This window comes from Sorex fumeus, unplaced genomic scaffold (genome assembly GCF_029834395.1).
Source record: "Sorex fumeus unplaced genomic scaffold, SorFum_2.1 ptg000009l, whole genome shotgun sequence".
NCBI classification, from domain to species: domain Eukaryota; kingdom Metazoa; phylum Chordata; class Mammalia; order Eulipotyphla; family Soricidae; genus Sorex; species Sorex fumeus.
The window spans coordinates 25939769-26228126 of record NW_026606066.1 but is presented as its reverse complement, the minus strand read 5'-3'; the positions used below and the strand labels follow the sequence as shown (position 1 = coordinate 26228126).

Sequence of the window (288358 nt, the reverse complement as noted above, 5' to 3'; positions counted from 1 at the left end):
CTAGAGGGCTAAAAATAAGCCAAGTATCTTTCGATCTGAATGACATCCACTCATGATTCTGTGCAGAATACGATAGTAATAAATGCCTCTGGGGCTATCATGAGTTTGTTTTTGCGGAGGAAGAAGGGACCACCCAAGGAGTACTCAGGAGGTCTGGAGGCCCCATCAGTAATTCTCAAAAGTTCAATGCAAGGGTTTAAGGATGCAGTGCTGCTGGGGCCCTACAGTGTTGGGATACCTGGGTCACCTTGGTCAGTCTTGGGTGCCACCAATATTGTAGCTGACAGTGCTCGGGAACCAACCATGTGGTACCAGGAATCAAACCCAGACTGAGTAAATGCTAAGCACGCATGTGCCCTAACTGGTGTACTGTCTCACAGCCCTGCTATTTGAGTCTTAGATGAGTATGATGGATTGAGAATCAGTGACCCCTCCAAAAAAGAATTCATACACTAGATCTGATGTAATAGCACTTGGAGGCAGAGCTTTTAGGAAGTGATTAGATTACAAGAATGGAGCCCTAATATATGAGACTAAAATAGTGCCCTGATCAAACTGACCCCAGGACACCCCCTAAGACCTTCTATCAGGTAAGAACATGGGGAGAAGACATTTTTCTTTTTCTTTTCTTTTCTTTTTTTTTTTTGCTTTTGGAGTCACACCTGGCAATGCACAGGGGTTACTCCTGGCTCATGCACTCAGGAATTATCCCTGACCGTGCTTAGGGGACCATATGGGATGCTCGGAATAGAACCCGGGTCAGCCACATGCAAGGCAAATGTCCTACCCACTGTACTATCGCTCCAGCCCCAAGAAGACAGTTGTCTAGGAACCAGGAAGCAGTCTCATCAGACACCAACTTCCAGCAGGATGAAAAATAAATCTTTTTTTCCTTAGACCTCTCTACATGGGCAGCATTCTGTTCTAGCAGCCCAAATGGACTAATGCGATCAGGTCATGTGAAGACTTTACCTCTTACAAAGCAAGTATAGAATATACAGAAATTGTTATTTTCAACATCACTACCATTTACTTGCTTGTGAAGGACCAGCCTCAGTTGAGTTCCTGGCTTTTAATAGATTACTGTCCACTCCTCTGTCTTCCAGGTGATGAGGCTGAAGAATGTGTCTGAAATAACCACACTCCGAGGCAAAGCACAGGCTGTGGGCATCAGAGGAAGCAGGCTCTGGCTTCACCACTTCCTCTGTACTCTACAAACCAGCTGCCCTTGGTTCCTTTGTCCCTCCTCAATTCTCCCCACTGACACAATTCATGAAAATTTCATGACCAATTAAAAGTTGACACAGAACTTGGGGCAATATTACAGTACTTGTCTTGCACAGGGCTGACTCGGGTTCAATCCCCTGCACCACATATGGTCCCCAGAGCCCTACCAGGAGTGGTCCCTAAGCAAGAAGTCAGGAATAAGCCCTGAGCACCACCAAGTATTGGCCCAAAAACAAAAATAAGCAAACGAACAAAAAGTGACACTGAGCCACAGAAATAGTTGAATGGAGCAAAGTTCAGGTCTTGGATGCTTGAGACCCTGAGTCTGATCCCCATAATTAACTGACCCGTAGGTACTTATGAGTGTAGCCCTAGTGTCTCCCAGCATCACCCTGGTATGTCCCAGGGAACTACGAGCACTGCAGGTCAAATTTTCAGGCTCATATCACCAGCATTCCCTGATCATCTTAGGAACAGGTTCTGTGAAATAAATAGTTGTTCAAGGACCAGAGAGAGAGAGAGTTCAGCAGTGAAGGCATTTGCCTTGCATATGGTTTCACACTGACACCATAAATAGTACCATAGGCACCACCAGTGGCTTCTCATGAATAGTTCCTGAGCAACCTAGGGTGTGGCTCAAACTGTCCCCACCCTCAACAAAAAAAAAAAATTTGTGGAGAGGTTGCAATTTGAGGGAACTAGGACAGATTAACCACATTGGGCAATAGAAAGGTCTTTCATAGACTGGAGATCAATTTTTCATTCACGCTTACACTTCAGTGGGGGTATCATTCTGAGTGGGAACAGCCCCCTTCCACGGGCAATGGCCTTTTTGCACAGCCTGTGTGGGGCTTGAGGATAAGTGGGGCAGAGGCTCAGAAGGGGGTGGAAGGGGAGAGAGGTGTGAGGGCCCTGACTAGGCAGTGTCCCAGGCCACATGGCTAATTCCCCTGCGAGTCTCCGAAGGACCCCAAACCGCATAGCCCCACACACCATTCAGGGCCACCTAGGGGGCTAGAGCCATCTGTGGCTGCAAAAAGTGGCTGAAACCCTCGTAATTAGCCACAAACTAGTAACACAGAAAGCCAGGGAAGAAACCACATCAGTGGAAGTTGCCTTCGGAGAGGAAATCAGACCACCCAGAAAGGCGCTTAATTCCAGGGACTTCCACAAATCTTAATGCACTATCAGTAATGAGTAGTGAGAAGTAAGCCTCAGATCAGATCTCCTGTTCTGGAACAACAGTAAGCACCCTAAAGAAAGGGACCCCTAATGCTTCACAGCACACTCCAAGGGCTGAAGCTGTTTTATTTGCTGTGGGGCAGAGATCGACTCTCTGAAGGATTCCCAGGCTCCTCTGGGTGCTTCACAGACAATGAGAAGAGTAAAGCTCAAGGGAAGCCCAGGGAGAGACACCTAAAAAATCACAGCAAGCAACAGGGGGACTGAGGGGTAAGGTACTACATTTTAGTTGTGATTCTAACTACTAATTCCACCATTGGCAGATATCTGTGATAGCTGGAAATATCAGTTAAGGTTCCAGAGAGGAAATAAAACTCAAGCTGGTACTCAAACATGGTCTTAGCTGCACTGGATGGTGAAAATCAGCACCAGAGTGCACCAGCGCAATAGTACAGCAGGTAAGGCACTTGCCTTGCATGCGGCCACCCCAGGTTCAATCCCCAGCATCCCATTTGGTCCCCTGAGCACTGCCAGAAGAATTTCCTGAGTGCAGATCCAGGAGTAACCCCTGAGCATTGCTGGGTGTGTCCCCGAAGTTAAAATAAACAAACTAAAACCCTGTAAAACAATAGTATGCATCTAGTAGGTGCTTAAAGGAGATTTGTTTACCTTGTTCAACATTGCTGAGTGTTGCTTAATGTGGGCATATACCAATGGACATGAATAAGATGCATTCCCAAGGAAGCCAGACTGTAAAATCTGCTTCCTGTCTGCCTTCAGCTATACCTGATCAACATCTTCAAATGGAAACCATTGCCTTTTGCCATGTACACCCCCAAGTAAAGGAGAAGCTGGGATTGGGGAAAAGAATAGAACAGTCCTTTTAGTACAGAAAACCTGGTTGCTGAAACCCTGTCACTCATAGTTACTATGAGTAACTATGGGCCTGGAGAGATAGTACAGTATTAAAGGGCCTGTCTTGTGTGAGACTGATCCCAGTTCAATCCCCAGCACTGCATATGGTCTTCCGAGCACCATCAAGAGTGACACCAGGTACATCTACGCAGTGGAATACCACGCAGCTGTTAGAAAAAAAATGAAGTCATGAAATTTGCTTATAAGTGAATGAACATGGAGAGTATCATGCTAAGTGAATTGAGTCAGAGAGAGATGGACAGACATAGAATGACTGCACTCATTTGTGGAATGTAAAATAAGACAGTATGAGGCTAATAACATCCAAGGACAGCAGAGACAAGGACCAGGAGACTTGGTTCATGCTTCAAGTGCTGAAGAAGAAGAAGTTGGGATAGAGAATGGACCGCTAAGTCAATGATTGTTGGAGGGATCGCTTGGGATGGGAGGTATATGCGAAAGTGTGCTCAAAGGACCAAATATGATGCCCTCTCAGTATCTCTACTGTAAACCATAATGCTCCAAAGGGGGGAGACAGAGAGAGAGAGAGAGAGAGAGAGAGAGAAAGAAAGAAAGAAAGAAGGAAACTGCCTGATAGAGGCAGGGGGTGGGGCAGAGTAGGGGTAGCAGAATGGGGACAGTGGTGGTAGAAAATGCTCACTGGTGAAGAGATGGGTGTTCAATCATTGTATGACAGAAACTCAATCATGAATAGCTTTGTTAACTATATCTCATAGTGATTCAATAAAAAATTATAAAATAAAATTTAGATTACTTTTTTTGGGTTTTTTTTTGTTTTTTTTTTTTTTGCTTTTTGGGTCACACGCGCAATGCACAGGGGTTATTCCTGGCTCAGCACTCAGGAATTACTCCTGGCGGTGCTCAGGGGACCATATGGGATGCTGGGAATCAAACTCAGGTCAGCCGCGTACAAGGCAAACGCCCTACCTGCTGTGCTATTGCTCCAGCCCCATACGTTTTCCAACCATGTCTCTGGACCCCAATCATTTAGAATTTTAGAATTTCAGAAGTGCACAGTCACTTTTGTGGCCATGCAACCTCTCATAATATTATTATTATTAATAATAATAATAATTAATAGAAAATAATTAATAAGTTTTAATCATTAAATATTAATAGAAAATAAATTATCTAGCATCTGCCCCTGGCAGGCAGCCTTGAATGGTGGTAGGAAAATTTGAAATAATAGTGGTGGGAAGGTGGTGGGATTGGTGTCGAAATATTGAATGTAATCAATTAATGTGAACAACCTTTTGAAAATAAATTTTTTTAAAAAAGAGAGGGGGAAAGCACCTTTCCCTGTCATAGGATTTTGCTCATTTTGTTTGCAGACAAAGGTCTCAACCCTTATGCACCATTGGTAGGAATGCTAATGGGGTAACTATTTTGGAAAATGGTATGGAGTGTCTTCAAGAGACTAAAGGTAGAGCTACTTTATGATCCAGCAAGCCCACTTCTGGATTTGCATCCAAAGAATATGAAAATATTCACACAAAAAGTTAGATCCACCCCAATGTTCACTGCACACTACTTACAATAGCTAAATTATGGGGCAACTCAGGTAGTCATCCGTAGATGCTTGGACAAAGAAGACTCAGTACATTTATACAAAAGAATTTTATTCAGCTGTTTTTTTTTTAAGTAAAAGATATAGCAAAGTAGAGAAGCTTAAGCAGACAAAGAAAAAAATAAGTTAGAAGGAAAAAATACAAGTCCTGGGGGCTAGTTCTTGAGCACAGGAGCTGAGACACTCGTCATATATGCAGCAGCTCTGGCTACAACCCTGGTTTGACCCTGGCACATGGTTCTTTGAGCATCTCCAAAGGACCGCTCCTAAGCACAGCACCAGGAAAAGTTTCTGAGCACTGCTAGGTATGATCCAAAATTTTAAAAAGAGAAAGATGGGACCAGAGCTATACTACAGCATGGAGGGCGCTTGCCTTGCATGTGGCCAAGACAGGTTAAATTCCAGGTCCCCCCATATGGTCCCCTGAGGACCACCAAGAGTAGTTTCTGAGCACAGAACCAAGAGCAACCCCGAAGCACCACCAGTATGCCAAAAAAAAAAGAGAGAAGAGAGAGAAAGAAGGAAAGAAAGAAAAAAGAAAGAGGAAGGAAGAGAGAGAGAAAGAGAGAGAGAGGAAGGAAGGAAAGAAGAGAAAGAAAAAGAAAAAGGAAGGAAGGAAGGAAGGAAGGAAAGAAGGAAGAAGAAAAGAAAGGGAATAAAGAAAGAGACAAGTGTAAGATAATTTCACTTGCTAATGCAATAGAATACTATGAAATTAGTGAACAAATAAAAAGGCAGGAACCAGAGCAATAATACAGTGGGTAGGGCATCAGCCTTGTATATGCTGACCAAGGTCTGATCTTCGGCATCCCATATGTTCCTTCAAGCACTGCCAGTAGTAATCCCTGAGCACACCAGCTATGGCCCCAAAACCAAAAAAAAATTAAATTAAAATTTTAAAAAGTCAAACCAAAGGACATTGATTATGAAGGCTGCCCTGGAGAAAGGAGTCAGGGGACAGAGAAAAGGTGGAGGAGAGGAGACAAAAAAGAAAAAAGGGAAATTTTCCAATTTACTTTTAACATAAATGTGCCATCAATTTCCATCTTCAAAAGCACAAGTTTGAGGAACTCAGCATGTTTTCAGACATCTGGTGCTCCACTTCCTGGTAGGAGCAGAGCCGTGCAGGACAGGAGGCGTCGCCATGTGACAAAAGGACAAGGATGCCCAGAGACAGAGTCAGCATGTCAGACACCAGAGTTGCATGAGACTCAGGGCCACCTAACAAAAACACAAACCCTTGGGAATTCACCTTCTTCTCCAAACTCAGGATTTCTCCACGTGTGCTTCTTAAAATAGCCAAGTGTCTAAAGTGGAGTGCTCCAGGGAGAAGAAAAAATGTCTCAATCAAATAAGTTAGGGAAACGTAGGGTCAAAGGCTGAGGAGTCACACTTGCCTTTGTAACCTGTCGACCCCTGTTCAATCCTTTGTACCTCATAAGGTTCCCTGAGCGGCACCCAGAGTTATCCCTGAGCACAGAGGCAGGAGTGAGCCCAGGGCACAGCTGGATGTACATCCCCCACTCACACAAAGATAAAAAACAAAAGACTGGGAGATAGCCAAAAGAATTGGAGGGGGACCCCAATTTCATCCCCAGCACCCATGTCCTCTGAAGCACTGTAGGTGCAGGTGCACGGAGCAGCAGGGAATCATCCCCAGCCCCAAGCCAGGTGCGGTCCAAAAAAGAAAAACTGCTAAGCAAAGAATTCCTAGCATCTATATTGTGCTTTCTTGCTTCCAGAGTTGGAGAGGAGAGAATGCATGGCTAATGTATACAGCCTTTCACCAAACTCCGTGGCTGTAGAACTGTTTACCGCTGACACTCCCTGGAACTGCAGCAGGGAGAGAGCAGCTTGGGAAGGGCTGCGCCCAGCCACGCTCCTTCTCTGCTGAGGACGGTGGCTTTGGGATGACGCCCCTGTCCTCTGCAGAGCGGGGCTCCCTTCCTCGGCCTTCAGGGAATTTTGCAGCGAAGCCCTGGGAGCCTTGGCCAGGCTGTAGCTACACCTCCAGGTGCTGAGTCTCTCCTTCCGAGGAGCCCTAAGTGAAGAGCAGCAGGGACCTGGTTGCTGGCCCCAAGAAATCTGGCTCATTCCAACCTAGACCGAGGGTGAACCCTAGAAGTGGCTGTCCCTGCAGTGTTTTCTAAGTGCTCCCTGGGGCCATTGTCCGACAGCGGGGGGAGGGGTGTGGGAAGGGGGGTGGGGGGGAAGCGCTTTGCAGACAGAAGAGGAGAAAAGCGGTGATTCCTTTGCTGCCTTAGCAAATCTTTGGTCGCAGCCTCCTAAAATGCCTTTCATCCTCCTGCTAAGCCAGTTCTTAATCTATAAAGGCATTAACTGCTTTCTTCGTCCGGGCACCAAGGCAAGAGAGACCTCTGTTTCTGGTTCAGCGACATGACGTGTGAGACTTGTTGCCAACCTCTGTGACCCAAGAGGGCTCAACTCAGAAAGGTCTAAACCGGATAAACAGCTTTTCGGCGGCCGCGGATGGGTTTTCGGAGTTAGAGCTCCCCCTGCTGGAATCCAAGGGACCGCGTCCCGCAAGAATTTCCTGTTACTCGCGTTAAAAAGCCTGAGATTCTCAGTTTTCCATCAGCCACTTTATCCTCCAACTGCGGCTTTTCGCCAAGACCGGAGCAGACACGCTTGTTAGCCCCTTGCAATTCTTACTTCCCCTTGACTATTTCGCTTTTAATTGAAAGATACTCCGGTTTTCCCAGGCCAGCGAGTAAAGGGACTTCGCCAAACTAGGCACTGAGTTTGGAGGATTTCGCAAATTCATACACGGAGATCTTTCTGGGACAAGATTCTGGCGGGGCGGGGCGGGGATGGGAGGGAGGGAATTATGTTTCTCAAATATCTGATCCTTTGCATCTGTAGAAGAAGGAAAAACGGAACTGCGGGGGGGGGGCGGGGCGGGTTATGTATGGGGAGGGGAAAGACGTGCTTTTTAAAAATAAGTAAATATGTTTCCGTTATTTAGTATGTAGGGGAAAGGGGAAACATATTTCAAGAAAATTCCCCATTGGAGGAGAAAGCACACTCCAGGAACATCAAGCTGGGAGTAGACCCACCCACCACACACACACACACACACACACACACACACAACATGCACACACCTCAACATCACCACCAGCACAGTCAGGTATGTTCCATAAAAGAAAAAAAGAAGAGTTCCCCTTTGGAGTGGGGTCTCTATCCAGATTGGGAATCTATGCTCACTGCCCAACCCTAATTGCCAAAACCTTTCTTTAGACTTCAGAACCTACAGTTTCCACCAGATGGAAGAGCCAAGAGCAAGCCTTATTTCTTTTCTAAGTCACATCTAAAAACCACATCTTCGGGATCCCTGGGGGCTCATTATCCTGGGAGCTAATTTCATGTCCCTCCACTTGGAGAATTCTTCCAACATCAAGCTTTAATAGACGCCTTCCTGGGTAAAATGGAGAACTCTGTGGATCTTTATTTCCCAAAGAGGAAGATGGGGAATGGGAGTCTGGAAAGAGACAGTCTAAAAGGGAGGGCATGGGGATAGGGCATGTTTTTTCTTGCGGGATGGTTCATGGTTTTTCCAATCAGATGTTTTATGACCCACTGACACTGACACAGAATTTGGAGTCCTTCTGATCTTAGAGTCAGGGGCATGTTTTCCAGGCTTCCTCCTGGGGCACATTTGAAAATAATAAACGAAAAGACACCAAATACAAAACCTAAATAAAGGCATTCCTCCTGCAACCCAATGAATAATTATTCAGATTTATAAAAATGAATAATAAGGGAGCAAATCTTCATTTTACAGAAGGTTGCACCATGGGATTCCTTTACATTCCAAGTTCCCCTGATGCATAAAACATATGATTAGATTTACAAAAACTTGATTTACACAGTTTTTTTTAGGAAAACATCTTTGCAGAAAGATTAGGTGTGATTAGATGCAAGAGCTCTTCTCTCCAGAGGGAAAACAAATGAGCTGAGCTAAGAGGAGATGGTAGAGTTAATAACCAGAAACTCTTCTTGCCATTTGAGAGAGTTGATTTCAGTTTTGTGGTTTTCTTGGGCAACTCCAAATGACTGCTTACAGGGGTGGCAACAATTCCCCAAATGAACTCCGGCACGGGGTGGTGTTCAAGCTTTCCGAAACTCGGAGTTCTAGAGAAGCCTGAATATGGCAGCTGGGAAGTGGTGAGGTCTCACTGTAAGGCACAGGGAATCTGAACACTGCTGCCAGCCAAGAACAGGATCCTTCCTCTGTCCTCTGTTCCCTCCACCGCTGAGCGGCAAAGCACTTTCAGGAGAGACAGGATTCGGGGAAAGGACCTGGGAGGCTCTGAGGGTTTGGCAGAGGGAGACTAAAAGAAGAAATCTGTTATTATAAATTAATCAGATTGTTTCGAGAAGGTCTAAGCAGCTCTTGGAGACCAACCAATACAGCTGGTTTTGCTGGTTGAAATCTCCATGATTTTCACAGACATATCTTCTTGTCACATTCCCCACTAGCACCTAAAAGATAAACACACTATGACCGGGCCCAGGACACAGAGGGCAATCTCTCATCTAAGTCCTGCAAGATCAGAATCCATTTGATTTTTAAACTTAGAAGATAATTAGCCATTCTAATCTTTTTTTTTTTTAAGACCAGTTCATGTACTTTCTTTTCTAATAAATACTACTCTGATCCATCTGAAAGGTCTAGAAGTTTCTGTCACAATGTTGCCTGATCCTTGATCTGCTTTAAGCCTTCTGATCTGACATGGGGCTCTGGGAGTCCACCTTCAGGTCCCTTGCTCCGCGCTCCCCACCTTTTTATCCTCTCCGTGGCCGCACTTTTGAAGGTTCGGGAAGGGAGAGCACTTTTTCTCTCAGGGATTCAAAGCCACAATAATATTAGAAACCCATGCGGACGTCCACTTCCCTTAGCTTCTGTCTCTGCTCACGCTGCGCTATTTGTTTATGATTTTGCACCCGTTCTGGTGATGAAGCACATTTACAGCTCATGAATATTTGATACTGAATTAAACCATTTGTCATTCTATTACATAAAGAACACAATTTAGTTCAGAGCTAACCATTTGAAAGAGAACTCATTATTATGATACCATGATTTTATTTTATTTTATTGGAGTGTTTTGATTGTTAAATAGACAATACATGTCTTTCTTTCTCTTTTTTTATTTTATTTATTTAATTTTTTTTTTTTGTCTAAGAGATGAAACCCTGCCTTTTACTTTGCAAACTGCATTACTCGTGTTCATTTAAATACAGGAAAGTATCTTTCTAAAATATTGAATTGTTTAATTTGGGACAAATGGAATAATAATGTTTTGCCATGAGACAGCACTCCAAAAATTAGAGAAAACATGTGCCCCCTGTAAAAAAAGAAATCCTCGTTAGTACAGAACAACAGTTCAGCTGAGAAACGGTTCAGAGTTTTAGTAGCAGCCTCGTCAGAATGTTTGTCAATGAAGAATCTGTAATTTTGTTCTGTGCACGTTGTTTTAATGACATGGATTCATTTAGGTGTGCATGGAAGCATTCTAAACGCTGGGTCATTACCAACAGGACAGCTCCAGCAGAATCATTGGCGTGCACGTCGGATCAGGCACCTACTGTGAGCTATGATGAAAATAACCAGGGTTTTGCTAGAAAAGCCAGCCTTGGCAATGGGTTCTTGCCCTCCCCAGCTTATTTAGAGGTAGCTGCTCAACAGACCTGCTGAGCTGACCTCAGTCAAGGGAAGGAAGGTCACTGAAGGGCCTGGCCCCCACCTGCCTTATCCCCTCAGAGAGAGGCCTGCTGGTGACGTGGTGAAATCTGCCCCATGACCCTACGCCCTTCATTGATGAGAGGATGTCTAGGCAGCTGGGAAATACACAGAGGCAATGAGGGAAAGGTGAACACACACGCCAAGAAGGGAAATTGTTCGCGAAAGTGGCAAAGCTTCTGTCTGGTCATCGATTTCACTTAACATCACTATTTTCTTGTTTGATTTTTCTTTTCCCATTAATTTGACCAAAGCAAAGCAGGAAACAGCTTTTTTTAAAAAAAAAAAAGCCAATAAAACAAATCAAACTACATAAACCGCTGTTTTGAATTTAAATTATTTTTCTTTATTTTCAATAATTTGTAAGATGTAGTCATGTAAGAAATTGTCTTTGCCGTAGAGGCTAGATCTCAATATACTGTATCCATTGCAACTGTTCCCAGATAGTTTCACTCCTTCATTTTGCTTCCTTTATGAATAATTTTTTAATTCTTTCTGAGAGTCACATTGTTTTACAAAGACCCAGGACGATACTCCTTATGCCTGGTATTTATTGATTCATATTCTAATTCTAATAGTGAATATGACCCCTTATTCACTAAAAATTTTATTCACTCGAAATAAAATTTAGTTGAAACCATATTCTTACCTAACAAGAGCAAATTAATTCAACATTCTAATTTACTGTATAAAATACCCCAAATATTTAGAATATCTTTGTTTTCTCTTGCAAATGACTATCTTCTGAAATTGCCAAATGCATGTGGTCTATGTCTGATATTACTCACAGAATAGCAAACGATTCCCAGTAATGTCCCAGAATACAGAGAAAAGGAAATGCTAAAATTCAATCACAGTTGAATAATAGATCATTGTGCATTCTCTCCAAAAGGCAAGTACCTTGCCTGCAATACTATTTCTACAGTCTCTTGCTTTTTTTTTTTTATTAAAGCGATTGAACTTGTTTCCTTGCATTCATCTCTATTCTTGATGTCTCTCCTCTCTCGCTCCTCTCTCTCCTCTCTCCCACCCCTTCTCTATCTCTTCCCCCACCCTCCACACATACAAACACACAATCTTTTTATTTCCTTTCAGTATCTCTGATTCCTCTTGCCTGCCTTTCTTCCTCTTTCGAGCCCTTCCCAGTATTTTCTCTGGCTTTCTATTCAGCAAATTGTTTCTATGCACCTCCTGGAAATTCCCAGGTTTGCCTCCACACTTGCCTTGTCATGGAACCAGTAGCTTCTTACAGTAGAGAGGATGAGCTAGATTTCACTTTACACTGTGACAGTGCTTGGTCATGCAGAAGACAAGAAATTCACTCTTAACATAGGCTCTCTGAGAGCTTGTTTGGAGGTTCTGGCTAGGTGAATGACCTGCACCAGACATCCCCTCTGAGCTTCAAAGCCACACAAATGGAGTATTGTCTACTTCTCAGAAAGACCCCCCATTGCTGTGAGGGAAAACCCCCACATTCTGTTTGCTCCTCCTTAGAAAACACAAAGGGGTTGGAGAGATTGCACAACAGCTCATATAGGTCAGGGTTTTATATATAGATATAGATATAGATATAGATATAGATATAGATATAGATATAGATGTATGTATATATCATATCATGTCATATAGGCCAGGGTTTGATCTTCATCACCACAGATAGTCCCCCAAGTTCCTGTCAGGAGTGATCCCTGAGCACAGAGCCAGGAGTAACCTCTGAGCTGAGTACCTCTGGGTGTGGCGCGAGAGACAGAGAGAGACAGAGAGACAGAGAGACAGAGAGAGAGAGAGAGAGAGAGAGAGAGAGAGAGAAAGAGAACACCTTTAAATGAAATGTAAGGCACATAGGGATAAAAGGTCAGCTATGCCAAGATTCAAAGTGCTTTAAGTCTCCGGAGAAAGTATGACATTCAATGATAAACCAATGAAAAAAGTAGAGAAAGGGGATGGCTGGGGAGATGGTTCAAAGGTCTGCAGCACATGCTTTGTATGCAGGTTTAGTCTGTGGTAACACATGGTTCCCTGAGCAGTAGTGGAAGTGACCCATAGACACAGAGCCAGCAGTAGCCTCAGAAAGATCCCTTCCTAGTGGTATTTGACACACTGGAAGTGCTGTACTGTGTCAAGAGGCATGTATCTCTACCTCTCAGAGTGTCCATGGCTGGCTGTAAGCAAGGCTCTGGAGGCCTCCTTCCTTCCCTACCCACTGCAGGTAGCTGGTTCCCATAGCAGAGGTGTGCACCTGCCCTGGTTCCCTGGGGTGCTCATCACAGATTCCGAAAGCCCAAGGAGTTCGTGGGTGTGGGAAGGGACAGCAGAGATACTGGTAGTGAATTGGCTGTACAGAGAGGCCCAGGCGCCATCTGAATCCTGTTTCTGTGCTCACGGCTGAGTGGAACTCTCTGAGACACTCGTGCCACTATCCAGCAGAGGTCAGTCCCTACAGAACTGGAAGATGCCAAAAACAGGTCACCCCCTCCACCTGCCTCACCAGCAATCCATTCATCTCTACCCAGGACCAGGCACTAAGAAGAAGCACTTGTCTCTCTCCTAAGCAATAAAGGGTTATCACTTTCTATCACCGGGATGGTGTGTTTTGTGAACAAATGTTGTGACCCAGAAGACTGGGTTCCACTTCTTTGGAGGGACAAGTTGACAGAGTCCAGAGAAAGAGTTTTATTGGCAATGGGCCAGCAGGTTGAAGAGGAGGGACTCATATCCTCAGAGCAACTACTTTCCCTGCTTGGCCATGAGAAGGGACTTTTAGAGGGCAAGAGAACAGGCAAGTACATTTTTAGGAGAGAGCACTAGTTGCAGGTTGATGAATAAATTTACCAAGGGACTGGTCCCCTGAGACACACTTCACCTGTAACTGCAAATAAAGATTTTAGATTAAGGTTTCCACCCTCATCCCTAAAGGACAAGATAAGAGAGACACTCTCGACATTCTCAACTATTCCTAACAAAACAAGCTTTCTGGTTTCTAATATTGAAGTCAACCCCTAAATTTCCTTGGGCTCTCTTCAATTTTAGTAATAGGTTTGCAGAAGACTATAGTTAGCCCAACTGTGACACCCATCAGCACTGCAGGGTAAGTGGGAGTCACTGGAAGTCACCTACTGGCTCCCTTCTTCCACCACCTCCAACCACTGGTTCCAAATCTAAGTCTCACCATGGGAAATGCAGATTCTCTCTAAGCACCTAAAAAAAACCCCTACCAGACTATCTGATGCTATTTTGATTACCCAGCCTAGGTGAGAGGAATCCAGAGGGACAGAAGGCAGAGTACCCTGACAATTCTCCAGAGAGACACCCAACCCCAAAGCTGTATTCCTATAGCAGGTCTTTGAAGTCCAGAATCTTCTCTGTGCCAGTGAGAGGCCCACCACCAACTGTCTATGATCTGCTCTGTCATGAGCAGGAGATATCACGTGGCACGGGGCGGCGGGCGGGGGGGGGGGGGCGGGGGGGAGAGGACGGGGTGTAGGGGGTTGGAAGCTGGGAATGCCTCCAGTGGGAGGAGCACCTTCAGGGATGTTTACTGTGATTTTGATGTCAGCTCTCTTGATGAGCTGTTTCAGAAAGCAGGGCCATGCCCCCTAGTGTTCCAGCACAACCACGGCACAGAAACCTGTCCAGGGCTGGGAGTCAGGTTCTGGTCTGGAAAGGCCACAGTTTCTCTCTGAATCGTAGTCAACATCCTCTGTGACTCCAATACTGTACCTGGGGTGATACCAGACCCCAATCCTGCTCTGACTCTCATGAAGGAAGCAGGTTTGTCTCTTTATTTATTTATTTATTTATTTTTGCTCCACGGTTGACCCCAACTTCCTGGGCAAACTATCAGTGGATACAGAAAAGCAGTTAGAGGAAGGTAGGAGTGGAAAGAGAGCATGCTCTCTGGGGGATTTCTCTGAATGCTGTCCCCAGCACTAACTAGGGAACTTACACTGTCAAAGACGGCTGCAGATGCTGTCGGGGGTTTAGACCAACTCACCTTCTTAAAATAAACAAGCTTCCTGCTCCCTGGAGCTGAGGTTTGCTGTGCACTTCACGATCAGCTTAGCTACCTTGTGCATTTCTCTGGCAACCTCCCTCCCACCCCCACCCCACCATTTATCACGTCATCTTATCACAGTCTCTTTGGGAGACGCAAATAGCACACTAATGTTTCCTTTTGTTAGGGTGAGTTGTCAATCTCTTCAGAAAGGGAACAACTACAGACAGCTTTCTTTTGATAATCTTCCTGACACTTGCCTGAGCGGAGCTGATCCATCACAGGGAATCAGGCTCCGGGAGAGGCACCAGCCAACAGTCAATCAGTATGGATGTCACTTTATGTCCATCAAGAAAATATGTAATGTGAACTAGCGTGTATTGTGCTCTAGTAAATAGCCTTCCATTTCCCCAAGTCTTGTCTGTTTTCCCTGGACTGACAGTACAAATACAACACACCGATTTCTGCCCTTTTTAACAGAGAAGTCCGGGACTGTCCTCCTTGGGAAGGTCTCAGCTCCACTTATTTTAAGGGATGAAGAAGGCAGAACCCAGACATGACAACTCTAAAGCACAGCAGTCTGTTGGACTCCAGAGTGCCTTGTTATAATTAGAAATGCTGAGTCTGGGGCCAGAGATAGCACAAGGGTAAAGGCACTTGCTTTGGCCACAGCCAACCTGAGTTCAATCACCAAGCAACCAGCAGGAGTGCCTGGAGAAGATGGGGCACAGAACCTGAGCACAGATCCAGAAGTAAACCCTGAGCACCACTGAGTGTGACTCAAAAACAAGATTGCCACGGGGCTGGAGCCATAGCACAGTGGGTAGGGCGGATTCGATTCCCAGCATCCCCTATGGTCCTGAGCACTGTCAGGAGTAATTCCTGAGTGCATGAGCCAGGAGTATCCCCTGTGCATTGCTGGGTGTGACCCATAAAGCCCCCCCTACACACACAAAAAAATAATAAGATTGTCAGCTCCCCACCAAAGCACACACACACACACACACACACACACACACACACACACACACACGCTCAGTTTGGTATGAAATGGCTCTATCAGTTCTTCCCGGATGCAGGAATGTTTTTTTTCTTTTTGGCTTTTGGGACACACTCTGTGTGCTCAGGGATTACTTCTGGCTCTGTGCTCAGGGGGTTACTCCTGAGGTGGTCAGAGGGACCATGCATATGAGAAACCAGGATGAAACCAGGGTATGACACATGCAAGGCAAGTGCTTTGCCCACTGGACTATTTCTATGACCCCAACAACCATTTTCTTTGTGAAAGAAAAAACCAGAAACATGGAGCGAGACAAAGAAAGCAGTCCTTACCCCTGATGAGCTAGTAGGCATTTGCCTTGCTAGCGCCCAACACTATCTCCTACCTCTTAACATCCTTTTTTCCATCTAAGGGTCTGCCTGGGAGGGAAGGGAGGAACTGAGCGAGGTCTGGTGGAAAGAGGGAAGAAGGAGCTTTATAATTATCACTATAAACTAATAGCAGGCCAGTTACTGGCTGTGTCTAGCTCCAATCTTTTGTTTTGTTTTGCTTTGTTTGCCACACCTGGCAGTGGTCAGGAATTGTTTCTGGCTCTGTGCTCAGGGTTGACCTTTGGTGGTGCTGAGGGGACCACATGCAGTGCCAAGGATCAAATTGGGGTCAGCTGCATTACAAGATTATTGTATGACACACTGTATACTCGGGCCCAGCCCTAAGCTTTGATTCTGGACGTAGACACGGATAAAAACCAACAACTGCTCCTCCCCAACCTCCACCCCCCACCACCACTTTGTGATTGCCCCAAGTTTAAGGAAGATCTGTGGCAAGAGCTAAACTGGACCTTTGAGACATTTAGATTTCCTAATATAAAAAAGTTGTAGAAAAACCTAGATGTCAACTGGCAGAAAATGGTTAATCAATGACAGAAATTCAGGTTATAGAAAATAACCAGGGACAGGAAAAAAAAAAAAACCTCATTGCCTGGAGAATACAAATGAATGGAATGTCACCGGGCCAGACCTGACAATAGGCCAGGGGACAGCTACCATAACCTTCCGCCTGCCTCTGAACTGACATCGGGGTTACAGCGACCATGAGAGAGAAGAACTGCAGCATCTAAACTAATGAGAAGATGAAATAAATTCTTGCTCACCTCCCTGGTTTCAAAGATATAAGAAGAGAACAACCTGTCCTTGAGGGATTTTCTGCTCCTGGAAACCCCCTCCTATGCGATGGGTCTTTCTTGCTTGCTTGCTTTCATTTCCAGTACAAACTGTCTGGGTTTGACCGTTTTTCATTTCTTGTTTCCAGTCTTTCACTGCTGGAGACAAGCACCTGAGTGCAGTAATATTTACACCATAAAATTTTCCAGGGACACTCAATAATGAGGTAGAAGTTTTGTGCCTGATCACAGTAATAGAAGGCCAATAGAAGGTGGAGTAAAAGAGCTGAGGATCTGATGGATAATGCAATCCCATCTTCCATTTGCAAACACCCAGACTTATTAACACAAACACCCAGAACACAAATATTCAAACACCCCAACTATTAACAGTGATTAACAATCAGGTAATAAAAACATGAGACCAAATTTAATTTTTTTATTTTTCACTCCTCAGATGTTTGAATTTTTGTAAAAAAATAAAAAATATTTATCTGGTTGGTTATTTCTTTGAAACCAGTAACAATCACTTTCTTACCTTTATGCACACATCCTGACCAGAAGGATTTTAGGGGAAGCTGTGTGTGTGTGTGTGTGTGTGTGTGTGTGTATGTTTGGGTGGGGGGGGAGAGAGAGAGGGACAGAGAGAGAGAGAAACAGAGAGAGAGAGAGTGCATGTGCGCATATGCCACTGACCATGCCACACACAAAAAAATACATAGGATTTTTTTAAAAAAATCTGTTTGAAAACTGCCAGGCAGACTTTGCTCTCCATGGCTGAGAAAATTAAGATTTCGGTATGCTCTGCCAATGCAAGAGAATTGAATTGAATTTGCTTAAATGAAGAGAAACTGGTTCTTCAAGGCCTCCCACAAAGATCTAGGGATTCCATGACAAAGAAATAATAATCCCTGTGGCTTCTAGACTAAAAAGAATTCTGTAGAGTTGATGTAAACAAACATCCTAACAAAAACCTTTTTGCTCTGAACACAAATCTCTGAGAATTATTTTTGCTAGCTTTGAAACTGAAAATAAAGCTGTCTTTAAAAAATAAATTAAATAACTGACCAGGAAAATGAACCCTTGATTTGAAAACTCGGCAAAGGTGCCAACCCACAGCACTGGAGTTTAGTGTGAGAGAATCTAACCCCTAATAAAAAGCATAGATATTTCACAAAAAGCCTGGGGCTTGGAGCTGAGAAACAAGGGCTGAGATATTCATGGATCAGAGCTGAAAGAAAGGCAGTGTTGAGTTCATGAGGGGTTTTCCAGTCAAGTGAAAGGGGACATTACAACAACTTGACTGCATCCCCAAGGACTCAGCCAGAGACCTCCCCCGCCCCCCCCCACAAATTGAAAAATAAAATCATTTGTGAAGAAATAAAATGAAAGCTGATGAAAATTTTAAATGACTTTTAAAAAATCTCATGACATAGTCTGAGAAGCATGCATACTTTCCATCTCCTTCTTCAAACTGGTTGGATGGGGCCTACTGGAATAATAATAACAACACTCAAAGTGCACACAGATGCACAATGACACACACAGACACACACAGACAGACATACAGACACACACACACATACAATGTATTTTAGCATGTGTTGAATGAGCCTATGCTGGAAAGGGAACAGATGTGGAACAAAAGAGATGGACAATATTAAAATGGAGAAACAGTTAAGAATGCTCGTAATTGAGAACAGTAAAATAGGAACACAAAATCCTTGCAAGAAGTTTATTCATAGCATTGTACTAATGGCAGTATTGAAAGAGTAGCTGGATGTCCGTCAATAGGAAGAGAGCCCCCAGATTACATTTCACCCTCCAACGGAAGACAGCCCGTTACAAATGATGGTGTACTTTTATATTCATTGACATAGAAAGGTTCTATGTAAAGAAATCGTTATCAAAATTATCTATCTGGAGGCCTGAGAGATGGCTCAAAGGGTTGGAGCACATGGTTTGCTTGCAGAGTTGCAAGGCTCAATCCCCAGCACCACATGGTCCCCTGAGCATGATGGGGAGTGATCTCTTAACCCTATGCAAGGAGTAGCTCTGGAGCAGAGCCAAGTGGCCCCAAAACAAAGACCAAAGAACTAAGCATTACGTATCCATATAAAATCTACAGATGAAATGTTATTGACATAGAAAGTGACAGGTATCTTTTTATGTAAAAAGGATATCTATAACTTGTATAATGGTATAATGGATTTATTTCATATATATAAGTACATACTTCGTAAATATGTTATAATTAACAATTCATATATCAAATATCTATTATATCTAATCACCTAGTAATATTTTATTAGTGCTTTTTCATTATAAAATTTATATTTTATGATAATAAAGTGAGATTCTATTGCAATGCTATAGAAATGTGATCTATTTTTGTAAAAATGAATTCTGTATATAAAACAAAGTGTTGAATGCCTAATATAGAGAGAACAAAGTATAAAGATGTGATGAATATAGATGAATATATAGACTGGGCAAGGGACTTCTAAGTATAGGATTATTGAGGAGGAATAGGACAGAATTTGCCATGGCACAAGAAATGCTTTAAGGGCTGGAGTGATAGTACAGCGGGTCGGGCATTTGCCTTGCATGCAGACAACCCGCGTTTGATTCCCAGCCTCCCATATGGTCCCCTGAGCACGACCAGGAGTAATTCCTGAGTGCAAAGCCAGGAGTAGCCTCTGTGCACCAGTGGGTTTGACCCAAAAAGCCAAATTAAAAAAAGAAAGAAAGAAAAGAAATACTTTAATCTAGGTAATAGTGATGTAGATGGAGACTATATTTAAGGATTTTTAAAGCATTGGGATGTGCATTTATTTGTGCTCTTGCTTGGTTGCTTGTTTGGGATCAGAACAATGATCAGGACTACTCTCAGCTTGGCGCTCTGGGTCTGTTCCTGGTGGAACTCAGGGACCCATGTGGTACTGGGAACAGAACCACGGCTCCAACACATAATATGTATACTCCAATTCAGTAAGTTTTCTGGTCCAATTTATACCCTTCAATAAATACATTTTTAAACCTCCTTTTTTATTTTTTTAAGGCACAGGATCAAGTAGTTAGTGATACCATGTTTGGAAAACATGACTGATTTTTTACCTTTCTTAGTCTCCTAATACTTCGATATCTCCTTATAATTTCCTCTTTCCCTGATTATGTATAATACATAAACAAAATATGCATATACACAAAGATATATATATATATATATGGTCCCCTGAGCATGACGGGGAGTGATCTATTAGCCCTGTGCATATATATATGTATATACATATACATATATATATATCAAGTGATAAAGAGCAAGACTGTTGCCATTCTTGAACTAAGGCATTCCTGTCTGCAAACTCAGCTCTGGATGTGTGGGACAGTTGGACTATCCATTGCTGACTTGTTTTCCTTACCTGGTCAAAATTGCCCCCAATCACAACCAAATCAACAGTGTTCATTTTGTGTCGAAAAGGCGTAAGCAACATGGAGACCTAATCCTCCTGCCTCATTAGGAAAATATCCCACCCGAAGAGGTCAGTCCCCGGAGCAGCGTCCAGCCCGGGAGGGAAGTAAAAGACAGGAGAGATGAAGGCTGTCCAGCTCGGCTGCCTGCCGCGCCCGCCTCCGAGTTGAAGGGCTCCGTTGAGGTGTGGGGCTGTGTACGTGCCAGGTTGTGTTTATTTCATGTTCTGAATGATTCCTTTTTAACCCACCAAGTATTTATAGCCCATAGAAACCCAGAGATGAAAGTTCTGCCAATGTGCAAAAGCCACAAAATGACACAATCTTGTTAGAGTGGCCGAAGCCAGGAGGGTTCTCAGGCCCACACGTGCGTCTGTCTGTCTGAAGCCTGGTTCATTACCACGGAGCTTTTTGGGGGCCGGTCCTTGGCGGAGAATGGGTGACCCTAGGAAACCGTTGCGACCACTGTGTTGTGAGCTGAAGGAGAGCCATTGAACACAACAAAAAGAAGGCTTCAAGGACGCGTCGTCACACAATCAGAACCATGCCACGGGCTCTGATGGTTAGGAGGTGACAGCAGGAAAGATACAATTAGGGGACCGGAGTGGTTCAATTGAGGGGGGAAAAGAAACCCCCACAGAAGTATGCTGTTTGCGGGACAAAGAGGCTGAGTTCTAAAGTCCCTCCACTCAGCAGCTTCCACAAAGAGCAGGCCAGGCGCCGAGAGCCGGAGCTGCAGATGGCTCTTTCAGCACCACTCGGGCCTGGCACTCTCAAAAGAGTTCTGGGGTGCTGGGCATGCAGGCAAGGGAGCGGGGAGCTGCGTGACAATGTGTGTGTGCCCTCCAGCATCAGCGACGGGCCGGCTGGACAAAGCCACTCCCTGGCAGGACTGGTGAGCCTCCAGCCAGCTTCTGCTCACAGCCAGCTTCTGCTCACTTCCTGCTTCTTCCCCAGACTTCCCCACCTCACCCCGCCACTCCCCAGTTTCTGCATTTTGAATTAAGAATCTCCACATCATTGCATTTTTTTGTCTAGCCATTTTGGTGAAGGCGCTCAGTCGACCCCTGGATGAACACTTCCTCCAGGCAAAGCTCCTCAGAAGATGAGACCACCACAATCTCCTGCATCAGCGAAGATACTGTCTTACCCGGTGGGAAAGTTGATGACAGATCTGCACGAGCCCCCCCCCCCCCCCACACACACACACACACCTCATCCCCAGCCATGACTAATAGCAAGAATAAACCGGAGGAGATCCAGAGGAAGGAGACAAGTGGGATAAAATATGCATTTGACTGAATCATTTTCCAGGAACCAGTCTCTGGTTATTAATCTGTTCACAAGTTATCCAGGTGAGGTGAGCCTCCACCACCCTAAACGGGTGGCTGGGGTGGAAGAGAGAAGAAATTCTTCCTCGCCATTCTCCAAGACTGCTCCTGGGTTTTGGGAAATGGAGAGGATGGTGAAGGTGGACAGAAAACTAACTCTTAGTACTCTACTGACATCTTTGGCTTCTGGGGTCTAGGTATTTAGTTTGTCTTGTGGTTCTGGTAGGGAAATTTCCTTCTTCAGGTAAAAGTGCAATTTATAAGATGAATAGCTATGCATTTTGTAGCACAGATAAGTCCTGTAAATCCTACCCTTTTTAGGAGCCAGAGAGATGGTAGGGGAGGTAAGGCTTGTACATGGTGGACCCCAGTTTGAATCCCCAGCACTGTATAAGGCCCCTGAGCAACACTAGGAGTGATCCTTGAGCCCCAAGCCAGGACTAAGCCCTGAGCACAGTGGGACACAGGCCCCCAAACAAAAACAAAACAAGCAATACGTCAGTTTTAGGAAACAGCTTTTCTGTATTAGGAAGCACAAGAGCAGCTGGTATTGCGAAAAACACAGATTTCAAGTTCCCCGCTTGGTAGACACTCAAGAATACTGTCTCAGTATACTGTCTCTGGGAACGGCAGTGCAGATTGTATATTGAATAAATCTAGGGGACGCCCCTCAAGCCTGATGCATGTGCAAGCTGGTCTTCCACTTTCCATGAAGGCGTAGCTTGATGCTAACAAAGCAACTTAGTTTTGGGATAGTGCAAGCCTGAGCTGATGAGGTAAATGCTTGCCCTTCTGTTCTCTTCCACATCCAGATGCAAGAAAAATTCGGAGGCAGGCATCAGGGAATGACTTGGTGACTAAAGCCTCCTGCCTCCTGCATCTAATGCACACTGACTGCCTGGTGGACCCACACATACCTCTACTCCCTAGGGCCCTACCCTCTGGACACCGTGACAGGGGGTGACCTCGGGTAGCACAACCAGCAGTGTGCCAGCATCACCCTAGGGTGTGAGCCCTGGCACCGCACAGCCTCTAAAACAGACTTGTGAGTACCCTGGCACGTCCTCTGCTGAGCTCCACGCCAGAACGTTCACCCGCACAAGGGTGCCTGCCGGGTGAGCACCGCCCCGAGCGTGAGTGCAACCCCCTCACCCGGGACTCCCAGTTACCGCAGCAACAGTAGCAATAACAGGGAAGGCGGCGCCAGGCGTTCCCCAGCCTCGCCCTATTATGTCTAGCCTGCACCCCTGAAGTCCGCCTACCCGGAGTTCCCCCATAACCTGCCGCGGTGCAGTGACTTTCCAGTCGTCGTCGTGACTCTCACCACCCCTGAACCATACCACGTGCTGGCGCTGGTGCTGATGCTGGTGCTGTTCAAGTCCGGTGGGTACATTCTTCACATGGTGCCAGTGGGGCTCCCGCTTCTCTTATAGGCCCATCCGACCCCACGGAACCGCGTCAGTTCCTTCCTCGGACGTCTGCTTCCCCATCCCAGTGCATCTTCAGTGTTTGAGTCGTCTGCGTTGCTGTCACGTCCTCCCTTCCCATCCATACGTGAGGTCTGCCCCAGTCCAGCCACTAGCCCCCTGCCCGCGGACACAGGGCCGCGTCTGCATTGCCTTGCTCCTTGTCTGCGCAGCTGCCCTGCTAGCCTGGGCATTGTGTTTTGCACTCCTGGGAGTGCAGAGGTGGGGTGGGGGCTCTGTGTCTGGCATGTGTGGGGCACACTGGTAGGGTTTATTAACACGTCACGTATGACAGAACGAGTGGGAAAAAATCACCCAGGAGAGCAAGAGAGGTAGTGCAGCCGCTTCTTGCAAATGGCCAGCCAAGGTGTGACCCTCAGTACCCCATACGGTCCCAGAGCGCCACCAGGAGTGATCCCTGAGGCAAGAGTAAGCACTGAGCACCCATGGGTGTCACCACCCCTTACACCCACCAACACCCCCACCAAAAAAATTAAAAATATGAAATAAAAGAATGTCCCAGGTGTGCTGAAAGCAAGTAGATACTGAAATAACTCTCCTTTTCAAATTGCTTCAGGCTTGAGCCTCTATGGTTCAAATTATGAAGAAAAGAAAACCAGGCACTCCTTCCTTCAAAAATAATTTTATCTAAGCACTGTAAGGGTGCACATACTTCTGAAATGTCTTCTGTTCTGGTCTCAGCGCTGACACCCCTCAACCACCTCTCCTGAAACTGCCTTGCCTGACACATGGACCCACTTTCCCTGAATTCTCCTGGTAACACGTGAGGCTGCTCACCGCTTTTAACGTGACTCAGTCCTACCACTAAGTACAATATTACTCATTAGTTTCGTGTACAATGATCATGTTATAGTGATATAATACACTGTGACAATCTTGATACTTTAGTCTGACAAGCCAACAAACCTGACAATCTCGTTTTAAGGCCTCTGCAATTTAAAGGGAAAAAATGTACAGTCTAATGTCACTGCACCCTCCCGAGGAGAGGAGTGGCTGAACCCGCCTGCAGTGTGACATTCTGAGATGCTGTCAGAATTCTTCAAGTTAAACAAGAATCCTCTAAGTGAGAAGACAATAGCAGGCACTGACTGAATAGATAGTTGTCACTCGCGGCGACAGAACGAATGCTTATTCAGACACTACTTTTGAGGGGGACAGGAGAAAAAGGCTTGGAAAGGGGGTATCTGCTGGTTACCAGATTCCAGCTGCTGTGGGGTGGGGTGGGGGGAGGAATCCCACCCCCCACACACACCAGGTAGGATCGTCCTGTGAAGGCCTGGAGCAAAGGCTACCCCAACGAACAGACGCAGTGGCCCTGCTCATGCCTAAGAGGTCAGGCCAGTTGCCCCTATCTCTAGGAACCCAGAAACCTGCCCTGCCAAATGAAATTAAACCCCAACTGGTTCCATGTGCTCATTAAACTCTGTTCATGTATTTTTGTTTACGCCTGTCCTCAAAGGGGGCTGGAGAGACAGTACTAGGCTTAAGATGCTTTCTCTGCCCATGGCCAACACCGGTTCCATATTCAGCATCATATGGTCCCCAGAGCACTGCTGGAAGTGATCCCTGGACACAAAGCCAGGAGTAAGCCCTGAGTACAGCGGGGTTTAGCCCAAGATTACCCCTACTAAATAAATAAACTGCTTGTTCTCAGATCAATGTATCTCGTGTTTAAAAAAAAACTATAGGCTTCAATCAAAAGTAATTACTCGTATCCAAAAAAAAAGGCTGGCTTTACGCTGTAAACAGCAAAGCATCAGTCTGGCTGGTGAGTGAGACGCAGGGCAGCGCCCCCGGCTGGCGGGGAGCGCCCGCAGCAGCGCCCGCAGCCGGCGGTCAGAGTGCAGGCCACAGCGCTGCGGGGCCGCGTACGTCTGGAATCTGTTTGCAGCCTTAATAAGCAGCCGCGTCGTCCTTCCCAGGCAGCAGATTAGCGCGCGTCGGCGCCTCGGCAACCCCAGCACGCGGGCAACCTCAATTCGTCCAGCGGCGGCGGCTCACCTTTGGAGAAAAGAAGGCTCTAATCTTGATCCTGTTCAAGAGGCTACACACACGCACACACATACACACACTGCGAGAAAGATGTCTACATACGCGTACACACACACATCACAAGAAGTCTCCTGCACAAACAAGCACACACACACACACACACACACACACTGCAAGAAGTCGCCTGCACACACACATGTACACATGCACATACACATACAACACAGGCACATGCACGCACACATACACACACTGCAAGAAGCCTCCTGCACACAGGCACACATACTGCAAGAAGTCTGCACGCACATGCACACACACACATATTACACACGCACATGTGCTTACACACAGTCATGCACAACACATACACACATACAACGTGTGCACGTGTGCATGTGTACACACACAATACACATGCATGCACACACGCATGCACACAAGGATGCTGTTTCACTGCCTTATTTTTTTTTCCCCCCCCAGGTTGACTTTTGTGGTGTGGATCCCCTGGTCCTTTCTTATGTGGGTGAGAGCAGCGCGGGGCACCCTCCCTCCATCCTCATCTGGGGAGCAGGTTCTTCCAAGCCGCAGTCCTTCACAGGTAGGAAGCACAGCACAACTCATTAGTAATTTACTGCTACAGTAATTTTTATAATTACTGCCAGGAGGCCTCATTAAATTTGATCTAATGAATAAATATTGTATTTTTCAACGTGATTACCAGAACAGCTTAAGCTGAGTGCCATAAACAATTATTTTCCTCACTACTCAGGATGTCGGCGACTATTGATTTTTATTTCATAAAGAATTTACGGTAGTAATACCCATATAAATGACTTCGGAAGTCGGCAGCATCCACACTGTCAACTCACCAGCAACAAACAGCCCCCAGAAACAGCCCGAGGGGAAGGCTGGGAGTCCGAACAAGGAAAGCAGGGAGGTCTGCGGGGGTGCAGGGAATAAAGAGAAGATTGCGCAGGGGTGCTGCTCTTCTGTCTGATGGTGGAATCTCAGGTCAAACTTGAGATTCCCCATGGGCCAGCTGAGACCGGCTCCCTGGATGAACGATTGCTGACGACAGGCCTCTGCATTTTATCCAATCAAGTTGATCCATTCTGCTTACAAATTTCCAAAACAAAACAGCAAAGGCAAGCTGGAGGACATGCTCTCCCCAAATTCTAGGCTCCCACGCAACACTTTCTGCATCTCTGCTTTTCTTGTTTCTTGTTAATTTTAACCAGTGAGATGGATAGTTTCCTACATTTCCAGTTTGACTGGATTATGGGTTTTTTGTATTTTTTTGTTTTGTTTTGTGTGTGCGGGGGGCGGGGAATGAGGGAGGGCTTGAGCCATGGGGAGGAAACTTGGGCGACCATGAAATGCAAAGAACAAAACCGAGGCTCCCACTAACACCATCATCAGAGTCCCAACTCTGGAACCACCAGAGAAAAAATTCCTGTTGTGTATCCCCTCAGAGTGTGGTCTTGCATTAACACAGTCCTGGCAAGCATCAATAGCTGCCTTCCCAGATGCAAAGCAGACTCTGGAGGCAGGCAGAGCTAAGATCAAGCCCAGGATCTATCCGTTGCCTGCTACGGCTCCTTGATACTGAGCTTATCTATCACTGAGTATCAAAAGACCTCGATACAGAGCATCAAACAAACCTGTGTCACTCTTGTGGGTTCTGTGGGTCAGGAATCTGGATAGGGCAGTTAAACTTTATCTCTATTCTACAATATCTGGGGCCTCGGCTAGAAAACCAGGATAATGAAGGTGACTCAATGACTGGAACCAAGAATCACCTAAGGGTTTGGTTTTTCTGTGTCTGGTCAGTATTACCTACTGTGTGCTCAGACTGAGCGAGCCTTATTGGTGGCACACCTCCCGGGGCTTCCAGACTCCCTCACAATAGATGATTGGGTTCTAAAGGCAGGAACCCACAAGAAAAGGACAGTAACTCTTCTTCCTTCTTTTTTTTTTCTTTTTGGGTTACACCTGGCAATGCACAGGGGTTAGTACTGGCTTTGCACTCAAAAATTACTCCTGGCAGTGCTCAGGGGACCACATGGGATGCAGAGAATCAAACCCGGGTCAGCCACGTGCAAGGCAAACGCCCTACTTGCTGTGCTATTGCTCCAGCTCCCCCTGTTCTAGCTTCCTAAACCTACTTTTGTAAATTTTCAGAAGCAGTATTTTCAGTGTTCTGTTCACCAAGTAAGTCACAAAGACTTACGCAGGGTCAGGGAGAGAGGAAAGAATGAATGTGATGGTATTGCAAAGCAGATGGGGGTTATTGGGGGAGCAAAAATTCCACAGGTAGAGTGTTTGCCTTGTACGTGGCAGACTCAGGCTTAATCCCTGTCTTGATCCTCCATGCACCACTAGGAGTAATCAATCCCATAGGGTCCAATCCCATGCACCAGTTGAGTGATCCCTGAGTGCAGAGCCAGGAGTAAGCCCTAAGCATTGTCGAATTTGGCCCAAATGCAAAAAAGATAAAGCAGATGGGCTAGACATATGTTTGTGGGTCATTTTTATAAAAGTTTATTAAAGAGCCATGACTTACAGTTAATGATAGTTGTGATACAATTATTCAACACCAATCTCTCCACCAGTGTCAACTTCCCTCCACCAGTGTTCCCAGATTCCCTCCCCATTCCAACTTCTGTTCCACCTCTCCCTGTCAATTTGACAGCACACTACAGAGTTTCAGTGGTTGCCTCTTAGATCTCATGTTTTCAGTTCTGTTGAATCTGCGTTTTGGTTTTACGGCTATACCCCTTACTTGTATCACCGCTATAACTGAAGCCCTGATGCCTGTTAGCCCATTATTTCTTATTCTCTTCTTTTCCCCTTGATTTATTTCCTTCTCTGTCTTTCTCCTCTTTGAACTCTGAGGTCAAGGATCTAACCAGCCCCCTTTAATTACATTACATTTCCTCATCCAGTGTTCTATATTCCATAGGTAAGTGAGATCATCCTGTGTTTGTCTTTCTTCTTCTGGTTTACTTCACTCAACATATCTTGTAGTTCCAACCAGGTTGTTGCAAATTGTATGATTTCAACTGCATAGTATTCCATTGTGTGTATAAACCATATCTTCATAATCCATAATCTAGGTTTATTCCATATCTTGGCTATTGCCCTGAGTGCAGCAATAAACAATGGTGTCCATATCTCCTTCTGAGAGTGTGTTTTTATGTCTTGGGGATAGAGGCCCCAAAGTAGAATTGCTGGGTCAATTCTAAGTGTACTGAGAACCCTCCATATTGTTTCCACGAGGGTTGTAGCAGACATTTCGTGGGTCATTCTTTTCTGAAGTGCAGTCTGCTACAGTTGGACCCATTTTTCTTTTTCTTCCAGTAGAACAATTGTAAATTCACTCATTTTTGGGCAGAGAGCCAGGAGTAAGCCCCCAAACATTGTAGGGTGTGGCCTCAAATTCTTTTAATTATTTGGAGAGCATGGTCTTAGCAATAATAGCATTGGTGCTCATCATTCTTTTGATGCCTCATCCACTCGTGCTTGGGCCTCTCTGCATGTTGCTGGGGAGTTGTTCCCAGAAATGCTCAGGGAGCATGTGGTGCCGAGTGAGGGTGCATGCATCAGCCCTCTGAACTATCTCCTCTGTCTTGGAACAATGGATTCTTAACTATTGAGTGGCAAGAGTACGGGTGATTAAGGAGCCGAGAGAGTCAAGTGGGTAAGGTACTTTCCCCAGCAACCACCAAGCAACTGCTTCAGGTTTGATCCCCAGCACCCCATACAGTCCCCTGAGCACCACCAAGAATGATCCTCAGGCACCACTGGGTGTGGTCCCCACGCCTCCTCAAAAAAAAAAAGAGTATGAGTGATTTAAAGATACTTATATTTATGTAACATGTAGTCAGGAAGGAGCTAAAGTTGTAGAGCACAGGTCTGGCAGGTGTGAGAGCCCGGGTTTGCTCCTCAAGACGAAATAATGCCTGAAGCTCTGCCTGGAGTACCCCAGCCCCCAGCACTGTGCAACATTTGATTCTCACAACACTAAACAAAAATAACTTGTTATGTATGTAACTTGTATTATATATGTACAAGTAACCAAAATCTATGTGTATAATCATCAAAATATAGTGAACAAAAAATAAAATCAATAAGAATAAAATTTAAATCCAAAGCCTGGCAAGCTACCCATGATGTATTCAATATGCCAAACACAGTAATAAGAAGTCTCACAATGGAGACACTACTGGGCCCGCTTGAACAAATCGATGAACAACGGGAGGACAGTGCTACGATGTTATGGTGCTGGGGGTTTTATCTACAAGCATGGGCATGTATGCCTGACATGCCCAGGGATCCAGGTTAAGTGTCCAATAGCCTCAGTCTCCCCAGAAATACCAGGTAGAATCCTGGCAGTCCCTAGCACCAAGTTTGGGGAAAAAAACTACATAAAACTAGAAGCTTTATTTCCCCTCTCTCCTTTTTTCCCTCCCCAACATTTCAATCAACATCTTCAAATGAATTATTTATAGTTAATTTAAGATTGGGAACGTCTTGCTAATAAGGCCATTGAAATTGTTTATATCGAGGTGGGTGAGAGGAAGGAGGCTAGTGAGGGTTATGCTTCAGCACAGAAAAATGGAGAGACAGAAAGTGAAAGCCCAAGAACTGGCACATGTTTTCAAGGATACGCTGATAGGAAAACCATTCCCTTGAAAGTAATAGCAAGTCATATGACAAAATGAGCTGTAAGTTTGGTTATACATATTAAATCATTTGAAAATAAAATTAAGAGAATAATCCCACTCTGGATTCAGCCTGCTTTTGAATTCCTCTCAAAATAATAATGAAATAAAACCAAATTAAAGCTAGTATTGGCACACAGAGCTTACTCTGGCCTTATGGAGACTCAGCCCAGACAATATATATAGAGATAACAGAGTATTGATCCTGTGATAATAAAAGCTTGAAAAAAATGGAAGCACTCTTGTCTTCAGCTCATTTTAAGCAATTGATATATATGGGTCATTGTGATATTTCTACCTAAAGATACCTTCATTAAATGTTCTTTTGATATTTAAAAAAATTGGAAGAGGAGTGATAACACTACAGATAGGGCACTTGTCTTGCTAACCTTGGTTCCATCCCTAGCAACAACCTATACGATCCCTGAGCTCTGCCAGGAGTGATCCCTGAGCATGGAGTCTGCAGTAAGCTGTGTGCATTGCGGGTTGTGGACCCTCAAACAGAACCAAAATATTCCAGAGCTGGAGATTGCTCAGTAGTCAAGTGCTCTGCAGGTGCACTTGACTCTGCAGAGTCCAATTCCTGGCATCCCATGCACTCCCAGCATCACCAGGTGTTGCTCTGGAGGCTCCCAAGCACCACCAGGCCAACTACCACAGTGCAGAGCCCAAGAATTGAAACTTCTAACCCAGTATGTCAAGTTTCACTCAGAGTAGCCCCAGGACTCCCGGACCATAAACTTAGACGCAGAGATGAGTGTAATAGAACTATCAGTGCAGAAATAGAACTGTACTTTGATGGGCCAGAGTACAGCAGATAGGGAGCTTGTCTTATATTGGCCAACCCAAGGTTTGATCCCCAGCATCTCTCATGGTCCCCTGTGCTCGCCAGGAGTGATTCCTGAGTGCAGAGCCAGAAGTAAACCCTGAGCATCACCAGGTGTGACCCAAAGACAAACAAAAATAAAAAGTTTATTCTGGTGGTCAGCTGATTTGCAGATAGGATGTCACAGGTAATTTCATGGCAGGACAGTCTCTTTAGCAAATGGTGCTGAGACAAGTAAACATCCAGACACAAACAAGTGAAGCTGGACATCTCCCCTGCACCACAGGCAAATGGATTTGATTTTATAGTTAAGGCTATAAAACTGGAGGCTGGGAAGACAACAGTGCAAGTAGTTAAGCTATATTCCTAGCATGAATACGGTCCTCCTGTTATTCATCGATTTGCTCGAGCGGGCCCAGCAACGTCTCCTTCGTGAGACTTCTTGTTACTGTGTTTGGCATATCGAATACGTCACAGGTAGCTTGCCAGGTCCTGAATTTGACCCCCAGACCCCCAAGGACCTAGGATGCTACTGGCTGTGACCCAGGTGACCTTGAGCACCATGAGGAACAATCATTGGGCAGTCATGGAGAAGAGTGGCCCTGAAGGTGTTCCTGGTACCCCATATGTTCCCAGAGCTAGGAGTAAGCCCTGAGCATAGCAAGGTGTGACCCCCAACCACAAAATGTTTCAATAAATATAAATAAATAAATAAATAACATATGGGGTCAGAGAAATAGGACAGAGGATGGGACAGTCGTCTTGTAGATGGCTGCAGGAGAGTGATCTTGGCTCAAATTCCCAGCACTGTATCTCATCCCCTGAGCACTACCAAGACTCATTCCCGAGCACAGAACCCCGAACAACCCCTGAGAATTTCCAGGTCCAAATCCCTACTCCCACATAAAATAAAACAGGGTAAGAGAGATAGTACAGGGTTGAGGGGCTTGTCTTGCACACAGTCAACCCTGGTTAAATTCTTGGCGCCATATATGGTCCCCTGAGCACTGCTGAGTGTGACTCTCAAAATCCATGCCCCCCTAAAAAAATAAGTTAAAATAAAATAAATACAACTATAAAATTCTAAGAAAATCAGGGATAAAACTTTGTGATGTTGAATTTAGCAATGGATATTTAGACCAAAAATACCCCAAAAATATGATACCAAAAATATAAGCAGCAAAAGAAAAACTGAATGAATAAATATGAATGAAAATGTAACATTTGTGCTTTAAAGAACACAAGAACAAAGAGTAATGCAGTTAAAATAATTAACCATAAAACCCAGCCATTTAGACACTTAAAGAACTGAAGTCAGGCATTCAAACAAAAACTTATAAACCAATGTTCATAGCAGCAATGTTCATAGCAAAGGTTAATCCCCAAAACCCAAAAGGTGAAAATGACCAAAACAGCTATCAACCGTTGGATAGATCAATTGTAGCATACAAAGACAATGGATAAAATTTGGCCAGTAAAGTACTGATGTTTAGTATAAGGATGAAAGTTAAGTGAAAGCAATCCAATGAAGATACAGTGTATTCCCAAATTCCCAAATAGGTGTATCCAGAGAGAAAGCAAATATATGCACTGTTCTGGAGTGAGGAGAAGAAAAAGTGACTAGGGTGATGACAATGACCTGGGTTCCAGTGTCAATAGTGGCACAACACTGTCAAGGTCCCATGAAAAGTATCTTTTACTTTAGAATAGAAAAGTGGGGTTGGAAGGAGTGAAGGGCTGGCCTTGAATGTACCCCACTCCAACCCAGTTCCCAGTATCGCTAGGTATGACCCTGACTGCCGCCAAGCACCTCTAGGGTAGTCCTGGTGATCAATCTGCCAGGCCAGAGCATCCCTGGGCCCTCACACCAAACTGTCAGCACAGTTCATGAGAAGAGCCAGTGGTGAGAGGGAGCACCACGTCATCTGAGCACTACTTGGGAGGCCCCAGAATAATTTTTTTTTAAATAAGAAAGCCTGTTTTGTGAATTTTGCTTCAATTTTCTTTTGAAAAGTAAGAAGAAAATAGGGACCAGAGGGATAACACAAGTGTTAGAATGCATGCATATAGCCAGCCCTTGTCTGATCCCTGGCACAAGTATCTGTCCCCTCTCCCGGCAGTGCCCAATACAGACCTGGATGCCCCCATGCCCAAGCAGCTCAGTGTGAAATTCTCCCCAGCCAGAAGAAATGTCCTATGACTCAGTTGGCAGACCCAGTTGTCCAAGAATCACTGGGAGGGGCCCCCTGGCCTCGTGAGCACCAATTGGAAGACCCCCAAGTAAAGAAAGAAATGAGAAAAATAAGTAGCAAAAAAGTTAAACAGTAGGCAGAATCCCTGCAACTGCACACCAATTTCTAAAATCCGGTTTTCTGGAAAAGCAGAATCTGGATACCAGAAAGCCTGTCCCTTGACAGGCAAAGCTCTTTCCGTTCCTCAGAACTACCTCTCACCTTCTATAATCAAATTATTAGCATTCTTGGGGGGTTAGGCTAATCATCACACAGATACAATTTATTTAATATCCTTTTCTCTCTCCCCCAACACTGAAAAATAAGATAATAGACTAACTTCATAATTCTACTTAGTCATTTCATTCAGTAGCATCTGTTTAACATGATTTGCAAGAATCTGGCTGGCAATGAATGTGGTCGGATACATCTGCATAAAGGAATTTTATTTACATATTTTTTCTTCTTAAACACTAGGATACTTAAAAAAGGCCATGTCTTGGAAATTCAGACAAACTCCAGTAGGATTATTTTTTAAAAGCCATACTGGATAGTGTTCAAGAAATACCATTTACAGCTGAGGACCAGACTATTAAAGAATATAATATAATATCAAATAATAAGAAAAAAACCTAAAATACGGCTTTCTTTTAATATGACTTGCCTACTAAGCATGCACAAAAAAATCTGACTTCTTTAGCATGAATTCCCAGAACAAACCGTTCCTGAGTGTTTGAGTAGGAGAAAGTCATTCTCTGCATCTTCTTTCTAGTTTAATTATGATTCTAAATGATAGCATACTTCAAAATTTCTTTATAAAATGTTTGTGTCTCATACACATGGATACACAAAAGACAGAAGTTCAAGTAGTATGCCCTTGTTTATCTGAAAAAAAGCAACTATATATATGCCGGTATACATATGCATATATAATAAAATAATTTTTAAAGTACTATTTAAATTCTAAAGCAAAGTCAAACAAATGAAACTTGCAAACTATCAAATTAGTGGCTTAATCACCCAGAGAAACAGTTGGAAATGATTTTGAAAGCACAGCAATGACTTTACCAAAGGATATGCACCTAAACAAAAAATTTTAACTGGACTCAAAACTCAGTAGTTTCATAATTATATTGGATTATTCTGAAGCTACATAAAAATACTAACATGTAATTCATTAAATATAAGCTTTTATGTCAATTGTCTATTACCATTAAGATTTGTATACGATGATCATACACTTTGCATGAAGGAGGCCTGGGTTCAACCCCTGTCACCACAGTCCCCTGATCACCACTGGAAGCCACCCAGGAGCAAAGCCCTAGAGCCATAAGGCAAACTTCCCCCAAACATGGTCAGGTGTTTGAGCATCTTTTTAGTGGTCCTTGTGGGTTAGACTCCAATTGGTAATATTCACACACTAGCTGTAGTGCTGTGGGATTTCAGATGGTACTCAGCACATGGGGCCTGTATCAGGCATCAAACTTGTGGCCTGAGGCTCACAAGACAGCCTCTGAGCCATCTCTTAGCCCCTTTAGATACTCTCAATGACAAAGACATGTGTGTTACTATAAGAGTGAGAACACCAATTTGCTAGTGACTTTTAGCTAAGTGGTTTCCTTTGTTCCTAACCCTTATCCTCCAAGTCTTCAACATCTAGATGAAGGCACCAAGCGGGAACACCCAAATGCACAGCAACCAAGATTCCTGTTTTCACATTCCCAAAGATAGCCCCACCCTCCCACAGCCACTCCCAGCTAGGACCCCTCATCTCATAAAAACACCTTCTGGGCTGGAGCCATAGCACAGCGGCTGGAGTGTTTGCCTAGCACGTGGCCAACCCAGGTTTGATTCCCAGCATCCCATTTGGTCCCCTGAGCCCCGCCAGGAGTAATTACTGAGCGCAAAGCCAGGAATAACCCCTGTGCACTGCAAAAACACCTCCTTTGGGGCTGAGGATAGTAGAGCAGGTAGAAGACTTGCCTTGCAGTCCACCTGGTTTTGGTCCCTGGCATCCCATATGGATCCCCAATCACCGCTAGGGGTAATTCTAGAGTGCAAAGCCAGGAGAAACTGTTGAGTATCACCAGTGGTGGTCAAAAACCAAAAACCAAAGTAAAACGAACAAGAACCCCAAACTCTTCACCTTCTTTGAAGTTCTTGTCCTCCTATCTTCCTTCACAAACACTATAGGTATCCAAGGATTATCCCAGGACTCTGGGACCTGCAGTTAAAGGGCTCAGGAGTTCACCACCTTGTGTGAAATGCTCCAGGTCCTGGCTTCCTACAAGCCTTGTGTGCAGGGCTGGGGGGTGGAAGAGGTGGGGAGAGAGCAGGAGCTCACCTTCTCCTTTCAGTACCTGATCTCTCCATGTTATTTACATACTGAGGGGGGGACTCTCCCTCAGTATGTAAATAACACCATTTCCTATATCCTCCTCTTCTATATTAAACCACGGAGAGGCAAACCAAGGCCATTTCTGTACTGGAGTTCTGAGCCACAAGGCTGAGCTGCAGAGGCCCGCAGTGGGGTGAGGGAGGAAGCATGGGTCAGAGCTAGCTGACTGATCACTGTTTTAAGGTGGCCCTTCAGTGCTGGATAAGGCACAAGAACAGGCCAGCTACTTTTTTCCCACTCCTCAGAGGACTCAGAACGCTTTCAGATTTTTACCATCTTTCTTCCAATTGGATAGTAAATCCTGTAAGTAAACCATTTGGTTCCCCGGGGCCCTCCAGGAGTGATCCCTGAGCATAGAGCCAGACGTAAGTCCTGAGCACCCAAAAACCAACCAAACCAACTAACCAACCAGTAATACCCATTTGGGGGATGGGAGGGGATCAATACCAGTGGGTTCGATTGAATTTTTTCTTTTCACAAATACATGAATAAAGATGAATCTGAGAGGAAAATTGCAGATGAGCAAGAGCAGAAGAAAGTCAGTTAGATTGTAAAAACCTCGGGCTGTCTGCCATTCTGGCAACATGCTTTATTTATTTACAACTTTCCAAATAGGCAGAATAATAATTCATGTTGTAGAAATAGACAGTAGCTAGAGCCGGTGCAAAGGCTGTAGGTCGATCAAGTTCCCATCTACAGAGGGCTCCGAGCCTTTCAGCCAGGTCCCTTTTGTCTTTAGACTCAGTCCAACAAGTCCTTAAATGTCAAATGAAGGAATAAGGCAGCCAGATGCTGTAAAATCGCTTGGTTCTCGGATTGGTTAAGTGGAAGCAGAAAAGAAAACCACTTTGTGAAAAACACATAAGCACATTTCAACTATCTCATCACAACTCTTAGGTCTTACCACCAAGTCAGATTTTGTTCCAAAGAAGTAGCTCTCGACCATCAGAAACTAAAGCCCAAAGAAGGACATTAGAAAAGGCATAAATGGTGTTTTTTTTTTTTTTTTTTTTGCTTAAACTTGATGGGAGAGAGGGGAAACACCCAACGCAGGAGGACTGAATAACCAAGGGAAAAAGGAGCCAGAGGTGCAGCTGCAGTGATACGGCACACACTGAGGAGGCTATGAGTTCAACCCCTGGCACTGCAGCCACCCAGAGCCGGGCAGAGCCCCTCCTTACAACAACAACAGGAAAAAAAGGGGGGGGAGGGAATAAGGCACACAGACTATAGCAAAATGTTTTATTATTACAATCAAAACCTTTGTGTACAAGCAGTACAGTTCAAAAGCGCTATTTACACAGTGACTCAAGGCCTGACTTTGCACCCAGTGCCCAGCGGGCATGGCAACCAGCTGCAGGAGCAAAGTGGGCACCCCCGCACTGATCTGCACCCTGTCTCCCACCCAGCAGTATCACCACCATGACCATTATGGGTGCAATGACATGACACATGAAATTAGCTCCGCAATGAAACTGGAAGAGAGTCAAGTCAACCAACTGCTGAGGTCACTTGACTCCAAAAAAAGGGCACATCTCATTGTTAGAAAAGTGCTTAAGTCCCTGAGCCCTGCACTGAGCTAATTATTCTTCGAGAAAGCAAAAACTGGGCCAGGGAGAAACTATGAGGTGATGGTGTGCTACGGCGCATGCCTTCCATGTAGCCCATCCCATGGATCCCCAACACTGCATGTACCTCCGAAGAATTCAGCAGGGGTAGCACCCCGTAACCCCAGGTGTGATCCTGCACTAAAAAAAATTTTCAAGGGGGTGGAAAAATCATAACCTCATGTTCGTTATCAATGCTCTGTGCAAAACAGCCAAAAAATTTATTGAAGACACCCTTACAATGTAACTGGCATATATATACCTGGTAAACTATTAATTATACTAGAATACCAGGAATTCAAACCAAATTGTAGGCAAAGTCTCTTCATTCTCATTTCCCAGCACCTTCTCTACAATAGCTTTAAGTTAGGCCTGGCTTATGGATTGTGGGGCCACTGACTGCCAGATGTAGCACTTAGCATCATCATGGAAGAAATGAGTGGCAGCCAAGTCTCAACAGGGACCATTCACGTCATCACATCAGCACAGTACATGAAGAGTCCACGAGGGAGCCATCTGAAGTACTATACTCCATTTTCCAGCAATTAACCTAATTTTTCCAAATGGCTTTAAGACCTTGACTCTGTTAAAACTAAACCATACTCAAGTGTTTTTATGCAAACAGAAGTAAGGCTGGTCTCTGGAACCTAGTCGAAGTACTTAATGCGAGAACTGTGTTTCTAAGTGCTAGGCTTTACAGTGGATTCCAGGGCCATTTCAACACCAAAGAAATCAAATGTGCTTTCATAAAATGGCCATTTAGAAAGGACTCAGAAATGACATGGTAGGAAAACAGGGGGGCCTGGGGCAAAGGCTAAAGGAAAGCAAAAGAGAATCTGCAGGAGGCCTAAGCATAGCTAGCAAATACCCCCATGATGCTCAGAAACACAAGAGTCCCCATGATCTAAGCATCCTCTAAAACAGGCTGATGCGTCGAAATTCCAAACTCTGGTTTCAATCACAAGAAAAACGGAAAACTTGAACAAGATGGTAAAAGGCAAGAAGTGATGGATCTCCCAAGCTTTATGCTTGCATTTCAAATTCCTGTTTCAGACTGAAAGAGAAAGGGGAGCATGTCAGAACAGTCATCAAAAGAACAGAACTCTTTCCAAAACCTAATTTACTTTCTCAGAAATGTTTGGGAACCAGAGAGCTAGTGTAGCAAGTGAGATGCTCGCCTTGCACACAGCTGAGTCAGATCTGATCCCTGGCACTCTGCACGATCCCCTGAGCCCCACCAGGAATGACCCTGAGCAGAGCCAGGAGTTAGGCCTGAGCATCACAGAGAAAGCTGCAGAACTTCCAAATGTGGCTCCCAAATCAAAATAGGTAAAATAAAAATACTTATATTTTTATATAGGGCCAAGCACACACACCTTAATCCTACAACTTTATAATATTGCAATGGCGGAACAGTTTTGTTTGGGCAGTATCTGATGGGGCTCAGATGACTGTCCAGTGCCAGGAAGAGAAGTAGGGACTCCTGCACGCACATCGGTGCTCAGGTAAGGGATCTCTCCGGCCTCTTGACTTTTTACAACCTGTGCCCCCCCGCCCCCCAATCATCACCACCCAGATGAAGACACAAAAGGTTTCAGACATCCCCAGGGCCCCAACTCCCCTTCCAGTCAATATACAGACAGGCTTTCTTCTCAAAGAGAATTACTTATCTATGGGCATGAGGGGGGTGGCGGCGGCACATCATTACCTTTTCAAGTATGCATGTACATTCCCAAAGCCATGATACTTGGCTAGATACACAAGGACCCCTGTCGCACAGCGCCCATCTCGCTGCCGACAAAAACTGCAGTTGCAGATTCCACGACATGGCGGGCAATGCCAGTTCTGCAGGAGGAAAGGCAAGAGAAAAATCAAGTCTTATCACTCTTTACTTAATACTCTGGAAGAGGTGCCATTGGTTTCACTTAAATCATTTTATGGAACTGGCAGCTGGGGCCACACACAGAGATGCCTGAGGGTACTAGTGTTATCTTTCCAGGGCTGGGGCATTAACCCTGGGGCTCCAGCACCCAACCTGCCCACTAGCCCCTTTACGATAGTGCCCCCCTCACCCCGCTCCTGTATGCCATCTTTGTATCTAATATTATGCAACAAAAGGAGCATGGTTCCTATCATGAGTTGTGCTTTATGTTCCCTGTGATAGCAAGTCATACGGCAGTTACCAGGGAGAGCTGGAGAATAAGCTTCCTGGGAATAGCCAGGGTTCCATCACCATCCAGTACACTATGAGCTGATCTGCCACCCCCTGAAGTGAACACCCCACAACAAGTCACAGCACAGTCACGTCCACCTCCTCTCTCCTGCACTCTCATCTCGACAGCACAGTGCCCCATCAAGGTCCTCACCGGATCCAGCAGAGCATCCTTCACCTCCTCCCCATAGCGGTTTCGAAGGCAGGGGCCACAGAACTGGCCTCGAACTCCCCAGCATTCGGGGTTTCGGCAGTTTGTTTTGGTATCAATTGTTTTCTGGCGGCACTGATGACAGGTAGATCCCTACAAATAAGAAGCAGAGAAGAAAACAAAAACCTTTCTTATGTATTTGCCTTTTGTAACAATGTGGACAAAACTAGAGGGGGTCCTGCTATGTGAAGTAGGTAGGTCCAGAAACAGACACTCACTGGAGGACGGATGCCACTGCTATGTGGGATAGTGAAGCAAAGGAAAGGAACAGAAACAGCCAAATGCAAACAGACCCTTGAACTGAAACTCGACTAAGGTCACCAGTGGGGAGAGGGAACATGGGACCTAATGGGCTCACAGCAGAGGGACTTGGTAATTCGGTGTTGTGGGTAGCACTGTAGCACTGTCCTCCCCGTTGTCCATGGATTTGCTCGAGCGGGCACCAGTAACTTCTCCATTGTGAGACTTGTTATTGTTTTTGGCATATCGAATACGCCACAGGGAACTTGCCAGGCTCTACTAGGCAGGAAGAATACTCTCGGTAGCTTGCTGAGCTCTCCGAGAGGGATGGAGGAATGGAACCTGGGTCGGCTGCATGAAAGGCAAACGCCCTATCTGCTGTGCTATCGTTCCAGCCCAGGTGTCGTGGGTACTCTGAAAAAATGTATTTAAGGATAATCTGAAATTATACCCTTAAACATAAAATCTGGTAAGCCAATGACCTCAATTTTTGTTTTGGGGCCACGACTGGCAATACTCAGGGGCCACATGGGATGCTGGGGATAGAAACCAGCCACCTGCAAGGCAAGAGCCCTACCTGTTGCACTACTGCTCCAACCCCCCAAAGGCACACTTAAGAATGTAAGGCTGGGGAGATGACTCGGTGCTAGCATACAAACTGCAGCTTAGACTTGCCAGCACTGCATGAAGCAACCCCCAGACTGGCATAGCCCCAAAACCAAAATTTAAAAACAAAAATCAAATAGGAAAAGGTCCTTTGTGGATAGTCTGATCTAGCTGACATCTTTATACATGTGTATGTGCCAAGGCGGGGCTGGAGCAATAGCACAATGGGTAGGGCGTTTGCCTTGCACACGGTGGGCCCAGGTTCGATACCTCCGCCCCCTTGAAGAGCCCAGCAAGCTACCAAGAGTATCCCACCCCGCACGGCAAAGCCTGGCAAACTACCCGTGACGTATTCGATATGCCAAACATAGTAACAACCAAGTCTCACAATGGAGACATTACTGGGCCTGCTTGAGCAAATCGACGAACAACGGGAGGACAGGGCTCATGTGCCAAGGCAAGAGAATTCATTCCATTGGCAAACAACAAATGACATTGCATACAGCTAATATTATCAAAACTTTTTTCAAAAGGGAAAATTTTTGTTTTGTTTTTAGGCACACCTGGCAGTGCTCAGGGTTTACGCCTGGCCCTGTGCACAGGGCTCATTCCAGGCAGAGCTTATGGGACCACATGCGTGCTACAGATAGAAACAGAGGTCAGCAATACAAGGCAAGCACCTTCACCCCTATGAGAAGAGATCTTATCATGCCAAAATATATACCCAGATTTTCTTTCGTTTTTGGTGGAGATGGAGGCTACCCCCACACGCATGGTCCTCTGGGGTACTCCTGGCAATTTCTGGGGAACCAAGCAGCACTGAGTATTTAACTTGAGGATCCTCCATGCAGAGCATGTGCACAGCCTAATAAGCTGTTTCTCTGGTTCCCCAAATTCTCTTGCACTGTTAGTATCTACCTCGTCCCTGTGCGGCTCCATGCATGGAACACATTCACACAGCAATTCTGTGGAGAAGAAATCACTTGCTGAACAGAAAACACGGATGATCGAAGCCTTACAGAGGCTCCTATCATACGTCAAACACATGTGCGTGTGCCTGATATGCTAAGACCTTTAAAACATGAGCCAAGCTCCAGAGATGCTGCAGCTGCTTTCTCCTGGGTATTTACATCTACAGGCCCAGTTCCGAGGCTCTTACCGACGAACTGCTATAGATCTTCTCTCGAGAGTTGCTGCAGATATTCTCCAACTCTTCCTCTGTGATCTCCTCCACGGGGCGGATGATATGTGGAAGGGTCATGGAACCAGGACGGCGACTCCTGGGCATGTCATCATCCTGCCAACCGAGAAACCCAGAGCAGCGCTGTTACTAGCCCTTTCCCTCCTTGCACTTCGGGGTCCAGATTCCTAATTTCTTTGCAGAGAATTTAAACTGGAAATCTTTGTTGGAGCTTATAGGGGCCATGGGGGAATAGAGGGGCTGGGGGGGAGGGGTAAATCCTAAGTCACCATGAGAGTAATGGGACATCATGGAAAGAATCCCTCACAGGGAAAAAAAGTCAAAGAAAAACTTGACTTTCTGCTGCTAACTCATTATCTACCCAGTACAATTGTGAGCAGTCTGAGGGCAATGAATAGGGATGATAAGGTGTGAAGGCAGTACTGAGATGTGCGTATCAGGGTCATGTGTGTGATATTGGGTCTAAAACAGAAGCAAAAAACACAACACCCAGTAAGAGAGAGAGAACAAAAGGGAATGCCCTGCCGCAGAGGCAGGGTGGGGTGGGGTGGGGAGGGATGGGGGGTGGGAGGGATACTGGGATCCGTGGTGGTGGGAAATGGGCACTGGTGGAGGGATGGGTATTTGATCATTGTATAATCGAAACCCAAGCACAAAAATTCGTAAGTCTACAACTGTACCTCATGATGTCTCACTAATAAAAATAAAATATATATATTGCATTAAATTTTTTTAAAAAGTAAAATAAAAAAAATAAAACAGGAGCAAAGACAAATGTGTGTGGGCCAGAGTGATAACACAGAGGAGAGGATGCTCGTCTTGCATGCAGCCAACCTGGGTTTGATCCCCAGCACCCTGTATGGTACCCAGAGCACTTTCAGGAGTGATTCCCGAGTGCAGAGCCAGGACTAACCCTTGAGCACCACTGGATGTGGCCCAAGACCGAAACAAAAACAAAAAGAAACGAACTCACATTCATGAAAGCATCCATAGTCTTCCTCCTCCTCACCAACATGTACTTGTCTTCCTCCTCCTCCTCCTCTTCCTCCTCTTCCGTGGGGAGCGTCCCAAGGGAGCCCAGGATCCGGGAGCGGGCCCTGGTGAGGGGCCGAGCTCTCCGCTCAGAGTGTCTTCTGGAAATCCCACCTGAGAATGTGCGCCTTCGAGGTGTCTTTGCTTGCTAACCAAAACACATAAAAGGAAACCCACTTATTCCAGAGTGACAAGAAGGGGGCCCCGCTTCTACTTTCTTTGGTCCTTTCCTGAATGACCAGAAAGCCCCCCAAGTCAGGTATCTGTCCACATTGTGCTTTTGTAGTGCCAAGTGCAGCTGCTTTAAATCTGAGAGATGATCTATTTACTCTTCTACTCAATAAAGATGCAAGAATAGACCTCATGGCGCATATGCTGCCCAAGCCCTTGTGCTGCTTGTGCCCATGTGGCCAAGCACATGTGGCGCCCGCATCTTCCCTCTTGAGATGTGTACTTTTCTATCTAATGCCGGGATGTGTGTAGGGGCTCTCTCTGCCCTTGGAGAAGCCTGGGTTCTCTCTTAAGCATTTCACTTTCTCTCTCTCCTTCCCCTTCCTAAAGATCTCCAAATAGAACCTCATGTTCCAAGAAAACTTGTTCAACATCTTGAGTCTTGGGCCACAGAGATGACTCCAAAGACTGGACTTCTTAGTCTTTGCATGTTGAAGGCAGGGTGTCCAACCAAATTTTACTCCTAGTACCTCTAGGAGCAACCACCAAGCTGGAAGCAGGCCTCCAGCACCACTGGTTTTGGCACAACCCTCCTCCATGAAAATGATCAACAACACTGCACATCTCTTGATCCCTATTCCTAGCTGCATCAGGATAAAGGTACAATACATGTTTTTCTTTCTTCCAGTCCTTGTTTACAGGCTTTATATGGCCCCGGGGAAAGAAGTCCCACTCTCCCACCCCCGTTTTGCACCACAATTTGTAGTGCTAGGGAACCATACAGTGCCCAACCTACTGAAATATGCACATCCTTTGCCTCTGAGAGCCCAGTGCTACTCCCCGGTAGAACCAATGGTCCCCTGAGCAAAGCCTGAAACAGCTTTTGAGCATAGAGTCAAGGAGTCCCTACATACCACTGGGTGATGACCCACCCTCCGCCCCCACAGCCCAATCTAAAATAGTAAGCAAGCCTAGTATTATATACCCACCAAACAGGAGGAATGTGCTAAGCTGGAGATGAAAAAGATGTGCTAAGCTGGAGATTAAAAAGAAAAAAAAAAACATGGAGCTTGATCTATAGTATGGCAGGTAGGGTACTAGCCCTTTGTATGCAGCTGACCAGGGCATTTCATCATGTCCCCTGGATATGGCCCAGACTGATCCCTCATCACAGAGCCAGGAGTATGCCCGTGCCCTGAGCATTACCAGGTTTGACCTCAAAACAAATAACAATACGAACCCATAAAAGAGTTAAAATGGGCTGAGCAAACACTTTGTATGCAGGAAGCCTGGCTAAAACCCAATGACACATGGTCCCCACTAAAAATCTCTGGGAGAAAGTCCTCAAGTATGAAGTACAGCCCCCAAACTAAAATAAATAAACATGTTTCAACCTGTCAACCCTGCTGTGAGGAGCTTTGTCTGGTTGGGTATGAAGAAATAATAATGAAAGGGGGTCTTAAAGCCATTGAGATGGGACATAGGGAGGGTATGCCAGTCCCAGGGCAAAGGCAGAGATGCATCAACAGCACACCAAAGAAGAAAACTGGGCTTTAAAATACCCTGATGGGGCCAGAAATGTAGCACAGAGGTTAAGACACTTGCTTTGCATGCAGGTGAGTGACCCCAGTTCAAACCGCAGCACTGCATATGGTCCTAGGAGCCTCTTCAAGAGTAAGCCTTGAGCACCCCCAGGTGTGAAACCAAAATCAAACAAAGTACCCTAGATGTAGGGGCCAGAGAGATCTACCCTTGCACTATCCTCGAACATAGCTGTCTCAGGTCAATCTCTGGCATTACATATGGTCCCCTGATGCCCATCAGGAGTGATGCCTAAAGACACCCAAGAGTATGTCCTGAAACCCTGAAATGATATCCTAGGATATGTACCACACACATGCCCCCAAACAAAGTCTTTTCCTAACAGAAAAAGATTTGCACTTACCGAGCGGGGTACAGGCAGGGTGTGCCTTCTTGGGAAGGAACCAGGGAAACTCTCTAATTCTGCCATTAATTTTGCCAGCTAAAGAGACAAAAGTAAACAAATCAGTGGTTTAGAATAACTGCAAATGAGCCACTTCTGAAACAGCCGAGATCAGTACCAGGAGAATGACTCCATGGCTTAGAGGCCAGCCGGGCATTCTAGGGGAAAGGGCAGCTCAGATAGAGAAGGGAGCACCAAATAAAGGGTATTTGGAGGATCCTCCCAGGAGGGGAGATGCATGTTGAAAGTAGACTATAGCCTGAATATGACTGCCACTCAATGCCTCTTTTGCAGACCACAACACCCAAAAGGAGAGAGAGAACAAAAGGGAATGCCCTGCCACAGAGGCAGGGTGGGATGGGGGGATGGGGGTGGGAGGGATACTGGGATCCATGGTGGTGGAAAATGGGCACTGGTGGAGGGATGGGTATTTGATCATTGTAAAATCGAAACCCAAGCACAAAAATTTGTAAGTCTACAACTGTACCTCATGGTGTTTCACTAATAAAAATTAAAAAAAAAAAGAAAAGAAAATTATGGTAGCACTATCACAAAGAGCTTCTGATTTTCCCAATACATCTACCTAGGTTTTTATAGTTTTTTTTTTTTCTCCAAGGTTTAGTTTGACAGTATGGAGAGTTCCTGGTAAACTTAGAATTGAATTGCCTGAATTGCCTTATGACCCAGCAATTTTACTTTTGGGCATCTACCTGGAGGACATAAAAACTCTCTCTCAAAAGGACATATATATTTTCACTAATAAAAATTTAAAAAAAGACATATATACACTATATTCACTGCTGTGCTCAGTACAAGGGCTAAGATATAGAATCAACCCAGGTGTCCAATGACAGATGAATGGATTATGAAGATATGGCATATATACACAATACAGCTGCAAGGAACGATAAAATCATGCAATTTGCCATAACCTGGCTGGAATTGGATGACACCACATTGAGAGTAGTAAGCCAGAAGAAAGACAAACAGAATGTTCTCACTTATCTGTGGAATATAGAATAGTCGATGAAGAAATATATTGTAGTAATGGGGGTGGTAGATCATTCTTGAGCCCAGTATTTAGAGAGAAGAAAAGAGAAGGAAAGAAATCAAGGGGGAGAGAAGAGAACAGGAAGTAATAAGGTAACAGGCGTCAAGGCTTCAGTATCCAAACCACAGACTCAACAACACTGAAAACATGAGATCTAAACTGCAACCACTGAAACTTTGTAATGTCCCATCCAATAGACAGGCAGGGGATGGGGCAGGGGCTGGGGTTTGGGATGGCTTTGGGGACTAGTGGTAGAGGGAAGTTGACAAGGCTCGTAGATTAGTGTTGAAATATATGCCTAAAACTCAACTACTAATATCTTTGTAAATCAGTTTCTTTTCTTTTTAAATCTTTTTTTAAAATTTTATTTTCATAAAGTTGTTCATAAGAATTGATTATACTCACTATTTCAATACCAATCCCACCACCATTACACCATTACACCCTTATTTCAAAGTTTCCCACAGTACCAGCCTGGCCCACAGGCAGATGGCTAGATAATTTATTCTGTATTATTTGTTATGAATAGCATAAGAGATCTGTAAGGGTCTATCTCAGTGATTCAACAAAAAGGGGGGAAAAAAAGTAGAATATTCATGCCACCTTAAAGATTTAAATAAATGGGGTCCAGAGCCATCCCTGCAGCAAGCTGCTCGGTTTCAAGATTCATGAGTCTCTGGATGACAGCCACTAAGGCACTTAAATAGCAGCAAGAGGCCGTTCGTGGACGTGACAGCCAGGACCCGGACTGTCAGAGAGATGGGAAGGGACCGCCCAGTCCCAACCCCATGAGGTCTTGCATTCTCAGCCACTGGTCCCACATACCTGGACTATTCAGCGAATTTAGTCTCTTAAAATGAGTTTCTTAATTACTTATTCTTAATTTTTTTAATCACTAAAAAAATTAAGTTTGGTTTGAAAAGAAATGCAAATTAAAAGTGCACATGAGGTCGGCTCGCCACCTTGCTGAAAAACATTCATTCTTAGAACACAAATTGCTTAGCAAAACGAAGCGCCATGTTCCAAGCCCGATACCTACCATTGCTTTGTTTTGCTTTATATTTAAAGCCCTTTTCTCCAGGAAGTTCATGCCACTTTCATCTTCTGAATCCGAAGTGGGGTCTACCACAGAGGGTTCAGGGGATGCTGCTTTCTGGGGGGCAGCTCTCCTGGTGTTTCTCGTTGGAAACTTCATGGCCACACGCAGTGGTCCAGTGCGTCTACACTGACTGCGAGTCCTGCAGCCGGCTTGGTCAGACTGGGATCTCTAGTTAGAGCAAGAGATGCATTAGGACATGGATGGTCAGGCAGAAGCAGCACACTGTAACACCCCTCTACCAGACACTTGCATCAAATACAATTTAACTGAACACTGCCAGCTCTGGATAACATCGGGAGTTCCAGATCAATTCAGCAACCTGAGCACAGTCTAACTCAGCCCATCTGGGGAATATGGTTCTAAATTGCCTCCTTTGTAGTTCCTAGGCTCATGGACTACACCATCATTTAATATATGAAACTACTGAGTTTCTTAATATATAAAAATCCTCACTTTCTTTTAAATTTCTTGGCATGGAGGGGGAGGAGGGAAAGAGAGGATCTTGAAGTACTTTAAGTAAATCTGGATACGAAGACAGATGTTCTCCCATAAACATGGTCTCAGTGCTTATGGCAGTGTTAAACTATTATCAAAGATGTCTAAATGAAGGGCAAGAGAGAAAGTGTAAGGGGTGACAGTGAAGTGCTTGCCTTCTGTTCAGCTGGGTTCAATTTCCAGTACCATACACAATCCCCCCTGAGAATACCAAAGAAGAAAAGTAAGACTTCATCTATTTTTTAAACTTTGATATGATATACGGAACATGAAATTTGCCATTTTTACCCACTTTTAGGTCTATAGTTGAGTGGCACCAAAAGAAGCCACAGTCGTATGACCATCACAATCATCTCCAGAACTTTTCCATCACCCCAAACAGAAACCAGACCCGGGACACCACAAGTCCTCATTCCCTTCCACACCCAGCTCTGGCAACCACAAATTTTACCTCTGTCTCACTCAATCTGAGAACTCCAGCTGCTTTCCGGGCCATGTTTCATTTAAAGGGGGCGGAGCGGGGGGGGGGGGGGGGGGGGGGAATCGGAGGTGGGATGTGGGGGGAGGGACTGAAAAGATAGTATAGCAGCTGAAGCACTTGCCTTGTACGCGGCTGACCCAGATTCAATTCCCAGCATCCCACACGGTGCACCATCAGGAGTAATTCCTGACTGCAGAGCCAGGAGTAAGCTCTGCGCAGTGCTGGGTGTAGCCCAAAACCAAAAGAGTGAAATTTTTAAAATTTTATTTACAGGGGTCTCTCCACTGGTAGCTGAAGATCAGGGACCGCTGGCCATAATCCTCCCACTTTCCACCGTGGTCCACTGCCTGCTCATCTGCTTGGCTAGTAGTAAAGTGCCACACACCCCAGGGCAGGGAGAAGAGGAGGTGTTAGGGACCTCCAGCAAGCAGGGCAGAGCTGTACTCTTCTGCTTTACCTCCTTAGTGCTAAGTCTTCAAATTGTTTTGTTCTAAGGTCACCAAATGGTGCCTGGGTTAGAACTATGGTGGGCTGCATCATACAAGGCCTTACCCCCTGCACTATCTCTTTGGTGCCTACATTTCATCATTTGGGGGGGTGGTTGGTTATACCTGGTAGTGGTCAAGGGTCTGTGATCAGGGGTGACCATCCCTGACAGTGCTGGGGGGGTCTTCAACTGGGTCAGTCAAACACAAGGCAAATGACTAAACTCCTATACTTTCTCTCTGGCCCCATTAAACTTAGAATTTTTTGGTGTGATTTCAAGCTGGTGGTATATGGGAGCCTTGGGTTGAATTCTGACAAAACAAAGAACTAGGAATAGCTTCTGCTCCTACCCTCATTTTTAATTTTTCAGAGTCTAAGAATAACATAGGTTTCCACTCTTTTAAAATATATTAACATTAGTTGGGGAGCACATCACCAATCACCTATGAACTACATACAAATCAGAATCACAGGTAGAATCTGCTACCATTTCACAGGTAGCAGAGTAAAATTCAAATCTCTGAAAGTCTAACATGATGTGGAGAAACTACAGCCTATGTCCACTGCCAGCAGAATGCACAATATCAGTTTTGGGAAAAGTCTGTCATTTCTTCGGAAGGTTAAACAGACTCAGGAAGTCCAGTCTGACATCTAGAGTGCACCTCCCCACAAAATCTGTACATAAATGCTCATAGCATCATTCACAACTGGCGTAAGGTGAAAGGGGCTACAGAGGTCGGGCTAACAGGGGTTAAGGTATTTGCCTCCAAGCTCCCTTCTCAAAGGTGCTAACAAGCGTAACATCTACCAAATCATGGAAGGATAAATAAAATGCCAGCACTTCATATGGTCCTCAAATCTGCCAGGAGTGATCCTTAAACATGGAGCCAGAACACCACCAGGTGTACCCCAGCAACACCCCCCAAAGTAGCCTATACATACAATGGAATATTATTTGGTAATAAGACGATATTAAGTAATGGCACATACTACAAAATGGAATAAATTTAGAAATATGCCAAGCGTTTAACAGAAGACCATCCATTATATAGCATTATATAGGTCCATTTACATAGAACATTTCCTAATAGGCTTATCTATCATGACAGAAAGTAGACCAGTGGTTGCCAGGAGCTGAGAATATTGGGAAAGACTGTGAAATGACTTGAAGAACAGAGAGCTTCTTTGAGGGTTAATGGAAATATTCTAAAATTGATTGTGATTATGTGAGGGGGGTTAAAAAATGAGATGAAGTCCCAGAAATATAAGAGCCCATTTTTTTTTAAACATTCAAAAATGCCTTAAATTCCCATTGACTTTTAGTATTCTAGTGTACTAGTAATCAGTGTGCACAAATTGAGACTAGAAAGTGACAAAAAACTTTGAAGGTGAAGACTTTTAATTGATTGGCATTGTAATTTTAATGTAATCAATTAATTTAAATGTTACTGACTGGCCACAATGAACAGCATCTACAAAGACTTAAAACTTTGTCCAGAAATAATCTGAACTCTAGACAACGTGTCCATCACCATCCAGCTTAGCATCCAGCTTAGCAGGCCAACAGTATCTCCCATCTGCACTGATTTTGAGCAACAGGACTCAGCAGAGAAGCACTGCAGGACAGCAAAGCAGGCGTTAAGATTCCTTGGCCAGGCACTCACATGCATCAGGGGCCCTAAGTGTGCAAAGCCTGCGTCAAACCAGAAAGAATCAAAATGCATTCACCTGACTATAACACATTGCTGCTTCTGTCTAGCAAGTCTTGCGAAGAAACAGGCTCAGCAGCAGTAGTTGGGGGACAACAACAGAGCTCCAGAATCAGGGAAGGCAACAAGCAACATAAACATGCCAGCCAAGAAAGAAGGAAAAGTGGCAGCAGCAAAGGGCCTCCTTACTAGTCATCAGACACACTCCAGTCCCTATGCTTGGGTTCTCATAGGCTTCCCAATATGGGCCCACTATGGCTATCAAAATGGATCAAAATCCAGGATTGGGTTCTTGAACCTGAATGAAAACGGAGCTCACTGAGCACAAGATAGCACCTCAGAGAAGCCTATATTTCTGTGGCAATGGAAATCTGGAGGTTGGCCAATTTTCTCTTAACAGTTTCCAAATTTTCAGAGCCAACAAAATGTTCAAGACTTGCAAGTAGGAGAACTACATTAGGAAAAACCACTTTCAGATATGAAAAAATTATTCTCTCTTTTTTAAGATCATGAAATATTTGCTGGCATGACCAAACTTTAAATTCTAAAGAAAAAAAAAATTTAAGCTAGTAATGCCATGGCTTTAATTGTACCTTATGTCTTGATATTGGTGCAAGTTTCTCAAACTCACCATTCCATCTTGCATCTCACTTTCTGAGAAACCGAAAAATGATTCATCGTCAGAGTCCTCATGAAAAATACTGGCCAGTTCGTTAGTGACATCTGGCCTTGGTTTCTGCAAAAATCCACAATGGTCTAATACATCTTGCACCTCACTTTCTGAAAAGCCGCAGAAAGATTCATTATCAGAGTCCTCATAAAAAACATTTGCCAGTTCTTCACTGATATCTGACCTGAATTTAGGTTTCTGTAAAATAAATAAATAAATGCCGTTGTGCATTTTTTTTCTTTCTGTTTCAAGAACCAATTTTCCATAAACCGTGCAGAGAGCAAATCACATTTACAAGTGCACTACAAGAGAATAGCTTTTGTTACAAAGAAAAATGGTTCAGAGGTTTACAAATGATTTCTGAGTTGTTATGGCAAATCATCAGGCATGTTAGGTTAGGCGACATTTCAAAAGGATAGAATAAGTAGCTAATCTACCTCCAACAATTACTACCTAGAACCAAGCAAAAAGTGAAATGAAATTACAGTGCATAGTGTATTTTCATAACGGCTGTATAGAAATGTAGGCAAAAAGCAAGCAGTTTTAATCACGCACAAAGCATTTGGGGCATTTTGAGTACTGCAGACTCAATTCTGTTTATTCTCAGGCAGCACTTACCGTGTTTGCAAAATTATCAGAAGCAAAGCTGTCACAACTGTCATCAGAGGATGACGAGGTTTCCATGGAAATCAACTTCACATACCTAAATTTCTTAAAGTTCTTCTTTACTCTGAGATCCTTTTGCTGCAAATGGAAATGGCAATGCTATTAAGTGGGGTGCTCACTATAGTATTTAACTAAAGACATCACTTCTGAGTTTAGTAGACTCAAACAGCTGGTAGGTAGGTTCATTTCTTAAACCACATGTAAAAAAAAAAAAGATTTGCAATTGCTAGCAAAATTTTTTTTAAAACCAGGTTTAACATTCCTAAAAAGATCCCATGCAGGAAATTATTAATGACATTTATGAATTTGTTCAAACATATGTAGTGCTACACCCTTTCTACATAGCCAAAGAACCTCCAAGCTGTTACAATTATACTAAATGCCTAATGTCAAACTCCTAAAATAGGCCCCTCTTTTTATTTTTTTTTAAATTAAACTGTACTTCTGAAAGGGAATTTCAAAAGTACTAAATGGTAAGTGATTTTTCTTTCTAAGCCAAAATCAAGCTAAGAAGGTCTTTTAATGTAAGCTATGGGCTGGCTCTGTACTGTGATGCTAATTTCTCAAGCTACAAAAACTGGGCAGGACCTTTACTTCCAAATGGCAGACTTCCAAGAAGGCCTCTTTCCAATCAGGAGGGGTTTCAGTGGTTTCAGCACAAGTCCTTGCAAATTAGAGCCCTTAGCCCAGTGAGTCAATGGCACAAGGCATGGCGTTGGAAGGTCAAATAGTTCTCCAACCCCAGGGTCAAAGTCTGATTCTATTTCAGCATGGTCTTCCTTTACTTTTCTCTGCTCAAGTTCTTTGGGAACTTTATTCTTAACACTCAACTGTCTGACACTGCCCAACGGGAAATGCCACTGGAACTTATTCTGTCTAAAAATAAGGGTCTTGGGGCTGGAGAGATAGTACAGGGGGTAGGGTGCTCACCTTGCACTCGACTGTCCCAGGTTTTATCCCCGGCACACTATATATTCCCCAAGAATGCAGCCAATCGTTAAGCCCTGAGAACCGGGTGTGTTCCCAAAAACAATAAACAAAAGGACAATTCTAAATAGGGTCTTTACTATTTGAAGGTAGAGGTGTTTTATTTTCATAAACATGGCCATGGACTATACAGAACTGACTCAACATAGGAAACTTTAAAAAGAGCCTAATTCAGGCCTTTGATTTTTTTTTTGGTGCAAAAAAATAAAAGGGAGGGGCCAGAGCCCCTACAGTAGGTAGAGTGTTTGCTGTGCACATGGGCAACTCAGGTTCCATCCCAGGCATCCCATATGGTCCCCAGAGCACCAACAGGAGTAATTTCTGAGTGCAGAGCCAGGAGTAACCCCTGAGCATCACCGGATGCGGTCCAAAAGCCAGTAAACAAATAAATAAATGAGTAAACAAATATATATATATATATATACATATATATATATATATATATATATATACCCTGTCCCTGCAGAAAGCTTTGGAAGGGCAACTCTTCAATAGGTCCCACAGAAATGGTACCTTGATATGGGGGGCATATGGGTCTATCCTTTCCTATGTATGTACCTCGTCCTACAAATCATTCTTTAGTTCAATCTCTTGCAAATAAAATTATTTTCTGATGACTGTCAGTAGCCACATAATTCTTAGTAAGGTTTTAGGGGGAGAAAAGATAGCACAGCAGCTAAGGTCTTCACCTTGCAAGGGGCCAACCCACATTCAATCTCCAGCATCCCCATTGGTCACCCAAAGATCCCTGGTCTCTGAGCTCTTGGCACTGCTGGGTGTGGCCCAAAATCAAACCTCCATCCCTCTAAAGTTTTATCTTTTGCCCTACTGGAAAGGCAGTAAAATGTAACAGGCAGAGCCTTAAGATAGATCAAAGGGTTGAGTGCAGGCTTTGATGCCTGTTAGGCACCAGGAGCCCCACAGCAGAAGAGCCATCAGGGGCACCAGCAGGGGCACCAGCAGGTGTGGTCTAGACCCAACAAAAAGAAATTTAACAGGTGGTGCTACAAGCAATTAAAAATGGTCTCCGGGCTGGAGCAACAGCACAACAGGTAGGGCATTTGCCTTGCACGCGGCCAACCTGGGTTCGATTCCCAGCATCCCACACAGTCCCCTGAGCACCACCAGGGGTAATTCCTGAGTGCAAAGCCAGGAGTAACCGTCTGTGCATGGCCAGGTGTGACCCAAAAAGAAAAAAAAAATAATAATAAAAAAAATGGTCTCAAAAACACCAAGGATGGTTTTCCAAAGAATGAAATTCAAGGCTCCTGAAAGGAGAACAATCTACATTGCCCAGGGCAGGCCACTGTAAGTTGTCAGGAACAGAACTCTGGGCTTCAAAGATGCAGTTTGTCTATTTTTCAGGGGAAGGAAAAAACAAATAAGCAAAGCAGTCATGGTTGAGATAAACTTTTTGACAGGCAAGTAATAGCATTTACATTGTTTCTGAATGCCCCGCATGAAATACGCTTTTTCACATTAGATTTAACTTCTTGCACAGGTTACCTCATTAATCTCACAAATAAGCCCAGAAAGAGGCGTGATGTCCTATTTGATGGGGATCAATATAAATCCAGGCACATTCGATGCCAAGCCCAGTTTGAGGGCTTTATCCTCAACCGAACACCCAACGCCAAATATCACCCAGAGATCTGGCTCTGAAGCCACGCCCCCCAGTACGCCTTTCCCTATTCCCCCACCCACCCTGCCCATCCTCCTCACACAAGTGTCCCCCACCCTAGTTATTTATTTCAAGCCTGTCACTCGCTTTCCTTTCTACCCAGCCCCCACTCTTCTCATCCCTCTAGGGGCTGGCCCCTACCTTCCGGTTTCCGTTAAGAGTAAAAAAGTTGCATTCAGAGCTACGTCCTGCATCTCCAAGACTGGGGTGTTCGGGAAGAGGATAGGAAATCAGCAAACGGCGCGACAACAGTGTGGACCACAGTGTCCTTTTAGTTACACTTGATAATCGCCGGGATCGAATGACGTCCATCCAAGGTGTAATACCCAAACTCTACGGGGACCGCGTCAAAGTAGTTAAACTTCAAAACTATTAACCCGCTGCAGGTGGCTGCAGACTTGAGTGCAAAAGCCGATCCGGAGTGCACCCTAAGGCTGCCCGCACTGCACACGGGTGGGCCACCCACCTGGGTTGGACTTGTAGGACGGGGCAGGGTGGCATTGGGATTCATATCGCAAGGACTAGGCTCCGTCCCGCAGGCACAATAGGGGAACAGTCAGCCCCCAGCTGGCCGCAGTCTGGTCCCCAGCGCACGTGCCATCTCGGGCGCACGTGGCCTCGGGAATCCCCGGAGCTGCCAAACATTCTGCAAAAGACTGGAATCTCCAAATCGTCCTAGCGCCCTGGCAGGGTCCGGGGTCCTTGGTTCTGACAAGCACCAGTTGCACAAAATCTGAAACTTATCTCCAGGGGCGCCGCCCAGAACCGCAACCAGTTGAAAGGCTGCAACAGGCTCTGCAAAGTTGCAAGGAGCCGGCCCGCACCCGGCACGCACCGCCCCCACCCCGCACCCGCGCAGTCCTCACCGGCACGCGACGGGTATCCATGCTAGCAGGACTCGGTCGGACTCGGAGCAGGTAGAGGGGGAAAGCAGCGCGCGCCACGGACCCACGGCGCAGGAGTACTCGATTCCGCGCGGCTGGCGGGAAGACTGCGCACCCCTTGGCCCAGAGGGGCGGAGCTCGGGCCAGCGCTCCCGCGTTGGAGCGCAGGTCCTGCAAGCTGTGGTGAAGTCCCGCGAGGCCCCAAGATTCGCTCAAGCCAAAGTGAAAAGTGAGAACGGCCTGATATTCTTAACTTCTCCTTCCGCCTCAGAGTTTGCTAAAATCAGCTTTGAAAAAGTGGCGGTTTTTGAGTATTTAGACTCTGTCTCTTTATTGTGCTGCGCGGTCCTGAGCGAGTGGCGCGAAAATGGTTCGCTTCGCCCCGGGGTGAGTAAACTGATTTGCATGAATTCTCCGCCCGGGAAAGGAACCATTGCAGACCAAAGACCTGGGGAGGAGGGGGGAGGTGGATGATCTGAGTGACCAGAGACTTAAAATCACGCTTGTTTCCCCGCACTTGGCACTTGGCACTGTGATATTTACTATATTAAAAGATTCTTTTTAAAATCAAGACTGTACTCCACCTTTTATTAGCTGAATCACTGTTCGGGGATCCAAAACCTCTTATCTGGTTAACCACACAGTTATCTGAAGCATTAAAATACATTAAGTTCTGATCTTTCCAGAAAGTGCGTAAAAGAATTGATGTAGGCAGGTAGACAGGGAAGACACCCCTCCTAAGGCAATGGCAAAAGCCAGCCCTGCATAAAGCAGGAAAAACAGGAACTGGGGCCTGATAAGACCCTCACCTATCCAGCTACAGATGCAGAGAAGCTCCAGCAGAAACAAAAGGCCAGGAAAGGAATTTCAGAGAAGACCATCACTTTTTCCCAACCCCCCCTGGTAAACTCCTTAGCAACGGACTTTGACCTAGGTAGAAGCCCCACTTGCGGGCAGGTTGGAGACACCCTATAAAGGCCACCTTGAACAAAGGAGGGGTGCTTATGTTGCCGTAGCCCACCTGCTGCTTGTGCCCACGTGGCCGAGCACGCGGTGCAGGAGCACAAGTGTTCCCCCACATTTCCCCTCTTGAGCTGTGTACTTTTCATGCCTTCGGATCTAATGCTAGGATGTGTATAGGGGTTCTCTCCGCCCTTGGAGAACCCTGTATTCTCTCTTGAGTGAGTTTCTCTCTCTCCCACTGTATAAATAAAATCTATTTATTTCACTGCTTGTCGACTCCTGAAATTCCTTTCTGGGAGGTGAGACAAGAACCCAGTAACCCTGGGTCCGGGTGGCAGGGGCGGTTGGGGAGAAAGTGACCATCTTTCTCCTCCCTGCTTCACATAAGTCACCCGTTGGGCCCACCGATATGAGAATCATACATAAGACGTATGATTTTTTTTTTTAACTTAAAAGTTGCGATCTTACAACACCCAAAAGGAGAAAGAGAAGGGATTGCCCTGCCACAGAGGCAGGGTGGGATGGGGGAGATGGGGGTGGGAGGGATGGTGGTGGAAAATGGGCACTGGTGGAGGGATGGGTATTTGATCATTGTATAATCGAAACCCAAGCACAAAAAATTGTAATTCTACAACTGTACCTCATGGTGTTTCACTAATAATAAAAAATAAAGAAAAAAAAGTTGCGGTCTTAGCTAAATCTTATCAGTAGGATAATAAAATCTAGAGATAAATAGTGAGAATGAAAGATAAACACTTAACCCTGGCTTCCAGATCGATTCACTCGTCAGAATTGAGAATGATCCTAGTCAGAATGAAAATGATGATTTCTTTCCCATTGCCCTTAAATCAAACCTGACAATGTCATTAAATAAAATGTGAGGCTTTCAGGCAAAAAAAAAAAGAAGAAGAAGAAGAAGAAGAAGAAGAAGAAGAAAAGTTGCTTTTAGGATAAAAGGCACAATACATTGGGTGGCTTTAAAAGACCCTAATTAAAACAAGAGTTCTAGAAATAAAAATGTTCACATTTTCTCCCTAAACTTTCCTTGGAGAAGTCCTTTGCAGCAGGAGCTGGCAGGAATACACACTGATTCCTCTCTGAACAGAAAAACTTGTGAACTCATAGTAAAGCAAGACAACGTTGGACCCGGAGAATCTGAAGTCCTGGAACCCTACTTAAACGCTCTTTGTTATGGTCACTGCGATAGCTCAGGACAAAATAGCTCAGGACCTTCGCAGTCTTCTGCAGGCAGGAGGAGGGGGGAGCGGGGAGGCTGTTCTATCTGGCTTTTGTTATTACTAAGAATAAGACAGATATTACCACTTGTGATGAAATAGCCAGCTAATAAAATTGCCCCCAGAGTTGTGTCCTCGTGAAGACAATGTTACGCCTCCTTTTAAGAAAAAAGTTTCAAAATTGTGATTGGAAAACATGCAAAGTAGAGGAAGGATTAAGTCATTGCCCGTGAAAGATTCTGCTGTGAAAGTTCTTGGGAACCAGGGAACAACTTTGCTTACTTTCTTTTTTTTTTTTTTTAAAGGCTAAGCCCTGAGACCTAACCTTTTTTTTTTTTTTTAATCATCAATAAAATGCTATTTTAAAACTGGGAGATAAGTTTCACTTAAGGGGAAAATTTTTTTTTTTCTGTGCTAGCTTGAATTCACAGTAAGGATTCTGCCATTGAGCTACAATCCCCAGTCCCAGGCAAAAGATTAAATGCCTGATAAAGTAAATTGTAGAAAGATGAAAAAATTCCTACAATTATATTGTAAAATTTAAAATTTTAGTGGCAATTTCTGAAAGTTTAGTAAAACCCAGTAAAATAATTTACATACACACACACACACAAACACAATAAAACAGTGTTTACACAATGCCCCAATGTAGGGTAGAACTCACTGGTGGGTAATACAATCAATCTTGTGAACTGAAACTTAAATACATATATATTTTTTCTATCTTTTCTTTCGAAATACAGCTTTAACGTGAGTAATGTGACCTTCATTTCCTGAAACAGTTTGTCATTTTTGTGTGGATGCTGTTGAAAATATATATTTTCGTTACTATCGTTAAGTTTTCCAGGTATTTTTCCTTTGGAGAACAGTTGCAAAGGATGTTATAAAAGGCTGGGAGCCTCAGATTCGAACCCGGACTCCTCAGAGTCCCCCAGCCCCACCTGGTGTCTCCCTTGCCCTTCCCCACCCCCAAGCCCACCCCCAAGCCCATCCCCCATTCAGTCAAAGATTGCCAAAAGGCTCTTCTGTAAAAGGCCAGGAACTTACATGCTAGTGGAGGAGCAGAAATAAAGAAAACAACTTGAGGAGTGATAACTTATGGCAAGAAAAATAACAGCAGAATGAAGGACCAACAAATCAAAGAGGAACTAATTTAGATAAGAGAAACTGGAGAGGCTTCCAGGGCAAGAGGTGTGATCTGATAAACAGATCCAGGAACCAGAATAAAGTGAGGAACCTGGGAAGCAGATCACAGAGCTGGCCCCAGGTTGTAGTCTAGGCTCAGCTCGGAGTGGAAGTGTTTTAAGGTAGTGAAACAGCAACAGCGCCCGGGTACTGCCCCCCTCCCGGAGAACCGATGGGAGATTGGCAGATCACGTGGGAACTACTGGTCAATGGGAAAAGCACTTCCCTAAAGCTAGCCCTCAACTGACCCGGTCTGTGTCTACTGTAAACTTAAGGGGACAGCCAAAGAGAGATTTAGGAGTTACCAGAGGAGAAATTGAAGGCTTTGATTGGGGTCGTTGGGGGATGGGGAGAACGGGGAATATTTAAGATTATTTTGGGGTGCAGCTAATCGAGTCCCAGGGATGAATGATGCACTCGTATTAAAATACGTGCAAATCGAAATTGTAACTAAGTAAAATGGATACAAGAACAATTTGTTAATGTACAATAGTATATTAATAAAATGAAACTTGAACAACAGTCCAAATGAGTGGTATAGCTCACTTGAATCAATGTGGAATCATTTTAATAATGTTAAATGAAGAAGCAAATTAAGTGCTTCTATAAATAATACTCCTTAGATACACCAACCATACATCAGCTTTGAAAAACAAAAATTGTGAACAAGCACAATAGGCTGGAAATGAAATCATTGGGTAACATGAACAAAAGAGGGGAGGGTGAGGCCTTTAAAACCCTGCCACCAATGCTTTCCATCTTGCACAATGCCAACAGGCCTTCGATCCCTGGCATTCCACATGGTTCCCGAGCACCACCAGGTGTAATTCCTGAGTCAGAGCCAAGAGTAACCCCTGAACATCACAGGGTGTGACCCAAAAAGTCTAAAACAAAAAAAAAAAAAAGAAATGGTATAGGGCTGGAGAGATGTATAGGGATTAAGCACTTGCCTTGAATGAGGCTGACCCTGATTCAATGCCCAACTATGTGGTTGGAGCACAGCCAGGAGTGATCTCAAAGCACAATCAGGTGTGGCCCAAAATCCTTTCCCCAAAAGTGGGTATATTAGGCTAGGAAGATAAGCTCAAAGGGCAGTGAGTGCATGTTTTTCTTGTGGGAAGCCCAGGGTTTGATTCCTGGCACCGATTGATTTGCCCAGCACCAGGCTGGAAGTACTATTTCAACACCACCTGTGTGGCCCTAAAACAAAAGGATGGGATAAAGGGTTGGAAGTGTGGCTCAGTGGGAAACTACTCACCTCACTTGTTTGAATGCCTGGCTTCATCCCTGGAACTGCCTAAAATTAATAAATTAATAATAATAATGATAATAATGAAGATTTTGGGGACCAGGAAGTTCATCTACAGGAGGCTCCTAGTTGGATCTCCTCATGTCATTAGAATGAAATACTTAGCCCCCAGTACCAGGGGGGTGTAGCAAAGTTTGGAAAATCCACAGATGAAGCTCACTGCTGTTCTGTTTATGAGTTGCTTGAAGCAGCAACATGATAGAATGGGCCAAATTCAGGGCTGTTGATGTACTTTGAGGATAACAGATTCGTTAACCTCTGGTCCTTATGTCTTCCCCACACAGAGCTAAGTAAACTATGTGAGCTCAAGAATTTCTTTGAAATTATAAACAGTGCTTTTCTTTTGCCAATTAAGTAAATCTCTTAGAAAACAACCTCTGTAACTGGAAGTGTTAGAAATTAACCAGAGGGGCTAGAGCAATAGTATTTCCCTTGCGTCTGTCTGACCTGAGTTCCCTAGCATCTCATATAGTCCCCCAAGTAACCAGGAGAATTCCTGGTGCAGAGCTAGAATTCCCAAGCATCACTGGATGTGCCCCCTACCCCCAACCTCAAATTTAATGATATACCTTATTTTCTAAAGAATGATTACATATTCTTTTTCTAATTTTTTTTTTTACTACAGTTATTCCATGCATGTAACTTGCTATGGAAACTGAGACCAAATCTGGGAGGGCAGGACAATCAGAGAAATAAATCTGTTGCTTTTCTGAGTTCTTATTGGGTTCTGAGTAATTTTGTTGTGTTGCCAGAGATTCAATAAGGTGGGGAGGAAAGGAAGTAGACTCAGAAAAAGTGTTTCTACCTTTTTGCTCACTCCCCTCAGCCACCAGCTCTGGGGAAAGTGACTGAGCTGGTCAGTCCCAACCTCGACACAGGGGTTCTGGGTCCATCATCTTTTCCTCATGGAAAAGAATGTCAGGAGGAGACGAAATGGTGGAGTTAGATGATTTTTATTGAAACTTACTTAAAATGTGAGGGGAAAGATAGAGACAAGTGTGCATTCAAGAGAGAACATAGGCTTCTTCACAGTGGAAATAAGCAAGCAAAGAAACATAGGGACAATCAAACAAAATGGATGTTCAAGGAAGAACAAGGACTTGAAGAGCAAGGCTCAGATGTCTTTGGGGGAGGAACTTTTATACAATTCTTCCTAGTGATTTTTCTGGAGTTTTGCATGTAGGAAAGTTAATCTGCATAACGTTACAAGAAAGCTTTGCATTGTTGATGGTCTTCTCATAATCTCATCTCTTCTACTTTGATGGTTTCTTCATAATCTCAGGTTCTTCTGCAACTTCTCTTTTTTGAGGGATCCATCCTTCTCAGCATGGGTCCTTATATTTTTTTAATTGAGTAATGCCTCAATTTCTCCTCTTCAAAGAGCTCAGGATTTGTATTTGTTCAAGGGATGTGGTCTTCATGCCTTTGGCCTACTTCAGGTCTAGGAAATCTCTTAAATTTTTTAATTTTCCAAAAGTACATTACCATTCCCCCTCTTCCCTCAACCCCACACCCCCATCTCACCTATCTCCCTGCCAACATTTTTTTTGGGGGGGGGCTACACCTAGATGTACTGGTGACTTATTCCTGTCTCTCTGCTCAGGGATGTCTCCTGATGGTGCTCAGGGGAACACCATATGTGGTGCTGGGGATGAAGCAGAGGTCCACTTCATTTGAGTGGGGTGTCTTAACCCCTGTACTACCTCTCTCAGATCCATTAATAAACTTCTCTATTAAATTTATTTTTTCTAAGCTTGAATTCGCTTCACAATAATAATTATTGAAGTGGCATATGGGAATTCAGTGTGCAGAAAATGAAGGTCCAGATGACAGACAATTACATCTCAGAAGCACACACTTAACAAAGATAGTCCCTGGTCTGAAAAAATCATAGAGATACAGGCATTTAGGGAATACTTAGAACCAGCCAGAATGATTGTAGGTATAATTCTTTTTTTTTTTCTTTTTGGGTCACACTCAGCAATGCTCAGGGGTTACTCCTGGCTCTGCACTCAGGAATCACTCCTGGTGGTGCTCAGGGGACCATATGGGATGCTGGGAATCGAACCCGGCTCAGTCGCGTGCAAGGCAAATGCCCTATCCACTGTGCTATTGCTCCAGTCCCTGTAGGTAGAATTCTTAATCTGGAGAACCTTCTCAATCAAATATCAACCCACCTCTCCCCCCGCGTTAAAAAGCTTCCAATTCCTTCAGCAGACTGGTTCAGCCCTTTTGGAAAACAGTATGGACGATTCTCAAAAAATTAGAAATTGAGCTCCCATTTGACCCAGCAACACTACTCCTTGGGAATATATCCCAGAGAAGCAAAAAAGTATAGTCGAAATGACATCTGCACTTCTATGTTATTGCACTGTTCACAATAGGCAAAATTTGGAAAAAACCCTAGTTCCCGAGAACAGATGACTGGTTAAAGAAACTTTGGTACATCTACACGATGGAATACTATGCAGCTGTTAGAGAAGATGAAGTCATGAAATTTACAGACAAGTGGTTCTACATGGAAAGTATCATGCTAAGTGAAATGAGCCAGAAAGAGAGGGACAGACATAGAAAGACTGCACTCATCTGGGGAATATAAAGTAACAGAATGGGAGTCGAACACCCAAGAATAGTTAAGTACCAGAAGGTCTGCTCCAGGGCTTGGAAGCCGGCAGCACGTGCTGGGGGAAAAGGCAGCTCAGATAGAGTAGGGAACACCAAGTAAAGGATGTTTGGAGGACTTGTTCAGGATGCAAGATGCGTGCTGAAAGTTGACTATAGACTGAACACGATCGCCACTCAATACCTCTATTGCAAACTACAAGACCCTGAAGGAAAGAGTGAGCAAGAGGGAATGCCCTGACACAGAGATGGGGTGGGGGGGGGCAATGGGGGAGGGCTACTAGGATCATTGCTGGTAGAGAATGGGCACTGGTGGAGGGATGGGTACTCGATCATTGTATAACTGAAACCCAAGCATGAAAGTTTGTAAGTCTACAACTGTACCTTATGGTGTTTCACTAATTAAAAATAAATCAATAAATAATTAATAAATAATTAATTTTTAAAAATGCTTCCAATTCCTCAGGCCTTTGTGGAACTTCAAAGATTGTTGTGCCTGGTCCTGCCATTTTCATTCTCTTTTCACAAAGAATTCTATTTCCTATGACTCATTTTGGAACTTGATCCTCAAATTCTGAGCACTCCAGCCCAGGAAAGGGGAGCTGAAGTCAAACTTGATCTCAGAATGATAGGCCTATGACAAAGGAGGTTGCTGGTGAAATGTATCACTTTTAGATGCAATTTCAAAACAAAGCTAATGACCCAGTAGATAGGAGCCCTGACACTGCTCTAAGTCGCAGGCACACATAGTCTTCTCTCAAGCCTTGAAACATGAACCCCAGCGGTTTCTAAAACCAGGGACTTTCAGCAGACCAGAGGCACCTGGAGACAAAGAGCCACAAGAGTTTTCACTGTCAGAAAACACAGGTTGCAGTCACTCAGGCCACAAATCTCTATTTTTAAATTACCCCCTAATTATAGAATTACCCTTTTGGTGCCTACTCTTAGGAGTACAAAGGCAAGAAACGTCAACGGCCTCCTGCTCTCCCTGTGCAGCCAGGAGTCACTCTGTGGTCTGTGGGCGGGCCCCGTTCCTTCCACTCTGGTTCACTTTCATCCACAAATGTCACATCCCCAGACCACCGCTATGTTTGTTTTGGATCATGATAGCATGGTTTTAAGTAGGTGTGTGAGCTGACATCTGATAGCCGGTGAGACAAACAGAACCTGAAGACAGGAATGCAAATCTGACCCTTTTTAGCCAAAATGTGATGCAGGTGTTGAAACATCATTAAAGGCTGGAAGAGAGAAAGTCAAGTTTAGATGCTGAGTCAGCCCAAGTCGAACCAGCAGCCGCTTGACTCTGCCTCTGCCCTAGCTGCTCCCCTTCCATGTCATACATTTTTTAAAAAAATGCGCATGGCAAGGTTTTTTGTTTCTCTCTGCATTTATTGTTTATTTTTTAATGGGCGGGGTGGGGGGAAACTACACATGGAGAAGGGCCATGCAGTGCTAGTATTGAACTCAGAGCTTGAGTATGCAAAGTCTGGACTCCAGTTCTTTGTATTATTTCCCCCCTTTGTTTATTTTTAATTTTCTCACCTACCCCTACTGGTAATAACTAGCGAAAAAAAAAGGTACAAAAAATATCTCTGTTCATTGTATAAACAACTTATTCTAAACTGTATAGTTTGGAATTTTCCAGTTTCTTGCTTATTATAAAATTTTTATTTATTTTATTTTTTATAATAATAAAAAAATTTTACGATAGAAAAAGGAGAGAGAACAGAAAGACTATTTATCCAATAAAGTAAAGAAAGGAAAAATTGAGACCGGAGTTAAGAGCTGGGAGTGAGCCTTGACTACCAATAGCTGTGGCCCAAAAAACAAAACCCAAACCCAATGTTACCTAAACTATGGTTACGGTTACGGTCCTCCCATTGTTCATCGATTTGCTCGAGCGGGCCCAGTAACGTCTCCATCATGAGACTTGTTGTTACTGTGTTTGGCATATCGAATACGTCACGGGTAGCTTACCAGGCTCTGCCGTGCGGGCGAGATACTCTCGGTAGCTTGCCGAGTTCTCCGAGAGGGGCGGAGGAATCGAACTCGGGTTGGCCATGTTGGCTGCTTGTAAGGCAAACGCCCTACTGCTGTGCTATCGCTCTAGCCCACCTAAACTATAATAATAATAATAATAACAACAACAACAATAATGATAATAATTAAAGATATTCTAAAGAAGACCGGGGCTTGAGTCTGGAGTACACTGGCTCTTCATCTTTCTTGGGTCCCTCTAAGACAGGGGTACACAACATCCAGCCTGTGTGCTATGTAAGGCCCATAAAATCATGGGTACATGACAGAATTGGCATGGATGTTTCTCTTTGGTTGCCCAGTTATCTGTATTGTATGGGCCACAGTTAAGGTGATAAATATCCAAACAGACTTTGGCAGGATAAAATGCTCCCCATCTCTGCTCTAAGAAAGCAAGATACCATTGGACCAGAGCAATAATACAGCAGGTAGGGTGATTGCCTTGCATGTGACCTATAAGGTATCAATCCCCAGCATCCTATATGGTCCCCTAAGTACTTCTAAGAGTAATTCCTGAGTACAGAGCCAGGATTAACACCTGAGCATCGATAGATGTGACCCACAAACTAATAGAAAAAGAAAACAAGATGCCATATTGTGAGCAAACCAAGGTTCACTGTTGCTACAGGGAACTAAGACTTTTGATCTAACAGCCTCCAAGTAGTTGAAACCTGCAAACATCAACAGAAATGAACTTGTACACTGATACTTTAGTCTAGTTAAATCTTGCAGTGATGACAGCCTAGCAAGAGCTTGACCACAATCTCATGAGAGGTCTTGGGCAGAAGCATTCAGCTATGTTGTTCTTCTATGCCCAACCCATAGAAATAACATCTTAATATTGGTTGTTTGAAATTGCTACACTTTGAGTATAATTTATTAAGCAGCGAAAGTATCAGTCTACTATCCGAATACGAAGAGGAAGAGAACAAATGACAAATGTACAAAGTTAACACTGAAAAAAGACATAGGCCAAATATAGAAAAAGTGGCATGGGGAAGGGAGTTAGGGAGAGAGGGTGACAGTGTGAGGGTGGAGAAAAGAAAGAAATTAAAAATATGGGGAGAAACCATTAGAGGGGCAGCATATTTCTCACCAGAGAAAGTGATGAACAATTTTCTTCTGTGTTGAAAGAACAGTCAATGCATTATCTTATGTCTGACACCCCACGATGGGCGCCAGCTGTCTGAGTTACCATCCCACGGTGACCAGGATTCCCTGGTGCATTCAGGGCCAATGACCCTGACTGATGGATGAAACCCACAGACTGGTAACCAGTGACACTTTATTCAAATCAATCAGGATTATTATAGAGAAATCGTTTGCTCTAGGAGCGATAGCACAGCGGTAGGGCACTGGCCTTGCACGCAGCCAACATGGCCGACCCGAGTTCGATTCCTCCGCCCCTCTCAGAGAGCCCGGCAAGCTACCGAGGGTATCTCCCCCGCACGGCAGAGCCTGGAAAGCTCCCCGTGACGTATTCGATATGCCAGACACAGTAACAACAAAGTCTCCAATGGAGACGTTACTGGGCCCACTCGAGCAAATCGATGATCAACGGGAGGGCCTTTACTTCACTTTATAGAGAAATCGTGAAGCGTTGGGAGACAGTAATTACACATAGGTGCGGTTGAACATTAACATAAATAAAGAATAGGTGTAAAGCCCCTTCCTTGGGGGAAATTCTTCTTGGAGGTCTACCCAAGGACGGAATTCCATCTAGGGGCTCCAGCACTCTAGATTGCTTCTAGGAGATTCACCCAAGGGTGGAATACCATCTAAGAACATATTGCCCCCCATCTTTACTAGTAATGCATTTAAACAATCATATTAAATTTACTTCTTACTAATATTTCTCGTCATTTTGTATGAACACAGTAAGAGATACAGACTTTTATCTATATCCTAGATTAAACTTAAGATGGTCTCTCTGTACTTATGGCAAAGGTAAAGGGTGACTTTTCCTGGAGACATCCTGATATTTTTTCCTAGACAACAGTCCTTGGGCCAGGTTGATCATCTTTATTAAATCGTTAGTTGATGTAGTTAGCAAACAAAGATTATAAATCAGTTTTTACAATTATACTTGAGGACACAAATAAAAATACCTTATAAAAATAACCAGATATCAGCAAAAGAGTCAAAAACATAGAAAAGGAACTAAATTGTACAATTCTGGAGTTGAAAAATAAGATAACCAAAATAAGGTATCTAAAAAACTTGCTTCACAAAAGATTGAAGATGATACAATAAGAGAACATAAAGAGAAATCATTAGAATAATTCAGTTAATAAAATCATCATTTAGATCATTAGAAGGATCCAAGCAGAGATAAAATATGGACAGGGGTGAGTGGAGAGGGGGCAGTCAGAACAGGGCCTAAGTGATTTCTGGGCCAATGTGAAAAATTCTAACACATGATTCTAACACATGAAAGAAAACTGAGAGAATGGGATTATATAAACATGGAAATAGTAGCTGAGATGTCCCCAAATTTATAAGTTCAAGAAGCTCAGTGAACCACAAGCAGGATAGATTTCTTTTAAATAAACTACATTTATGATATTATACTAAACTTTATAAAACTCAAAGATGAACAGAAAAATGTTAAAAGCAATAGGAAAAAAAAGACAAGTTACGCAGAATAGAACACAAATGACCAATGACTTCTGACTGCTCTTCAAAACGATTTATTTGTTAAGCATTCCAAAGTGTAAGTTTGAGCATATTTCAGTTTTAGCATAGTATCAGTCCAAAAAGCTAATAGACTGCATGTCCATGACACCCTGCACAGAATTCCTGAGAATTTTTTCTTTAGTCCCGTCCTTCAAAATATATCAAAGAACCAGTTACTCTAGAGTGCTATAACTAAAACCTTGTTATATTAAGAAAATAAAATTGTGTCTGCATTATATAAATAAGTGTTACCACTAGGTTGCCATTATCAACTTCTGCAAAGTCAAGGTAGAAAAGGCCCAGCAGCAGAGACTTTAGAAAAAGAATCGCTGATTAAATTGGATTATCATTCTGACAGCCGTTTTTTTTCTAATCTCTAGTCAATGCTGTCTCCCTGGGGGTTTATTTTCTTTATATTCTTTAGATATCAAAAGTGTTACTTTTCAGGTGATATTGACCTGATCCAGGACTAGAGTCAGATGACTTAAAAGAAAATTTTATACCTCTCTTCAGGATCAAGATCAATGTAGGGGGAAAAAAAAAAAGAAAAGGTAACAATGGCTATTTCTGAAATTGAAGAAGTTTCATCAGAGACATTCAAACAAATGAACTTATAGAGGTATTTTAAAGTACCTTCACAATGGTTGGAAAAGAGAAAGCAAAAATCAAATAAAAATATAAATCAGAAGTGGAATTGAACATGTAATACTGATTCTTAAAAAATTTAACAGCCTAGAAGGATAAAAACATCTCAGGGGACCAAAGATAGAACCTCTTAGAATTCTCAACAACCTTTTACATTAAAGTTATAAGACCTGATTCTAACAATGGCACTGGACTGAAGGTCTGCTACCTTTGAATTCTCTAATCTCTCTTTCCTGTCCTCACTTCTCTCCTCTTGTGCCACCCATTTATCTCTGTCTCATGGACAGAGGAAAGTTGTTACTGAACAGTGTTCTCCTACCTTCAGCTATCCCACCACTAAGGTCTCATGTTTTACCATTATAGCATAATCCTGTATTGTTAGCACTTGGATAGTCAATCTAACACAGACTCATTTTCTTTCTTTTTAGGGTGGCCATACCTGGTGATGCCTAGGGGTTACTCCTGGCTCTTCATTCAGGAATCACTCATGGGAGTTCTCAGGGGACTATATCGGATACTAGAGATGGAACCCAAGTAGGCTGCATGCAAGGCAAGCATCATACCTGCTGTACTATCTCTCCAGCCCCATACTGACTCATTTTCTAAATCTTGTACAAATTTAAAATTATACCTACAGCTGGAAAAAGCAGTATTCAGTCAAACAATAAAGGGATAAATATACAACAAAACAAACACAAACACTGTCCTCCCATTGTTCATCGATTTGCTTTAACGGGACCAGTAATGTCTCCATTTTGAGACTTGTTGTTACTGTGTTTGGCATATCGAATACGTCACGGGTAGCTTGCCAGGCTTTGCTGTGTGGGCGGGATACTCTCTCGGTAGCTTGCCGGGCTCTCCGAGGGGATGGAGGAACCGAACCTGGCTCGACTGGGCTAGCTGCACGCAAGGCAAACACCCTACAGCTGTGCTATTGCTCCAGCCCAACAACATGACTATTAAATTATATTGGGTATATTATCTTCCAATATGGGAGATGCCTTCCCTAGAAGTAGTAGTAGTAGAAGTAGTAGTAGTAGTAGTAGTAGTAGTAGTAGTAGTAATAGTAATGGTAGTAGTAGTAGTTCATGAGGCCTTATGTTTGGGGCCCACTTTTGGCTCAGTGCAAGGGTATCACTTCCAGTAGTGCTCAGGGGACTGTGCAGTGCCAGGGACTGAACCCAGGTCTCCCACACGTAGAGCATATACTTAGTTCTTTGATCTATCTCTCCACCCAGAGACCTATGGTCTCTTGAACAAAACAAAAAATATCTGATTTGTCAAATAGTATTATTGATATCAGTCTGAGGCTCTCCTCTGTAGTTAGAAGATGTTTAAACGACTAAAGAGAATCAAGAGTTCTTTGTTGATAATAGAAGTCTATCTAGTACTAGAATAACTCTCTTATATATAACAATTATAAACGGTGCATAAAATGTAATCAAACAACTCTTTGAAGACAATGGAAGGGAGCCAAAACCAGGCAGAAACTGGAGGGGTTTCAAGTCTTAAAACCAGATAACTACATGGATGGATGAGACCCGCTTTCATCTTTTTGTTTGTTTCTGTTCTGGTCAAGCCCAGTAGTGCCATAGCGTGCCAGGGCTCCAACGCAGGCATCCAGCCTTTGGACCATCTCCTTGGACTGAGATCCACTTTTATACACATATTCCCATGTAGCACATGTTAGTTATAATTTAAGCAGAAATCTGTTTTCTTACTGACTTGAAGTGCCGGAGGCTAGTATTTTGGAGTATGAGTTGCTGTAAATTTAAGGAGAAAATTTTGAAAGGAAAGAGAAGGGCCTCTAAATCCCCTCAAATAATTCCTTACCCCTTCTACATATGCATGCAGAAATAATTCTTAAGAGTCCAGGGGAAAGCAATAATTGGCAGTCTACACTAATGGAGTTAATGTATCCGTTGCTTTCTACTTGTGGAGAGAGAAAACTTCAAGTCTGGCTACTGCTCAAACAAAAAGTTCTCATAAATAGAGATTTGGGGGAAATCTTCAGGATATCATAAAACAAAGTCTTCACCAGCATAAAACAATCAGCCAGTAACTGAATCATCTACAGAGCATCTTCAACACTCCTGAGAAATAATACTAGAACCAGAGTCTCAAAATATCATCTATAATGTTCAATACAACTATGAAATTGCTAGACTGAAAACAAAAAAATTTAACCCATAGTCAAGAAAAAGTAGTTTGAATAAAACATACCCTGAGATGATTCAGAAGTCAGAATAATCAGACAAGAACTTTAGAACAGCCATTTATATTGTTTCAAAAACTTGAGGGATGGTCCTAATGAGGATTTTTGCAATAGCATTGTTAGATCCATCACGACCTATCAAGTTGTCAAGTGATTCCATAGGTGGAAAGAGATTTTTAAAAATACTACTAATAATTTGAGACATTACTTTGTCTAAAGTTTTTCCTACACTTAAGCATACCAAATTCTTTTTAAAATAATTGTTATTTATTGAATCATCGTGAGAGCAGTTACAAAGTTTTCGGTTTAAGTCTCGGTCATACAATGATGAAACACTCATCCTTTCACCAGTGCACATTTTCCACCACCAAAACCCCCAGAATATCCCCCTTCCCAAACCCTCCCCCTACCTGTGTGGCAGACGATTTCCACATTACTCTCTCTCTACTTTGATTACATTCAATATTTTGACACCGGACCCACCATTATTACTTGGGATTTTAACCCAACACTCACATCTGCTGAAAAGGCAACATTAGACCATTTGTTTTCTATTACTGATGATGAATTGCATATAATGCAGATTTTGGAATTCTGAAGTTTTAATAATTAAATCTGGAGGGATTTCTGCTAAAAGTTGCTAGGTTCCGAGATTTGTTTCTAAGTCTCTGGGATCATGGCCGGTAATTAGCAGCTTGATCAGGAGCCAGAGAGGCCCTAATCCTAACAAATTCATCAGACACCTCCTTTCTGGAGGGAGGTGGGACATTGTCTCCTCTGTAACTATTTTCCTGCTAAGACAGAATGATAGACTTAAATTCAGAATAGAAGTTTTCTTATTTGTATGGATACCCCCATTATCTGTTTCATCCCCGGCCCAGGAATGGGGGTGCATGTACTTGAGTGTCTTGGGTAGTTCAAATTCCTGGTGAAGTTGGAGACAGCACGACACCCCAATTTCTCTTGCCAACCTTCTTTTGAGGAATGAAACAGAGGGGCAGATATCTTAGTGAGAGCGCCCATCCTTAGGAAGGGACAGATGGATTTGAGGGTGAAGCACTATATCCTGCACTAATAATGAATCCTAAGTATTTGACTTGGGTTTTACAAATACCAGCCTTTTCTGGAGATACTTAGGATTCTTGATCCCCAAGGAACTGAAGAGTAACAATAGTATCAACAGAAGAGTCTCCTAATGCTGGTATGCAAGAAGATGAAACCTGCTGGCAAGTCTTAGTTTGTTGGTTTGCTTTTTATTTTTGTTTGAGGACCACACCTGAAGGTTCTCAGAGTCTCCTCCTGGATCTGCACTTGGGGATTGCTCTAGTAGTGCTGAAGGTGAAATTCCTACATGAAAAGCATATATTCAGTCAAGTGAGTCATCTCTCATGCCCAATTCTTCTTTTAGTGATAAAGAAGCAATGCTTATTACAGGGAGGAAAGGCAACCTCTGGAGTTGGCTTTCTAGGGCTCTTTACATGAGAAGAGAGAAAATGATGGGCCAAGAAATGAAGTTGAGAGAGATTAAGAGGAGAGGCTGACTCATCTTCCTGTCTCTAGTCATCATCAGTAACAACCCACCTTGTCATCTGCTAATTTCCTCCCAGTCAGCAAGTATTTGAACACGTACATACTCCTATTTTCATTTCTTAATGGGTCTCCATCAGCTACAGAAGCAAAATTCAAGTATTCCAGCCCAGCCTAGTAACTTGGTTTTATTTCATTATCCTACTCAATAACTGTCCTTGACAATTAGTTTTGGGAATTAACAAAATAAAGACCTCATCTGAAAAGGAGTTACTCCATTTCCTTCCCCTTTGCCAGTTACCCAAAAGGATTTGTGAAGGCTAGACCCCCATTTAGGAGATGAGATACTCCATCAGGAAGAAAAAAAGGAAGAAAGGAAGGGAGGGAGGGAGGGAGGGAGGGAAGGAAGGAAGGAAGGAAGGAAGGAAGGAAGGAAGGAAGGAAGGTCATTAAACACTCAGAGTCTTTCCCCTTGACAATGCCCTAGCAACATATGCTTATGGGCACAGATAGCCCCAAACTTGAGGCAGCTTGAGGAGCCTAGCAGTTGGTCTGGTATTAACTCAGGGATAGGGTGCTCACAGGTATGAGGTACTGACACATAAAAAAAAAGGAAGAAGTGGGGGTAGAAGAGGAGGCAGGGCGAGGGAGACAGACAGACAAGGAAAAGGACCAAAAAAAATCCTATGAAAGTCAGCCTTGCAGAGGAAGGGTCACACTCCACTCTGGAAATGACCCTGCCCACATCCCTCAAATCTGAGTGTACAGTTTTTTTCTCTTAACTTCATGGTGTATTATTTTGGGGTGACCTTCATTCTAAATCTGGTGTATAATTTCTTCCTTTTACTTTATGGCACTCTCTCCTCTTCTATCTCCTAAATAAAAGTATTTTGTTGCATTGTTCTTTGAAATTATTTTTCATGGGGGAGAGGAGGTTAAGTCATAGCTGGCAGTGTTCAGGGGCAACTCTTAGGAGTCGGGTTCGGCCACATGCGTGGCAAGTGTTTTTTATTTTGTTTTGTTTGGGGGCCACAGTCAGCGGTGCTCAGTGTTTACTGCTGGCTTTGTATTAGGAATCACTCCTGGAGGGACTCTAATACCACATGGGATGCCAGAGATCTAACTGTGGTCAGTCACTTGATGGCTTTCCTGTCTCAACAGCTCCAGGCCAATGCTTTAACCCCATTGCTATCTCTCTCAACCCTTCTGAAATTCTTTACAGTGAGAACATCTGCCTTCCTGCTGCCCACTCCTATTCCCTCAAGCTTTTCTCCTCTTGTCTCTATAAACTCTCCAGGTAAGCAGAGAAGACTACAGTGTTCACAAATCTTTTTGTTTCTTGCTCTTGCCCTAGTACTCCCCTGTTCATCCCTTTGGGAGAGTTTTCTAAATTTGCACGTGTTTCTCTTCAAAAATTGATAATCCAGCGCCAAAATGAAAGGAAATAATCCCCATAATGGCAATGCACTGGTTTAGACCTGCTCGCTTCACGAGCTTGACTATCTTAGAGTTTGCAAAGACCCCTCCGGTCTTCACAATACTTTCCACATACCAGAATCCACCAGATCCAAGTAAAACCACAGCAGCAGGGGTTCTTTTATTTATTGGGTGCTTTTGTTTGTTTGTTTGTTTTGTTTGGTGGGCTTGGAGGACCATGTGGGGTGCTAGGAATTGAACCCAAGTTGGCTAATTGCAAGACAATCAATATCTCCATTCCCATGTTATTAAGTAGACATAATGGAACTTCTCAGTAATCCCCAACCTCTCACCACCACCGGTATGATTTTCAGCAGTTTGGAAGCTTATTAATAAGTGAAAATTAGACAAAAATGTTTTGGGCAAGAAAGATAACTCAAGGCTCAGAGTGCATCCTTGGCCAGATTTGATCTCCAGCACTACATGGTCCCCTGAGCACTTCTGGGAGGGACTCATCCCTCCAAAGATTCTTCACAATGTACAATCCATCACAAAAACACTTCTGCAAATTTCCATCCTCTCAGGAAAGCACAGTGATTTATTTTTTTGTGTTTTGTCTGATATAAAATCTTAGGAGGTATAGTTCTGGCTCAAGTTTTCTCTCAGTTGCCAAAGCAACATGTCTCATCTGGCTCAGAGGAATGATAAAATTAGCTCAAAGGTCTTCTCCTTATGGAAGTCGAAATTCACAGGAGTTAGTATCTTTGAAGCATATCTTCAGTGGCTTTGGGAGTTGGGCTTAACATGCTATGGTTTGGGACTGAAGAGAATGTGCAAATATGAAGGTGCTTGCCTAGCATGCAGCTCTAGTTGCCACCTTGGTTCTAATCCTGGGGCTGCAATCTTCCCCTGAACACCACCAGGACTAATCCCTGAGCAGAGAGCCAGAAGTAATCCCTGAACACAGCTGGATGTGGTCCAGTTTCCCAACCCCCAAATAAAACAAATTAATTGAAAAGACACACTATATTTAAGGATTAGATGCATTTCTTCATGTCTGGGGACACCAACTGGGTGAAGCCCAAATAAATGACCTGGAATCAGGGATTATTTAAGGCTTCAAACACACCCAAAGAGACTTGAAATTGGCTAGTGGCAGAGCAACTGAGTCACTACAGTACTGTGGTAAACTGGAAGCCCCTAAATCAATTATGCCCTGCCATTAAGCCTACTGTCAAGTCTGTCCTACAGGAAATTACTTTGGAGACTACAGATGCATGATGCTTTCTCCTTACCCTGAACATGACTCTCTCTAGGGTGAGGAAAACTAAACTGAGGCCTGGAGCTTGTGCTTTGGAGGGTATGACCAACTCTCCCTCCCAATATTGCGATCTTTTGGCCCTGGCTAGCTCTGCTGCAGCGAAAGCAGAATTTAAGAACACTTCTTCCATGCTGGTGTGATAGTACAGTGGGCAGGCCATTTACCTTGCATGTGTCCAATCTGGGTTCCATCCCTGGCATCCCATATGGTCTCCTAAGCCCGCCAGGAATCATTCCTGAGCACAGAGACAAGAATAACCCCTGAAAGGTTATCAAGAATATCCCTTTACCTACTTTTAACACTAAGATCTTGCCCAGCATGATCATTCCCTGCTATTCTCAATATTGCAAATCACAATGCCCAGAAGGAAAGAGCAAGAGCAAGAGTGAGTGAGTGAGCAAGTGAGAGCGAGAATGAAAGCGAGAGAGAGGGTAGGGGGAAAGCACCTGCCATAGAGGCAGGAAGGGGGTGGAGGGGTAGAGGGGTTGGGATTGATGGGAGGACACTAGTTCTGGGAAATGTACACTGATGGAGGGATGGGAGTTGTTGGAATACTGTATGACTGAAATCTAATCATGAGCAGCTTTGTAAGGGTATATCTCTTACAATGATTTAAAAAAAAAGTGAAAAAAAAAAGATAACCCTGGGTATTGCTGTGTGTGGCACAAAAACAACAGGAACATTTTTGATCAGGTTCCCAAGTTCCTGGCTTACTAATATCAGATAGTGGAGACTGTACTGTCAAACCCATTTCAACTTCTATTCTCTTTGGTTTACTTTCTTCTTTCTCCTCATGAATATGTGAATGAATATTTCATTGCCAATAAAGCCCCTCTCCCCTAGACAATTATTCTTGGGCTTTTTCTAGGATGACAGTTGTAAAGGAAAGAAATTCTACACCTACCCTACATAAGATGCAACTTTCAGTAAGGGAGTGCTGCCCTGTCAAATTAAAGGGAGAAGGAGGCATACTTGGAGGAGAGAGGTGTGGATGGTCCAAGGCTGATAGAATATAGGCAGAGTTTCTCCAAAACTGCTCTTTTAGGGCTTTTCCAAGCTGTACCTGTTGGGGTCAGTTGCATAGTGGTGGATCCTGGGCAGAGTCTTGATGGCCTCCATCTGGCTCTTACTTTATGACATTCATGTGAAGTTCATTAGCCAATGGCCCTGCGACCTACTGTCTGCTTAGGAAGGTTGCTGTGTCACCAGGCAAGTGTCGCCAGTGAAGAAGCTATTTCTGGGAATAGACCTCTTAGTCTCAGACCCCTTCCTAAATTTCTTTTATGTTTGTATATTTCTGGAACCAGAGAGACAGTACAGTGAAGAAGGCACTTACCTTGCATATGGCTAGTCCAAGTTTGATTCCTGCCACTGCATTTGTTCCCCCGCAAGCCCCACTAGGAGCGATCCCTGAACGCAAAGGCAGGAGTAAGCCCTGAGCACTGCTGGGTGTGGCCCAACTTCTCAGGGATCCTTTCCAAATACCAAAACACAAACAAAAAGAACCCCCACCCCCAACCCCCAAAGAGGCATATCTCAGTACATTCTACTATCCTCAGAAAAAAAAAAAGAAAAAACTATTCCTAGGATGACCTTTTATTTATTTATCTACTTATTTGGCTTGGGCACCCAACTGTGCCCAGGGCTTACTCTTTGCCCTGCATTCAGGGATCACTCCAAGTGGAGCTTGGTGCAGTGCCAAGAATCAATCCAGGATTGGCCATTTAGAAGGTAAATGCTATAATTACTGCGGGATCTCCCTGGCTTTTGTAGAATGCTTAAAAAAAGAAAATCAGAGACATTGGGCCAGAGAGATAGCTCAATAGGCTGGAGTATATGGTTTGCATGTGGGGAGTTTGATTAGATCCCTGGCACCACATAGCTCCCTAAGCACTGCAGATGACACTAAACACAGACCTAAGAGTACGTCCTAATTACAACCAGGTGTGGCCCACATGGAAGCAAACAAGAAAAACAAAAACAAAGAAACAAAAACTAAAACTAAAAACAAACAACACCCCACACTCCCCCCAACACACATACACACACACACACACACACACAAACACACACAAAATTAGACATCTTTGAGATCTTTATTTGGTTTTCATCTTTGTAGTTAAGTCCAAAATTCTTCAGAAAAAAATCTTAACTTTGATAGAGATAATTTTTTCTGTAGTGGTTCCAATGCCAGTTAAACTAAGATAAGCTTCCCCTCAATTCTGCACATCTGAATTTGGATACATTTAGGTCAAACACTACAGGCATGGAAAGTGTTGGGAGGGATTTTTCTTCCCTTGTCTGCACATGGTAATGCTTTGGTTATCAAAAGTTATAATCAGCAAACTCCAGGTATAGTGATTTTGGGGGGAAAATGATTGCTTTATTTTTCATGTTCTCATTAACTTTCAAATGAGAATCAATGTTTAGTCACTCTTTCAATCTTCATGTGACATCAACACTAAAAAAAAAAAACTGAAGGAATATCTGGCTTTTAGGTATGCCTAGACTTTATTTAGCAAAATAACTTATTAACAAACTTAGAGAAACCATCTCACTTAATGGAATGATTGACATAGTGGTGGGGTGAAAAAGTTATCGTCTGAGAAGTTTTATTTGAAAGCAGGTATGAATTTGAAGAGGAAAAATTTCCTCTTATTAGAAATAAAAGTTAGTGTGCACTACCAATTTCCCACTTGAGGAAAACCTTCCTTTTAGAACTCCAGGAACATGCATAGTCTGACTTAGCAACTATAGATTGAAAAAAATATTGAAGGAAAACCCAATATGTCACTGTAAAACACCCTTTGACATATGATTTTTTCATTATTTTAAATTAAATTTTACGTAACATGATTACAATAGTATTATCAGTTTATGATATTAATGAACAGTAACTACTGTTCCTCCCCACCCCCAAGTCCCTCTCTCCTGTCCTTATATCACCTCTTCACTCTCCTTTTTGTTACACTCCTTCACCCATCAAAGTTATTTTGAGCTGGAGGCTAGTAAAAAGCAGTACATGCAAAAACAGCTTCTACTTTACCGCCCAAAGGTAACAGATATGTTCTCCTTTGACTAAACTGGAATCAGCCCAGAAATCACATCCAGGGACTCTTGATTCTTGCTAAACTAGCCCTTATTGCGTGTCACCACAGAATCATTGCATCCTGCTTTCTAGAGAAACTGGTTCAATTAAAAAGCAAATCTTCAAAAAATGGTCATATCCTGCTTTTTGTTTTGGTGTGTGTGGGGAGAGAGGGAGCTTGGGGAGGAGTTTCAGGCTATATCTAGCAGTACTCAGGAGCTCTTCCTGGCTCTGTGCTCAAGAGTAACCCCTGACAGTGCTTAGGGACAGCATATGATACCAGGGATTTGAACCAAGATTGCAGCCACCACAGCCCTCTGTACCAACTCTCCAGCCCTAGATTTGATGTGTTTTTGGGCATAAAATCTGCCATGATTATGGAGTGAAAACCAGCATCTTCTGGGATAGGAAGGTCTTTTTCCCTACGGCCTTACCTCTAACCCAAATCCTTGTGCCTTATCCTTCTCTGCCTGAAAGATGTGAAAGTTTCATTTGCTCATCCTTTTCGTGGGTTTTTAATCTTTTGAGAAGATCCTAATGTTTAAGTTTTTTGACAATTTGAATTTCTGTTATGCTGTTTTTCAAATAATACCATGATCCTAACAGGATGAAGCACACTCGGTCGTGGTCAGGTGTGCAAACTCCTGGTTCGTACTCAGGGATCATTCCTGGCAGTGACTGCGGCTACTTTCTTTGCTTATGCCTTAGAATCTGTGTAAAAATGATAGACTGAGGGACTGGAAAGAGAGTACAGCAGGTAGGGCACTTGCCTTGCACACATTCGACCCCCATTTGATCCTATGGTCTCCTGAGTCCTTCCAGGAGTGATCCCTGAGCATAGAACCAGCTGTGATTTACCCTAAAGCAAAACAAACCCCCCAATGCATTGAGAAGAGACATGGAAGGCCTCTTCTTTCTTTCAAACATGCAAGTGTCCATGAGCAAACTGTCATTTTTTTGAGAACTAAGTACCACTATCATATCCAGAACAAGCAAGCTTTATGGAGAACAAAAGGCTCTCAAGATAATAACTAGATAAGGATCCTTAATTCTTGATTCCAGTCAAAGCCACAATAGCATGACTGGGTCTGAAAGTGACCCCCTTCAGCAGCCACTTGTTTTGAAAAGCTGCGGAGCTAAAGAAATGGCTTCAATAGGACAAAGGTGGTAAACAAACCCAAACTGGAGATAATTCAAGATCTGAAGCATCAGATTAAACATTGAATAAGATAATGTTTATAAAGCACTTAGCATAGAGTAAGCTACCATTAAAGTGTAGTTAATAGTGATTGCTACAAGTGAACATGGAATAGAGGGAGGGATAGGGGGAAAGGAAAGTCATGGAAAATAATATGGGGATGCCTCAAAAAGTAAAAAATAGATCTACCATATGATCCAGTCATTTCACTTCTGGGTATCTATCCTGAGACCACTGAAGAGAAAAGTATAGTCCTATGTTAATTACATTAGTCACAACAACCAAAATGTCATTCAGAGGATGAAATGATAAAGATATATTTATATAAATGTACATATTGTATATACATATATGTTTAGCACTGAGAAAGAAAGGCATTTTGCCATCTGCAAACAGGAAGGGAATGGATTTTAAGAATTTTGTGTATGGGCTGGAGAGAAAGCTCAGGAATCAGGTGTCATGCCTCAAATGAACTAGGACCCAGTTTGATGCCCAGAATCTGACAGCTCCCAGTTCCACCAGGGTGTTCCTGGTCATCCTCAACAACACCACATTGTTTTCCTGAGCATTGAACCACCCAGTCCCTCTGGCATAATAGCACCAGGATCAACCTAGGTAGGCCCTGGCTTCCCTGAGTACTGCTTGGAACCTTTCTACACTCTCCCTGAAAGAGGATTTTAGGTAAAGTGAGATATGTCAGAGAAAGAGGACTGGAAATACAGTACAGGAGGTAAGATATTTGCCATGTATGACGCTGACCCAGTTTGATCCCCGGCACCACATAAGGCCCCCTAAGCACTGTCAGGTCCCCTAAGCATAGAGTCAGGAATAGACCCTGAGCACTGTTCTCCCCCACCCCCCACCCCCGACACACACAACCCCAACCCCTACAGAATAAAAGTGAGGGAAAGACAAATATGGTATGATATTACTTGTATGTGGAATCTGGAAAAGCTAATCTGTTAAAAACAGAAAGAGGTAGCTACTGTGGTGGGAAGGTAGGAGAGAGGTATAAACCCAATAAGTCTCAAGCATGGAACAATGAGGATAGACAGCAGTGATGTTTTCTTCTCACTAAGCTTGCCAAGACACTTGATCTTAACTGTTCTGACCATTGTGCTATAATAAATATGATGTGCTAGAGAGAATACTGAGCACTACAGTGGCGTTCACATGATATCATATCATTGTATTGTACCTCTGAAACAAAGGTGCTAGCTAAAATCCTGAGGAAACCAACATAGGCCCAAGGAAAGAAAGAGGAAATTGCTTTAATGCTTTGTTTTCAGAAGTATTTAGTCACACCTCTTAATCCACAGACTCTCCCCATCTCTGTGGGGACCTAAGAAAGTTAAATCATACCAAAATAAAATAAACATTAATGTACAGCTTCTGGGCCTCATGAACACCAATTTTACATGTGATTAAACATTTCACAAAGGATGGACTTCCAAGAAAATGGTGAAGGAGGGAGTCAGGGCTGGGTGACCTTGAGCCCTGCCTTTGTGGGCACGGGAACGTGGGATGACTTTCGTCCCTTCATCATGAAACCAGGACATAGGCCTTCCAGAGACAGTCTTCAAGGTGTCTTCCTGTTCTAACTCTCAGTGGAAGGGTGTTCAGATTCCAATCTTAGATGTGGAGGAATATGAGGCAAGCAGATAAGACAGAGCACAAAGGAGACAATAAAAATAATGTAATTTAGGGGAGCAGGGATTTTTAATGGAGTCAGTGGTAACCAGCCAAGATGGTCCATTAGTGGTTCACCTCTGTGTGTGATCCTAGCACTCAGTGAATAGGGCTGTTCTGTGTACCTAGAAGGGCACTGCAGAAATGACTGTGTGTGACTTTGGGGCTTCCCGGTAAAAGACAGTGTGGCTTTTGCTTTGCTCTCTGGGAGGTCTCTGTGGGAAGTGGAGTCACCATATTATGAAGTTGCTTGAACCTGTGTAAAGATTCTTTTAGGCCTAAGAGGCCTCCAACACGCATCACCCTGGGAGAGACTGTCTCATGAAGTCTGAAGCAACCCCTGCAGTCCCAGTCAGGCTGTCAGATGGACGTAGCTCTGGTCTGACTTGATGGACATTTTCTCAAAAATTAAGACAGTACCAGACAACTAAGTCAATCTAGGATTTCCGGACCATAGAAACTTGTGGAAGGTAAGGGATGTTTACTCTTCTTTCAAGTCACCAAGTTTTGGGGGGATTTGTTTCATACAACACACAGCTGTTATAATAATGCCTACAAGGAAAGAAAAATGTTGATCTTGAGTGCTGTTCTCACATACACTGCTTATTTCCTCTTCATCCCTTCATTTATTGACTCATCAGATAACATATACCGAGAACCAATTCTGTGTCAGGCTCTCTGCCACATGGTAGCAATTCAGGAAGAATTAGGGGGAAAAAAAGTTTCCTATTTTCAAGAAGTCCATAATCTGGGGAGGGAGCCGGGGGGCAGGGTGGATAGTGGCAAACCATAAATACTTAGACCAGATGCAGCTTTAATATTCCTGCTTGAATACCGCATTTCCCGTCCCTGCCGGTGTTTTGAGAGCATATGCTCTGGCTGGGACTTCAGTGGCTGGAGAGAATGCTCATCAGTCACTGCCGCAGGATTGTTTTTGGTTTTAATAGGAGTGATCAATACCATCAGCTTCCCCTTTAAATGCTAATGAATGCTTTAACACAGCAGATGCAGACATACAGTACACTGCAGATTAAAATTAGGCACAAAATTAAATTGCTTACACATAGCAAAGGAGCCAGTTTGGACATCTTGATAATCAGCCCCAACCAGCTGACAAATCTTGAATTGTCCCTGCACCAACACCAAGCCTTCCCCCTCGTTGCAGCCTGAACAGGCATCATCTGACTTCAGGAAAGTGCAAAACTGCCAGGTCAGACTTGGAGTACAATTTTCATACTGTTAGAAACGGCCACTGCAGGACAGCAGAGGGCAGTCAGATTAGGAATAACAGATAACTCATAAGAAGAACAAAACTTGAGGTGTCTGGAAAAGAATGATCTAGAGTGAGATTTATAAATATTCAAAAGGACTTTGTCGGTGTAAATTTCCCGTACATAATACCTCTCTTACTTATTTTTGTGACAAGTGCTAGGGAGAGCCTGTGCCTGTGTGTATATAGTGCTCTCCTTAGCACAGCCATTCAAAATGGAATGTGGGCACAGTGCACCCGGAGGCGAGGGGCAGCTGCTTGGGGGAAAACAGACAGGTTTCTCCCCCTTGGGGTCCTAGGCACATCATCCAGAATCTACCCTCAGAGATTAGCCTCCAAATTTAATCAGGGTCTCAGTCCTGCTCAGGAAGCAAGTCACAGTGGCAAAACTCACGGAGATTGATGAATGAAATCAGAATAGAAAGTGCATTGGCTGCTCCTGTTAAGGTCACTTCATGAGCAAGAGCATTAGAGCAAGAGTTTGAGGGTTTGTTTGATTAATAAGTGATTGGTGAGTACTGACTAGAGGGGAGGGAGGGAGAGAGAGAGAGAGAGAGAGACAGAGACAGAGACAAAGAGACAGAGACTGAGAGACAGAGAGTTAGAGAGAGACAAAGAGACAGAGAGAGAGAGACAGAGACAGAGACAGAGACAGAGAGAGCGCAGTGATGAAGACAGGCCAAGTCCCTGCCCATCCTAGTTAGTGGCCTCCATGAGTCACTGGGTGGCTGATGCCTCTGCCTGAAGTCCTGGTTGGGAGTGCTGCTGTCCCTGTCACCTGGAGAGCCTCTCATTGTCCTTCTGAGGCCGACCACCTTTGAGTGTTCTTTCCTGCCTCCCCTACAATGTTGTCCTTCCTCCTCCTCTTCTCCAATGCATGGTCTTTGGGCTGTTTGTTGTCTCCTGTCTATGTCACGTGCACTCCATTGCCGGCCCGGGGGGGGGGGGGGGTGCTGTTGGGCCTGTGGTGATTTTGTCCTTAGGTTACTGCTGTTACCAAAGAATGGACCCAATCAAGGACGAGGCTGCTCTGTTCTCAGAGCCTCCTCCAGGGGTAGAACTGCTGGAGTGGGGTAGTAGAAGGAGAGGGTGAGAGCAGACCCTGAGGAGAGAGGGTGGGGTACAGGGCTGGACTATACAGGGGAGGCCTGTGGGGTAAGGAGCTTGTTGGCTGTACCATGAGGTCTGAAACTGGCAGGGAAGACATGCCTCGGACACAGTGGACTGAGCAGAGGGTTGAGGAGAATTAAGCACATATCTATTTATAAATTATAAAATTATAAATTATAGAGTTATATATATAAAAAACATTACATATATATAAGCATAGATAAAGGTAAGGTAAAGGTAAAGGCCCTCCTGTTGATCATCGATTTGCTCAAGCGGGCCCAGTAACGTCTCCATTGGAGACTTTGTTGTTACTGTGTTTGGCATATCGAATACGTCATGGGGAGCTTGCCAGGCTCTGCCGTGCAGGCGAGATACTCTCGGTAGCTTGCTGGGCTCTCCAAGAGGGGCAGAGGAATCGAACTCGGGTCGGCTATGTTGGCTGCGTGCAAGGCAAACGCCCTACCGCTGTGCTATCGCTCTAGCCCTGTGCTATCGCTCCAGCCCATAAGCATAGATCTAAAAAATTTTTTTTACTGGTTTGGTGGCCACACCTGGCAGTACTCAGGAGCTGTTCCTGGCTCCGTGCCCAGCAGCCTCCTGGTGGTACTTGGAGAACCACATGTGGTGCGGGGGGATTCAAACCAGTGTTCACCACATGCAGAGCAAGCGCTTTTTCTGTGGTACTATCTCTTAGGCTCCTAGGCCTTGACTTTGTAACTCTCTATTTCGTCTCACAGGAGTTGTCTGACCTGCTGGTGAATGGGAGGAAAGGACAAGAGGTCAGTGTTATCTGCCGCAAAGTGTCTGGATTTGGTTGTGCCTGGGCCATTCTGACCATGATTCTGGCACTTGCCTACCTCTAAGCCAGCTCCAGGGAGGGTAGCCCTTAGGTTATTAGTCTCTCCTTTCCTCGGGGCCTCCTGGATGAGCTCTAGCCTCGCCAATCCAGCAGCTGTAAAGGATTTTAGAATTCTCCAAAGTGCAGTGTCGACCATTAAAACTTTTGAATAACGCTGCATCCCACACAAGTTGGCACAACCAAATCTAGGCGCTTTGTCATAAATCATTTTTGAAAATCCAGAGTTTCACAAACAGAGTGGTATGTGAACAAACTGGTGGAGTGAAATGAGAAATTGTAGAGAAGGTTATCTGCAAGGTTTACACAATATTTGGAATTTGTAAGTTGGAAGTTTCAGTTGCCATGATGTCCTCCTCTGTGTACAGATTGCAACCTTGCTTATTAAAAAATCACTTAATCACTTAATCACTTAACTTCCCGTTAGTCATCGATTTGCTCGAGCGGGTGCCAGTAACGTCTCCATTTGTCCCTGTCGCGTGCTAGTGTAGCCCAATGGCATCTGTTCACTCCGGGAACATGAAGGGCCTCAAACCGATCGTTCATGATCTTGACGAAGAAGTCTGACCATCTGGTAGGTGGGCGGCCACGCGGTCTTTTGACATCTCGTGGAATCCAGTCGGTAACAGCTCTAGTCCAGCGGTCGTCTTTAAATCTCATTACATGACCAGCCCATCTGATTTTCGACACCTTTGCAAATGAGACAGCATCCCTGATTCTTGATCGTTGACGGATGTCAGAACTCCAGATTCTTTCTCTCATTTGAGTGAAACGTGATATTCCAAGCATAGCTCTTTCTATTCTTCTTTGGGAGACCTGAATAGCGTTCTCATCTTGTTTGCGTAGGGCCCAGGTCTCTGAGGCATATGTTAATGCAGGAAGAACAGTGGAATCAAAGAGATGTGCCCGGAGCCGGAGGTTCTTCATCCTCTTAGCTATTTCTTCCACGTTCTTGAAGGCGTTCCAAGCCGCTCTCTTCCTCCTGCGCAGCTCGGGTGCCAGGTCATTTGTCATGTTGACCTCTCGACCTAGGTACACATAGCTGTTGCATTCAGAGATGGTCGTTCCATTGAGAGCGAATGGGGCGTCAGGAACGAGGCCGTTTCTCATAAACATTGTCTTCGTAAGATTCAGCTGTAGTCCTACCTTTCCACACTCATGGTCAAAGTCGGCCAGCATTTGTGCCGCTTGGCTGATGTTTGGTGTTATTAAAACAATGTCATCAGCAAAGCAGAGGTGGTGTAGTTGCCGACCATCTATCTTCACTCCCATTCCTTCCCATTCCAGTGGTCGCATGATGTTCTCGAGGGTGGCACTGAAGAGTTTCGGTGAAATGGTATCACCCTGCTGCACCCTCTCTTGACATCAACGATCACTTCTTTGTAGAATGGTGAGATCCTGGTAGTGAATCCGCAATACAGCTCACCGAGGATTCTGATGTATTGGACTTGAATGCCCTGATTGGCTAGGGCTTCAATGACCGCTTCCGTCTCAACAGAATCAAAGGCCTTCTTTAAATCAATGAACGTTAAACAGAGCGGCATCTTGAACTCCCGAGAAACCTCAATGAGCTTGGTTATCGTGTGGATATGGTAGATGGTGCTGAATCCTTTGCGGAACCCGGCTTGCTCGCATGGTTGTCCTTCATCTAGTGTTTTGCCAATCCTATTTAGGATGACTCGAGTGAACAACTTGTAGATGACAGACAATAGGCAGATCAGGCGATAGTTGCCAATGTCATGGATGTCTCCCTTCTTGAACAGTAGTACGGTCCTGCTGGTTTTCCATTGGGACGGAACGTTGCATTCAGACAGGTAGCAAGTGAAGAGCCGAGCCAGTGTATTGATGAGTACTGACGGCAGGTTCTTCAGGTGTTCAGGTCTGACCTTGTCTGGGCCGGGTGCTGTTTGTTTCTTTACCGATGAAATGGCGTGTCAGATTTCGGAAGGGAGAACATTGGGAACGACATATTCATCCTGTGGAATTTGGTATGTCGGCAAGTGGACATGGCTATCGAAGAGATTTGAGTAGAAGTCATGGATAATCTTCTCCATTGCCATTCTGGAGGATGTGATGGATCCATCAGGACATCGGAGGGCAGTCATCTTGGTCTTGTAGTTGGCGAAGGACAGGCGGGCGTTATGAATACTTTTCCCGGCTTCTGCCGCATCTACCAGTACTTCTGCTCTTCTCTCTTTGAGGTCTTCCTTGATCGCATCTCTGCACTGCTTTGCGAGCTCGGATGTTAGCTTGCGGTTGCCTGAGGCATGCGCCAAACCAAGCTGGCGAATTAGCTCAAGAGTTTTCAAAGATAGGCGATTTTTTGTGGCTATCTCTCTCTTGGTATTCCTCGTACATTCATGGAGGTGCTGAACCAGTCGATCGTATTTCTCGTCAATGTTGTCAACAATGGCATCTTCCCATGTTGCCGCAATAGTACCAAAGAGTTCCCAGTTGGTGGTCATTCTGGGAGTTCTCTTTTTGAACTTTGCAGCCCTTTCTCCCCGCTCTGTGAAGTAGAATTTTGCACGAAGGAGACGGTGGTGGTCCGATCCCATTCAAAATTTTGGGACAACAGTGACATCAGTCAGGCAAAACTGTCGATTGAATATGATGTGGTCTATTTCGTTGTGGAATCGTCCACCGGGAGACTCCCATGTCCATCGTTTAGATTCTGCCTTCTGGAACTGTGAGTTACCATGAATGGTCTTGGTCGACATGATGAACTCAGTCTCTCACCCTGTTCGTTCCATTCTAGGCCATGGGTCCCAATGTGAAGTTCTTCAGCTGATCTTCTCGGTCCTATCTTGGCATTAAAATCACCCACAATGATCTTGTAGAAGGTGTGGTCTTCTTTATAGAACTTCTCCAGCTCCATGTAGAACTTCTCGATTTCTCTTTCATCATAATGAGATGTTGGTGCGTAGACAACGAAGATACAAACTGCAGGCAGTGAGCCACATCTATTCAAATGTAAACGGCCGATTCGGCTTGTTAGGCATTCGAATGAATCAATGCTCTTGGCCAAGTTTGTGTTGACAAGGACACCGACGCCTCCAGCACCTCTTTTATCGCATGTTCCGAGGAACAATTCTTCTCCAGTGTCGAAAACGGCATGGTGAGATTCGTGCCTTCTTGTCTCGGTCAGACCAATGATGTCGTACTTGATCATTCACGCTTGTACCATCAGGTCCTCGATGGATGCATCTGATGCTAGCGTACGTGCATTGAAAGTACAGACGATCATTTTTGTCTTCCTTCGTTGTGGCAGCCTAGGTCGGCCTTGAGATTTTGTCGGCCTCTCCTTTCTCATCCTTCTCAGTGCTGCCATGTCGGTGAAGCCTTCAGGGTCAGGTGAATGAGACCAGTTGTAGTTACTGGTTTTGGCATATCGAATACACAACGGATAGCTTGTGAGGCTCTTCCATGCGGGCGGAATACTTTTAATACTCTGGCAAGCTACCGAGAGTATTAAAAAAAAGTTTAAAAAAACTATTATTCAAAAAATTATATATATAGGGGGTATAGTGCCGCCAGCAGGTCATTGTGTACCTGTGAGGCGAGTGCATCAGCAGCCTGATGGCACCGTCAGACTTTCAGATACCCCAAAATTGCTGCTGTGCCTTTGGCCAGACCCCAAAAACTTGGGGCAAAGTTTACCAAGAAAGTAAGTGGCCAAAAGTTAGGTATGTGGGACACACACCCACAAAACACCCCCAGCTCAGCTATATAATTGGAAGCATGGCCTCTCTGGTTCCTAATCAAACTGCTTAACGGCCATGATTCCAGAGACTCAGAAATGAATCTCAGAATCAAAGGCTTTTGGCAGAAATGTGTCCTGTTCCTGCAGTAGGTTACTGGTGCTGGGCCACTCCAGGTGGGAATAGGTTTCGTGCCTTGACCTGTTCCCTCTGGCAGCCCAGTGACCGCCATCCTCCAGAGGCCACTGGACAGTCAGGTTTGGGCCTGCAGTGACGACATGCGGGGTCTCACCAGATGGGGGTGGAACCAGCCCTTCCCTCCCCATCCCAATGAGACCCCGAGTCGCCGCCTACAAACGGCCTCTCTGGCTCATGATCAAGCTGATTAACAGCCATGATCCCAGAGACTCAGAAACAAATCTCGAAACCCAGCGGCTTTTGGCAGAAATGCATCTGGACCGCACACAAGGTGGCCGCCACCTCAGAGCTTATTGGAAAGCCAGGTATGAGCTGGCGGTGACGGGGCAACTGTAGTCTCATGGGAATGGGGACGGTACCCGCTCATCCTTCACGCCCTACCAAGGTCACGAGTTGCTCCCCACGAGCGGCTCTCCGGCACAGCCATAACACCAGACGCACAGAAACCAATCTCGTAATTATCTGGCTCTTTGCAGAAATCCAAAATCGCAGCCGTGTGACATTATGATGACTCTCATAACCAGCTATAGAAAACAAAGTATTTCACAATGCCTTTTCAGCAATTCTGATTGTTGGGGGGGGAAATTCTAAACAATAATGGTGCATCTTTTGTCGAAATAGTAAATGCAAACAATGTAGAGAAGAGTTAAGTAGAAATCATCTGCTTCACAGGCATTGGGAGGGGTGGGAGGGGGGGTATATTTGGGTTCTTGGTGGTGAAAAATGAGTACTGGTGAAGGGAAAGGTGTTTGATCATTGTATGACCAAGACAAACCTGAAAGCTTAGTAACTATTCCCACAGTGATTCAATAAATAAATATAAGAAGAAAAATAAATAAAATTATTTAAAAAGATGTATAACAAAAAATTTATATAAATTGTACATATATATTATATGCATAATAATATATATGTTTTGGGCCATACCTGGTGGTGCTTAGGGCTTATACATGGCTCTGTGCTCAGGGGACCATATGCAGTTCACAGCATTGAATCCAGGTTGGCCGTGTGCAAGACAACTGTCCTAACTACTATACTATCCCACCAGACCCAAAGCTTCATTTTTTTAATGCTGCTTTCTGACTTGTGCAGTGATTTTTCAGTTCCTCACCAAGGAAATCCTGCTTCATCCTGTCACGCACTGAGCACAGATGGAACCACAGAGGCCCTGTGACATGTGATTTTGATTTGATTCCTCTTAAGAAGTTTAGGTCTCAATGCAAGAACTCCTCCAAGTGGATTTGCCACATACAAAATACCAACCTTTGTGGTAAAGGTCAACAGTTCCACTAGAAGGATTTGGAACAGCTTAGTTTTATTAGAGGCTGTGCTGTAGGAGAGCCTGGGATGGTGTAAAAATTGCTGAACCATAATAAATATCCTTAGAGACCAACCTTGCCAATTTGAACCACCAGATGTTCTAATCTTACTGTTTTGAAATGAGAACATTTAAATCTCATATTTATGGGTGAAATATTTTTATTAGAACTATATGGCTTTAAAAAAATTTTTTGGGGGGGAGGGCCTCACCTGATGGTGCTCAAGGGTTCACTCTTGGTAGTGCTTGGGGAATTATGTGGGTCCTGGAATGAAATCCAGTGCTCCAGCATGCGAAGCATGCACTTCAGTCCTTTGATCTATCTCCCTAGTACCAGATATATATGTAACCATTAAGAAAAAAAATTTTTTTGGCCATATCCAGTGATGTTCAGGGGTTACTCCTGCCTCTGCACCCAGGAATCATTCCTGGTGATTGGGGGACCACATAGGGTGCTAGGGATCAAATCCAGGTTGGCCATGTGTGTTAAGGCAAAAATGCTTTACCCTGCTGTACTATCTCTCAGGCCCCAAGAAATGTGTCCCCCCACCAAACCCCCAGGAAGAATTTCAATTTCAAGGAGAGAATATAACTTTGTCAATTTAATTTCCTGAATGATGTCTATCTAATATGATAAAACTGCTTTCCCAGGGGATATTCCTGGCTCTGTGGTCAGGAAGGACTCCTGACGGTTCTTGGGGGACTGTATGTACTGCTGGGGATTAGAGTCAGGGGTGGTAGGATTCAAAGCAAGCACTTAACCTGTGGACTATTTTGCTGACCCTGGTTTCTCATTTTTTTAATTAATTTTTTTTTATTATACTGACTTTTCATGGGCTTAATTCCAACTTAAATTTTACAGTGAAGATTGCATCTTTTAAAATTCATATCATTTTTAAAATTTATGCCAAATTCTATTAATTATTGCTTGTGCCACTGGGAATTTCCTTTTGTAATAATTTTTTAAATTATTTTGTTTTGTTTTGTTTTGGGGTCAAACTTCGTGGTACTCAGGGGATAGTGGTGCTGGAGATTGAACTTGGGGCTTCTGCATGCAGAGGGTGTTCTCCATCCCTTCAAGTCATATACTTGCACTCTCTCCTCCTTTTTTTTTTTTTTGGACATTGTTTGTTAATCTAAATTTCCCAGATCAGCTCTTTCATTCTGAATTTTACTGTGAACAGTTTTAAAGACTGGATTCAACTTTAATAAATTTATGAATTGGTTGAAAAAATTCTAGTTTATATTTATTTCTAAAGTAGCATTGATAAATAACTTCCAATTTTAGCATCTTTTTTTTCTTAAAATATTTTTTAAAAAATATAATAACACCAATCTTTTAGAAGGTAAATAGTTGCTCATACTGGCAACTGATTTAATTTGAAGCTGTAATACCCTTAATCTTTGTCCTGCTCTTGATTTACACTTTTCTTTCTAGATGATATGCAGCTTTCTCTGCATAACTCCTATCAGAAAAATAGAAAAAGAAGAAATAACACCCCCCCCCCCTTTTTAAAAAAAATAGTTCTCTGCAGCCAGGAACAGATGCCAGATGTTCCGACTGGGAGCATTGGTGCTGACAAGTTCTTTCCCATGAGATAATATACAGAGGTCAGTGTTGTGGACTCTTGAAATAATCTATTTGGATTAGCTCCTACATGAAATAGTAGATTTCTCAGTAGACTGAGATCAGCCAGTCATTTTATTACCAGTTTCGAATCTCTAATCCAGAAACCTATTTGATTTATCACCTCCTTTTCAGGAAGAAAAAAAAAACCTGAATCTGGAAATCTACCTTGTTTAAGTGCACATAGAGAAAGTATCTTTGTTTACCAGGGTTACTATCACCTTTCTGGAGTCTTCCAGTGTCCTTGTTCTGGAGGTAGGGTAGTATCACCACTCTGAAAAAAAGGACATTAGCCCATGGCTCAGGAAAAGCAAGAAGGGGGAACAGGAAGAAAGGAGCAATCACTTGCATGACACCTTTTAAATGAGTCTCTAAAAAAGTATCCTGGGGTGCATTTTGTTTAATAACTAAAGTCATACTTTGTGTTGCTTTCAAAGTCACTCAGTTAAAACCTGTGTACAGTTTCTTCTTCAAAAACCCTGATCAAAGGAAAAACAATGTAGTGCATCTTTAGAAGCAGTAGGCTATTAGTGGATTAGGGTAGGAAACATTCTCTGCCCTAATCCACTTTTCTTCAAATTTAAGCATCAACAAAGGACAAGGGGTGTGGGAAGGAATTGAGAACAGATTGTGGTGGACACACAAGCTTGGTGAGGATGGCTCTCCATGGAACTTAAAACCAGATAAACTGGTTCTTCTCCATGCTGGGTAAGCTCCCTGCAGTATGGCCCTGCCACCTCCTATTGCTTTTGCTTGCAAATGCACAGGGAAAATAATACTTATAAAATCAAAAGGGACATTTAGGCTTTAGCTTCCCTTGAAAATAAAAGCCAGATCTTATAACTTTGACTTTACTGGAAGCCAAATACAGCTTTCCCTACCAGGTCCCCAAGCTGGGCAGCTAGCTGCTCTGGGTATACACGCACACACTTGATGACTGGTTTCTAATAAAAGAGAACTCAACCCCACAGAACCACCAGTGTGTCATTTGGGTTTAGACAGATATTGAGAAGCCTGTGCAGGGCAAAAGGACAATTGATGTGCAGGGTTCACCAACGTTAAACAGATTTCAGACTAGATTGAAAGCAACGTGTATTTGATAGCTTATAGGTTTGTTTCGAACTGACCTGTGAAACAAAGCATTTTACAAGTCGGACCTCATAATTCCTATCCTAAACTGCAGGTGTCTTCCTCCCACCACACTGGTTACCTCTTTACCCCCAGCTGCTTGGAGCTTTCTGGGTGCAAGGATGGTATTTACTGTCTTGCTCTAACAAGGATGTTGGTAATTTTAAAATTCTCTGGCTTTTAGCTTGTGACGTTATTATCCTGCTCTGTGCGTATTTTCTTTCTCTTAAAAAAAAATTTTTTTTTTTTCTGGTGGGAGGTGACTTTGGGTCACACCTGACTGGCTCTGTGCTCAGATGTGACCTCTAGTAGTGCTGGGGGAATGTATGTGGTACTGGGAATGGAACTTGGGCCTGCTGCAGGCAAGGCAAATGCTTTACCTTGTACTTTCTTTCCGGCCCTAAGTGTCTGTTCCTTTTTGGTTTTCGATTCCTAACATCTCAAAAGGTCTTCATGGACTGTTGTTTTTCTCATTGATTCTCCCTCAGTAAAATGTAGACAGTAATATTCAAAAGCAATTCTGGGAACAGAGGAAAAGAAGATCCACAAATCTCCTAGGCAATTTAGAAAATTTTAATGTTTTTATGAATATCAATGAGTGACCTAGGCATCACAATCAACAATGTTCAATGACCTTTTTTATTACCTGAAAACGATAAGGCAAATCAGTCCAGCTTTTGACCACAAAAAAAACCCAAATACCAAACTGAAATAAATACCAGCCAGCTGTATTGAAGTGAGGAAAAGGCAAGAGAGATGCTTGCCTTGGGAGTAAAATTCAAGGGAACATCAAAAAAAACTAAACCAAAAAAAAAAAAAATCCACAGAAAAACAAAAAAGTAAAACCAAACCCCAAACAACCACATTTCACAGATTAGGATAAATTGTATATTTTGGGGGGTGCTCTAGGTCATTCTTTGTAGTGCTTGGGGATTAAACCTGGGATATCTACACAATCACTTTGAGCCTTCTCCGTAGCCTGCAAGAGATGTTTTAATGTAATGTCCTGTAAAATAAATTTAATGCAGACATTTATGACATGAGGCCTGCAGATGTTAGTGCCCAAGCTTTCTGCCTTGCAAGCATGACTAGGAGTTTAATCCCCTGTGTGCATGGGTCCCAGTGACTTTGCTATCTGGAGCCACTGGGCCCTGCAGATTGCTGGGGCCCCATAGCCAGTGCATCTGAGTACCACAACTAATACATATGCCCCAGGTTAGCATCACAAATTGAGCATATGTACCATTTTTGATCATGCCAACAACAGTAAAGTAAAAGAAGGAGAGAATTCACGCTGAGCAAAACAATGAAACTTAAATAAAGACAGGATCAGCAGCAGTACTTTATCGGGCCCCATACTGGACCCTGCAAGGGAAAAGGAAAAAATCAGAGATAGGCTTCCTGTCTTTATCTGGAGGTCTGATATTTTTGTTAGCCATGATCCATTCTGCATTAATTTCTACTCACTCAAATGCTGCCTTGGGATAGTGATTTGCTTGAGCTTTTCCGTGCTTCCTTAAATTGCGCATCTAAGACTAGTTAGTGAAACTGTTCAGTTTCACCCAGGTCCAGACCCTGGTAGCCAGAACAGTTGGGGCTAGTGGCAAGGATTGAAGGTTCTTGTCCCCAAATAGGTTAACTTAGACTGTCTGAGAGGTAGTACAGAGGGTCTGGTGCATGCCTTGCACTCGGCCAACTGAAGTTTGATCTTCGGCATCCCATATTGTCCCCCTGTACCCTGCAAAGAATAATTCCTGAGTGCAGAGCCAGGAGCAACCCTTGAGCCCTTGAGCATCGCTGGGTATGTTCCCAGAATAATCCCTGCCCCTCCCCCCCCACAACAATTAATCAAAAAATGTTAATTTATGGGAAACCTTTTCTTTTTTTCCTTTTGGGTCACACCCAGTGATGCTCAGGGCTTACTCCAGGCTCTGCACTCAGGAATTTCACTCAGGTCCAGGCCCTGCTAGCCAGAATAGCAGTGGCAAAGTGGCTAGTGGCAAAGGATGAAAGGACCATATGGGATGCTGGAGATTGAACCTGAGGCAGCCCTTTGCAAGGCAAACATCCTACCCTCTGTCCTAGCACTCTGGCCCCATCTTATGGGAAACATTGAAGAATGATACTTTAAGTGGGGCAACCAGTGTCCAAGATTTTGGTCCCTTGATTTGGGGCTGGGCTGGAGCGATAGCACAGCGGGTAGGGCATTTGCCTTGCATGCAGCCAACATGGCCGACCCGAGTTCGATTCCTCCGCCCCTCTCGGAGAGACCGACAAGCTACCGAGAGTATCTCGCCCGCATGGCAAAGCCTGGCAAGCTACCCGTGTGTATTCGATATGCTTAACAAGTGTCACAATGGAGCGGTTACTGGGCCCGCTGGAGCAAAGCGATGAGTTGAGTAACGGGAGGACAGTGACAGTGATTTGGGGGTGTAGTCCCAATGACCCGCTCTTTGTAATTGTCTAAAACCCAAAGAATGCAAGATCCCTTGTCTATCTTTCCCCACCAAAGACATTCTAGGATCCAACTCCTCCAAGACGTTAACAAAACAATGAAAGAAGCCCTTAGGCATATGCCCACTCAAAAGATCACAATCAAAAGTTTCTCCTTCCTCGGAAGTTGCCCCTGACCCTTTCCTTGCTGGCCTTGGCCGGGGCGGGCCTATGCGGTTTCTTGCGATGTACCACCTTGGTCCAGCCGCCCTCGCTGACCTTGTTCTCGCCCTCACTGGTCCGTGCGTCCGTCTCCGCGTGCAGGGGCATCCCGGGGATGGTCCGCGGGCCACGGCGCTCATTATTGGCGCTTTTCTTGAGCGGAGCCGGAGAAGGCCCGTAGAAGTTGCCAGAATACCTCTCCCGCGACGGCGTGGAATGCTGGCTCTTCCCCGAGTACCTTCCCCTCGGAGAAGAATTGAGCGAGACGCTCCCGCGGTCGCCTTTGCTCCGGCTCCGACCCGCGTAGCGGCTCCCCTCCGACGAGGTGTCGGCAGCGGCGGCGTGGAGGCTGGAGAAGCCGCTGTCCCTGGAGTTGAGGTGCAGGGAGGAGAAGTTCTTGGTCAGGCCCAGGCCGTACTGCGTTGGCGAGGAGCTTCGGGAAGCGTTGATGGGCGTGATCTTCAGGGGCACCGGGGTGCGCCTCACGGCTGCTGCATACGAGTCCTGGTCGTTCAGGTAGGGGAAGAACGGACAGCCCAGGATGGGGTTGCTCTGCGAGCGCTGCAGAGGCGAGGTGGAGGCGATCTGTCGTAGGCGCAGCGTGTCCAGCCACTGGCAGTCTGCGCCTGGGAGAGAAAGGGAGCTGAGCACCTTCAAAAGTCTGATTCATAGGCCTGTCTTGGCATTCGGTCTCCCAAGCACCATCAGGTGTGATCCCAGTGAGCAGAGTCATGAGTAAGCCCTGATCATGGTTGGGTGTGGTCCACAAACCAAAAAACAAATTAAATTGGCCAATTTTAGAGGCAATGTATTTCTTTATTTTGCGGTTTTTTTTGGGGGGGGGTCACACCTGGCGATGCTCAGGGGTTACTCCTGGCTCTGCACTCAGGAATCACTTTTGGTGATGCTCAGGGGACCATATGGGATATTGGGAATCGAGCCTGGGTTGGTGGCGTGCAAGGCAAATGCCCTATCTGCTGAATTATCGCTCCAGCCCCAATGTATTTATTTTTAAAATTTTTATTGATTCCTGCTCGGTAATTTTTTTATGTCCATAAGCTTATAGTTTTAATTAGTATTTTAATGGGGCTAGAGTGATAGCACAGCGGTAGGGCGTTTGCCTTGCACGCAGCCAACATGGCAAACCCGAGTTCGATTCCTCCGCCCCTCTCGGAGAGCCCGGCAAGCTACCGAGAGTATTCGATATGCCAGACACAGTAACAACAAAGTCTCCAGTGGAGACGTTACTGGGCCCGCTCGAGCAAATCGATGATCAACAGGAGGGCCTTTACTTTACTTTACTTTATTTGAAATAGTGTCAACTTCATATGCTGTTGTAAACAGTAATGAGGTTATGTCTGTTTGGGATGCCCAACCATCCATAAACATTCTAGACCAGGTAAAGGGACACTTCTGTTACACTTCGAGTACAGTCTTTTTTTGAGGGGGGCGGGTAGAGGGGATACCTACTCCTGCTCTGGGCTTACTCCTGGCTCTTAACTCAAGGAATCACTCCTGGTGGTCCTGGGGAAAACCTATGAGATTCCCAAGTGATCCCAATAAGGCAAGAGCCTTACGGGCTGTATGATCTCCCTGATCCCTACAAAGACATTTTAAAAATGAAGCATTTATACTTACCAACGTTACTCGTGCTCTCTGCCATGGTTCCACAGGCTTTACTTGGAACATTATTTCATTTAATTTTCCAAATATCATCTCAGATAAATACTACTCTCTAACTGCATAGAGGAGGAGACTGGAGCTCAGGAGGCTAGTAACTAATTAGAGCTAATAATTCCAGGCCTTTCTGTATCCAGGTCTCATCTTTTCAGCTATGTTATCATTTCTAGATAACAGAAACTGTATGTTTGGATGGCAAGGCTGCTTGTTTGGATAGCAAGGGCATGTTTAGTAAACAAATATTTATTGCTAATAAGCACTTTTAAATCTGTGAAAATTGTAAAATAAATTGGGTTTTAATCATTAAGATAACTAGAGATGGTTTGAAAGGAAGGCTGTATCTCCAGAGAGATTCCTAATAGTGAGAAATACAAAATGTTTTCTGCATGAAAAGAAAATAAGGCTTTGGGACTGGAGCAATAGCACAGCGGGTAGGGCGTTTGCCTTGTATGTGGCCAACCCGGGTTCAATTCCCAGCATCCCATATGGTCCCCTGAGCACCTCCAGGGGTAACTCCTGAGCAAAGAGACAGGAGTAACCCCTGTGCATTGCCGGGTGTGACCCAAAAAGCAAAAAAAATAAAAGCAAAAAAAAAAAAAGAAAATAAGGCTTCATGGAAAACAAGGAGTTAGGGTAAAAGAAATGGTGTGTGTGTGTGTGTATGTGTGTGTGTGTGTATGTGCGCGTGCGTGTGCATGCATGTGTGTGTTTGTGTGTACGTGTACGGTGGGGGAGGGGCAGGGCATAGCTTAGAGTACTGCAACACACGCTTTCTGCTCTGAGTTCACAAGGCCTTGAGTTTGATCTCCAGTTCTGATTGCCTTCTATCAACCACCTCACCTCAGGCCTGCACAGCAGTGGTTGAGTATTGGGGGTGTCCCCTGATTCCCCCAATCACTGTTTGTGGGGGTCTTCAAAGGGAAAAAATCAATCAACTTGTAAAAATATAACAAAGGAAGGGGCATGGGTGGAACTTGGTGGTAGACCAATTTCCTTGTGTGTGTGCTAGCTGCAGTAGCACATAAGCCAGTTTCCCTGCATGTGTAATGCCCTTGATTCAATTGCTGTAATTGCAAAAGTACAGTGCGTAGAGTCAGCCTTGCATGCTGCTGACCTGGGTTCAATCCTGAGCACCCTATATGATCCCCTAAGTCCTGTCAGGAGTGATCCTTGAGCTCACAGCCGGGAGTAAATCCTGAGCACCACTGGGTATGACCCCAAACAAACAAAATATAATTAAAAAATTGTTTTAAATTAGAAAGGAAAATAAAAACATTAGGGTGGGAGATAGTACCGTGCTTAGGGACCATACCTAGCACATGCCTGACCCACCCGGATTTAATCCTATCACATGTTCCCTTAACATCCCCAAATGCCCCCAAGCACTGTCAGCGTAGCCCTAGTAATTCATGGCATCACACACACACACACACACACACACACACACACACACACACGGGAAATAAAAGAAAATAACTCACGGGAAGTTACATGTCGGTGAGTAAACAGGTTCCTCACACCTAGGATATTTCCTGTCTTTCCTGGGGCCTGAGTTGTATGTCCATCTAGAGTGTTCTGCTAGCCAGGTAGAGACTCCAGTGAGGTACAGTATATGCTACTGCCCTTGACCAGTTGAATGGAGACAGGGGAGCCTCAGCCAAGGAATGACTCCCTGGGCCCTGCAAACCTCTCTGTGCAGGTTGTTCTCCCAGATTTCATAGGACCCCAATTCTACTGCCTGTACTTTGCACCACTGCAGTTTTCAGCCCTGATTTGGTGGGGGGGGGGGGGTATAACCCTCTCAGAGAGGGCTGTTGGTGTCAGGGAAGTGGAAGGAGTGTTCAGTAGTGGCCAGAATTACAGGAGGGGAGGGCAGCAGCTGGGGGCTGGGAGAGGGGCTAGACAAGTCTTTCTCATGGCTGAACAGGACAGCAGGGAAGGGAACACGAGTGTTGTGTGAGGATTGTGATGCAAGACTGTAAGACGGGCAGGCTGAGGGCAAAGGTAACTTGCTGAGGCTGGTGGGCAGAAGCCTGAGGGACTTGCTTGTCCTGAGTGGCACCTGCAGCTACTCGCCCTGCACGTGGTGTTTGGGTAGATAGTTCGTTTTAGGAGAGAGAAAAGCTGTGATTAAAACATCAGCAGGTCCTGAAGACACAGCTCAGTGGGCTGAGCTCATCCAGCACTGCAGGTGTAACCCCTGAGCACTGCCAGGTGTGCTTCCAAAATCAAAACCCCAGATCCATTAGCCTGTCCCTGAATCATCTGGAGGGCTTTGCAGAACAGAGGATACCAGTCTCTACCCTCAGCCTGAGTTGGCAGAGTTGGGGAGGGCTTGAGATTTTTATATTTCTAACTAATTCCCCATGTCATCTTGAAGCTGCTGGTTCCAAGGTCTTGGGACTTTATCCGTGTGTGTGTGTGTAAATATTTCATTTTTATGTGTTTCTTTTTGTATGTGGGGGTGCACCCAGTGGTGCTCAGGGGAAACTCCAGACTCTGTGTTCCGGTGTGGTGCTCCAGGAACCACGCATAGTGGGAAAGGGAATCAGGTCTCCTCTCTGCAAAGCATGCACTCCAGCCTGCTGAGCTCACTTCATAGTTTTTACTTCACTGCTGTTGGTCTTTTTGTTAGTTGGAAACTGAAAAACATATCCTAGTGTATACAGGTGTCATCCCCTATATTGGGTTTTTCCATACATAAAAGTTAAGAGAACATAAAGAGGAAGGAAAGGGAGGAAAATTAGCTAAGACTTGAGCAAAAGAATGTCAAGGTCCCTTCCCTTCTTCTCCCAAAAACTTTCTAGCTAGTAATTAGAGGATCCGGGAGGTGGATCAGTGGTAGAGTGCATGATGTGCATGCTAGAGTTACCATGTTTGATCCCTGGCATGTGGGGGCAGAAGCAACATCAGAGGGTAAAGGTCTCTGTGGAGCCATTCTAAAAGGTCTATGTGGAGAGGAAACGATACTGGCCATTTCTGTTTAAATGTTTAGAGGAAGAGAATGTCATTTGCAAATTCTCCAAAGATTTGGATTTAATACAAGTTAGAGGACACCTGCTTGTCTTCATGCTGCCCTCTTTTTTTTTTGTTATATTTTGTAAGTTTTTGGACCACATAGTGGTGCTCAGAGCCTAATCTTGGCTTTATGCTCAGGGATCACTCCAAATGGTGCCCGAGAATAATATATGGTGTCCAGGATCGAACTAGTGTTGACTGCATACAAGGTAAATACCATAATCCTCGTTTGATCACTTCATCCCCTACTGCCTTCTCCGAGGCCTCTCTCCACCCACATAGAGTTAACTGTGGGTGTCCTCTCCTCCCACCACTACTATTGATAGTAGTTCTACAAAGGAAAATTCTTTAAAAAGTATAGCACCAGTGGTTTATCTTCAGAAATCTGGAATTGGGGCTAATGAATGTTTATTTGGTGGCTTTAAAGTGGGTAGAATTTAAGGGCTAGAAAGATAGTTAAAAAATGGTGAATGTACTTGCCTTGCATATAGCCAATGTGGGTTGAATCCCTAGCATCCCATGTGGTCATCTGAACTTGCCAGGAGTGATTCTTGAGCACAGAGCCAGGAGTAAGCCTTGAGCACAGCTGGGTGAGCACAGCTGGGTGTGGCCCCAAACCCCCAAATTAAATAAAATAAAGTGGTAGGATTTTAAATATGTGAAACTTGGAAGTGGCTTATAGTTATTTGTGACATGTGGATTGGGAAATATAAAGAATAAAAAAACTACAGAAGTGGTGAAAGAAGATCAGTACAGATTTCACAAGAGTGTCAGAGTGAACAATGCTACCCGGATTGTGAAAGTGCCACAGAGGGAAAATGTGTCCTGAAAATATTTATTATTTCAAAGGGGAAAAATGAATCAGTATCATAAGAAGTCTTTAAAGTCATGACGTAAGATGAGATTATTGACTTAGAACTAAAGATCTTAGAAATAGAATGTCTTTGGAAAGGGAAGTCAGTGAAAAAGAGCATCTGCTATATGGTTTAATCAGGGTAAGAAATAGGATGCACTTGTTTATACCACGAAGATAAAAATATTAACTTGAAAAGATTTCTACACACCTGTGTCCATTGCAGTGCTAAGTACAACTGCCAGGGTAGAGAAACCACAGAAATGTTCAATGATGGGAGTGGATAAAAGATAGTAAGTGAATCACATGGGGATTTGCTGCCTATTCTCTTGTTAGCTTGCAGCATCCCCTTACAGCTGAACTCCAGACTATGTTAGAGTTTCTGCACCTCAAAGGTGAACATCAGAAACTCTTGTCAGAAAAGACCAAAAAGAAGCAGGTTAACAACCACTCAGCTGGTCTTTCGCTGTTATTTCTAAGACTGTTTCTTTACATCATCTATTAATCATTGTCACCCTTATGCATCATGGGCATTTGTTCTTTTCTCTTTCTCTTGCCTTCCTTCCTTCTCTAATTCCCCTCCCTTAATCTACCTTCCTTTCTCTCCCTTGTAACTCCTGTTCTTTGACAATATACTGTCACTCAGGGTCCAAGGAGCAGTGCCTGTGATAGTGGTGACTTCACAGGAAAGTTTTCTGGACACAGATGTACCTTCATATCTTTAGCTTCTCTTGGAAACTTCCTCTCTCTCTCTCTCTCTCTCTCTCTCTCCACACACACACACACACACACATACACACACGCATGTCTTGAAGGGTAGGTGGGCCACACCTGGGAATGCTCAGGGGGTTTACTCTTGGCTCTGTTACTCAGGGATCACTTCTAACACTGCCTTGAGGATTGAACCAGGGTTGGCTGCGTGAAAGACAAGTGCCTTTACCCTTTAACTCCTTTACTATCTCTCTGGCTCCTAGATATGCATTTTTATTTCCCAATACAATATCACCTTTATTAATTTTCATCTTTTATAGTATTTTTCAAAGGACTGAAGTTTAGCATAATATGCTCAGATTTGTAAATCTCTGTACAAGCTGCTAATAGAAAGTATTAATCTAAAATCATAAGGATGAAGCATATTAGAAATCAAATGACATCTCTTCATGCACTGGCACTTATCTCTGGGATGAGAATGTGATGGAATTATAGTTCGATGTGTCCTCTAACTTACTTGAGTCAGACCTGCTCCGAGGGTTGCCCTCTGTATTGGAGAGCACTGTCTGAATGGCCAGCTGGACTGTTTTCACTTCATCTTGAGCTTTTGTTTGACTCCACTGAATCGGATGGACATGTTTAGTGCTTTTGGGAGTTCTAACATCACTCTGTAAAAGAACAAAACAAAAAGAGCAGACAAAAGAGAAGGAGGGAAGAAGAAAGAAAGAATAAGAGGAAGAAGATGGGGAAGAAAAAGAGGAGGAAGAAGAGGAGGTGGATGAGGAAGAAGAGGAGGAGGGAAGGAAGGAGGAGGAGGAGAAGTAGAAAGAGGAGGATGAGAAAGAAGAAGAAGATGATGATTAAGAAGAAGAAGAAGAAGAAGAAGAAGAAGAAGAAGAAGAAGAAGAAGAAGATGGAAGAGGAGGAAGAGGAGGATGAGAAGAGGAAGAAGAGGAGGAGGAAGAAGAGGAAGAGGAGGAAGAAGAAGAAGAAGAAGAAGAAGAAGAAGAAGAAGAAGAAGAAAAAGAAGGAGGAGGAGGAGGAAGAGAAGAGGAGAGGAGGAGGAAGAGGAGGAGGAGGAGGAGGAAAAGGAGAAAGAAACCCATGAGCACATATACAGCACATACACATTTATCAAAGCAGAAGATAAAAAAGTCAGGCATCACGTGAAGGATCTTATTAATGCTTTTATGTGCTTCAGCTTCATGCCTCAGAACACCATCATAATGCATCAGGTAAAATACTTTATAGTGTGCCTAAATGATTACCATTTGATACAAAAGAACCTCTTAATCACTTTTGTTCTTTGTGGGTTATAGCACTTTCCCCACTAGAGGAATGTGGTCTTTAAATAGTGGCTGAAAAGGCTGGAACATATGCTACGCATGCAGAATCCCCAGTTTCCATCCTTGACATAGCATAGTCCCCTAGCATTGCTGAGAATGCAACCACCACCCCAACAGAGTGGCTGACTTCTTTCAGAAATCACCTATCTACTAAATCTAAACCTATGTCTTCATTTAACAGATAAAAAGTTATTTTCTCTGTTTACAGTTCTTGAACAGGGCTGTTTTGCCGGATAAATGTAAACCTGACCACCATTCTGCCCAAGACCACTGAGGCTCATCAAGCTCACTGGGCAAGCTTCGTGGGTTAATTAGCTCATGGAGGTGTTGGGTTACAGATGCAGAAGTGACATGGGTTAGAGGGTTAAGAATAAAGATGAGTCAGGCGGAGAACACCAGATCAAGACACACCATTGTATGCCCTGAACCTCACTAGGTGTCACAAATTAGAGTCAAGAGCCTCTCATGATCCAATAAGGCAAATGACATTTGTTTTATTTTAATAAAATTATTATTATTAATAATACTGCTGCTAATTCGGTTTGCAGGCCACACCTGGTGGTGCTCATGACTTACTTCTGCCTCTAGACTGCACTCAAGGATCACTCCTGGCAGTGCTCAGGGACTCTATGTGGTAATGTGTTGCCATGTGTAAAAAAAGCGCTTTATCCCCTTAACTATCTTTCTATTCCTGCTTTCTGTTTGCTTGTTTGATTTTGTTGTTTGTTTTGGGGTCTTCCAAGCAGTGCTTAAGAGGCCCAGTGACCCCACCATTGATCATCAACCAACTGGGGTGGTTTAAATGCAAGGGTCTGAGGGTTTGAGGCTGCTCAGACCCTGCAATGCTGAGGATTTCTGGGGCCATACTAGCAGTGTCAGGGGTCACCAGGGTCACCTCAACACTGTTTGGGATCATATGGTGCCGGGAACTTATCCCAGGTATCCTTAAGCACTCCCCTGCTGCACCTTATTAAATGGTTTTGAATGAATGAAGTGAAGACCCAATAATGCTAGATGTGCCTGACATTTTCCAGTGTGCCAAAATTTTGCTATGGTGACCCTCCATCATATGCCCACAGGGTTTTGCCACCTTATACAATATAGGCCTCAGCAACCATGAAGATTATGCTGATTTTTTTTTCCCTTTCACATCCAGTGATGCTCAGTGGTTACTCCTGACTCTGCACAAGAATCACTCCTGGTAATGCTCAGGGGACCATAGAGGATGCTGGGAACAGAATCTGGGTCAACCACATGCAGGGCAACACACTCTATACTAATGCTCCAGCCCTGAAGATTGTGCTGATTTTAAAAGTACATCTAGGGACTAGAGAGATAGTTCAGTTGGGTAGGGTACTTGCTCTGCATGTGGATGTTCAATCTCTGGCATCCCAGACAGACTCCTGAGCCCTGCTGCCAAAAGCCAAAACTCCAAAAGCAAACAAAAAAATCAAAACCAAAAAAACCAAACCAAATTAAATCTTTTTGTTTGTTGTGTTGAGAACTTAACCCAGAATTTGACACTTATGAGATATAAGCTCTACTGCTGAGCCCCATTCTCACCTGAGAGTAAATCCAAACTCATGGCAGCTCCTTGAATCTATGTGGGCTCTGCCCCATCCTCCAGACTGGCACTGCCCCCTGTACCGCAGGAACTCATCCTTGCTTTTTCTCTGCTTTCCTCAGAGAAGACCCTTCCCTTCCCTCCCAATTGGAACTCTTTTCAGCTTTCTCTCTGACTTAATGGTATGGTTGTTACCTCTTTCTTATCTGTTTCCCAGAACTGGAACATAAGATCGATCCAACAGAGTGTAGATCTGTCTATCGAAATCATAGAACAGCCCCTGTCAGTCTGTATTTGTTAAATGTATTTAGCATATTTAGCAAATAAATTTTAACTACTTATTCTTGTGTTTATTTTTCTATTTCATGACACGAAAAAATTGCACAATGCTTAAAAAAAATAGGACCTGCTTCAAGGTGGTAACAGACGAAGAATTCTGAATCTTTATCAAGAATCAATGATTCATCTTCACTTCTAAAATACTAAGCACCAAGGAGGTGATGCTCTGTGTGTGTCACTGTTTGGTATGCCCGATACTAACACATTATGTTGCGTGCAGAAGGGGTTCCATCATTAACCGATGAATGAATGAATGTGGACCGCGGCTTGTAGCTAGGTGAATTTATCCTGCTCTCTTTCCTCCCAGTACTTTGTTAGAGTAATTATATTGATCCTCCCAGAGTCAAGGTGGTTAAGTAATTTCTCTTCCCATAAATCAGGGACACTCTGAGGATACCAATAAATAAATCTCTCTCAGGACACAGGGAAGACACTTTCCCTCAGGGCTTACCTCATATGTGACAGTGCATTCTACAACTTGATTTTCTGACAGTCCTATGATCCACTTCTCCATCACAAAGGGGGGCTGAAATACACAAATTAGGATGGTGAAGAGCCATAATATCTTCTATTCAGATACCACTTATGATTCTGGAGGCCGGTAATGTCACAAATAACTGGTGAACTGTGGCTTCACGTTGGATTTTCCTGAAAGTCCTATGGGTCCACCTATGGTGATGTACAACCTGCCAACATCTGAATTTTGCAAACCATCCTTTGTTTCAACAGTTCATTTGGTTTTCCACAATCTTTTCTTTTCTTGTGTAGCTTTCAATGTTCAGTTCTTTATTCATATTAACATTTTGAAATAATAAAGAAAGCTTTCCCATGATTAAGAAGAGAAAGGTTTTGCAGTGTACGAAGATCTAGGATCACATCTCTTGAGAGTGCAGAAAGTAGCTGGTATGTGGCTTGGACAACCACTCTGTTTTCCCGGATGTATACAGCAAAGTTGTGAATGTGAACCAAACAGGAATTATGTTTCTTTACTAAAACAGAGGGCCATGGTAAAAGTTGGGAGCTTAGAACCTACTTTAATTTTGATGAAAATAGCCTTCAATAATCTCTACTCTTGGCAGCCTTCATTCTAGGTTTCAGATTGCAAATGGTTGACTGAATGTGAGCCGGTTATCAAGCAAATGTGAGGCAGATTTAACTGGACTGGTTATATGGGGGGAGGTGGTTCATTATGTTTTTTTTTTTTCATGAGAATTGTGAAGACCATGGATGGACTCTGGGGCAGAGTGCCTGCATGCATATATGAGGCTCTAATTTTGACTGCTGGCACAAATGGAAAAATTAAGAGTTATTGCGGTTTAAAAGTTTATAGATTTTTAATGACTTGCCCTGAGCCTATTTTTTCTGGAAGGTTTTTCCTGCTGAAACTCTTACAAAAAGATGGTAATGCATAGAGGGCATTGTAGCAGAGTCACCTAGAGGTGGGTTTACAAGTCCAGCCTGTCATTTTGCTCCGAACAACCTCTTTGTTAGCAAGCACAGGCTTGGATCTGGCTTTTAAATGACACTGACACAATAAATACAACAAACAGCTGTTGCAGCCAATGACAGCCCAGCTAGGGAAGTAAGAGAAAGTGCCTGCTCTTTTTTCTCTTGACATCATAACATAATCTGCCACAAAAATAAGGGAAAGTTAAAACTGAACCATAACCTTTATAACTCAAGAATACCACTGACATAACTTCCAGTTACCCTGGGATCACCAATAATGAATATACTTGTCCATGAAAAGGACTCTGGTGAAACCCTCTTCTGTCTGGGAAGACACCATATTTGCAAGCTAATGCTGTGGCTTCCAAGACTCCTCTCCATTTTCCACTTATGTTTGTATCCTGGTTCTTTGCCACCAATCTGCTTTCTTCACTGAAACAAACCACACAAGTGATGGAGCAGAGAGGCGTCTCCTCCACTGGATCTTTTCAGGCTAACTGAGCAACCCAATCAACACCAGTTAGATTTATCAGAGAAAAGTGACAGATATATGATACTTGACATGGATATGGAATGTGATTCCAATATGGGAAATGAGGGTGAATACCCTGAGCTCTAAAGTGGACTGGGGTCTGGCTCTTCAAGGAGAGAGGAGGGGGCCTTACCTCAGGAAAAGGCCTGAGGCTCTTTAGTCCATCTCTGTTCTCCCATATAGCTGGGTTTCTCTGAGAGAAAGCTTATTTCTGGAAAAATATTCTAATTCTAGATAGTACCTCCACTTGTCATTCTAGCTATTAAGGGAATGGTCAAAGTTTCCAGAGAGACTGATGACTTCTATAGACTGTTCAAAATAATCCCCTTGCCTAAGTGAGGTCTTGGGAAGACCAGTTCTGTACATTTTAGATCCAGGCTTCAATACTCTAGGTGGTCAAGATTTAGGTGAAAATCTCAATCCTGACCTTATTGATATCATGGGTGTGTGTGTGTGTGTGTGTGTGTGTGTGTGTGTGTGTGTGTGTGTGTGAACTCCCAAGAGGTGGTTTGGGGTTTCGAGGCCCTGCAGGTTCAGTGGTCCAGCTTGGCAATAATCTTGTTAGTTTTGGGGGGGCTACTGGGGTTAAACAAAACAGTTCTCAGGGCAGTTCTCAGTTCTCAGTGTCAGGCATCAAGGTCGGGACTCCCACATGCAAAGCTCATTCTCCAGTCCTTTGAGCTCTTTTCCTTAGCCCAAACATTATGGTGATTTACCTGAAGTTGACTTATAATCGAGGTATAGTGTGTATTTTATTTTATTTAAAATTTTATTTTTTATAAAGTTGTTCACAATAATTTCTAGTGTGTATTTTAGGCATGTTTTAGAGCAAATTGAATTTTTGTTTTCATTTTCAGCAGAAGGAAAACATTTCTCTGCCTTTCTTTACTGTTTAAATGAGCTTGCTTTGAGCATTAACCCTAAAAGCAAAAACATGGTCTCCAGCCACTACAGGAATTCCTTGGTGTGAATGCAAGGAAGCCATTAAAATGACAACCTAAGCCTCAGCAATAAACACCCGCAAATATCTCAGGAAACTAAAAACAACTCAGAAAATGTTCCTTATGTGTTTTTCAGAGTTCAAAATGACCCAAAGTTTGAAGTAAATATTTTCATTAGCATTTTCTTTCCTTTAATAAAAGGCAGAAGAAGCACAAAGAGAGGTAGGAGAAAAACTTAAAAAGTAAACCACACTTTATTGTCGTACTTTATAGTTCACAACAGCGTAAGTGGAGTTTTAACAAAAAACTATTATGATCTCAATCTGCTAAATAAAATGTGCCTTTTAACAGCCAGCTTGAGGCTGAGCTGATGTGAGCATAGACAAGCACAAAAGCACACTGCTGGGGTATTTTAATGTCTTTGTTTGATATCTGCGAATTCAAAAAAGCTTTTAAAGCTGTAAATAGAACCCTACCTTTGTCATCTTTAAAATCTCCATGTCAGGTAGGTTAGTGTTGAAAGTTACATCTTTGATGTAGGTTATCGCAATTTCATCTCCATCCATCTCCATATACATTTTCCACTTACAATCCTGAAATCAAAAGCAAAATTAGAGAATTTGAAAAAAAAAGAGAGAAGCCATTCTTTAAAAAAAAATATTCTCATTGCTTTAAAACTCATGAAGCATTCTCAGTGAAGTATAAGGGAAAACTTTTCCCCTCCGTCTTTCACAAAAAGGAAGTGAAATTAGCTCTTTTTATAGATCTAAATATTTCCTCGTTAGTAGAGTCTTTAGTAAAACTTTATCAGTTTAAGTGTTCTGATGAAGAAACTGCAAACTCAAAATATTAAAGGAGCCAGGCAGGTTATAAAATGAAAAGAGTCAGGCAGCTTCACTATATTATATTATATTATATTATATTATCATCTTTTAAAGACTCATTTGATATTCAAATGGGTATACAAATTAAGCATTGCAGGACTTTTTATTTTCATTGACATTAAGAAAATTTTGAACCATAAGGTCTTCCTCTTCTTTATTTTCTACTTTTTCAGTATTGATAATAAAATGCTCTCAAAAATATCTCACTTTTGTCCTAACAGGAAGGAAAACAACATCGTAAATGTGAGGATGTATGGCTATTAAAAACTTGACTATGTTTGGGAACTTTGGTGGGGGGAAGGGTGGGACAAAAAAACAATTAATTTCTCCAAAGGAACAGCCTTTACTCAGCGTCTGTTGATTTTTACATGGATTCTTAAAAAAAATATGTCATGAAAAGCTGAATATCTGGATTCTTATGTGATACTTCCCAAAGTTTAAAAAAATTTACAATAGCAGATGTTTATTTATCTGTTTATTGGGGGTAGGGGGTTGGTGCCATACCCAGCAGTGTTCAGGAATGACCCACTAGGCACTGTTTGGGGGATCATATGCAGTGTCAGGAATAAACCAAGTTTGGCAAGGCAAGTGCTTTAACTCTCTCTGGCCCTGAAATATGTCAAATTTTAAATAATAGCATGTAAAATGTTAATTGCAGTAAATCCACCATGTTATGAAAAAGTGCAGGGACTGAATAGTCACCATGAGTTAAAAACATCACCCAGATGATAACGCTGATTACATCAAATGCTGGTCATGGTTTGGAGCTACTGGGTTGCTAATAGCAGTACTCACTTTGAGAAAAGTTTTGGTAACTTATTATAAAACTTTACTGCAAACTGTAAGTCCCAAGTTCTATCCCTGAAAAGACCTGAGAGAAATAAAGAATGACATACAGGGATGTTCTTTGAAGCTTATTCTTAGACATTTTATCATAATGACAAAAAAGACTGATAACATGCTAAGTATTCATTGGCAAAAAGAATGAATGAACTGTGATATGTTTTTCGAGTAGAATATTATTCACCAATACAAATCCCCAATGCATGGGATATGGATGAATTGCACAATTATTATAGTGAGTAAAAAAGTTCTTAAGTAGAAAGGATCACTAAGGGTTCCATTTAGAATATTCTAGTGAGTGAAAAAAGGTCTTATACAGAAAGAGCACACTAAGGAATCCATTAAAACATTCTTGAATGGACAAAACTAATTTACGGTGGCCCTAAAAAATTCAGAAGAGTGATTGCTCCTGACTATAGGGATTGATTGGGAAGGGGCAGAAAGGACATTTCTAAGAGTACTAATGTTCATTGGTAGGAGTTGGATTTGCTTAGGTGCATGCATTTGTCAAACATCAGCAAATATATACTTAAGATGTGTATTTCTTACTGAATTTTAGCATAAGGAGATTTTTAGGTAAATGTGTAGTAATGTCTGCAAATCATTCTTAAATACAAAAATTCAGTACTAGTAGATAGGAGTGAAAAGGATAGAAAGGTATGATGCAGGTAAGTTATAATAATGCAAGAGAACAAAATGTTAATGTTTGACCCTAGGAGATGGCTATGCAACATTAATTTTTGGATGTCTTTTTCAGTTTTGCTGTATGAAAAATTTTAGAATAAAAATGTTGGGGAGATATATGCAATTAAAAGGAGAAATAAAGCCATGCCTTTGTACCAAATTTCACTCTGAGCAAATGTCCACCCTCTCTCTCATTTTATTCAAGAATAAAGGTTGCTGAGAGATTAAGGAAAATGTGTTGAGCTCCTTACATGCTGAAACTAGAAAATGCTCTCATCCGCAGGGCCCTGGAATGTTTCCTGAGCAAGCTCAGACAAAATTACTGTGAAAAAACAGGAACAAAAGAGCCTGTTGAAAACCTGTTGGCTTCAACAGGAAGCTTGAGGAGCCTGATGTTTTAGGAAAGCTTCTAGATGAATTACAGAACCAAACAGGGCCCATGCCGGAGGGTAGTGACCAGAGGATGTGCCCAGCCACATTCATAAGGAGAGCCAATTAGTGAAGGAAAGGTCTATTCAATAACATAAAAACCTACCTCTTGGCTAACAGAAGTCAAATGACTCTCTCACAACTGACCAATCTCTCCCTATTTCTTTGTTTTGGAGCCACTGCTACCGTGGCAACCTGGGTCTAGAGCTATTTGGCAGATAATGTCTGTTAAGAGTCTGGATTGCTCTTTGAAATACTAAGAGGCTTCTCAAGCCAGCGCTGGAATCAAAAGCCTTCGAAAGGATAAATTTACTTAGTCCTGTTTCCTTGACCTATTGAGTTTTAGAATTAAGGTAGTCAGGGGCATGATAGAAAGGCTGTGTGAATGGATTTCCTCTGTTCACCTTCCTGTCAGGTACCCTGTGCTTCTCCAGGACTTCACACTCTACATTGGCCCTCCTGTACCATGCTCAGAGCTGCCTGGCTTCATGGGGGAGAAGGCTGGCAGGAAGGCCCACTTGAAACATGCTCTGGAAGTGCTTGCTAAGCTGTAGACTTGTGGCTGGTACATAACAGTACGCTAGAATCCGTAACCCTGCAAGAAAAGTTTACTTGTAGGTGAGTGAGAAAAGTGAGGCCCAGGGTAGATTCTGAAATTTTCCTAGGTTTTCTTGGCCAGAAGTGGCAGAAGTCAGATCTGGAGAGCACAAGATTGCCAGGTTTCAGAGTTGGAGGAGATGCCCCAACAGGAAGGGCAGGGAGGTGGGGTGTAGCATGAGCCCACTGGATGGCTTTGGAGACCCTTCACAAGACAGGCACTACTATAGGAGGATGTTTGGGTAAAACAAGCAGATAGCCCATCTCTGTCACCTTGTCACCGCCAGTGGGTCATAAGTTGCCTTATGCTTCCCAGAACCCAACATGGAGAAACAAGGGGCCTATGATAGGGTTATAGATTTTTTTTTTATGTCTTCAATGATTTTTGAGGGGCTCCCAAGCAGTGCTCAGGGACCCAGGATCCACTCCCAGTCATATTTGGCCAACCAGGCTGCTGGTTCAACGTGAGGCCCTAAGACTTGCAGGAGCTGGACATTTTGGGGGTCACCAGAATGATTATAATAGGGCTAACGGGCCTTAATGCTGGATGGGTAAAGGGAGGTCATGAAGTGCCAGGGACCACACCAGTTCATGTGAATACAAAATACATGTCTCTAATCCCTGTGTTAACCTCTTAGGCCTAAACAAAAGGTAGGCCATACCTAGTAACACTGGGGCCTACTTCTGGTGCTGTTCAGGAACTGAAGCCAGTTTTTCTACATGCAAAGCATGTGCTACAGTCCTTTGAGCTATCTCCTAGGTCCTTAAATGATCTTTTTCCCTCTTATCTGTTAGAAAGTCTTTTACCTAAACCATAAAAGAAGATAGCCATTGTACCAATTAAGGTGTAATGAAAGAAATCGTAGGACAAGAGGGTCATTATCCATTTCATTAAAAAAGTGGGCACTCCTTGTCATAATATTATGCAAGAAAGAGAATGGGCAGTATTCGCCCAAATTAGTAACTCAGTTTCCCAATGCCCTGATTTTAACTCCGAGGTGTTACCAGGGTATCTACAATGCCACTGCTACACAGTTAAAGCAATTTCAGGGCTGGAGTAGGGTATTTGCCTTGCATGTGAAAAACCCCAATTCAATCCCTGGCAGCCCACATGGCCGGCCCCTTGAGTCCCATCAGGAGTGATCCCTGAGCACAGCTGGGCGTGGCTCCCCCCAAAAAACAATAACAACAAAATAATTTACAGGGTTAGGTGATATACTTCAAGTGGCATGTGAGGGGCCCTGAGTTTGTGCCTTGGCGCCACACGGTACCCAGAGAACTGCAGGATATAGCTCAGGTGGCTCTTGAGCAACACTAGGTTGATGCCAAACCAAGGAGCCTGCACACTGTGCCAGCATAGCCAGGAGGGGTCCCGAGGATCACTGAGCATGGTTATAAAAAAGTTGCAATCCCTGGTGGCTAGGGCTAATTCAGTGGCACTTGTTGCAAGCATGAGGCTGTGAATTCCACTCCCTGGTCCACCCCACATGCACATGTACACCCTGTCATCTGGGATCCCTGGCTGGACAATTCAGTATGCCATCTCCAGTGAGCACAACCTGGTGTGTGAAGGCGCTGCTACTGAAGGGAACATGCAACCAAGTATGTGGCTTCTGGTCATCCTAACCACTAAAAGGAAAGGGGAAAAATATAAAAGGGGGAAAAAAAGTGACTCTCAACATGAAGTAGTGCTTTCAACCCTGCTTAATTTTAGAGTAGCAAAGGGATTACGGCTTGTCACCGCCAGTGGGTCATAAGTTCTCAATGTGCATCCATTACAACAAAAGTAAGATGTGCACTTGACTCTCTAGAAACCCACCTGGTCAATGCTGTGGACCAGGTCCACTGGGAAATGAGAAAATGAAACCACCAATAACATCACAAGAGACTTTTCTACACACATATGAGCCCCATGGGGAATTTCACGTGTATAATTGTCATCTCTGCCATATCTTGGTAGTGAGAGGCACCGGGTGGTAGGAATGCAGACTCGGATGTAAAAGCCATTAACTTTTTTTTTTTTTTACCAAGGCAAACTATTGATTTTTGTCTTGACGGGAGTGACAGAAACACAATTATTGATTTTTGAATCGGAAACATTCAAGAGTCCCTTTGGATGGCAGGGAACAACTTTCAATTTTGACAGGCACAAATCAAATGCAGTTAACACTGAATTCTTAGAGATCCCCTTCAAAAGAATCCTTTTTTCCAAAACCATTTCAGCCTTGGCACAGGGAGATGGCCCTGTTAGCCATTCATTTGGGTTAAGGTAGTAACATTTCCTATTAAAATGGCAAAAATAGAGAAAATGTTTGAATTACACTTTAAGACTTTACTGAAGAAGGAGTAGCTTGAGGCAAAAGGCTGCAAGTTCTGAGTTAAGTTTATTTAAAGGGTTCCCAGGCTTGAGTTACTACCAATTATATAATCTTTCTAATGATCAATGTTCTTCGGGGAGGTTGTTGGGTCCTACTGGATGTGTTCAGGGTTTACACCCAGCTTAGTGCTTAGGAATCCCTCCTAGCTGGGCTTGGAGGGCCACATGTGGTGTTGGGGATAGAAATGGGATCAACTGCATGCAAGACAAATGCCTTAATCCCTGTACTACCTTTCAGGCCCTGACTAGGGTTCTTTATTCACACATTGGTGGCTGTGTTGTGTGAGGATAATTATAATAGTTATCCATCTTGGTTACCAGCACAGCTCCAAGTGGCTTCTTGGAGTCTGGCCAGTGCATCATCCTGACAGAGCAAGGAGCTGCATCAAGTCATTCTCCTTAGGCAGCAGCTGAGGGGATATTCAGAGGGCACTGAGTAACTCTGGTACCAGGAAACAAATTGAATAAAGAAAGCATGAACCAGAGAGAAAACACATCACATAAGGCACTTGCTTTGCACACTGCTGACCTGGGTCTGATCCCCACCACCACGTATGGTTCCTTGAGCCCTGCCAGGAATGATTCCTGAGCACAGAGCCAGCGTAAGCCCTGAGCGCAGTCAGGTGTGGCGCCCAACAGCAAAATAAATAAATAAATAAAGATTAATATCTCAATCATTAAAACAAAAAAAAAAGGAAGAAAGAAGACGTAGTCAAGTGTCAACAACACAGCGATTAGTTTCCTGTTTTCATGAAATAAATACCAGAAGGAATAAACTGTATCTTCTGTGTTAGGTGGATTGCACAACAGCTATTCAGCTCTTTCCTGCTGCAATGATCCTTCTCATGGTTCCACTTACAGTGGGCAGAATGTCCAGAGGATTCAGTTCCAGATATTAGAGATGACTGGAGCTACAGTGACTGTGAAATGTGATAAACTCTACCTCCGGAGCTTTATCTTGGCCAAGGAAACAAGCAACAAGCATAGAGAAAGGAGATTGTGACCAAGATAGAGATAGCAGCTGGGAGCACTCTGAAAGAAACCCAGGGGGTCCACTGCCACTGTAAGTCACTGTTTCCCCATTGTCTTTGCGGAATCCTCGACCTTCTCTCATTATGGGTAAGAGATTAAAGGTAAGAAATACTGTTCTAAACAGTTCTGTCTTCCTAAGTCAACAGTCTGAATTATCTTACTGAATTCCTTTCTGCAGTGCTCTATGGCAAAGACTTACATACTCAATTTCAAGTCCCACATTACCAAGTTTCCTTCTATTGTTGATTTTTTGTTTTAGTTTTGTTTGGGGCCATGAATTCTCGGGGCTACTTAGGAGTTACTCACAGTGGTGCTTAAGCACTGTCTGAAGGACCACACAGTGCCAGGGATTGAATGATTGAATTCAGGCCTTCTCCAAGCAAAACAAGTGTGCCAGACCATTGAGCTCACTCTCTGGCCCACCACCCTCCATTTCTGGCCCACCACCTGCCAGTCCATTGTCTGTATGATACTTTCAATTGATTGATCTAGCTGGAATTTAGATTGATCTAGCTGGAATTTATACATTCTTATAGTCCTGGGGTAAGCTCTGTGGTTAGGTAGACCCTGTATTTGGTACCCCAAATGAATAGCTCCTGTCTAACTGCAAATCATGGGTACAGATCCTTCCTATCTCAGACCTAGATAATCAAACTAGAGGACTTTCCCACTGTTCAAATTTGTGTCTTGATGCTCGTTTCTAGGGATCGCTAATTACCAACCAATAGAGAAAAGGTGCCAGCCCCAAAGTGGAGCTGGGTGCTGAGAAGTTCTTTGTTAAGGATTTGAGTAGCAGAATGTAGTCATCTAAATCTTTTTACTAGCTGGACAATCTATCTGCCTCTCAACATAGATCTAGCTGCATGTGGAATTTGTTGGGGAGAGAAGTCTTGCATTTGAAACTGACAAGAAAAATGCAGTTCTGTTGGGTGCTTAGGATATGTACCATTTGTCTGGGCAGCTGATGAAATACCTTGGTAATTTTAGGAGCAAGTGTGTGGTGAATGGGAACGAGGAAGCATTTTGTTTTAACTACATTAGCATGGCTGATTACGTGAACTATTTTTCTGAATTAAGATTACTGGACAAGTAAAACAGAAACTCTTACACTTGAAGATAAAATTCCCAAACAACACTCAGTTAATGCTAAATTAAGTGTCTCTTTGTGAGAAATCACTATTACATTCTTTGCAAGCTGTTTAAAATTCTTTTGAGTTCCAACTTAGTACAAGTGACGCCAAACATAGTCATTCCTTCTCCTTCCCACAGAAAAAAAAAGAGGAGGAAAGAAAAAGAAATAATCAAGGTATAGTCATGTTTCCAAATAGAAAAAAGGGTTGAAAGAGGTACACAGATTAAACTTGAAATATTGTTTTGAGTTCTGGGCAATTCGAAGACAACATCTCATTCTATTTTTTTCTACCAAGTCTCACTGCCAATATGAATATTCTAGATACATCTTTAAAATTAAGGGCCAACTCATTCAGGACACATCAAAAGAAAACAAATCTCTAATTAGGCATTCAGAGACTCCCACCAGGTCACTTTACCTGAAGGACATGAAAGGTAATGTTTCTTGAAAGCATTTTGATAACTGAGAAATAATTTGCAAACACTGCACAGATTTAATTAACTTTGACAAATGTCTATCCCATGAACCCAAACAAGGAAGATATTTCCTCTATCCTAGAAAATTTCCTCATAGTTTTTTCCAATTCACCATCTCCAACATTTAGAGGTGTCCACTATTCCACTTTCTAGTTCCAACAATCAGTTTTGTTTGCTCTAGAACCTGACACAATTAGAAAGTTATAGTATTCACTACAGGCCTTCTTGCACAGGACATAATGATTTTTGAGGGGGCAGGGCACTCTTGGCAGTGCTCAGGTATTATTTCTGGCTTAGAGATTGGTGGTCAGGGGTCATTTCTCTAGGTGCTTGGGGACAATGCAGTGCCAGAGTTGAATCTAGGGCTCTGGCAGGCAACGCATATATGCCAGAATTTTGTACCATCTCCTGAGTCCCTAGGCATAGTGTTTTTGAGACTCTTCTATGTTATTAAATTCCATACCAGAAATTGAACCTAAGACCTCACACATGCAATAAAATGAGTCACAGCTGCTGAACTACATATCTAGCGAACATTTCTTTGTGTGTGTGTGTGTGTGTGTGTGTGCGCTAAAAATCACCGTTTTATTATACCATTTCTTCTCTAATCCAATTTGCTACATTTATTTCAAGTTTTTTTTAATTGAATCACTGTGAGCTATAGTTACAACACTTTCATGTTTGAGTTTGAGTCATACAATGATCGAACACCCATCCCTCCACCAGTGTACATTTTCCACCACCAATGTCCCCAGTATCCCTCTCCCAACCCCATCCCACCCATTCCCCTGCCTCTATGGAAGACAATTTCTCTCTAACTCTCTCTCTCTATACTTATAGGCAATACAGTTTGCAATACAGATAATGAGAAACCATCATGTTCAGTCCTTTATCTACTTTCAGCACCCATCTTCCATACCAAGTGATCTCTCCAACCATCATTGACTTAGTGATCCCTTTTCTATCCCAGCTACCTTCTCCCCCAGCTCATAAGGCAGGCTTCCAACTGTGGAGCAATCGTCCTGGCCCTTGTCTCTACTGTCCTTGGATATTAGTCTCATATTATGATATTTTATATTCCACAAGTGTGGCTAACACTTCTGTCCTACTGTATGTTGACACTACCCCCATTTTATAGATAAGCAGACCAAGGCTCAGAAACAATGATGATTTGCAGCAAGTTTACTTAGCTGGGCAGGGATTGGAATTTAACTCTTGGGCATGCCCAGGACAGATGCTTAGATTTTTAAAATCCCCATCAGCCTTCCCTTCAAGAACAGAGAATTCAAGACAGAAGAGAATGCTTAGGATTCTAGCCAGGAGGCTCCTTCCGCCTTGAAAAGACCTGAATTGAAACATTTTAAAATGTAAAATAGAGAGGTCGGAAATAAAGTTTTTAAAGATTCAAGAGGGGGGAAAAGCGAAACAGTATCATAGCAGGTGACGGTTGCGAAATGTTAAGAAGCAACTGCAAGATGAAATAGAAACATGATAGAAATGTTGATCATGCTGGTATTAAAAGTAGTAAGATGTTGATGATTTAGGCCTCCGATGGCTCCTTTACATGCATTGCTATTATCTTGCTCAGCTGCCAAAACCTGCTGTTTTAAAGGCAGACGAGAGGAACATCCCATGAGAGCACCTGGTTATTTATCATCATGTATAACCCCGCGCCACTCTATTTTATTATGCTGCCTTTAAAAGGAAAGATAATGCAAGTATGGTTAATTTGCTTCTCTTCTTTATCTATACCGTGTCAGGACCCAGAGCAGCTTTGTCCCACGAGATTTGTTTTTCAACCCAAAAGAAATCCACAAGAAACTCTCCCTAAAAATTCCATTAATAACCTCTTTCAGTGCGTATAGGTTGCAGGGTCTGGAACTAAGAATGTTTTAATCTCTTCAGCAAAACAATGTCTCATAATGATGTACAGGACTATTGCTGTACTGATGAAGAATCATACATAATTCAGCACCTTTCACTTGGCACCACTGTGATGTCCTCATTAGCCGTGGCTCACACTGTCTGTCAGATGGTGTCCATGCGAACGCAGGCATTATATTGTCTTTGAGATGCGCAGCTGCTTCCATGGTACTGCCAGTATATAAAAACATGACGCCAGTTTGTTTTATTTAGTGCTAAACCTTCCAGTTTGTAAAAACAAGGCTGACACAGAGCCTGACATGAGGCAGTGAAAATAATTAGCTCTCATTTTCTCAGCCTCCTATTTCCTTCTCCCCGCTGTGTTCTCTTTCCACTAAACCACCACATGTCAGTCGAAATGGGAGGCAATTAGTGGGCTCATTTCAGTCCCCACAACTGTGCTGAAAAGAAAGTATTTATGATGGCACAATGAACAGCTGAAAGATTAAATAACATTTGCCTTTTGAAAAGAAAATGACTTCTAGCTAAATGGGCAATTTTTGATTATTCTCAAACAAGCTTAGAGTAGTTGGTTTTTAAAATACAAGAAAGGAAAATGAGTCATTTTTAGGTGAAAGAATCAAATAAAACTTGACACAGTAATGCAAATAACTGATGTTTTATTGCAAAATATGTAAATGCGTTATACCCTTAACAATGGCCCGTGTCAAAGGTCAGGGCAGATTGGTGCCAGCTAGACACCAGTGGAGATAAGGTTGTTTTATTGCCTTTTGGGGGGTTGTTATTTGACTTGCATAGGAAAAAGGGACGTTAGGATGATGTTAAAATACAGTGGAAGAAATCATGTGAGACATGCTCTCATCTGATGCATTACACACTCGGCCACCTGAAATGGGTGCAGATGTGTGTGGACATATTTAAAAAGAACTTTCTGAATTATTATTATTTTTAAAGTGAATTTGAAATTGGAAGGTATGTGAAAGGAGAGAAAATAGTAAGACATGCTGCCGATTCTGAAATAACTGAGAATGTAGTCTGTCTCAGACTGGATTTCCTGACTCTCAGAGAATGTGGTTGGGCTAACCTAAGTACTATGGAAAAAAATTTAATGCTGAGAATTGTAGCTGCAAATATTTTCCTCTAGGATTCTCAAAATATAAAAACAGCCCTCCTTCTGACTAGATTTTCCTTCTGCCCTCCCCCTCCATGGCTCCACAGATAACTCCACCAAATACGCACTGTAGCACTGTCCTCCCGTTGTTCATCGATTTGCTCGAGTGGGCACCAGTAACGTCTCCATCGCGAGACTTGTTGTTACTGTGTTTGGCATATCAAATACATCATGGGTAGCTTGCCAGGCTTTGCCGTGCGGTGGAATACTCTCGGTAGCTTGCCTGGCTCTCCGAGAGGGGCGGAGGAATCGAACCCAGGTCAGCCGCGTGCAAGGCAAACCCTACCTGCTGTGCTACTGCTCTGACCCAACAACTACTAACAGGAAGGAAATCACTTCTTTCCTCCGTGTGGAGGGTGAGCAGTTGCAGTGAGCAGCCACAAGAAGTAACTGCAGGGGACGTGGCTCAAAGGGCTATGGTGCAGGCTTTGCATGTGGGGGCCCAGGCTCAATCCCCAGCATTACTGACAACAACTCCTGAGCACTACACCGGGAGTTACACCTGGTCACTGTGGGGTGTGGACCAACAACCCTCCTCATGCACACCCTCCCCCACCTCCACCCCCCCCAAAAAAAAACACCTAATAAAGAGCTTCCCAGTCTTTACTGTAATAATAAGAGAAGCAACTAGCTCTTTCTGACTACTGAGGTGCCCCCACTATGAATTCCGCTTTGTAGAAACAGTCACAATGGAAGGATTTAAAAAAAAAAAACCAAAGTACTGGTCTACTGGTAGCATTGGTTTACCTTCTGAGCTACTCACAGTTCAAATTCTACAGACCAGACCAGGATCAATATGGTTGCTGTTGATCTTTGCTCTTCTAACACAGTGCTTTGAATTTCATTCAATCTAGCTTGTCCCTTTTGTGGTTGATTATTCTCAAGAGCTAACTTTTGGTTCAGAAAAATATAGGAAACTGAGTTGTGGAGGTTTTCTCTCACAGAACGTAGATTGATCCCCCAGAGACTTTGGAAAAGCTGCCTCTGAAGCAATAGCTCCTCGATTATTACCAACAACTGTGCCTGTCATCATGGAGTTCCCAAAAATGACAGTCCTAGAATTTTTCCTAGAAATTCACAAATTAAACATTTAGAACAAAATTATAAGGTCAGGAGCAATAGTACAGCAGGTAAGGTGCTAGCCTAGCATGCCGCCAATCCGGGTTTGGTCCCAGCCCCTCATATGGTTCCCTGAGCCCAGTCAGGAGTGATCCGTGAGTGCAGAGACAGGAGTAAGCCCTGAGCACAGGTGGGTAAAGTCACAAAACAAAAATAAACAAAAGCTAAATATTGATTTTAGCCATTCGTTTACAATATTACATAACTTCAGGAGTTTGGCTTCATAATTTCAGGAGTATGTATATATATTTAACCCTTTAAAAAATGTTTCTCTGAAGGGCCAGGAGTTGGCTCAACGGACCTAGCATTTGCCTTGCTTGAGGTGTCCTTAAACACTGCTGAGAGTAACCCCTTGAACACACAGAGCCTGGAATAGCCCCTGGGGTACCACTGAGTGGAGCCCAACATATAAAAAAGAAAGGGAAGGACAAGTTTGTCTGTTCTCATATGTATATTCTTACCTTTTCATGTTGGGGGTGGTCAGAGAGTACCCACACATTGTAATACAATGATAAGGGATCCAACTAGAGTTCCAACATGCGAATTTCCCTGCAAGCCCCTTTTTACAATCAGTGACTCTTACAATGTGGTCAGTATATTGATGAGTCAATAATAACAAAAACCCCAAGTCAATAGTGACTTCATTGGAAGACCAGGACTCTCTTTGAACTAATTACAAACCTTTTTTTAGCTGGAAAGCTGCAACAATATATCTGTAATTTCTAAAACCTCTATTTCCTTGCTATTTATTAAAAGCAATTCACTCTTGATTAAATAAAAGTAAGAGTGATCCAATCGTGAGTCCAAGCTGGCTTCCATGAGTTGACTGCTCACACCCCTTCCCAACTGCAAGGTCAGTGAGGTCAGTGTGGGAACTGGAAACTGAGGAGGGTATTCAAACCACGAACATCTGCAAACACTGAGCATTAGGGCAGGGAGACAGTATTTCTACCCTCCACTACTGGTATATCGGCAACTAAGGATGGAACATCTCTGCTTCTTCTGTTCTTTTAGAAGAGGCTGCCAGACCTGTTTGACAAGGTCTTTGGCCACTCTCTAGTCCTGAAGTCAAATTATGAATTATATTTGTTTCTTTGTTCTCAGTTGAAACTTGCTTTTTTGTTTCTTTTTTTAAAATAGAATCTCAACTCAGAAAGTTTATATACTTACGTATAAATAGGCATATACACATACCCCCATTGCAGGAGTTTATAGACTTATTATTAGTTGTTGTGTTGTTACTATTTTGGGCCATCCCTGGCTACACACAGAAAATACTCCCACCAGAGTGCTTCTGGCTCCGTGAGGTGCCTGGAGTCCTTGAGGTACCTAGATCCTGCATGTAAAGCCTTTGAGCCATCTCCCCAAATCATTTACATTAGATTTTTCTTTTTTTTTTCTTTTTTCTTTTTGGCTCACACCTGGAGATGCCCAGGGGTTACTCCTGGCTCTGCACTCAGGAATTACTCCTGGTGGTGCTCAGGGGACCATATGGGACGCTGGGAATCGAACCCGGGTCGGCTGCATGCAAGGCAACCGCCTTACCTGCTGTGCTATTGCTCCAGCCCCTACATTAGATTTTTAAAAAGAACAAGCTATATTAAAGTGTAGCTTTGAGCTGTTCTGGTATTTTTAAAAGGTGTTAACGTTTTACTTCCTTATAAAATCCTTTCCTTTGTGCTCTGTTATTTTATTCGTGTTTATTTATCCATTTATAAAAAGTACACAATAGGGAGGGGGAAAAAGCCCTACTTCACAGTTTTTGATATGTATAGTGCTCCAAGCAAGGGCCTGGAGATTCAATTAAGTTTATTAAATGCAACATTTCTGAAGCAACATTATAAAGACCTTGAAGCACAATACAAGTGGTTTTTTTTTTTAAATTCATGTTTCTAACCTATAGAAGAAAACCACCAGAGAAGTAAGGATCTCGCCTGAATTCCTGGGGTGGGACATGGAAGAAGGTAAGTGCTAACTGATCCTAAGGGCAAGGGGTGCAGAGGAACACAGGAAGGAGAGAATGAAATGAGAACACCTTTTGCTCCAGGGAGCCATTAATTACCTTCATGGCTTTAAAATCATCTCTTTCTCTCCCTGATTTGCTTGCCCCTTCAGAGGACCTCTCAAGAGGGAACAGAACTGCTGGGCACCTGGGGGGGGGGAGCTTTGTGGGTACCAGGGCCCCAGTTGTGGGGTGGAGGTCATCTGTTCCCAGGACTCTTCCCAGGGAAGGGGAGTGGTGAGGTCACAGGGAGCCAAGAGTCCAGCACTGGAGAGTCAGCAGGGCACCCCCAGGGTTCCTCCGGAGCCCCCTTCTGACGCTTGCCACACTGTCTAGGAAAGGTGATGGGAAGAAAATGACTGGGGCGGCTGGTTGCTAATTCCTGGCCCACACAAGTGACTGGGTATTCCTGAGTGGGGAGCCTCTGAGAGATGGTCTCAAAACGGTTTGCTGTTGCCTATTTCAGGAGGAGGAGGGGAGTCGGGAGGCAAATCCTGGAGCCCCTGTTCCTTTGGTGCCAAGTGAAAGGCTATAGATGGGCTAATACATGGTGCTTTCCTCCATGAAACAAAGCTAGTGGCCATTTCCGGTGAGCAGACACATCGCTGTCTGTGGCTTTTTCAGAGATTTGCTCTGGGGGATAGGGGTCCTGAGGCAGGGTGACATGGGGGGTTGAATCCTTGGAATGTCTCCACACGGTTGGGCTTCCCAGAGTCCTGCTGCAGATGGCACATGGATCGTGCTCCCTGAGCTGGGGGAGTGTGACAGTTACAAGAGCATTGGTGTCTGAGTGATAGCACAGCAGTGCTTGCCTTGCACACAGCCGAACCCAAGTTCAATCCCTGGCATCACAAAGGGTCCTCTGAACCTAGCCAGGAGTGGTCCCTGAGGGAAGAGACACTGAATTTTGCCCAATATGGTTCCCCCAAAAAACAAAACAATGATGTGAGCAAATGATTTGCAAATGATTTGGGAGAGTCTAAAATAATCCTCCTCCTCCTCCTCCTCCTCCTCCTCCTCCTCCTCCTCCTCTTCCTCCCAATGCCCACAGCTAAAACTATTTGTGCTAAAGACCCAAGAGCTGCCAATGCCATGGTAAATGCTACTTCATTGAACCAGTCACTAACTCTTCTTTAGGACAAGGTCAACTCAATGAGTAAAAACCATTCTCACTATTTTTCATTGCCAGTGTTGCCTTTGCTCCAACAATAGTTTCTCTGCCAAGTTGGACCAGAAAAGGAAAGGGAGAGAGCACATCATTTGCAGGGGCAATTCCTGAAGAGATTGGGTCTGGAGACTGGGGAGGGTTCTAAGGCGAAGATTATGGACAAGCTGTGTTTACACGTGACTCCAATAATTCAGGTCAGGTATCAGAGCCAGTGCATGTTGAACGCCAAGAGCGTAATGAAGACAAATTCTCTGCTCTCAGCTGTCTCCCCCTCTTTCAAGCCTGCAGCACACGTTCTCTTGCTGCTTCCTGATCAGGGATGACAATACTGCGCCTTACGGATCACGGATCATGCAGACATGCCAGAGGGATAAATGAGATGGCATTTATGAAATAACATGGGCACTTTAGGAAGAAGTACCAAATATGAGCTTTAAGCATTATCATTAGGTAATTACTTCCTCCTATGTCTTTTCAAGCCCCATTGCAATGTTCATCCCTTCTCCAAAAGGTGTGCATGGATGAGCTCCCAGTTTCAGCGACTGTCAGACTTTTAACTCATGGGCTACAATATTGTACAGCTCACATTTCCATCTCTTCCGTGATAACAGTGTCCATCCAGCTGCCCATCCTCAGAACCCCCACAGCCTCCTGCTCTGCTTCTCCTCGGCAAGTTGGCTCTCTTCTACTTCCTGTGTTCCGGGCTCTGCTCCTCGTCCCTTTCACCCTGCCATCTGTGTCACTGCCCAGGGGTCCTTTCTACTGTAGCCTGGTTCCTGCTCCATGAATGAGCCTCCTCAGTGCTTCTGAGAGACCTTCAACTTATTTGCTAAGACTGAAATCTGTTTTGGGCCCGAGAGATAGATAAGGCACTTGCCTTACATGTGGCCACCCTGTTCCTATCCACAGCATTCCTTGTGTCCCCTGAGCCTCACCAGGAGCAATCCCTGAGCACTGACCCAGGAGTAAGCGCTGAGCACTGCCAGGTGTGGCCCAGAAAAATACAACAAAAATCAAAACACCAAAATGGAAATAAGATTTTTTTTGGTTGTGGGGTCACACCTAGAAGTGCTCAGGGCTCTGTGCTCAGGGATCATTCCTTACTGGGTTCAGGGACCACATGGGGGGCCAGGAATCAAACCAGGGTCGACTGCATCCAAGTCAGGCACCCTACCGTCTGGACTATTGCTCCACTCCGAGATTCTTTAACTCTCTTTTCTTTCTCCTCCTCCCCCCCCTCCTCCTCCTCCTCCTCCTCCCCCTCCTCCTCCTCCTCCTCCTCCTCCTCCTCTTCCTTCTTCTTCTCCTCCTCTTCCTCCTCCTCCTCCTTCTCCTCCTCCTCCTCATCCTCCTCCTCTTTTTTTTTGGAGGGTCTCTCCCACTGATGTGGGAGAAGTGGGTGTATTCTGGGGCAACACCTAGTGATATTCTGCCCCACCATGTGAACTGAGATTTCCTTGTTCCTGCCCACCCTTCCAGGTACTAGACTCTGAGTTTGATCCACATCTCCCCCCCAAGTATTACAGTGAGTGATCCTTTGAGCACTGCTTGGCAGTCCCCATACACCTTGACCAAAAGGAGATAGTCCCAAGAAGAAAAGCTTTCCTGGTTTCATTCTTCTGAGCCTTTACAGATGCTCTTCCTTTTGCTGTTAATGTCTTTTCTCCCACTTATTAAATCTTAAGGGTTTCCACAGTTTAGCTCAAGCATCAATTATACGAGCAAGATTTTAACAACCTTCTCTGATCTCATTCCATGTTTGCTTCCAATGCCCATCCACTGTTTCTATTGATCAACATGCATGCTATCATAAAAAAACCAGTATTATTTATATTTTTAAAAACCATTGTTAATCTCTATCCTTCTCTCGCCTCCCTCCCTCCCTCCCTCCCTCCCTCCCTCCTTCCTTCCTTCCTTCCTTCCTTCCTTCCTTCCTTCCTTCCTTTCTTCCTTCCCTCCCTTTCATTTTTCCAGGGCTGGAGATTGAACCCAGGATCTCACCACACAAAACACACGGTTTACCACTGAACCACATCCCTAACCTGGTCTTGTCTATTTTATCCCATAAGCAATGGATCCTTGTGGGCCAGAACTGTACTTTTTGACTGCACTAGAGCATCTGTCCTAGAGCTCAGAGGTCTGCTGAATATGCATAGATGATGTTCACACCATGGAGATGATTAAGGATCAGCCAATTATCAAAGGCTGTGGCAACTGCAGACCCAGGGCTCACTTAGGACTCCAGAAGTCCATGTAGGTAGAGTGAAAACCAGACCACTATGTGGTCTCAAATAGCACTTGCAGCCTCTGATTTTAACCCCAAATACATATTTTACAGATTTCAATATTAATGAGCTGTTTCTTTGTTAACTGAAACTTTTTGATTGAGATACCTTCTGACAAGTCTATTCCAGGGAAACTCTCCCTTCTTAACATTGACAAGTTTTAATGAGATTTCAATACAGACCACTCATAAATAAAGTGCCATGGAGGCGAGGATACAGAGGAAGTCACATTAAAATGTGCATTTTAACAACAGATGGACTTAGGGGTGCCCACAGATACAGACTCTAGGGATAAAAAGGACCTTGGTTAGTGGTTAGTGGAGAGAAAAAACTCTCTTATACCCACACTTTTGGAGGCATGGCCACGCATAACAATGCTCACAGCTAACTCCTGGCTCCACACTCAGTGATCAATCCTGGCAGTGTTCAGGAGAGCATATAGGGTGTCAGGGTTCAAATATGGTCAGCTGCAAGCAAGGACCTATGACTGCAATCTCTGGTGCCCCACTGCCCCCTCTTATATCTCCATAAGGAATCAACAATAGGAATGGACATAATTTCCCAGAGAAAAAGGAAAAGTGCTCATGTGCAAGAAAGCTGGAACTAGAGCAGTATTTATTTCATCAAGTTCTATATCCAAAACATGGGAAGTCAATATTTCTACTCAGCAAAACACCCTTATACCTGCAGTGGCACAGGTGAGACACTGTATACAGTCTAGAAAGAGGATCCTGTGATGCTCCAGGTGAAGCTTCTTCCCAAGTGATTTTCAGTTCTTTCCAGGGCCAAGTTCTGGGTGAGTGGGTTTGATTCGCAAAGGCTATATGAGCCCACTAAGCCTGTACCAGCTCTGTGGAGTGACTGGCTACGGGCCGGTTATTTCCACAGGAGAATGAGAAGGATGAATGGTGAAATAGTGAAAGACTTGGATCTGGGGTCCAGAGGCAAGCATTCAAATCCCAGTTCTGTTGCTCGCTGGATATATAACTCTTGGACACACATGCTTTTTGTTGTTTGCTTTGTTTTGTTTTTTTTTAAACCCTCTAACCTCTCAGTTTCCTCATTTGTGAAATAAGAGACAGATCGTAGCACACACCTCTCAGTTCTGTACACCTGGAACACAGGTGTGAATGGAAATCAGTGTTACCGTAAGCCATTTGTGGTCATCCAAAGTAACACAAACATACTACAGTTCTAATTCATAGGCCACCTGTGCAAAATAATTTTTCAGATCCTAGAAAACAAAATCCGAAGCAACCTAATGTAAAAGTTCAATGAAGTTAGTATTGGTTAAAGGTCCTGCCATCCTATATAGAATGCTCCACCCTATTTTGAATGGCTCATTTGTGTTTCCAGCCCCTTCCTTTTTTTTTTTTTTTTTTGAGTTTTCATCTTGCCTAATAGTTCCACTCTCAGTGTTGCTTTACTTTGCAACTATAAGCCAGACACACTTAAGAAACAGGCATTGGGCCAAGGAATGCTCAGTAAACACAGGCTTTGCACGCAGGAGACCTGGGCTCCATCCCAGGTATTGTGTGGTCTCCTAAACACCTCTGGGTGCTGGGTGCAACTCAGAGCCTGGAGCCTGGAATAATCCTGAGCACCTTCTTTTTTTTTGCTTTTTGGGTCACACCCAGCAATGCTCAGGGGTCACTCATGGCTCTGCACTCAAGAATTACTCCTGGCGGTGCTTGGGGGACCATATGGGATGCCGGGGGTCGAACCCAGGTTGGCCGCGTGCAAGGCAAATGCCCTACCCGCTGTGCTATTGCTCTGGCCCCCTGAGCACCTTCTGGGTGTGGTTCCCAAAAGAAAAGGGAAAAGAAGAGGACCCAAACTCAGGAAGCTGTGATGCCAAGTGCCAGTCACTGGGGCCTGTGCACCCATCCCTGGTCTGGTGCTTCTTTCCTCCAGTGTGTGGGTGATCTCCCAGAAGGATTTAGCTGAATGAGAGTGTGAGGCACCTGGCATTGTACCAGGAGTAGTTGGGAGTCTGTCCGCTCAATTCTACCTTACAAAATCTGTCAATTTGTTCAAACTCAAGTGACCAGCTGGTAGGGGCTGGACTGAAATCATAGATCTTCAGGAAAGAAAAAGAGAAGATTTCGTTGTTATTTATTCAAAGAATTTAAAAGATGATTTACCTGTGGGCCAGTTCCAGGTTTCAAGTGAAAACCAAAAACAAGTTCAAGGTTCACTACTTTCTCCTCATTTTCTTCAGGTTCACCCACTGAGTCCTACAACAAAAAATAAGAAAGCACTATTCATTCTAGATACTCATTTGTCAACTTGTAGTCCATGTAGCAGTGCAGTTTACCGATATTTTCAGGTGGTCAGCCAAAAATATCTTCCCAGTCATGGAGCAGATTTAAACCACAGCTCTGTGGACCAATGCTGGTCCTTAGGTGTAAAAAGGCCGAATACCACAGTCTGAGTACTGTCAATTGACTGCTAGTCCTCTGACTGGAGTATGGACCCAGTGGTGGTCTGAATGCAAAGGCTGAAATCTCTTTTCTGTATAGTGCTGGACGGAGAGAGAGAACTGGGGCATTTTCCTTACCCACCAGGAGTGATCTGTGCCCATAGGTAGTTCTTGTCTTTTGGTTTCCTCAGCACTTATTTTTCACTTCCAAAACTAATATGATGTTTGACTTTGAAATGTTTTAGATTAAGTCACAAATTAAAATTACTGAAAGCAAGAGAAATGGCATATTCAGCCCTAAAGAACTTGGGTGACTAGAAAGCAAGTCACTCTTTCTTTCACAAAGCATCCTGTGCTGTTGGTTCAGTTCGACCCAGAGAGGCTCTAAGCACCTGGGCATATACTAGGAGTCTCCAGCCTCTGTGGTCCCAACACTCAGGATAGTCACAGGCAATTTCCAAAGAGGGATGATGTTTTACCTGGGGCTTAGACAGGTGTGTGTGTGTGTGTGTGTGTGTGTGTGTGTATGTGTATGTGTATGTGTGTGTGTGTGTGTGTGTGTGTGTGTTGGGGGGGCAGAGTGAGTCTTGACAACATTAGGGAGGAAAACATGGTTAATGAATGAGAAACGTTTTGGCTATTCATTGCAAAGGTCTACTAATTTTACAACAATGCACCTTTATATACAAATGAATGATGATTATATGAAAATTTATCCAGACAATAAACCTCCCACCCCTCTAAGGGCACACCTTAGAATGTGTGAATTCTCTCAGTGATTTATATGTGAGACAAAGGTCTCAAGGGACAGGTGGGTGGCCAGAGGTACCCGCTGCTAAGGCTGCATTCCACCCCCCAGCCACTTGAGCAGCTCACATGTGTGGCTCTTACCGGAAAGGCACTGTTGATATTTCAACTTAGTGGGATCAAGGGACTTCCGCTTAGGGTGCACCCTTGGCTTTACTCAAAGGGGCTTTTGTTGGGCAGAGATGATGGAATTGCACTTCAAACATTTGTTGCCGACCTTTGCAAATGTAGGTGTGGATGTGGCAGGTGTGCATGTCAATAAAAGTCACATACTTTCAATAAGAAGGAAAACACCTTACCTTAATGAGCGGTGGGAAGTGAAACAAGTTTAGATAATCATGAGTTAACTTCTCAATGGCTGACTGTAAAAAAAGGGGGGGGGGGAGAATTACATGGTTTTATTAATGATCTGCAAGTACTCAGATTATAAGTATTGTACGCATACAAAGGTATTGTTTTGCAGTTCATAAAATACCTTGGGGATGTTAATATTCAACATTGAGAAGCAACATCAGTTGTTGGAAGCACTATATAGGAAGTTTGTGATTCTTTAATGGAACAGGGAAGGTTTTTTAAATACGTTAAAACTCAGGCTAAACAATAAATGAAACTATACTTTAAACACCAGTTGAGTGGTGACAAGGTAATATTCTGGTGTTTCCCTGAACGACTGTGGGAAAAACAACCTCTATCCCCAGAAACTTCCATCAGGGCTGGAGTCTCATTTTAAGGGTAGTTGCACTGGAAGAGCTTTTCTGTAGGTATATGTTCAAGCCCACTCCACAAAGCACAGAGAACCCATAAGGGAAAGGGTAATTTAAATTACAAGTTTTTAAAACTCATCAGGTATAACCCAGCTTTTTTTTGGGGGGGGGGGGGTGTATGGAACAGACCCTGTTAAGAGTTCTAAGTGCCAAATTAGATGCATTTTAAAGAAGTGAAATAAAAGCTGCTGGCACTTTATCAAGTGAATGCTTACTTTTTTTTTTGGGGGGGTGGCTTGGGGGATGTAGGTTTGGGGCCCAACCCAGCAATGCTTAGGGTCTACACTCCCAGCTCTGCACTCAGGAGTCACTCCTGGCAGTGCTCAGGAGACCTTAAGGAATGCTGCGGATTGAACCTGTGTGCAAGGGAAGAGTCCTGCTTGCTGTGCTATTGCTCCAGCTCCGGTAATGAATGTTTACTGCACATTCAGCCCTGCTCCCTTAGGCAGCCACTGTACACAAGAGTCCCCCAGCAAAGGGGTGAAGAGAAGGAGCCCACACCACACCAGTGTCCAGCACCCAAGTAAGAACTGAGAGACCCTCTGAGATGGTGGACATCAAACTAACACAGTGAGTCCCTTGGAGAAAAAGCAGGGAATGGAGGATACATTCTCATGACTGTGTGTGAGCATACATATGCATATGCATATGTGTGATTGTGCTTATATGTGAACATGTATGTATGTGTGTCCACGCGTGTATTTGCATCTAAACTGCCTGTGGGAGTTCAGCTGGTGTCCTGCCCTGTGAGGCCCAGCTGGAAGCATTATCCATCCTCATGTTCCCAGAGTGTTGACTGGGCACTTCTCCAGCCCCTGCCAGAGCAAGCCTTCATGACCCTTCTCCCCACCCACACCCCTTCTCCTGTGAGTTTGTCAGAAGTACCCACAGCCCTGCTTAGCAGTTGAATGTGCCTGGGGGTAGGTGGGTTCCCTAGACAGCGGCATGGACGCTGCCTGGGTTATGGCAGCATGGCACAGTCCAGGCCTGCTTTTGAGAGAACTATCTTGATGAATGGGCTGGAGAGATAGCACAGTGGGTAGGGCGTTTGCCTTGCACGCGGCTGACCCGGGTTCAATTCCTCTGTCCCTCTTGGAGAGCTGGCAAGCTACCGAAAGTATCCCACCTGCACAGCACAGCCTGGCAAGCTCCCCTTGGTGTATTCGATATTCCAAAAACAGTAACAACAAGCCTCACAATAGAGACGTTACTGGTGCCCGCTGTAGCAAATCGATGGAAAACAGGAGGACAGGATTACAGTGTTATCTTGATGAGCACATGAGATTCATCCAGGACTTTGGAGGACATCATGGTCCCCCCACAGATGCTGGTCAACCCCTATTTCATTGTTTGGCGTAGACACACCATGTCATGTGGGTAGGCCCACATTCTCCACCTCCATTCAGATCCTTGCCCAGAACTCATGTGACTTGGCTGTGCTGACCATCAGACCCTGTTTTCATCACTTCAGCCATGGTGTTAGCGGCACCTTCTCTTCCACCTCCTTTTTTTTTGAGGCAGCTCTTCCCCTCTCTTCTTCCCAGCCTCCTTTGAACCATGTGCATTCTTGCTTACTTTCCTTTTCTTTCCTTTTTTTTCCCTTAGTGTTAGAGTGGGGGATGATACTTGGTATTGTTTGGAGGCTACTCCTGGCAGTGCTCAGGGTCAGCTCCCAGTGCTTGTAGGACAATGTAGTGCTGGAGATAAAACTGAGGGTTCCTGCATGCAAAGCATGTGCTTCAGCCCTTTGAGCTGCTTCCCTGACCCTATGCATATCTTTCTGAAGGCATGAAGCCAAGGGGGAGTTGGTAGTGGTGGTGGGGGGGGGAGAGACAGAGAGATAAGAAGAGTAGAGACAAGGAGAGAGAGGAGAGAGGAGAAGAAAGATGAGGAGGGAGAGAATATCAGGGAAAAGGGTTTCAGGGTGCAATTCAGGGACAAGGAAAACTTTCACCAAGTTGTGCAACCATTAGCCCTATCCAGTCCTAATGCTTTTTCATTACCCAAAGGAGACCATTAAACTGTCACTCTAGTCCCTCCCTGCCTCCATCCCTGACAGCCAATAGTCTATGTCCCATTTCAGGATCTGTGATTCTAGACATTCACATAAAAGGGCTTTTGCTGAGTGTGATCTCAGGGCTGCTTTCATGAAGGACCACGTCCCAGCCTCCCCTTGGCCTGGCAGCATCTCACTGCACTCTCCTTCCAGCCTGGGAACACCTCTTGGGTCTGTTGGGTAGCCTCTCCTTTCCCTTCCAATTTTCACTACACCAGCGAGGCCTTACTACTATGTATCAGTGTAAGCCCTTTTGAACCTAAGACCAGCCCTGGTCCAGTCTGAGGACCAACAGCTATAACTTCTGCAGGGGCCAATAATTTAGAGTATCACTGCTCTATATTACCACCTCTGAACTGGTCATTCACAGCCAATTTCTCCATCTAAATCCACTTTACAACTTCTAAAAGCAAAGTTTAACCAAAAGAAAAAAAAGTGTGTGTGTAGAGTGAATACCAGGAATTGGACCCAGGGTCTCAGGCCCCTGAGGCATCCGCTCTACCACTGAGTCACATTCCAGCTCCAGAAGCTGAGTTCTAAATATGTCATTTCTTCAGACTTCCCATGTTCCCTTCCTCCTTGTGTCTCAAGAATTCTATTTCAGGCCTTTTCCACTCTGGATAAGCCAGTCTTCTCTCCTGAACATAGTTCTTTCTCTCTACTCACCTCTACATAAATTTCTTTCAATAAAAATTTGTGTCACTTAAAAGAAAAAAGAATTCTATTGCACACCTGTCTTCCTATTGGACAGAGCTATGTGCTGTGTACCAGTCATTTGCAGGGGGAGGGGGTCAGGCCATACCAGGCAGTACTCAACTCTTGCAGGCAGTGCTCAATTCTTGCCCTTGGCTCTTTGCACAGGGGACCATATAGGATGTCTGGGATCAAAATGGGGTGAGCTACATGCTAGGCAAGTGTTCTGATGCGTGTACTATCTCTCCAGCCAAGAACTGCTCCCTTGTCTTTTTTTTCTATTCCTTTAGTTTCTTTTGTTCTCTCCTTTTCACTGAACTCCTTCTGATCTATTCTAGAATGTTCCTATCCTAGGCCTGCCTACACTCCAAGGTCTGTCTTTGCTCCATGATCCAGCTCCAGTGCTAGGGCTCCAAAAACTTCCCTACTCCAAAGCTTACTACTGACACTCTCCTCCAAAGCTCCTGTACCCATCCCTCCCAAGAGGTACTGAAGAGGTCCTCCCCTCCACGCTGCCAAAACTCTGGGTCTTGAAGAGCTGTTTGAACAGGTTTCAGCTCTTCTCTGGGACGTACATTCCCAAAGGGCAAGATTCTTCTCCTCATTTTCACAGGCCCGGTCTTGCTGCATTAGTGGAACAACAGTCAATACATTTGACTGTTGCTTGCTGCAGTGATATACAACCAGCAAAAAGGAAGCACTTTGTCCTAGGTCAAGTCTGGGAACATTTAAATCAAAATTGTTTTGGAGAACTCTCGTGGTTTGCTCCCTTTTTCTCTTGACTATTCTTTAAGGAATGTGAGACTTTTTTTCCCCGCCAAAGACAGCAAAGGAGTAGGGGAGATGGAAGCATGTTTTTATAGCACCTGCTGATGAAGAGAAGATCCACTAGATTTCTCTCTTGGAACCTGCAACATCTCTGTGCTAGAGAAAACAATTTTTCCTACTGTAGCCCATCCAACGATACTTTTCGGAACAGGATGATAATTAGAAGTTGAGTTTGGGGCAGTCTTTGAGATACATAGTATACATCTCAAATGAGGTTTCCTAGAGGTTTCCCGAGAGAGGAAAGAGAGCAAGGGCGGAATTTTATTTTCAGTCATTTTTGGTTTGGGGGCCACAACTGTTTGTGCTCAAGGCTTGTTCTTGCTTGGTGCTCAGGAATCACTCCTGATGGTGCTCAGGGTGTGTTTTGTGGTGCCACAGACAGACCTGGAGTTGGTTGCCTGCCGTACTACTGGTCTACCCACAGAACATAGATTTTGTCTTGGAAATGGTCCTTTTCCATTCCCTTGAACAGCCTCACAGCCATCAGGCCCCCGGGAGGATTGCTTGAGACAGTCCTCAGGATGGCAGTGGTGGGTTTTCTTGGGACTCTGGTGGGGATTTCCTTTGAAAATCCAATTGTTCTCTGAGGAAAAGGGGGAAAGTAGTTGGTATGTTGGTAAAACCTTTGTGGAAATATGGACTTGGAAAGAGGCTCCCCCCTTTAAAAAAATTTGTTGTTCTCTTCTTTTTAACCTTTGCAGACCATTCTATTTACCCACTCTGGGGTGGAGGAGGTTTGGCAAGCAAACTTGAGCTTATCCTGGGATCTCTCTGGAAACACACCTCTGACTAATAACAATGCCCACAAAGAGGCCAGCAATTCTTATTTAGTTTGAGTAACTAAAACAAACAAAGAGTCCAGGTCTTGTTGCCAAACTCTTAACAAAACCACAAAACCAGATTTAAAAGCTCTGAAACTACTGGATTAAAGTTTTTAGGAAAACGCTTGTATTTCTGGGAAAATGAGAGATGACAAAACAGGCATGGTGGAGTCTGTTCCAGGTCAAAATTACAATGACCAGGACAAAAGCGGGGGGGGGGGGGGGGGGGAAGGGGGAGGGGGAGGGGAAGAGACTGGAGCACGTGCCTGGAGAGCTGGGACCTCAGTGTGATCTTTGGTACCTCATGACCCAGGGGCATCACCAAAGAGAGAGCTCTGGTGGCCCCCATACTGCTGAGGAGCAGTACAAAATCTCGGAGGGGGGGGGGAAGAGTAAGAGAGAGAGAAGAGAAAGAAAGAGAAAAAGGAAAAAAGGAAAAATAGATAAAGTGATAAAGAAAGTAAAAGAAAGTGAGAAAGCAAGAAAATAAGAAAGTAGCAAGAAGAGAAAGGAAAGGAAAGGAGAGGGAGGGAGGGAGGAAGGAAGGAAGGGAGGGAGGGAGGGAGGAAGGAAGGAGGAAGGAAGGAAGAGGGGAGGGAGGGAGGGAGGGAGAGAGGGAGGAAGGAAGGAAGAGGGGAGGGAGGGAGGCAGGGAGGGAGGGAGGAAGGAAGGAAGGAAGGAAGGAAGGAAGGAAGGAAGGAAGGAAGGGGGAGGGAGGGAGGGAGAGAGGGAGGAAGGAAGAAAGGAAGGAAGGAAGAGGGGAGGGAGGGAGGTAGGGAGAGAGGGAGGAAGGAAGAAAGGAAGGAAGGAAGGAGGAAGGAAGGGGGAGGGAGGGAGGGAGAGAGGGAGGAAGGAAGGAAGGAAGAGGGGAGGGAGGGAGGGAGAGAGGGAGGAAGGAAGGAAGGAAGGAAGGAAGGAAGGAAGGAAGGAAGAGGGGAGGGAGGGAGGGAGAGAGGGAGGAAGGAAGAAAGGAAGGAAGGAAGAGGGGAGGGAGGGAGGTAGGGAGAGAGGGAGGAAGGAAGAAAGGAAGGAAGGAAGGAGGAAGGAAGGGGGAGGGAGGGAGGGAGAGAGGGAGGAAGGAAGGAAGGAAGAGGGGAGGGAGGGAGGGAGAGAGGGAGGAAGGAAGGAAGGAAGGATGGATCACAAATTCCACAGCATTTCCAGGACTTCTGGTCTGTCAGCTCGGGTTACACTCAGGTCTTGGACAGTCTGGCATCCTGAATTCTGTCAGCCACCAGAGTCACCTCCTAATCTTCCTGAATAGGCTGGACTTTCGGTGCTACACCTGCTTTTTGTTGGGTCCCGTTTCACACACTGAGGCCTATTCTTAGGCAGTGCCTCTGGTCATTTACTGGTCATTTTTTCTTTGGCAATGGCCTACTGGTCCTTGGCTTTCAGTTTCTTCCTAACTTTTTTCCAGAAGCCTTCTGCCTCCCCCTTCTTTAAAAACTGTATGTATTATAGTTTTAAAATTGTATTTATTATAATTTAGAACTATAATAAATTGCATTTATTATAGTTTGCAATACTTTTCCCATTTCTGGTGTTGACACGACACTTTGCACTCTGCTTCTAACTGTTTTCATTGTAATGTCACTGCTGAATTGCTGTCCCCTGCTCCAGAAACCGAAGAACGCCAGAGGCTAGCATCACTATAGGGTGTGTACAGGGAACTCTCTCCGGTTAGCACTAGCCCATTCGGTGCTGGATTATGGGAATGGAGGTTATGAGGGCAGGAATGAATTACTGACTGGTAGAAAAGTATTTCAACCCATTCTCACTCCTCAGGCTCTGACACCACAAATGGTTCTCCCTCCTCCTGGGAGGAGCCCAGGGAGGGATGCTGGGAACGGCTGCCCCCTTTCTGAGGTACCTTTAAATGGATGATATGTCCCTTGGAGACGATGCCCATGTCTTTCATATCTTCTTCATCCAGCAGAAGCAGGCGCTTGCCGGTAATGTTGTTTTCCTTAAACAAGCTGGCATAGATACTCATCTCTGCTGAAGAGTCCCCTGAAGTGATTAGAGGCAGAATCACATTAGACTCAGTCACGGCCAGAGCAAAGGTAGCTCTAGGAAATAAGAAGGTAAGTTATTCCACTTGCCTTTTCTGACGAGCTGCTGGACCCAAAAATACTGTGAAAGAGAAGACAAAGTTTTGAAGATTCATACGTGCCCAGGGGCAGACTTCACAGCAGAACACATCATTTTCAACAGATTAAAATCTCTGCAACTCTTGGTTCCACTACAAAGGTAAAGTGGAAGCTTTTTTCTTGATAGTTTTTAAAACAGCTGTCTTTCACATTGGAGCTGCTCAGGGGGTCTCAGACAACTGAGCAGTACTTTCCTTCCAATGTGGGATAATTAAAAATCCATTTGAGAAGATTCTTGCATAATCTTTGGAGGCGCTGTGGGTCCCTGCATTATTGAGGGAGACCTCAGGAACTGCATGGCCGAGGACAGAGAATTGGGGAGAACGCGCCTTGCTCCAAGTCAGGACTTGAAGCACCTGGGTGTGGTCCTGAACTTCGTGAGTAGAATGAGGCTGGACCCAGGGTGCCTCAGACCAGAGAGTTTACTTGGCACCTGATAAATGCTAACCTGCCACATTACCTGGGTGAAGCAAAAGACAAAGGAGGCAAGAGCCAGGCTTGTCAATTCTCCGGGGGAGCCCTGGACTCTGCATTTTATTTAAATGGTTCGCATACCACTTACCATCAGAGCAAAGATGAAAACTAGATGTCACACAGTGCCTTTGAAGAAGTTTCTTCTCAAATGAGAGGGGCCAACTTTGCAGCAGAGATAAAGGGATTCTATGCAGGCCCATGAGTGAAGTCACTCTTAAGCCCTCTTTCCTTATGAAGTGGGGCTGGCAGGAAATCTAGAATCACCGGGGTGCAGTGAATGGAAAGAAGTAGAGACAACTGGTGCCACGTTTCCTCTCCTTGGAGAAGCCAGGGAGGTGAGCTCATGCTGTGAGCAGCTTCCTCCTGCAGAGTACAAAGGGGAGGGGGGGGGGGGGACCTGGCCAGTCCAGAGAGCTGGGCGGAGTTAGGAGAAGGGTTTCCAGTAGTGGGTTTTCACCTCGCTACTGGCATAGATCCCTTGGGGCAGGAGCCTTCTAAGGCTGGTGGCCCAGATTTTCCCTTTCTTTCACTGTCTTCTTGAGCTTATAAAACAGACCTGGACAGGTCTGAGCCTCCATCATTTGTGAGCACAGACCTCAGGCCTGTGACTCACTAAGGAAATTGGCACAGATATGCAATAGGCCAAGTAGAAGAGAGGGAGTCTATCTCGAGGTCTGCCCCCAGGGCTGACATCTAGTGACTTGGTCTGGCTAAATCCTCAAGGCCAGTGGGTCTCATGCTGCAGGGACTGGGATGGTCAGGAGGCCCTGCCTATTCTCCAGGCACAAGGCCAGCAGGGACATGGCAGATACGAACAAGCCTGAGGAGAGAGGGCCCTCATTCAGCAGGCCCAGTTCAGCACTGCCTGGGCCAGCTCTTTTTCCCACCAGGATTCAATCGCCTTCCTTGTATTTCAGGAAAATAAAAGATTTTTGTTGTTGTGGTGGTGGTGGCATTTTTTTTGTTTGTTCAATTGTTTTTAAGTATATTCAATTGGTATTGTGACTCAGTCGTTGAGTTTTTATTTTCAGTATCTATTTCTATATTCTGGAATACCTTCCTGGAAAACAGGGTGGTGGAATTCTTTTGTAATATTTGAAGAGATCCTTGCTTTGCTTTTGAAACCTTATTTTTCATCATTACTGCATTAAAAACTAGAAAAGTATAAACCTTGTGAACCTCACCTAAAGCAGGATTTTTCTATAACCCACAGCCCTATAGCTGCATTTAATTTTATTTATTGGGGACGTGGGTGGGGGAGGTTAGGCCATACCCTGCAAGATTCAGGAGTTACTCCTGGTTCTGTTCTCCCCAGCAGTGCTCAGGAGACTGTGTGGTGACAGAGACTGAAATGGGCTTGGCTGCAGCAAGACAAGCAAGCTGAACCCGAGAACTATCTCTCCAGTCGTCTAGCTGCCTCCTAAACCCCAGGATTGCTATAAGAAAGACCCGCCCAAACAGAACGAGGCGTGAACAGAAGCAGCTTACCACATCGTCTTCTGTCCACGCACCAATATCAAAGGAAGGCAGCAACTGCGTGGGAAATATGAAGGAAATGAAAAAAATGTAATGGTTTCATTGTTTTTTGACTTACCCCTGTGGCAATATTTTAGCTCTTGGCTGTTGCTTTGGCTTAATCATGAATGGAAAGCAATTTCTATGACCTTTAGGGGAATTTCTTGGCCCAGAGAAGCCAATAATGGCTCTTGATAACAAAATTTAAGGAATTTCTGACAATTATCAGATTATCACAGCCTTATTTAGAAATCTCAATCAAAGAGAGGTTCATCGGATAACTCATTAAAATTCCAAAGCAACTACTTGGTACCCACTTTTATATACTTATTTTCACAGGGAAATTCTATGGGTTTAACTTAACGTTTGACTTACCTTATATATTTGTCAACCAAATAAGTGCTAGGCATGGATGAAGGACAAGTGAAATTGGTATTGTCCTCTGAAACCCAGGTTGCAGAGTTGCTTTGCTTAAAACTAAGTGAAACCATCCGGTGGACAAACATGAACGAGAGCCTAGTGAGAATTTTCCTCCTGCCGGCTCTATTTTCAGAGCCAAGCTATGAGCTTCAGGAAAAACATTGTGGGCTAAATCATAAGCTCCATCACAGCCTGGAAAAGATCTCTGTGTTCTGTGAGTTGAACAGGTGTTGATAGAGTCATTCAATCTCAGTTCCAAATAACATTTTTTTTGCAGATGAATAGATAAAAAAAGAAATTGAATTTGATGGCTTTTACTATGAGTGCAAAAATCCCATGGGAAACAAATCCTTTGAGTCCACAGGTAGCTTGAACTCAGGTGCTCAAAATTCTGCTAGGAATTGTGCAATCATGGCCTTTGAGAAACTTCTTTTAATTTTATTTAATTTGAGGGGAAATAGCTATGGATGGTACATGGAGGAGTTCAATGACCTTCACGCAAGATCAAAGCTGAGCTCTTAGCATAGAAAGTCTGCCAATATTTGTTGAGTAGATAAAAATTAAAAAGTGCATTTCCTAAAATGCTACCTTATCTGATAAAGTGAGTTCAATGTGTTTGGTGTACCGGGGAAACACATGGGCTTCTCAGACTAAATTGGGGAGAACGGAAGTCATGTTGGTTTGACCTGGGCACTGTGGAACAGAGAAGAGAAGTGATTCTAGAGAAGCAGCAAGACTAAAACTGAGGTTGGCAGGGAGCAGTGGGGAGGCAACATGGACATGGCTTTGCTTAACTGGAACTCTCAAAGGCAGTTTGCATGTCTGAGGGCCAAAGGGAAATGAGGCCAACTTTGGGAAGCTAGAGTAATTTTTTAAAAAAAGACCTGAGTGGATAAAATAAATATGAATGTGCAGATTTTGTGTTTTAAAAGCAAGTTTTAAGACCCAAACTGCTACAACTCTCTCTGCTCTGCTACCCTCATGTGTTCTGATTCACGTCAGCGTGCCCCTTCCTTCCTCTAAAACACCTGACGAAGAAAGGAATCATCACAGATACTCACCTGCTTTAATAATGCAGTGAGGAAAGTGACTGGAGGAATAGATTCTAAACTGAACTTGATCAAAAGAAATTCATGACAAGTTTTATTTCTTCACAGGGCAGCTGGATACAGCTGCAGAAACATGTCATTCCCTTCTCTTCATGAAACATGTGAAATAAGGAACGTTTCTGATTAGTACAAGAAATAACTGACTGAGTTACAGAAATATTTCCCTGCACCCTGGCTGGCTTTTATGGCGAGTGTGTGTTATGTGTATGTACTTATGTGTATAGTGTTTGGACTTTTACTATAATCTCCAATGTGATAAACAGAATTGAGAGGCATTCCTTGCATAGAGTAAGGGTGGTAGGAGAAACAACAACCAAAGCCAACATCTTTCCTTTTCATGGCAAAAGGAGTGAAGAGCTCTCTTGTGTGCTGAGTATGGCTTGTCAAGGTAGCACCCAAAGGGAAGAGCAGGCTTCCTTGGGGGACACCCTCTGGCAGGATCAAGGCCCTGAGCTCACACAGAGGAGAGGGGAAGGCTGGCGCCAGGCTTCAACATGGTGTAGAGAGATGGGCAAGACAGGATCAGAGGTGAAGATCTCCAAGGACACCGTGGCTTCCCATCTCCTGCATGTCTTCTGTACCTTGTTCACATGTTGGTGTATCTACTTAGGGTGAGTTCTAAACTGTTCTTTCTCTGGGGAATGATGAAAAAACATGACTCCACCTCATGATTGCCTCATTACTTTTCATGTTTCTTATTTACACTCCAGCTGGTGGAAAAGGCACACATATTCATGAACATGACTGTGACAATGACTTCTTCAAAGGATGTTGAGCACTCCCTCTAACAGAGATCTGAGATACACAGCCACACATAACAAAGGGATTTACTGTCAAAACGTTTATTGCAAAATGGAATCTTAAAACAAAGGAAAGCAAGAGTTCACATCAAAACGAAATGTCTGACACCAACCTGGATTTCTGAATACATTGTGGACTTTGTGCCGGAATATCAAATTCCAACTATGAAGTCAATAACTGAGTAGTCTTACCATACAGGAGTAAAATTTAATATTCCATATAAACATCATACATGGTTTGGCATAGGACTTTCTCAGATAACATTGCAATAGAGTAATTGAGAAAAGGATTTTGTTTTTAAAAAACAGTAAAGTGATAGTGCCATCTATTCAAAGCTCACACTCAAAGAATATAAATAGTTTCTATTATTTAGTACAAAACTTTTGAAAACAGTGCAAAAGCAGTAAGTGTGGTGCGTTGTTTCTGATGCTAAGAAGGTATACTATTCTGCACACAATATAATTAATGTATGTGCTTGAAATTCTAGTTTTAAAGTAAAGAATCACATGCCAGCAAGTTTCTCACAGGCAATTGAGTTCACACTAATCTGGACTCGAGGAAATGAGGTTAGTCCTGCAGGTTTCCTGGGAGTCACTCATTTTCCATCACAGAGATGCTGCGTCCAAAGCTATGTGGCTAGGCTACATGAACTGAACAGAGCAGATTCTTCTCTCTGGTAGTGTTTTAATTCTAAACAGGAAAACAATCTCACTCAAAAGTAGCTGAAGGTGCCTGATTATAGAAAAGATATGCTCTATGACATACATGTTGCACAGGGTGACTAGTTTCAAAAGGGTTATAAAGAAGTCTAAAGCATCCCAAAACAAAACACAACAACAACAACAACAAAAAAAAACCCTTAAACAATCAATAATTTGTTCAGAAGAAAAAGTTTTAAAATGATCTTGCATGACAATCTTATCACCCCCCATGAAAACTTAAAAGTAATATAGACTGTAGCATTAGTGAGAAGTCATTCTGGGGTCTAACAAGTCTTCCTTCTATCCCCTGATTCCCTGATCTTTGTGGGAAGCAAGTCTGAATAGTTCTCCTGGGGCCAGAGTCCAACAATTTTCTTTTTATTTTTGGGTCACACCCAGCAATGTTTAGAGGTTATTCCTGTCTTTGCATTTAGGAATTACTCCTGGTGGTGCTTAGGGGACCATATGGGATGCCGGGGATTGAACCCAGGTTGGCTGCATGCAAGGAAAACACCCTACCTGCTGTACTATCACTCCAGCCCTGAGTTCAACAAATCTTGAATAGCATGTGAAAGATCAGACTTGAAGCCAGCTCTGAACCTATCCAAGTCATTGCAGTCAAGTCTTCTATAAGCCCTCAACCTCTTGCCACTGGCTAGTTCCAGAATATGTTAAAATGTGATTTTGTAAAAATAAAAACAAAAAACTTAGAAAAGTTCCTTTTAATTTTGGGGGGTTTCGGGGCCATGCCTTATGTTACTCAGGGGTTACTCCTAGTTCTGCACTCAGGAATCACACCTGGTAGGCTCTGGAACCATATGAGATGCTGGGAATTGAACCGGGGTCAATCACATGCAAGGCAAGCACCTTACTTGCTGTACTATCTCTCCTGCCCTAGAAAAGGGTCCTTTTAAATCAGTAGGGTGACTGTGCAGAATTGTGACTCTCTCAGAGTGAGGCTTTTCTTTTTAACTTTTATGGGATTAGTGTAGCACCCTGGGACTTTGTCAAATAGTTTCACAAAGCTCCCACCTGAATTCTTATGGGGCGTGGGGGGAAGACACCATTTCCATGAGTGGAGGCTTGATATAACTGTCACACAAAAATTACCGACAAACTCCAAGTTCTGTAGTAGTTGTGATTTCTGGCCTTGAGAAATTTTATTTGAGATGTGTGTGTGTGGGGGGTGGCCTCTGAAATTCCCAGGATTAACAAGAGTCTGTGGGGAAAGGGACAAGGTCATTGGTATCTGGGGTGGAATTGTTTATGGGTGAGAATGTCCCTGGCATACAGGATATATTGTTGTAAAAACACACTTCCAGTTACAGGGAGAACCAAAAATATGCTATCAACTGACATCTCTGCTGCATTTGGAACTGCTCAAAGGGTGTCGTTTCAATTCTCAGTTTTTGAATATTTAGTTCTGTGTTTGACTTTTTATTTTAGAGACACATCCAGCAGGCTGACTCCTGGCTCAGCATTCAGAGAGTATTTCTGGTGGGGTTTGGGGGGACCCTATGGAGTGCTGGAGATTAAACCTGGTCAGCTGTGTGCAAGGCAAATATCTTACCCATTGTACTATCTCTCCAGTTCAACTTTCTTCTTTTCTCTTTTTTATTTTTTTAAATAAATCAGCATCTTTTGGTAAGTCAAGTAATTGAAAACAAATCTACCACCAGTTTGTTATTCTAAAAAATGATTCTGAAAAGAGACTCAGAAGTGACAAAATAAGCATCGTCATTAGAAATTTTACTTATGGACAGTAAACTCTGCTTTAAAACTAATAATACAAAATGAGTCCAAAGACTTCTAAATAACCTTCACAGACAGAGGTCACTTTAAAATTCTGTTTGGGGCTGGGGATGTGGTTCAGTTGTAGACCATAGACCTTGCAAGTTTAAGGCCCTTGGTATGATCCTCTACACAGCTTAACAGAAAAAGTTCTATTATGATTCAAATTTCAGTGACGTTCCAGTTCCTAAAAAAGATAATCTAGGCTCAAGTACAGAAACTTTTCCTCTTGAGCAATTTCTTTGCTTTTATTTACACACTAAAATTTTATGTATGATCATAATAACCTTACATGTAAGTTGAGAGAAATTGTCCTTTTCATTCCTGTTATGTTACATATTTATTGCTGATTTTTTCATAGAGGAAAGACAAGGTTTACCTTCTCTTGCTTTGTAGTGCTGAGGATGTATCCCAGGGCTTCACACAAGCAAAACACATGCTCTGCCACTGAGTCAACCAGCCTCAAACCCCTTCCAGATCTACCCTCTTAGGTAAAGCATACAGATTCTAAATTGAGACACAGAGATTCTCTTATCAGCAAGACCTTTTCCTGATCTCACTTGAAAAACCACAACATTCCCTCTGTGCCTTCCCCTTCTCCTGTGTCATTTCTTTGGCATGCACTTAGCCAATGTTTATGGCTATATGATACCTTTAGTTTATTCATGTCTATCTTCACTCACTAGCCTGCAAGCTCCCTGGGTGCACATATTTTTAACTAGCTGATCTGAAAATAGTACCTGGAACAAAGAGAGGCTTGATGAATATCTGTGGAAGGGAGGAGTTTTTCTGTGGTGGGAGTATGTACAAGAGACATTTAAAATTTTTTACTTTTCCTTTTTTGTTTGGGGAGGGGTTTTATACCTGCTGTGCTCAGACTTACCGGCTCTGCACTTAGAGATCATTCTTGGTGGAATTTGGGGGACCATTTGTGGTGCTGGGGATGGAACTTGGGTTGACTTTGTGCAAGGCAAGCTTCCTACCTGCTGTATTATTGCTCTGCCCCCTGAAAGAGGTTTTAAAACAGCTAAATATGAGGTAGCTGGGTCCCAGTACCCCAGAGCATCCTGGGAAGTCAAGAGTGGAGATTTCCCTTTGGGCTCCATGCCCAGAATTCTGCTGGGAGGCTCGGCTTGGCTCAGGAAGTTGTTGTCTCTAAGCGCAGATGTGCGGCCTCCCTATGTGTGCATGTTTGTCATCAGCCCTATGGTGTGGGGTGGTATGCACAGTTATGAAAGTGGCAACAGGGTGGGTTGAAGGGAACCTGTCTTCTGCAGGAACAGTTACTGACCTAGTCTGTGTGAATTTACTTAGAGGATACACATATGGTCTGCAAATACCTGAAACAAGCAAACCTAACCTGGCCTTACAGTGTTCAATGAACAACAGACTAAATCTGCTTATGAAGCTTACATTCTAAGAATGTTCTATCTTTCCTGAAAGTGACCCACTTTGAATTTCACCTGGTACCAGTCAACAAATATCATTTGATGCTTTTCTTTTGATAACCAAGAATATTCTGTAGGGTTTTGTTGGTAGAGAGAGTTTTAGGATTTAAATAATCTTTGACAAATATGTGGAACATCGGGAGACTCTCTGACTTGCCAGATATATTTCTCCCTAAGACTGGTGGGGCTGAGGCAGGGCTCAAAGACCAGTCTGGAAGGCTACTTTGACAGATAGCGGACCCTTAGGTCTGGACTTTGCCGACATAGTAGAGCTTTCTCTTTCTTTCACAATGTTTACTTCCCTCTTTAGAACGTCTCTCCGCACCTCTCTTCACACCCTTACTGCAACTGCAGCCCAGGCTCACAGCGACACCCTCTCCTGCTGGAAGGAGCCCTCGTAGACCACATTTTGCCCCATGCCAAGAATCAGCAGAGCCCTAGAGGAGAGCAGGTTCCTTGAAGCAGCATTCAGGGCTGGTCCTGAAATAAGAGCCCTCACCATCTGCTGCTGGCTTCACACATACTGCTGAGAATACCTTTCAGGTTTGACTTGGAGAGCTGGGCTGCGAAGCACTAAAAATTCCTGCCATTTAGGTATTTCTGAAGTATCTGTACTAAACTTCTTTCATCTCAAGTGTTTTGTTATTGGGTTTTGTTGTCACTATTAATTATTTTTGACAGTACAGTATATCCCCATAAAAGTACATTGTAAGAAAATCAAGCACCCAACAAGAATTAGGAGTTAAAAGGGCCTATATTCAAACTTAAGTTCTGTTAAGTATTTGAATAAACAAAATCAAATCAAAACTATGAAGTGCTCATTTTTTAAAAAACCAGGATGTCATTACTTTAAAAACACCATATATATATATAAATATAGAATCATAAATTTCTACAATCAGGCACCTTGTTTGCTGACTTATTAAATATACCATTTTTTCCTAAAAATTTCTTGCTATTTTTCTTTAAGCAAAAATAAATTGAAAGTAAAACAGATAGAGAAATGACTGTCATATAAATGTGATTTGCCTAAAAATACAGTGCTGCTTTTCTACCTCCTTACTGGCTTTTGTACAAACTGAGATAACAAGTTTCTTTTGTTTTCCCAAACATTGTAAATATCATTACTTTGCTTTCTGCTTTCACTCACTATTATTATCCACATCATTCTCCTCCTCACCGTCATCATCATCATCATCATCATCATCACCTTCTGACATGTCAAACTCACTGAACCCCAGGGCCATGTTGACCTTCTTCCCCCTTCTCTTAGATGTGGTTTTGGAAGAATTCTGCTTGGCTTGCATGTTTATCTGCATCCCAGAATGCAGCACAGCTCCTGCTTTGTTCAGTGAGAAGATATCCCCAAAGCCCATCAGCATCATGGCCTGCAGACTTGGGTTCATGCCATGGCCCTCCCCGTTACTTGCTGCTGTGATCTGACATGACATCTCTGCACTGTTTGATTCCTCTGTCTTAGATTCAAAGTAAGACTCCTCAGACATTCTTGCAGCAAGAGGCAAGACAAGCTATCACAAGGGAAGAGAGGACAGAAGCAAAAAGAGAAATTAGGACCAATTTAAACAAAGGAAACAGATACCACAATATTCGTGGGTACTGCACAGGAAGTTAATGATTAGTGAGATAAATGAATGTGGGGAATTATGTGAGCGGGTATTTAATGGCAGGCTTGGCCAATCAGCATATTTGCCAGAATTAACCAATGGCAATGTCAATCACAATCAAAAGTCTGCAAAGCATCACAGCAAGCCACATTTCAAATGGAAAGAAGTTGCAAGGTTTAAGTCTTGGTTTTGCTTAAAACAAAAGTTTTTAGAATTGCTCTTAATTTTTCTCATTTTTACTATTCTGCAGAAATCATATTAAAATTGATTTTCAATAAGATGAAATCATATTGAAAAAGAAACTAAGTTGAGATGAAATCTCAAGTAAAAATCAGGGAATCATGTACCAAACAAAAAAAGATGAGGGGCAACACAAAAACAGTTCATCAGTCAAAATGCTTCTAGGGAAATATGGCTCATCATCTTTTTAGCTGAATTAGTATCTGACTATAAACTAAAAATGTTTCAAGAGTTCACTTGTTTTCATCTATTTTTTATTACAGCCAGATAGGCTACAACATTAATTACGGAAAAATTCACTTGTGGACACATTTGTAGGTCTGTCTTCAACATTTAAGTTATTATCAAGTGCATCAGACCATTGGAAAAAAAGGGACTAGTATTAATTCAGATTGTCACCATTCTCTGTTTTCTTTCATGTAAAATTCCTGCTGCTAGCAAGTTTCCCCCACCCCTAGGAATTCTCCTCACTGAGGATTGAAGACATTTACTCTCTACTTCACAAAATTTTCTTGAAGAGTACCCCAATTTCCCTGAACTAAGGTCACATTTGTTTCAGAGGTAAAACTATTAGGATCTAAAAAACTGTTGCTGAGCTAGTAGAGGGCTCAAAGGGTTACATATATCATTACATATGCTTGGCATGCACAAGGTCTAATTTCATCCCTGGCACACGGCACCCTGAGTAGCCAGGTGAACTACCTCTGAAAAAATGTATTATTGCCTAGTATTAATTCTTTTCAGAAACCTGCAAAGTAATGTCAGATTTTTGATATGCAAACATAGAAACATTTGTGATGAACAATGTAGCTCGGGCTGGAGCGATAACACAGTGGTAGGGCGTTTGCCTTGTGAGCAGCGGGCCCGGCCGAGCCAGGTTCGGTTCTTCTGCCCCTCTCCGAGAGCCAGGCAAGCTACCGAGAGTATCTCGCCCACACGGCAAAGCCTGGCAAGCTACCCGTGACATATTCAATATGCCAAATACAGAAACAACAAGTCTCACGACGGAGACGTTACTGGGCCCGCTCGAGCAAATCGATGAATAACGGGAGGACCATGACCGTGAATGTAACTCAGGGCTTACATCTAGTCTGCGCTCAGGGATCACCCCTGGTAGACTCAGAGAACATATAGGCGTCTGGGGATTGAACTAGGGTTGGCCATTTGAGAGGGCAGTGCCCTGCCAGCTGTACTATATCTCTGTTTTGTAGGGTTGAATTTTTAAATATCTCACTTTACGAGGGAAAAACCTCCAAGTTGCTAGTGCAATAAAAATTTCCTGAAATTCTGCTACCAAATGCCAATTATGTGGATGAAAAAAAAATGCATTCGATTTCTTAACACTGAAAACAGGGTACTATTTTTCCTTACAAATTTCTGAGCTTCTCAAATTTGTTTCCCATTAGGAGATATACTTGAAAACTCTTTGTTGCTTATTTGTTTTATTATTATTTCATGGGGGCTTCCTCGCAGTACGTTATACTTTAAAGATCTTTCCAAAAGTCTCTCAAAGAAACTTCTATTTATTTACTTATTTGTTTAAGTATGTATTAAGTCCTCCCACGGAGTATTCAGCAAGCCCAACAGCATCATTGGTGCAGGGCTGAGGGATATGGTGCTGCTTGGACTCTGGATCGTACCAGGGATTACCTGGGACATGCTAGAGGTGCAGGAGTATCTCTAGGATATACCTAGTGATGCTGGTGCCAGGGATTGAGCCCAAGTCAGGTGTGTGTGCCAGGCATACACCTTAACCCCTGTATCTCACGGCCCTAACTTTTATTCTTAAAATAATTTTTCCCTCAAGCTAGAACAATAATGTAAAAATATTAAACACTGTATATAGATACAGAGAATTCATCATCCCACACTACAACTTTCTATAAATATGCTTACAAACTAGACTTTTATCATTAAGATGAGTCCACATACAGGAAATAAAACCTCCAACCATTTCTTCTGTAAGTTTATTTTCTTTCTCTCAGAACGCTCACTAGAGCTTTATAGTTGATTAGAAAAAAACTGATGTGAGGATGAAAGAAAACAGCTATGTATGAAATACCTGAGCCTAAACTTTCATTCCTTTAGAAATATCAGCACTCAGCAGTGAAGACATTAAAAGCAAGTGCTGTAAAAAATTAAAACTTGCCACATAAGATAAAAAAGAGGCAGAACGAAAATCTCATTGAGATGGTGCATTATTATGCTATCTATTGTCAGATGAGCTCACAGGGCATTTCTTTGCAGCAAGTTTTCTGCAGTTAAAACTCAAGCAACCAGACCGACAGTGCACACATGGTAGTTCATTATTCACTCCCCAACTTTGCCACTAGCAGTGCTACATGTGCAAATAGCTTGCAATTGCTTAGCAAACCAACGCTAATAAACCAAAGAAAGGTTCTAAAGCATACTCTAATTGGTAGTTTAAAGTCATTAATAGTTTTTTTTCTTACAATGCTACATCCAGAAAGAGTCAAGCCATGCAGCAGTTTATAGCTTAAGATTTTAAGGCACTTAAAAAAAAAAAAAGAAACAACCAGAAGTCCAACTCTCCAATTTGGGAAGACCTGTGAGGTGGACCTCAGCTCTGGGAGAAGCACAGCTCTCTCCTACAGTTCTCAGGGTGATACTTTTTGAGTCCGCTTATGGGTATCAATATAACCAGCACAGGAACCATCCCTCAACTTCCTTCTCGAGAGCCAAATTATTTTCACTGACCTTATAGATGGTGCTGTCTTTTAAATGTCTCCTGATAATTCTGTGTATGGCAACTGCATTCTTACTTTGGGATTCCCTGCACAGCCAAAGCTAATTTCGAAGAAGCTACACCTGATCATTAACATTTAACATTATCGGCTTTTCCCTTTTTGGAAATCAGGGTGCTTCCCACATAAATTGAAAATGAGGCAACCAATGTTTTTCTTTTGATTCTGGAAAATCCTTTGATTATTGGGCTTTGATTGTTTGGTGGAGATCAGGGCTTTGGAAAATAGAAAATAGAAAAGATGTTTGAAGATTACTTAATGAAGGACTCATAAGAATTTTTTTTTTGAATAACCACTTTAGTTACTATCAGAAATGAATTTGAATGTAAAACAAGTTTTTATTTGTCATTCTAAAGTAGACAAATATTGCCCATTAAATATTGCCCTTGGGTAAAAATTATGTCAATTTTGTAGTTACTTCCTAAAATGACAAATCATTTAAAATACAGAAGAATGCTGAAAGTTGATTAGATTTTAATATATCATTTTAATATATCATGTCAGCATGCACATTCAAAGTTAGTGTATAATGAAAAAAATCCTTAAAATGAGTTTTTAGATTCTTCTTATTACATAAGACTTGGGGGAAAAATCCCCAAGATAACTGCCTAGACGTAGTCTATACTGGAAGTTTCTCCAGAGAGATTCCTTTTTCTAACATTATTCTGACCCAGGATCACCACAAGTTGAGTAAGAAATTCTAATGTCTATTATCCACATGTTATGAGGGTGACTTGACTTTAGAAGGAAAACTTGGTTACATTCTGAACTATCTCCGAATTTTTCTAGTTCAGCTCACAGCTGCCTGGGTGTGACTGGGACGAATTACTGATGGGTTCTAAAGAGTTACTCAGCCACAAGTTTTATGCTCAGGGGACCTACTGGTGTCAAGTGTGCTGGATGCTATTTTTTGTAGTTCAAATACACCAACACACCGACAGAGTAACTGCTTAGGGAAAGTGCCTGTAACAGGATAAGCTCTTCTCTACATGCCTGGCGTACTGTTAATTGAAAGTAGACAGGGACATGACTGGAGGGAGCATCAGTGCGGGCCCTTTGGTGGGCAGGCAAGAGGCAGGAGTGAGGCAGGGGCAGCGCGAGGAAAGAGGAGTGTCGCCATGCGCCATGCGCCATGCTCAGCCCGGGCTCTAGGGTGCGGGGTGTGGGTGCGATGCACACTGTCCCCCCCAAGGGACACTCACCGGCGTATTGGACTGTTCTGTCAGCTTTTGCTCCCACATCTTCAGCCGCCGCTCTCGTTCTTTGAGCTCCTGCTCTTTGCAGCTGAGATCTCGTTCTAGTTTCTTCAGCCTCTCCAGGGTGGCTTCAATCTCACACCTGCGCAGGGACAATCAGATAAAGTCTCCGGTTGGCTTGGGAGATGTGAGACGTGGGTGACGGGGCCTGACAGGGTGCTGACCACCCACTGCCTTGGGTTTACAGACCAGGTGGCAGTGTGCTCCCAGATAAGAAAACCTTCTTCCAAGTGAATAAGGGCATGGAGGAGCCTCCATGTTTGGGTGGACCCAAGCTATGGGCTGAGTGGTCTGGCTTTGCTGTTTATCAAATGCCTCCATTCTTCCAGCTCTTCACAGTTTACAGAGCTCAATTACACATAACCTTGTTTTGTTCTCATGAGGCCCCTTGGATTCATCACATACACATGGAGGAAAAACATCTCTGGGTTAGGTGAACAGTAAGTAGCACAGTAGAAACTCTCATTAGCCTATTTCCTGGGCTGAGTGACTCAAGCAACAGATGGATAACCCTGACTCAGTTTCCTCAGCTGTAAAAGAAAGTGGTTAGATCATATCAGGTTTCCCCAGCTTGCCCGGTCTTAAAAATATAACAAGAATCTCAACACTACTCTAAACACGTGACGTGAACTATAATAATTGGATCACTGTCACTGTCCTCCCATTGTTCATCGATTTGCTCGAGCAGGCCCAGTAACGTCTCAATTGTGACAATTGTTACTGTGTTTGGCATATCGAATACATCATGGGTAGCTTGCCAGGCTTTGCCGAATGGGCGAGATACTCTTGGTAACTTGCCAGGCTCTCCAAGAGGGGCGGAGGAATTGAACTCGAGTCGGCCATGTTGGCCGCTTGCAAGGTAAACGCCCTACCCGCTGCACTACTGCTCCAGCCCAATAATTGGATAAAAATCTTTATATAGTTGGGGAAAAAAGAACAATGCTGAGAGAGAGGAGAGAGGAGAGAGAGAGAGACAGAGACCATCCAGTGGTCTACTGAGCAAGGCTGAGAGTGAACCCTGAGCACAGAACCAACAGTACCCTCTGAACACTGCCAGATGTAGCACAAAGACCAGAAAAAAACAACAACAAACAACCCAATGACAACAACAACAAAAAAACCAATCCAGTGAGATCCTTCCTTAAGCACTCATAATTCACCAAGATTGGGTAGAGTCCAGGAATTTAAAGTATTAAAAAAAAAAAGACATGATTTGTACATTCAGGCAAATATGTATGGGGAAGCCTGGCTCCGTTCATGAAGGTCCTTTGATTCTTTCACAACAAACTGTCAGCCTCAGTCCCTGTGGGCCAACCCCATTTACCACCTGGAACAAAATGTAGTCCCAGAACCCACCCTCCCATGGAAAGGGAAACACATCAGTCTCCTTCAGGCTGCCACCAAGCTCCTGTCTAGATCATTGATGCCCTGAGCATGGGAGCTCTACCCTTGACTTTCTGAAGACTTGTGAGAAAAATATTTGTAATAAGAGAATGATGAGGAATGAGAGGAAAGAGAAAATGGAAGGAAAATGGATGAAGAAGAGAGGGAGAGGAAGGGAGGGAAAGAGAGAGACAGAGACAGAAAGACAGAGAGAGACAGAGAGACAACATGACAGGGAGAGAGAGGAGAGAGGAAGGGGAGAAGACAAACAATGGGGAAGGGAGGTTGGAAAGACCACCCAGAGAGAAGGAAGCAGGGCCAAGAAGGGCTGAGACTAGGGGGTGCTATGAGGAGGAGGTATCCAGAGCTACCCACAGCTGTTTTTGTTGTCATGGAGACAAAGGCTGTAGGAACGTCTGCCTAATCCTAGCTTAGTCCAAGTTTAGGCTATGGGAAGGAGCTCCTGGATCTAATTTCATGAAGTGCCTTAACTGAAAACTTGCCATCTATTTCCTGGGAGAGTCAGCCAGGTGATTCCAGTGCCCTTACAGAATCAAATGCATGAAAACAGAAATGTTCTATGTATTCATTGTCAAAGACTAACCCAGGGAGCAGCTATGGAGCTGGGTATGGATTTGAACTCTGTGCTTTGCTTTCTGCTCATGTGATAAATAGCTCAATGCAAGCAAGAGGAAGAAGCAGCAGAGGTGTCAAAGAATCTGCTGTTCAAACTACCCCTGTAGGGGTGCATTGGAATCAGGGTAAGTCATGGGAGAACATCTAGAGAAATTCACAGACTCAGCCACCTTGCAGAATTATGGCTACATCATAAACCCAAAAGCACCCTTGATACTTTCAGCAACAATTATGCCCGTGAATAAGTCTGTTTTCAATTTTCACATCATGGATTGAAGGGGAGTAGGGTTATCACTAGAGAATATCTCAGGCTAAACACTGGGATCAAAAAAGAATGAAAAATTTGCCCTCAGAGAATGAGAGGGTGCAGAGAGGAGGCGGGAGAGCTGGCAAGAGTGCTGAGGTCTTGACTCTCCTGTCCAGGTGCCCAGCTCACGGGCACATGTTCTGATCGGGTAAAACCTCACTTGTCATTTTAAGCCACAGCTTCATCTCAAGTTCTATCTCTGGGAGCCACTGTGATACATACGGAGCCCTTCTGCAAAAACAGTTCAAGAGCAAAATGAAACGCTGGTGGAGGGATGGGTGTTGGAATACTGTATGATGGAAATCCAATAATGAATAGCTTTAAAAAAATTTTTTTTTAAAAAAGAGCAGAATGAAAATCTTGACACAGAAGCTGAGCCTAGAAAAGAAGCTCCATTTCACTGTCTTTTTAGGCCCCACTTCCCTACACTGTACCCCCCCTCCCCCCACACACACCAAGTCTGACAGCAGGTTATAAGTTATAGGTTAGGAGCAGTATAATCCTTACTCTGTATCTACTGATGCATTATAGACTCCTTTTATTCTAAAAGTATAGGGTTGTAGTTGATATGGGATTTTACCTCCAGAAACCAATTCCAATGAAGGTAGATTTCAACTAGCATCAACTTTTTATATACTGAAAAAATGGCAATGAAAGAGCTGGAGAGATAGTACAGCAGGTGAGGCACTTGCCTGGTATGTGGCTGACTTTGGATTGATCCCTTGCACAGCATATGATCCTCTGAGCACTCCAGAAGTGATCACTGAACACAAAGTCAGGAGTAAGCCCTGAGCACCACCAGGTGCAGCCCCAAATCCAAACAAAACTCAATTCTATTATATATATGTGTATATATATATATATATATATATACATATATATGTATATAATGTGAGGCTGGAGTGATAGCACAGCGGGTAGGGCGTTTGCCTTGCATGCCGCTGACATGGCCGACCCGAGTTCGATTCCTCCACCCCTCTCAGAGACCCTGGTAAGCTACGAAGAGTATCTCGCCCACAGGGCAAAGCCTGGCAAGCTACCCGTGATGTATTCAATATGCCAAACACAGTAACAAGTCTCACAATGTTACTGGGCCTGCTTGAGCAAATTGATGAACAACGGAAGGACAGTGACAGTGATATAAAATGTGATAAATATAGAATATGTAAAGGTAGGAGTAAATGATTGGTGCCAACACCCATACTACAAAAGACTTCGTTTTTTTTTTTTTAATTTCTGTTTTAAGAAGGCCTTGGGAAGAAAAACAATCCACAAAATGTTTGGCCAGGGCAGATCTTCATGCTCCATCATAGAGCCACAGAGCTTACTCGGTGCACATATCACAAGTCTGGAGGCCCTCAAATGGGGTCAGTACAATAGACAACACAAGCCCTCGGCAGACACACTTTCTGTCCATCACTGCCACAACTGCATATCTATCAACAGGAGGAGAAGCAGGCGCAGAGCGTGAGGAATGGGAATATGTCTTAACATGAGATTTCTTTCTGATCATTTATCAGCTCATAGGAAAGAACACCGTTTATGTGGTTTTTAATAACTTCTTTTGAAAGAGAATTTCTAGACTAACGATCACATCTTCGAAAATTAGATGTTCCGGCTGTGTGTGTGTGTGTGTGTGTGTGTGTGTGTGTTAAAAGGAAGCTTCACCAGACACATCACAGCATGGCTGAAGTCTGACTTCACTGTGGCTCCACGTTTCGGACCCAAGTCATCTGGCGTCAGACACCAGTCAAAAGCTGGGAAGGGTCTTCTGAACATGCCATCCTTGAAACCACTGGGATTCTCTGCTTCTCTAGGAACACTAAGTCCCACAGTTGTTTTTCCCGAATCATAACCTAAAAATGCCCAGGCCCTATAGAATTTCTCTTCACTGAAAAAGAGTTTAGTCAAATGAACAGTGCTTGACACTGAGTGGATGGGCATGGCATTGATCATGAGTCCATCGCAAGGTATGTGTGCCACTGAAGGCTGGTAAGAGCAGCCTCTGGGTCTGCTGGGATCCATTCTGTCTCACTTGGTCTTGGTCCCTGGGAGGACTGAACCAGCCTCAGCATCAGTGTTTGCAATCTGTGTTATGTTCGGGTTGCCATGTGGATTAAGGAAGGAAGAGAAGAAGGAAGGAAAGAAGGAAGGGAGGAAGGGAGGAAGGAAGGAAGGAAGGAAGGAAGGAAGGAAGGAAGGAAGGAAGGAAGGAAAAGAGAGAGAATGGAAGGAAAGAAAAAGGAAAGAAGTCCAAAAAAAGTATAAGTAGCATCTGGTAAGAATAAATGACAACTGTGTTTACTGTTATTCTTATTCTTATTCCCCATCTTTTTAACCAATTGCCAGGTTCAAACAGCTCTGCTGCTTCTCCAAACTGTAGTTAAATAGTTCAGGAAAGTTATATATTGTTTCTCCAGCTTCTCTCTAGAGCCAATGAGAATGCACCCTAAGTCACTGGATACCTTTTACTTATAAAATATCAATTAATTTTCCCCTCATCTTTATATCTGTAAGCATTATAGCTACTTAATAATTCAGCTAATAAATGTTATTGAAAAGTATAAAATAAAGATTAAAAAATAGAAAACTATAATTTCATGACATTGAACTTTTGAGACTTTTCTCTGTGTACATATATACATGTTAAATATGTATATTTAATTTATTAAAATTGGAGCACATTTAAACACATTGGATTGTAAACTTAATTTTTAAACTATTTTTCAGATCTCGATTAACAAGAATGATTCTATACCATTACATGTAAGGAGATACAGTCACGGGGCTGGAGCAATAGCACAGCGGGTAGGGCGTTTGCCTTGAATGCGGCCCACCGGGGTTCAATTCCCAGCATCCCATATGGTCCCCTGAGCACCACTGGGAGTGATTCCTGAGTGCAAAGTCAGGAGTAATCCTTTAGCATCACCGGGTGTGACCCAAAAAAGTAAAAAAAGTAAAAATAAAAAAGAAGATACAGTCATTTAAAAAACTATTCACCTTTTTTTAAGCCAGTTTTTTTCCCACAATTCTAAATAATGCTTTAGAATTCCACAATTCTAAATAAAGTAATAAACAAGTGGTCATACATTACTTCACTAATGCTGTAATAAAGAAGCGGTCATACATTACTTCACCAATAAAAGGGAACTCGTAGTGTTGTCTGATCTATACTGTTACATTAAAGGGTTTCCCCCCCATCAGCAGTGTATGACAACATTATTACCATTGGACATTTTAATAACATAAATGTTATCATTACAGTAAAACTTAATTCTGTTCTTGTAGAAAATGTTTTTTCATACCTTTAAGTCTAATTATCTGGTGTTTTGGGTGTCAAAGATGGCAGTACCCAGGTGCTCAGGGATCATTCCTGGTGGGCTCAGGGAACCGTATCTGGTGTTGGGGATACAGCTTGGGATGGTCAGGCGTAAGGCAAACACCCTGTACTATTTTTCCCACTCCAGTTTCTACATTTTTATAATGAAACAGCCTTTTTTTTAAAAAAGAAAATTCAATGTCATGCTTTAAAATATTATTTGCTAATTCAAGGATATTAAGAGTAGTATTAAAATCCTACTGTCTTTTAGTTAGCAGACTAAACTGAATTTCCTCAGGAAATCTTTTTATTCTACATTCTCAGACTTAGATTTGATGTCATGGCTATTTACTCTCAGACAGTGTTCTCAGCCAGAACATTAGTCAAAATAGCAGTAAAATGGTGACTTGTATGTTTATGCCTAATCTGCAGGATACTTCGGGTGTGTATCGCCACATCCTGAAGCCCATCGAGAGCAGGTCACCCAGCAGAAGGTCAGTGAACATCTGAAGGAGAGGAGGAAAGAAGCACAATGTACCATGGCAAACCAATGACCTCACATGGCCTTATTCTCGTGTAATATTATAGAGACCTGTTTTTTTTGGTGGGTTAACCAAAAACCAGGTTTTGTGTGATTCTGCTTTTGTTGTGGGGGCCATGATGGCCTCGCAATGCTCAGGAGTACTCCCAGGGCAGTACTGGGGGGTCATTCCCAGTGGTGCTCAGAGGATCATTTGGTGTGGGGGTTGAACCTAGAGCTCCCACAAACAAAGCACACCTTCCAGCCCCTTGAGCCAATGCCCTGTCCTCTTACTGTGTCTTTCTATCATTACTCCCATGGTCTTTCCTTCCCCCAGCATTGATTGAGCAACTGCCGTGTTCCAGACATGACCTATGTTCAAGACACTGTGCCGTAGACAGTGCTGAACAAAGAGATTAACTGAACTTTTTCTGGGAGGGATCACACTGATACAGCAGGAGCTGAAGTGTGGAGCACCAGGTCACTTTAAATCTCTGCCTGTGGAACAGGTAGTCAATCAGAACGTAGAGTTGGATAGTGAGGAGTGGGTGGGTGGGGGGAAGCCCCCAGTTTCAACTTTCCTCTCTCTCTCTCTCTCTCTCTCTCTCTCTCTCTCTCTCTCTCTCCCTCTCCCTCTCTGTCTCTGTCTGCAGCACTCTCTGGACTCACCCCTCTCAGGTAGGGCTGTGCACCCCGTAAACATGGCCCAAATAGGGGCAGAATACAGGGCATGGGAGTCTCATTCACGCATGTGGCCATGGCTGGAGACTAGGAAAGACAGGAACAGAACAATAGGAACTGCTGGAGTGCAGTTAGGAGCCCAGCGACAGGTACAGGGCAAAGGGATCTCAGCCACACACGCTTGACCATACACAGGATAGCACACATGGGATAGAGAGAGTGGAGCAGGGACAAGAGAGGGAAATGGTTCTCAGGATGGAGCAGCATGGGTCAGAACCTTGCTGTCGTTCATGGGAGGCGAGTAGTATGGGACAGGATTGGTGATGTCATTCATGGAAAAAACGGAGAGACCTGGACTTCTGGAGAGGGACCTGGACCTATCTACCTTTATCTGAACAATAAATTCTAACTTTTTTTGGAGGGGTCACACTTGGCGATGTGCAGGGATTACTCCTGGCTCTGCACTCAGGAACTACCCTTGGTGGTGCTCAGGGGACTATATAGGATGCTGGGAATCGAACCTGGGTCGGACACATGCAAGGCAAATGCCCTACATGCTGTGCTATTGTTCCAGCCCCAAATTCTAACTTTTTATCTACCAAGTTTTGTATGCAAATCTTACACAATCCTCAAGAACCTACCAGTGGAGAAAAATCTGCTTTTGCTTTGACAATACCTGGTGGTGCTCAGGGCTTACTTCTGGTTCTGTGCTCAGTGATCAACCCCGGTGATGCTCAGGGGTTAGATCCTGGGGATCAAATGGATTTGACCATGTGCAAAGCAGCTGCCTTAACCCCTGCAGTCTTGAGTCAGATTATGTGACCTTCCTACGTGCTAGCCAGCGAGTTCCCACCAGAGGAGAAGCTGCAGAATGATTTATTAATTCTGAGAGCATCCGTGCCTAGCAGGGAGAAGGAGATGTCCTCTGATCACAAAGAGGGGAACCTCATCCTCATCCAGTCTGGAGTTAGGAAACACTTTCCTAGAGACATCTTATCACTTCTGCCTTCTAAATGACAGTGGGAACTAAGTGTGATGTCAGGGGTGTGTGCTGTTGAAACAGCAATGTTTGCGTGTTTGGGGGCCACACCCAGCAGAGTTCAGGGGCCACTCCCAGCTCTGTGCAGGGCTGGCTTCCCAGAGCACTCAGGGGAGCATGTGGTGCAGTCAGCCCAGTGAGCTGTCTCCTCAGCCACAGCAGCACAGAAGACCCTGCATTTGAATCTGAATGAAGAAGAAATGCATGTGTGGAGGGGGCAGAACCTTGGATGCTCAATCAATGCTAAGAAGAGGAGGCAGGGGATCTCACGGAGTAAAGCGAACCCCTAAGGATTTTAAAGCGGAGTGATATGATTAGCTGGGCATTGTAGGAAACAATATATTATTTGTGTGTCTTCATGTGCTAATTATTTTAGCCCCGGAACAAAGTCCCTCATACCTGGACTAGAGCAGACGCCCTTCCTTTTGTATTCTAGAGTTAAAAACTAATTTAACTCACTAGCCCGGCACAGATATTTTATAAGAATAAAAAGAAATAAAGGTCATCATAAACCATCAAACAGGGAGTCCAAAGAACTGGCTCCTAACCCCGGCAAACACCATCACTGTCACACGCATGTAGTGTTCACTTGGCATCAGCAGGTGGCGTAAGGCGTCACGTTACCACCCGGGCTCCCCAGAGCAGAGGTAAGTGACATCTCCGCTGAGTCAGGGAGAGATCATGTCAGCCACCAAACACGCTATTTATATAAGTGCATCAGGTGACCTGGCTCAAATGTCTTATCTGCACTTACTTCTTCCACTTACACAATAACGGTCTCTCGTTACTAAGTTTGTTTTACCCCCTGACAACACTGAACAGAACTCAGAACATGCAACGTTTTCTTTCAAAAGTGCTTTTTATGGTCCTGCTACCTCTTGGCTAACGGACATGGTGCTCTGCAAGTTTCTCAGCAAACGGTACTTTTATTTCTCACTGGAACAAAGCCAACCCTTCCAGCAGAGAATGTACACACAGAAATGTCTGGTCACTGTCTTTTGTCTCAGAAGATGGGATCTCAATCTCTTTCCCCAAATACTTAAGACGTGTGATAAGATCATGAGCTGAGAGGAACATTCTTCTTGGCTTATAATATGAAACAGAGTGCTCAGCATCTGCCACCTCCACTCCCATCTCTAAAACACAAATGAACTGAATGCCAAGTCCGAGGTGTTGCTTAGAAGCCGGGCCTGCCTCTCAGCTTTCTGGTTCTCATGGAAGCTGGTCTCAGGTCTGGAAGCAGGAGGCTATCCCTGGCCGGGGCTCACCTACCTCCACTCGGCCTTGTTGTGCAGGAATGAGTTACACTGGTCAGGAAGGTTAGTGTCGTTCGACATGGACTCCAGAATGGAAATGATCTGCTTGAAAGATGGCCGCTTCTGAAGAGAAATCATTTGGTGGGGTTTAAAACAGAACTTGAAGAGAACATCCACAAGCATGGTCGTAATCTCAACTCACAATAATGAAAGAAGATAGGGGGAATGCCCTGACTTAGTGGTTTTACTACTCTGGTATAGGAAACCAAACTCTCTATTTTCAATCAATTGGAGCGATAGCACAGCCGGTAGGGTATTTGCCTTGCACGTGGCCAACCCAGGTTAGATTCCTCCACCCCTCTTGGAGAGCCTGGCAAGCTACTGAGAGTATCCCACCCGCACAGCAGAGCCTGGCAAGCTCCCCATGGCGTATTCGACATACCAAAAATAGTAACAGTAAGTCTCACAATGGAGATGTTACTGGTGCCCGCTTGAGCATATTGATGAACAACGGGAGAACAGTGCTACAGTGCTATTTGAAAAAAATAGACTCTGAAGTCACTTTGCTATCACCAAGGTCTGAGAGTGGAATAATTAGTTTTTCTTTAAAAAATTCTCCTTTTTGCATACAATTAAAGACTCTCCTAACAAGGAAAAAGTCAAATTCTTTTAAAAATTCTATGTGATCAAACAAATATAGTAAGCAGAACACGGCAGAGTCTGGTAATAGGTATAAGCATCCACTATAAAAGGTAAAGGTAAAGGTAAAGGCCCTCCCGTTGATCGTCGATTTGCTCGAGCGGGCCCAGTAACGTCTCCATTGGAGACTTTGTTGTTACTGTGTCTGGCATATCGAATACTCTCGGTAGCTTGCCGGGCTCTCCGAGAGGGGCAGAGGAATCGAACTCGGGTCGGCCATGTTGGCCGCTTGTAAGGCGAACGCCCTACCCGCTGTGCTATCGCTCCAGCCCTATAAAATTATTTAAAATTTTTTTACACTTGAAACATTTTATAATAAAATATTGGGGGAAATATATTAATTCATTTCTCACTCAGAAGTAATGAACTTTCCTAAACAAATGGTCAGGGGAAAACTTCCCCAATTTTATTTATTATTTAAAAATTTTTTAATTTCTTTTTTTCTATTTATTGGGCGATACCAGGAAGAACACAGTGCTTACTCCTAGCTCTGTGCTCAGGAATCACTCCTGGCAGTGCTTGGGGGACCAATAAAGGGAAGCTGAGGATCCAGCCCAGGGCGGCTGTATGCAAGGCAAGCATCCTCCCTGCTGTCCTGTCACTCTGGATCTAATAATCCCCCAATTTTACAGCTGCTCTAATCGTACTGTTCCCAGTGCCCATTCCACAGCTTCACTAGCATTGGAGCTGGGACCCTGTCAGGGAGTGGGGACCAGAAACTGAGCAAGCAGGGCTGAGGCCTATTTCCTTCACAGTACCAACACAGGGTTTTCTCTTTCGGCTCTCTCTAAGGTTGAGACAAAAGGTTAAGACAAAAACAGAGAAAGATAATAAAAGCAGGATGCACATTCTCTCTTGATCATGCCTCATAATTACACCATTTCTGAACAAATTACGGTTGCAGCAATTAAAACATGCATTTTAATTTAGGAGCACAAAAACAAGACAGAACAATGCTGAGGTGGCTAGCTTTCAAGATGTCAGTGCTTTCCACATTAAGAAAGACTCCCCCCCATCCCTCCAAGCCCCCATTTCTCAGGCATGTAAAGCTGGGATACTTATACTGAGTTCTTTCATTATTGTATTCTTTTAAGGGCTCGTGCCTGCACGCACGCATGCGTGCGTGCGTGTGTGGTGTGTGTGTGTGTGTGTGTGTGTGTGTGTGTGTGTTTATGTTTTAAGAAAAGACATATGGGGGTTGGAAAGTTGGTATAAGGGTTAATGTAGCTCTCTTGCACGCTACTGTGGGCCCTGGTTTGATCCCTGGTTCCACCTTATGGTTCCCTGGTGGGAACCATATTGGGAATCAGGAGTGATTCCCAAGGAGCCTGGTGTTGTCCACTGCCCTCCCCACCCCTCTGCCCTTCCAACAAAAAGACAGAAGAGGATATAGGTAGCTAACTGTCACTGATTAACCCTATTAATAAGCACAGAGAAAAGGCCTTAAATAGGAATTTTGGAAAATATTCTATTTTTTTTGAAATTTCAAATATTTGAAAAATATTCAAAATAGAATATTGTTCAAAATTCTATCTTTTTTTTGACTTTGTTCCCATTTAATTTCTCTCAGGGGTCAGGGTGGGAAAGGAAGAAAATGTTTCAATTGCTCAAGGACTAATTATGCAATAAAAAAGCTGGAAGAGCTAATGAATTTTTAACGAATCATATTTCCCCCTACAGTTAATCATTTTTGAAATAAAGTGAAACTTTAGCAAAGGGATAATAAACATTCCTAGAATGTTAACTAATATTTTAATTAAAATCTTTTTATAAAAAATTTAATTAACACCTTGACTTTATTAAAAATTGAAATTAACACCTTAATTTTATAGTTCGGATATGCTCTGAAGGGCTGGAAGATAGCTCAAAGGATGAGTGTACATGGGTTGCATGCAGGAGACCTCGGTTTGAGCCCTGGCACAGGATGCTGACCCTACCCCCTACTGCCACCTGAGCACTGCTGGGAATAGCCCTACTGGGTGTGGTCCAAAACCAAACACAAAACAAAAATAACTACAACAGCAATAGAATATGCTCTGACAGGGAAATTATGAAAGTGATTTCCATAATTTAAGTTCTTTAAATTTAAAGTTTAAAGTTCTTAAGTCAGGAGGATGACTTAAAGGCTGGAGCACATGCTTTGCACACAGAAGGGTCAGGTTTGATTCCTGGTACTGCATGGTCCTCCTATCACCATCAGCAACAGTCATCAGCACCAAGTTGGGAGTAGCCCCTGAATATCACTGGGTGTGATTCCAAAACAAAAACTTTTTTTTTTGAAAAGCAACAATAGTGTAGAATTTTGTGGAAATTATATTTTATGTTTCCATATTTTTGTTTGTGTGGGGGCTAAACCCTGTGATGCTCAGGGTTTATTCCTGGTTCTGCACTCAGGAATACTCCTGGTAGTGTATGAGGGACCATATGGATGCCAGTGCTGCAAGGCAAGCTCCTTCCCTGCTGTACTATCACACCAGCCCTATATTTTATAAGTATTCAGGTAATAGTACACATCATTTGGTCTAGGCTTTTATGTAAGTTCCTCTGGAAGAACTTAACTTTCTTTTAGGTATCATAAAGAATTTGCTTACTTTAAAAGTCCCGGCAAGTATCCACACATATTCTTCATTATCTTCACTTTATAGGAAAGGAACTAAGTCTAAGAAAGTATAAATGCCCGCTATCACAGATGACCAGTGACAGAAACTATAGGCCTGGTCCTTAAAGCCTTCAGAAGATTTTATCCATGAGGGAAGATGGATTAAGTGTTACTTCCTATCACATTCTTGGCTATTAATGATTCATTTTTCTTCACTCAGAACTATCATTTTAGAATTTGAGCCAATATACAACTTTTACTTCTGTCATTATATGTTCTGAGAACTTGGTGTAAACCATTAGAATAGTATGATGTTACCTAAGACCAACTTTCTTGATTGCAAAAGAACATCTAACCTGTCATACGCTGAATATTTTCACCTTTGTGCTAATCACTGTCACTATCCTCCCGTTGTTCATTGATTTGCTCGAGCAGGCCCAGTAACATTGTGAGATTTCTTGTTACTGTGTTTGGCATATTGAATACATCATGAGGAGCTTGCCAGGCTTTGCCGTGAGGTCGAGATACTCTCGGTAGCTTGCTGGGCTCTCCAAGAGGGGCAGAGGAATCGAACTTGGTTCGGCCATGTTGGCTGCGTGCTAATACTGTAAAATCTAAAAACTGAAAACAAAAACTTTCTATTGTATAACTTTTGATTTCTTTTGTGGAAAGAAGACACTCACTTAGAGTTGACTTGCTGTATACTTCTGGCCAGAGGACCATGATGTGTCTCTCAGGCAATGACGTTTTGTCAACAACAAATTTGATATTGACTAACATTAGTAATGGTGCTATGAGGAAACACACATAAAGATTAACCCCTTTTCCTCACAGAGACTGCATCCAATCAGGACAAAAAGGTAAAGGCCCTCCCGTTGATCATCGATTTGCTCGAGCGGGCCCAGTAACGTCTCCATTGGAGACTTTGTTGTTACTGTGTCTGGCATATCGAATACTCTCGGTAGCTTGCCGGGCTCTCCGAGAGGGGCGGAGGAATCGAACTCGGGTCGGCCATAGTTGGCCGCTTGTAAGGCGAACGCCCTTAAAAAACCAAACAAGGGGCCCGGAGCGATAGCATAGTGGGTAGGGCGTTTGCCTCGCACGCGACCTACCTGGGTTCGATCCCCGGCACCCCATATGGTTCCCCAAGCACTGTCAGGAGTAATTCCTGAGTGCAGATCTAGGTGTCACCCCCTGAGCATTGCTGGGTGTGACCCAAAAAGCAAAAGCAAAAACAAAAGCAAAAACAGAAACAACCCTCAAGTGAGCTAAGTCTCTGTACTGGCAGGAACAGAATAAGCAGGGGAGGCGTGGGGATGAAGTCCCAGGGGATGAAAGGAAAGAAGGAAGAACATTTCAGGGTAGAGGAGTGAGAGGTGGGCAGAGAGGAGATAAGTGGGGAGACTGACTGTGTGGCCCACAGCAGGGCAAATAAACCAGATTCAAGAAACATGTACAAGAATAATATGTTGTGACTTCATAAAATAAAAATCAATCTTAAATTTTCTTTATACTTCACAAGGCTAGGGCACAAGATTCCTTTGATCCCAATGAAGGGTCAGCTTATGTGCTAATGATAAAGCTACTTCAACTCTGGGCCTAATATGTTCGGTATTTAGACTATCATTTAATTAACGTCCCATCAATGCATAGTCTTAGAATTTTAATTAATGTAGTGCAGTTTCTGATTAAGAAATTCAAAACCTGCTTTGCATACAGAAACATAATTACAATTATACAGAGAGGTAGTTGCACTATTTAACTCAATGCAAATAATTTCAAGTAAATTTCTACTTAAGTATCAGAGAGTAAAAAAAAAGTGTCCAAATACTGTCTGCCACAAAGGACATCTACTTGATAAAAAAATATGGAAAGGATAGTGAGCTACCCAGAGCTACCCCCCAAGTCCCCCAATCCCTGAACTAGGGATCAAACCCAGATCTCATGCATACAAGGCATGTGCTTTGCCACCGAGTCACATCCTGCCCCTGAAATACTGTTTTAACAGTATAAAATTTTTTAAATTTCAGGAGTAAGCTAGTTTACAGTTTCTACTGGGTTTAATTTTCAAAGAGCAGGCATTTTTTCTCAATGCTAAAAAAACCCTCCATATTCTGCAACATGACACATTAAGACAATAGAGGCCTACACAGGGGCAGGGCAGACAATTCAAAACCTAAGCAGCTTTGTCACGAAACCCTAATAAAAACAAAACCAAGCTTACATAAAACCATTTTAAACATATGATAAATTTTTTCCAAAAAATTCAATATTAAGTATATTTAGAACTTTACATTAAAAGATGATGAAGGTTGGGGCAGGAGCAATAGTATAGCAGGTAGGGCATTTGCTTTGCATATGGACAACCTGGGTCAATCCCTGGCATTCCATATGGTCCCCTGATCACCACCAGGAGTAATTCCTGAGTGTAGAGCCAGAGGTAACCTCTGAGCATTGCAGGGTGTGGACCAGATACCCCTCCTCCCCCCAAATGATAAAGATAATTTTATGGACAGGAACAAATGTAAAGCTTGAGGTGGCTGGTTCTGAGGGCAGAGATGAAATGCAGAAGGCTGAGAGCACCAACCACAAATATTAGCCCAGAGCACAGCAGTGGCTGGCCATCCAATAGGGAGCATGGGGCTCAGAGGTCTTGCAAGCCCATGTCCTGTGCTGCATTGTTGGTCACTCTCTGGACTTAGATACTGTGAAGTCGAGTAATGGGAAGCATCATGGACAAGCCCATGTGGACTATGGGTTGTGTGAATACAACCCTGTACTTACCAACTGTTTTGGAGTTATTCCCACTAGAGAAACTTATCACAGAGGACGTTATATGCTATCACATTCATTTGGTCAGGTTGGAAATTTAAATTTAGGAAGGAATCCCCTGCTTAAGTTTTTTGGTTTTCTTTTTAGATTTCCATTAAAAAGTTTGTTTCATAATACATCCAATTTCAAGAAAAACTGGACAGATTTGAACATGCAATTTGATAGTGCATTGACTGTAGCACTCTTACTGGACCATTCCAGTCCCAAAAGGGCCCTCTTTTATTTTTTAGCTTTTTATTTTGGAGAACTCTAAATATATACAATAGTAAAGAGAACAATAAAATGAAGCTTCAATTACCTTTCACTCAGCTTCAAAATACAACCAATCTTGTTTAATCTATGCTGTCATGATTTAAGACTAGTGTACCATTTTATAAATATTTCCACATGAATGTGAAAGCCTTTTTAAAACGATCTTTGGAAGGAAAGGAAATGGGCCATTCATGCTCAAATGTGATAACCACATGAAAGCCTAAATTTGGGAATTTCTCCAACTCTATTGTGACAGCTTAAAAAAAAAAAAAACCACTGAGGTTGGATGGGGAAGTCTCTCCAGAGTCCCCACGGGGTCCTTTGCTACGGGTCTTGCGTTACAGAAGGACAGTGGAGTGTAGAGGGTCAGGACAGGGGCCGTGTCTTAGGTTCATGTCCAGACACATGACTTACTAGTCGTAAGGCCCTGAGCTCATTTACTGAGCCAACCTCTCTCTGCCTTGGTTTCTCATCTGTAAGATGAGGGCAATGACAGCAACTACTGGAGATATTCTGAGGGATAAACGTGTTACTATAAATAAAGTGTCTGGCATCAAAAAGACACAGTGCTTGCTGTCTTTATAGTATGAATAGTTGCTACTGGAGGTTTAAAACAAAGACTGTTTTACATTTTATTGAGGTAAGTCATGTCACAGTGATAGAGACAAGGGCTAGGAAGAGTTTCTAGGGATCAGCATAAGCAGATGTTAACTGAAAGCTTTCAGGGTCGACTGGGGGCTTGAAGCACCATCGGTCCTACCGCACTTTGAAATGGACTTTATCACACACAGTGTTAAGAGTTCAGAGACAAGCAAACAAGTGAAACTTCAGAATTGTGAATGAAACAAACAGAAAAAAAATTAAGAACTTTTTTGGATACCTTGGCATCAGCTTCCCAACATTGATGTAACAGTTCAGCAAAACTCCTGGGGCAACTGCTGGGAATGGTTAATCTCTACAACAGAGAGTAAAATAAACAAACACATAAGTAAAGCATAAGGATTTACTCATGAAGGTAAACAAGTACTAATGGAAAGCTCATAAAAGTCCATTTAGGAGCACAAACTTGACTGTAAATAAAAAGCTTATATTGATTAATACATGTCAGTTGAGAATTTATATTTTCATATAAATTTATATTTCTTATAAATTCAATATCCATAGTATTAAATCTCTTATGTGTTAAATCCTTATGTGTTTTTTCACAGAGAAATCATAGTACATGAAGAGCTCACATTTCTACAACATAAGCAACAAAATACAGAACCAAGTCAAAAAGAAACCATGGGGCAAGTTGGAACTTCAGAATAAATCTGAGACCTCTGATTTACCACCAGACCAGGTGACTAAGGAGGTGTACAACTCTAAAAACAACAGCACGAATGGTCACAGAGCTCACTTTAAAGAAGGGAGGAAGGGAGCCTGTTTCTTTCTCTCTCTCTCTCTCTCTCTCTCTCTTTCTCTGTGTGTGTGTGTGTGTGTGTGTGTGTGTGTGTGTGTGTGTGTGTGTACACCTGCTCGGGTCACACTAAATGATGCTCAGAGGTTACTCCTGGCTCTGTGCTTACTCTGTGCTTAGGGATCACTCCCAGCAGTGCTTGGAGGACCAAATGGGAGGCAGGGGTTCAAAGCTGTGACGTCTGTATGCAAGACAAATACCCTCCCCACTGTACTACGGCTCTGGTCCCTGAGAGGCTCTTCTTACTGATAAACCTGACTTAAGGCTTAGTTTGGGTCAAATCCATGAATTTCTGGGGCACTGATATAGGTCTTTTTCTTTTGTATTATTCGAATGGAGTGGTTATCACAGATCATGTAATGCCATCCAAAGGGCATTTTGTTTGGAAGTCATGTAGAGACATTTTTGTTTGTCTTAGGAACTGGAGGTTTGCACATGTAGCACGTCAGGCATGCCAGAAGCCTTTCAATGCCAGACAAGATAAAGAATGCTTCTTAACTCCACCAAATGCCAAATGCCCCATGAAAGTAAGTAAAACATGCCATGATGTTTATCATTTTCTGAGCCAAGAATTTAACTCTGATTTACAAGTAAACAAAAAAGAATTTTATGAGCAGGTTTGAAATGCCTTAAACTTTCCATGAAGGTATCACTGTATCACTATCATCCTGTTGATCATTGATTTGCTTGAGCGGGTTACCGGTAACATCTTCATTGTGAGACTTGTTATTGTTTTTGGCATATTGAATACGTCACGGGTAGCTTGCCAGATTCTGCCATGCAGGTGAGATATTCTGCATAGCTTGCCGGGCTCTCTGAGAAGGATGGATGGACCGAACCCGGGTCAGCCACGTGCAAAGCAAACACCCTACCGGCTGTGCTATCGCCAAGAAGATATAACTACCAAATAAAATAAACTGAGAGCTAACTGATCATTGCATTATTTAAAACCTTATGTAGATTTTTGGAAAATACCACCTGAACTGCTAGTGGAATCTTTAATACCAAACCCAATTTTATTTAGCCTTTGTATTTTTTTTATTGGATTCTTTTTTTTTTTACTATCTCAAACTATTTTGTCTTCTACCTTGGTCATATTTGAACAATTATACATTATATATTTTATTTTCTTATATTATTGATAGAACATTATACCGACATGTATCATGTATATAGGTAGGTTGTTTTTTTTCTGAGTTTTATTTCAGGGACAGAGAGGGAACATGAAAGCAACTGTTATAAAAATAGAATGATACAGCTGACAGTTACTGTACCAAATATTACCAAGAAAACTGATTGTGGGGGGGCTGGAGCAATAATATAGTGAGTAGGGCACTGGTGAACCTGGGTTCAATCTCTGATAAGCCCTATAGTTCTCTGAGACCCACTAGGAGTGATCCCTGAATGCAGAACCAGGAGTAAGCTCTGAACACCGCCAAATGTGCCCCCCACCAAAACACACACACACACACACACACACACACACACACACACAGTCCAAGCAAACAAACAAACAAAAAAATCCTGTGTAATCCTGCTTATCAAAGAAACTTAAAACAGTCAGATAAGAGGATAGGGAACAGAAGGAAAAGGCAGATTAGAAGTGACAAAAGGACAGTGGTGAAAGATCTTGGGCACTTTGGTGGTGGTGAAGAGGCAGTAAATTTGTTACATCAAAATCACATGAGTTAAAAAAAATCACATGAGTTAACTTGTTATTGTAACAACAACAATAAAAACTATAAAAATATTTAAAGCAAAAATCCTTAAAGCTAAACTAAACTAGATTTAGGAGAGGCTACTTATTAAATTACAAAAATAGTTGCAATGGAAAGAAAGTAGACAATATATATTTGAAATTACAGACAAGTTTACAATCAAAACAATGCAATAAAACAAAGCAACCATCTTCAAATTAGAGTTAAGCATTTTAAAACTTCTAGTCCCGTGATTTCATAGAAGAGAATAAGATGTGGTAAAATGCGTTCTTATTTTATGGTAATGTAAATTTGAAACTGATAAAGATTTTTAAAAATCAGGTGTCTACTTTCTTTTAAAAATAAGATGCTTGTGCTGAAAGTAGACTATAGACCAAACATGAGTGCCACTCAATGCCTCTTTTGCAAACCACAACACCCAAAAGGAGAGAGAGAACAAAAGGGAATGCCCTGCCACAGAGGCAGGGTGGGGTGGGGGATAGGGGGTGAAAGGGATACTGGGACCCGTGGTGATGGAAAATGGGCACTGGTGGAGGGATGGGTATTTGATCATTGTATAATTGAAACCCAAGCACAAAAATTCGTAAGTCTACAACTGTATCTCATGGTGTTTCACTAAAAAAAAGTTTAAAAAAAAATAAGATGCTTGGGTATGGGAATCATAGAAACAGAATAGATGCGATTATACTACAAAATGTATTCTATATGTAACTCAAAATAACTTTTCATAAATACTCTTTTCAAGTAACTTTCCCAGAACAAATGTGTGAATTGGATACTCATCATTTTGGTCATCTTTTCATTATTGAACACCTTTTAAGATATCATATCAGAGACATGGCACAAGGAAACAAGATTACTTTAAATTATCTGACATTCTCATGGTCAAATAGCTGGACTTCAGTGCTGCAAGTAAGGGAAAATTTTTGAACATTAACAAGTACTTTAGGACAGAATCAAAATATTTCAATTCTTATTACATAACTGTGGGCATTCCAAATGCACTAAAGCACTCTAAAATACCCAGATAATAGCACCAGATTTCAAATAAGACTTAAAATATATTAAAATACCATTTAAAGTTTAAAATTAAAATATTTCCCAACCACGACATTAAGCTTGGCACTTTAAAAAAAAACCACATTCTTTTTATGGTACCATTTGCTACCTAAGAGCAAAGTTATTAAGCTTTTATAAATTAAGTATAGTTAGAAACAATGGATTAAGTTTTTGGATAATTTATCTTTATAATAAAGAACAATGGTTTTGCTGCTTAAAACGAAACACATTTTATTTGAGAGTCTATTTATAAAGAGAGAAATGCTGTCAGAACATTCTGACTGACCACTAATTGAGTCTAATGGAAACTGTAAATGTAAACTTACATATTTGTTATATTTAAAAATGTGTTAGCAGTGCCCTCTTAATTTCATGCCTTCTATTATGGTGTACGTTTTGCTTTACAAGTTTTAACAGTACTTTGTGGATCAGTTTTAAATTTAGTGTTAGGGGAAAAAAAAGGTTTATGGATCTATTTCTTGATTAGGAGTTTAGAAGAAAGATCCTGCAGAGAGAATTTTTAGAATGTATTAATTTTCATATAGGTGTGAATATAAATTATTAATGGTGAAACTGAGTAATAGCTAGAGTTTAATAAAAATGTGTCAAAGTAAATTTGACAGTTCTGATATTATAATCTTCCTTTATGTCACCTGCAGGGAAGCTGGGTGAAGGCTACTGAGAATTCTTTATAATACTTTGGAAACTTTCTGAAAATTTATAACTGTTTGGAATAAAAGTTTTAAAAGAGAAAAGACCCCCCCAATAGTTGGTTAAGTGCCCTGTAGAGAGACAATTAACATCTCTCTGGAGTTAGGCTGTGCTTCAGTGGCACAGCCCATACCTCACATATATGAGACCCCGGGTGCAATCCCTAGCACATCATAGAAATAAAAAGTGATAAAATAAAATGCTTTCTTGAAAATTAACCATATATATATATTTTTTTTAATGAGAACTTTGGCCAAAGTGATAGTACAGTATATAGGGAGTTTGCCTTACAAGTAGCTGACCCGGGTTATATCCCTGGTATCATATGGTCCCTTGAGCACTGCCAGGAATAATTTCTGAATGCAGAGCCAGGAGTAACCCCTGATCACTGCCAGGTGTGCCCCAAAACAAAAACAAAACAAAAAGAAAGGACTCTTAAAAAAGGTTTTTTTCAACTTTGTAAGCCACAGTATTCCAATTTAAAAATAAAATAATTTTGTAAATTATATTTACATCAAGGTTTACATTTCACTATGAAAAAAATTACTTCCTGGGAATTATTATAGTATTATATCAAGAAAAGTTGATTTGGCAATAAAGTGAAATTATGAGGTGAAATGAAGATAACTTCTTGAATGAGGTCAATGGAAACCCCATTTAATTTCCATGGTTTTTTAAAATTAAATTAAATTAAATTTTTTCCCATGTTTTTTTTAAAACAAAAATATTAGCAGAACGAGAACAGAGAGATAAATATCCTTCAAATATCCATTAAGAAAATTATTTCACTGTGTGAATTTCTTTTAACTCACAAATTAATAAGTATGGTTTGGGAGATATTTGAGTAGTCTCTGCCAGTTATTAGCAAATCCCCAGATTCCACCCTGAATGAAATAGGATCCTCAAGTTTAGGGATCTCTGGGGCATTGGTGGTAGAGGGATGTCACTATTTCCTTTTGTAAGTGCTAAAGAGATTCTGAAGTATGGGTGATCCTTAATATTCAAGTCAGCTCCTCAAAGATTAGCTTCTAAATTCTTTTTACTGTTTAGAATTAAAAATCCTTGAGGGAAGTTCTACTATTTTGAAAGTGCTTTAGATTTACACCCATGTGGCCATTCTTTCGATTAAATACTTTCTTAAAATATTAATTATTCTGTCTTAGACCTCTTTGGAGGGCCCAGTTAGGTTTTAAAACAGTTTTTTTTTCTAGTTTATCTGAAAATGGTACAGAGTAGGGAGATGACATTGGGTGTTCTGTTCCATAGTCAACAGGTCTATGATTTTTTTACTCTCATCTGTAAACACAGCACCAGCTGTCTCATCATCAGTAAAAGGAACTGAACAGAAACAAATAGGCACTTACTTGATGAGAATTACCAGTTCTCCTATACGTGAGGTTTAAGTGCATATCAGGAAGTTCTATCATATTTAATTAGAACAAAACAGTTCTTGTGGAATAATGAATCAAATACATTCTTGAATATAATTCTGTTTTGTTCCCTTAAACTGGCATCTCTCACCCATCCTGTTTAGCTGGCACAAACATTTCGCCCATTCTCAATGACTCAGGAGGACAAATTAATAAGGTACCTCTGGATTAGGATTATGCAATGGCTTTCAACCATTTTTGCACTCAGGACCAGCACTGGTCCATGAAGCAACTGTCTATTAGGTGGCAATATATTTTTTTCAAGGACTGGCAGCAAAGTTTTGCAGAGTGGCATCGGTCCACAGACCTGTGGTTGAAAACCACTGATCTAAAAGATGGACCACTGGATTCTCTTAGTCAATCACAGCTCTTTGATGGAATTCATTCCTGCACTCACATGAGGAGCAGATGAAGTGAATCCTCCTTTTAAAGGTTTTAAAAAAGGAAAAACCCTGATTATAGAATCACTTATTTTATTTTTTTGCAAATTATTTTTATCCTAAGATTGCAATCTTAGCCTTTGTAGAGGGCACAAAGAAGATGTGGAAATGAAGTCCTGTGAAATTAAGTTGTTTTGCCCTGTAAAGACAACCGAGTGCTTCCATGACGTGATCTGAGTTCTCCTAATACCTTGATATCGGATGCTTCATCCTTATGCTGAGAATTTCCATGGCTGTGCGTTTCAGGCACAATTTTTAAACCTTTCAGAATGTAGTTGCTCTCTTTGATATGAATGTACCATGTTCTCTGATGTAGGCTCATAGGTCCAACTAGCTGAAAGCCTCAATTTGTGGGAAGAAGAAAAGCGAGGCTGGGGACACAGCACAAACGGTGTTTACGCCACTGAAGTCCTTTTGAAATGGAAAGGCTCTGCATGAAGAAGCGCACAGTTATGCCACTGCCTCGCCAATTCCAGTGAGGAGCTCATCTTCAATGCAGTGCTCAACGTAGGTGGCAAAACTGTAATTTTTCCCTTTTTTGAAACTATTTTTTCTTCTTTTATTTTTGAAATTCTCATCTAAGCGACAGTTTCTTGTACTATAGTGACTCCTGCTGGGAGAGGTAAGTTGAAGTAGCTGAAGGTCTCTTACAGATATATCAACTCCCGGCCAGTAAAAAAGATGTCCTAAACGCAGGAGATGGAGTTAAACTGTTCCCCTACCTTGGACGCAATGGCTTCTTTCATCACTAAGAACAAACCCCTAGGTTTTACAATTGAGACTGAGAAACTAGTACAGTACTTGTACGATTTTTGATCTACAGCATCACGACGTGAAGCTGCAACAATTAGATGTAAAGGGTCCATTCATGAGGAATAACATCACTTTGACCCTTTGTGTTAGCTCCTACTGCTAATCTTTCCATAAGCGTGAACTTACTTTCAATTTGAAGAAGATGAAAAAGTCTTTTGCAAAACCCCAATACTGTTTTCTGATCTATGTACCTGAATGGAGAATCGTAGTCTTACCTCGTTTTTTTCCACTACAAGCCAAGCTACTTGTAATCCTTCCAAACCTTTAAAGGGGACCTCCCTTGTTAGCATCTCCCAGAGAACCTGGAACAAAAAAGAAAATGGAGTTTTTATTCTTGTACTTTATATTTTTGGTATACTACTGAAACTTTATCTAACATTTAACTGTATCCAATTACCAGACACAACGAAACCCATCTATAGAAAGTCGGGAATAATGTATACATTCATGCACACTACTTCTCCCATATATTATATATTTTTTGTACCCTTTTATTTTTTTTTTAAAATCCTGGTTTAGAAATTACAACATCTAGAGCCAGATTATTTAATATTTTATAAAGCCAGTGGACCTAAGAATTTTAACTTTTTGTTATAAGTTACTAGAATTCTTACAAAATAGATTTTATGTTTTATGAACTAAAACTCTCTGTGTGTTTTATCTCTGAGACATGATAAATTATTAACTGCAGATTCAATAATAAATTAAAATGTTAAATTTTTTCAACTTCAAGATTTCATCTTAAAAAAAAATACAAACTACTAACTTGCTAATCCACTTCCTCCATAATGGTTGGACTTGAAAAACTAGGATATTTAGATTTTGTATCTCTGAAAAATTTTCTTTCAAAACCAGATAGTTTAAAACATTTATTTTCATTTAATTATGACATAATTTATTATACCATGTCTAAAATGAAATAAATACCTTATGGACATAAACACTGGGTTTGTGTGAGAGCATTAGTTTATGTGTGTCTTCATTTCTGCAATTCTTTTTTTACAAAGGTTTTTGGGCTACACTCAGTGGTGCTCAGGGCTTACTCCTTGGCTCAGTGCTCAGGAATCATTCCTGACAGTGCTCAACAGAACAATTGGTGTACTAAGGATCAAACTGGGGCCAACTGCATGCAAGGCAAGTGCTTTTCCCCTGTCCTATCTTTCTGGTCCCTGCAATTCTTGAAATCAGTATGATTAATAAATTCACAATGGGGTGCCGCAGAAAGCAAACTGATCCTGGGAAAACTGAGAACATCCAATTAGTTTGACTTTTCTTTACAAGCTGAGTAATGGAGATTTGTACACTTGGTTGCTTTCTCTGCTTACACAGGAGCATTAAAATTTCCATATTCTCTGAAGTATAAAAACAATTCTACAACATTATCAGTAATAATAACAACTACTACCATTTCAACTACTACCATTTCTTAGGGAGGTGTTTATTATGCCCCTTTATTCTGCTAACCTCTTTATATCTATCCTATTGGATAGATACTGTTCTTGTTTTGTTGATTAGGGATCCAGAAAGGATCCAGAAAGTTAGATAAGTTTATGCAAAGACATTCGTTGTCAAGTGGCAGAAGTAGAATATGAACTTTCTATTTGCTGCTGAAAGAAAACCTCTCACCCCATCTAACTAGAAAATGAAAAGCTACGGCACATGAACGAATGTCGTCGGCCATGTTTTGTGTATGCAGCCATGGCAGAAGTGAATAGTGAATTCAACCGTTTTTGTTTAGATTTCTCTTGTTCCAAAAACAAAAATGAACATGCCAACAAAAAATCACCTCCAATTAAGAACACTGAGGCTCTATAGTTTTCAAGATAATCCTATAAATTCTTAACTCTATATCCACTTCTTCCTCTATTACTCCTCAAGTCTTATTTGAGCCATAACATGTTAAACAAATTCTGGCTAATACGAAGATAATTAGCAAGAAAATCAGGGAAATTGGCAGATGCTGCTCAAGCAGGAGAGAAAAAAATTCACCCAAGCCTCTTTGGGCTTTTAATCAAGTGTGTAAGGTACTTCTTTAGAAGAGCTACTGAATAATTCTATTTGAGTCCCAGAAGTGATTAGGAAAAGGTAAGGGGCACCCCAGAAGGGGACAATTCTAGTGAACACGGGAAGGGAGCACCAGAACATGTATGCTGCCCCCACCCCCCCGCCCCGACCCCAACGGAAGCCTGCACGGGGAGGGGGGGCACAAGTGGGGGTGAGCAGGAAATGAAGTCCCTCAATTTGTTGCAATTATCACTCCCCTGGGGATGGGGTTGGGGAGGGGAAAGGGGATGAGGGGCAAGTCAATGAACGGTGGTGGCATTCTTAGGCAGAAAGGGAGTGATGAATTCGCCTCAAATAAATGAGATGCTCTAGACCTGCCAGTGCTCAGATGAGCCTCCTGTTCAGAGCTTGGTCTGCATCCACTGTAGGTTGGGCACTCACCCACACAGAGATCAGCCGAATTTTGTAAAAGGCAAAACCAAGAGTTTGCGGGGGAAAAGGCCAAGAAAAGACTGGTGTCATGTCAGTCTTTATTCCAAAATAGTCCGCTGCAAAATGTTCCAAAGCTACTGTGATCTGAGTTCTATCTCCCTAAGAACTCAGACCTGGGAAATGAGTCAGTCTCATTGCAATTGCCTTCTCTGTGTCTCTACAGAGCTGCCCTTGCTGAGGGAGGGAGCCACCGGGGACATGAAATCAAGTCACTAACTATTGCTGGACTCTGAAGCACCAGCGAGGTCTTTCCATTTAACCCAGTGTCTGCACATGTCATGATTTCTGATCAGAAACACATCAAAAAATAGGCAGGACAGGATAGGACAAGGATGGCTTTCTTGTTTGTTTTGTTTTGAAACACAAACCAAATGACTTGGCACAGAAAGGTAACTTTGTTGAAGAAGTCACTTGGAAGACTAAAAATATATTCAACTATGCCTGAAAATATCAGTTATGGGGACGTGGGCCAAACATTAATGTGATCTTTCACCCTGAAAATACTTTCCAACTCTTTTTATAGTGAGCCGTTCTCACATTTAATCTGTGCTCACAAGGAAAATTTCTATTTTTAGTTAACAGAAGAGAAATTTGGACAAAACTGTGTACGTTCCCTGCCTTTTTCCTTACAAACAATGGGAAGCCATTCCATGGGCCAGGCTTGCTCTGGAAAGGCTCATATGCCAGCCAGCGAAGGCGGCCATGCTAGCCCTCAGGTCACTCTCTTCCCAAACTGGTTTGGGGGCAGAAGCTGCAAATACCCTGATCCCTTCTACAGTGTCCTAAGAAAGGCTTTTTTTGTTGAGAGGTTCAGTTTTGGCTTCTCAAACTGTTCAGTGATTTGTGTTCTCCTGACTTATTTTTTTCCCCCTCTTTTTACTTCATGTAGATAACCTACTGCACACTTGCTCTTTTGGTTGATGTCATCCTAAGAGGGGAGAAATATCTCCCCTTTTATTTTCATTACACAGAGGAACAATGGCCTGCCAGCAAAGTTCACCAGCTTAAGAGGTAGCAAGGAACTCAATATCCCTTTCCGGTATCTGCCAGATATTGGCTGCAGGGCTGAATGAAGCTGGGAGATGCCTTCTGTGAGAAGGGTCAACAAAGTCTATCACACAGTGTTAAGAGACTGAGAAAATTGGATATTCTAGTTTTAGTTTGTTTTTTTTTAATGTAGAGACAAAAAAAGAAAAAACCAAATTATATTGGTTTAATCCTTTAGGTTGGTTTTCGAAAAGGGTGAAACTTGTTTTTCATGGTCTTATTCATCTGTCACTGCTGGGGGTTGGGGCCCAATGGACAGCTAAGATTTTCAAGAAAGGGATTTTAGTTTTTTAAAATTAAGGTAATGTTGGTTTCCAGGACAGGATAGGTTGTAGGCTTATGGTTTGACAGTTCTTCAAATGTAGAGCTCCACCCCAAAGTATCAGTGTTCCCCTATCACAGCCCACTGGGCTCTCCTTGCTCCTGTATCTCCCACAGCTTCCCCCTTTAGTAATCCCAACTTGAAGAACAGACTCCGATGACTGGTTTGTCCTGCGCCCCCATTTTGATTTTTCATTTCCCACATAGGAGTAAAATCACCCAGAATTTGTTTTTGTTCTTCAGACTTATTTCATTTGCCATGCCTTCTCCAGGTGCATCCATGTTGTTGCAAATGGCAAAATTTCATCTTTCTTTAAAAAAAAATGGAGAAAAATACCTGAGTAGTGTTAACATTTTTTTTTTTTATCCACTTGTCTGTCACTGGGCACTGGGACTGTTTCCACACCTTGGTTATTGTGAGTAGTGCAGAATGAACACAGGTGTGCTTGTCTTTGGACTAGTATTTTTGTGTTCTTTGGTAAATTTTCAGGAGTGGAATTGCTAGATCATATGGTAGATTCATTATATATATTAATTTACATATAGTTGGGAGATTTTTGTTTTGTTTTGTTTTGTTGGTCAAAACTGGTGGTACTTGGGGCTTAACAGGGCTCTGTGCTTAGGAATCACTCCTGGCAGTTGTTAGAGAACCATATACAGCGCTGGGAATCAAAACTGAATTAGCTACATATAAAGCAAGCACCTTACACACTGTTATCTCTCTGACCCATCCACTTAATATTTTGAAGACCACTCAGTTTTTCCATGGATGCTTGATCTATGTATGGTCCCGCCAACTGTGAATGATGGTTCTTTATTTTCTCCTCGCTTTTGCTGACAAGTTTTGAGGCTGGTTGTTTTGGTATAGGCCATTCTAACAGGTGTGAGGAGATCGAAGTTTTGAGTTTGTATTTTCCCTGTACATAAGTGATGATGAACATTATTTTTGTGTGCTTGTTGGTGTCTAAATTCCTTTTTTTGTGACCTGTCTTCAGTTGTTCTCTCCTTTTTTAATAGGGTTGTTTGCTTTGCTGTGTTTTGTTTGTCTTGAGTTCTTTCTATATCTTGAATATTAATTAATACACTCTCAGACATATGGTGTGTTTATTTTATCCCATTTGTGTGTTGGCTTTTGTCTTCTCTGACATTGGAGTAGAATCCTTACACATAGACCAATATAACAGAGTGTTTGCCCTTTTCCTTCTATATATGTTAATGGTTCAAGTCTAACATCCAAATCTTTAATCCATTTTGAGTTAACTTTTGTGCATGGTGTGAAATAGTAATCCAGATGCCTTCTTTTCCATGGGGCTGCCCAGTTTCTGAGCACCATTAGTTGAACAGACATTTCTTTCTTCATTTCATGCTATTTGCTGTAAACCTTTCATATACATCAGGGTTTATTTCTCAGTCCCCAATTTTATTCTCTTGCTCTACACATTAATTTTATTTCAATACAATACTGTCTTGGTTACCAGATCTTGGTAATGTAGTTTGAAGTTGGAGAGTATTATAAATTTCTTCTTTTTACTTCAGGATTGATGTGTCTATTTGAATTTCTTTTGTGTCCCCATACAAATTTCACGAACATTTGTTCTAGTTCCTTAAATGAAAAAGGTTAATGCATATTTTTACTTATCATAGTGTATTTTATTTCAGTTTTTTTGCCTCCCAAGTGGGGCTCAGTGAGCCTTGGTGCTAAGTGGTAACAGGGATGGAACTGGGATTGGTTGTAGGCACAGCATGTCTTAATCCCTGTACTACTTCTTTGGCCAGTCATTGAAATTTATAGGAATCACAATAATTCTGTGGAATTATTGGAGCGGTAGCACAGCGGGTAGGGCGTTCGCCTTACAAGCGGCCAACATGGCCGACCCGAGTTCGATTCCTCCGCCCCTCTCGGAGAGCCCGGCAAGCTACCGAGAGTATTCGATATGCCAAACACAGTAACAACAAAGTCTCCAATGGAGACGTTACTGGGCCCGCTCGAGCAAGTCGACGATCAACGGGAGGGCCTTTACCTTTACCTTTACCTCTACAATAATTCTGTATAAAGCTTCAGATAGGCTACTTATTTTAATAATGTTAATTCTTCTAACACCAGAACATGGAATATTGTTTTTATTTCCTTATATCTTCTACTTCTTTAAACAGCCTCTTAAAGTTTTTTATGTATAAGTCTTTCACCTCTTTAGTTTATGACAAGGTACTTAATTATTTTTGATGTGATTATAAAATAAAATTGTTTTTTTAATTTCTTTCTTTTCTAGTTGAATGCTTGCATAGAAATTCAACTCTGATTTCTGTGCATTCAAATAAGTTTGCCAATTTATTACATCACTTTACTTCTACAGTTTTTGTTTAGCAAAGGCTTTAGGGTTTTCTATGTATATATCATGTCATCTACAAATAGTTATGGCTTCCTTTCTTCTCTTGTCAACTTGGTTTCATTTACTTGTTTTGTTTCTGAATTGTTCTAGCTTCAATACTAGGCTGAGCAATAATGATGAGTTGGTATCCCTGTTTTGTGCCTGATCTTAGAGGATAAGTTTTCAGTTTTTTACCATTGAGAAATAATGTTACCTCTGGATTTGTCAAATAATTAGGCACTTATTCTGTTGAGGTATGCTTGTTATAACTCCATTTTATTTAGTAATTGTCATAAACAGACAAGGAATCTTGTCAAATGTTTAAATAAGTGTATTGATATGATCAAAGAATTTTTAAAATCTACTTTGTTGATGTAATATTTTTGTATTACAATAATTGCTTGCATATGTTGAACCATCTGTGCATCCTTTGCTCCACTGTCCAAGGGACTCCATGATGCTGGAGATTGAACCAGGGTTGACCACATGCAAGGCAAGTGCCTTACCCTTTGCACTCTCTCTAGGGCACCTTTGTTGAGGAACTTCACATCTATGTTAATCAAAGATATCAATCCATAATTTTTTTCTTTGTAATGTTCAATCCAATTTTGGTATCAAAGTAACTTGACATCATAGAATATATTTGGAAAAATTCCTTTTTCTTCAATTTGGGGAACAGTTTGAGGACAGGTAATGAATCACCTTAGAAGGTCTGGCAGAACTCAGTAGAACTATCTAATCTTTTCTGCTTGGGGGAGAGTTTTGATTACTAATTCAACTTCTTTGCTCACAATTGGTCTGTTCAGATTTTCTATTTCCTTTGATTCATTCTTGTGAGGTTGTACTATTCTAAGAATTTGATCATTTCTTTTAATTTGCCCTATCTTAGTGGCAGAAGTTGTTCATAGCATGCCTTTCATAATCCCTTGTATTTGGCATGATTGTAATTTCTTCCTTTCCATTTCTGAACCTATTTTATTAAACAGAGTTTTAGTTCCTTCAGGTAGAAGGTTAGATTGTTTAAGAATTTTTTTATTGGGCTAGAAAAAGAATACAGTGAGTAGGGCATTTATCTTGCACATTCCCACCCTGGGTTTTGAACCCCAAGCACCACTGATATACCCCCAAAACAAAATAAAACAAAAAGAAATTGTTTTGTTTGCTAAGAACTTGTGGACTGGAGCAATAGCACAGTGGGTAGAGCGTTTGCCTTGCACGCAACTGACCTGGGTTCGATTCCTTCATCCCTCTCGGAGAGCCCAGCAAGCTAACGAGAGTATCCTGCCCACACAGCAGAGCCTGGCAAGGTACCCATTGCATATCCGATATGCCAAAAACAGTAACAACAAATCTCGTAATGGAGATGTTACTGGTGCCCAGTTGAGTAAATAGATAAACAATGGGATGACAGTGCTACAGTGCTATAGTGCTAAGAACTTGTATCTAAGTATTGCTTTATGATGTGTTCCAAATGTTCTAATAGCAAGTCTCTTTATTTTTTTGTTTTCAGGACATTTAAAATTTTATCCTTTGATTTCTGTATTAACTTGATAGAATAACAGTTTAATCTCCAGATATTTTTCAGCATTTCTCTTTGTGATTGATTTTTCATGACAATGGTAGCACTGTAGCACTGTACTCTTGTTGTTCATCAATTTGCTCAAGTGGGCACCAGTAACGTCTCCATTGTGAGAGTTGTTGTTACTGTTTTTGGTGTATCGAATATGCCACAGGGAGCTTGCCAGGCACTGCCGTGAGGGTGGGATACTCTAGGTAACTTGCTGGGCTCTCCGAGAGGGACAGAAGAATCGAACCCAGGTCAGCCGCATGCAAGGCAAACGCCCTACCCGCTGTGCTATCACTGCAGTCCATGACAATGGTATGAAATTATAAATCAGGATACTTGCTATGATTTCAATCTACACAAACTTATTGACATTCCCAACAGGTAATCTCTTCTAAAGGATGTTCCATATACATTTGATATGTATATGTATACAGTTGTTGCAGGGTGGAGGGAGCCGAAAATATATATGATATTCATTTGGTTTAACTCCTTACTTAAGACTGCTTCCTTATTTTCTGTCTGATTTATCTGTCCATTAATTAGAGTAGGATGTGGAAGATCCCTACCACTTCTGCGTGGCTGTATATGTCTCTCTCCAGGGTTATTAATATTGCTTCATATATTCTGATGCTCCTTTGGTGCATATAAAATATATCTTTTTTTACCAGCCCACCTGGTACACATTAATGAATATCAAGCCCTCCTGTGGATTGTTTCCTTAATCCCTCTCTCAGCACCTTCTTAAACTTTAAGTCTATTTTATCAGGTATCTGATGTTATCCCTACCAGTTTTAGGTTACCATTTGCCAGTAGAGTAAAGTAAAGTAAAGTAAAGGCCCTCCCGTTGATCATCAATTTGCTCGAGCGGGCCCAGTAACGTCTCCATTGGAGACTTTGTTGTTACTGTGTCTGGCATATCGAATACGTCACGGGGAGCTTGCCAGGCTCTGCCGTGCGGGCGAGATACTCTCGGTAGCTTGCTGGGCTCTCCGAGAGGGGCAGAGGAATCGAACTCGGGTCGGCCATGTTGGCTGCGTGCAAGGCAAACGCCCTACTGCTGTGCTGTCGCTGCAGCTCGCTTCGGCAGCACATATACTAAAATTGGAACTATACAGAGAAGATTAGCATGGCCCCTGCGCCAGTAGAGTAGTTTTTCAATATTTTACTTTGATCCCTATTTTGTATGTTTGTTTTTGGGTCAGACCCAGCTGTGCTCATAGTGTACTCCTGAATCAGCACTCAGGGATCACTCCTGGTGAGACTTGGGAGACCATATGGAGTACTGGAGATTGAACCTGAGTTAGCTGCATGCAAGGGAAGAACCTTACCTGTTGTATCATTGATCTGGCCCCAGCCCTATTTTTACTACTGGGTTTTTAGTGGATCTCCTAGTGTTAGTTGACCTCCTGCTCACTCCTCAGGCAGAAGGCTCGAGTTTATTTTTTGATTTATTCCACTATCCTATGCCTTTTGATAGATGAGTTGAGGCCACTGAGATTTGAAGGGCCTTCTTGGTGCTGGGGGCTACCAAAACTACATGCTATGATACCTAGGATGCTAAGCACAGCCCAGGATTGAACCTGGGTCCTGTATAGGCCAGACATGGACTTCCAGCCATTCTGTCTCCTGGGCCATTGATATTATACAAATAATTGCCATAAATGAATGTACACATTTTCCTACGTGGATTCTATATTATTGCAGTTTGACTCTGTTTTTTGTTCTCTTCTTCTCCCTTGTGCCTTATCTGTCTTTTGTGTAGAGACAAGGTTCCAACTTCTTTTTCTTGTTTCCATTTTGATTTGACATTATCAAAATCTTTACAATTATGGTTCTAGGCTCAAAGCCTACTTGAAACTGCAAGCAAGTAAATTTTTTTTTTAAGCAAGTAAATTTTGAGTTGGTTCTGGTTTCCCTCTCCTTCTGTCTTGTTTTATACACTTTACGTATTCTAATTTTTCAAAGTTAAGTTTCTTTACCTCTTATAGAAATAATTTTAATATGTCTTACAAGGCTGATGAAATGAATTCTATTCACTGTTGTTTGAAAAACCAACACTCCATTAAATAGGAGTGAGACACTTGCTGTGCATTTTTTTGTAGGATATCTTCTGCATTCAACACTTTGAATATAATGTGTTACTCTCTTGTGGCCTTTAGAATTTCTGTTCAGAAATCTGCTGATAATCTTATGGAGGCTTCCTATATGTGACTCTTTGTTTTTCCCTTGCTGCTTTTAGGATTATTTTACCTTTATAGTTGCTGTTGTTTTGTTTTGTCATTTTACTTACAAAGTATTTCCTTTTATGTCTGAGGCTATTTTCTCTGAACTCTGAAATTCCTAAATCTTGTATCTATTTTCTTCCTCAATTTTGGAACACTGTTGGCCATTATTTCTTCAAATAAGATTTTGGCCCTGTTCTTTTTTCTCCTTCTGTAACTCTTATTATGAAAATCATGTTCTTTTAATGTCCAATAAATCCCTTACATTATCTTCATTCCTTGAAATTTTATTATTTGTTTAGCTGGTAGTTTTAGATGATTTCCACTATTCTATCTTCTGGCTTACTGATTCAATTGTTGTTCTCTTCCATTTTCCTTTGAGTTCCTTTATCATGTTTTACTTCAGTAGCTGTATTCTTTAGTTTCAAGATAACTGTTTGGATTTTTCCCATACTCCCCTGGTCTTGTTGAAATTCTCTTCCATTGAGTTCCTAATTTCATTAGGAACCATAATGAAATTGCTTTGAAGTATTTTTCAGGTCCTTTACATAGCTCTGGTGTAATATGAATGCTTCCCAAGTTTTTGTCCTGATCCCATTGGTAGATATGAACTCCTCTGTCTTCTCAGTATGTCTGATGTTCTCTAGGGTCACAACTGTGTGTGGCACAAGTTATGGTGGCACAACGTGAGTGAGGGCTGGGGTTCCAAAATCACCATGAGCTTGGCAGTAACTGCAGTGCAAAGGTTGCATGGGGGCCTGGGTAGCAGCTGGGGAGCTGGGAAAGGGATAGGCCAAAGTCACAAGACCAGCTGGTCCAAGACAGAGTGTGCCCTCAGGGCCTTGCAGGGAGCAGTCTGCCTGACCATACGGGGAAGCAGCAGGCTGCAGAGGGCCCCCTTTCACTAGCTAATTAAGTTCTGGGAGCCCCCCCTCCCCCGCAGGAGGGGCTTGCTGGATGTAAAGAATGTGGCTTGCTTGCTAGCAGGCAGGTAGAAACTAGTAGAGACTGAGCCTGTCTGCCAGCAGTGAACACTCGCTTCGGTTTTATTCAGTACCCAGCTGGCTGAGTTAATGCCCAAGAGTGGGTGGAGCTCTCATCCGGGTTCTGCCCTCGAGGTCTAGTTGAGTGAAGGGGAGGTTCCAACATGTCCTGCTGTGGTTAGCAAGGTGCAAGAGTTCACAAAGGTGGTCTATGCAGGCGGCTCCCACCCTGGTTCACTGCCCATATTTTCGCCTCCTATTCCATTCTGTAAGTATGAGGTAAGGGACTCCTTCTCCTGTGGGTTGGGAGCTATTCAGACAACTGCCTGGACCTCAGAAATCTCTTTGTGCTTATAATAGCTTGTGGTGCACACGACAGGGCTCCTCTCTTGACAAGGGACTCTCTGTCTCCTCTGCCTGGATGCTGTCAATGTATCCTTTGCTATAGGAGTTTTGCTTGTCCAGACTGCAAGTTAACTTTCATAAATGACACAGACAATGCAACTGGTAAATTGAGAAGTGTTTCTTTCTTTGGACAGAATGTCTCCCTGAGACATGGCTGTGTCTCATAGTTTATATGTCCCAGTTTGATCCCTGGAACACATATAAAGCCCCCAGGCACCACCGGGAGTGATCCTTGAGTACAGAGCCAAGAGCAAACCCTGAGCACAGCCAGGTATGGTCTCCAAACCCAAAAGAACAACACAAATAAAGAACAACAAAGCCTATTTTTTTTTTCTTTTTGGGTCACACCCGGCCATGCACAGGGATTACTCCTGGCTCTGCGCTCAGGAATTACCCCTGGCGGTGCTCAGGAGATCATATGGGATGCTGGGAATTGAACCCGGGTCGGCCGCGTGCAAGGCAAACGCCCTACTCGCTGTGCTATTGCTCCAGCCCCAGCAAAGCCTATTTTTGAGAGGTTATCAAAAATGTTAAGTCACCACACTGCCTCTCATTGTCAAAGTTTATGGACAAATACATCTGTAGCTAATGTGGCCCCTATCTTAATAATTATCTTTTCTTGCCCTCTTAGGTCATATCTAAATGAACATGTAAAAATGTCATTTTTATTAAGTAATTTTTTTGGTGATTGTTTATACACAAAAATGCTCTGGAAAGCAAGCTTTGTACTTCTTTTATGAATGGTGTTCATCTTGAAAAGCATAGGAAGGGGTCAGGAGTAAAATAAAATTCTAACTTTCCCATCCTAACTCAATGAGCACATTTCTGAATGGAATGCAGCAAATCCAGTGGCGGGTGGAGGTGCCCAACCTTCCCAGTACAATGCCATCTCTTTAGAGCAAAGGAAAAAAGCATAATTTGTTTTAAAACAGCTTCACCAAGGGCATTTTTCTTCCACCACTTAAAAGCAGACTCAACACTGACGCGGAATTGAATCTTAAGAGCAGCCTCTGGTGAGTCAGTATAAGCCTACACAAGAAACGGTCAGCCAAGGCAGCAAAGTTTGCTGAAGTAATTTAAATTACTTGATAGAGTGATTTGTTAAGCATTTGCTCAATCTTTCAGAACAATAGAAAACAAAGGTAAGGCATTTTACTACCAATCCTATTCCACCTCACCCACAGGCTTTACTCTATTCTTATAACTATGTTACTTGGTTGTTCTTGTGCAATGTCTTAGAATCGTATTTCAGGGAGCCACACCGACTAGACCAGCCTTACAGCAGGGGCTAGACCAGACTAAGTACATCTCCTATTGTCTCCAGAAACTCCATGATTGATTTGGTAGCTGACACTAAACAACTTCTTGCAATTTGTAATTGGCAGTAATTTGGCAGCTAGCCTAGGGGTTGTGTACTATTTGAGTAACCTGTCATGCTGAAGTCCTGTTCCAAGTGGCCCATGTTTCCACAAAATTAATTCTACACTTCGCCATCCACCCAAGAAAGGAAACCACCAGGCCTGAAATTATTTATGTTTCCTGATTTCTTTCTTGAAAAGGGCATTGGTTTCTTCTCAGCACAGACAAACAGTTCAGAGCATATCAGTGAAGAAAATAAGTAAACATTTTAGCAATAAGAAAGTGTTCTTTAGGTTGCCAGTGTATTCCACAAGAAAAGGCCTCATTAACTCAATGGCTGAAGTATGCTTTGAGGGCCAGAGAGATAGAGTGGGAAGGTGCATGCCTTCCACGTGGAAACTGCTGATCTAGAGCACCACTGGGTCTTCCAAATCCTGTCAGGAGGAATCCCTGAGCACAATGCCAGGAGTAAGCCCTGAGCACCACAGGGTGTGACTCAACCCCCCACTTCCTGATCAAACAAATAACTCCAAAAGGCCTTGCCAGCTTAAAGGCATGCTAAATTGTATCCCTCTTCTTGTAGGTTTGCTTTTTCTAGTTTCTTCAGCAACAGAAACTTAAAAGTGAACTCACCACTCCATAGGAATAAGTGTCACACGTTTCAGACACGGGGAGACTTTGGATAACCTCTGGAGCCATCCATGGGAACGTTCCAACCAAGGACATATGTGTGGTGTGGTTATGGAACCGAGAGGCACCGAAATCACAGATCTGAGGAGAGAGAGGCAAGGATCCATTTTCTACTTATTGATTAGTAAGAGAATTATCAGTCACATAACACTACATCTGAAATTAACAAATGCTTTTAATTAAATGTATTAGTCTTACCTTTAATACCCCATCAGCAGCTATAACAACTGAAAGAAAAAGATAAATTATGACAATCATGTTATTTGTTTGAATTACCTTATGCTAAAAAATTAACTTCTCTTTCTATCTTCCATATGGCACCATGAAAGGTAAAATCAAAGTGTTTACGGCATTCAGGTTGCATAAAGGAGCTGACATTAAAACAATAAACTAATTTCAGAAACTACTGACTAACAAGTCATTGAAGACATTTGTTTAATCCAAATGCAGTACTAATCATTAATAAAGAGCATAGATGAGTAACATCTCATAATGAGAACCCAACTTTGATCTATTTTCTATCTCCAGACCACTCACATAATCCTTAGGAAGTCATTAGCATTATTATTTCATGGTATAGGTAGCATTCCTAATAAAAGAGTAATTTTCTTAGAGGAAGAGAAAATATTCAGTAATCTGCTTACTTAGACATTCATTTATGTAACAAATATTTGTTAAGGGTAAGACAATGTGCTATGCTTGGGAATAGGAGAGCAAGTAAAATTGGCATTATCTTTGTTCTTGTAGAGCTTACAGTCAATAGAAAAGGTAATTAAACAAGCATCTATAATAAAGTGGGATACAGTCTATGGAGACAGAGATCACCATAGAACAAAAGAAAAAGGGATATCTTAATCTAGGGAGGGCAGAAGAATATTACTTAAGAAAAATGCTAATGTTTAGATCTGAATAATAAATTGGGTTAACCAGAAAGAGGGGACCTGGGAATAGCCTTGGAAAGAAGTAGATTTCCAGGAAGAAGAAAGCGTATACAAAAGGCCAAGAAGGGAGGAAAGGGGAAGTAATTTTGAAAGGAAAGGGACGAGTGAAGAAGAGCCTTTGTGAGCAATGGAAAGCCTTTGGATTGTTTTTAAGTGAAGAAATAAAGTGGTCCAATATGCAGAAGGGAGAGTATATTAGAGAAGAACTGAAGAGGTATATTATTGTGCATTCAAGTTGCTATAATTCAAAAGAACAGTAATTAAATATCAAAGATCATAAAATATAGCACAAAGGTCAAATCAGGACTTGGGGATCAAATTGTAATTTCTTTTAATCTAATTTACCTTTTTATATATTTTATCACTAAGAAAGTGAAAACCAATTTTATTTTTAAAGGGCAGAGAGAAGATAAAAGGACCAATGAAGGCACAATACATAGATTTGAACTTGAGATCTATTTGAAAGGGTAAATAGATACTTTTATGGGAGTGGGTGAGAGTAAGAGGAGTAAAAGTCAAGAATAGAACCTGACAAACACAGTAGATGATTAATATGTTATTAGATACTATTAATGTCTCTGATCAATAGGGAAAGTAATCTCTAGGTATTTAATATTTAGCCTAGGGATAAAAGTTAAAAAATCTATAACAAGCTATAAACTTAATAGCATAAATACCATAGTCAGTCATTGTAAAAATATCTTTAAATTAGTCTTAATATAAGATTAATAAATGCTCTTTAAAATATAATAGAAAATAAAATATAAACTACAAGAGTCATTTTAATCCCTCTCTTCATAAAAGAAATAGCTGTATATTTGGCTTATATTGTTTCAGTGAGTATTCCTAAATAAGTATTGTTTCAGTGAGTATTCCTAAATAATTCCAAAATGTGATTTAATGAAATGGAGACATTCTTCATTGCTATTTAGTTTTTATGATGACACTGTAGAGTAACCCATAATTTAATAATTCTTATTTCCTGAGGTACTTGGAATCTATTGGTAAAGTAGATCAACAGGAAAGAAATCCAGTAACATAGTTTGAAATTCTGGGTGTGAATTTATTTTATAAAATTTTATAAAACCATAAAACTTTGATATTTCCTACTAGCTCTTAGATTGTTTTCTTATCCTAAAGACTTCCATTTAGCATATGGTATATCAAAGCGTTTACTTCTAAAATATTATGTCTAGGGCACCTTTTGGATCTTGGCATCTTTTCGATCTAAGAAGATCTATACAAGAACAATCAAACAGTGTCACTTGGCAGGGTGGGGCTTCAACTCAGAATACTGATAAGTGGTAGCTGCCGACTTCCTTTTTATACCTTAGGAATTTCACAGTCCTGGAGGATAAACAGGAGCAGCTGGTCAACCTTCCCTACGCCTGTTCCTCCACTTGCCATCACTACCCATTTCAACAATCTCGGGCTATTAGAAAATACCCACATTTTAATTGCAACTATTTAAGGAGTCTCTAAAAAGGAATGATATTTTTTTCTTAGAAGAATCACTTGAAAGCACAGAAATAAATTAAAACATATAACTGAGTTGATAGCAAGGTGGTTTTTGTTGCTGTTGTTGCTTTGGTTTTTTTTTTTTTTGGTGGGGGGACTATTTTGTAGCAAACCCTGATAAAGGCTAGCTAACTGATGTCACTGCCTTTCTGTGTTAATTTTCAAGTGATGTAATCTAAGAAGCATTTTTTTTTTACCTCTTCACTTGGAGGTAATGTCTAGTTCTGAAAATCATTTTCAAATGTGCATTCTCCAAATTATAAAATACATAAGCAAACTTTAGAAAGTGAAAAAAGAAGAAAAGAAAAGCATTTACTTAAATATGTTAATTATTTGAGGGAAATTAGTCCAAGCAATATGACTGACAAAATAATTCAGAAATAACAAGGTGGGGGGATTACCCCTCAAAATTGCTAGCACAGAAAACAATTTAAAAATAGGAAGACTAGAAACACACGATTGAACACTTTGAACAATACCTCTTTTAGAAACTATTCTAGAGAAATAATTATGGCTGTGTTGAAAATTTTGCCAAAAGATATTAAGCTCACTAATTTTTTATCATTGGAAAAAAGGAGACAACCCAAATGTCCACATTCTGTGGTATTCATATCATACATTACTCTGCACTCTCTGGAAACAGTGTGAAGAATTTTTATATTTATTAACAGTGGAAAAATTTTCATGATATCTGTGGCAGGACAAACAAAAGTTTACAAAAGATATTGGAAGCATGATGCTTATATCTGCAAACACACACATGTATTTTGTAATAAAATGAGTAAAGTAAAAACATATGACTATATTACCGTTTCTTGACTTGAGATCTCTATGAATCACCTTGACAGGAGCCTCCATATGTAAATAGTGCATCCCTATTCACACAGGAAGAAACAAAGACATTAATTATTTTCCACACTGCATCCAGGTTTACCTTTCATATTTTTACAAAGTATTCAATGGCAGAAACTAAAGACATGTGTTCTAATCTTCTAAGTATTTGGTAAGAATAGATAGTTTATATATAGCTATATTAGAAAGTGTATAAACTATATTTATAAGTAAAAATTACATATTTTACCTTATTGGGGGACACACCTGGTGATGCTCAGGGATTACTCTTGGTTCTGCACTCAGGAATTACTCCTAATGGTGCTTGGAGAACTTGAGCTGAGGATTGAACCCAGACTGGCCGAGTGCAAGGCAATTGCCTCACCCACTGCACTAGCAATCCAGCCCCCCAAAAGTTATATTTAATCTCTTAAATATTGTAATTTGATTATAGATAGATAAAGTTACTACAGTACCTAATAAGGACACCTTAAATTTCTGAAGTCTGCTTGAAAGTAGCACAGTTTCCACTATGAAGTGCTCCAAGGTATTCCACCACCAACTACATTTTCTCTCAGAAAACCTTGGGAGCAAAACCTCCAGTCTGTATTTGGGTGTTTGCACTAACCCAGTTCCAAATTGGTTTATTTTCTCAGTACTCATTCCAACTAGAACTTGGCAGTGGAGGAGGGGTAGAATTTGGAAGAACCGATCAGGTTCTTTAGTCCAGGCTGGCAAGAGATGTTCAAATACAAAAATATATAGTAAGTTATGAAATGTTTCATTCTTTTAGTAAGAATAAATGTTTGAGATAATTTCTATTTAAGTGCACTACTGAATTCTCTCCAATATATTTAGTGTGTAAGTAAAGTTCTATGAAATCAATGTACAAAAATTAACTGAAACCTACATTACATACTTTAAAAGGCATATATCTCATAGTTACCCCCAGTAATGTTTTTTTTGGGGGCAAGGGCCATACTCTTGGGGTAACATGGAATACCAGGGATTGAACTCAGGCCTCCTGCATACAATATAAGTGCTCAGTCCACCGAGGTTTTTTCCCTTTGGCCCCAGTAACATTTTTCTGCAGTATTATCTATTACCTTCAAATAAAGAAAAAGAACAATTTTTACTAAACCAATTTCTTTCCCTTTATTTCTCAAGTTGCCATTCTAAATAATGGAACAGTGCTCCCCCCACCACTTCTTTTGTTAATAAACTATCCATTGAACATAAGTTAATAACTAGCCTTTTGTTCTTTTTTTAAGTAGATAAAAACTTCAATTTTATAAAGGCTAATTTAAAAAATAATTTATTTTTTTACTATACTGATTGTTATATATTAAGGAATCATAAAAGAACAAAGAAAATAAAGTTAAAATTCTTGCCATGTAATGATATTACTGAAAAGAGTCATGTTAACAAAAGTATTAGTAATTTAGACAATCTTTAAGAAGTGAGTAGAATAAAGGAAGTCTTTCTTCTATTATGAAATTCTATAGACTTCAAACTGTGAAAATTCAATAGTTACAACTTGGCTAGCTTTTAGTAATTTTTATGACTGAATTTCATAGTTGCTTCTTTCTTGCTTTAAGAATCAAATTTCTGAATACTTTTTCAGGCATAATTTGTTTAATAAGTATTAGAGATAGAAGAAGACAGATTCTATACTTGTTGGTAAGAATTTTTTTTTAAAAATACACAAAATATACCATATTTTGTATATAGTGAACAGAATATATATTATAAAATATTTAGTATATATATAAAATCAGCAATAGCATATAAAATTCCATTACTTTTGTTTTTATAGAGTTACCTACTATTCTGATTCACTTGTATTTCAAACAATTAGAGAGGTTAAAAATACTTTTATCAGACCTGTGATTCAGAGTTTCCTAAAAAGATCTGGCATGTTTCATTTGGGGTTTAGCAGAGATCTGGAATCAATAGTGATTTTGAGATAGAGCAAAGTTTATCTGCTTTTTTTTTTGCCTCAATTGGCAATGCTCAGTGGTTAATCCTAGCTCTGCACTCAGGAATTACTCCTGGTGGTGCTCAGTGGACCCATTTGGGATTTCAGGGATTGAACCTGGATTAGCCTGGATTGGCAAAACAAGCGCCTGACTGCTATACTATCTCTCTGGGACCTAAATTTATTTGCCTTAAAATACTCCTTTTATGCTTTGCAGGTGGACTCAGAGAATTTTCAGATAAACTTGCTGGTATTCTTTCTGTATGATCTCAGATAAACTCTCCCTCTATTCTTTTTCACACTCAGAAAGAAGAAAGTTATTTATTGGCTTAAGAAGATTTTATTCTTCTGTGATCTTAAGCAACATCTACAGGCATGAATCAACTTGGTTTTAAAATGAATTGTTAAATCTTTTACTTATCAATATTTTGTTGCTTCAGCAGCTTCAATCATGGTTAAACTCAAAAGGACATAGCTGAATTGGTGCAGAAGCAATACAAATCAAACCCTTGTTCTACAAGTTCTACAGTGAGCATTACTAGAGTGGATCAAAGTCATTCCAAAAGTCTTGACGTCTTCTTCCTTTTATAGGCTATTTTAAATTTTAACCGTGACTGCTGTCCATAAATAATTCTATTCTCTGCTTTACTTTTATCACTTGAGGCTCAACACATTAAACTTTGATTTTGATATTTATTCACCAGCCACAAAAAAGATAATTTTATTGATGTGGTTTGGCTCACTGGTGTATGATATACTTCTGTTCTCTCCTTCCTTATTCTTTCCTATTCCTTCTCATTCAGGATACCAACCTTCCTGAGAAAACCCAGAATTGAAGGGTGAACTGGTACCAAGAGACTTGATCTCTGATAGGAACTTTACAGGGGAAGGGGCCAGGAGAGCAGGGATATTTAGAGTGTGCCCAGCAGGAAGCAGGAAGACTGAAGTCAGCACATTTGTTTGCTGTCTATCCTCCCAAGTGCCATTAAGTAATAACGTGGTGTATATTTGACTGAGCACCCTACAAGCAAATGACTCTAAGGTGAAGTGCTTTAAATGGAGAGAGAGAGAACAAAAGGGAATGACCTGTCACAGAGGCAGGGTGGAATGGAGAGGGGGTGGGGGTGGGAGGGATACTGGGATCAATGGTGGTGGAAAATGGGCACTGGTGGAGGGATGGGTACTCGATCATTGTATAACTGAAACCCAAGCACAAAAATTTGTAAGTCTACAACTGTACCTCATGGTGTTTTGCTAATAAAAATTTAAAAAAGGAAAAAAAAGAAAAAAACTAAAGAAAGGACTACTTGTCTATGTGCTTACATTTATGGAAGTTTCCACTATGCTTCAGGCAGTTCCAGTAACACTGCAATGCTTGGCTTACAAATGGGTGGTCGCTGTGTATACTGACACTCAGCTCTGATGTCACATGAAAATGGCTTCAAGAACGCAAGATTTTAAGACTGACTTGAGATGCCTGAAGCCTGAATACACAATTAAGCTAGAAACAGCCAGTCTTAAGTACATCATCCTAAATACTGAATTATTATTTTTATAAAATAATGAAATATATCATTCAGCAGCAAATGTAGCATGCATTTTTTTCATTTTCCCTCTATATAGAATTTTTCAAGTATTAAAAAACTTGAAAGTGATATGCCAAGTTTCTAAAGAAAGAGTATTATTTTTATGAAAGCAAAGTATAAGAGGTTTTCCTCATTAAGTGCTACATATCTTTTTATTTGCTTTGTAAAGAAATGTTTATAGATTCGAGGACCAAATGCAAGTAGTTTACTGCATTAAAATTTGGACACAAGTGGTTCTCTCAGGGTTGCTAGAATACAAATGTAAATATAAGTATTCATTACTTAGATTACATTGTATCCAAATACATGTTTTAAAAGTTAACAGTAAAATTGTAAACTCTTTTAAGTTTAGGTAGGAGGAGATAAAATTAAATGTCATTTAGATTGCTTTAGAATGCATTAGTCTGCAGGAGTTAATTGGGTGGGTGGGGGGAAGAGGCAGGAACTGGACAGGGAATGGGGTTTTGGAGCCTGGGTGCCCTTCTTAGTATTTCTATATATTAAAAATGTTTAATTTGCAAATTGACATTAAATATAACAAAGTTTGAATTGTTTCTACATGGCAGGACAAATCAAAACTTTTGCAAGTGGTCACTATTTTTAACATTATTGCATACACAAAATGAGTAGAACTAATCTTGCAATAAATCACCTTTCTGTTAACTGAGCCTAAGGAGAGAATTCTAAGATCAGGAGGCAGAAGATCAGAATTTTGGTCTTTCCATTTAATGTCTTAAGAAAACACTAAATTACAATATCATAAGATATGGCAAAAATGGTTATCCTGGAACTCTTAATTTTATTTTGGAACTTGATTTCAGGAAAAGAAAGCAAAGAGAAAAGAACTGCAAGGGTGGAAAGACCAATATCATTTCTCCAGTGGGAGAAATCTTCCTGCATTTAGTCTGGAAAACGGAGAACATTACAGAACACAATTCTGAGTTTAGTTATCCTGGGAGATCAGTCTGTATCAGTGCCTCAAGAACATTTGTTTGTGCCAGCTAAGGGGGCAGGCTTTGGTGGCAGGAAGGAAAGTGGGGACATGGGTACAGGAAAAGCCACACTAGTGGTGAATTTAGAATGTGTTGGAACCCTGAATGCCTGAAACAACAGTATTATGAACAACTTTGCAAATGATGATGTTAAAATAATACTGAAAAAAGAATACATGAAGCATCATTACCTTTGGCTACATCAGTGGCCCAGGTCATAATGTGATCCATGTCCATCTCTTCACTTCTGTTGCTGTTGATATACTCATAGAGTGACCCCAGAGAAGCATATTCTATTTTTAAAGGATAGATAAACACAGAATTAAAATCAAGGTACATTTTAGAATAAGGCTATAGAGTTTTCACTGGGAAAGACGTTAAAGACATCAAAAGTGTACAATAAAAATTGTTCCCTGTTTTGGCTTCTAAAAATTAATAAGACTCTGGATAGAAATTGACTAGATAAATAGTAAAACTTCAGTTAAGAATGAAATCAAAAGTCATTTAGGTGAAATTGAGAAATGCAAAGAAGGGAAGGCTGAACGTATATGATACAAAAGCAGACATGTGTTTCTCTAGAAACTGTTATTCTCATTAGATTGAAGAAAGACATAAAAAGCAGAGTTTATGTGACAATATAAAAAAAGCAAATCCTTGCTACATTAGGATTCAGTAGAAATTTTAATTGCAGAAGGTCAAAAAAGATTCATTATGGTGGAACAATGAATACCCAAAGGCAATAGAAGAAAGATCTTCACCATTAGACATTAGCTCGATTTGCATCAAAGTTGCGGAAAGGTCTTACCTGTGGGCTGAATAAGGCTCACAAAATTGTCTGGTCTAAACCTGGTACATCACATAGGATTCTCTCTGGCTGCCTGCGGCCCTTCTGCTTCTATTGTATGACTCATGAATTATGTTAAAAATATCCAAATGGTGCTTGGGAGAGAAAAAGGTTTACTATATCTAGAGATGTAATATTTCAGGTTGAGAAAATTCTATTCTTTAGTCTACTAAGGTTTCTAATTATAAAAGGGTGCTATGTGTTAAAAGTATGCTTATTCACTTTGGCTTTATCAGCTTTCTTGCTTTCTTTCTTTATATCCTACACACGAACAAAATCGTCAGATATTTGTCTTTCTCCTTCAGACAATTCTCTTAGCAAGACTCTCTGGTTCCACCCATGTTACTGAAATTATCTCAAGATATTGGAAACTTTCTATTGGCCTAGTTTCAAATTCATGATTTTTCTCTTTGGTTATCACAAAACTGCTGTTAAGCTACTGTAACTGGTGATTTTTTTTTTTTTTATACAGTGACTATCTTTTTTAACTGCAGGATTTCTGCTGAGTCCTCACAATTTTTTTTCTATTTGCTTGACGAAATTCTCTATTGTTTGATTCATTGCTTTCATGCTTTCTTTTACTTCTTTAAACATAGTGTGCTTTAGGTTCTCTGAACATACTAAAGCTTTGAAATCTTCATGTGTTAAATTCAATATCTTGGGATACTTAGGCAAGACTTCCACTGATGGCCTTTCTCCTTGAATACAGGTCAACCTTACTATTTCCATGCATGTCTTATAACTATTTTGAAAGGTGTGATAGGTCAGATGATATACTGAAGCAGTGCTGGATTCCGATCTATACTCTGAGGGTTGTTTTGATGTTTGTGTTTTCTGAATTGCTAAGGCTACACTGATTGATAGCATCTATTTCCCAGTGAGGTCTATAAAGCATCTTTTGGGAGGAGGGGTGGATTCTGGACCACATCTGACAATGTTCAGGGGATACTCCTGACTCTGTGCTCAGCAGACCATAGGTAGTTCTGGGGACTGAACTGGGCTCAGTTGCACGCAAGGTAAGTGCCTTAAGCCCTGTACTATCTCTCTGACCCTGAGCTGCATTTTCCCCCCAAATTTTTGATAAGCTCTGACATTTGAATATTTTAAAAAATTGAAATTACAAAGTAGTGGGAGGAGGTGGGGAACGAAGAAACATAGGGACAGTGGCAGAGAGTCTTGGGCACTTTGAGGCTGGCAAAGGTATAACAACCTTGTATAACAAAACCACAACATTATCACTACTGTAACCATGTTACCAAAAATATGATTAGAAAGAAAAAGGAAATCCTGCCCAAAATATCCTTTCATTGACCCTTAAAAAGCATATTTAAATATCTATGTCTCTGCGATGGAGAGACTTTGACTTTGATAGTGGTGGTGAGTGTGATATTATAACACTGTATGCCCGAAACTCAGTAATCAACAGAATTACAAGTCATGATGCCTAAGTAAAAATTAAAAATTTGCAAAGTATTTTCCTCTTTTTCTCTTTCTCTTTCTCTCTCTTTCTCTCTGGTCTTTGGGCCACACCTAACAATGCTCAGAGATTACTTCTGCTCTGCACTCAGGAATTATTTATTGTGGTGCTTGGGACAGTATTGTACCTACTGACTCTTTAGGGAGACAGATATAGATCTTAAAAAAATCAATTATAACTAAAGATTTTGGGTAACCATCATTATGGTAGGGAATGTATATAATAAAAGAATAACTAGCACTCAATTATCAATAATTTTGTAAATCATAGTTCTCTAAATTTAAAAATTAAGAAGAAATCCAAAGCTGCTTACGTTGTTCTTGCCTATTGTATATGGGAGAACCTGGGTTAAATATGCTGGTTATGAGGGAATGTGTTTCACATCCTTCTGGGGACTGTGAACAAACTCTTGGAAAAAATGAATTCACACCATGACTCAAGTCCCTTTTTATACTCTTCATCTTCAACTTAAGAAACTAAAATAGTTTATGAATAGTCCATTCAGTTGGAATGGACTATTCATAAACTATTAGCAAACAAAGTTAGCAAAAACAAAACAAAGTTAGCAAAAATCTTCCCAACAAAAACATTACACATCAGTGTATAAGAAGCAGAGTTTTTAATCTCTTTGAAACATTTCACCTCGCCCTTTTTTTTTTTGTTAGGGGGGGTAGGAGGAGGCTGGAGGAATTCACCCAGCTGTGCTCAGGGTTTATTCTTGGCTCTGTGCTCAGGGATCACTCCTGGTGGTGCCTGGAGAACTACATGTGTTGCTGGGGACTGAATTTGGTTGAACACATGCAAGGCAAGTGCCTTTTCTGCTGTACTATCTCTCTGGTCCGGAAACATTTCACTTTCATATGCTAAACAAGAAAAATTTAAGCCACAAAGTAAGAACCACATTTGGGCTGACAAAGGTAAAAAAAGTAAATACAACAAATTAGAAAAGAAAAAGCAATGTGGGTAACTGCGGTCTGTGACAGGGTTTAACTGTAAGATAGAAATCTCTCCTAAATGGTTAAACACGGTCTAGAGTAGATCTACCAGAGGCCTCCAACCTTACTGGGCCTATTTTCCCCATATCAGAAAAAAATTACTCAGCCCCAACCCTGGAAATCTACCTTTTATGGGGGATGGAGGGATGTCAAGGGGGCACTTAGCGTGCTCAAAGCTTACTCTTGGCTCTGCACTTAGGAATCACCCAAGTCAGCCACATGCAAGGCAAGTGCCCTACTCATTATACTACCACTCCAGCCTGAAAGTCTATCTTTTTAAGTGAACAGATTGCACCCAAGATTACCACCAATCCCCATCCCTACCCACCAATACTCTGGTTCCAGTGTCTTTCAAGGGGTGAAATCTCCTATTCTGCATAGCATTGACTCACACCTTAAGAGTATAACCCATTCTTAGGCAATCATCCTACTAAGAAGTGTACAGGCTTAAGATAAAAATTGCCACACATGCCATTTTAGGCATAGATCTAAAGATAGATAATGAGATAAACACACCCTCCACAAGAACCTCGATAAAGAACCATTTACCTGAACAGAAGCAGAGTGAAGTGTCCACCACTAGGAGATGGAAACAACAGCATCCATAACCCTCTGAGCTTACAAACCAACCTGCTCACAACTCCCTCAAGCCTAGCTTGCATATGAGAGTTGCTTCTGTGGAAGAGTCAGCTTTGCCTTTTATCACTACTAGCTGGAGGAGCTTGGGAAAGTTCACCAAGTTAGATTACAGGTTCTCATTTTAAAAAAGAAAATCACTTCTACTTAATCCTTAAGATTATTGCCAAGTGCAATTCATAAGTAAATGTACCTACTCAGGAGCAAGAAAGAAAGTATGAGTAAGCCACTCGCTTTGCATGCAGCCAACCTAGGTTCAATCTCCAGTGCTGCCTATCAACCCCAGAGCCCCATTGGGAGTGATTTCTGAGCACAGAGCCAGGGGGAAGCCCTGAGCACAGCCACATGTGGCTCCCAAACAAACCAAAATAAAAAGCCTAATCAAATCCATTTTTAATCAAGGCTTTTAAGTTATTTTCTACATAAAGAATCCAAATTTTTAACTCTACCGTAAAAGAAACCTAATCCTGACATCTGGGGTTTCTTTTGTTTGCATTAAAGATTTCTATATAAATAACTTGGTCAAAGTTATTTACTGTGAAACTGAGGACTATACTTGTTAGGAACTAAAAGTTGCTCATCTGATTATACAAATACGAGTATAAAGTATTAAAAATGTGTCTTTCTGTGTTTTTAAGTGGAAATTTTTTTCATGTGGTCCTTTCTGAAAAGGGCATTTCAGACTGCTGCTCTGAGTTAAATGATAATTTAGATCAAGGTCATTACCAACCCAGATGACCAAACCTAAAAAATATTGTTCTCATGTCAGAGACCCTGAAAAAAAGAATGCTCTAATGGGATTAAAATGCCTTGCAAAGAATTATATCATGAGAATCTCAAGAAATCTTAATTTGCAAAAGGTCACAGAGTTACAAAAAACATCGCTCATCCCAACTAATTAAATGAAATTTTAGTTAAACGGCACCTTTAAATATTGGTATTGCAGCTGCGAGTACATTTAAATAGCATTTACGCAGATATAATTAGCACAATTAAACATGGATAGAAGTGGAAACACCATTCTTAATTATATTGATATAATCAGTTTTATTAATGCTTTATAGCAACAAAAGTGACATCTGACAGTAGCACACAATTCATGACTAAACCTAATATTAAGCATTTTAGCATATTAAGGAGTCTAAAGCTAGGTAATTGGGGAAAGAAAAAAGTCAAATAATGAGTTCCTACCTGTGACGATTCCATAGTTGGGAGGTTCGAGGATTACTCCATAAAACTGAATGATGTTTCTGTGACTGAGGACACTGAGTATTTCTGCCTGTGCAAAGATCAAATACAAAACCACATGAAATTTCAGTCATACAAATTATAATAAAACAGATTTCCTATTCAATGATCTTTTACATACAATTTATACATAGATACATGGCATATGTCTTCAACAAGTTTGTAATACCAATAAAATTAGATTTAGGCAGCATTTTACAAAGTTAAAGAACTTCTACTGAAGCTAAGATTTCTGAAAAGTTTAAGAGAAAATGGATTTGAAGTGGCAATAAAAGAGGAACTTACTAGCAAGTTGGCATGATAGAGAGTGCAGGAGGACGAACAATGAGGGGAAACATATTTATTTACAGTAAAAGTCTCTTTGCCAACAGTCAAATATAAATGAGGTCTTTCCTAGGAGGTTGATAAATATGGAACTTGTATCAATTAGGTAAGTTGTTGTGATCAAACTGAGTAATAGTTTTTATAACAATTAATGGAATAGCTTCAGGTCGGACCCATTTATAATATTTATCTAATCACTCAAAATTTACTAGTGTTTCTGTGTGCAAAGGTACTATGGAAGATATAAAAGTGGGTTCTTGGCCTTCGGTAATGATTTTATATGGAAACCTTTACACTTTGAATTAAATTGTAGAAAACCATGTATAGAAAGAATAACATAGTAAAAAAACAAATACCACATTTTATACCTGCAACTCTCTATAAAGATGCTCTTTAGAATAACTGGATCGCACGTACTCATTTGAAACCTTATTGATTTTTGTTTATTTGTTTTGGGGACATACCCAGTTGTGCTCAGTTCTTACTCCTGGCTCTATGTTCAGAGATGACCCCTGGTGGTGCTCAGGGAAGTGTGTCTGGTGCTGGGGACAATCTCGGGTTGGTCATGTGCAAACTTAACCCCTGTACTGCCTCTTTAGCCTTAAAATTCTATTACTTGTGTAGAAATGAAATACATCTAATGAAAATTGTAAGCAAATGTATAACATAAGTTAAATATTAAAATGCTTATTACTTTCAAATGAAAGATACAGATTAACAGTAAAGAACAAAAAAAAAAAGGAAGAAAGAAAGAAAACTATAAGGTTTTTAAGTTCCAGTTCCCAATCATGAGCCACAATGAGAATGGAAAATTTTAGCTAGAAATGAGACTCCTCTTTGAGTTCTGCACACTGTGAATTAGTGCTATTGGTTTTAAACTTCTTTTAAGCTATAAGAATTGAGATTTCACTTAGAACCTCAAACTTAGTTAGAAGGTAGTATAACTAGGGAGAAACCAGAACGGCAAGAGGGTTGGCATGGGGTCAGTATGCAACTGCTCGAAGAAAGTTGATTGGATGAGACATTTATTAAGTCTGATTTGGCAGTGTTTTACTTTTACTGACATAATTGTTGAAGAGACCTATGAAATTTATTCTATTACTTGCTAAATGCCTACTATGTGCAGGGATCTTTATCAAGAAACCTTATTCACAGAATTCCTTTTTCAAGTAGGAAAAAAGTCTATAAGCTGAGCAATATTATAGCAACTCTATTTCTCATTAAGAAATAATAAATACCCCCAAGAACAAGAGAAAGCAAGATAATGATAAAACCTTTGCTACAACCTTAAACTGAAAAGTTTTTGTACAATTTATATATATATATATATACATATATATATAATAGCACAGCGGTAGGGCGTTTGCCTTGCACGCAGCCAACATGGCCGACGTGAGTTCGATTCCTCCACCCCTCTCGGAGAGCCCGGCAAGCTACCGAGAGTATCTCGCCCGCACGGCAGAGCCTGGCAAGCTCCCCGTGACGTATTCGATATGCCAGACACAGTAACAACAAAGTCTCCAATGGAGACGTTACTGGGCCCGCTCGAGCAAATCAACGAACAACGGGAGGGCCTTTTACTTTATATAATTAGAACAAAAACATATCTACCAAATGGAATAAGATTTTGCAATCAATCCATCCGATGAGGGGCTTAATACTCAAGGTATATAAGTCAACGCAAAAAGCAAACTAGAAAAATAACCAATTTTTAAAAATAGGTAACAAATCAAATTAACAAAAACACTTCCAAGAAGATATATAAATGGCTGATGGGTATATGAAAAAAATTCCTTATCATCAGGGAGATGCAGATTATCACCACATCTGTGAAAATGGTTTACATGCAAAGCAATAACAAGTGTTGAAGAGGGTGTAAAGAAAAGAAATCCTCATGTACTATCTCATGATGGCAATGTAAATTGGATCAACCATTTTGGAAAATCCTCCAGAGCTAAGCTAAAGATAGAGTTACCATATAATCCAGCAATCCCACTTTAGGGAATCTATCTAAACAATATGAAAAAATTCACACAAAATGTTATCTCCACTCATTATTTACAAGAAGGTTGAAGCTTGAAAACATGCTATGTGAAATAAAGGAAACACAAAAAATACCACACAATTTCACTCTTATGACATATCTTGAATTGGGAGATTCAGAGATATAGAAAGCATATGGGAAGTTATTAGTGGCTGGGGAAGGAAGAAATAAGGCATTATCGCTTAATGTGTAGATCTTCCTTTGGAATGATAAAAAAAGGAAATAGTGGTGACATATAGCACTGTGAACATAAACAATTATGCACTTAAATATGGTTAAAATGGCAAGTTTTATGTAATTTTAAATTATAGCACAATAAAGGCTATTTATTGTTTTCTGATCCTATAGTGCTGGGGATCAAACCCAGGTCTCACACAGGCTTTTAAGAAATAAATAAAGCTTAGATAGAATAGCACCGTACACTGTAGCACTGTCCTCCCGTTGTTCATCGATTTGCTTGAGCGGGCACCAGTAATGTCTCCATGTGAGACTTGTTGTTACTGTTTTTGGCATATTGAATGCGTTATAGGGAGCTTGCCAGGCTCTGCCAGGCAAGTAGGATACTCTTGGTAGCTTGCCGGGCTCTCCGTGAGGGGCAGAGGAATTGAACCCAGGTTGGCCACGTGCAAGGCAAATGCCCTACCCACTGTGCTAACGCAGACAAGAAGCGATCACATCTAAACCACAGGAATCATGACAGAATGTCCAAGAGTGACATTCTGATCAGAGTCCCCAAGTCACTGCAAACATTATATTTGAGTAAGCTCTGAGACTGACCCCAGTTGTCCCCAGCTAAGATCACTTTCTTTCCCACTTTTTGATTTGTTTCATAATAAGAAAAATTATGGGGGCTTACTTTGGTACCAAAGTTGGGAAGGAGGAGTGTGTTGTTGTTATTATTATTATTTTAAATCTGGCACTTCTATGCATTGATCTAAGATGGGCCATTAGCATAGTTTCAGATGTTTCCATAAGTCAACCAGCATGTTGGACCCAAACAGGCTCTAAATGGATTAAACCCATTGGAAAAAGAGAAGTCAAATACCTTAATTTAAATCTGACAAAGTATCATAATTTGATGAAACTTAAGAGAAGTTTTATTTCACCTTCCTTAAAGTAGCTTTTAAAAGTTTAATATGATCTTAAATCCTATTAAAATAAATATTAAAAATGCTTTACTAATCTTTGTAGTTATCCCTTACCCCTCATGCAGAATTTTTTTTTCAGCCTAATCCCACATTTATTTTGTTTTTTTAATTTTGGATACCTGCAGAGGAATCTTTAAAGGTTGGGAGATTTTAAAGCTTATTTTATATTTTCTATATTCCATTGCTATGATCTTTATCAGTGGTCTTCAATCACCTGTCCACAGACTGATGCTTATCTGCAGGAATAGACATATTTAAGAATTCTGGTCTAAAAGTCTTAATGTGAGAAATATAGAAAAACTAAAATTGAGATTACTTCCTTTCAAGAAAAACAATATAACAAATTGCCAGCACTCAACTTTCTATGGTCAAACCATCTGTGTCTGGCACTGTGAACTCTGTACTTCTACTAGTAACAAGTCTTTATCTCTGGGGGTCACCAGCTATCACATTAATCCAGTGGCATGACTGTACCTCACAGGACCCATCCTTGTGCCTGTGGCCGGTCATTGACAACAAAGACAGTGTGTGTGGCAAAATCCACAGGACACTTTAGTTTACAAGAATCAGATGCACCTCTTTGTCCTCCGCTGTTGGTGACATAAACCGATATCCCCATATTCTTTTCTTGCCAGTTTAAGGACTCTATGACTCCTTGCTGGCAAAGCCATAGCTCACACAATCAGTCAAGGGAGAGTCCCATGTTTTGAGCCATATCCAGCTGTGTGGCAGTGCTCAGGGTAGCACATGTGGTTATCGTGGATCAAACCAGGGTTGGTGGAATACAAGACAAGAGCCAGAACCCCTATGGAAACGTGATTTTACACTTGATCTTAGCCAAAAGGCCGATAATCGATGGAAACGTGATTTTAAAATGTTTCTATGGTTCTGAAATTTTCTAAACTGTCTATATCATTTATTTATATTGGTTTGGGGACCACAACTGGCAAATTTCAGGGTTTACTCCTCGATCTGTGGTCAGGGATTACTACTAATGAGGATTGTGGAACCCTCTGTGGTACTTGGGATGGAGCCCAGTTTGACCATGAGCAAGGCAAGCATTCTATCTGCTGTACCATCTCTCTGGCCCTCTCTCCTATCTATCTATCTATCTATCTATCTATCTATCTATCTATCATCTATCTATCTATCTATCTATCTATCTTTAGGATTTTGGCAATACTCGGGTTATCCTGATATGTATCAGAAATCACTCCTGGTAATGCTGGGGGGACCATATAGGATGTTGGGAATCGAACTGGGGTGGCCACGCGCAAGGCAAGCACCTGACTTGCTGTACTATCTCTCCATCTCCTATGAGTCTTAATGTCCAGGAAAAGGAACACATTATATGTAAAATATATGACTAGAACATATAAACATGAAAATATTCACGTGCATGGAAATCTTTATCTTATGATGGGATCAGGAAGAGGTAAAACTCTTTACCTTCCTGGGACTATGGCAGACCTATTTAAAAAAAAAAAAACTCAGAGCTTCTCCAGAGATGGAACATGGTGTTCCATAGCATGCCTTTAGGATATTTTTTCCCCCCAGATGGGGCCACGCTCACATTCAGAGCAATGGGGGCCACATTCAGGCTGCTCTAGAATGTGGTGCAAAGAATGGAACCAGGACCCTGAATGTGCCAGAAATGTGCTCTGCTACTTGGGTTATATCCTGATCCATGTAGATGCTCTGAAAACAGCCACAGGTTTCGAGGGTTCAGGAAACCAAAGGGGTGTGTGTGAGAAACATGGATCTGAGACTGATTTCAACTGACAGAGCTTCTGGGTCAGTATCTGGTTACGGAGAGGACAGTCCTTCCTGTCTTACATTTGCTTCACTGACCTGCTTGCTGAGCCCTGCCCACTCTACTTAACCTTCAAAGTGCCTGCAAGGAGATCACCTGACAGAGAAAGGTCAGATGAGTTTAGACACAGGAAGCACTCAGCAACATTCGAAAACTGAATGAACAAATAGTATTTGATGATAGTGGCATCTAGTGTGTTTAAATAATTACTACAGAGAGTCAGTTAGTAAATGTTTACTCTGAATAACACAGTGAAGGAAGAGTTTAATGCCAGTGGGTGTGAATTTGTCTCAGCATTCGTTCTATTCTTTTACATGCTGAAGGGTTACCAAGGCTATTATTTTGTAAGAGTGACAGCCAATCAATTATGTCACCGCGGTAGAAACCACATCCGGAATTTATGTCCCCCAGCTCAATGCTGAGTCAAACTTTGAGAATGAAAACTTGGACGGCTCCACTTTCCTCTGTGGGCTCTGGAGTCCAAACCGTACACCAAGCAGATCCATGGGAGTCTCTCCTGCTTTATTCTACTCCAGTCATGTCCTTGCTTCAGCTTTTAAGACGCACACTGCAAAGGCTCGCTCCTTCCTTTCCCTCCCTTCCTTCTTTCTTCCTCCCTCCCTCCCTCCCTCCCTCCCTCCCTCCCTCCCTCCCTCTCTCCCTTCTTCCCTTCCCTCCCTCCATCCCTCCCTCCCTCCCTCCCTTCTTCCCTTCCCTCCCTCCATCCCTCCCTCCCTCCCTCCCTCCCTCCCACCCTCCTTCCTTCCCTCCCTCCCTCCCTCCCTCCCTCCCTCCCTCCCTCCCTCCCTTCATTTTCTCTCTGTGTCTCTGTCTCTGTCTCTGTCTCTTTCTCTCGCTGGGGGGGGAGGTGTCACTCCTGGTGATGCTCAGGGATTACTCTTGGCTCTGCACTTAAGAATGGTTCCTGGCAGTGCTCAGGGGATCATATAGGATTCGGGGGATTGAGCTCGGGTAGGCCATGTGCAAGGCAAGCACACTACCTGCTATGCTATATCTCCAGTCCCAATGCAGAGGCTTTACACTCTGAAAACAGCCACTTTCAATTTTCTAGCTTTTACTTTTCTAGCTTTTATTCTGTATTTCCAAAACCAATCCACAGGCAAGCCAATCTTTTATCACCTCCCTGCTTTCCAGACCTACCATGCAGACTTTTCTCCCTTACCCAGTGACAGATGAGCCCCGATTCAGCAGCAGAGCTACATTCCAAGCTGCTCAAAGGCTCCAGACTGAATGTGTGTGTTCTGGCCAGCTCCGTTCTTTCCTTGAAATCTAATACCATAACCAGTGTGAGGGTGTTTGAAAGTAAGCCTGTGGGAGATGATGAGGGTCGAAGGGTGGGGTCCTCATGAATGGGATTAGTGCTCTTATAAAAGCTCCCCCAGCCCTGGTCTATTACTCATGTCAGGATACAGCCAGAAGCCTGATCTCACTATCCTATTTGACCTTTGACTTTACAGCTTCCCCAAATGTGAGGACAAAAGCATTGGTTCTGAGTAAGCCAACCATCTTCAATATGGTTACAGCAGCCCAAAGTGATGAGGACCTTCTTTCTCCCTAGGCTTGGGCCAACAACCTCCACAGCAATTGAATGAGACCTCTGATAGAGAAGATGCTGGGAAGGATGGGTTCTGAAAGTCAATAGCATTGCTTAGCACAATGCACCTCTTACCTTTATCAACAAAGAGCCAGAGCACTCATACTTAGCAGCAGTGGGCAAGGCGCAGGGGATATTGCCTATTGAAAACCCTTTAAAACAGTGTTTATAGATCAAAACACCCAGCTCTTTCAGGTACGATATCAGCAGACCACTGCATTCCTTCTGTGTCAGGCGCTCATTATTTAAAAAAAAAAAAGATTGGCAGGCAGAAGTCTTCATGTCAGTGATCAAAAGATTTACATGCACCAGATTCCCCCAAATCAGAGTCAAAACCAAGAAAATTCCATTTGATTCCCTGGATTTGTACCCCAAGAGTGTCATGACCAGGAGCATTTTATGAAAATGAAATCTTGTTCTTATACACATGGCAAGACAAAACAAACAAACAACCTCCCCCCCCCCCAAATAAAACCCAGCCCCTCAATTCCTAATATTGTGGCATTATAATAATCGTCAAGCATGTTGACTTGGCTAATTTTCAAGCCTGTATTCAATCCCCAGAGTGTCACACACGGGCCATGCTCCTTGAGTCATTACTGGCTTAATGAGACCCACTCAACAATGTGATCACATGATGAGTAGCAGAACTGTGCAGGTTCTAACACTGCTCTTTAGGTATTCAGGTTAAATAAAGACAAATGGATACACTGAGCTCTGATTCAGAATAGAATCTATCCTATGTTCCTCTTGATGTCTGACGTCATGAAGAATTTTCTTTGGAAAAAAAATGTCTAGACATACGGAGAAGGAAAAAAAAAAACAACCACTCCTTCTGCTCACTCTCCCTGCACAGCATGCAAGATTTATTACAAACATCTCCAGTGCTGGGAAGTCTCCCAGGCTCCAAGGTATTCCTGGAGATGCTCCTGGAGGGCTTCAGCGACTTCTGCCATGTGCAGCAACTCAGAGAGTGTCTGGGCTTCCCTCTGGGGTCAGACTGCTCTTTAGGTAAGTGCAGACCCACATGAGGGCAGACTTTCTGGGAAGGATAGAAGGGCAAAACTAAAATGGAACAAACAAATAGCAAAGCCCAAGGATTGAGGAGTCACCAGGAGTGACACCTTCCCCCCCCCCCCCCCCCCAGCGAGAGAAAGAGACAGAGACTTACTGGGAAGGATAGAAGGGCAAAACTAAAATGGAACAAAGAAAATAGCAAAGCCCAAGGAATGGGGATCTGAGAGACACCTTCAAATCCCCACAAGAGGACAAAGGATCTTCACATTCACAAGAGACTGTCACTGTGCAGACACAAATGAGCTGGCTACAATATTCCCAAAAGCATTATACAGATTCAATGCAATCCCTATAAGGATACTGATGAAAAAACTCTTCAAAGAAATAGATCAAGCACTCCTGAAATTCATATGGAACAACAAACGCCCATGAATAGCTAAAGCAATTCTTGGGAAAAAGACATGGGGAGGCATCACCCTCCCCAACCTCAAACTCTACTACAAAGCAGTAATAATTAAAACAGCATGGTACTGGAACAAAGGCAGGGCCGCAGACCAATGGAACAGGGCGGAGTATCCATACACACAACCCCAAATGTATGAACACCTAATCTTTAATAAGGGAGCAAGAAATGTGAAGTGGAGCAAGGAAAGCCTCTTCAACAAATGGTGCTGGCATAACTGGACAATCGCATGCAAAAAAATGGGCTTAGACCTTGACTTAACACCATGCACAAAAGTCAGATCAAAATGGATTAAATATCTCAACATCAAGCCAAAATCCATAAGGTACATTGAGGACAAGGTTGGTAAAACCCTCCACGATATTGAGGATAACGGTATCTTCAAAGACGACACTACAATGACCAACCAAGTGGAAACAGAGATAAACAAATGGGACTATCTTAAATTAAGAACCTTCTGCACCTCAAAAGATACAGTGACCAGAATACAAAGGCAATCTACAGAATGGGAAAAGATATTTACCCAATACCCATCTGATAAGGGGTTGATATCAAGGATATACAAAGCATTGGTTGAACTCCACAAGAAGAAAACATCTAATCCCATCAAAAAATGGGGTGATGAAATGAGCAGAAACTTTTCCAAAGAAGAAATCCGTATGGCTAAAAGACACAAGAGAAAATACTCTACATCACTAATCATCAGGGAGATGCAGATCAAAACAACAATGAGATATCATCTCATACCACAGAGACTGGCCCACATCCAAAAGAACAAAAGTAACCGGTGTTGGCATGGAGGTGGCGAGAAAGGGACTCCCATCACGGCTGGTGGGAATGCCGACTGGTTCAGTCCCTTGGAAAACAGTATGGACGACTCTCAAAAAATTAGAAATTAAGCTCCCAGAGAGGCAAAAAAGTACAGTCGAAATGACTTCTATGTTCATTGCTGCACTATTCACAACAACCAAAATCTGTAAAAAATCCAAATGCCCGAGAACAGATGACTGGTTAAAGAAACTTTGGTACATCTACACAGTGGAGTACTATGCAGCTGTTAGAAAAGATATAGTCATGAAATTAACATGCAAGTGGCACTACATCAAAAGTATCATGCTAAGTGAAATGAGTCAGAAAGAGAAGGACAGACATAGAAAGATTGCATTCATCTGGGGAATATAAAGTAACAAAATAGGAGACTAACACCCAAGAATAGCCGAGATAAGTACCAGGAGGTTCACTCCATGGCTTGGAGGCCAGCCACACATGCTAGGGGAAAAGGCAGCTCAGATAGAGAAGGGAGCACCAAATAAAGGGTGTTGGGAGGATCCTTCCAGGATGAGAGATGCATGCAGAAAGTAGACTATAGACCAGACATGACGGCCACTCAATGCCTCTTTTGCAAACCACAGCACCCAAAATGAGAGAGAGAACAAAAGGGAACGCCCTGCCACAGGGGTGGGGTGGGATGGGGGGGTTGGGGTGGTGGTAGGGATACTGGGAGCACTGGAAATAGAAAATGGGCACTGGTGGAGGGATGGGTACTCAATCATTGTATAACTGAAACCCAAGCACAAAAAAATTGTAAGTCTACAACTGTACCTCATGGTGTTTCACTAATAAAAATAATAACAAAAATAAAATAAAATAAAATATGGAAAAAAAACCCAAATGAGCTGGTTATATTGTAAACTGCCTGAAATGAGTCTGGGTAACAAAAGCATCCCACCCAAGCAAGAATTTGGTCAGAGACCACTTCCTGCTAAAATTACAGAGACACTCTCTCCAAGTAAAGCCCTTGTATCAAGCTTAAAATTTGAACCAATGAAGATCTGTCTTTTAAAAACCTGAAAGCAAGAATAATTAAATAAGATATTTAATTATCAACAGGTTGATGGAAACTTAAATTCTGTTTACAAAATGGAGGGCTCTAAAGTGACCACATTACTGTCATTTTTTTACTGAACAATGATTTTGCTAGACAAAATTATCTGCCATATTCCTATAAGCTGAAAATGTCTATGCATTTCTAATGGAAAAACGAATTAACACTTTATCAGTAGAGTAAGTATGCCAATGTTGTTTGACAAACTGTGCATCAATAACAAACTTAGAGGAAGTTATTGAATCTCTAGGAGTTGGTTGCCTCATCAGTGAAATGGGGAGAGTAATCCTATCTAGTGCCCAGCACATAGCACATGCCTGGAACACAGTGAATGATAATCCTTTTCTCTCCAGTTTCCCCTTCCTTTATAATCAAGTGATCATTGCCAGGCAAATCAAGCTAGTGGGCAAATTCTGGTCTCTCCAAGCAGCAATTTTACTTTCATATTTGGCATGCTTGACTGAGTTCCATGTGCTTAGGATATTAAGTGTTCCATGTTTATTAATATCTTCACCTCAATAGACCACTTTAACATTTCCAAAGCATTGATCTTGCTTGACCCTCATGAACAAGTTAGATATTCTGTTGTATTTAAGGATGAAGAAAACTGGATCTTTGTTCAAGCTCATTTTCTTTTTTTCTTTTTTTTATTTTATTGAATCACCATGAGATACAGTTACAAGCTTTCATGTTTAAGTTCATTCATACAATGATCAAACACACATCCCTCCACCAGTGCACATTCCCCACCACCAATCTTCCTACTATACCTCCCTTTTTCCTCCTTCTCCTCCGTCCCCCTGCCTCCATGGCAATTTCCCCCATTCTCTCTACTTTTGGGCATTATGGATTCCAATACAGATACTGATAGGTTATCATGTTTGGTCCTTTATCTACTTTCAGCACACATCTCCTGTCCCGACCGATCCCTCCAACCATCATTTTCTTAGTGATCTCTTCTCTATTCCAGGTGCCTTCTCCTCTCCCTCTGCCCCCAGCTCATAAGGCAGGTCAAGCTCATTTTCCAAGAGTCCAGTAATGAAATTCAAATCTATTCTTCTATCCAAGATATAGATGTCTATATCTTTTGTTTTTGTCTCATTTTTGGTGTTTTTTGGGGGGATCATACCCAGCGATGCTCAGGATTACTTCTGGAGTTGCTCAGGGGGCCATATGGTATGCCGGGGATCGAACCTGGGTCAACCACGTGCAAGGCAAACACCCTACCCACAGTACTATCACTCTGACCCAGATGTCTATATCTTCATCTATCTGTCACCCATCTTCTAATTTAAACCCAATAAACATAGACATATCTGATGAAAGCTACTATTTCTCAAAGTGATTCCAGTTTGCAAGTTTCTCTGTAATAACTACTAATATTGAGTTGAATGCTTGTGATGGTGTGTTACACTTGTTTTTGTTCTGAGGATCACATTCGGGGAGACTCAGAGACTCATCCCAGCTCTGTGCTCAGCAGTGACACTCTACTAAGCTCTGGAATCAAACTTGGGACTGCCTCAAGCATAGTAGAGGTTCTCCTACACTCATAGAATTCTCAGGTACTTCCAGTAAGCCAAGCACTTTGTCCTATTATCTCTAGTACAGACAAATTGCACAGCCAACCCCCCAGAATCACTCACCAGCAGGGCCAGGTTTAGAAAACAGGGAAAACTGATGCTAGAGCTCTACTGAGAATCACTAAACCACCAGACTTCACTTTATAAAACCAGTTCAAATTCTGAATGCAATGATGAGGCTGAGAAGCCTCTGTTTCTCTTAGTTATTGATGCATGAGGACAACTTCACTCTCTTGACCATTTGTCCCTATTGAAAGAGTTTAGGCCTTCTTGACTCTCCACAATTGAGGATCGAGTCTGGAACCAAGATCTAATTCCCCACAGGCACTAGGCCATCAGACCAGCCAACAACAGCCCAATTTATAGCTAATAAAACCAGTTAATTGCACAGCATGAGGCACCTTCTCTCTATGCAAAAATTACATGGTTAGGAATTTTGAGCGACTCTCACAATCTGATTAGCTAAGTGCTTTATAATATTACTCTACAGCGCAATGGAGTTTGATTATTTACATCCTATAAGAGAAATGTTTGCCACATTTATTATGGAAATCTGCAAAATCATTTAGAAGAATTCAGGCAAATTTAATTTTAAAACAGTCTGAAAAGTCCTTTAACATCTTGTAGATGCCAATTACACAGTGTCTTGAATACCTGGATTCTTGAGCTAAATGAATGATTTTACTCTTTCTGGTTTCTGTCAGCATACTTAGGCAAGTGACTAATGACAAAGGCATATGTGTCATCTGTAAGACTGATTAGAAACATAAAGAGCACCAGACCCTTAACACACACAAGCAAGGATAATAGGAAGCATGGCACCTTAAGACTTGAAGGAATTTGCCTTTTAAGGAGAGAGTGAAAAATAACACCATTAGGCTATTTTTAAATTGCCTTACAATTTAAATTGCAAGAAATAGCCTAAAAGTTCTATTTCTTATGAATTTCCCTAACATGTCTTTTCTTTGAGTCTTCTGGTTATTTTACTTATGTCTACGCAAAGGCTTCCATCACTCTAAAGATATTCAGAGAATTGAGTATGTTTTCCTATTCAGCCCAAGAGAATCACCTGGCTTAATATATTCTCCTTTATACCAATCTGGTTATGATGTAAACTTCACAATTATGATTCTCCTCAAAGTCATCTTTATGATCTTCCTATTTAAAATAAAAAAATTAAAATGCTGATACTCTTCTTTAACTAAATAAAAAGTTATAATGGTCTTAATGAAAGTATCTCTAATTTTCACCAAATGACCACTTTTACCCTTCAGTTCTGATGACTATTATAACAATTTACCACGATACTTTCTTTTTCAAATTGATGGCTGGAAAGTTTAGACCTAAGTTTGTGCCCCAGCGCTGTTCAGAGCCACAGCACTGTGGTGATAGCCTTTATTTTCTGGTTTTTCTCACTGGCAGGGCTTACTGGTTAAGTGACAATAATATATTTTGCAGGTGGGCAGGGAATTTCTATGGACAAGCTACAGACAGGGTGTTTGAAAAATCACTGGTCTAAGAGGTGCTCATACACTGTTAAAACTAAATGTTTGAAGGGCGAGTTTTTTTTTTTTTTAAACTAATTTATTTGTTGAAGTTCTGTGATTCAACAATACTGTTAATGATGGTTTCCTATGCACATAATTCTAATACCACGCCCCTTGCCAGTGTACCTATCTCCCTTCCCCCAAAGACCCAACACCCCTCCCTTTCAATCCTCTCTCTCCAACTCAGTTATATGGATCAGTTCTCCTGTTGTGTTGTCTTTGACCCTTTGCTGTTACCTTGCTGTGTGTTTTTATATCCCACAGGTGAGAAAGATCATTATCTATCTCTTCCTTCTGACTGACTTAACTCAGCATGGTTTTCTCTATTTCCTTCAAAGTTGCAGCAAATTGCATGACTTTGTCCTTAGAGCTCCACTGTGTTTATACACCACAACTTCCTGATCCATTCACCTGTAGTTAGGCATTTAGGTTGTTTCTCTATTTTGGTTATTGTACTAAGCTTGTACTGCAATGAACATAGGTGCACATGTATTCTTTCAAAATAATGTTTTGGGGATAGAAGTCAAGAAGTGGTATTGCTGGGGAGGATGGAAGTTATATTCCTACATATGGAGAAATCTCCACATTATAAAGAAGTGTTGGTTAAGGCTCCTAGAGTGGAGGTATTCAAGGAAATGGTAGTTATATGCAGAGAAAGGTGACCAAGGACAAATCCTGCAACTGGACAGACTGGGTTTCTTTGAGTTTTGACTTCATGGGCTGCAGGGATTTCTCTGTGAATCCCTGGAATTGTAAGGACTTAATCTGAGATACACAATAGTACTGTATTAGATGGTCCTATAAAATCATTTAGCACAGCTCAGAAAGATCTAAACAAATTATAAAATAAAAAGTAAAAAATAGGGAAAATGGGGCATAGAAAAAGCAGGGTGGAAAACCAGAATGGAAGTAAGAATTTGTATAATAATTTTTAAAAACCCAGGGTATGAGGGTTTCAACAATGAACCAGCAACAGATCTCACATTAGTATGACATGATGATTAAATATTGCTCTCAATATTAACACTTCAGTGTACTCCTTGGGTTCTATTTTGAATGTCCTCCCACTGTTCATCGATTTGCTTGAGCAGGCACCAGTAGCATCTCCATTGTGAAATTTATTGTTACTGTGTTTGTCATATCAAATACATCACAGGGAGCTTGCCAGGCTCTGCCATGTGGGCAGGATACTCTCGGTAGCTTGCCGGGCTCTCCGAGAGGGACGGAGGAATAGAACCTGGGGCAGTCGTGTGCAAGGCAAACACCCTACCTGCTGTGCTATCGCTCCAGCCTAAATTTAAATAATCATATACATTTCATCATTAGGTTTAAAAATGCATTAAAATACTATTATTAATAATTTTCTGTTCAAAAAGTTCTGCTTAGCGGTCTGGGAAAGAGCCCTCCTATTTTCACTGGTGCAGTTGTCATAAGGTTGAAAACCACTGCCTTGGGTCCTTTCATTATTTACCCATCTCAAACTGAGAAACAACCTTCACTGTAACCTTTTATCCTTATTCCCATTAGACCTGCTTTCAATTAATCACACCAAGGCTTCCAGTTCCCTGATTTCAGTTTTTCTTTTCTAACAAACTGGGTTTTAATGAGACACTAAAAACAATAGCAGTTTAAACAGAGGCTTATTCTTCCCACAGGAAACCAAACACTATCAAATTATATTCCAAGATTTATAATCTCATCTAGTCCTTAAAGTATAAAATTAATCATTTTCCAACAAAACCAAATTTCCTTGGCTCTAGGACTCTCTTCAGTCTATTTTCCCTGTATAGAACGACCTCAAGAAGCGACATTTTACACTAATTTGCATTTTCTGGATTGAATTCACTTAATTCCATTATATTCAGTGAGATTTTTATTCTGCTGGTGCAGGGTCCCTAAAGAACTTTTATTGTTTTTGTTTGGGGGGGCTACTCCAGAGCTCCCACATACAAAGTCTGCACTACAGTCCTTTGACTTTTCTCCCTAGCCCAGCTATGAATTCTGATGTTAAATTTCTCATATGGCTTATTCTGGGTTTTGAAATCAACCATAAGGATGCTTCTCCTTAACATTCTTCCATTATTCTCAGCATCTTTACTTGACATATGTTGATGTGAATAAAAATAAGAATGAGGCAGACACTGCATAACATATAAAATAAGCCAACCCCTACCTTCAAGAGCTTACAAAATCAAGCAAAAGTGCAAATAATAGCAAGATGTAACCCAACCACCATCAGAAGTACAAAGTGCTGCAAATGTTCCAGGAGGAAATAGGTGAAACTGGAGGATAAAGGTATCTTCAACTGGACTACCAAGAATGAATTAGATTTCAATCCAGAGCCGAGGGAGCTTGGGAGTCCATGCAGAGGGCCTGGAAGCCAGAGCTTCAGTGGAGAGGCACCATGGGGCAGCATGTCTGAGGAACAGTAGCACTTTGTTCGGTTGGAATGTGGAATTTATCTAGGACAGAGACAGGTAATGGAACAGCTAACACACACAGGCATGACAGCACATGCCAGTTTGGTTTTCCTGCTGAATTCCAATGCAAGCATCTCCCACAAAGTGTGATGGCTTACTGGCTTTCAAAGAGAACTTCCGGGGTCAGAGAGCCTAGAGGAAGTAAAATAATGATCACCTTATTATCATCTGGAAAGTTATGGCTGTTTTCTCCAATTGGCCCTCCATGAAGTAATTCTCTTAGGTCTGCAAAATGGGCATCCTACCTTTGACAAAACACCCCCAAGAACAGGCTAACACCAGGGAAATTGTGATGTGTTTGGAAATGATTGACCTATATTAGCAAGAGCAGAAATAGAGTAGAAATAAAGTGAAAGGTCCTTCCTGCCGGGAGGATGGGAGACAACTTCAGTCAAAGTATTAACTAATTTAACACGCTCTCTGTGTGTTTCTAACCATAATGGGCTCCCATATAAAGGTGGATAAATCAGATTGCCAGCAGAAGGTAGAGAACACATGCAGAGCAAATCAGTTCACTAACTTCTTATGTTCTGAAGCCACACTCCTGAGCTCATGTGTGTTTTCCACAGAGCTTACCTAAAAATTGAAAACAATTTCAAATTACTAATTTGATTTTATTATTGACTCTCAGTCAAATATGTTAGTATCTTGAGTTCAGTCAACTCAGAACTCTTTTTTTTTTAATCACTGTGAGATGCACAGTTACAAAGCTGTTCAGGATTGGGTTTCAGTAATACAATATTCCAACACCCATCCCTCCACAAGTGTACATTTCCCACCACGAATGCCCCCAGTTTCCTCCCGTGTGCCCTGCACCCCCATCTCTATAGCAAGTATTTTCCTATTCTCTGTCTCTGTCTCTCTATCTCTCTGTCTCTGTCTCTGTCTCTGTCTCTCTCTCTCTCCTTTTAGGGTTTGCAAAACTAGTTTTTCTCTTTGCTTTAAGAGTCAACTGATACAGTGCTCTGAACTCTTAAGAGGAAGGTGATGGGGGTTGAACACAAGAGTCTCACATGCAACACATGTGTTTTACCACTGAGCTGCATAAGCTTAAGATGAACTTTCTGAACACATCTAGTAGAACCTATGTCCCTCTGGGTCTGTTTGGGCAGCCGAAGCTTTCCCTGGGAGGTGCCTTCGCCATGTCCTAGGGAATGAAGCTCTATCTCAGCATGCACTCACTAAAAGCCCATTGACTGTCTCAGATTACTAGCATTCACCTACCCAAATTCCCATGTTCCTAACTTTGTTTTGCAACTCTATCCATTGCAGCTCAGAATTTCATCTTCTGAATGCTGAATAATGCCTCCCCTCTCCATTCTAGTTTTTCTCTTTGCTTTAAGAGTCAACTGATATCCTTAAATCTGTGACTCTACTTCATAGCTTAATGCCTATGAACAGAAGGAAAAAAAAAGATAAGGGAGTCCCTGTAATGGCATTAAATAAATGCCTAGAAGGTAGTTAATAATAGTGTAAGTGGAGTATTCATCATCCCATGCCTGTTTCTGTAACAAATTCCTTTTAGATCTACTTAAAACCCTGGCGAGATCAGAGCCAGGCCCCAGTTTATATTTTGGGCCTGGAGATGGAACTCCCTCCACACCATAGACTATTTTCATTACTAAAACTCCCACAGAAATTAATTCAAGGTTTTCTATATAAAATTGCTTATCAACTGCATATGACCCTCAAGAGACAAGAATATTTTTGCATATAAAAGGACTTCAGCCTGCAGATGACTGATGCCATATACTAACCTGCATCAGAGTAATATTTTCGCCAGCCCTGAACACTTATTAACAAACCACGCAGAAAGTAACTGTGGAATATAGCTGAGACGCAATAAGAAGACCATACAGAAAGTCTCACTAGTGAGTCTGGAGATAAAGAAGAAAATAAATGAGAGCATGAGCATGCTTTCCAGGAGCGAGCAGACAATGGACAATGAAGCATGAGAGCAGAGGGCCTGTGCAGGACCTAGAGAAAGGAATGCAGGGCTGAAAGAAAGGGGAGCCAGATGACATCAATCAGATCATTATTATAATTTCTTTGCAATCAATGAAAGTGGTAACAATTGAGTCTGGGATGTTGTAAATTGAGTACATCTTTACTTTTACATTATTATTTATTATTTTAATATTTCCTATGTATCAACACTGACTCATCACTTTACTTACATGAACTCATTTAAACCTCAATGTAAATTCTATTGTTAGCTCCCGCTAATCTCAAAAAACAAAGAAGAGGGGGTGAAGAGAGTACAGTGGTTAAGGTGCTTGACTCCACTGGCCTGCATATGGTCCCCTGAACACAGAGTTAGGAGTAGTGCCTAAACACTGCCAGGTGTGGTCCATGTGCCACACCCCCTTTGAAAAAGAGAAGGAAAAAACAAAAGAGTAGAGAACAGAGAGATTAAGTGGGATTACAAAGATGCATAGTAACTCTGAGATTCATACTAGGGAGTCTAGCTACAAAGTCTATGATTTCAAGCATACTGTAATACTGCCTCTCTCATAAATAAATATTGATTTTCAAAATCACGGACATGTGTAGGCACATTCATTTGATATATTACGTATAAACTCATCTTTGCTATAATATGTCCAGGACTGTCAACATAATAAACTCTAGAACACTTCCTTTCATTCAACATGGGATAAAGGCTAGAACTAGAATCAAGTGATCTACATACTAGTTTCGGTTCTAAAATGTAATGGCTGTGTGATTTGGGGCCTTAGCTTAAAAGTTAAATGTTAAAATGTGAAGGTGATTAAAAATATTTTTCCCAGTCCACATTCTGCTTTATTTAATCAGCAGAAATTTTAAACTTGATGGTTATCCTCAATTTTTACACTTATTATTGGTGCTTTTTGTGTGTTTTTTTTTTTCTTTTTGGATCACACCCAGCTATGCACAGGGGTTACTCCTGGCTCTGCACTCAGGAATTACTCCTGGCGGTGCTCAGGGGACCATATGGGATGCTAGGAATCGAACCTGGGTCGGCTTTGTGCAAGACAAACGCCCTACCCGCTATGCTATTGCTCCAACCCCCCTTTTTGTGTTATAAGAAATATTTGGCTTACCTATGATTTGTTCATATGGCTTTTATTTTTTTATTGGAGCTTTTTAGTTGATTTTTTTTTCCACTGTGCCAGGAATCAAAGTCAGGGCATCACACATTAAAAAAATAAATAACTAAATAAATAAGTGTTCTACCACTGAGTCAAATCATTGGCTTGAAAGCTTTAGAATTTTAACTTCTATAGTTAGAGTTTTAAGAAAATTGGACCATGAGAACCACCAGGTATGGCAAAAAACCCTACCTTCCTCAAAGCCCCATCAATTTCCATTCTGCATTGAATTACAAAGCATACTTGTTAAGACTCCACTGATTAGAACATGGAACATTCAGATTAGAAATCTGAAATAATTTGCACTGATGTCTGTTTTATACCAGTTCCATACTGTCCCAATTACTGAACCTTTGCAATAATTCTTGAAATCAAATACTACTTGATTTTGACTTATTCCTCCAACTATGTTCTTTCCAATAAGTCAGTTTGTGTAGGGGGTGGGAAGTTAGAGCCAAAGAGAGAGTACTGCAAGTAGAGCACTTGCCCTGCATGCATCTTACCTGGGTTTGATCCCCAGTGCCTCACATGGTTTCCTGAGAACTACCTGGTACGGCCCCAAATCAAACAAAAAAGCCATCAAATCAAGCAAAAATTTGGCAGAGAATGACATCTTAAGAGTCAATCGTGTTACAATTGATGGATAGAGTTCAGATTTTCCTTTCTTCCTTTTACCAATGTTTTACTGTTTCAGCAAAAAGGACTTAATCTTTTGTTCAGTTTATTTCTAAATATCTAATATTAAAAATAAAATAATTTTCTAAAGTTTGGTTTTAACTACTTGATGCTACGTTATAAAAATACAAAATGCAAAAATATAAAAATACATATAAAAATACTGTTACCTCTAACTTGCCAAATTCACTGGTCGGTATTCATAGTTGTTTTGAAAACTTAAGATTTTCTATGCTATGTTTGTCTGGTTATTTACCATCTCACCTGAAAAGATAGAAAATTGCACTTCTCTCTTTGTAAAATTTAAAATTTTTTCCAGGAAAACGTTATGTCTTTTGTTTCTTTTTTCTTATTATACTGACTAGAACTGCCAACCCAATACTGAACAGAACGTTGAAAGTAGACCAACCTTGGCTTACTTCTGATCTGAGGGGAAAAAAAAATTCAAAAGTTCACTGCTGAATTATGGTAACCACAGATTTTCAATAGAAGTTCTTTATAAGACTGAAAATTAGTGACACATACTTTATGGCTTAGCATATAGTTATCTTAGAAATGTTCCCAAAGAGAACATACATACTGCAGTGAATTATAACATTCCCCCATAGTTCAGAGGGGACACTTGAAATTCACTGATATAATTATGGATCTATTTCTGTCTTTGGTTCTGTTTCATGATTTTGAGATTTGATTATTAGTTACATGCTCACTTATGACTTTAATATCTTTTAAGAAACTGACCTTTCTCAGTAAATCAACATCGATATGTCAGGTAATGCTTTAGATTCCTGAAGTCTGTAATTTGTCTAATATTAATATAGCCACACCACCTTTATTATGCTTTCTAAATTACATTATAGTTTATCATCTCTTATTTTTAACAGATAGGTTTTTATATTCAAAAGACATCTCTCGTAGATAGCATATAAGTATCTGGGTCTCCCTTTTCTAGCCAATCTGACAATCTCTGCCATTTAACTGGGGTGATTGATTCTTCAATATTTCTTTATATTTAATGTTAGAACTAACTATATTATTGGACTCAAACTTTCTTTTTAAATTTTTTTAATTGCTGTGATGCCGTACACAATAGTGTTAAACCTGGCAGTGCTCAGGAGCCCTGTGGTGGCAAGGATCAAATCCAGGGCCTCATATATGCTCAGTGAGTGCTCGACTTCCTGAGCTTCCTCCTTGGCTTTAGTTCCATTTGTTTACTTGGTCTTTTTTTTTTAACCTTCCTTGTCTTTGCTGAAATTAATAATCTTACTGAGGGAGGGCTGAGTCACACAGAGGTGGCTGGGGTCTTCGCCTGGCACCTGGGATCCCTGTGTTCACAGATCACTTTTGGAGACACTCCTAAGACCAGCCATGGTGCCAGGGATAAAACTGGGGTCAGTGGGAGTAAATGTATACATGGCAAGTTCTTACCTTCTGTACTGTCTCTCTAGCCCAATCTTCTCCTCCATTGTCTCTTTTGCTTTTTTTTGTTTGTTTGTTTCAGGGTCACACTTGGGGATGCTCAGGGATTACTCTGGCTCTGTGCTCCAGGATCATTCTTGGTGGTGCTCAGTAAATTAAACAGTGGGTAATGCAAAGCAAGAGCATTACCCACTGTACTATCTGCCCCCTCCACTGTTTCTGTTGAAACTCCACTCTTTCTGTTTCTGATGAAATTTATCTGGATCTTTTTGCAAAAGAAGTTTTGCTACTTTCCTTTATGTGTCGTTTTCCCCTGGCTAATTTAGATAGCTTTCTCTCTCTCTTTTTTGTACCTTCCAATTGGTACTCACTCAGGGCCTCTCCTACTGATGCTGAGCCAACCAGGCTGGTGGTTGAATGCTAAAGATGTGGAGCTGCATAGGCCCTGCAGTGCTGGGGACCACTAGAGCTCACCCGCGGATGCTGGGTAGCGGGGACCGTGTGGTGCCAGCGACTGAATAAAGGTCAATTATATGCAAGGTATGCACCCTCTGTGCAACCTCTCTGGACCCAGATATTTTTCTCTTTCTCATTTATTTAAAATAAATAAAAGTTAATTAAAGAACTGTGATTTACAAAGTTGTTGATAGTTGAGCTTTAAGCATATAATATTTCAACACCAACCCCACCACCATTGTCAACTTTCCTCTTCCAGTGTTCCCTCATTCATTCCTACCTCTAACCCCTGTCCCATCCCCTGCCTGTTAACTTAACAGGCACATTACAAGTTTTCAGTTTTGTTAATTTTGTGTTTTGGATATATGACTATACCACTCACCCATGTCACCAGTATAACTGAAGCCCTGACCCCTGTTTACTTATTACTTCTGGTTCTCTTCTTCTCCCCTGCCTTGATTTCCTTCCTTCTCTGTCTTCTCCCCACTAAAAACCGGGCCAAGGATGATCTAGGTATCCCCCCTTTACTACGATACATTTCCCTGTCCAGTGTTCTATATACCACAGCACCGATAAGTAAGATCATCCATTGTCGTTTCTTTTGGCTTACTATTTTATTTTATCAGTTATGACTTGACTCAGGTTAGTGGTAGGGTTTTTGTTTGATTTTCTTGGTTTGAGTTTTTTTTTTTTATGGCTTGGGTTTTGTTGAGCTTTTTGAAACTATAAATTGTCCCCTCCCTTCCCCCCCCACACACACAAAATAGAGAACATCAATCCTTCTCCTTTTTTTCCTCTGGAACTCATACATTTGGCAGATTTATTGATACTGTGGGCTGGAGCGATAGCACAGCAGTAGGGCGTTTGCCTTACAAGTGGCCAACATGGCCGGCCCGAGTTCGATTCTTCTGCCCCTCTCGGTAAGCCTGGCAAGCCACCGAGGGTATCTCGCCCACACGGCAGAGTCTGGCAAGCTACCCATGCCGTATTCAATATGCCAAATACAGTAACAACAAGTCTCACGATGGAGACGTTACTGGGCCCGCTCGAGCAAATCGATGATCAACGGGAGGACCGTGACTGTCATTGACACTGTATTATATTACCCAGTATCTGGTTTTTCTCAGTATTTTTTAAAACTTTTTTTTTCAGATTTGATAAAGTCTGTTAATTTGGCTTCACATATACCAATTCTTCTTGTTGTTGTCCCAAATCTTACATTAAACCTCATCTAGCAAAATATACATTTCAGAGGCCAGTTTCCTAGCATAGAATTTTCAGTTTAGATTTCTCTGCTGAATTTCCCATTCTATTCTCTCTCTCTGACCACATTTTTTTTTTGAGTTCTCCAATATATAAATACTCCTTTAAAGGCTTTGCCCATTAAACCACCTGGGTCATATCACAGTTATTTTTCTTTGGAAATACTTCATTATTCTTTCAATGTCTAGTTTTTCTGTCTTTTTTAAAACTGCACATTGGCCAGGAATTTTCTATAATAGAGCAAGATAAGGTAAACAAATAAAAGCTATTCAAACATGAAATATTTAGGCTATTAAGGATGGACTAGCTCTATATGTAGCAACAAGGTGCTTCAATATACTAAGTTAAAAACCCATGCACAAGGGGCTGAGGAGATAGCTCAGGACCACTGGTGCAGGCTTTGTAGGTACAAGGTCACTACTGGGACAGCCAGGATGGCAGCACCATTGTCCCAGGCCTCAGCACTGAACTACCTGGTCTATTTGACTGTGGAACAGGGTACAGTTCCAGGGGATCCTGAGCACTGTGTGGTAAATTTTTTTGCTTACTTTTTTCAGTGCCAGGGATAGAGGGATCGATGACAGATCATTCACATGCAAGGTAAGTGCTCAAATGCTGAGCAACATCCCCAGCCCCAAGAAGGGGTAACTTTTTAAAAATTTTTTATAATTTTATTTATTAAATCACCATGAGAGCAGTTACAAAGCTTTCAGGTCTAAGTCTCGGTCATACAATGAAACACCCATACCTTCACCAGTGCCCATTCTCCACCCCCGACAACCCTAGTATACCCTCATCCTACACCCTCCCCCTACCTGTGGGGCAGATGATTTCCACATTACTCTCTCTCTCTACTTTAATCACATTCAATATTTTGACACCAGACCCGCAGTGGTAGGGCATTTGCTTTGCATGCAGCCAACATGGCCGACCCGAGTTCGATTCCTCCGCCCCCCTAGGAGAGCCCGGCAAGCTACCGAGAGTATCTCGCCCGCACGGCAGAGCCTGGCAAGCTCCCCGTGACGTATTCGATATGCCAGACACAGTAACAACAAAGTCTCCAATGGAGACGTTACTGGGCCCGCTCGAGCAAATCGATGATCAACGGGAGGGCCTTTACCTCAACACTCAGATCTGCTGAAAAGGCAACAATAGACAATTTGTTTTCTATTGCTGGTTATGAATAAGATATGATGTCGCATGGCTGCAGCAGTGGCCACACAATTTTGAAATTTCAAAATTTTAACACTTAAATCTGGAGGGATTTCTGTCAAAAGCCACTGGGTTTCGAGATTTGTTTCTGAGTCTCTGGGATCATGGCCATTAAGCAGCTTGATCAGGAGCCAGAAAGGCTGTTTGTGAGCGATGACTTGGGGGTCTTGTTGGGGTGGGGATGACAGGACCGACTCCACCCCCATCCTGTGAGGCCCCAAATGTCTCGTCACTGTGGGCCCAAATCTGACTGTCCAATGGCCTCTGAAGGATGACGGCCACCGAGCCGCCAGGGGGAAGCAGGTGGAGGGACAACACCCTTTCTCCCCTGGGGTGGCCCTGCAACAGTAACGTACTATGGGGTTCGACACATTTCTGCCAAAAGCCGCTGGGTTTCGAGATTTGTTTCTGAGTCTCTGGGATCATGGCCATTAAGCAGTTTGATCAGGAGCCAGAGAGGCCGTTCGTGGACGATGACTTGGGGGTCTTGTTGGGGTGGGGATGACAGGACCGACTCCACCCCCATCCTGTGAGGCCCAACAAGTTTCGTCACTGCGGGCCCAAGCCTGACTGTCCAATGGCCTCTGGAGGATGGCACCCACCAAGCCACCAAGGGAAAGCAGGCAGAGGGACAGCACCCTTTCCCCCCCTGGGGTGGCCTGGCGACAGTAACCTATTGCGGGGTGCAGACACATTTCTGCCAAAAGCCACTGGATTTTGAGATTTGTTTCTGAGTCTCTGGGATCATGGCCGTTAAGCAGTTTGATCAGGAGCCAGGGAGGTCGTTCGTGTGTGATGACTTGGGGTCTCGTTGGGGTGGGGAGGACAGGACTGGCTCCACCCCCATCCCATGAGGCCCTGCGTGTCTCGTCACTCTGGGCCCAAATCTGACTGTCCAGTGGCCTCTGAAGGATGATGGCCACCGAGCCGCCAAGGGGAAGCAGGCGGAGGGACAACACCCTTTCCCTCCTGGGGTGACCCAGCGACAGTAACCTACTGTGGGGTCCGAACGCATTTCTGCCAAAAGCTGCTGGATTTTGAGATTTGTTTCTGAGTCTCTGGGACATGGCTATTAAGCAGCTTGATCAGGATCCAGAGAGGCCGTTCGTGGACGATGACTTGGGGTCTCGTTGGGACAGGGAGGACAGAACTGGCTCCACCCCCATCCCATGAGGCCCAACAAGTTTCGTCACTGCGGGCCCAAGCCTGACTGTCTAGTGGCCTCTGGAGGATAACGGCCACCGAGCTGCCAAGGGGGAGCAGGAGGAATAACAACACCCTTTCCCCTCTGGAGTGGCCTGACAACAGTAACCTACTGTGGAGTTTGGCACATTTCTGCCAAAAGCCAGTGGGTTTCGAGATTTGTTTCGGAGTCTCTGAGATCATGGCCGTTAAGCAGCTTGATCAGGAGCCAGAGAGGCTGTTTGTGGGTGATGACTTGGGATCTCGTTGGGGTGGGGAGGACAGGACCGGTTCCACCTCCATCCCATGAGGCCCTGAGTGTCTCATCATTGCGGGCCCAAACCTGACTGTCCAATGGCCTCTGGAGGATGGTGGCCACCAGGCCGCCAGAGGGAACAGGCCAAGGCACGAAACCTATTCCCACCTGGGGTGGCCCAGCACCGGTAACATACTGCAGGGACTGGATGCATTTCTGCCAAAAGCCACTGGGTTTCCAGATTTATTTCTGAGTCTCTGGGATCATGACACTAAGCAGTTCAATCAGGAACCAGAGAGTCCATGCCTCCAATTATATAGCTGAGCCGGAGGTGGTTTGTGCATGTGTTTCCCACATACCTAACTTTTGGCCGTTTACTTTCTTGGTAAACTTTGCCCCAAGTTTTTGGGGTCTGGCCAAAGGCACAGCAGCAATTTTGGGGTATCTGGAAGTCTGAAGGCACCATCAGGCTGCTGATGCATTCACCTCACAGGTACAGATTGACCTGCTGGTGGCACCATACCCCCAGGGGTAACTTTTAATACCTGGAAGCAATCCCAAATTGTAAGAAAAAAATTTTAATTTTCAGAAACTAAAAAGCTAGGATAAATGGAATTTTTACTGATAAATAAGAGGGACAATTAGGTACTTGATAAATGTCATTTGGTAAGAGCTCTCTCAAGTGTGTAATTTTAATGTTAAAAAACACATTAGAATACTACATTATCCCTTTCATGCTCAGCCAAAGATATACGTTAGCAAAGATGTACTGTGAACCCAGATACCTAAAGGAAAGGCTTCCTGATGGTCCTGGTTGGCCAAGCTAGAATGACCAATCCCAGGCTACCAAGAGCTTCATTGTCAGGAATCAGAATTCACTCAGAAACTGAATACCAGTTTGTGGAAGGACTATTGCGAAATAAGTGTGGTGCCAGAAATATGGCACATGTAAGTCCCTTCCAAAACTGAGGCTCTATCCAGGGTAATGGCTGCTGAGTTCGAAACCAGAGAAGCTAAGATGAAGCTCCGGTTTCCCCTGTCATTCTGGGGCTCAGACAGAACCCATTCCATCATTTGAGAAGAGAGTGATTTAAATAGCAGCAGTTTGTAAAACGCAAAAGCACTATCTGAATATTATTATTATCATTTGAGGGGTAATGCAAGAGATACTGCATTTATAAACCTTAATAGAAATTAATGTAACCTGCCAAGAAGCAGAACTTCAGGAGTCCATTTTTTTCCAGACAGGCTGTGGAATCTGAACAAGGAATCCCAGCATCTGGGATAATTGTACATAATCTTGATCTGGAGCAAGAAGATGAACTGTAATTTATGTGGTGCTATTTCTTCGGCTGCTGGAAACACTATGAAGACGAAAAACAAAATGACCTTTTACTGCTGATGATAAAGTGTTATCAAATGCCCATCATTCAGGCATATTTAATCTTCTCTCTCATAGAAAGCCTCAGAAAGGCAGCTGAATGTCGTTTTAAAAATAACAGGCACCGTGGGAAGCTGACAGTTTTCTCCTGACGAGAGCTCTAGACTGGCAAGCTGAGACCCTGGACACCACATCCAAAGTTGCTGCTCCCCAACATAACCCTACAGAGATTCCAGTTACTGGCTTTAAAATGTGCGCTGTGATTGCTGGACTGAAAGAGTTATTACAATTTCTGTATTAGAGTACTGTATTAGATTTTCAAGATAACAGATCCTTTCACAATTGTGTGCAAACATACCTAAGCCTTTGTCATCTGTGTTCAAAGCAGCCAGATTTTTGTTTGTTTGGTTTTGATTTTTGGTCCACATTTGACAGTTTTCTGGGCTTACTCCTGGCTTTATGATAAGGGATCACTTCTAGCAAGGCTCAAGGGACCATATGGGATGCCAGGGATTGAAAGCCCAGGTCAGCCATGTGCAAGGCATGCACCTTGCCCACTGTACTATATATATCTCTAGCCCCCAAAGTGGCCAAATCTCAACCTGTTCATAATTAATAGTTCACAACACAAAGCAAAGTCGACATGCAAAGTCCCCATTGTTCATAATCACTGACACTATCAGATTTTAATAGTCTCTCTAAAATTACAAATATTTATTAGCTAACCCATCTTTTCAAACAAGCTATTTACCATTACTTATTATAAGTGATTATCATTTAAGTAGAAACACATTGAAAGGCAGGAAAATTGAAGAAAATTGAAGAAAACTTTTAGTTTTTTTTTCTTCTGGTTCTGGGGTCACACCCAGTGGTACTTGGAGGATATTGGGACACAGCTAGCGTTTTTTTCCTGGTGGTTGTTGGGGGAACTATGTGTCGTTGGGGATAAAATTGGGCCATCCACATGCAAAGCATGAACACCAGCCATCTGCTCTATCTCCCCAATTCACATTTTTGTTTTATTTTAATTAAAAAAAATTTTATAAAGTAGTTCACAATATTTGATTACATTTAATATTCAAACACCAATCCCACCACCATTACAACTTCCCACCGCCATATTTTGGATGTTTACATCCCAAATCCCAATTCCTGCCCCAAAGCAGAACCAAAATAATATATTTTGATTGTTTGTTATCACAAACTGCTGAAAATGCTACAAAAAAGTATCCTTAGAGGAAAGAGTCTGAAGATTGTTGCATTTCACTCAGGGGCCATTAAGCCCTTCTAAAAGAGATCGCTAACATGTTGTTAAAGGTTCTTTTTCACTCTTACATATGATTACCAGACAATCTCCTTTACAGATAAAATTTTCATCCAGAAAAAAAAAACCCAAGCAAACAAAAAAAAAATCATCAATCTGAATTTTTTTTTTCTTTTACAGTGGAGAGGTTTGGGGTCCACACTGGGCATTGCTTAGGGATCTCTCCTGGCTCTGTGCTTGGGGAACCATAAGCGGTACTGGAGTTCAAACTTGGGTCAGTCTTCCACAAGGTAAGCACTTTACCTGCTATACTATTGCTCCAGCCCCATTAATCTGACATTTTAATTGAAAGAGATGTTTCTGCCGTCTTGTGCTTGAGCTGACGCCTGTCTCCTAAGCAGGGAAGTCAGGATATTTATATTCTCTTTTCTCCACACCTGCACCACACTGTCTGCCTTAACAACAAGGTGACTGTTGAAGCACAAGAGAGTCAGTATGGCCAGAATCACTAGTATTCTTTCCACTGAGTGTTTTGTCAGATTCTGAGTTTGCATTCTGAGAGCTAATAGGGGAGGGAGGGGAAGGAGGATTTGCATATAAAGTTTATGGTAAAGCATTATTATTCTATTTAGAACATAAAAATACAATGAAGAGCTTATATTTTTTTCCCTCTAAATTCGATATTTTAACACTTCGCAGCAACCCACACAGCAAATCATATTTTCCCATGCTGGGTCCACAGTCATCGATCCCATCTTAGGATGAAGAGAAACTGGAACGACCAATCTTGTGAATATTTTCATAGCGATGGCTCCTGAAAAGTAGTGCCTCTTATAAGAAAAGGAAGGAAAAAGATGGTAATGTGGCAGGTCTGGGAGAGATCCACATCAAAACCAGAGAGACTGGTCCTAACCCAAGCAGCTGGCGAGCGGCAGGATGGCTGTGGGCACTCTCCTGCCTAATAAAATCCGAATCAAACACTTTGCATCTGATTCTCCGTGTGAGCTTTTATGCAAACTTCTAAAGTGCAAGGAATCCTGGGGTGGAAGAGCTATTCTGAGAGATTTCACATAGTTCATGTAATTAGGGAAACCACTTCCTTTGATTGTAAGTGTTCAAAACAGCTGAATTTCTCCTATCAAAGGCACTCTGTGATTTGGGTCACCTCTTTTACTTTCTCTTTCATGTTTCTCACGATGAGAGGTGAAGCTGGAGAGCACATTATTTAGGGAGGGAAAAAGATCTTGCTTTTTGTTTTAGGGATTGAACTTACACTATTCAAAAGACTGTCATTTAGAATCTTTCTTTCTCACCCTCTGTCTCTCTTCTTCTGTCAAGGCTCTCAGAGAGCACAAACCAAATACCGTTCAAGGCTGATGAAAACTGTCAAATTGTAAAGGGAATCAAATATTCATTTTTGGATTTAAAACATAATTAGGGGAAAAAACCCTGTAATCTACAGGATCTTGTTTTGCTTTGTTTTGCTGTTTTGGGACCACACCTGGCTATGCTCAGGGCTTACTCCTGGCTATTTGATCAGGAATCACTCCTGTTAGTGCTCATGGGACCAGATATAGTGCCAGAGATGGAACCAGGGTCAGCCACAACCAAGTCAAATGCCTTATGTGTACTACCTCTGGCTCCAAGATCTTGATCTCCATAGTATTGCTATAACAGTTGGAGAAGTGAGAAGAAGGAAAGGAAAAGGAAAAGGAAGAAGGGGTGGTATAAAAAGAAACAGAGGGACAGCGGAACAAGGAGGAAGAGATACAAAAGTGGACTGGAAAAGAAGTCATCCTACCCAAACCCCATATCCAATCCCAAATAAATTACACCCACCTGCAACAAATAGTGTAAAAGGAACTACCACTCTGTTCTTCCCTCTATATAGTTTTGGAGTATCCCTTTCCCTTAAAAGTAGAAAACAGCTTTCCAGTGAGGAGGTTTTTTTCTGCTTCTGCTACAGTTAATCTCAGCAATGATAGTATTAAGCTCTTTTGCTATTCAGTACAATATATTTTAAAATATATTGGCCAGTTTAGTACACAGGCTTATCCGTGTGGGCACATGAACTAAAAGAGGTGAGAAAACAATTCACCATGGACTAACTACTTTGATGCCCATAATTCCAGTGAGTGTAAAGTACGAATTGCAATAATGTATCTGCAGAAAACTCGTGTTTTAGTGAACTTCAATTTAAGTTCCTGAGAATCTAGCTGGTTGACATAAATTAATTTGATGCCAGCTATATCAAGGAAAGAGTCTTTTAAATCACATGGGTAAATTGTGATGAAATGCTCCAAAGTGACAATACCACTTGTATATAATTGATCTTTATGACTAATGGGAGTGTAATTAGACAGAAGATACTCCTGTTTTACAGGTGAAGAAACTGAGTACAAGAAGTAGAAGACAGACCAGTGAAATATAATTGAAAGTCCAGAAATAGGTTCTCAAGAGTATGGCAGTTAATCTTTGATGAAAGAGCAAAAAGTATGAAGTGAAACAAGAAAAGCCTATTCAATAAATGGTGTAGGGCTAACTGGTCAGTCACACGCTAAAAACAAATAAAGGTAAAAAAGGTAAAGGCCCTCCTGTTGTTCATCGATTTGCTTGAGCGGGCCCAGTAACGTCTCCATTGGAGACTTTGCTGTTACTGTGTCTGGCATATCGAATACGTCACGGGTAGCTTGCCAGGCTCTGCCGTGCGGGCGAGATACTCTCGGTAGCTTGCTGGGCTCTCCGAGAGGGGCGGAGGAATCGAACTCGGGTCGGCCACGTTGGCTGTGTGCAAGGCAAACGCCCTACCGCTGTGCGAGCGGCCAACATGGCCGACCCGAGTTCGATTCCTCCGCCCCTCTCGGAGAGCCCAGCAAGCTACCGAGAGTATCTCGCCCGCACGGCAGAGCCTGGCAAGCTCCCCGTGACGTATTCGATATGCCAGACACAGTAACAACAAAGTCTCCAATGGAGATGTTACTGGGCCCGCTCGAGCAAAAACAAATAAATATAAATAAATGCAGAACTTTTTCCAAGGCCATGCAAAGAGTTAAATCTAATGGACTAAAGATCTTGATATCAGGCCTGAATCCATAAATTACATCAAGGTAAACATAGGTAGAACACTTTATGCAACTGAAGCCAGGGGTATCTTTAATGATTCAACATCACGGAGCAAGCAGGTGGAAGCAAAGATAAACAAATCGGAATACCTCAAACTAAGAAGTTTCTACATCACATAAGAAACAAGGACCAGAATAAAGGGGTAATACCCAAATATCAAGGAAATCAAAAGCCCTGGTAAAACTTTACAAGAAAAATATCCCCACCAAAAAATGGGGGAGAGAGATGAACAGAAACTTCCTCAAAGAAGACATATAGGTATATAAATAGGCACATGAAAAAACATTCCACATCACTTATCATCAGAGAAATCAAATCAAAACAAGATATCACATCACACTAATAAGACTGGAACACATCATAAAGAACAAAAACAACCAGTGTCAATGAGAATGTGGGGAAAAAGGAAACCTTATTCACTGTTGGTAAGAATGTTGACTAGTCAAGCTATTTTGAAAATGAATATTGATACTCTTCAAAAAACTATGAATCAAGTTCTCACAAAATCCAACAATTCTACACCTTGGCAACTACCCGAGAGCAAAAAAAAAATCTATTCAGAAAAGACATTTGAACTCATGTTTATTGCAGCACTATTCAACAATAGTCTAAACGTCTAAGAACTGATGATTAAATAAAGAAACTATGGCACATATACACAATGGAATACTACTCAGCGGTAGGAAAAGATGAAGCCATGAGATTTGCTACTGTGTGAATGGAATTGGAGAATATTATGATAAGTGAAGCTAGTTATGAGAAGGCAGATACAGAATGATCTATCTCATATGCAGGATATAAAGAAACACAGTAAAGGTATAATAAATGGCCAAAGGAATAGAAGCCAGGAAACTGATTTTTCAGTAGGAAGCTTACCAGAGGGAATGCATGATGGTGACTGCAGAGGGAATACCGAGACAACACTGCAAGCATGTGGGTACTCTGGGAAGACTGTGTTATGCATGACTCTATGATTAGCAATATTGTAAACCAGGGTGCCTAAGATAACTTTTTAAAAAGAAAGTAGGAGTTGATGTGAATTAAAGAAAAGAAGAATTGCATAAGAGCCCCATCACTCAGTATTCTAATTTTTTAAAAATGGTTTTAAAAATCATAAAATCATATAAGCTTTTCTAGCAGATAGATTTTTTTCCTCTTTTAAGAATTTTTTTTTTGGTGGCTAAAGTTGGCAGTGACTAGAGTGCCACATATTTTAACTCATCATACACAAAATACAAAATGCTCCATTGTAAAGTTACATCTGATTTATCCCCTACCTCTGTAATTAGCTCTTTAGGCTTTAAGTAAGGAAAATTTTCATTTCTTTGGATTAGGGCTGAAAACAGTGTGCATTAGATTATTCACTGCTTTAGTCTGCTGAAATCCTTTCAGGGCTTGTTCCTTTTTTTCTTTTTCTTTCTTTCTTCCTTTTTTTTTTTTTTTTTGGTTTTGTGGGCCTCACCTGGTGATGTTAGAGGCTTCTAGCTCAGTGCTTGGGGAACCATGTGGTACCAGGGACTGAACCTGGGATTCCAGCATGCAAAATCTATGCACTAGATCAGGGAGTCCTCTCCAAGATCCTCAGGTTTCAGTTCTTATTTCCTGTTTTTTTGGTTTGGGACCATACAGAGAACTGCTCAGGGTTTACTCCTAGCTCTGCACTAAGGGATCTCTCCTGGCAGGCTCAGGGGACCATACCGGGTGCCATAGATTGAACCCCAGTCAGCCTGCTTGTAAGACAAGCACTTTACCCACTATACTAACACTCTGGTGCAATTATTGCATCTTTTAATACATCAACTTTTCTTCTTACCATAGGAATTGCAAAATGAACAAAAGTGAATAGTACTAAAATCTTTGCTTCTCATTCTATCTCGTGTGTGTGTGTGTGTGTGTGTGTGTGTGTGTGTGTGTTTGGGCCATACCAGGTAGAATTCAGGGATTACTCCTGGACCTGCACTCAAGCATCACTCCAGGTGGGGCTTAGGGGACTATATGTGGTGTCATGGATTGAACCTGGATTGGCTGCATACAAGACAATACCTTACCCATCATACCACAGCTCCAGCTCCACTATTGAAATTATTATTCATTGACTGAAATGTGAGTAAAACTATTTAATTCCTCTATAATTAAGGGTTCTTTTTTTTTAAATATACTTGCAAAAGTATGTCTAAATCTGTTCAATCCATTCATGGAAGCCTTGAGCTTTTGCTTGCTATCTTTTGTCTTGTTTATTTATTAATTTACTTATTTTGTCAAATTTTGTTAAATAAGTAGCATGCAGTTACTTATTTAACTGGGGTTCAAGGTTCCTTACAGTTAGAACTCAGGGCCCCACACAAGCATGCCTGTGCTCTACCACTGAGCCACAGCCCCAGTCCTGTAAGAGGACATTTTGTTTACAAATTCTCATTTCCATGCCCAACAAATCTTACCTTCCAAATACTAAGCCTTTCTCTTTACTCTCATCTATCACTATTTTAACCAGTAGCTAATGATTTAGCCAAAATGAACTGGGAGGAGCGGCCAGCATTGATTTACTAAATGCCAAGAATCATTCTCAAAATTTTAATTCACTTGGCTATGCTGAGGTGTTCATATTAAGCATCTCATTTTAGACATGAGGAAATGAAGGCACAAAGAGTTTGCAGGAGTCCAAGCCAGTCATGTGGCAGTGCTCAGGGTTCCAACACTGCTCGCCATCGACTGCGCCTTCACAGGTTTCTCCCCAGGCTGTGTCAGAGTCACGTAGTCCACCAGTGTCAGCAGAGTTCTGGCATACAAGTGCCTAATCAGTGGCTTTGGAAATTAAATGGAAACCCCAGCACAATAAGCCTGGATAGGAGACTCCGCAGCCCAAGCACAAGGCTTACGAAGGGCAAGAGGACTATCTCCAGAGGGCTACAGGCTGCCCGATGAAGGGGCAGTTAGACCCAATTTCTGTGGCTTTAACGGAAAGGCAGGGAGAGTGCAGCATATTGTAACAAAAACAGATGGCTGTAAAACAGAGCAATGTAAAGTAAGGCAGGTAGGGGTGTGTGTGTGTGTGTGTGTGTGTGTGTGTGTGTGTGTGTGTGTGTGTGTGTGTGTGTGTTTCTGTTACCAGAGCAACAAAGATGTTTGGATAATGATGATATAGAATATCATCTCATCTGAGTATCCCTGGTTATGCCAGATCTGCGGCCCCTTAATGCTGCTCAGCTGACCTGCTCCGTCATGCAGGTCACTCTATCCTGGCACTCTGGCACCAAGCAATAAGACTCCTCAGAGAAGGGGTCTTCAAGCTATGCGTGTTTTAACAAGTCCACTAAGTCATCCTGCCAGGTAGTCAAATTAGACCTTTTCCAGTCTCAGTACTTCCATGAAACAGGTATGTTCTTGACTGTTTCTTCTTTGTCCACACTTCTATGTCCACACTTAAAATTCCACAGGAGAGATGGTGCACAAGTGAAGGGGCTTGCCTGGCATATGGTTCATCCTGGTTTGAATCTCTGGCACTGTGTTGGTCTCCAGAGCACTGCCAGGAGTAACACCTGACACAGAGCTAGGAAGAATCCCTGAACCCCCATTGGGTTGTGGTCCAGACCTTCCTCCCCCTGCTAAAGATAAAGTTCCAGAGATGCCCTGGTCCCAGGTGGCTCTCTGTCTCTCCATCCAATGCTGGCCACTTCTCCCAGTCTCTTCCCCTGTGTGTTTTTTTCCAGTGCAGTTATTACATCAGAGCTTCATCCAGGGAGTTAGAGTCAATCTGGAGTTTCCAGTCATGTGTCATTTCCTGACATGTTACCCAACTTGTTTTCAGATCACATCCGTTCTCTGTACCTTGGATAGAGAAATGCCAGCAGCTCTGGAGTGAAGGACTCTTAGAAATTTACTTTGATTTGCTACTAAATTCTATGATTTAAGAGTTACATATATAGCACTGTAGCACTGACCTCCTGTTGTTCATCGATTTGCTCAAGCGGGCGTCAGTAACATCTCAACAAATTGTGAGACTTGTTGTTACTGTTTTTGGCAAATCGAATACATCATGGGTAGCTTGCCAGGCTTTGTCGTGCGGGCGAGATACTCTCGGTAGCTTGCTGGGCTCTCAAAGAGGGGCAGAGGAATTGAACCCGGGTCGGCTGTGTGCAAAGCAAATGCCCTACCTGCTGTGCTATCACTCCAGCCCAAGAGTTACATATATGAAATACATAATTCTGAAGCATAGGGCTCCTTTAAAAACACAGTGATATCTAAGTATAACATTTAAAATATTGCTCCTTAATTTTTATATATCTCCATCATCTGCTTAGTAGAGAAATTTACCCAGGGCTTTATACAGATGCAGTCAAATTAAAACCAAATTAGTTTTTAATTAATTGATATTTTGGAACACTATATGTAAAGAACTATTGAGTGCCAGGACACAGAAAACATGAAAACATACACACCACTTATATCTGACATTTAACACTTACTATGTGCCACATGCTCCTTGCATGTTATCCCTTTTGTTAATCCTGTAATAAGCCCATGAGGCACTACCAGTGGTAGCTTCGGCTTGGAAATGAAGAAAGTGAGATTCAGTGTTTAAGTAACTTACAAAGTCACTAGTAAGAGGTACATTTGAAATGGACTAAGCACAATCCCTTCCAAGCCTGTACTCAGGCACGGTCCACAGTGGAACAGGGAGAAAGTTTTAATAAAGCCACCAAAGACAAGCACTGGGGAGAGGAGAGCTATTAAGGAGAGGTGTTTTTTTTTTTTTTGGTGGGGTTTTATTGGAGGGGGGGAGGGAGAGGTGCTAATTTTTCCACCACATCCCGTGGTGCTCAAGGCTCACTCCTGGTAGGTTAGGGGAATTATCTGTGGTTCTGGAACTCAAACCCAGGTCAGCCACATGAGAGGCAAGCACCCTACCCACTGTACTATCATTCTGGATCAGGAGGGTAATTTTAAGAACAGCAAGCTTTGGACAGGCTGTGGAGGGAGAAAGGTATTTAAACTTGAGCAGGGCAATGTGATCCAGAATATTCGGAGAATATTCTGTCCTATCGAAATGCTGATACACAGCCCGCAAGAGAAGATAGTAGGAGAGAGGCTGAATGCTTTGTTGGAATTGAGTATGTTTTATAGAGTCTAGAGTCATAACAGAGAGTTATAATTTATTATTTAATAACTGGAGAACCATCAAAAATTTCTGGTCAGAAACACAATTTAGTCCTGCTTTCTTATCCTTCCTTCCTTCCTTCCTTCCTTCCTTCCTTCCTCTCTCCATCCTTCCCTTCTTCCATCCTTCCCTCCCTCCCTCCCTCCCTCCCTCCCTCCCTCCCTCCCTCCCTTCCTTCCTTCCTTCCTTCCTTCCTTCCTCTCTCCCTTTTCCCTCCTTCCCTCCCTCCCTCCCTCCCTCCCTTCCTTCCTGTTGGCGGATGGATCAGAAATATAAATTAGCCAGATGTTGAAAGGATAAAAAAGAATGGCTTAACTGAAGCCAGGAGAGGTGGAGATAAAGAAGCACTCATTTCAAAAACAACCTTTCTCTTGCCAACAAAAGTGACATGGTTGAAACTACAGCTTGATGAACACTCTTTTCGGAGGAGTCCTGTCCTTCCACTCTACTCTGGGAATCTTGTTCAGGAATCTGTTCAATTAGAGGGAGAAAGTTCCACTAGGGAAATTTGGGGTGAAACCAGGGATATATCTAAGAAATCCAAGAATTAAACTGTAAATTAGTATTGGTCCTGGCACCAACTACCCTTTGATATGGGGGAGAATGTAAAATCACATCAAACTAGTTACCCACCACCTTGGCTACTGCTTCAATTACATTTTCTTAGTTCTTCAAACTTACTCCTTTAACCAAAGGCTACCTTGTGGGTTCACAATCCTGAGCAAACCCTCGCAGAGAGCCTGCATCCTACTTTCCTCCCGCCGTTCTGCTGGATTCCTATACTTGATTTTCAGAGTTTCATCTAAGATTAAAATGTTTTCTCTTAAAAATATCTATGTGACACAGAATTTCCTAGCTAAGATGAAGAACTCTGCTTAACCTTTTGGCTTACAAAAGAAGACAATATAAAATGAGTACCAACAATTAGTGTTTGTTGTGAAACATAGTCTGCCTGCTAATTGGCCATTTTGAAAACAACTAGTTAGCTCTCTCTATAGCTTTGCTTTCATGGTTTCTATCTGCGGAAAGGTTGTTTTTCTTTTTCATTATTTTCAAAATGAAATAGTTAGATTCCTAAGTCACTCTTTTCCCCATCTCATCACACTGGGTATCCATGGCAACGTGGCCTGAAGAACTGGTACACTATGGCATTTCATTGTTTAATGGAGCACCTAATGTCAATTACTATACCTGTAACAGTGTGTGTGTGTGTGTGTGAGAGAGAGAGAGAGAGAGAGAGAGAGAGAGAGAGAGAGACAGAGAGAGAGAAAGAGACAGAGAGAGAGAGACTTAATCTTCTTTATCTAAGGCATATGGGATAGTCTCTGAATTCCCTGGAGACAACGCGTGACATGCTCTAGTGGATAAAGCCAGAGCACAAGAGTAAAGTGTGTGTATCAGGGTGACTGAAGAGCTCCCTAGTTCTGTTATTTCCACTCTTAGAAGTCACATCCCAGACAGATACAAACAGTGCAGATACCCCTAGTATCGCGCAGATTTTCTGACCAATGATTTTTTTGAAAATAAAAGGTGTGATCATCATGTGAAACATTAAAAAAATTAACATGCAGGCAAATATGGTTACAATAGTGTGAAAATTTATAGTTTTGACACTGTTACAGCCCCTCACTGCCACCAAAGTGCCCAAGACCAGCCACCACTGTCCTTATGTCACTTCTAGCCCCCTCTCCTCCTGGCCCTTATCTTCCTCCCCTCTGCTTCATTATCTTATTTTTGTAATCCAAGGCCAAGGGTTTTCATCATTCAATATTATCTATTCATTTGTTTTGTTTTTGGAATTCTCTGGGCATGGGGGTAGCAAGGCTGGGGATCAAATCTAGGGCCCAGTTCTTGCCAAGCAAGTGTTCTACCACTGAGCCACAACTAAATTGGGTGTTTGATTGGTCTATACGCCACAGGGGAGTGAGAACATCTCATTGAGAAGGTCTTGTTTCTTTTCTCTTTTAAAAACTGTGCTGGCACTACTAAAAACAATGCATGACTGTGTGGTGAAGTGGGGCTCGAAATGCCCAGCTCAGCCCCCACTGCTCACGTGGTCACACCAAATGCAGTTACTTCCATCCACTGGCACCCTTGGGACAGGCTCCAGCAGTTTCTGTCATATTTTGTTCTGTTCTTTAGTGAACATGCATGTTCAATTGAGAACTGAAAAATTTCTAATCAATTCATTTTCAAATCCACTCATTTCACAGTAGAGGGAACTAGAGGGGTCAAAAAAATTAATCTAGAGTCTAGGATAAAAAAAAGTGACTCACTCCCTTTCTGTATAAGAATACTGACGTACGAAGTGACATCTGCACTTGTTTGTTCATTGCAGCACTCTTTACAATAGCCAGAATCTGGAAAAACCTGAGTGCCCGAGAACAGATGACTGGTTAAAGAAACTTTGGTATATTTACACAATGGAGTACTATGTAGCTGTTAGAAAAGATGAAGTTATGAAATTTACATACAAGTGGTACTACATGGAAAGTATCATGTTAAGCGAAATGAGTCAGAAAGAGCAGGATAGACACAGAAAGACTGCATTCATCTGGGGAACATAAAGCAACAAAACGGGAGACTAACACCCAGGAATGGCTGAGATTAGTACCAGGAATTTTGCTCCATGACTTGAAGGCCAGCCACATGTGCTAGGTGAAAAGGAAGCTCATATAGAGAAGAGAGCACCAAATAAAGGGTGTTGTGAAGACCCTCCCAGGGTGGGAGAGACATGCTAAAAGTAGTCTATAGAACAAACATGATTGCCACTCAATGCCTCTCTTGCAAAACACAGTACCCAAAAGAAGAGAGAGAGAACAAGGGGGAATGCCCTGCCACAGCATTCTAGAGTCTAGGATAAAAAAGTGACTGTCACTCCCTTTCTGTATAAGAATACTGACGTACGAAGTGACATCTGGGGAGGGGGGTTGGGGGGTGGGAGGGATGCTGGGACCCGTGGTGGGGGAGGATGGGCACTGGTGGAGGGATGGGTACTTGATCATTGTATGCCTGAAACCCAAGCACAAAAATTTATAAGTCTATAACTGTAAATAAATAAATAAATAAATAAATAAATAAAAAAGAATACTGACGTAACCTCACAGAAAAGTGATACATCATGAATATTTTTCATGTCAGTAAACATTAATATCAGCCACTGTTTTCTAAAACAACTTTCACTGAGTGAAGTACCAGAATTAATTTTTGTCATGCACTAGTGTTGAGCATTAAGTTTGCTTCTGTGTGTGTGTGTGTTTGTGTGTGTCTTTATGTGTGCTGTAAAAATCTTCTGTGCATTGTCAAATGTACCTTTTTGCCCACAATCTTAGGAGCGATGTTTAGTTGACACTATCTAGGTCAGGAAGCCTACATGTTATAATAACACAACAAGAAGAGGCAGTTTAGAAGTATGTCAACTATGCTTCTATCAGCAACTTATAAACATAATAATTTAAGTTTAAAAGTAGATACACAATACCGTGAAGTTTTGCCTCTCAATGCTCGTGAATTTCTTAATGAAAGCACAAATGTAAATTATAAAACAAATCAACAGTTACAGTCAGAGCCCTGAGTTCTGATCCCAGTTAAAAGCTTATAGAAAAAAGTTTTTAAATTCTATTTCAATTTCTTTATAGGCAAGATAGATTATATGCTGCATAAATGGATTCAAAGATACAGATTCTGTTTCAGGTACCACTGAATCAAAGGTTGTACTGAAATTGTTGGCTTCTTCCGATTTCATTGACCACATTTTCTCTGTTAGTGGTGCAAACACAATAAGGACTCATTAAAATGATTTAATGTGTTTATTCATTTTTGGATTTGGGATCACACCCAGCAATGCTCCAGGGATGTTCTTGGCTCTGTGGTTGGGGGCTACTTCAATGGTACTCAGGGAACCGTTCGGTGCTATGGACTGAACTTGGGCCTCCCACAGGAAATCATGCATTCAGCAGCTCATTTTAAACCAGGAGTGTCTTATTTTGATGATTACTGTGGTACTGGCAGTTCACAGCATTGTGGTAAGAATAAATAAAATGACACAGACATGCGCTCAGCAGAGCAAGCACCCAAGGAGTATTACCATGCACATACACAGAGTGACACATATTGCTATAATTTTGCTTTTGACGTCGAAGATTTCTAAAGTTGAGCTGAAGAGTGTTCTTAGCTGCCAGAAACGTATTTTATTACAAAACAGTTGAAGATTGGTCATTTTAAAATTATCACATATAAAAGAGACTCTTCCTTAACGGAATTTACAGGAATTTCCATTTAAGCAGGAAGTGATGCATTATTTTGCACTTTCAGAAAAAAAATCAGCTCAATAACATCCTAAAATTATGATCTTAAGCAAAATCTTTAAATGGCTGTGGGAGAAATAATGCAAAGAACAGCATGGAAACTTTTAATTAAAACCAATGTAACCATAATGTTTTCCATCTGCTGCTCCATCACAGGATGTTTTGCAGAAGCATAAATCCAAATCAATGCTCCTTCTTGGGAGTTGCAATTAGAAAACTACCATGAGAAACACAGAAGAAGACATCAAGGGTAGGGTAAGACAAACCTTGCATTAAAGGGAAAGAAAATCATTTTCTTTCTTTCTTTCAATAATTTTCTTTTTGCCTCAAAATTCATCCATTATCTTAATCCATCAGAGTCACAAAGACACTGCTGACAGGTGGAGAAGGCGTCCATCAGGAAATGCTTCTGTTAAAAGGAGCAGGTGGGAAAGGATGTGCATGGGGGACAGAAAGGGCTGAGTTCGCATTCTAGAACTATCCTGTGGGTCTTGGGACACAGATTCGCTTCTCCTGATTTCTTTGCCTGAGTTTGGTGGTGACATTGCATCGACAGGGGCATTACCTATGTGCACAGAGCATAGGGCTCAGGAACGGAGTGCAGGTATTCGTATTATTTGGTAAGTGTGACACCTGGTGATACTCAGGGGTTACTCCTGGCTTTGCACTCAGGAATTACTCCTGGGGGTGCATGAGGGACCATACAGGATGCAGAAGATCAGGCCAGGGTTGGCCCTGTGCAAAGCAAAAGCCCTACCCGCTGTAATATTGCTCTGGGCCCCTAAGAAAAATTTTTAAAGGTTCCCCGTAAAAGATCTGAATGGTTTGTTGGAAATGTACTATAGTTTAGTTTTTTCTCCCATTGCATACCAGTTACTTCTCAGCATCTTTCTTTCCCATCTAAGATTGAAATACATTCATACTTGCTTTTAACTGAGATCTTAAATTTGAAAGACACTACTAATTCTAGAGGTCAGCTATTTAACAGGATCTTCCAATTATTTAACGGAAGTATTTTTTATTCTATTTCTCTCATGAATCACAGACTTAAGGAGCTAGACATTAGTATTTAAATTATCTAAATACTTTTTAAAAATTTAAATGAGGTAGGATACAGAATAGGGGATTGGGAACTTAGCCACCAGAGACTTTATAGTCCGGATCTGTCCATTCATTCAACTTCTCATCCTTTCTTAAGACTCACCAAGGGACTTAAGGGATATGACCACTGGGTAGTCTCCTCCAGAGGACATTTGCTTTCTTATTTCCAGTTTTATTCATTTTGCAATCAAAATCTTGTTGTTTATTACTGAGTGGTCATAATGCTAGTCCCTATTTCCTGTTGCACAGGGAAGAAAACCACAAAACCAGCCCAGAGAGGACTGTGGTTTGACAAGAAAATAAATGTCCATTCCAAAACCACATCCCGTCAGTGGACAGTGCTTGCAGACACCACTTAGCACTCGGAAACATAGAGGACACAACCTTCTGCTTATGGCAGTGGCCCTCCTCAGAGCCACAGGTGCAGAGGCTGCACATGTGCAGAGGCTGCACATGCACCCTACCTTTCTAATAATGATAGGCAAGCCTCACTGCCCAGAAGGGTCCATAAGAGTGGCCTGCAGACCCAGCCAGCAGGCTGTCTAGGGCCCACAGAAGCAAGAGGATCTGACACTGACCCACTGAGGGACAGACATGGATGCTTATGGTCTGCCTGTCTGTTCTGTGTGGCCACACAAACAGTATAAACATCCAATGGTTCTTGGCAGCAAAAAGGAGTCCCCACGCCTGCTGGGATATGTAAGATCTCTTTATAAAGGAGCATCTTTGTCACCTTGCCCATCACGCCCTCCCCTCCGGATCCTCCCTAGAGTCCTACAGCCTGATCTCTTTCCTGCTCTGTGCAGCTCATTCTTTTCCCTGCCCCAGCCAGATAGTAAGAAACCCCAAATTCTATACCCCTTCTAATTTCTAGAAATCTGTGTAGGCGCCAGTGGCAAAAGCATGACACACACCATTTTTAATGTGTATGTGTGTGTATTTACAGACAATGTCTCATTCTTCAGCCTAAACCTATTATAGTTCCATAAAGAAATTTAATTATGTTGCTTCAAAGCATTTGCTTTAAATAATTCTAGTGGTATTATTTTCTGCTCACCTATAAAGTACCAATTACTACAAAACAAAATTGGAAAGGATATTTGCCTCAATTTGAAAAAAAAAATTAAAAAGGAAAGTCTTCTGAGAAAACTCCTCTCTGGACTGAAATGCATATTCTCTTCCATTCCATTACCACTAGGTCCTGACACTTTTAGTGTTTGACAAGAATACTATTACATTTAATAATGAATGGTTCTACCCTTCTCCCAACCCCCCAAAATGTCTGAAACTTCATTTTCTATTTTCACACTTCTAAGTGAGTCAGAGGCCTCTAAGTGGAGACACTCAAAGGAGTGGAGACACCGCAGGAGTAACCACCCTCCATGTTGTTCTCCACAGTGGGCAGAGCCCTGGCCTGTCCCCACAGCCTCAGCATGGAGGTGCTCCTGGGCTGGAGTGGCCAGTCTCGCAGGCACATTCAAGATTTGAAGAGGGAAATCTGTGGTATATTCAACTCTGATAGGAAGGTGCTTCCTTCCCAGCAAGCATCCGTGTGAGACTGGGACTATGTCTGAGGTCAGGTTAGGCCCACACTCCTCCTTAGAATATCCCACTGCCAGTGATGTGGCTGGCTTTCAGTGTGGGAATTAAAAATGACTCACTACTTCTCCTCACAAGGACCAACTAAGCACTTTCCAAATGTTTACCTTGAGGATGAATTAATTGCCACTTAGTCCCCAGCCCACACTTTGGCCCTCCTGGTTCTTGTAGATTTCTCTCTCTCTGCCCCTATATGCAATGTCAGCTTTTGCTCATGAAAGCCCCAAAAGGTCGCTGTAAGGTGCAACAGAGAAAGAGCTTCTCTCTCTTGCTCTGCGGTGGTTTTACTTTTTCTCAGATCATGGCCTCTAGCAGGGTACAAGAGATTCAGTCCTGCAAATTTGACCTTCAGCCAGTTTCTCAGCGTCCATGTGTCACAGGATCTGGATTCGTATGAACAAGCCCTGGCATGCCACTCCTTAATGGGTAGCTTCTTGCCTACTAGCTTTGGCCCACTGGCATTCAAGCAGGTAGCTTTATGTTTACCAGCTCTGGCCCATAGGCTCAGAGAGTGGCTTCTTGTAGAACAACTCTGGCCCTGACGCTAAAACAGACTTCACTAGCACCCAGCCATGGAATCATATCCCACTTGTGGAACAAGTTCCTCATAAACAGGTTTCCAACACAGCCAGAGGACTGGACTAGCTTCTGAGGCTGTTCCCTCCCTGAATATGCTCCATTGGCTCTAGGGGTGGTGTCTGATCTTTGCATTTGTGCCTCCTGTGTACCTGAGTTTCATTCACCCTATTTGGTAGTTAACCAGCTTTTACTACTCAATTCTCTGTATTCATTTTCCTGATACAGAATTGGTACTCAATGTGGTCCCAGGCTACAGACCCTCAGAAACAGGATTTTCAAGTTCATTTGGCCATGAATGTGGAATAGAATGCAGAAGCAAGCTCCTTGTCCTTGGGAAATAGGTTCTAAGTAATCCATGGAAAAAAGTAGAAATAGGTTAATCAAGTTATGGAGCTAGAGAGATAGCTCAATGGGATGGAGTTCAGGCTTTGCTTGAGTGGGTGTGGGCAGGTTTGATCTCCAGCACTGTATGGTTTTCTGGATACCACATTATCGAATCCCAAGCACAGAGCTGGGACTAGCCCCTGAGCACTGTCAGTGTGGCCCCAAAACACTCACTGTATCAATGCAACCAGCTTCACAGCATCAGGAACATGGTATCAATCAGAAGGAAATCGCCCAAAAGACACAAAGATTTCTGTAACTCTACAGTCAATGTGGGTAAGAGTAGCTGTCAGAGGGTGAGAGGTGAAGAGTAAAATACATTAGACCAGAATTTTATGTCAAAAGGGTACTTACTAGAGATTCCAGTTTTGATGTGTTAACTCCTGAAACTGCAAGTGTTTACTTGTTTACTGATCTGCTTACTGAAATGTTAACCCAGTGGACATGTAATGAGTTGAGATGCCCGAATTTCCCTGGCATGATATGAAAAAGAAAAAGAAAAAAGGATCCAAAAACTAGGAAGAAAGAACTGTTGGGGAGTGGACTTATTGTGTTCAAATGGGATACCCATCCACCCAAACTGCTCCTCTCTAGATGGATCCCATAACATGCATTTCACCAGAACACTGAAAACTATGTAGTGAAAGAGTCCTTAGTCTCTGGGACAAATGCCAGTTGATCTCACTCAGCTGTGGTAAATAGAGAAACAAAGCAAGGGAACAGATAGTATCAAATGTTAAGGAACACTTGACCTTGAATCACAGAAAAAAATTCCTAAGGAATATTGGAGAGAGGAGAAAGAGTTAGATTAAAAGCGACATAGGAGGGCTGGAGTAATAATACAGCAGGTAAGGTGCTTTTGCCTTGCACGCGACCGACCCGTGCTCAATTCCCAGCATCCCCTATAATCCCCTGAGCACCGCCAGGAGTTATTCCTGAGTGCAAAGCCAGGAGAAACCTTTGTGCATCGCCAGGTGTGACCAGAAAAGAAAAACAAATGTAACATAGGAACAGTGGGGAGTTGAGGACGGGTCTTGGGCACTTGGATGGTGGTGAGGGGCACTAAGTGTGGTGAGGGGCAGTAAACCATAAAAGGGGCAGGAGGGATAGTGCAGCAGGTAGGGCATTTGCCTTGCATGTGGCCTACCGAGGTTTGATTGCTGGCATGCTAGAGCCCCAGAGTCTTCCAGGAGTGATCCCAGAGCACAGAGTCAGAAGTAAGCCTTGCGCACCATGGGTGTTGGCTCCAAACAAGAAACAAATCCAAAACAAACCCCACGAACATCATAAACATTCACACTATTGTAATCATGCTACCTAAACGACAATAAAAAATTTTCTATTTCTTTAATTTTAAATTAGAGAATTTAAATTTTAAATTCAATCTCACTTTCAATGAATTCAGAAAGTCTCTGTCAAATGCATTCTTAATTCCACATGTTATACCATAAAATACTGTATAAAGGCCCTCCCGTTGATCATCGATTTGCTCGAGCGGGCCCAGTAACGTCTCCATTGGAGACTTTGTTGTTACTGTGTCTGGCATATCGAATACTCTCAGTAGCTTGCCGGGCTCTCCGAAAAATACTGTATAACATGCTTTATATGTATCTAGGATAAAGTCTTATGAAAAGCTAAAGAAGTGTGTGTGTGTGTGTGTGTGTGTGTGTGTGTGAGTGTGTGTATGCTTGTGACCACTGAGTATCCATGTCCATTGGGTTCAAACTAAGACCCCTGTCTATTCAAGTAACCAGTACATAAAATATCTATTTGTTTCATTTTTTTCACCTCCTGCTTTTCTAAACTCCCCTCCCACAAACCCATAGCTCAGAGACAAGAATATGAAAATAATTTCAAACTATCAGCAGGTCTATAAAAACCAATGTTTGGTTCTTGCTCACCCAACTGGATTCATTAATGCTACTAATCGCAGAGCTCTTTATTTGGGACACTTCTACTTAGTGAAGATTTTAATATCCATAATGTAAACAACAAACTAAGATATCTGACTTGACTGAAGGAAGATAGAATTATAAAAAGAAGATGATACATATGAAAACTTAAGTTCTCCTAAACGGCTTAGATTCAGGGTCTAAATCAGTAGCACAGCTTTTGCCTTGCATGCAGCTGACCGGGGTTTGATTCCCAGCATCCCATATGGTACCCTAAGCACTGCCAGGAGTAATTCCTTAGTGCAGAACCAGGAGTAACCCCTGTGCACCACTGGGTGTGACCCAAAAAGAAAAAAAAAAGCTTAGATTCAGACACTGAGCTCATCACAATGCTCCTTTTTCTACTTCCTCAGATATCTTTCTTTGACATAGAGCAGGTACAGGACTCCAAGTATCAGAGAAGATTTAACAACATATACTTTTCTCATATATCTTTGGGAGAAAAATGATTCCTGATGAGCATTTCTCTAAAGTATCCTAACCCTTTTCTTATGTACTGTGTAATCTTGGATATTATTAACCATTTTTTTGGTGCAAAATTAAGATTTAGCTATATTCTAAAAAAGTGAGTTTTATTAAGAGAATAAATAGCAAATAGATAAGGTGTGTAAGAGCCTTGATATTACTTTCATTTATAGGTAAATCATGGAGTAGCCAATTCATGTTAAATATTATATTGTTACAAACATCATTTACAATTTTTTTCAATAAAACAAAAGCATTCAGTATGCCAATGCATGTAGTACTTTCTATAGTTTTAGAAAAAGCTTCTGAGAAACAAAGGGGTGGGAGAATTTTTCCAATGAGAAGAGAATTTCTGCAAATATACTCTACTATGTATAAAATGTGCTATGTCTGATTTCTTTTGCTATCACAGAAGCAAAATGTGAGGAATAGAGCCAGTCAAGTCATTCCAGGAATTTTCAAAATAAAGTGAAATTTTTAGATTATTTTTTTCCCAGAGATCACGGAGGACAGAAGGGAGAGCTTTATGTGGAAAATGACAATGGGAAAGAGAAGACGACCTTTTCATGCTCATTGTCAGGGCTATTCCTTATTTTATTTTTTCCATGTTCCTATCTCACCACTATTAGACTGAATAAAAAAAATGCAGTGTTAACACTACTGCACAAACATAATCACCAATGTCAGTTGTTTGGAGAGATGAAGGGAGACAAGGAATACACCATCAATTCAGAAATAATTCCAAAAATACAGGCAAGACACTGGTAGCTAGCTCAGAATAACTTTTTGTGGGGAGCTGGGGGCCAGATTCAGGGGGGCTCTCAAACAGTCCTCAGAGCAGAAAATTCCTTTCTGTTTACACATGTATTTTGGCTCATCTTTTTTTTTTTTTACATTTTGTCTTGTCATACTGGCACTGCATTGTGTGTGTGTGTGTGTGTGTGTGTGAAAAGTTCATCTCAAAAATAAATTTCATTGCATTTATTAAAAAAGAAATAAGGTGAGTAGCTTAAAACTTTAAAATAATCCGTCTTTAACCCATCATTAAAGGAGCTCTCTGGCATGCTTGAAAGAGATCCAGCAGCAGCATTCCTCAGCTCCCCTCATTTCCCAGGAGAGAGGGGTGCAGTGCTGTGGCCCCTGGCACTGCAGTGGCTGAGCACTCATCACCCAGCCCAGTCACTTCACCATCAGGCAAGTCCCCAGAAGCACTCCTCAGATCCCAGAGCCCAGCAGGGGAGCACCCTCCCCCACCCACTTACTCACCACCACCATCCCATGGAGACATTAATTAAGGCAAGTCCTGAAATGGAGTAAGACACAGGAGGCTACAGCCATTGAGTGCGGGAGGTGAGAAGACAGAAAGGCAGATGTTGGCTGGCACAGACAGCTGATCCCAGGCCTGCCAGTCATTCCCCCGGAACCCCACAAAGAATACACCACTTGTTTGGATTCAGATGTTGTATTGGAAAAAAGAATGCTAAAGGTATGAGCTACTGATTTCACTTCTTATATCTTACTCATTAACAAACAGAATCAGTAAATCTCATACAGAAGATCAGGAACATTCTTAGGCAGGCAAATCACACCCCAATTCTAAACAGAGCCCCCAGTTGAAAGGTGATTAAAAATAAAAACAAAAACAAACCCCTAAGTATGTTTCTGAAACTGCATTACAGTCTAACTTCTTAAACCAAGCCTGGATCAGGCCACATACTAAATGTGGGAGTCATGAAAAACCTTGTTTTACAATAAATTTACCAGTGGTCAGCAGCAGCAAAGATCTGATGTGCATAACTTTTTTTTTAAAAAAAATCAAGTAAGAAGGGCCAGGGTCACGTGAAAATTTTGCAGAGGAAAAGTCACTATGAGAAGGGAAAAAAAAATCTAAGATGCCCTGAATTGCAGAAGAAGCTCATGAAAGCAGCACAGTCAGCAAGATATTTTGGAGAAACTCTACAGGTAAGCTCAAGCAGAGAAATGAGAGATTTCGGAGCACTGGGTTTGCAGACACAAACGGAGGCCCCTTCCATCTGCAAAAGGGGCTCTACCACAGTAGACCGAGACCTTTCCTTAAACTGTCGGAAGAGCAGACTCCCTCACAGACTCTCTCTCACCCTCTCTCTGCAGCCCTGCTAAGATAAACAGGTGTGAAATGTTTTGCTCTATGTATATATAGTTCTTTTTAAAAAATATAAACTCATCCTGGCAAGTGACTGAGCGGATTCCAGAACCTTTATGAATTTTCTAAAACAAAAACAAATTCACCGTAATAAAAGAAAAGATGACATTCAAATACCACCCAAGAACTTGATCTGGTGTTTTTCACATTTCTCTGTAACACGGTAAGGTCTGGAGCAAGTGAGAAGCAAGGACAAAATTCTAAAGGAGCACCAAATAGTATTACTTGTATTTCTGAAAAATACTAAAAGTAGTACTAAAAATGCATTTAGTATTTTTCAGTGCCCAGAGAAATGCAAACTGCATTTAACTTAAAATGTCTGCAGTGTTGCTAAAAGATCTGCAGACTTTAAAAGCTGTTAAATAGTTCCTGAGTAAAATTCATGTGTACTTTAGACCACAGGTATACAGAAGAGCTTCACGACAGCTAAGAAATGTGTGTGTGTGGCGGGGGGGGGGGGGGGGGGGGGAGTGAAATAGAAAATAATATTAAAATTCTGGGCCATCCAGATATTCCAAAAGGGCTGACGTCAGAAACATCAAAAGCACAAGCATAGGGGCTGGAGAGATAGTACAGCAGGTAGGGTGCTTGCCTAGCACATGGCCTACCCAGGTTTATTCCCTGGCACCCCATATGATCCCCTGAGCATCATCAGGAGTAATTCCTGAGTGCAGAGCCAGGAATAGCCCCTGAGCATCACTGGATGTGACACAAAGAACAAAACAAAATAAAAATCAAGTGTTAAAAGTAGGTAAAGGGATATACACAATAACCTTTTTGTGCCTGTATTGCAAACCACAATTCCCAAGAGGGAGGGAGGGAGGAAGAGAGAGAGAGACGAGAGAGATAGAGAGACAAAGACAAAGAGAGAGAAAGAGAGAGAAGAAAAGCACCTGCCACAGAGACAGGGAGAGGGTGGGGTATGGGGGAGGTGATGGGAGAGAACCTGGGAACCCTGTTCCTGGGAAATGTACACTGGAGGAGGGATGGGTGATGGAACACTGTATGACTGAAACCTAATCATGAACAGCTCTGTAAGGGTCTATCTCACTGTGATTCAATAAAAGAATCTAAAAAAATAATAATTGCCTGACTATATTTGCCTGATTTACAACTAAACGGGGATGAGGTTCCACTGTGTCCAAACCAGACACATTAAGAGACAGTTCCTGTCTCCAGCTGGAGGTGAGGTCTCGAGCCTGTGGTAGGCTGCGTTTCTTCTGACCCCAGCAGCACCTTGGGCTCCCCTACCCAGTGTCTTCGGCCGTGCCTTCAGGGGAGGGTGGGGAATATCCACACCCACTGCTTGGTTTTTGTTTTGTTTTGTTCTTTGTGCCACACCCAGTGATGCTCAGGGGTTACTCCTGGGTCTGCACTCAGGAATTATTCCTGGTGATGCCTAGGGGACCATTTTGGATGCCAAGGATCAAACCTGGGCCGGCCAGGGTCTCCTGCCAGATTTGTCATGACAGTGTGCTGACCATTATCCTCTGCTGCCGCCACAGACACTGAGGTGGGCTGTGCTCCTGGCCCAATTGATCTCCGATACTAAACTCCACCCACCCTGCACGTGTAGATACATCTTGCCCCTTTTCTCCTCAGTAGTCCTACCATCCCAAAGGACAGTGATTCAAGTGGGAAATCTCATTTCTCCAGGACACACACATGTGTTTGTGATATATATATGTATATGTATATATGTATATATATGCATATACATGCATATATGTATATATGCCTATGTATATACTTATATGTATAAACATCTTTCTGCTTTGGGACACCACACCCAGCAGTGCTCAGGGCTTACTCCTAGCGCTGTGCCCAGGGATCATTCCTGGTGGACTCAGGGGACCATATGGGGTGTTAGAGATTGAACCCAGGTCAGCCACGTGCAAGGCGTGCAAGTGCCCTCCACACTGTACTATTTTTCTGGCCCTGTGTTTACACGTTAAAGGAAAAAAATCCTCATTCATCATACAAAATACAGTAAATAAATGACAAAACATTGCTGATCGGGGGAAACTAAAGACTGGGATGAAAACGCATCCTAGAGAACCTTAATTTTTAAACATTTGGACGGCACTGTCCTACAGGATGATGTAAGTAGCTGGTTATTTACAGGTGGCAAACGAAAAAGCAGCCTCAGCTGAAGTCAGGACTGACGAGGTACAGAGGAGAGGATAAACAGGGGGTGTGTGCTAAGAACCACAGCCACTGAAATCACAGCAGTGACAACAGTGACACGCATTCACACGACCAGGGCCATGCATCCATGTGCCTCCTTTCGGCACCCCTAGCAGGCAGCCCTGCTGTTATGACAGCTTTGCCTCCTGCCCACGAAGCTCTACAGCGTCTGAGGAAAAGACGCGGGCACCTTTTCTCAGACAAAAAGGCCAGAGACTCTTGTTGGAGGCCTGGAAACCTGTGTGCCTGCCTGGACATTTTGAGGGCAACCTCTACCTGCAGAGTGAGCAGCTGCTGAGGGCATGCTGGCGAGCAGGGCCCCAGCCTCTCTTTCCCTGGTTCCCCACCTGCCCCCCTAAGCCCCCACTGGAGGATCTCATCACAAACAGATTCGTAGCATACACACATCTGAAGTTGAGGAAAATCTCTTTGGCTCTTAGACATTTTCCCCTAGCAAATATTCTCTCCCCCAAGTCTCTAGCTGGGGTGTCAGCGGTGGAACCCAGAGCCTCACACCAGTAGGACAACAGTTGGGCCACCTCCCGACCATTCCCACTGCGCATGCCTGAGGCAGAGGCGTCCCACCCCGACCCCCTGCACAGCCCGGCCACTGTGACCTGCCTGGAGTCACGCTTACCTGGGCTAATGTCACAGGACCCAATTCCTGGTGGAGCCTCCCTCCTCTCCCGCGTGGGCCCCTCTAGGACAGCGCACACCTTCCTACGCCCCATTCTCCCGCAACTCCTGAGCCTTTCCTCGGCGCCCTCACACTCCATCGCCAGCTTAAGGCCCCTCTCTCCAGCACCTCTTTGCTGTATTTCTTTTGACAGAACCAAACCCTCCCTTGGCAACTGTCTGTCTCTTCAGGCACCTGCTCCCCGAGGCCCTGTGGGTGAAACAGGGGTCCCCATGTCTCCTGTCCCACTTCCAGACAGCATTCCCACTCTCCCCCCAAAGCCAAATCCACGTCAGTCTTTCCCAAAGTGCATGATATCAGCTCCTGAGGGGCACTGGAATAATCCTATGGGGGAGGTGGTAGCGTCTTGGATACTTTTTGGGGTGCCGTTATTTTCTTTTTGTTCACCTGGAGAAGGTAGATTTCCAGGGTGAGTGATTTTGAGTGATTTTGCTTTCTATTTTATTGGGGGGAGAGGGCTACATATAATGGTGTGTGGGGGCTACTCCCTGCTCTGTGCTCAAGGCACTGGGGATCAGACTGGGCCCTCTGCATCCCAAGAAGGCACTCAGTGCAGTGAACTATCTCTCAGGGCCTTATGAGTTTGTTCTTTTTCTGAAAAGGGGGTGGTAGGCCAAATAAGTTTGGCACCCTCTAACCCATGTCATAACTTTTTATTGCACTTCCTTGTTTTCCATTTTTATCTGTTTCTTTATTCCCTCTCTCCTCACTTCCCGGGCCTGAATTGCTCAGTACCTGGCTGTGGCACTCACCCAGGGGTGGCACTCAGGTGGCAATGCTCGCCGAGGTCTGTGCTCCGGCAGCTGCATTCTTGTACAGGAGTATGCCGGACTTGCACTCAGCTGAGGCACACGTGTCACTAGGGGGTGCTCCACCGTGCTCACCAGAGGCCATAATTTCTGGCTGTCATGCTCACATATCATTTATTTTCAGTACTAACCTGAGGAGACACTCCTTTTTTTTATGGCGTTCACACATATGTGGCTGGGGTGTGGTTGGAAATGAACTTCAGTGCTGGGGATCAAAGACAGCACAGCTGCCAGGACCACACCTGGCGTGTGTGGGACACCAGCGATTTGAAGAAATGACAATATGCTGGCAAGACAGCCACACTCAAGTTTCTGTGTAACTGCTTAGCACCTGAATCTATGTCGTTACTGTCAACTATGGTTCACTGTTAGTATCCAACAGTGATTATCTTTGACTGTTACATCCTTCACTGTACCTCAGTGGAACATTACTTTGCTCACAAATCTAAGCCCTGCATTACCAGTAACTAACCCCCTCCATAATTTAAGATCCTTCCATCCTACTTGCTGACCAACTTTTGTCATTTCTAGCCACCGGTAACCTAAACTCCAATGAACCCATTACTTGTAATCATCCATCCTGGACCATTCCACTGTATCTTCCTTCCCTTGTTCTTTCTTTCCTCCTAACCTAGCTAAAAATTATAAACAAATCAGATTCATTCCTTGCATCCATCATCAATCCCTTTTTCTACTTTATTCCATTAGATATAGGAAGAACACAATCCTGAAAATAAATTTCAATCCTCTGTCAATTCCAGGTACAAATCTCTGTGCATGTTGGGCTGAATATGGTTGGAGAAAACACATCATTATTTCAGCAATCATGCTACAAGTCCCTAGTCCAGTGGTTCTTAAGGTTTTGCACACAGACACTAATTTAGTTGTAGTGCCACTTGCTGAAAAGATTGACCCTTTCCTCACTGAACTGTTCTGGTAACTTTGTCAGAGATCTACTTGTCAACAGTGAGGGGACGCATTTCTAGACTCTGTTCTAGTGGTTTAGCTATCTAGTAACACTACACACTGCCTTGATATTTAGTTTTATAGTAAGCACCAAAACAGTGGTGGTGGTAATTGATTTTTCTGGTAATTCTATGTTCTTTTCATTACTAAATGGTTTACAATCTAATTATCAACTTCTAGTAACATATATTCTGGTCCATGAAGATAGTTCCCCTCTCTCTTTCTCAGTGTCTTCTTTAATTTCTCTCACAATTGCTATATAGTTTTCAGTATAAAGATTTTGTTAAGTTTATCTCATTTCAGTCTTTTAAGAAACAGAAATTTATATTTTATTATAGCACATAACATTAAAACTTCCAGTTTTAAGCACTTTGTGTATACTGCATTTAACACATTCACATTGTTATACAACAAATAACATATCCATTTACAGAATTAGTTTGTCATCCCAAACAGAAACTCTATACATAAACAATTCTTCTTTTCCCCACTGCCCACAATAACCACTGCTCTACTTTCTGTATCTGAATTTGCCTACTCTAGATACTTCATATACGAAAAACCACACAGTATGTATTCTTCTGTTTGGCTTCTTTCTCCTAGCACACCATTTTCAAAGTTCATCCATGCTGCAGTATGTGTCAGAATTCTGTTCATTTTAGAGAAATGAATATTATTCTCTTGTCTGTATATGACATTGTACCTGCTCATCTGGTAACGGATGTGGGTTGTTTCAAACTACATTAAATGGTATTTTTTTTTTAATGTGGAATTCCTATTGTTCACTGCTTCATCAAAAGTTAAGTCTGGGTGCCAGTGATGTGGGTTTATCTGATATTACCTTTATGAATACCTTCTGGGTTCTGAAACTTGAAGAGAGATCCACAGAGATGAAGTGCTTTTCAACACAGAATTTGGGGATAATGTGATGTCAATGACATTATGAGTGATATTAACCTTGATTACCTAGTTAAGGTCATTTCTGCTATGTGTGTCTACTATCCAGCTATCCACTTTGCCCTTCCTATATGCTCATCTTTGGAAGTAGGGTAAAGGGGGATTACGGTCACACCCAGCAGCTCTCTGGGTTTACTTCTGGTTCTGTGCTCAGGGATCATGCCTGGTGGTGCTTAGGAGACCATGTGCAGTGTTGGAGATCAAACTGGGATTGGATTTATGCAAGGCAAGTGCCTTACCACCTCCTATACAGTCTCTCTAACCCCTAGACTCTCATCTTTAGAGGTGAGTCACCAGGTTCATTGTAAACCATTTAATTTTTTCACTCTCTACATTTGAAGGTAAGCTCTAAAAGGACATGACGAGCCTTGATCTACTTCATTTACAATGTAGTTCCAATATTGGGAACAGAGCCTATCATGGAATAAATTCTCAGCATATAGGGGGTTGTGAATTATAGAAAAGAGATTTCCTTGTAATCTGTTCCTAAAGCATAACTGATGCATTTCCATACCTAGAAGGATAGAAAAAAGTACATGGATCTCAGCATGAGCTATTGCTATATGGAGTGTTACTTCTCTTAATGGTGTTTGCAATTTTGTTAGGGAAACTACCTAGAATTAAATCATCTTGAAAATAATAAAATTTTATGCTGAAATCCGCATTTAGGGCCAGAGAGATGGTACAAGGGTTAAGGCATCTTGCCTTGCATCCCATGAGCACTGACTTGATCTCCAGCACCACATGTGGTTCCCTGAGCTAAACCAGTAGCAACCCCCAAGCACAGAGTCAGGGATATCCCCTGAGTACCACCAGGTGTGGCCAAAATAATATTCAAATGTTCTCTAGGATCAAGTAAACACGTTAAATGGTTGAATAGTTGCCAGGATAACTGGATGCAAGAAAGGTTAATTTTCTCTTTCCTTACCAGAATTCAGGAGATTTTAGGGGGTCCAGGGCATCTTCCTTTATCCCTAAAATGTATCTGTTATATTTTCTCCAAGTTTTATCAGCAGTTGAGCTAAATTCATCTAGAATCAGGATTCCCACATATTCTCCTACTTCTGAAAAAGGTGCCTGGGTCTGAAGACATAATTCCCTGTTTTCTTTGAGTATATGGTTTGTTCCAATGAAGAAATGGGTTTCACTGAGGTGTGTGTGTATGTGTGTGGGGGGGGGGGAATAGAGTATTCTCCTTATTTTGTGATCATTAAATCATCCTGAGACTACTGAGGAGAAAATGTTCACTCTCACAACTTAAAATATTTGGTCAGTAGCTAATCCATTTATAAGTTCATTTCATTGCCAACTAAAAACAGCGAGCTGTATTTTAAAATACCCACCCACCCAATGATTAAAGTAAAAATGCATAAAGATTACAGCAGGTAGAGTCTACCCCTACAAAACAGAAAGCAATTCTGTTTTCCACTAAAGAAAGCAGTGCACTGCGTTTTTTTCAAATGTATTGAGTAAAGTGATTTTGCACATTGATTGCTTAATACAGTCTCTCCTCCGAAGCACAGTCCACTCCTTGAACAGCATCTGCACAAACAAACACTCACCAGATACTTTCACCCCCATCAGTGGAGCGGCTAATTTTACCAGGCATTTTTTCCTAAAGAACAGTGCTGGGGATGGGAGTCATATTTTCAAGTCATTAGAATTCAGATAGTCTCATTTCAGAAAGAACAGCTTAATTTTTCTCAGGTCATGAATCAGTGAGCATCTGATATTAACAGAGCTATGAATAAGTCTCTCTCTTTTCTCTACTTTCACTCCCCTCCTTTCTCTCTCTCTCTGTCCCTCTCTCTCTCTCTCTTTCTCTCTCTCTCTCTCTCTCTCTCTCTCTCACACACACACACACACACACAAAACAAGGAAAATCTGTGATGAAACAGAATGTTTTATTCAAAGCAAACTAATTTATTAAGAATTTTTTTTAAAGTAGCCACACATGGCATATAAAAACGTTACATTTTAGGAGTGGGAAGTTGTGCTCTTTTCTGTAGACTTAGGAATAGTAAACAAAAAAGATCTTGCGATGTGATCACTATGCTTATTTTATTTGCATATATACTATTTGGGGATCAAGCCAGGTGGTCGTCAAGCCTGAGTGTTTGGGGATCACAAGTGGCTATACTCAGGGAACCATAGCCTAAGGCAGAGATCAGGGGTCAAACCTGGGCCTTTTACATGCAAAGCACACACTCAGTCTGTTGAGCTATCTCTCTGGGCCCTCTCTTCATTGATCTCTTATTGTTAGATAGTATATGGCACCAAAAACACAAAGACTTACAGATTCTTGTTTAGGAATGGCTTAAGTGGTAGATCACATGCCTCACATGTGTGAGCTCCTGGGTTCAATCTACGGCACCATGTGGACCATAGGTACTAGGTTAACCCTGGTTGCCCCCAAACACCACTGGGATTACACTCTTTCCTATAAAAGACACAGATCTTTCTTCAAAAAGCTGTTACATGGAGCCCAGGGATGTGGCTCAGTAAATGGAGCACAGGCCTTGGAGGCATAAGGCTCTGAGTTCAATCCCTCAAACCACCTGACATGTGAATGTGACCCAGCAGACACTGCCAGCTTTAAGATTGTCAGCATCACAGCCAAGTGTGAAATCTCTAGCACATCATAGTCAAGAAATTTTGAATAACATAAGAGTGAAGCATCACCCTCCCCCACTGCCCCACCACACACACACACACACATACACACACACACACACACACACACACACACAGAAAGTACTGCAAGTGTGTGAGATCCACACCTAAATTGTGCAACCTCTTGTGAGCACCAAAACTGTGTGTGACCCCTGATCAGAAGGACAGATGATAAAACAAAAGGAAGGGGGACGAAGAGAAACTGATATCCGAACAAGAGTGAGATTTGTTTTGTGAGGTCCAGAGACAAAATCCAGCATCTATGATTGGAAGTTGCATTATAAACAACTTTCTAAAAATTTAGTTGCTCCCAAATGAAACAGCCTGAATTTCATAGTCAATCATAATCTCTTTCGAAGCAACCTGAAATACTCTTGGCGGGCTCTTTTCTCCTCCAGTTTTCCAATGTTTCAACTGTCCTCTCTCTATTAAGCCTTGAGTTTCTCAGAAATTCAATGGGTGCTGCATACTTTTTTTTTTTCATCAAAGCAGCAAGAGCCTACTTCCATCACGTATCACCAGTTAGTCAAGACATATCTATTGTATTGGGATACACTTGTTGGTTTGATTTCAGTACATTTAGAATGTGGCTGGAGAACAAATACTAACTGAAATGTTCACTGGTAAGTATACTGAGTTTAATCGTACTTTAATAAGAAGCAGATGCAATAATGTTCCTCTCATGGGCAATCAAAAATAGTCTTTGCAATCAAGTAACTACAAAATAATATCTAGAAGGCCTTATTTATTTTTAATGACCAGCAAAAGTAAGAAGCATGGGGGTATTTTTCTCATAAGCAAAACATTTTGGGGTCACATCAATGACATGATAGCACAGAGTGATGCTTGTCTTAATGAAACCTCATTTCATGTCACAGTATAATGCATGTCACTGGTTTTTATTCCTCCTAATTCTGGGAAGAGCCTTTTTCTGTGGCTTCTCTTCACTGGCTTCTTCCAAGAGGTTCATGTTACTTTCAGAAATATCAGTGAAAGTCCAGAGATATAGTGCAGTGGGTAAGGTGCTTGCCTTACACGCAGTCGACCTGGTTTCAATCTCTGGCACCCCCACATGGTCCCCTGAGCTTGCCAGAAGTGATCCCTGAGCACAGAGCTAGGAGTAAACCCTAAGTAGAGCTGGGTATAACCCAAAAGCAAATAAAGAAAAAATGGAAGGAGGGAGGGAGGGAAGGAAGGAAGGAAGGAAGGAAGGAAGGAAGGAAGGAAGGAAGGAGAAAGAATAAATACTGATGATATTTAATCCACATATCAACTCAGCATCTTTCCCTATTTCTTTACTTCTGTTCTCTTTGATTAGACACTTATCCTAGATCAATTAGACTATAAACTCCCATGAGCAGAGATCTCATAAAGAAGAGCTGAGTAACAGAGAGCTCAGTATACTCTTCTGGATGATGACGATATGAATTATCAAATAAAACAGTAAATTATTTATTCTCTGATTCAAAGTGATGATTCATATATCACACAAAGTCAAAGCATAGGCATAGTGAAGTGTTTAAAATTCCTTAAATGGAAATGGAATGACAGCTTAAAAGGTGCAAAAGTACAGGCATTTGTAGACATCAAATAGCATGAGTCTTAAAGCAAAGGTAATCACAAAGACTTCTGTTACTATGGCTCCAAATGCCAGTCAGAATCTGTATACAGTAAAGACAGATGTGTTCTAGCCTCTGAGTTCATGCAGAAAGCACAGGGATCTGCCTGTAAATGGTTTTCAAGGCTAAGAATAAGGGAGGCAGCCTGTGACAGGATACCAAGTGTCAGCAAGGGAAAAATCCTTCAACAACTACGATGAGCAGGGTATAGCACTGGGAGCTGAAAGGTAGGCAAGAAAAGGTGCTGTCTGCTTTGGCCAGAATACTTGACCTCTATGAGTCTAAATTCTGCCCTGTGAAAGGAAGACCACTTTCATAGTGACTGGGAAAGTTGGGAGAGGCTAACAGAGAGCTCCAACTAAATGATCAGAATGTGGAGAGTTAAGGTGGCTGAGCATGGTGCAGACTTGAAGATTGGAATTGGGGACACATCAGCAACTAAGGCAGAGTGGTCCCTATTCTCAGAGAACCCTGACAGGGCAGTCATGCACCCTGAAGATGGGCCTGCTTCTCCCCTCACACCCCCTGCGACGGGCCTTTCCTGCACTGAAGAGACAGTCTTGAACTCTTCTCAACTTGAGGCTCTGGGAGCAAATGAGTCCAGTTTTGCAAACAAGCACCATCTGCTAACATGATTCCAGACAACAGAGTCAGCAGTGGCCAAGTCTTCTACATATTTTACATGCTATTGTTTTCATCCCTGATCATCATTAGAAGACATGGCATGTTAAGGGGATACTGGGAGGGGGCTCAGTGCCTTACAAATACAAGTCTGCAAGCTCAAAATCCCATGCTTGTATGCACCCACAACTCTGCTGTCTGTACCTGGTAGCTCTATTCATATGCAGGCCGCAACATGGCAAGTGACTTCTGGCCATACCACAGACACACGTAGTGAGTGATGCCACTAAGGGGTACCCAGCCAGCATGGCAGCTAAAACGGATGACTAGAAAGCCCCCAAAGAGTGTTGGGGAGCAGGATGGAGGAGCACCACTGTGAGTTCCAGTGAGCACTACATTGAAAATGTGTGAGCATCTCAGTCAGGAGTGCGTGTGACCTCCCCGGTCATCACAACATGATGACAATGAAGGGAAGGGGTAGAAGCAGGGTGGGCATAACTTCTAGCAATAGTAGAATCACCATACTGTCTTCATCACAAGTTAAATGAATGATATTGGGGCGAGGGGTGTTCAACAGTATAAATTCAAAAGAAATCGAAAGAAAAACTAGGCTTGGGGACCTGCAGCTGCTTCAAAGAAGAAACGGAAACTGAAGGCTGAGTGGGCTCTGAAAGGGCAGAAGAGACCAAGGGATTTCAGACAAAGGAGTGGATGTGAGCACAGTCACGGGCAAGGGAAAGCAGAGCAGCAAAGGAAGGCATTGGGTCAAAAAATGAAAGACCAGACTGGAAAGGCAGTTTCGAACCCGTGCATGGGGGAAAGTTAGAGAACCTCAGGAAAGCCTGGGATGTCACGTCTGTCTGCCGTTCCCAAGCTGCACGACACTGTCCCTGTGTTGGCAAGGCCATCATCAGTGTGAGTGATGGCTCTGCAGAGCCTCTCACAGGACGGGCTGGAGAGGCAATGCAATAGACTGAGCACAGGCTTTGCAAGCAGAAGTTCTGGATCTGATTTGGCATTGCATGGTTCCCCAAGCATCAGTCTGGGAGTAGCCACTGACCACTACCACTGGGTGCAACCCTCCCCGCCTCCCACCCCCTGCCAATAATTCTCCCCCCTCAAAAAAAAAAAACAGAAATAAAAGCTGTTGGACCTCCAAACATTCAACTTTCAAGTTCTGGTCTCTTTTGCTCTGTAAAACATCCCCTTTGTCTTTCTGATTCCTTAGTAAAGTCGACTCCATACACTGAGTGGGGAAGTTAAAAAGCAATGAGAATGCTCCTGTTCTTGGGCTTGGAGGAACAGCGCAGTGGCTTAGAGGCCCGCTTTGTAAGAGTAAGGTCATGAGTACAAATGCCCAGTATAGCCACATGTGTCATGTGGGATCCTGGTGAATCTTGCTCAATCTGGCAGCTCTGCTGTCTGTGATTCCTCAGCATGGCAAACATTGTGAGCCACACCTTGATCAGGAGCTGTGAGCCTGAAGGCCCTAGCAAGCTTCAGAGGGAGCCCAAGCACTCGGGGAATACAGCTTTAAGGGAGCACTCAGCCTGGCATCAGACTCGTAGCAAGTGCCAAAAGAAATGTGGGAGTACCACAGCCAGGCCTGTGTATTACTCCCCCCACCATACACACACACACACACACACACACACACACACACACACACACCCCTTACAGTCAGAACATCAACATTAATGAAGGGGTTGTGGAGGGGTAACAGGGAATAAAAACAGTCTAATAAGAGATACTATTATTTTGCTTTCTTTTCTTTTCTTTTCCTTCCTTCCTTCCTTTCTTTCTTTCTTTCTTTCTTTCTTTCTTTCTTTCTTTCTTTCTTTCATTCTTTTCCATGGGGTGGGGAGGGGAACACAAATGCTGGACCTCAGGGCTTACCTCTGGCTCTGCATTTAGGGATTACTCCTGGCAGTACTTAGGGAACCATGTACAATGCCAGTGATCTAACCTACATTAGTGGCATGCAAGGCAAGTGCCTTAACCCCTTTACTATCTCTATAGTCTTGAGATCCTATTCTTATGACGAGTTGTGACATTTTGAGCTTGTCTATTTATAAATATTTATAAAGAGGGTATACGTGGAGTTCAACATTTCCACAGCAGTCAAATTTTGTAGACTTAAAAATTTTTTTTTCTAACTGAGAGTCTTCATGAAAGGCAAAGGAAATGAAGAAAAAAGACACACAGTTACCCCTGAAGGATTCTGCTTCCTTTCAGCTCTTCTGAAGAAAGTAAAAAGAAGCATGCTCCTTTTATATTTTATCCTTAAATCTAGTTTCCTGCTACCAAATGAATATCAACAGACTTCAAGGTAACATGAATGCTTGTAGGTTTCTATCTCTCAGGCGGGGGGGGGGGGGGGGGGGGGAGGGTTATGTACAGACAAATCTGGTCCAACATCTCATGACCGAGATACCCTGCACACTCAGGGATGACTCTTCACAGTGCTCAGGCTGCCAGGCTGTTATGAGGAGCCCTTTCTAAAAGGTAGTGTTGAAGAGCCCAAGAACAGCTTGTATGGGACTGTCCACTGTCAGCAGTGGGGAAAAGGACACTGCTGTGGAGATGCCTTCCACCACCCCCACCCCCACCACCGCCCTGCACCTTGCTAAACCTTGTTCAAGTTCTGCCTACACAATCCACTTTCTTTTCTTTCCTTTTCTTTCCTCTTCTTTTGTTTGGGGGACACTCTTGGCTATGTTCAGGGCTTAGTCCTACTTTATTCCAGATAAACTGAGATCAAATGGATTGCTTAGGCAGAAACTGAACAATGTATTCTCTGCCATGAATCACTGCTGCTAGGGCTTGAAGGACCACATGGGATGCCAGTGATTGAATCCCAGTTAGTCACATGCAGACATGCAGGATAAAAACACCTTCCCAAGAGATCGTTATGGATGGGAGGTGTGTGCTGAAAGGGGGTAAAGGACCAAACATGACAAACATGATTGCTTGTCAGATTCTGTATTGGAAACCATAATATCAGGAGAGAGAGAGAGAGAGAGAGAGAGAGAGAGAGAGAGAGAGAGAGAGAGAGAGAGAGAAGAAAAGTGCCTGCTTGGGGGTGAGTGGCAGGAGGGATTATTGGCGGAGGGAAATGTACACTTATGGAGGGATGGCTTTTGAAACATTGTATGACTGAAACCTATCACAAAAGCTTTGTAACTGTATCTCATGGTGGGTAAATTAAACAAACAAAACAAACAAACACAAACAAACAAACAAAACCCTTCTCAGCCTTTGCCATGTCCCCAGGACCTTGTTCAATTTCTGCCTACACAGTCCATTTGATCTCAGTTTATTTGGAATTCATCAAAAAGATAATACAACACAACTTTCTTTCAGCATATATACTGAAGAACCTATTTTATGCTGTTATTGTTTTGGGGTGCCAACCACAGTAGTGCCCAGGGATTACTCATGGCAGTGCTCAGGGGACCACAAGGGGTGTTGGTACCTGACAATTTTTAATAAAAATAGTGTACTGTGTGCAAATCTGAAATAACATAAAGATGAATTACCACTGGAAATCTCCTAGTACTGCTAATGAAAATGCTAAGAAAAAGTAAACATGAAACATTTTTGAAGCACAGGTCAGAAACTGGGTGAGAGAACTGTAAATAGGAAAGAGGTTTATAACACTCAATTCACTTAAACAACTTTAAATATTAACCTAAATTGCTAGATCTATAACTTTTAATTAAGTTTTTTCTGATTACAAAAGTAAATTGAATGTTCACACATATTTACATCTGTCAAAACTCAGAGACAAGTACATGTCATTGTATATAAATTGGACCTCAGAAGAAAATGAAACTGTAAACACATACTGAGCTCCTATAATAAAATGCATGCTGACGTGTTTTTATGGGAAATGTACTGCAACAAAATGGAGAAGTAAATGGAAGTTTACACAGATGGATATAGATTAGCGAAAAACAAGTAGTTATATTAATGATCAATCCAAGATGGTAAGTAGACAGAGGTTCACAACAAAATTTTCAAGTGTAAAGGAAGCAGAAAGAATTTTCACAATACGGATATCAGGAGGTGGATGGGAGAGAGACAGTACAGTGAGTATGGTACTTGTTATGCATGGGGCTGACCCAGGGTTCAAATCCCAGCATCACACAAGGTTACCCAAGCCCTGCCAGAAGTGATCCCTGTTGCAGAGCCAGGAGTAAGTACTGAGTACCACCAGGAATAGTACAAATCCAAAGACAAAAAAAAATATTATGAGGTGGAGAAAGAGAAGAGATCATCACAGAAAAATATGTAAAACAAAGTATAAGAAAAATTTAAACACTAAGCAAACACTGGTAATCACACAATTTGCTTCCACTACTTCGCAAAATATTATGAACATTTTCTTAACTCTTAAAAATGATTCCAGTGAGGCCAGAGTGATAGTATAGTGTATGGGCACTTGTCTCTTGCACATGGCCAGGCCAGATTTGAGCCCCAGCAATCCATACGGTTCCCCAAGCACCACCAGGAATGATCCTTGAGCGCAGGGCAGGAGTAAGCCTTGAGCATCTCTGGGTGTGGCCCAAAAGAAAAAGAAAAAAAATTCTCCTAGCAAGAATGTAACAGGACCAACATATATACATATGCACATAGAACTGGTTGTTGTGAGATCAAATAAATGGTTCATAAATTCCTTTAAGACAGGTCAAGGACATGTAACAGAAGAGCACTATGTGTGTGCATGCATGCACGTGTATTGTGTGTGTGTGTGTGTGTGTGTGTGTGTGTGATAGAGAGAGAGAGCAATTCTTTTTATACATAATTTACTTTGCTTTATTTATTTCAGCCACACCCAGCCATGCTCAGCCATATGATGCCAACGATGGATCCTGGGCCTCCTATGTACAAAACATGAGCTTCATTCTTTTTAGCTATAATCTTAGGATGAAATTCTTTTTGTGGTGGCAGGGATAAAAATCCAGACCTGCCAGGCATAAGGCATGAGTTCTGCCATTGAGCCTCCTCCCTGGCTCTTAAATCACAGCAAAATGGCTTTTGTTTTGGGATTACACCCACTAGTGCTTGGGCTACTCCTGGTTCAGCACTCAGAATCACTTCCAATAGTGCTGTAGGGACCATATAGTGCTGGAGATGGAACCCAGGCCTGTCGCATGCAAAGCAGACACACTGATTCTTTGAAATGAGCCCCAAAGTTGAGCATTTCAGATTTTTGAGTTTTTTTTTGTGTGTTTTGTGTTTGTTTGGTTGGTTCTGTTTTTGTTTTTTGTACCAAGGACCTTACACATAGAGGAAAAGCACTCTACCACCAAGTTACATCATCCCTGGCCACAATGAAGATTTCCTGATACAATTAAGTAACATTAACTAACCCAAGAAGGAGGAAGGCACACCAAGAGAAATCCTCTCCAAAAGGACATTCTATAAAACGAACCTGCACCCTTTCCAAAGTGTCAAAGTCTGGGGTCAGAGAGAGAGAGCGGGGATGAAGGCACATGGCTTGCCTTCGGTCAACTCTGGTTTGATCCCTATTATCACATGGTCCACTGGAATACCTGGGTAAAACTCTGAAGACCCATATATTCAAATGCTGCGGGTAGACCAGGTGTAGCACCCAGGGCCCCTACACAACAGTTTTGAGGCTCCTCACAAAAGCTAACATTTAAAAGTTTTTTTTTTTTTAAAGGCAGAGAAACAGTTCCAGAGTAAAGAAGGTTCCACAGATATGTAAACTAAATGCAACAGTGACACTGGATTGGATCCTGAGTTGGGAGAAAAATCACCATAAAAAGCTATGATTGGGTAATACTATTGCTTCAATATTAACTCTTCTAGGTCTGATAGTTGCATTGTCACTGTGCTCTTGGAAGGTAAAATACTTATGGATAAAGGCATATAGAATCTTTAATTTATTCTCATGAATTGATAAAAATAATAAATATTTTTTAATTTATTATTTATTAATAAAAAAAATTATTGGAGCAATAGCACAGCGGGTAGGGCGTTCGCCTTGCACGCAGCCAACATGGCCGACCAGAGTTCGATTCCTCCGCCCCTCTCGGAGAGCCCAGTAAGCTACCGAGAGTATTCGATATGTCGATAAATATTAGTACATATTACAAATATCTAAGAATATAATTGATAAACTATAGTGTAAAGGGAAAATAAGTGGCTGCAAGTATTAATAAGTAATGAGTTTGGAGAAAGGAAATGCTAAAGTTCATGATATTAATATTTTTAATTTTTCTCTTGATACATTTGTTTTTTTTTTAAAGAAAACTTAGCCTGGGTTCAATCCCCAGCATCCCATATGGTCCCCCAAGCACCGCCAGTAGTAATTCCTGAGTGCAGAGTCAGGAATAACCCCTGAGCATCACTGGGTGTGACCCAAAAAAGAAAATAAATAAATAAATAAATAAATAAAATTGGCTTCTTTAAAAAAAAAAGCCTACTAAGTTTCTAGGTAAGAGGGTTTTTTTTTCTCATGCTAAATTATACTCACCAAAACAGATGAAAGTAGAACCTATTTGCTAAGCTCTAGGTCTACCCAAAATAAGTGACAATAAATGGTCTTCCTTTATCCCCTTATAATACAATAAACAAAATGAAAGAGCCTAATAAGTAGTTTCTCTACCTCTACCTTTTACTAAATTTACAAAACTGTGAGCCAATACATCATTCATACAGAGTTACATGAGTGATCTATCAACAACTTATTAAACGTTCTATTGCTTATAACTTCATTTTAATGGTGTGGGGGGGGGAGGGTTCACCAGTGGTACCAGGAGCCACTGGGGCTACACTAGCCATGGTATACCAGTGACTGAATCCAGGACCCCTACATGGCAAGATGCATTCCACCCTCTGTGTTATCTCCCAAGTCTTCCTGCTTCTGATTCATTGGCAAAAATGACCAAGTGGCATAGGATTCAATCTAAAACTGGAAAAAACTAATTCAGAACTTATTACTTTTATTGTATCAGAAAACACCAAACTTAGAAAACACCAAACCAGCAAGCCAAAAGCACAGGTCATTAAGCAGAACCCTGATTTACATAAGAAATGGTGACTCCTTTCCTGTAAATGCCAATCCCTGGCCAAAACTTTTCACATCATAACCACTCATGTTGATTCATTAAGTGCAGGGATGTTTTGCAATAATCCCCCACGTCCCCATCACAGAGAGTCACTGACTAAAGCAAGCCCCACAGCTGAAAATGAGTTTCTGTTTCTACCACTTCCAAGTGTATGAGTCAGGCTCCTGCAGATGACTGTAATCATCTCAATTCTGAAGGATACACACTTGGGTTAAATAGCGACACTAAAGCAGGACTCAGCAGATTATGGTTCCTGCTTTCACCTCTGTGCGTTCTTGTGTTATTGTCCAGGGTCTGTGTAAGGCAACAGAAAAGGGAATATAGATAAGGATATCAGGAGAGCGGAGCAGTTGTGGTGGACACTCTCTGTGAAAATCTGTCCCTCATCTTAAAGTCTTCCTTACATCCAATAATCATATTAGAAAATGTTTGCTGCATACTGTTCATATCCTTTGGAATCCTTTTAAAAAGATTAGCAGATTTAGGGGCTGGAACAATAGTACAGTGGATAATACATGTGGCTATGCATGTGGCTGACTCAGGTTTGATCCTTTGCACCCCATACGATCCCCTGAACACCACCAGGAGTGATCCCTGAGCACAAAGCCAGGAATAATCCCTCAGCATCACCCAGTGTGGCCACCAAAAAAATAAACAAAATTTTAAAAAAAATTATTAGCAGATTTATATATACCTTGAATATAAATTTGCTGGGATTCATAATGATTTCTATTCTTAATCATCAAGTAAGTGTGTGGGAAAAGGGGGATATACTGGGGAGATTGATGGTGGGAAATGTGCACTGGTGGAGGGATGGGTGTTTGATCATTGTATGATTGTAATTCAAACATGAAAGCTTGTAACTGTATCTCACGGCGATTCAATAAAATATAAAAATAAATAGAAATAAACAAACAAATAAAGAAAAAGGGATCTGATCTCCTGGATTCCCCTTCCCCTCTAGGAGCAGATTATTACTGGAGCTGATATGTCCAAGTTCTGCTTCTCGGTCTCTAAAGGAAGAACATTGCTTATAGTGGGTTTAAGAGTTTATTGAAAAGATGGGTAATGTGGCTCAGCCTGGTCAGATCCCTGACACCTCATATTGTCTCGCTCAAACCACTCTGAGCCCTGGGCACAGAGCCAGGCAGAATTAAACCTTGAGCACAGCCAGGAGGGGCCCAACACCCACTCAAAATTAAAGAAAAAAAAATCACCCTAAGTCCACTTGTAAAAGGAGATAAGTTAAGTCCAAATACTGAAACCCCAGATATGACCTGATTACTTCGATCTTCCAAAGTACATCTGTGAAGAAGACATCTCCCCATCCAGAGATTTCCTATTTCCACTTCTGGGCCCAGGACCATGAGTGTCTTGGCCCCTCTGCCCCATCTGTAACCACCTGAGCGCAGCAGAGACCCCACGATCTCACGGAGCTACTAGGAGAACAGCGGACAGCGTGGTCCCATGTGATTTCTTCGCTAATATACTGCTAGAGTTTGGTGGCTTCAGTTAATGAAAGAAAGCGGGGTGCGAGGGGGTGTGAAATCACTTGGAGAGGTTCGAGCATACTTATGGAAAAACTTACTTCATAAACGTATTGAAAGAAATAACAATGAGCACAAATGGGCACAGAAATACAGGTGGCCCAAACTAGCTTGGGAGGGTGGCCCGTGCCACAGAGGGACCCCAAGGCCTATTCCTCTCCCAGCAAGCACTCGGCCACCCAGCCACATCCTAGTACCACCTCCTGCATTGGTGGGTTCGGGTGAGAGGTACCACCAAGTGGCTGGAGCTCCTATTACTGCAGTGGGAAGCCTGGTTTGACCCCCACAGTGCCCGGAGAGAAGGAAATTCTCAGCAGTGCCCCTGCCTCGGCCCACAGGAGTGCTCAGAGAAATCTCACCTTGGCCTGCAGGAGCGCTCAGAGAACATTCGGTCTTTTCTGGAAAGAAAGCCTCTCTCTCTCGGTTCAGATGACCGCGGGTAGAACTCAACCCTAACACACACGCGACAGTGATTTCTATTTATGGGGCTCCCGGAATGGAAATTGGGAAACGGCCTCATGGACCGGCCCCAAAAGGTCCTGCTAGGTCCCGGGTAGCCTGTGACCTCTGACTCGGTGGGAGAGACAGCTTACATAAGCGGGGACCGGCGGCTGTCTGAGAGCAGGACTTACCTCTTTCTCTATTTTGAGCAGCTTCTTGACTGCCACCTCCTTGTCCTGGGATATCCATTTGGCTCGGTAAACACTCCCAAAACTTCCTCCGCCGCAGTTTTCAAAAAACTGCAAGTCATCAAATTTGATTTGCACAAAGGAGGCGCCGAGAGACGACATCTCATAATGACAAAGTAGGATACTTCCTCCAAATCTGCAGAGAGAAGGGGGAGAGGAGAGGAGAGTTGGCTGGGCTGCAAGAGAGAGCTCGGGTCCCCCTGCTCCTCTGAGTCCCACCCTGGAGGCCGCACAGCAAAAGCTCCAGGAGAAGCAAGATAACCAAAGGGGCCAAAACCAAAACATTTACGCGGGGTCGCCTGCGCCCAATTCAACAGCGACTTGCCCAGGCGTTTGCGCACAGCTGTCCACCCAGAAAAGGCTCTGCTTGTGCCCTCCGCCCGAACCTAGCGCAGGCTTTCCTGCACATCTCTGAGCTGTGACCAAAGGCTACTGTGTCACCAGGCCCCTAAGGTGAATTCAGGAGCTGGGGAGCAGGCTTTCAGCCGCACGTTGGCTTAGCTTCCCTGGCATCCCAGGCATGCATGCCATGGCTCCCGCTGTGCTCACTGCACGCAAAATGGACCTAACCCGCAGCGGCCAAGCATTGTGGCACACGCACAGTTCCAAAGCTGGACGCGGAGCCTGCAGGCAGTGCTGGAATTCCAAAAGCAAAGGCTTCCCTTGAGGATGACAGAAAAGTTGGCCAAGTGGTTTTCTTTCTTTCTTTTTTTTTTTTTCTTTCCAGAAGTGGCTCCCTGGACTGGATACTCTTGCACACTTAATTAAAGAGTAGAGCATTTACCCTTGATTACAATATATTAAGTCATCCAAGGAATACTGCCAAGAATGTTTTAAAAAAATATTATGCTTGTTTCCAGAGGAACAGATCTCTCCTCCCAGAGATTAGTACAGTGATATTCTACAGTCTATGGGGTTTTGTGATTCTACAGGTAAGTGGCTATTCTTCATATCCCATGTCAAATCAGACTGTTGGGGGGTGGGAGAATGGAGGGAATGAAAACAAACAGAAAATCAAAGAACTGAAACTGGAGACCTGTATTAGAAGGCAGATTTTAAAGGTCTGCTTCTACATTCTTGCCTACACCGTAAAACAGGTGTCCGAGATGTGGCTTAGGAGTAGAGTACGAGCTTCACAAGCATGAGGCCCTGGGTTTGATCCCCAGCCACCACACATACACAATTTATAAAACAGAATTTCACAACGAGGAAATAAAAATGACAAATCCATAGCATAGGAAATTCTCCAAAATCTGGGTAGCCCCTAATGATCAATGCCATATAAGACAAAAAATTAAAGTAAGAAAACTTCTAGCTTAAGGAAGACAGAGCAGTAAATGAATCCTCACTAAACTCAAGATATAATCCCTGAGTGAATTATAGGACAGAAAACCTACAGAGATAGTAGATAACATGTAGGAGAAACTTGAATAGAATATTAGCTACAAATTAGATAATAATTACCCATGACAAATAATAGTAGTCTGATTCCCTAGAAGGATGTCCTTGTTTGGGAAGACATACTGAAATATGATTATATCTTAAAAATGGGTCAACTCCCCCTTAAAATAAGTATACAGATCTATATAGACAGGAGGCAAACATGGCAAAAATGTGAAAAGCTGGTGTGTGGAAGTGAAAGTTCTATGGGCATTTTACTACTCTTTCCATTTTCTATGGGATTTGATTGGCATATCTCATTACATCATCATTGCAACCATGTAATCATCACACCCTGATTTTTCAGTAGCAATGGCATAATTTTTTAAAGGCTTCACAGAATGGTTGAATCCCACTCTTTGGCCAAAAACATGGCATAATTAAATGAGCTACAGTATTTTCAAATTAGAACATAAGGGAAGCAGTTTGTACCTATGTAAACTGACAAAAATTCTTCATAAAGTTTTGGTCTAGAGATCCGACAATGAGCATCTGAGTAGCAATTTAGGAATACCAGGTCACTGAAGAATGCTGACTTCTTTTGGGGCCATATCTGGCTGTTCTCGGGGCTTACTCCTTGCTCTGTGCTCAGGGATTACTCCTGAGTTTACTCAAGGAACCATATGCAATGTCAGGGTTCAACCACATGCAAAGCAAGTGCGTTAAACCTTGTACGATTTCTCTAGCCCCAAAATGTCGATTTCTTATGCAGTCAAATTATTCCCCTTTGGGGAGAAAAAAAAAAGAAAGAGAATTGCTTACTGATCCTTAAAAGATAACTTAGAATCCACATAAAAATATCAGGCTGGGGGTGGGTGGGTGAGTGATTGGGGAGGAAACTACAGTATCCAGATACACTTCGTACACATATTTGAAGCAACAATTTATGTTACCTTTTTGTTTTTTGCTTCAATTTATTCAGGTTTAATAAGCAAAAAAAAAGTGCTTGGATAAAATTTAAGAATGTGCTAAAGAGGTCTACAGCATAGGCAAGCCAATATATGAGCTCAACAAAATGTAAAATACTATATACAGGATTTTCTCAATGTTACAGGTGTTAGGTCTATATTATATACTCATAATTTATCTTGTCACTGTCTCATTTGCCAAGGCATCAAAAATCAGATGGACTGAACACATAATGAGATTTGGAGATGACTGCTGGACTAGAGCTGTTACCGACTGGATTCCACGGGATGTCAAAAGATCGCATGGCTGCCCACCTACGAGATGGTCAGACTTCTTCATCAAGACCCTGAACGATCGGTTTGAGGTTCTTTGTGTTCTTAGAATGAGCAGACACCATTGGGCTACACTAGCACGCGACAGGGATGAATGGAGATGTTACTGGTGCCCACTCGAGCAAATCGATGAGTAGCGGGATGTCAAGTGATCAAGTGATTCTCTTTTCCTTTCCCTTTTTATCTTGTCAAAGTATGAAAAACAGAATGACTATAAATCTTTTAGTAATACACAGAACTCCCTTGTTCTCCCACACCCAATTCTCTCTTTAGAGGAAAATGATTTCAACTCCTCTGTAAAGATCACATTCATTTACTTAGTTATAAACCACCTTTTACCCCCGTCTACAAATGTGTATGTCTCACTTACCTAGTCAACCCAGTAAACTGATAGTCTTGGGAAAGTCAGTATTCAAGGACTATAGCAGTCTGATAAAAATAAATTGACTCCCAGCAATGCTACAAAGATTCAATGACTTCTCCTTAGAAAATTTTTCTGTTTCTTCTAGAAATATTCAGCACTGTTTCTGTTGTTTGTCTTTTTATACACCGAATGTTCATTTACCCCATGAAACTCCCCCAGGAATGGAAAAACCCAATAAGGTCAAAACCTCTAGAAGTCTAGATGTTTTCTCTGTTGGTTTTATCTGGGGACAGGCAGGGGGAGCTGGAAGAGACAGAGAAATCCCAACATCTTCATCTTAATTAAAGCTGACTGCGGTGGTTCCTCTTTAGTTCTGACTTAGTTGGGAACTTTCAAATATTTTAAGATTCCAGTTGAATTAAGAAGAATTGGAGATCTTTTATTTTTCACAAGTGCCCCCCCCCCCCCCCCGAAAATTCTGAAGCAAGTACTGATTTAGAAACTGCTGCCCAGGTTTCTCGGAAGATTGAGGAAAACGTGTTTGCGACCTCCTGGGTAGGGTGTCTCTGAATCCAGAGGATGATGGCAGAGAGTCAGAAGAGGTCAAAGAGGAGAGAGAGGGTGGAGGGGGAGCAGAGAGATAATACAGTGGGAAGGGCGCTTGCCTTGCATGCCGCTGAATAGGGCTCAGTCCCTGGCAGAGCTAGCAGAGATGGATGTGGCCCAACCTTCTCCTAACCCCCTCCACCCTGAGCACCTGTGGGGAGGAGAGGAGGGAGAAAGGGGACAGGGAAGAGAGAATTCTTTCTAAAAGAGTCCTGACCATAATAAATAAAATCAACACGACTCAATCTCAGTTCTGTGGTGCAGATCACTTCTGGGGAATACGGATGAGCTGAGGTAGAACTAATTTAAAGTGGGAAAGTGGACCCAGGGTGCTGGGTAGAGGAAAGCTAGGTGCTGAGAGCAAGGTCCTCCAGTAATTGCACTCCCCAAAATGAGGCAACAACTTGTCAGGCTCTTCCCAGAATCAGTTACTCACTTTGGGCACATCCTGTCAGTGGGAAACTGGCTATGTATGAATGGAACTATATAATTACTTGAATGTTTTATTGAGACCATAAAAAGTTTAAGTCTTGTCTGATTACTGAGTAGACTAACAATTCTGGAGTGTACGAGTACAGGTTTTTAACTCCAGCAAGCTGGGCAAACCAGCATGGGCGAGCTGGAAAAACTGAGATTCCGGTCACCTTCCATCTGAGCGTCAGACTCAACCCTCTCACCACACCCCCCCACACTGAGCTTTTCCCCCTTCAATTAAAAGCGTTCAAAGAAAATCACCTTGGGGCCAGAGCAATGGTACAGTGGGTAGGGCGGGGAGGGCACTTGCCTTGCATGTGGCAGATCCAGGTTCAATCTCCAGCATTCTATATGGTCTCCCGAACAACACCAGGAATAATTCCTGAGTGCAGAGCCAGAACTGGCATCAGCTAGTGTGCCACATACCCCACCCCACCCCCAAATAAAGAAAAGAAAATCACCAGATGAACAGAAGGATGGAAAACTTCAGTTGTTGACTAATCATACTTCAAGCATCTTGGGGGCAGACTACTACCTAATCCAATGACGTTTTAGTTTTCCAGATGGGTTCTTTAGTGAATACGTCAGACTTTAAAGAGAATAATCTATTCAAATGAATTAATGTAAATGAATTTATACTAAATCATCTACTCAAATAAATTTATACCCAATGGAGTTTGCCTGATCAAATGATGTTTCCATTACACCAGGTTAAAAGCATTTCTTTTATACAACAAAGGCAACTCTCCTCCACCCAATTCCTAATCCTAATTTTATAAAAATTCTAACTTTCATTTGACAAACTCTCAAAGTTGTTTAAGACGTAAGTTTGCAACAACACTGAATGATAAGTAAGAGCAGGGGTGTTACAAAAGTCAAAGGTGGTGGGTGTGGGGGCGGGGGGGTCACAATTCTGAAAATGTTGAAAAGCAAAAACTGGGCTGGGGGTGGAGGTGGTTATTGAATTCAGTCACTGGAATATAACAGCTGAATATTTTTTTCTTAAATGAAAAATTTAAAAGAATCTTAAACTATTAAATTTCAGAAAGCAAGTGTTTACATATATACATATATATTTAGAGAGAGAGGTGGGGAAACATAAACCGTTAACTGATTATCGAAAATAGAACCATATGAAGTTAGAAAATCTTAAAGGGAATCTTAAGTTCCTTTATAAAATGTCCAGTCTTCTTGTAAAAAAAATTGGAAATTTTCCCTGAATTAAAAATAATAGAACAAAAAAGATCCTAATATTCCTCTACATTAGGAAAAAGGTTATATTAAAATAGATAAGTTTGAACTATATCTCTACCTCCTACTAAACTTAAACCAAGCCTATTTCCTCAAGACTGTGGCATTTTCAGACTCAGTTAAAAATGTTTTTTAATCTTTCCTTTCTGTTGCAAAGTTGATACCAAATGTTATCTAGTTTACAGTATTGTTATGCTACTCTGATAAGTTCTGTTTCTAAAGGTAAAGGTAAAGGCCCTCCCGTTGATCATCGATTTGCTCGAGCGGGCCCAGTAACGTCTCCATTGGAGACTTTGTTGTTACTGTGTTTGGCATATCAAATACGGTCACGGGGAGCTTGCCAGGCTCTGCCCCGCGGCGAGATAATCTCGGTAGCTTGCCGGGCTCTCTGAGAGGGGCGGAGGAATCGAACTCGGGTCGGCCATGTTGGCTGTGTGCAAGGCAAACACCCTACCGCTGTGCTATTGCTCCAGCCCTAAGTTCTGTTTCTAAAGAACTTATATTTCACCTTGTATAATCTTTCCTTTTTTCTAGTCTTTTGTGGTGCAAGGGATGCAAATCCAGAGCCTCACACACATGAAGCATGTGCTGTACCTTTGAGCCCCAGCCCAGCCCAGTAACTGATATTTCAAAACAGAAGTAGCATGGTCCAGGGAAAAGACCCCAGCTGGAGATAGCTAGCGATAAATCCCAACTTAATAGCTACTGGAAGTTGACAAGGGTTCTCTGATCTTACTTTTTCCACTGGTGGTAACACCCATTCCATAGAGTTGTTAGGAAGTGAATGATGCTGTGAATTCCTTTGTGTAGTACCAGATATATAATAACTATATATATCACTGTAGCACTGTCATTCCATTATTCATCGATTTGCTGGAGTGGGCACCAGTAACATCTGCATTCGTCCTAGCCCTGAGATTTTAGCAGCCTCTCCTTACTCGTCCTTCCCAACGGTGCCGCATTGAAGGCTCTTTCAGGGTCAGGGGAATGAGACATATTATTGTTACTGTTTTTGGCATATCAAATATGCCACGGGAGCTTGCCAGGCTCTGCCTGATATATAATATTATAATTATTATGTTATAATAATATAATATAATATTTTATTTATATGATATAAAATATATTTATAATATATAAACATATTTTATATTATATAATGTTATAAGATAACATTATATTATATATAATAACTGATAAAAGATTATGATTGCCTAATTATTTTAATATGCCTTGACATTCTATCTAGCCATCTATTCTTTAGCTTTCATGGTTCCTATATGCTTTCCTCAATAATGTTCCTTTCTCTGAATTACTTTATATTCCCTGTTCATTGCAGAGCAATTGTTAATAGATAAATGTAGCTCTGTTTCCTAAATTCTTTTTATTTGTGTTTCACTGTTCATGCTTCCATTTCTCTTCTCTATTAGCCTGTTTGGGCCTTTTTGGCAAATCTATCTTACTAGTAGTAAGTAATGAAAATTTTCTTTAAGATACTGTTTTCATAAGGAATCTGCATTTGTCAATTACTCGACTATAGTTTTTATTGCACTTTGTAGATTATTGAGTTTCTAAAATTTACCTGCTTATAGCAGTTTCTCTGTTAAGGTCTAAGAGTACACCTGTCTTCTCTCAGATAGTTTATCTACTGCAAGGCCCTGGGATGGGTTCAGTGGCAAAGCAATTGCCTAGCATGTAGGAGACCTGGATATAATGCCAGTATCTCCTCGCCTCCCACACACAAACACACTTTATTTACTGCATAACAAGCAAACTCAGGAAATGCCAACTGAAAAGGCATTTTCAATTAAAGACCTGCAAATCACCGTCTTATAAAGGCTTTGCCTTACTATATAATAGGTTCAGATTTTTTTCTGTAGTTTTCTTTCTTTTAGTTATATATGGACCTATTATTATGAAACCATAATTAATATATTTATTTACTTTTGTTTTATCTTGTTTCTAAAACCATACTCAGTGGTGCTCAGGGTTCACTCCCAGTGACACTCAGGGGATTATTCAGTGCCTAGGATCAAACACAGTGTTCTGTCGGACTATAATGTCTGAATTCAAACCTTTCTTTTTTCATCCCTGATTTACACTTTCCTTTTCCTTCTTCACAAAAAGAAAGTTACATGTTTATTTCCTAAGCTGTACAGGAAGAAAAACTAATTTGCTTTATCGTGACCTAGGCAAAACCACAAAATGAAACTTTTAGAAAATAGTCCTCAATAAATTCTTTTGCCCATCATGCTGCCATCATATCATTTCAGCCTTCTTAACATAGATTAGTGAATAAACTAATAAAAATGTGCTCTGTCATTGCATGTATTGCAACAATACCACGATTACTGTTCTGCAATTTTTTTCCCCATGAGTGGTGTCTTAAAATAAATAAATAAAATAAAATGGAGAAAGCTCTGGCTTGGTCTGTTTGTCCAGAACACCAAGATCAGATTCAAAGATTCTACTCCTGAATAGGACTGCTGTTTCTCTGTATTTGGGGGGAGGGGGGGTGGAAAAGATAAGATCTAAAAGCCTGGCTAGAGGAGACAAGGTCTGTGTAGAGCACTAGCTAGTACTGCATCCCCATAGAGATTTCCTTCCTTCCTCCCAGGCTGCACCCAAAAGCTCCACATCTAGAACAGGCACGCGCAAACATGACTGCCGGGTAGCAGCCAAGTTAAAGGGTCTAAAATATAAAACAGCTAACACGTTGACTCTTTTCTTTTCCTTTCTTTCTGCTCCTGATTCTCACATTAAAGCAAAGGTTAAACTTTTTAAAAATGAACTTAAGTGAAGCATTCGTATGTGTGCTTCACTATTTAACTTCATAAAAAGAAACTTTTAGCACACATTTCCTTGCCAAAACAGTCCTCACCAGAGCCAAAACATAGGAGTAAAGTGACACTAGCAGGGGTAGGGGGATTAATGCCACAAAAATGTTATGTGAAAATTAGTCTGTGCTCCCAAATAAAGGGTGTTAGGAGGATCCTCCCAGGAGGGGAGATGCATGTTGAAAGTAGGCTATGGACTGAACATGTTTGCCACTCAATGCCTCTTTTGCAAACCACAACACCCAAAAGGAGAGAGAGAACAGAGGAGAATGTCCTGTCACAGAGGCAGGGTGGGATGGGGGGGATGGGGGGTGGGAAGGATACTGGGATCTGTGGTGGTGGGAAATGGGCACTGGTGAAGGGATGGGTATTTGATCACTGTATAATTGAAACCCAAGCACAAAAATTTGTAAGTCTACAACTGTACCTCATGATGTCTCACTAATAAAAATAAATAAATAAATAAATAAAACAGATATGTGGTGTCTATTTTAGATCATGATCCAGCTAGAAATGGGTACTGGTGGAGGGATGGGTATTTGATCATTGTATAATTGAAACCCAAGCACAAAAATTTGTAAGTCTACAACTGTACCTCATGGTGTCTCACTAATAAAAAAAAATTTATAAGAAAAAAAATTAGTCTGCGCTCAAGACTTCTTTTGTTGAGCAACTGGAGATAGGAGGAAAAGAAGCAGGCCAGGATTCGATTCCATATGAGAGCCCAGGTCAGAGTGATAATACAGTGGGTAGGGTGCTTGTCTTGTATGCACGCAATTTGGGTTCTATCTCCAGCACTACCACATATGGTTCCTTGAGCCCAGCAAGGAATGAATGATTCCTGAGCAAAGGGCCAGGAGCTCTAAGCACTACAGGTATGACCTCCCAAAAATCAAAATTCAGTAAGTAAATAAAGTCCAGGAGCCCAGAAAGGGCTGACTTCCCTGGTCTGCCCAGAAAAGGAATTCCCAGGCAATAGATGGATTGCTCAGAATGTACATCAGGCATACCTTCACTGGCAGCTGCTCACCTTTCCCAGATCCTGAGCTCCACAGCTCTGGATTCCCCACTGGGACCATTTTTAGCCAAACAGAAAGTATCTGACCATCTTGGCTGCTGACCAACAGGTCTAATTTTGGGCTGCTTATCTAGAGCGAATGTTCCCCAGGAAAGGTAATTACAAACTTGGAAACGTGAATGTCAGCTAAAAGGAAATGAGAACGTTAACACTGGAAAAGGCCTTGGAGAGACCCTATAGTATTTTGCTGAACCAGAGGCATGGTTACTTGTGGACAAGTGTTCTAGAAGGAATTCCTGGTTGTTAGAGTTGCCTGAACAAGAACACATGCTACCGCATTTGGCAGAGTAGTCTTCGTCATTGAAATGTTCAACGGAAGATGGGCAAGGTGAGATTGCTACCTCAGCCAGGAGCAGAATGGATAGTACTGTAAGTTCCATGCCCACCCCCCAGTGCACAGCCATTCATCAGCCTGTTCTGAAGAATGCTCTGCTCAGAGAGGCAGCCATGAAGAGCATGGAGTGCTATAATCACTGTCAGTGATAGAAGTAGTGAGCAAGCTGGATCATCCTCCTGCCTTTTCCTCCCTAACTGGCCAGGATGAGAGCTACATTTCAGATTTCTGTCCTGAAACTCTCCTCCTCTCCTCTCTTCTTCACTTCCAAAGCAAAACACTCCAGTGCCAAGCAAAGAACTCCTGAGGCCAACAGAGCCATGGTTTATGCACAGAAATTTAAAATTCCAGATGACGACCTACTCCAGTTCTTTCTCAGAAAACTGGAATTTCACTACCCCAGGTCCATGCTCATCCAAAGTATAGAGTACCAAAGGTAGAGTAGCCAGCTCTGTGCAGAAAATATATAAATAGAAGAACAGCCTGGAGTATCAACATCACTTTAAAGATGTGGAAGAAGAAACATAGTTAGTGTCTTTCTGTATAGAAGAGACTACAAAATACATGTGAATTTTTAAGATTAAGAAATTGCTTAATTACACTGGTATCTATGGCTCTATTTATGGGTCCCTGAAGGAAAACACTATTCCCCATAAGAAAGTACTTGGTACGAAAGTTTAATAAGCAAAGATTTACTGCATGACCGGCATAAAGCAGGCCTTGCCTTCTCTTTGTTTTTTATTGTGCAAGTCCAGAGAAGAGTCCAGAAAGAAGGATGCTGGCCCCTAAAGACACAGTACTCAACTTCATCTGTAAGACTGCTTTCAAATGATTTGGGTCTGGATCTCAGGTTGCAACATTCCCCTATTAATACAACTCTCCAGTTCTTCATAAAGCTATCTGAACCTTCAGACTCAACCTCCCCCCTCCCCCGCCCCCACGAATATGAATATCACCCAGTTGTGTATATAAACACAAGCATATTCAAAGTTGATCTAGAAATCCTGATACTCCAGGCAGGAGAGCTGCTGTGAAAATCTCCTAGCCCAGCTGACGCACTCAAGATGGTGGGGAACAGGGCAGGCTGTCAAGGGCAAGCCTTTCTCTCTGTCTAACTTGAGAAAGTGGGAAATTCCTTCCTCCGGCAGTCAGTGACTGCCGTAGTTGAGGTTTCAGGCCCTGGCTGAAGCGTGCCCATGTGCTGCCACGTACACTTGTCTTTATGAAGCAGGCATTACTGTCCACACTTTCCAAATGAGGAAACTGAGGAGCAAGGTTGCGAAAGTGGCCCAAGCCAACTACCCAACTTACAAGTGACATCACTGAGATTCAAATGTAGGTCTGACTTCAAAGTCACATCATTTTTTCCACCATATCATATGTCTTTTTTTTCTCCACTTATCATTCAACTGTGTCCTTTAAATTAGCCCTCCCACCCCCACCACTTTTAAACAGATTCCCCCCCCCTTTTTTTAACAGTTATTACTAGACTGCTTAGCATTCACCTAAAGTTCGATGTGAGGCTTTAATTTCCCATGAGCAATTTCAATGCTGAGGTTAAGATGTCAAATATGTGCTTGTTTTGTTCTCCCAGAATCTTCTACTATGTAGGGATTATTTTACTGCTATTAGGATATAATGGACTCTTCAGCTGTCTAGAGGAGGGAGGGACACAAAGGCACCTACATATCAGTCAAACCAATCTAAGCTCCAGCATTTATGGCTTTCTTTCCTTACCAAGTCCAGTTTTTAACTCACAGCAGGAACTCGCCTTATTTGTGTGGAGTGAGGCAAGGTTAATAGTCACAAAAGAAGTAGCCTAAATCTTCCCTGCTGTAAGACCAAAAGGTGTCTGCCCAGGTCCTATTACACAGATAGACAAGACACCCTCCCTGTCAATCTGTCCTGGGTAGAATAAAATGGAAAACAAATGATCCAAATTGATTTTTATTTCCAACATCTCAGGCTACAGATATAAGACAATCTTAGTCCAGGAAGTACTATCTTCTCAAACAAACACCTTCTCTGGTTTGAAACATACAGACACACATTCTCTTTTCACACACACACACACACAAATACATTCCCTCTTCCATCACACACACACACATTATCTCTTCCCTTACACACACACACATACACACTTCTTTCTTCCCTTACATATACACATAGTTTTTTCTTCCCTTTTCTCTGAACCTATCAATTTCTAAAATCAACTGTCCAATCCCTCTCTCTCTCTCCACACTAACAGTTTCACTTTATATCTGACCTTTTCCATGAAACATCATTATAATTTCTCAAGTTCCTAGAGGAGTTTTCTATTTACTCCACGCCCCTCTTAACTCCTGTTTATAATTTGGTGACTCTATCAGAGTCAGTTGGCTGCTCATTCCAGATAGGCACTCGGCCAATATATTGCCAATAACACTCACTCTTGTGCTAACTTAAAATACACAGAGCTGCTAGCCAAGTTTCCTTATTTGGCAAGAAGGTCCCTTAGTTCCCAAGATCTTTGACCGTCCATTTTTAGATTCAAATCCCCGTGCTTAATATTTGGATTTTTCTCTTTCTCTCTTTTTAAGGTGGCCTTATTTCTGAAAAGAGGACAGCAAAAAGACCAACCATCTAACTTGCTTTCCTTGACACAGGGAAGAAAAGTTTTTGCCACTGCATTATGATCATTTACTCTGGAGTTATGAGCACTAAAACTTTACACTTAAACAATATTTTCCAGTTTAAAAAAAAACTCAAAATATAATCTTCCAAAAAGTCATAACAGAAATAGAATGTGGAAGAATAAAATAAACATTTTATACATTGTTCTGAAAGACCATTTTTCTTTTTTCAATTTTCTTTTCAAACAAAATTTGATTCATTGTACAATCTACCAAATCTCTCACTATTGTACAAGCAGAGATTTAAAACAAAGGCGCCACAAATGACCAAAACTGTAATTAAAATGCAATCAACTCATATTTTTTTTTAAATCAGAAACCACGGAATTTGACCGTCGATAGGGGCCGACTGTCCTAAACCGAATCTCCTATTTGTTTTCCTCTTCAAATTCGTACCCATTCCCTGAATTCTACCTGTCCACTGCAACTGCGGTAGGAGCTACAGGTTCGAACAGGCGGACCCTTTAACAACCATCTTAACCCAACTATGCTCAAGGTTTAATTAATTCGACTCTAATGCTCCATTATTAAGGAGCGAGCAACCTACGGTAACACCACTGAAATGGGCCACTACAGGAGAGTCGCTTTCCATTATTATAGAAACTAACAAGAAGAGTAATTAAGTTGCCCATAAATAGTGCTTAGGCGAGATCTTGGGGCTCATCGGAAGCGTGCATTTTCGGGTCTGCCGCGACAATGCTTTCTGTTTGTTTAAAGGCTCCCTTGTCATCTCACCGGTTCCATGGAAAAGTTTTTCCCGCAAGCTGTCAGGAGCAGGCCAGGAGGGCGGCGGCCTCAAGAGTCCATGCACGGGCCTGGTGCGCGCCCCCGAGCCCCGGGAGAAGCCACCGCACCGGGCGGGCCCCTGACTTCCAGGGGAAGGAAAAAGAGGGGGTGGCGGGGACTCCCTGAACTGAACGGGTGAGGGAGGAGTGGTCTCTCGCCGCCCTAGGAAAGGGCCATCCCGCAGAAATGCAGAAGTTGGCATGCACAAGCCTCGGCTGGGAAGGGGTCCGCGCCCTGCCCCGGTTGGGGACGCTCCGCTCTGCTCAGCTCCCCGGGACGTGCCCGGGCCCAGCCCGCTCCCTGCAGGGCCCGCGCCGTCCCGCCGGGGGTCCCGCCTTAGGGGAGCGGCCCCGCACCCCGCCGCGCACCCGGGGGCCGAGAGCCAGGGGGACAATCGGGGCGCTCTCACCCTGCGCTCCCGGCGCCAACTCGGGGACGGGACCGGCCGGACTTGCCCAGCCCTTGCTGGGCCGCGGCGCCCGACTCCGCCCGAGCCGGGAAGGTCGCTCCGGACGCCGCCGCCGCCGCCGCCACCCGGCCGGGCTCCGCGCCCTGCAGAGCCGGCGACGGGCGCCCGGAGCCGGGCGCGCAAGCCCTGAGAGGGCCTCGGCCAGCACCCCAGGCTGCGCCCGGCCCGCCCCGACCACTCCCGCCGGCCGCTCGGCTCCTTACCTGAGTCCCGGGCCGGCGCGAGCGGCAGCCGGGGCGGGGGGCAGCGCAGGCGGCAGCCGGGGGGGACAGGAGGACGGCGGCCACGCGCGACTTCCACGCTTCCGCCGGAGTCAGGAGTTGAACATTCCGCCTCTGCGGCCCGCGCCAATGAGGGAGGCTCACTCGCTCGGCAACAGCACCAACAGCACCACCTACCTCCGAGCGCCGAAAGGCCAAGCCGCCCGGCCCGCACCCGACACGCCCGCCCGCCCGCCCGGCCCCGGCCACGGACGGCCCAGACGTGCGCTCCGCGGGGCGTGGGGGAAGGCGCTCGCGGCCTTTCTGCCCGGCTCTCCTGCCTTTCTCGGGGTACCTGTGCTAAGGTGGGGGCACGGGGACAGGCCCGTGGGCCCCTTCGCCTTTTGGTCACCTTCAGCACCGTTTTCACTTCTTATTCCACTTTTTGAGCTCTTGCCCACACAGAGGAAAAAACAGAGTGGATGTCTTTGCACCCTCCAGGAACTAATGATCTAGTTGACAAGGGGACAGATGGACAGATTCGTGCGGTTATCTGGGAGATTCGGACACCAGAAGACCCTCTCAGTAGTTACCTGGGGTGTCTAGAGGTGGGGTCGCAGCCCACTGCCTCAGGTCAGGGACCTGCAGAGGAGGCCAGCGGGATGCATTCCAGGAGTGAGCTAAAGGTGGTCCCTGGATATTGGGGAAAAGAAGAATTGTGGGGAGGAGGAGGGGGGACTCTGTGCTGGAAAGGGTGAGAACAGGTGGCAAAGTTGAAGATATTCTTCAGATCTTTGATTTTTCGTTTTATCATTTATGGACATGTAAGAAATTGAATTAAGGGGGAAAGGGACGAGGTAGAAAGACTAGATTCAGACCAAAGCCACAGACATTGGTGCCTCTCTAGAGGTGAAGAAGAGGAAGGAGGAAAGAATTCAGAGGATGTCAAGACTTCAGAGTTGGGCGACTGGAGGAGAGATGGTGTCACTGACAGAAATAGGGACCTGCAGACGAGAGGCTGGCTTCCCGTGGGCTATGAGGTCATGGGAAGGAAATCTGGTAGAGATGCACGCGTTGAAATCTGAAACGGAGATTTAGAAGAGTCCAGATGAAAGAGAATTGTAAATCATTCATCTCACTCTAGCTCAAGAGATGAGTATGGAGGGATGGATGAAGACAGGTTACAAAACAACAACAAAAGCTATCTAGTCTGTTATTCAGGTTATATTTTTAATTTCCCCTATGATAGAGACAAAGAATTTTTGCATGGATGGATTCTATTTTGGAAACTGGGAAAGTAGATTGATGAGACTGTCATACTAAAAAAATTCCTGATGTATGTGATCAGTTCTAAAACCATCTAACCATGAACCACCTAACCATTAAAATCAAAACGTTAATTTAGACCCAGGCAGTGACGCAGTCATTTAACCTCAACTGCAAAGGCACCAACTTATGACAGAAAGGTCATCAGACTGGCTTTTGTGCTTAGTCCTGCCCTCATCAACTGGGGTCCTTTGCTAATAGGTCTCAGTTTCCTCCTCTGCAAAATAAAAGGATCAGTTGAATTTTAACTTCAGGATCCAGCATTAAAAATATAAATTATTGCTTTAAATTTGGCTTATGCCTTAAAACCATAATATTTGTATCCACAGTCCCTTTCCATCCCTGTCCATTTTCCCCTCCTTCTGTTTTTCCTGCATGATTGCCTAAGATAATAAGCAGCAGGAGCAGAGAATACTAGAGTATTCTCACAAAAAGTCTTATGGAAGATCCGCCAAACAACAAAAAATGCAAAAAGCAACTATAAAATGATGTTAAATTCAGTGGTTCATAACTTTCAAACATTTAGTCTGTATTTGAAGCAAGCCTTGTTGTTATAATGCACAGTAGAGGACTGCCTATACAGTACAGACCTTTGTATTATAATTTTTTTAAAGACCTCTTTAAATAATTACAGAATGTTTGCTTTCAGATGGCATAGGTTACACTTTTATGAGCGAGACTCTAACCATTTTTGTAAAGAGTAAGTGTTGTATAAAATAAGAAATAAATACAATACTCAATATCCTTTCCCCAAAATAGTCTTAAATGATAACCTGGTAGGCATTTTTTTTGCCTTTCAAATTCGTTGCAAGCTCCTTGAGATCATGTCTTCTATTGTATCTATCTATGGCTGAAATCAACATATAATGGTGACATCAACCAATAGGCTGCAAGTTTGAGTTTTCTTTAGTCAAGCTGCCTATTTATGACTATACTGATTTCTTTAAGTCCCAGCTAATATATATATTTTGTGCTTAGTCCCATAACTGACTGTAGTTTTTCAAACCTTTAAATATATTCTGAAAATGTGTTGGTTTGTTCCTATTAGGCAGAATATATGTTTACCAAAGTAAACAGCAATGACAAAAGAGATTTAGTCAAACCTCCCTTATCAAGCCTTTCTATTCCTTTACTTCAAATGTTCCCACACTAAAAATAGATGTTCTCTAGGCAATGGGGTAGCTTGGGAGTCTTTAGCACCCTCTTATATTCAAGAGGATGGAATATAAGCCCACCCTCCAAAATAAACAGGAAGTTTATTTTTTAAAGGCCCTCCCGTTGTTCATCGATTTGCTCGAGCGGGCCCAGTAACGTCTTCATTGGAGACTTTGTTGTTACTGTGATAGCACAGTGGTAGGGCGTTTGCCTTGTGCACAGCCAGCCCAGCCGAGCAGGGTTCGATTCCTCCACCCCTCTCGGAGAGCCTGGCAAGCTACCGAGAGTATTCAATATGCCAAACGCAGTAACAAGAAGTCTCACAATGGAGACGTTACCAGGCCCGCTCGAGCAAGTCGATGAACAACGGGAGGACAGGACAGTGACAGTGTTATTTTTTAAAAGTCTATTTGTTATGCAAATGTAGTCCTTTCCCTAATTCACTCAGATTGCCCCTAAATTCCTCTTAAATAGAAATTCCAGAGTAGTTACCAGCTATCAGTGGATCAGAGAAACACAGATATAAAATCTATTAAGGATACAGGGAAAGACAACTTGAAAAGAAGGAAGCATGCCAGATATCCTTCCCTCCCTTTACAGTGATAAGAGCTATGATCAAGCTGGTACCCAGGAGCATTTTCCCTAGCCATCTCGCACCTTCATCTTAGATTACAAGCAGTTTGTGTCTGCTGCATAGCTAAGAATTAACCAGCGTTTACACTAAGGTTGGTACTTTACCTCCCGCACAACTCCCTATCCCTGGGGAAACTCAGGCACACAATCAAGCATCCTTTTAAGATAAGTAGCTGTTACCTGAAAAATCACAAATGCTGCCTTTGTTTGCACTAAGTTTTCATACCTAACTTGAGAATGAGAGAGTCACAAGAATGTTTTAGTATCAGAATTGCTTTGGTGTTCCAGGTCATGAAAGGAGCAGAAGAACAAGAAGGGATCTGGAACTTTTGCAGTTTCCTGAACAAGCATTTACTGAATGTGCTGAACTTTGTGATTCAAACAGTGAACAAGATATGGCCCCTTGTAAAGTTTTAAGAGGACAGTGGAATAGCCAGCAAAGACATAAGCACTTCTACTTCAGTTTGCCAAAGGAACAAAGATGGGGTTCCACAGTATGCCACCAAACACAGTTTTGGGAGACCAGTGAAGGTCTCCAAATCAAAGAATTGCTAAGTCCATATGAGAAGAATGAAAGGAATTTGCTGAATTCAAAGGGGACTTTAGGCAAAGAGCACACCAAGTTGAAGGCTCAAGGACATTATAACAAGTGCAAGGAAGAAATCCTTTGGCTATCTGAGTCAAGTCTTTGCCAGAAGGACACAATAGTCCTTATGGTGACAATATTGTCAGAGCAGCAACAATGATAATGATAATCATAATATTAACTAAACAGTGATTACGGTGATGATGATAGCTAATATTTGACTAAGTGCAGTTGAAATCATCCTCCTATGCTATAGGGAAAATCTTGGAAAATGTAGGCAAGAGGGCCAGAGAGAGTATAGCAAGTAAGGTGCTTACCTTGCATGTGGCTGATTTGGGTTCAATCTCTGGTTACCACATATCCTCCCCCAAGCTCTGTGAGGAGTGAACTTGAAGCACAAAGCCAGGAATAAGCCCCGAGCGCCACCAGGTGTGGTTCCCCAAAGACCCCAAATTGCCAATGGCATAGCCTAACTAGAAAAGGTTGGTATTAGTTTAGATAAGATGGTATACAAGGATTTTCAGGCCTTATCTATGTCTCTCATGACTCTGTCATAATTAATGGTTTAAGAACAGAGTCTCAGGCCTCTATAAAGAGTGTCTTCTCAGAGATGTGGCTGGAGCATACCTCACCTCTGGCCTGGCCTTGAACCCTAGCACCACAAAACAAAACAAGAATATTTTCTCAGGTGCCAGATCAGAACATGTTTTGCCTGCAAGAGTCCCAGATTTGATCCCTGATCCCCAGCACTGCATAGTTCCCCAAGTACTGCCTGTAGTAGCTCCCTGGCACTGCTGCATGTGGCCTAAAGGATAAAACACAACAATACTCTGTTGTGTATTGCTGAGTTTTATCCTTTTGATACCTTTATATACTGCTGAAGCATTGCAAAGAGACTCAGTGGAAAGATGTGTCTATCACACATCTCCCTTTAATTCCCATTCAATGGCTCCTCCCTCCCTACACTCAGCCTTGTGGATCTCTACATTAACTCTTTGACTCAGCCTTGTGGATCTCTACATTAACTCTTTTTTTTTTAAATCAGGGCAATCTTTTCAATAAAACTTGAGGTAGGGCATTCGCCTTACAAGCGGCCAACATGGCCGACCCGAGTTCGATTCCTCTGCCCCTCTCGGAGAGCCGAGCAAGCTACCGAGAGTATTCGATATGCCAAACACAGTAGCAACAAAGTCTCCAATGGAGACGTTAGTGGGCCCGCTCGAGCAAATTGACGATCAACGGGAGGGCCTTTTATATAAAAATGATTTTTTGGTAATGATATAGTAGAATTTAATGCATATTTGTTATTTATTTTAATGAATTACCATGAGGTATAGTTACAGACTTACAAATTTTCGTGCTTATGTTTTAGTCATACAATGATTGAGTACCCATCCCTTCACCAGTGCCCGTTCTCCACCACCAATGTTCCCAGTATTCCTCCCACCACCACCACCCCCACCCCACCTCTGTGGCAGGGCATTCCCTTTTGCTCTCTCTCACCTTTTGGGTGTTGTGGTTTGCAGTAGAGATATTGAGTGCCCATCATGTTCTGTTTATAGTCTATTTTCAGCATTCATCTCCCATCCTGAGTGGGCCCTCCAAGCACCCTTTACTTGGTGGTCCCTTCTCTATCTGAGCTGCCTTTTCCCCCAGTGTGTGAGGCCGGCTTCCAAGCTGTGGAGCAATCCTCCTAGTACTCATCTCTACTATTCTTGGGTATAAGTCTCCTGTTTTCTTATTTTATATACCACAAGTGAGGCTGCATTAACTCTTACTCTGTCACACCTAGCCACTAAGGTTATTCTTTCATCACAGTTGTGGCAGTAATAGGCTCAATTCAGAGTGCTACTGAAACCTCAGAGAAACAGAAAATGTTATGAAAACAGTCAGATTGCTGAAATTGAGATTTCTACCTTCACAACAACCAATGGAGATGAGAATTACCTCCCTAGATAATGATATCTTAGTCCCAGGTGAGCTGAAAAAACATACAGACACATGAGAGTTCCCAAAACTCCCAAGAGTCACAGTTTGCTATGTTCTAGATAGATCACATCTTCCAACCTAAACTTTCAGATGTTTCTAAGAAGTCCAGTGATATCCTCAATGATGTTTTGAATATTGACAACTTCTTAGATTTGACACATATACAGTGGAGAAGGTGGTAGGGCGTTTGCCTTGCACGCAGCCAACATGGCCAACCCGAGTTCGATTTCTCCGCCCCTCTCGGAGAGCCCGGCAAGCTACCGAGAGTATTCAATATGCCAGACACAGTAACAACAAAGTCTCCAATGGAGACGTTACTGGGCCCGCTCGAGCAAATCGATGATCAACGGGAAGGCCTTTACTTTACTTACTTTACAGTGGAGAAGGAGAAAATATCTATCTGTTAGCATCTGTAAAACCAATAATTGAATTTCATAAGATTCAGTTTAACAGCAGTATGACATATACAACTATCATCATCTTTTAATGCTTTTATTTCTTTTAGTTGGTGTCCAAATCTTATTCTTGGTGTCCAGGTTGTCGTCATTTTTCTTGCCTCCTAGGTGCCTACAGTTAAGTAATAGGGTTTTTCTGGTCTGCCATTGGATGATATAGGGGAGTAAAGGGATAGCTACTACTCAAGATTCAAGACTCAAGACTTTTGACTCAACGAGCTCTTGAGTGGACTACCATACACATCATAATCAGAAAATCCTGGTCAAATTTCAAAATGCTTCTCTAGCCATGCTTTTTAATATTATTTTTTCTCAAGTTGAGATTTTCCCAGTCAATATTTTTAGCAATTCAACTTGACTTTTTCTTTCCAACATTGCTTTTCCCCTAACCTTTTAAGGCCCATTGATATGAAGCCCCTGTCCGCATTGTTTGTTACACCTTCCAATTTAGTATCATCTGCAAATTTCATTAACATGCTATTTACTCCCTCTTCCAGATCATTAATAAATGCTATTTCTTATGTATTAAATTTTGCGGTTGAATAAATTTAATTTGCTGTTGTAATTTCAATGCATGTTTTCTAAAGATACAATGCAGTTAAGAATGGTCTTAACATAGGCTTAAATCCATACCCAGTTTATAGTTATTTTACTATTATGCAATCCATTTGTGCTTGCTAATCAGCCCTGTTGTGAGCTCCATTGAAGCAATAATCTATTGATTTTCTCTCCCCTCTTTTTCAATACAGTCATCATCTTGGCTTTAAATGCACAGCAATAGCAGAGTTAGAACTATTGTTGTTCTCTAATCCCCAGCTATTTATAAAAGGAAATTAAGTCCTTTTTCTCAGTGGATATTCTTCCACTGATATGAAAAATATATTACGTAAAAATTATGTTATAACCATGTTTTGTTTTCCTGTGCATTGTACTGATATTCTAAAAAACAAATTCTGTATATTTTAATAGTAA

The 288358-nt window shown here is 42.3% G+C and overlaps 2 protein-coding genes and 1 pseudogene across 5 annotated transcripts; 1 reads left to right on the top strand and 2 right to left on the bottom strand.

Moving 5' to 3' along the window:
* Window positions 1–37537: 37537 nt before the first annotated feature.
* Window positions 37538–75038, bottom strand: CDCA7 (cell division cycle associated 7). The gene is made up of 12 exons (XM_056110478.1): window positions 74983–75038; window positions 54751–54979; window positions 54026–54217; window positions 51169–51294; window positions 50512–50748; window positions 46650–46877; window positions 44521–44598; window positions 42346–42552; window positions 41331–41468; window positions 39269–39418; window positions 38611–38747; window positions 37538–37956 (listed from the first exon to the last, which is right to left on the bottom strand). The coding sequence occupies exons 1-12, from the start codon at window positions 75036–75038 to the stop codon at window positions 37926–37928; spliced, it is 1809 nt and encodes a 602-aa protein (XP_055966453.1). The 3' UTR covers window positions 37538–37925.
* Window positions 75039–93544: 18506 nt separating this feature from the next.
* MAP3K20 (mitogen-activated protein kinase kinase kinase 20) lies at window positions 93545–281469 on the bottom strand. Of its 4 annotated transcripts, none has more exons than XM_056110344.1 (20): window positions 281246–281469; window positions 267431–267623; window positions 198564–198651; window positions 193612–193713; window positions 188843–188908; window positions 185773–185801; window positions 185518–185655; window positions 172331–172417; window positions 165366–165440; window positions 158120–158226; window positions 148909–149044; window positions 136780–136824; window positions 134770–134800; window positions 134538–134677; window positions 127802–127864; window positions 126418–126510; window positions 106667–106783; window positions 103720–103794; window positions 100537–100687; window positions 93545–94383 (listed from the first exon to the last, which is right to left on the bottom strand). In XM_056110344.1, the coding sequence occupies exons 2-20, from the start codon at window positions 267587–267589 to the stop codon at window positions 93698–93700; spliced, it is 2388 nt and encodes a 795-aa protein (XP_055966319.1). In that variant the 5' UTR covers window positions 267590–267623; window positions 281246–281469; the 3' UTR covers window positions 93545–93697. The 4 variants fall into 4 exon arrangements, with proteins under 4 accessions (XP_055966319.1, XP_055966320.1, XP_055966321.1 ...); XM_056110345.1 differs by lacking the exon at window positions 281246–281469 and adding an exon at window positions 268089–268191; XM_056110346.1 differs by lacking the exon at window positions 281246–281469 and adding an exon at window positions 267777–267851.
* Window positions 180989–181079, top strand: LOC130019820 (uncharacterized; annotated as a pseudogene).
* Window positions 281470–288358: the final 6889 nt, after the last annotated feature.

Excerpts from the sequence above, each read along its gene's own strand:
- CDCA7 (XM_056110478.1), bottom strand. The coding sequence starts at position 75,038 with ATGGAGGCCATCAAGACTCTGCCCAGGATCCACCACTATGCAACTGAC. Across the intron at positions 54,218-54,750 it reads TGGATACCCGTCGCGTGCCG|AGTTTGGGTATTACACCTTG; the intron begins GTGAGGACTGCG and ends CGGTCCCCGTAG. Across the intron at positions 50,749-51,168 it reads CTGATAATTTTGCAAACACG|AAACCTAAATTCAGGTCAGA; the intron begins GTAAGTGCTGCC and ends TTTATTTTACAG.
- MAP3K20 (XM_056110344.1), bottom strand. The coding sequence starts at position 267,589 with ATGTCGTCTCTCGGCGCCTCCTTTGTGCAAATCAAATTTGATGACTTG. Across the intron at positions 126,511-127,801 it reads ACTTCCCACCGCTCATTAAG|GACTCAGTGGGTGAACCTGA; the intron begins GTAAGGTGTTTT and ends TTTTTGTTGTAG. Across the intron at positions 103,795-106,666 it reads AGATTTTAAAGATGACAAAG|CCCCCCTTTGTGATGGAGAA; the intron begins GTAGGGTTCTAT and ends TGTGTATTTCAG.